Consider the following 272,209-nt stretch of genomic DNA (forward strand, 5'->3'; position numbering starts at 1 on the left):
CCCAAGGTTATGCCAAGCCTAGCCCGGACCTCCGATACCTAATAACATAGTATAGTATTTTGCCGCATCTAATAATGCGGTATAGTATTCTGCTATATTTAATAACGCGGTATAGTATACTACCGCATCTAGTAACGCGGTATAAGTATACTACTATATCTAATAACGCGGTATAGTATACTATTATATCTAATAATATAGTGTAGCTAATTATATATTTATAGCCACCTAGGTAAGTAGTGCCTTTATTTTATTAAGCTCTCTCTATACTTAATACGCAATTAATATATAATGCCCCCCTCGCGTATTCTATATATCTTATTTACTTTAAGTAATAAATAAGCGTTGCTCTTCCCGCGCACTTAATAGTATTTACTTAGTCTACGCGGTTAGTAGTATTTACCTATTCCGCGTAATTAGTATACTTTACTTAGTCTATACAGTTAGTACTCTTTACTTATTCTACGCAGTTAGTACCCTTTACTTATTTTACGTAGTTAGTATTTTTTACTTATTTTACGCGCCTAGTATATATTATATAAAGAACATATTTTAACCTAATAGTAGTATAATATAACCTTAATACGCCTAATAACGCCCTTTAATTAACCTACTATTTTAAGTTTAATATTTATATAAGTTCTACTATAATAGTAGCACCGCACTATCAAACCCCTAATCATCTTTATTCTCGCCATTATTCTTGCCATTATTTTCCCTATTTATCCTACTACCTTCTCTACTCTTATTCTCTTCGTCGCTATTATTTTCCCTATTTATTCCGCTGCCTTCTCTACTTTTATCCTCTTTATTAGCAAATTTTAGTATTACTAGTCTATCTCCACTCTATAGGCGGGCCTTTATATTCTTTAGTATAGTACTATCCGTAATATCTATAACCTTAAACTCGCCAGTAAAAGTATACCGTAAGATATAGTAATTAATTCCTAATTCCTATTTACTATTACCTTAAATTTATTTAAAGCACGCTTAGATAGCGTTAATATTATAATTATATAGTATTAAAATTGTCTTATTAATATACTGTAAAAAGGAGACCTTATATATAGTTTTGGGGTTTATTCTTTATAATAAATACGCTAAGCTACCGTTGTCCTATTATATTATCTTTATTAGCCTATATATAATAATTAAAATAGCGTGATATTGTAATATAGAAAACGGTGGTAAAGTGCTATAGTATATAGTAAGTATCGCAATATAACGTTGCGATGCGATTAATGTAATATTATATATTTACACTTATAGTATACGGTTATTAAGTAAACCCGTTATTATACTTAGGATCTAGTTTCTCTAAATCTTCTATAGTATTCTTAAATGGATTACTAATTACCTACTAAGTTTATAGTATCTTATCTCTAGTTATGTTTTATATCTTATTAACTTATTATAGAAGTAGCCTATATAGCCTTTTATTACGCTTAGGTTAGTAGCTCTTTTAGGTATTCTATAGTTGCTCCCAACTATCTATAATACGCTTTAGTAAGTATAGTAAAAGGCTTTCCATAGATTTACCTATAATTATAGCATTAGCTTTAAACTTATAAATAACTTATATTTTACTTCTATAGTCCTTAAAAGTATATTAAATCGCTACGCATATAAGCTATATCATATTAGTTATAATAGGTAAGAAGAGGTTAATACTATTTTTATTAAGAGCAAGTAACCTTAGCCCAGTATTAAAGAATACGCGCTTAATATAATATGCAATAATCGGCGCCCTAAATCTTATCTCTCTATCCTAGCCTTAGTTAGTTAGGTATAGTAAAAGGTAGAGTATTAACCGGGCCACTAAGCGTAAAGCGGTTATCCTTAAGTAGTTCCGCTACTTCCTTTACTATAGCCTTAATATCTAGTTTAAGGCAGTTATAGCTCCCGGTAATAGTATTGCGTATTACGTTTATTATATAATACTAAAATACGCTAAACTGGTCGTATAGCTAGAAAATTAGTTAGTATAGTGCTACTAAATCTAAGGACCGCGAACCTTGTATACCGCCGGCTCTAGTAATATACTTAATACTCTATTTATTAGGTTTTTATAACAGTCTATAATAGTAATTACCTCTTTCCATATCTACTTTATTAGTATATTTAGACCGCTTATATTTATTTCCGGCTAAGGAGAAAGATAGAGCTCTTTAGGTATAAAGCCTATTATTACTTATATAATAAGACGTATCTAAGCAATACCGTATATCTTTATATTAACTAGGCTAAGTAGCTGCTTTATATATCGTCTAAAGTTATCCTATAGCGGTTGTTTGTTTAAGTAATATATACGTTTCTTTTAAGTATAGGTTTTAGATATTTTGCGGTCGCTTAGGGTTTATAGGCTTTTATTTAATAAAAACGGGACTATCTATTAGGATAACGTTATTAAAATTAATAATAATAGGTTATACTATAGCATATTAATAATAGCCTTACCTTTTAATGGAGATAGTTATAGTATAGAGCCCGATATTATCCCCTTTAAGATCTAAATTATCTTAGAAGCTACTACTTAATTTATAGTATCTTTATTTACTTTTCTACGGAATAGGTAGAGGATAAGTATATTAGTTTAGTAGAACTATTTAGCTTTTATACACACCTTACTTCCCTAAAAAACGCTAAATAGTCTAGAGTTTTATACTTAATATACTTTAAATAATAACCTAGTTAACTTTTATAATATAAATTAGGCATTTTTTGCTAAGTATATAAAAAGGAGCTTTAATAAACTTATAATAATAAGTTAGGAGGGCGGCCTAACTATTTATTAGGCTTTATAATAGGGTCCTACTTTATATAATATTTTTTCTATACCGCATAGAAGCCTAGTTCCTTGCGATATTTACCTACTCTTAAGGTAAATAGTACAGTATATAGGATATAAAGGGTAGCTAGCGCGTAGAGGGCGATATGTAGTAGTATTATATTTTAGTTTATTATAGTCGCGGTAATCTACCCCTTTATTATAATCCGGCGCCGCTAGTTATAACTTACCGCTATTTTAGCTAAGTTATATTTATTTACCGCCTAGTATAAGCCTATTTCCTTATATATACATTAACCTATACCCTATTTATTTACTTAAAATCTTTGTTATATATAATATTATATATATCCTAATCGCTATAGTTGTTTATAAAGAAACAGTCTATAACGTTAATATCCGTTAGTATAAGTAAGATAGGCCTTATAATATAGTTAATATTATATATCTAAAGGGCATCTAGCGTATATTTCGTCCTACTATTAAATAGCTTTATACTTTATACTCTAAGCATTCCGGTTTTTATATTAATTTTACTACTATTATAAACTTAGAGGGTCTCTACTAACGTACTAGCGTATTTTAGGTATTTGCCCTTACTATCTAATCGCCTAGTATTCTAGATTATAAGTAGTAAATAAAGCCTCCCTACTTTATTGCTATAGAGGCTATTATTTACCTACTTATATTCTTATACCATTATAGCATTATAGCGGGGGGCTCTAGTATTAGCCTATAATGGGGTATATTAAGCAAACACCTTATTAAGCTTATTAGTATTAGTAGCATTCTTTCTAAAGCAAATATAGCATACAACACTGTAATAGATGCTTAAGGGCATCTTTAATACCTAATTATTATCGGCCTTTAGTTAGTTAACGTCTTAGTTTATTTACTAAATTCCGTTAATCTACTTACGGCATTCCCTTATAAAGGGGGCTAGTTTAGATATAAGGTTGGTAATCTCTATCTAGCGCTATACCTCCTTAATTATATACTAGATAGATATATTAATTCTCTAATTTTAAAGTGTCTAAGTTATATAGTTGTTAAAGTTCTATATATACGTGTAATGTACGTATATATTAACTATAGGGCCTAGTTATATTATCTATATTGCGCTTATTAGGTCTACTATATTAATTATATTAGTTAACGCCTATAGCTTAAGTTTGTTTTAAAGTATAGTGTTATATTATAGCATCTACTCTTTATAGTTATTCTATTTGTTAGTCCTATAGTAAAATGCCTTCTATAGCTTATATGCTTACTCTAAATACTCTATATCTATGCCTCTAATTACTCCTAGTCGCTAGATACTCTTTAGATAGTAGGTAATAGTATATAGCTTAGGAATATTAAAGTGTAGTAGTCCTACCTTACTTAGTTAAAATAAAAGAAATATATCCTTTATCTTATTTATTCTATAAATAGCTACTACTAAGTACTGGATAGTTAATTCGTCGTATAATATATATTAAAATAATATAGTAAAGTCTATAAACGCCCAAATAAATAGCATAGCGCCTTTATTCTGTTTTAATAAGGGTGCTATAGTAGGGACTAATTATTATAACAGAGATTTATATATCTTTTCTATCTATTAGCCGATATTTATCTAGCTATCCTACACCATTATATTAGTAAATCGTTCCACCTATATAAAGTAGGTGGTAATAAGTATATTAATATTTAACATCTCCTGGCCGTAACTATCTATACGTAGGATATTAAGGCCCTAATATTTTCTGGCCTGTATTTTACTTTATATAAGCCCCTTAATCTAGTATATAAGATATTTACTAGTAAGGCCTTTAAGTACCTAGTGTAGGAAATTAGGCGCTATTATTTTATAGATATTAGATAGATTATAGCCCTATATAAAGTTACGGAACGGCTAAATATAATTTATATTATCCTTTTTATTAGTATTGCAACCTTCCTACTATATTTATATTTAGTCTTTTATCGATTAGTATATATAGAACGGCCACGGTCACTAGATGGCAGTTATTAGATTATACCGTTTATTTATATATATATAATAAGTCGAATATTTACAGCCACTCTTAATACCTATAAGCGTGACCTATTTTTTATAATTAGCTATAAATATAGCTAGAAGTAGAAAGCAGTATTAATTCTAACTATCCGCGTATAGGAAACGTACTCCTTCTTTACTAGCTTTCTCTAACGCTATAGGCATTATTAGTATAACTATACTAGTAGTAGGGTTATCGCTAAAGTATATATTTAAGGATAGCTATAAGGGTTTTATATTACACCGCTAGTTATATTATTTAGTTACTAGGTATATAGACCGGGAGGTATATAAGTAGTAATAAGGCTAATTAATTTACGGATCGTTAAATATACAGTTTAATATTTTTAATTAAAATATAGAGCGGCTATACTTTCTTACCGCTGGCGTATTATATTAGTTGGGTTTTATTACTAGCTAATATAATTAGCACTATAGTTACGCTAAGCGGTAGCTGCTCTTATATTTCCTACTACTAGTCTGCTATATTAAGCTTATTATATATTCTTATTCCTACTAATAAGTACTACCTTACTAGTAAGAAAGTTATATTTCCTTAAAAAGGGCTATAACTAATAAGGAAGGACACGATTTTTAGAGCATTTTAGTAATATACTAGCAGCTACTAGTTCCCTACAGTTATAATTATTTTAATCCACTACGGTTAATTACTCTTAGATTATATCTATTTTAAAAGTAGTTTTGCTTTAATATTATTAGCACTCTAGCAAGAAAAATAGTTAGTAAACACTCCCTAAAGCCTAATATTATTAAACTACTTATTAATAGCGCGGTTAGAAGTCCTATAGCTTACCTACTATAAGACTTATACGTATTCTGCCTTATTACTAAACAGATAAAATAAAGAAGGTGTTTTATCTAGTATACTACTAGTACGCTTAATACGCGGTATAATATCGCATACTACTATAGTATCGTCCATAGTTTACGGATTTCCTTAGTTTCGTCCTAGAGGCTTTCCTATAGCACGGCCAGTAGCCTCTTTAAATATTTTAGTTTAAAAGACGTCTATAAATATTCCAGTTAAAGTTTACTAATTAGTCTTAACTATTACTAGGTTATATACCCTATTAAATATTACGGAATTATTATTATAGTATATATCCGCAGCCCTATTATTTAGCTTATTAATAATATTATTACCTAGAGCTTATATAGGTGGCCACTTATTACCTTACTCTAATTTGGCCTTATAATTAGTTATATAATGCCCTTTTAAGGTTTAATAGTATAATAGTGTATTATTGTCTATATATTATATAAGTGGCCACTTATTATATTGCTCTAGCTTAGTCCTATAATAGGCTGTCTAATACTCCTCTAAGCTTTAATAGCGTAAGGGTATATTATTATTTATCTCTTTAATATTAACGCCTTTATATCTACCCTTCTTCCGTTTCTATTATCTTAGATAATATTATTTATAATAGGTTAAACCGCCTATACTTTTTACTTTAGTCCCGCACTTTTTATATTACCGCTAGATAGAGCTTATTTATAAATTGCCGTATTAAGCTGTAATTTGCTATAGTTTAGTTAAAAGGGGGCTAAAAATAACATCTGTATAGAATTGTATATTTAAAGTAGTATTTATAGCTTATGCTATATTATAAGCCAGTTAAGATAGGAGGAGTATAGTAAAAGCACGGCGATGTCTATAGACACTAATGCGCTAAATAGCGTAACCTATTACGTTTTGCGCTAATTTACGCTAAATCACGTTACGTTAGGCTAGAAGACTCTACTTATTACTAACGTCGCGCCGCCTCTCTAGTATACTAAGCATAGGATTTTAAACACTACTATTCCCTACTTAGGATACTAGACTGTTTTTTATAATAGGACGTAATATATAATAGCGGTATTCCGTAAATACAGCGTAGTATAACTTTATAAGCGCTATAGACCTATAAAAAGATATACAGCTTATTACTAGCTTAGGCATTACTATAGAGAGACTTAATACCATTAAGCGGACTTTTAAGTAGGTTATTATTAAGGATGGTATTATATACGTTTTATTTTACGGATAACTAAATAATTTACTACGTGAGCAGGCAATCTAGAAAGTTATCCATTAGGTAGTAGAATGCAAGAAGGCACTAGCGCTATAGGTATATAAGGCTATATAGAATATACTAGCCCGTATATAATTAAATATATATAAGAAGATAAAGGTACTAGGGTGGCCTAGTATTAACTATATAATAGATGCGGAAAGTGGGCATATGGCTACCGTAAACTTATAGAGTTTATCCTAGCTTAACTATATATAGAACTACGGCTATAATCTTAAATAACTTATTATACTACTTTGTAGGCGGAAACTAGATAGTATAAACTTAGTCCTAAGTATAGACGTAGCCTTAAGTCTAGTGTTACTGTCTAATGCGCCTTAAGACCTACGTATAGTCGAATATTAGCTACTAGTTAAGATGTTTTTAGAGGCCGGAGTAGATTGTAATAAGGAGTGGATATAGGCCGCCTATATAGAGATTATGCCTATCCAAAATAATAGGGCCTTAAGGGCTGCTCTATTAAGGGCAGTTTATTATAGGGTGGGCTAGGTTATATTTACGGCTATCCGTAAAAATAGTATATAGGTATCCGATATAATTATAATATATTGCTAATGTTTATCTAGCCCTATTTTTAGCGTAATATATTTCGCTAGGCGGGCTAAAAGGTATTAATTAATTATAGTTAATCTAATCTACGTAGAGATAGTAACTTTAGTCAAGTTTGCCTTATAGCGAGACCTCCTATTACACTAGGAAGCCCTAAGATTATTACCTATATATATAATCTTAGGTTATCTAGACGTAGTATAGCGAATTGCCTTTACTATAGGCTCTTCTATTAGGGGCAACTACATAAACATTATATTTATCCTATGTTTTGCTAGCTAGTAGCTAGTATAATAGGACAGGTATTATTCTAAGGGCCTATAGCATTAGCGATAAGTTTCTTAAAATATGGTAACGGTATACTAATATTAGGAATAGCATACCCAATATAAGCAGGAGAGGGCGTTAGGTTATATTGCCTTAGCGGCAGCTATAGTAAAAAAAGGATTAGATCCTATTTAAGGTTATTACAGTTTAGTAAAAATAGAGGCGGCCTATACTATACGGAGAGTAATTAATAATAGTTGCGGTTATTGGCAAGATATCTAGACTATAATTTAACTAGTTAAGTATTTAGGGAACGTTTAGATTAGAATAAGGGCTTTAGAATAAAGTTAATCTAAAGCTCTAATCTGATTTTAAGGCGACTATTTAGTTAAATTCTAGTTCAACTTAACTTTAGCTATAAATTTTTAATGTTCTAAAAAACACGCTAAAAGTTACTAAAAAGTTGGTAACTTACTATATATAGAATCTAAACTAAGGTCTTAGCGTTAGTTTAAATCTAAAGGCTTTAAATTATATACGTTTATATAACCCGTAAAGCTATAGACGCGTATTAAATTGGGAAGAAACGCGTTCTTTTTACCAGACTTTTAGTTTAGATTTAAAAGTAATAGATTATAACCGAACGACCCCTTAAAATCTAAATTATAGATTAGTATTAATTAACTGCTAGCCTAAAAGGGATAGAAACTAGGATTACTAGGCTTTATAAATTAGGCTATCTTTACCGTAATACGCTTATCTATTTTAGAGATTATAATTATTAAAAGTCTATCTTATTTAGCTGTAATATATAATGTTGTAATATACCGTATTTTACCTAGTACTATAGTAAAATTGCAAATATCAAAGGCCTGTAACTATTACCGCTCTTAACTTCTATCTAGTGTCCCTATTTAAGGGTCTCGCTATTAATAAAGTCTATAATATCTATCCTTACTACCCTCCTTATATTCTAACGCCACTAACATCTTCTCTATTATTATTATCCTTATTATTATTACTGGCACCACCCTAGCCGTTATTATTAGCGCCCTCTCTATCGGCCTTATTCTACGCTTTAGTATAATTACTAGTGCTATTAATATTTGCTATACCCGTAAAGTTAGGGATAGCAATATTAAAGTTAATATTTATGCTATATAAAATAGGCGTGTAATTAGCTATATACTAGCGGTAGATATACTATATAGTTTCGTCAACGTTAAACGGGGCAATAAGTTGCTGGAAGTGCTTTTTTTACTTAGGATTCTTAAGGTTAATAAATATCTTATTATCCTTATACCACTTCTTAATTTTATAATACGCGGTATTTATAAAGGTCTTATTGCTAATATAATAATTATAGACTATTTAGGGACTACTAACGATAATAAGGCCCGCTTATAGTTTAGTAATTATAAAAAGGTTCCTTACCGTATCCTAGATAAATTTTAGCGGACTAGCAACTATTATATTATATACTAATAACTCTACCTAGCCGCCTTGGATGCCGTTAATAGTAAAGACCTTAATCTTACTAACTACTGGCGCAAATTCCCGCCACTTGCTGCTATCTTACTAGGTATAGCACTATTCTTTAAGCGTATATAGCGCTACGGAGTAGATGGTAAGTTAGGCTATATATAGAACGGTAAGGCTAACCTCTAATAGCTTAAATCTAAAGTTTATTAACGCTATGGCCACCTAAAATACGCGTTAAATATAGACTAGGTTATACGTTAATTAGCTAAGCTCGTTCACCTATATAGTACTATTAATAGCGAGGAAGGCGACAGGGTGGTTATAGCGCAGCACATCCTTAAAAAAGCTTACCGCTAGCTTTAACTACTCTTAGTCCTTAACTATTAGGCTTATCTAAAGCTAGCTATATAGTAGGACGGCATTTATAAGATATATAATATCTTTAACGAATTAATATTATAGCGAGAACTATACCATATCCGCACTAGCCGCGAGAAGGCATATATAGAGGGAGATAAATTTCTAATAGTAGAATAGATTATCAAAATCAGGACTAAGGATTGGTTTTAGTTAGTATATATTACTAAGGAAAACCTAAGGTATAGGGTCACTAGCCTAGATCTATAGACCTCTTTAAATTAAATATAGTCTACTTTAGGCAAACCTAATAAGACTGCCTAGCTTAGACGCCTTCCTAGCCTTATTATAGAAAACTATATATATAGCGCTAATAGAATATATATAAGTCTGCGAGACCATATTAGGTATTATAAAAATTATATTAGCCTTCTTAGCTAGGTCTATAATAACCATATTAGCCGCAAGTGTTAATCCTATCTTATTATCTTGCGTTATATTATTACTAAGCGTAAATTAGTACAAGTATTGGCGGAATTTGGCGTATTTAGTTATATTAGGGTCTATAATAGGATATAGGTTTCCATTACTATCTAAAACACTTATAAGGTATAATAACTACTAACCTTTAAACAAATCTATAACCTATAACCGCTTATTAAAGCTAGTAGCATTACTAGCTTTAAACGTACAGTAGAGTAGGAATACTACATTTAGCATAAACACGTCCTTGTTAATTATAGCATAATTATCCTATTCCTTAAAATACTTAGGATAAGTATTAATGCCTGCCGCTGTTCGCTATATAACGGCATCCCGCTTATAGACCTTAGTTTCCATTAAACGCATATAGCGGCAAAGGACAATAGGAAATTTAGTAGGACGGCCTTACGTAATTAGTGCCTTATAGTCCTCTATAAGCGTATTATTAATTATCTTAGCTAGCATATCTAGTTAGCGATTAAGTGGTAATAGGACCCAAATTCTAGTAGGATCCTACTAGGGCGACCTAAGTTAATACTAGTATTATACTAAAATAGTTAGGAAGATTAATTTTCTAACACCACCGGGGCCTTATATTAGCAAAATACCGCCTATTATATATTTAAGCGCAGTACAGGCACCTATTTGCTCTTTATTAAGTAGCGGTAAGACGGCCTTAAGGGCATTATTAACCAAGTTCTTCCTATACTTAGTAATATTATAGTTAAAGTAATTAATACGCGGGAGATCTGTAAAGTTATTAAATAGCGTAATTTAGCGCTTAATATAGAAACTGTCGCCTCCTTACTATAGGTGGCGTAGAGTATTAATCTCTTAGAAGATTCTAACCTTAAGGACACACTTAGTTATAAGATATTTAATACCCTATGCCGTAATTAGGGCCTTACTTAGGTTATTAACTGTTATAAAGTTGTTACTATTTAGGATATACTCCGGAGCAAATATAGGGTTTAGTATAAACTTATAATCTACCTATAGTTAAAAGATAAAAGTATAGAAGTTATAGCTGGAGCTAAAGGGAGTAGTATTAATAATAACTCCTTTTTAGCTAGCCTAGCTATCTGCGTCTTTACCTAGAAATAAGATATCGATAATAGAGTCGGTATAAAGGGTAAGACTATTAACTATCTAGATAGTAGCGTAGTAGACTTAGTCCGCGCTACCTAGAAAGATAATAAGATAAATAATAGTAGGTACCTGGGGGTTCTAATTAACGGCCTTAAGGCTTATAACTACGGCATAGAACTAGACTATAAAATACTTAAGAACGCTATTAAACTAATACCTTATAGGGATTTTATACGATGGTCGGTCCTTTATTAAGAGCTATATACTAAGCTGGACATTTATATTATAGTTCTTCTACTAGCAACCTAAAGGATTATTAACGCTCTACTGTTGTAGGCTTGCGTTTAGGCTCGCGATATAACTATTAAGCTATTTAGTGCCTAGTGTAAAGAAGTGGATAATAACCGTAGGACTATTTAACAGCATATTCTAAGCTTTATGGATTTACAGCGTAAATGGGCCAAAGTCCCTATTAATAAAGAAGTACTTACTAAGTAACGTGCGTGTACCTAGTGTGAGTTTATTAAAGGCGATAACAAACCTAATATAGTAAAGTTATAGGGTTATAGCATCTTGCGGGAGAATGCAAGTAAAATACTTAAGTGTAGTTAGATATAATAGTCGTTAAGTAACCGGAGAAGTAGTATTAGTAATATTAACCTTAACGTTACCGGCAATATTAGCATCTATAAATTGGATAGACGCCATCTTATATAAACGATAAGTAGGTATTCTACTAGTTTTATAAAATACCTAAAATGTAATACCACATACTATAATTTACTCTTTAATAATTTACATAACAAACTAAACTACAAGGTAGTTATTGTTTAGAAGCTAGAGTATATTTAAAGGTTTAGCTATTACGGAATTGCTATCCTCTATATAGGTGTCTAGATTATTTACTAGGCCATCCGCTACTAGATAAAAGCCGGCTATATTAAGAGGTTTAGGCGATAAAGAGGTAGTAGCTATACTTAAAGCGGCAGTACTTAGTACATCTATCTTACCTAGAGTAGTTATAGCGTTTATCACCCGAATTAAAGTAGGTTCACTTATATAATTATTAATATTATACCCTATAACTCTATAGTTCTTATATACCTAACTATAAAAGACAGTTTAATAGTCTAGGGAGCTATAGTTTAGGCAAGTCCGCTTCTTTTTACTTAATAGCTAGGGATAGTCTTACTTTCTATAGCCTATAGCACTATATTAGTTATACGTCACACTAGGACAGTTGCTCTTAAGATAATCGGCTTCCCTATAATTATTACATATAAGGTTAGGGCAGTTAGCTTTAAGATAACCGGCCTTACTATAGCCGTAATAAAGTTAAGAAGCTTTCTTAAGAGGATAATCGGCGCGTATATAGCCGGTAGATAGATAGAGATAGTATTTTAGAGCGTTGTTAGCTAAGAAGTATAGACTGCAAAGCTTTAGAAGAAGAGGCTTATTAAGCGTAGGGCCCTTACCATTGCCTTACAAGATACTAGAGCCCGCAGTTACTATAATTAAGGTAATCTTAAAAACCATAACACCCTTAACGAACTTTTTATAGTTATGGATATAGTTAACGTCGCGAGTTATAAAATGATTAGTAGGTAGGTCTATTTTAGTAGCAGGCTATATTAAGCGGTGGTCTATATAAACGTATTAGTAAATATAGATTCTCTATTATATAGCTAAGGCTAAAGATAAGGTAGCTAACTTACTATGTTATAAGGCTCTATAGCTTAAATAGATCTATAAAGGCACTAGCTATAAAGGTGGATACTAGTAAGGTAGGAGTAAGGGTAGGTAGTTAGTAGAGTTAGGTTAACTAGTAAAGGTAAGAAAATAAGGCGCGTCCTAATAAAATTATATAAGTAAGGCCTTAGCGGTAAAGTATATAGTTATACACTTTATAGGTTAAACGCGTATAAGGGTAAATCTATAGTAATAAGACTAACCTATAGAGGAAGACGCGGTATAGTATAAGTTATAGAGACTACCCTACCTAGCCTATCTCTTAATATAGGCTAGGCAATAGTCTAGTACTATTAAGCTCTTACAGTTTATAATGCGAGTATATAAACGTATAGAAGGGTAAGGGAAAAGAGAAGCGAGTAGTAAAGTAAAAGTACTTTACTATAGGTAGGCTAATTACGTTATAGGTAAACGGAAACTTAAACACTATAATCTATTAAAAATGTCACTAATAAGCACAGCCTACTACTACTAGAAAGTATAAGTCTTTTCCTCCCTTAATTAGTAAGAGAAAAGGCATTATTAACTAAATAATCTCTTACTAGAGTACTGGGTGGGGAGCGGGATATTATAAGACTATATATAGTTCTAAACAGATCTAAAATAAAGATATTAAATTTAAGAGACTTTAATATAATAAATACTATAGTAGAATACTAACCTCTTATATAATACTAAATAGATAAATAGTAAGATAAGTTAACGTTGCTAAGCGGCTAGATGCTAGTATATATAATATATCTACTATTTTAAAATACCCTAAAATACTCTAAAATGCCGCAAAATATTATTAATTATATAAACTTATAATATAAGATACAAAACCTCCTACTACCTTTTATGGTAGATATGCGTTTAAATAAGCACTAGATGTTTATGAATAGATATAAATCCTACGTATTAGATAATTATTATTCTAGATAGACTTATCTAGTAGGCCCTTAAGTGCTATATAGTATAATAATAACACTAGTAATTATAAAGTAAGTGTAATACGTCGCTGTTTACTAGAAGTATTACCTATTATATACTAAGCACTTTATAGTAATAGAGTCCGCATATATAGACGTAGGCTAGCCCTCTAACTCTAGTGGCGTATATATTTACTAACTTTATATAATAATAAGAAATATAGTAACGCCTATAATAAGTGTAATACGTTACCGTCTACTAGAAATACTACCTGTTATATAGTAAACACTTTATAGCAATAGAGCCCGCATATATAGACGTAGGCCAGCCCTTTAACTCTAGCGGCGCGTATATATACTAACTCTATACAATAATAAGAAATATAGTAACGCCCATAACCTCCTATATTTTACTATACCGTAATAACTAGTTACCCCTTTATAGGCGCTTAATAAATTACTTATATTAAAAACTGTAAAAGTTTAATAGTACTAAACCGCCACCTAGCCCTAAATAGGCTAGGTAGGGTAGTCCCTATAAGTTATATAATTATGCCCTTATTTAACTATATAGTACTAAATCTAGCCGCATTTACCCTAACTAGTAGTAGCAAACTATAGCCAATTTCACCTCTATATAGGCACGTGCGGGTAATTATAAGATTTACCTTTTTACCTCTTCTTAATTAACTTTACTTACTCTACCTTTTATCTCTCCTATAACTAACCTCTAACTACGTCTAATACTAAAGTTATACTAGTATAGCGCTAGCCAGCTACCGTACAAAGCCCTTATATTTTAATAGTTACCTTCTACTTAATATATACTGTAATATTGTACGTACCTAACTAAATAAGTAATTTAATAATAATATAAATATAGGTAAAGCCGGACGCGTAATATAAGGCAAACCTAAAGCTAACTAAAAATGTAGATATTACCTAAGGCTTTAGAATAAGCATTAAAAACTATAATAGACTAAAAGAGACGGTTAAAGATATCGCGATTAAAGTTAAGCCTAAGTATATAATATATTGCGGCAACTCTATAATAATAAAAGAAGGGTATATTAAGGAGTTTTATAAGTAACTCCTATAATTTACTAATGCTCTACCGGATTGAAAACTGCAGGTAATCCTAAAAATTATAGAAAGTGCTTATTTTAATTATATAAGGAAGGTACTAAGTACCTCTAAGAGTAGGTACGCTCTACGTAAATATATATTACTCCTAAAGACCAAAATATAAGATAAGACAACGCCACCTTAGCTGCTATATGCGATACAGCCTATAGACGTTACTATAACCCCACTATATAGTATCCCTTTACCTTAGCTAGTAACCCTAGTAATAAGTAACGTAATTAATATGGGAGATATTAAGATTAAAATTTAATCTACAGGCTTAATGGGTAGGTTAATAGTTAGGGTAGTCTAAGTCTTATATCTAATAAGCGGAAACCTATATATAGCTCTAGGTAAGCTATAGGAGGAACTATAAGCCTATATAGAGCTTAATATTAACGGTCCGCCTAAAAAGAATATCTATACACCACTATAGAGATATAAAAACCTCGTAATACAGTTAGAGGGCACACTTATTATAGCTCTTAGCGAAATAGCAAAAAATAGCATAAAGAAAGCCGTGCTTATAGCATTACTTTTACCTCCTAGCTTAAACTCCTAAGTCACTGCTACTAATAATACACCGCTAGCTATTAAATCTAAGGCGCCTAAACGTAACGGATATAGCGTAAAAGATAGCTAGTAAGTCCTAACGCCGCGTAAGGCTAGCAGTAAGAGTAAACTAGGAGAAAATAAGAAGCGGAGTTAATTAGGATTAGCAGTATATAGCTTTAAAAAAGATAGTAAGGGCGAGCCTATTAGATATAAGAAATTAGATAATAGTAAAACTAAATTAGGTAGATATAATAAGTGGCCTTAACTAAGATTAGTAATAAGTACTCTAGTAAAGGATAATAAAAGCAAGCCGGCCGTGCCTAAGAAGTTAAATAATCGCAAGGCTAACCTAAATAGAAGTAAGAAACGCCCTTAAGTAGAATTAGCGGTAAACACTTTTACGGAAAACAGCGATAATAAGCTAGTTATACGCAGAAGGTAATTAATAAAGGGAAGACGTAACCCATCTACCTATAAGCCTATATTAGCGAGTAATAGCAGTATTAGAGAAATTACCGCAGATAACGGCAAATCGCTATAACCTATTACTAAACCTAAAGGTATATACCAGCCTAATAATATAATAGACAACCCTACTACCATATCGCTAACTATTAATACCCCTTAAGATATTACTGTAGAGGATAGTAAATTGCCGTAACGTGCTAGTAAACACGATAATTAGTTCTTATATTATACTAACTCTAAGAATATAGAGAGTAGAGATAAAGATAAGGATTTAGTTAATAATAATAACTAAGATATAGACGTAGAGGAAGAGCTTAACTAGTAATCTTTCTTAGCCCAGCTCTATAAGGCCGGGAAGGATAACCTAAATAGCGCACTAGCGTATATAACGGAGGCGGATCTTCTACTTACTCTAGAGTATTTCCTACTTATCTAATTAAAAGCACTCTCCGAGACTACCCTAATTAAACTCCCTAATTAGGGCCTTATATTAGGCTTTAAATTCAGCCTATACTAAGTGGTATATAATAATAATTCATTGCTTAACGTCCGATTTAGATCCCTATTAGGCCCACGCGGACTACTCCTTATTTACATATAGGGAGAAAACTCTATTTAAGAAAAATGAGAAAACCCTGTAATCCATCTCCCCGCCTTTTGGGACTCGCCTACTTAGCGCCTGCAAGTTACCTATAGTGCTCTACTACCTTACTATTTGACCTCCTTAGGAACCACTGCTGCCGTAACAAGCCTACGGACGCGCTAGTATTATAAACTATTACTCTACTACTATAGAGTTACTAGGGGGCACCTGCTGCTCGCCCCCTTGCCTTCTATTACTATTTCCCTTATAACCCGGAACTAATTTAGCATATTTTAACTAATAAGCTATTAGGTAACCGCCTTAAGGCCTTTTTATATTAAGAGCAGTGTATTATAGTTCTCTATACCAGCTGCTAAGAGCATTATTTCTTAATTAGTGCGTAGGGGGCATAGCAGTATTACGTGTTTTGGTGTCTGTCTTAGCCAGCTATATTCGCATCTTAGGCTACCTACTAGGACACCCACCCAGTAAAGCCAATCTTTTAGTCCTATTATTCCTATTCTTAAGAGTGTTGCTATTATATTTTCTACCTTTATTAGGCCTTCTCAGAGCCCTTGGGTATTTACCCCCTATAGCGTTAACTATGCTATAGCTTAGGTTTATCTTGCCTAAGTTAGCCTCTATACCTTTGACTCCCATTTACCTCTCCAGCGTTAGTCCAACCANTATTATATTACGGTAGATAGTTTCCTAGCATTCTTACGTATTCTACTTTAGCTCCTTTCTCTATCTTGCTGTTGTCTTTACTAACCTCTTATACGTCTTCCTTCCTCCTCTATATAGGCCTAGGCCCTAAAGCAGCACTATTCTTCTTTTACTTTCTTCACCTGTTTCTCTAATATCTCTTCCCTACTTTAGGGTTATTGGTTTATTCTCCTATGGGGCACCCTAGGGTCCCTCCATAGTTTACTTAGGCGTGTCTTAATATACTTTATAATATTAGAGTTGCGTTTATTTTACGTCCTTTATATTACAGCGGCTTTAATATATAACTATAGGGGGGGAATATTAGATTCCTTCTTAAGCAGTGCTATAGCCGTTCGCTTATACCCACCTATGATTCTTTAAAGGTAGGCTGCTTAGACCTTTTAAAGTGGTTTAAGGAGTGATTTAGGGGGGCCCTTCTTAGTTTCTTTAATAGCCCAAATACTAGATTTATATGTTATGGTTGGCCAAACGACTGCTATATATAGTAGGCGTAACCTCTAAAAGTATGGGCCCTATATAGAATTAACAATCCTAGATAAAGCGATAAACTATACTTAGCCTTTACGGGCCACTTATACCGTATATACGCTCTACTAAAGCTTACTATCTACCTATACTCCTAATACCCTTAGGCCCTAAACTAGTTAACCCCTAAAGCCTTAGATGCGAATTATATACTAAAGATCTATAGATTGGTTGCGTTTTCTTATAAAATAAATTAGCTGGTATTTCTCTAGTAAGAATTAGACTCTATAATATTTTGCCTATTTTATATAAGTATTATAGGCTTTCTCTAGTATTCTGCAATTCTCTGCGGCTATTAGCCCGTATATAATTAGGTTTGTATTATTAACGAAGCCTATCCCCTAGGTCGCCCCTTCCTTAAAGGAATTAAGTAGGTTACTTATAAAGAAAAGAAAAAGTATAGGCGAGAGGGGTAATCCTTATAGTATTCCTATTATAACTGTAATAGGGGGGCTCTAGTATCCGCTAAAGACCAATGATATTTCTTTCTGGCCTATAAACCCTTAGACAAATTATATAATCCATTTTAGGAAGCCCTTTGCCCTAAGGATATATAGGAGACGCTCATAGGGTATATTATTATAGGCACCACTAATATCTAGGCTAAGTATTAATACTACAAAGTCCTTTCGCATCGCCTATATAGATTTAATAGTGGCAGTAAGTAGCGTAAGTGCTAATAGTGTTAAGCGGTTCTTTCTTGCCCCTATTTAGCTTTATAGTAGTAGGGCGTATTCCTCTACTATATCTGCTATATGTTCCGCTATTACCCTTTTTAAGATCTTGCTAAGGGTATTTTCTAAAGCAATAGGGCGGTAGCTTCCTGGGATTAAGTAATCTACTTTACCTTCTTTTTGTAAGATAACTATCGTTATAGATCTTTTAAGTCGTAGGTAGTAGCCTATAGTAAAGTATACTCTGGCTATATTTACAAGCTAAGGTGCTATAAGTGGCCTATAGGTTTTTAGGGCCTTATTTAGAATCCCATCTAATCCTAGTGCTATATTATTTAAAAGGCGGCTAATAGTTCTAGCTATTTTCTCTATTATTATATCGCTGTTAACCCGCAGGCGAGTTACTAGTGTTTCGCCTGTAATATTACTAAGGTCTACTAGAGCTAGTTAGGGAAAGAACCTTTCTATAAGGATCTTTGCCTTCTTATCGTTATTATTTATGGCCTATAATTCTCCTACTCTTTATAGGGGTAGTAGGTATAGGTCTTCTACTAGGCGCCCTACTTTTTTCTTTGCCTATTTTACTATAGCCTAAAGGCCCTTATTATAGGGGAGGCTTAAATTAAAAGTATACTCGTTTATAAACCGTCTCCAGTTATTCCTTACTTCTTTTTTTAGGGTATTCTTTAGCTGGTTTTTTATATCTTTATATTATCTCTTATCTTTAGGGTCATAGCTACTTATATATTTCCTTCTTACTTATTATTAGCTGGCAACCAGAACTGCGTATTGTATAGACTATACGTGTCGCGCGTAGGGGCCTAGTTTTAAGATCGGGCAGTACTCTTTCAGCCTATTTTTAATTGCTGCCTAGATCCTTTCTAGTCTTTAGTTAATTTCCTTAGGGGTAGCTAATGAGCCTTGCTTATTTAGTATTAGGTAGATTTCTTTTAGGTCTTAGAGTTATTATTAAGGAAACTATTTATCTTAAGCTTCCTTATTACGTATCTTTTTCTATTTAGTTACGCTTTAGTATTTAGGTCTAGCTATATTTAGATAGGGATATAGTTTAGGGTAAGTGCCTATTCTTCTTTAGGGTTGCACCTTTTAAGTCTCTAGTATAGGCCTTCGTCCATAAATATAAGGTTAATTATACTTCTAGCGGTGCCTTATTGCCATATAATTGCTCCTAGGGGGGTAGCTAGCTTAAGGCCCTAGATATCTATAGCTCTTAGTAGGCACTCTAACTGTTAATCTATAGCAATATAGATACCCCCTTACTGCGGGTGGTAGAGGTTTATATCTCCTAGTAGAATAAACTCTATACCTTTGGTTTCTAGTAAGCTTATTACTAATATAATATTCTCTATTTATAGGACCCCTTTAACCCTAGGGTTATATACGTTAATAATTTATACCAGTCCCCTATATATTTAGATTATTATAACTATAATATCTAGGTTAACTGCCTGCTATAACTATAAGGATAGGCTGATAGCCTTGTTAATTATAAAGCACACGCGTATAGCTGCTTTTAGTTCGTATAGAAGCTGGAATCCTTAAGGGCAGTATATTAATTATGTAAAGGTATTATAATACGGTTCTTATATAGTAAGGATATAATATTTCTTTAGGTCTAGACTATCTAGTAAGGGCCTTATAAGGTAGTAGTTTGTGTTACCGTAATTATACTATATAATGGATAGGTAGCAAACCCCTAAAGAGGGTCCTTTAACTCTCCTTTATTCCTCACTTCTTCTATTTCCACTTTCTCTAGGATATTTAGAGCTTTTGTCTCTTATATCTACACCCTAGTTACTACTTATTTTGTGTAGAGCTTTTTATTCTCGTATCTTGTATTCCTATTAGCGCTTCTATATCTAAATCTATTATTATTACTAGTTCTTCCCCTATTCTTACTAGTCAGCTATATACCCTTTATAGGTCGGCTATAAATATTATATTTGCCGCATTAAGTCTAATTCTTAATTATCCTAGTCTTAAGCCTACTGTCGCTGTCTATAGGGGTCTTCCTATAGGGCGTCCTCTCCCTTATATCCTCTATGACCTTTATATCCCTAATCGGTCTAGTAATATCGCGCGGCGTCGCTTCTAGCCCGTTAAGGCTTAGGATAGCTGGCCTAGCCCTCTAGTATTAAAGGTAGGAAACGCTAGAAAGGCGCCTACGTCCCCCTAGCTTATTACCTATTATTTCCATTTATATAACCTAGCGTACAGTTATTCCCGTAGCTGTTAAGCCCTTGCCTTCCATCTTCTGTATTTAATGTAGTCTTCTCTCTCCTATACCTTATATATGCTTCAGTAGCAGTTCGCGCATTTTATTTAGTCTTAATTTAAGTAATATCTTATATTGTAGGGGCCTATACAGTGGCCGTAGCACACCTATACTGCGTATATAGATTAGGTGTATCCCTATTATATACAGCAATAGTATTATTCTAGGTATAGTCTGTAGTTATAGAGCCTTATATTATATATAAGGCCATTTATAATTATTCCTTTTTAGATAAGGAGTTTTTGTATTCCTAGTATATATATACTGATAATAAGGGAGCCATATATTCGTCCGGCGTCTCCCTAGTAAGTCTTTAGCAACCCTTATATCCTCTTATTATTCTTATTATATACTTAGTTTGTATTTTCCTATTAAAGCTATTAGATTTAGGTGATTTTAAGTCCTAATATAAGGCGTTCCGTTTATCTTACTATCTCCTATATAATTGCTATATTATCCACCTAGCGTCCCTTTTCTACCCTAAGGCTTATAGAAACCGCTAGGACTTTAACTAGGTAATCCTCGCGGAGTACTTTTATACCAATACGTTCTCCTAGCCTATCCCCTACCCTTACAGCTCGTTCCTTTACCTATTAGTCCTTTAGGGTAACTCTAATATCTCCACTTTTAAGGTATTAGACTATAACAGCGTCGTAAACCTCTTTACGTATCTTTATAAGGATTTCTATTTCTAATTGCCCCCTAAGCCCCTCTACTTATTCTATATTTGGTTATATTATAATTATATACCCGGTTATTAACTTAAGGGAGGTAGGTTCCCTATACTATAAAAGCGCAGCTATAGCGGCCTAGGTGCGGTTCACCGGTAAAGGGGAGTTATGCTTATTTTTAATTTTACTTAGCCGTTAGAGGATTTAATTAAGGGTTTACTAGAGGGGCGCCTAAGGTTCGCTAAACTAGCGGAGCTATTTTACTAGCTATATTAGTTTGTTATAGCTAACGGTTACTTCCCCGCAATTCTAGATACTAGACGCGTCCAATAGGCTTTATATTTTATTAGATGCCTTCTTAATAGAGGTATTTCCGCTTTATGGTATAGTATTCGCCCGTCTTTATTATAGAGGGCCATTGCTAGGCGTAGTTCTAGCGGTTGCGCGCGAGTGCGAGCTACCGTCGTTCGATGTGTGCCTCCCCTACGATGCATGCATCTTAGGGGGATTCTCTGGGTGTTTTTCAGGGTTCTTTTAGTTGGTTTTGGTCTTTTTGGGCCGGGTGCAGTAAGAGCTTCAGGTTCTTTTTCGTACTAAGTGGTATATATAGCTTAGGTATTTAAGTAAGAGAGGACGATTAAAGGAGGCGGTATTTATGTAGATAAACCTAGCGCGGGCAAGACTGTATAAATAACTACTTATAACCGACTACCGGACCTTATATATTGCCCTATTTCACTAGCGTCAGCACTGACCTTGTATGTCTCGGATATGTTTAAAATGACTTATAGGCTTTAGAGTTAGGGGTCTACTTTTATGTATATATACCACTTGATTTCCATAGATTTACAATTAAGTCGTTTATTTAATCCTTCACACTGCAAAGCTTATACCACTTAATAGCTAATAAACTACTTTTATTATTAGAACGTAATAGACGTTTAAGAGGCCTAAGCTACTAGGGATATAACTTACTACTTACCTAAGATATATCCGCCGGATATAAAATGCTTATAGGTAGTAAAGTAGCCGATTATATGCTACTATAAAGACAACTCTAAGAAACTATACCCTATAGACCCACAGCGAGGCTGCTTAGTTATCCTTACGCCAACCCTAGGCCTACTAGGATTCCTAAAGGACGTAAGTGTAATATTACGAGACGGCGTAATTATAAAGCGCCCTAACCCGCCCCAGATTATAATTCTCGCCCCTAGTTATAATAAAGTTAAGATATTTAGTAAACTAAAAAAGGATAAATAGCCGTAAATTTATAAGGCTCTTAAGTGGACTAATAAGGAATAATAGGAGAATAACAATAATATATATCTGGTTGGCAAAACTCTTTTATTACACCTATAGGGTAAAGCTAGGTTTAAGAATAATTATTACCCTACCCCTAATATAATAAAACTATTAGCGCTAAGACACTTAACCTAATTCCTTTTAATTACTACGCGAAATTATATTACCATATAACTAATATATGGGTTTATTATTATATAAACTAGTATATAGAAACACCTATAGGGCAAAACCCCTAGATTATATTAAAAATTAAAAAGTGTAATATAGGTTAGGCGTATTTTCTAGGATAAATGCTACCTAAACGCAACCGGTAGAGTCTTAATATCATTTATTAAGGATGTGGTTAAGAAGTACTATATTATATATAATTACAGCCCTATTATATAGGGTGCGTTTAGTACGCCTAATAATAAGAACCTAATACAACTAATACGGTTTATTATAGCAGGATTAAAGAGGCCTAAGTAGGAAGAAGTAGATAAGCTAAAGGGAATAGAGTTTAAAGTACTGCTTAAGCTTAAAGAAAAAAATATCCAGCTAAAGAAGAAGGAATTTAACCGTCTCTATAAGGATATAAAGACTAACCTATCTAGAGTAATAGTAGATAAAAAATTTGGTAAACTAGCTACATTTTTCCGTATAGTTATTCCAACGTTTTAAATACGTAGAGGGGAGTTAATACTCTAGTTTAACTAGTAAAAGCTTATCCCAAAAAACAGCTATTTTAAATTAGTTATATTATAGGCCAACCCTAATAATACTAAGGCGGCTATAATTATAGCTATAGAGGACCAAGTAAGAATAGAGTAAAGGCGCTAATATAAGGAACTTCTAGCTATATAGGAGGAAAATAGTAGTAATTTAAATACTAAACCTAAGATACCAAAACTTACTTAAGCCGAGTTATATATTAACGCGAAAACGGTAGTAAGCGTAGCCTAGGTTATCTAATACTAGGACTAGTATACCCCTATTATAATTAAGTTTAATAAGTCTAATAAGTCTAATAACAAACGCCTAAAAACTTAAAGTTGTACACTTAAGGACCTAATTATCGCTAAGTAGACTACTAACCCGCTTAGTAAGGAGTTTACTAATATACTTAACTACTATTTTTAACAGAATATAAAGTTCTTTTAAGCTAAAAAAATCTATAATTATATTTATATTAAAAAACGAACGGATAGTTTAGCGTATAAGATTATTATTACCACTCACTCACCTCTTATACTAGCTTATTAGTTTAATAGGCTATATAAAAAATATAGTAAAAATAAGGTGCTCTACTATATAGCTAGTATGTCTAATATTAAAAAGGCTAAGGCTAGGCAAACCTTTAATACTAATAACTCTAAGTAGATCCTACTTTGCACCTTTATATTAATTAGGCTGTTTATTAACCTATAACGCGTAAATTATACTATTATAGTTAAGCTAAGCCATAAGCTCTTAGAGGTAAAGTAACTGTTTACTTAGATAGATTAATAAGGACAGACTAAGCCCGTTTACTATAGTACTATTATAGCTAATTAAAAGTTAAGTATTAAGTAGAGGATATTAAAGTTAACTAAATTTACGTTATTACTGCATAAGTTAGTGTACGAGGAGAAGGTCGATTTAAGCTTAAAAGTAGGCTAAGGTAAAAAGGAAGATACTAAGACTATCTAATGCTAGTAATAATTGTAAGAGTATAATAAAACTATAGATAGTTTTAAATACTATATATAGCCGCTATATAGCAAAACCTGTTATAATTATATAGTGGCGTATATATAGGCTAAGGGATATATCTTTTAGTAACTTGCAGGTAGTAGCGTAGCGTATATAGTAAACTTAGTTAACTAAAATATTTCTACTATTATTATTTTTAAGAGAGCATTAAGTTGCAGCTTATAGCACTTTTATTATTAAGGTAGCGTTTAGCCGCAAATTGCAGTATTATTATTAGTGGTATAGTATATAGCCGCAAAATGCAACTAAATGCGGCTAAATACTAAAATTGCTTAATTAGCATAAACCTAATTTAAGATACTAGTAAATTTTTTTATAATGCCGCCCCGCCCCCTATGCTTACTAATATTAATAAAATATATATAAAATATAAAATATATTAAAATTATAAAAATTATACATTTATATATGCTTAGTAATATTAATAAAGTATATATAAAATATTAAAATTATAAAAATTATACTTTTATATATGCTTAGTAATCTTATAGTTAGCACTTAGTAGCTAAATACTAACACTTAATTATAAATACCGCATTTAGTAGCTAAATGCTAATACTTAATTCTAAATGCCGTATTTGGCAGCTAAATGCTAATACTTAATTCTAAATGCCGTATTTGGCGGCTAAATGCTAACACTTAATTCTAAATGCCGCATTTAGCAACTAAATGCTAGGAAATTCTAGAAATGCTAGAAAATGCTAAAATAGCAGAAAAGTAAAATTAAATGCTAGTAAATTTTTTCCTGACATATTACCTCTAAATAGACGGCTAGACGGAGATTATAAATTAATATTTAGATTAGAGACTCTAGCCTTTTATTAACTACTTTTAGAATAACTAGGGTAAACTACTACCCCTAATAGACTACGCCCGGGCAACTCTACCCTATAACTCTACGAGATTTGCACCTATCTAACTAGAAATAGGGTATTTACCCTAAATAAGCTTTAGCTAGAATAGACTAGAAGAACCATAGACTATACGCAAGAAACTATCTTATAAAGAAGCCTAGTAGTACGCTAAGCGCTTAGAGAAAGCCTAGATAGTAGCCCGTATAAATCTAAAAAAAGGCCTAAAAATTAATAGAATAGTAGGTAAATAAATATAGGCGCGAACCTAACTTTACCGTAGGTAATATAGTCTAGGTTATAATAAAGAACTAAAAGACGGAACGGCCTAGCTATAAGCTAGACTATTAAATAGCGGGACCGTATAAGGTCCTTAAAAAGATAGGTAACTTATATAAAGTAAAGCTCCTAGATTTGATTAAGGTTTACCCTATTTTCTCGCCGGATAAGCTACGGAAAGCTATAAATAACCTATTACCTAGATAAAAGAACGAACCTCCCCTACTAATTTAAGTTAATAGCGATAATAAATAGGAAATTAAAGAAGTATTAGCCTATAAACTAGTAAGGAAAACGCTAAAGTACCGCGTTAGTTGGAAAGGCTATAACCTAAATCTTACCTAGTACCCTATATAGAACTTTATTAGCAGTCCCTATAAGCTTTAAAAAAAATTTTAGCTGTTACCCTAATAAACTAGGACCTCTAAAGTACCTAAATAAGTAGATAGAGTGCTAGTATAGTAAAGATAATAAGCTACTAGAAGAATATAAAGATAAGAACGCCCTATAGGTATAATACGGATATATAAAGCCTAAGGGCAGGCTTTTGCGGAGGGGGGGGTAATGTTACAGCACTAGCAGAACTTGGTAGAACTTCGCGGTTACGTAACTAGAGGACCGCATAAAAGAACCCTACTTCGACCGGCGCTGCTCTTTTTCTCCTTTCCTTTCTCTAGCTTTAGATTCTCGTTTATAGACAATCCAATTATATAGGCTTGCGCGTCCCTTATACCGTGCTCGTGCCTTAATTGACTAAGTCGCTAACAAGCATTTCGGAGTAGGCGATAAGGTTCTATTACGTTTAATAAATATTAAAACCCGTTAACTATTAAAGAAGCTTAATATAAGATACCTAGGTCCCTTTTAAATTAAGGAATAAATTAGTAAGTTAGCCTACTATCTCTAGCTACCCCTATCTATAGCTTATATATATTTAATATTTTATATAAACCTATTAGAGCTATAGCATAGACTACTATTAGAAAAGAACTTCCATCTAAGCCTAATTAAACACTTTAAGGTAGTAGGCGAGCGGTATAAGGTTAAGGCTATACTATACTATAAGTTTATTAAGAACAAGCTTTAATATAAAGTTAAATGGCTAGGCTAGCCCGCTAAGGACTCTATATAGAAACCAGAGGATTACCTTAATTGCTATAAAGATATTCTAAAAGAATATTAGGACTAAGGTCTACAATCTACAAATTATAGAAAGCGCTTTAATACTATAGTGTTATCGCAACCTATAAAGAAAGCTTATAGTAGGCCATAAAGAGGCCCAAAGAGTAAGAAATAAGTTAAATTGGATATAGAACGGATAGGCTCCGGAAACTATAGGGATAGGGCTATAGCTTAAGGTATAGTAGGTCCTTAGCCTTTTTATATATATAGTATAGAGTTTATAAGCTTTGCAGTGCGAAGAATTGAATAAACGACTTGATTGTAAATGTAGCTCTAGAGGCTCTATATATACACAAAGAAGGTAGAAGTGATAGGGTAATAGATAGCTAAAATGGGAACGGTAATCTGCAACCAATATTGATCTGCAACCAATATATTGGGTGGCGTTAACGCCGTCTTGGAGCCTTCCAAGCGGTGATCTTATGTCTCAGCGCAGTGTCGGTAGTCGGTTACAGAGTTAATAGGGCATTTTGCTAGAATTGCATTCCTATTTATTTATTTATATTAGGAATATTATTCCTAGAGCTTCTAAACCCTTTTTAAAAGCCTTTTAAGGCCTTCCTAAGCACCTAATTAAGGTCCTTAATTGCTACTATATATAAGAATAAATCCCAAAATACCTAATTTAAAAAGCTACTATGCCTTACCTTTAGGAGTGAGATTAGTATCTATTGGGCTATTAAGTAATAGCTAACAAGAATAGGATCTAGACCCCTTAGTAAAGGTATAAGTAGGCATAAAAATAGGGGTATAATAATAAGGTGTAGCTAGGGTAGAGATCCTTAAATGCTTAATACTAATATTAGGTCCAAACTAATACGAATAAAGCTCTTATAGCGTTAGCTTATAGTTAATAAAGATACGCTTAAGCCTAGAATAAATAGAGACGTTAGCTAGCTAGTATAGTCTAGAACTACTAAGACCTTACTATAGCAACTATTAGTTACCTATTTGCTAGGTACCTAAAGGGTAACCTACCTAATACCGTATTATATTATACTCTTTTAAAACTTAACGCGTATACGTAAACTCCTTCCTATAGTTATTAGCGACTTAGTTAATCGAGGTACGAGCACGGTAAGAGGGACGCGCAAGCCTATATAATTGGTAGTCTATAAATAAGGATTTAAAGCTAAAGAAAGGGAAGGAGACAGAGGGTAGCGCCGCTTAACGTTATATATAATCCTCTAGTTATATAACGGCAATTATCTAAAACTATATAAAACTATCCGCGACTATCTACAACTATTCGCTATAATTTACCAATATTTATTAATATCTATTAGCTATAATCTACTAGTTTCTACTAGTCTCTACTAGCGCTGTAATATTACCCCCTCCTCCGAAAAAGCCTGCCCTTAAGCTTTATACGTCCGTATTATATTTATAGGGTATTCTTATCTTTATACTTAATAGGCAGCTTATTATCTTCGCTATTCTAGTACTCTATCTACTCCTTAAAGTACTTTAGGGGTTTAGATTCATTAGGGTAATAACTATAAAACTTTTAAAGTTTATAGGGACTACCTATAAAGTTCTATATAGGGTACTAAGTGGGGTCTAGGTTGTATCCTTTTTAGTTTAATAAATATTTTAATATTCCTCTTATAAGCTTATAGGCCAATACTTCTTTAATTTCCTATTTATCGTCGCTATTAACTTAGATTAGTAGGGGATGTTTATTCTTTTATCTAGGTAATGGGTTATTTATAGCTTTTTATAGTTTATCTAAAGAGAAAATAGGGTAAACCTTAATTAAATCTAGGAACTTTACTTTATACGAGTTGCCTATCTTCTTAAGGACCTTATATAGTCCTGCTATCTAATAGTTTAGCTTACGGCTAGGTCGTTCCGTCTTTTAGTTCTTTATTATAACCTAGACTATATCTTCTACGGCTAAGTCAGGCTCTCGCCTATACTTATTCGCCTATTATTATATTAATTTTTAGGCCTTTTCTAGATTCGTATAGGCTACCATCTAGGCTTTTTTTAAGCGCTTAGCGTACTGCCATACTTCCTTATAAGATAGTTTTTCGCGTACGGTTTAGGGTCCTTTAGTCTTTCCTAGTTAAAGCTTATATAGGGTGAGTAACCTATTTCTAGTTAAATAGGGGCAAATCCTATGGAGTTGTGGGGTAGGATTACTTGGGTATAGTTTATTAGGGGTAGCAGTTTAGCCTAGTATTACGGTGCTGCAATGAAGTAGACTAAATAACTACGTTGTGGTATAAAGAAAGAAGAGGCGAAAGGGGTACTGTATATAAGTAGTAGGGCCAGGCGCCAAGGCGCTAGTGGTGGGCCAGCCAATAGTAGGAAATAGTACGAGACAGTATGAAACAGTACGCGACAGGTTAGTGCCGTGATAGTACTCCCTTCCCCTAGAAGGTTTGGTCCCTAAACCAAATAAGTAACTCCAGAACAGAATATTATGATACTAGCAAATTGCGGTCGCATAACCAGTGGCTGCGGTATTAGTGGAAAACGGTAGATTTAGTGTGCGAAGATATTAGTTTTGCTTACTACTTTTAGCTAAGCCAATGGCGATTTTCTATCCTGGGGATAGAAAATCCTAATTGGTTAGCTTAATAAATAGCATCGGCAGAACTCCACACCGCTACCTAAATTAATTAGGCACGGCGCTCTTAGCAAGAATCTAATTAATTAGATAACTTTAACCGGCGGTCGAAGTTCTATAAGATCTTAACTTTTCTAAATTATTGTAGTTATCGTCCACGGCCTTAACGTAATAAGTCTCTCTTACCTTATACCTAGTCTGGGGGTCCAGGCTTCTTAAGGTATTATTTATAGAACTTTAGTAGTGCGCGCTCGCACCCTTTTAGAGACTTCTTAGGTTCCTAGGTTTTCTTATTATAATACTTCCACTTAATATAGTATGTTAAGCCGTGCTCGTCCCTTTATTTATTATATACGTTAAGAATTTTCTTAAATTCCCACTTATCCGTAATATTACCGTTATTATCTCTTTCGGCTATCCTGCCTACGATATTATAACGTTCCTCTTTATTAATATATACTTAGCTAGGGATCTCTTTAGGGAACTAGAGGCGGACCTTTATTATATAGAAAGACTTATTAACGCAAATGTAGTCTAGGAGGTCCACTATAACTACCCCTCTATAGGTAGCTAAGACGGGCCAGGGTCCGTCCTAGTTATTATCCCATTTTCTCTTAGGCCGGTTAGTCTTTATATTTTTAAGGCTAACTATAACTATATTATCCTTTTTAAATATTATACCTTCGTCCTATTTCATATTGGCGTTATCTTTATAGTGTTACTGGGAGATATAAGCTAGAGCTTTAAGCTAAGTTAGGATACGCTTAAAGCGGTTAGCAATAGTATCAGCTTATAGGTACTCTTTCCTTGTATATATAGATAGGGCTAATAGCTAAGGGCCCGCTGGTTTGATGCCTAGATATAGGTTATAGCCGTAGTTAGCAAAGAATAGTAAGATTCCTATAGTCTCGTTAACTTGGTTATTTATAGCAAACTTGGTAAGGGAGAGCCAATCTACCCAATTATTTTAGGTGAAGCTTACGAAAGCGCGTAGGTACTTGTTCATTGCTACGTTAACAATCTCGGTCTAACCATCTATTTTAGGGTGCTATGCGGAACTAGGGTTTAAGGTTACTTTTAGGCGCTAGTTTAGGTGGTGCTAGAAGTTAGAGACAAATAAAGACCCTCTGTTGGAAATGATAGTACTTAGGGCGCTATATAACTTATAGACAGTGTAGGTAAATGCTTTAACGAGCTCCTTAGTATCTAGGCTGGTAACAGGAATAAAGTGTCTTATCTTTATTAGGTGGTTAACAACAACAAGAATATGTTTATATATTTTACCGTTACGAAGGCACTTAGGTAGATTAATGACGTGGTTAATAGAGATATCGGTCTATGGGCGGACTGGTAGTTCTAGTAGTTTTAGGAAACTAGGCGGTGCTAAGTATAGGGTCTTTATACGGAAGTAGAGAGCGCAGTCTTTTATAAAGGTAGCTATAAACTATAAAATACTTAGCTACTAATAGGTTCGACTAAGGAGGTTTAGGGTTTTAACGCGGCCTAGGTAGCCTGTAGGACCTAAACTATACGTGCGGTGTACAACTTCTAGTCGGAGTTTAGGTAAATCGGGGACAAATACTCAGTTTCTATAGTAGATTAGGCCGTTAATAATTAAGCATTTAGATTTATCGCAGCGGAGTGACTTCCTAATTTGTTTAGGCCAGCGGCGTACCTTATAGCCTTCCTGTTCTTATAGCGCGGCTAATATATCTTTAGCTAGTTTATTCTCTTTATAGGCATTCTTAATAAGCTCCTTAAGGGGTTTTTTCTTAGGCTTTAGGTTTATTATTACAATAAAGTCCTTAATGCTCTAGTCTTGGGATTTGCTTAATAGCTCGTCTAGGATAGCGGGGTTGACTTTTTTCGGTGGTAAGACAACGCGGTCTCTGTGTCGTAGTTATTCGTCACTAGTATTAGTAGGTGCTACGCCTAGGAGGCGGCTAAGAGCGTCTGGAATTGTAGCTTTAGTGCCGGGCCTATAGGTAATAACAAAGTTAAATTAAGAGAGGAACTCAGCCCAACGGACTTGGCGCTAGTTTAGTTGTTTTATTATTATAAAGGTCTGGAGGTTCTTATAGTCCGTAATAATCTCAAATAGTTACTCGGTTCCTTATAGTTTGGGGCGCTATTCTTTTAGTACTTTTATAATTGCTAGGAGCTCCTTATTGTATATCTTATAGTTATATTTAGGGGCGGAGTGCTTGGCGGAGAAGAACGCGACTAGCTTAAGTTTGCCATCTTCGCTAGCCTAGTAGAGCACTCCTCCTAAAGCCTAGTTCAAGGCGTCTGTCTCTACTACGGTCTTCTTTATATAGTCGTAGTACGCTAAGACCGGTGCTGTAGTAAATGCTATTTTTAGGGTCTGGAACGCCTGTGCTTGGTTAGGGCTTTATAACTAGCTAGTGCTTTTCTTTAGTAGCCTAGTTATAGGCTTAACTACCTTAGAATAGCCTTGGATAAATTGTTAGTAGAAGTTCGCAAAGCTGAGAAATTACTATAGTTCCTTAACTAACGTTAGGTCCTTCTATTCTTGTAGCGCCTATACCTTCTTAGGGTCTATAGTCATGCCGTTAGTTAAGATAATTAAGCCAAGGTATTTCGTTTTTGTAGCGTAGAACTTAGACTTATTAATATTAATCTAAAGTCCAGCATTACTAAGTCTTTAGATAATTTCATTTACATATTTTATATGCTCGGCGCGTGTTTTTAAGAAGATAAGGACATTATTAAGGTACGTAGTGCAGTAGTCGTTAAGGGCATTATGTAAAATATAGTTAATATAGTTTTAGAATATAGTGGGCGCGTTATAAAGACCAAATGGTGTAACTAATATCTTATAGAGTCCAAACCGGGTAATAAATGCTGTAAGCTACTTATGGCCTTCCGTGATCCGGATCCGGTTAAACACAGCAATTACGTTAAGCTTAGTAAAGTACTTAGCACTATAGAGTGCGTTAAGTATCTTATGGACTAGTGGCAATAGGTACCGATTTTTAATAGTAACTGTATTTAGGCCTCAGTAGTTATAGTAGATTTATACACCGCCGCCAGGTTTCGCTGTAAGGAGGAGGGATGCGGCGGCTGGTAAGGTTAATTCGCGGATAAAACCCTTATCTAGCATCTCGTTAATCCACTTCTTTATATAACTAAGTTTAGCGGGTAAGAGTAGTCTGTTTTTATAATATGGGGCCTGCTTTCTGGGTATAATCTTAATTTTGTGGTCCTATAGTTAGTAAGGGGGCAGCTTCTCTACGTTCTTAGGGAGGAAGTATTTAATATATTCATAAAACTCTTTTAATAGGCGTTACAAAATATCTCCGCAGGTTAGTCCTAGTTTGCCTTTTAGAAATTTTTCGATATCAGTGTTAACTATCTTTTAGCGTAGAAACTCGGATTTAGTTTTTAGGTTCGTCTTAAGGAAGTTATAAAAATAAGGGGGTAGCGCTCTTCGGGCTTCCTTTATCGTATAGTCGCCTTCTACTAGCCGGCGAAAAGACCTTTCTAATAGGTTCGGTACTTCTACTAGGCCTATAAGCAGTTCTTTAAGCAGCTGTTAGTATTCTTCTTATTTAACCAGTTCTACTAGCTCCGCCATATAGATCCTTATTACTTTTACGTCTTTTTATTTATAAAACTGGGTAAAATTAACGGCATAGGTGTATCTAATGTCGTCCAGGTTAGGGCATATCTGGTTCTCCGGTGCTATAGCTAGGCTAGCACAGTTTGGTCAGCCCGGGAGGGCGGAAACGAGGCGGCGGCCCTATACGGTACGCGCGGGAGACAGGTATAAGGTTAGGCGTTATAGGGAGAAGGTCTTAATTACTCTAGTTTCGGTCTTAGCTATAGCGCTCTTAGCTATTATACGTGCGGTCATATATATATATAGCAGATAACTTAAAGTTAGGTGTCTTATTAGCTATCCTAGGTTAAGTAGGTGTATATAGGGGACTTATAGTTCTAGCGGTGTTTGTTTTTTTAGAAATAGGGCGGTAGTCTAGTCTTCTAGAATCTCCGCTTTATTTACTGCATATATTAGCTCACCAGTATTAGGCACCTCTTTTACTATCAGCTAACAGTATCTAAGCGTTAGCCGTGCGATGCGTCTACGTGGTGCTAATTGGTTATAGTTAGGGATGTGCCATAGGAGACAGTTATAGGCGTAGTAATTAGAGTTAAACTTAAGCTCTAGAACGGGGAAGTCTAGTCTTAGGTTATGCTTTTTAAGCTAGGGCATTCCGAGAATTACTGGTATTAAGGGTAATAACTTCGTGACGTAGAAAAGTATAGATTCTATATAGTAGCCAATTGTCATTTTTGCTATAAAGTAGTAGGTAATAAAGCTAGATAGGAGTCCGTTAGTAAGGCGGAGTGGTTTTAGAACTAGGAGTCTTTTTATTATAACATTATGCTTTTTTATAAGCGAGTCTTCGTCTATAAACGCTAGTGCTATACTACTACTATTAATGAGGCTTACTGTTTTAATAAAAGCTTCTAGGAGTAGGTTACGTAGTAAGGAGAGGTAGGTCTAAATAAGGATGGCATTTCTATTATTATTTGCTATTCTAAGGTTAAGTAGCAGCTAGCTTAGAATAAGGTCTAATTAATCTAGTAGCATAGATCTAATCCTTTTATCCTCCTCCCTGTATAGTTCTAACCCTTAAAGGCGACTTAGTCTAAGAGTTGGTCTTTTAATAACTAGATCATGGGGCTTAGCTAGTAGCTATAGTCTTAGCTAGTATATCCTAACGTATTAGTCTCTAACGGTGTATATATGCTAGGGGGTACTTTACTAAGGACATAGCCAGTCTTACGATTAGTGGCGACATAGAGCGCTTATCCGTAGTTTGCGTACGGGACCATTAGCTAGGGCTATATTAGGGAAGGGAATCACGGGGGTAGGTCTCTGTATCTAAACCCACGTCCCCATCCGCGGTTATTGTTTTGGTTACTATCCCCTCTACTAAAGAATCTACCGCGGCTAGGAGGGGGTTAGCGCAGTGGCATTAGGAGGGGATTTAGGTTTATTTTAGGGTTGTAAGCATCTTTTTAGTGGCTGGGTTAACTACATGCTATATAGAGTCTGTTATCTATACGATATCTTTGGACGTTATTAGGGAGGCTACTACTTCCGCCACCAAATTTAACGGCGTTAAGGTCCATTAGGTTATTCTATGGTGCCAGTACTAAGGTGTTATTATTAGGTAATACAGGTTGATATCCGCCAGCGGTGTTTAGCTTAGCGGCATTTAGCTTAGTATAGTGGGCATGGTTCTATAGGTTATAAGTAAATACGTCTATTTACTCGCTCCAGCCCTTATAGTTAGCATCATTAATCTTACGGCTAAGGGTAAGGGCTAGGTCCTTTATCTTAGGGGAAGTATTCTTCCTAAGCAAATCCACTTTTTATTCCTCGGTCTTGTTTGCTTTAATTATTAACTTATTAAGCTCTACTTTCTAGGACCAGTAGTTACGCTCGCCTTAACATAAAGTGTCTAACTTATTTTTAGCCGCCTGGGTTATATCTATAGTCTTATAGTATCTTCTTATATATATAAACATAGACTCTCGGTTAGAAAAGGTCCATTTACTTAGGTTGTTTGGGTATATACATAGCATATTAAGGCCATATTTGACATAGTTATAGGCCTTATCTATTAGCATATCTAATATATAGAGGACTTCGTCTATTAGGGTCTTAAAGCACTTTATATCCCTCTAGAAAACGCCTTAGACCTTCGTTTCCTATATTTTAAATTTTTCTTACTTTTTAATTAGTGATCCCTTGCCGTTAAATAGGGTTGGATTTTTTGCTTTACGCTTTTTTCTATAGGGCTTAGCTAGAAGAGGGGAGCTAGTTGTGGGGTTTATATTCTTATCGGCAATGGCCTAGGTAAGTGTAGCGATCTAAGAGCTTAGGCTTTATATGGTCTTAGTATATGCAAAAGCTTGCTATTCGTATTATTTAACGCGTAGTTTAAGTGTCTTAAGGGAGTTAATTCTATGCTGAGCCTTTTTAAGTTGGGATATTATAGTTTGGCCTTTGTTATAGACGGCTTGGAGACTACTCTTAACGCTAGTTAAAAAGGTTGTATATATAGAGAGGTGCTGGAAGGTTCCTGCCATATTAAGGTCCTTAGGGTACTCCAGACCACTCCTAATTGCCTAGGCAATATAGGTATAGGGGGTATTAAAGAGGCAGGCGAGTGCTTCGCGTGTGTTCGTTAACGGGGTATTATTTATATTTTGGTCGCCCATTTCAAGGGATCTGGGTGGGGCAATTGAAATCTTATAAGGCTGACTATGATACTAAGATTATTAAGACTGTCTGGGACTATGCTGAGACTATACTAAGGCTATGCTGAGACTATAGTATGGTGTTATTGGTCGCGCCAGGTTGCGATTATACTGGGAAAAACAGAGACTATAGACGGAGGCGGTAGACTAGGAGGGCAAAGATCGCGATAGGGCGTAAAAGGAGATACCATAAACTGTCACAGTGCTGCAATAAAGTAGATTAAATAACTACGTTGTGGTATAAAGAAAGAAGAGGCGAAAGGGGTACTGTATATAAGTAGTAGGGCCAGGCGCTAAGGCGCTAGTGGTGGGCTAGCTAACAGTAGGAAATAGTACGAGACAGTATGAAACAGTACGCGATAGGTTAGTGCCGTGACACCTAGTTATCTTAGAAGTAGTTAATAAAGGGCCGAAGTCTCTAATCTAAGTATTAATTTATAATTTCTGTCTAACTATCTATCCGGGGGTAGTATATTATAAAAAGCTTTAGCTTAATACCTAAGATCTAGGTAAACTTATTTTAGAAAGCTAATATAAATTATAGCCTATAATCGGATATAATAGTATTTAATAGTCCGTAGATTTAGTAGATATAGTAGATATATAATTAGGCCGCTTCTTTAGCATTAATATTCTTATAATATAGGATTAAGAACGGGCGCTTGCTAAAGCGATTAACTAAATTTATAACTATATCGTATCTATTACGGTCTATAGGTAGTTTATAAAAGTCTATAGAGATATATTACTAGGGGCGTTCTAGTATTAGAAGTGGTTTTAATAGTCCTAGGGTTTTATCTCGTAAGATTATAAATCTATAGTAGCTGTTGTAGTTCCGTATATAATGGTTAATATTTATAACTATTTCGGGCTAGTAGTAGCGGTTACTAATAATCTTATAGGTCTTATTTTTTCTAGGGTAGGCCGTAGAGACTTAGGTATAGGCTTCGGTAATAAGCCGGGTCTATAAGTCCTATTCCTTAGCTACTACTAGTCGTTCCTATTACTTAAGTAGTCCGTTTTTAAGGGACTATAGGCTGGCAACGTTCTTTGCCTTTTTACGGTACTCCTATAGAGAGGGGGTCGTTTAGTTAGCCTATAGTAGTTTATTAATAAGGTTAAGTTAAAAGGAGTTAATAGGATATATCTTAGCGCCTAAGGAGTTTGTACTTAGTTCTACCCGTATTTAAGGATTAAGGTATTCTAGTTATAGTAGCGTCTAGGTTTATAATAAGATCTTTATAGCTATTTAGTTATCTAGGTCTTACTTACGTCTTATAAAAGCGTCTATACGGTTTATAGCGCTTAGTCTATATATAATTAAGAAGTTAAACTAAGATAGGGTATTTGCCTAGCGTGCCTACCGGGCTATAAGGGCCTTAGTTATTATAAAGTATTCTAGGGCCTTATAATCTAAAACTACCTTAATTAGCTTAGGGGTCCCCTTTAGCTATATACGCTAGTACTAAAAGCTAGAGATAATAGCTAGCATTTCTTTATTATAGATATAATAGTTTAGCTTAGCATCTATTATAGTCTTTAAATAGTATATAATAGGATGCTACTCTCTATCCGGTTACTTTTAGGAAAAAACACTAGCTATTACGCTATCTAAGGCATTAGTTTCTAGCATTATGGGCTATTTTAGATTAAAATAGGCAAGTAGGGGAGCCGATACTAGCCGTTTCTTAAGCTTATTAAAGGCCTGCCTATATATAGCGTTAAAGTAAAAGGGCTAGTCTTTTTTAGTAAGACGGTTAAAAGGCCAGGTAATTCTGTTATAGTTCTTAATAAAGCGTTAGTAGAAGTTATAAAAACCTAAAAATAATTATACCCCCTATACAGTCCGTAGGGGTACCTACTAATTAATTATAGCCGTCTTCTCTAGGTTAGTTTTAATTCCGTTTATACTAATAATAAAACCTAGGTACTTTATATACTTAATACTAAACTTTAACTTCTTAATATCGACCTAGAGGCTAGCCTCGCGAAGCCGTTATAGGACTTTATAGACGTACTCCTCATATTCTTAGAGTAGATTATAATATTATCTAAATAGGCTGTATAGAAGTCGTTAAGGTAGTTAAAGAGTATATTATTTATATACCGCTAGTATATAGCTAGTCCGTTAATTAGTCTAAAAGAAAGTACCTTATATTTATACGTTCCGTAATAGGTCTAAAATATAATAAGATTCTTAAACCTAGGGTTTATTCTAATTTAGTAAAAAACCTAGCGGATATTAAGCTTTATAAAGACCTTAGCTCTACTTATTTAGGCTAAAGTCTTATTAAGTAAGGGTAGCGGATAGCGGTCCTTGCGGGTTACATTATTTGGCTTATAATAGTTAATACAGAAGCGGAGTCCTCTATTTAGCTTTTTAATAAAGAAAATAGGTAAGGTAAAAGGGGGTTAGCTAGGCTTAATAATGCCCTTATTTAGGTTATTAATAAAATACTACTTTATAGCCTATAATTTAGTAATAAACTACTTATAAAGGGGGCTAAAGCTAAGGGTATTTTCCTTACCCTATTTAATGTTAATCTTATAGTTATATAGTTAGTAAGGTAGAAGTATATTAGATACTACTTTGGAAAATATATCCTTAATTTTCTAGTATTAATAAGGTAGCTTTTATTCTGCTAGTTCCTTATCTATAAGCTTACTTTCTTATCTACTAAGCTTACTTCCCTTTTCCTTAATTATTTAATTAATTTCGTATAAGCTTGTTATAAAGGTAACGGTATTAGGCTAAACCAAGTTTTAGTAGAATCTTAGAGCATTAATATAGTAGATATTAACTAGTAAGAAGTCCGCTAGTTTCCTTATAGCCATTTTCTAAACCGTATTTTACAGTTTAGGGTTTATAATCTTTCTTAACTCCTATTCTATCTTCTATAGGTTATCTCTCTAATTTATTAGTTTAGTATAACGTCTAATATCCCTTACTGTTCTTTATAGCTATATAGGGCCTAAGCTCTTTATAGGGGGCTTTTTTAGGTTACTATTAACTTCCTAGGTCTTTAATGCGGGTGGCATAATATAGGTAGTTTAGGGGCGACGTAATATACAGATCCGTTATAAATTAAGCTATATATCTTTCTTAAAGGCCTAGTCCCTACATATAGCATCGGCCTAGTAAATAGTATTAATCTAGGGCTGTATAAGGTTTTCTATTATAATACTAATTTCTTTTATAAAGAAAGGGGTTAGGGGTAGGGTTTTAGGCTAAATAAGCCGTTTACTTAATACGTCGAGCTATAAGCCTAAATAGGCTAGCCATTTTCGCCCTAAGATTATATTATAGCTACCTAGGTCTATAATAAGAAAGGGGATATTATACTACCTTTATCTATTAATACAGAGGTAAATCCGTAAGATAGTTATAATAGGTAGCCCTATCCGCCTATTATACCCATAAATAGGAATTAGTTTAGGCAGTTCTTTAATAGGTATATTTAGAAAGTTAGCCAGCTTTATAGTATACTAGGTATCTATTAAAGTAAGGGCATTTACTTTAAAGTTAGCTAAAGTAAAGGTTAAAACTTAGTATTTATTACGGAATAAAATATATAGGATAGTATAGCTTCTTTTACTAACTAGCTAACCTAGATTAATATCTAATATATTAATCCCTTTTAACCCTAAAGAGGAGTTTTCTTCTAGGGTTCCTCTTTTCTTAACTCTATATTATCCTCCTAGATTAACAGAACCTTATCCGCTTTTATATTTATTAGGTAATTCTTTATACAGTATCCTTTCTAACTATAAAAAAAGCAAGCTTCTTAATTACTAAGGGCCTATATATATAGGCCGAAGTTTTACTAAACCTATAGCAGGACTAGCCGTACAGCTAGCTACTAAATTGGCGGCGGGCTATATAGGTAGTACTATAGGGTTTACTAATCGTACTAGGGCATTATGGGCTATTCTTATATTACTTATAGTCTGATTTAAAGGGTTTCTAGCTTTATACCATTTGGTATATACCTTAATTTAATAAAGGCCTTAGTTAATAGCCAAGCACTAGTCTATAAGTTTCTTTAGCGTCTATATAGTAGTAAAAACTAGCAGTATAGCTCGCTACAGGTCTAGGGTAAGCTTATTAAATAGGTTTAGTATTAGATCTTTCTAGGGAATTTAAGCCTAGCTAGCTAGGTATAGAAAGCGGGTCTAAAATGCTAAGAAAGTCTCTATCGTTTTTATATTTAGGCTTTTATAATTAAGTTAGGCGTTTTATACTTTAAAGGGGTCCTTATAAATAAAAGATAGGTAGATAATTATCTCTTCTTTAAAGAGAAAGAGATTTACTAAGTCCTATATATACCGCGGACGTAGGTGCGTCTATATATCCCTACTAGTACGGCTAAAGACGTAGGCCATTTTAGCCTAAGTAGTAGGGAAGTAGTCCGTATTAACTTCGAGCTTATCCTATAATTAAAGCTTCTAATTATTAAATACAGGGTTAGTTCCATCTATAAGCAATAGGGGGTTTATAACCTTTACGGACTATAATAATACTAATACTATATATTAGGCTAAAGCCTTAAGGACTATAGTAAGTCTCTAGGTGTCTAATAATTCCTTATTAGGTATAGGGGGTTCTCTAGCTTTAAGCAGCTCTTAAAGTCGTTTAATTTTAGTATTAGCTACTACGAGCTCTACCTAGAAGTTTAAGTTAGTTGCTATTTTACTATCGGAGGTATTTAAGGGTCCTATAGCTGCTTTGCTAGCTGCTATATTTCTTAGCATTATAGTACGGTTATTAAGTGTTAGGACGCCAAGGTCCTTAGGGTGTATAGTAACGTAATAACAGTAACGGAATGCAATAAGTATCTGGTTCTTGATGAAGTAGAACTGTAGAACTAAATTCTACTATTCTCTAATACGGGGCGACTACGTTTTATAGGCGCCTCGCCTGCGCCTCGCCTGCGCTAAGCCGGTTACGGCCAGTACGTCTCTATGGCCTAATAATTGCCCCCCCCTTCTTAAGCGGCTATCCTTAGCCGTCGCTATTATATAATAGGAGTGCTATTATTGCCCTTCCCTAAATAAAAAGTTTTTAATAAATTTAAGTAAATTAGATAATGTAATAATAGGGTAATATAATAATAGGATAATGTAATAATAGGACCTTATAGAGATCTATAAAGGTAGGAGTTCCTACTTAGGTAGGATATTAGATTTCCCTTTTAATTCCATTTTAATTTGTTTAGCCTGCAACTCGCCTTCTTTACGACTTTTAATTAATTATAAATCGTAAGCGCTAAGCTGTCGGTTTACCTGCTTGTGAGTCTTCCGTAAGTATTCTTTATACTAGCTTATAGCTATTACTAACCCTACTAGGCGCTGTTAAAGCTCCTACACCGCTTATAAGCCGCTCCCCTAGCTTTACTAAAACTAATCTGCCTTTGTTACGCTAAGTATATAGCCACTATTAGGCGGGCTACCTACGGTAAGTAGGCTAATTGTAATTATGGATACTACTAATAATTAAATAAGTTGTGCTAACTAGTAAGTTTAAGTACGCTAGTTTAGGTTCTAATAGCTAATAGACTAGGTTCCTAAGGCCTTCTATAGCCGCCTAAATAAGCTACTTACCCTTATTAATAGGGCTAAGCGCCGGCGGGTTACTAGCGGAGATATGGCTAACCTTAACGCTCGTGTCGCTGCCGTTTAGAAGTCCTTTATAAAGGATATTAAGGCCTTAGTGCGCACCGGCGCTAAGTACGGTCTCCGCCAGCGCCTAAAGGGCGAAGACTTTTCCCTGCTTTAAGTGCAGGAATTATAGGCCATCTATTATACTCTTAAAGGAATTCTTAACGTAATGCGCGCTTTAGTACGTATTATAGCGCAGGTGTTTTGCCGTTATAGCGTATGCTAATAGTACCTATAGGCTAATATGCCTCCTATTATAAGGGATAAGGAGGAGAATAAGGGTAAGGAGGATAAGGAGGAGGGAGAGGAGGATAAGGAGGATAAGGAGGGAGAGAAGGAGGAAAAGAAAGGAGGGGAGGAGAGAGAGGATTCGTTAGAGCTGTAGAGTATCTGTATTTCTATTAGCGTACTACTATTACTTCACCGTTATTCCGTTGTCGCCCCGCTAATAAGGTATAACCCCAGTTATAATTAAAAGTTTTTTATTCTCCTACCTACTTTCTTTTCCATTTACCCCTTAGGGTAAAGTAACTATTATATATCTCCTTTACGTCCTTATTAATGTTCTCTACTAGGACCTATTTATTATACTCTTTTAGCTAGCCTTTTTACTTAACTAGGTACTATAGGGTCTATTTATATCCCTTCCTTCTACGTACTTCTTCTACCTTATATTAGTCCTCTTAGTTCTCTTAATTGTCTAGCTTAATAGGCCCTAGTAAAGGGTCTCTAGTAGTGCCCTTACGTTATTTATATAGCTCTAGTAAGCTAATATAGAACACTAGGTAGATATAGAAAGACGTAGGTAGATATAGTCGGTATACTTACTTTCCAATTAGTTTGGCTATACTAAAAGGTCTAATAAAGCGTGCTGTGAGTTTCTTACTTGGCCTTTTTAGTTTAAGGTTCTTAATTAATAGTAAGACTAGATCCCCTACTTTATATACCTATAGTTAGTGATAACGATTATAGTATTTCGCCTATGCCTTAGCGGCGCTTTCCTAGCGCTTCGCCAGCGCTTCGCGTTTAAAGGATATTCTTTTAATTCTCTTAGAGGCGGCTAGAATAGAACTACTATTATTTACCTAGACCTTATATTCTAAACGCGGGTGAAACCTATAGCAGGTATAGAACGGGCTTATACCTATTATACTATATTTAGTATTATTATAGGCGAATTTAGCTAGTAATAGAAGGCCTACCTAGTTACTTTACTTTTTATTATAGAATATACGGAGGTAATACTCTAGGGTTTAGTTCTGGCGTTCTGTTTACCCGTCCATTTACGGGTAAAAGGCCATATTTAGCCTACGTTTTATCTTCGTAGTAAAGCATAGCTCCGACTAGAACTCACTAGTGAAAATACTGCCATAATTAGATATAATCCCCCTAGGGGCTCCAAAACGGCGTACTACTTCGTTAAGAAAGAGATCTATGAGTTTGGTTATAGTAATAGTTTTTATTATAGGTAGATATAAGGCCATCTTAGTATAGCGGTCGACTATTATATATCTTACGTTATATACCTTATCGCCTTATTTACTAGGCGGTAGGCCTATAATAAAGTTTATTATAATCTCCTGCCACGGCCGTTCCGGGCAAGGTAGCGCTTAGAGCTCGCTATAAGGGCGATATTAAGGCGCACGTATACGCTGGTATAGATTATAGGTAGAGATATAGTTTATAACGTCTACAGTTATACTAGGCTAGTAGTACTTACGCAAAAGGAGATCTAGAGTCTTTTTCTTACTAAAGTGGCCAGCTAGGGCATTATTGTGGTAGATCTATAGGAGCTTTATATAAACTGCTAGGTCTAGGGGTATATATAGCCTCCTATAGTAATAAAGTAGTCTAGCGGAATTAAACTGCCACACTAGCTTTAAGTAGGCGCGTTAATAGCGTCTTATAGTATCTACACTGTTGCTACGCTTTTATAGTATAAAGTTATCTTTAGTCTAAAGTCCTTTAATAAGCTTAATAACTATTTCCGTACTAGACTTATAAGCGCTCTCTTAAGTACTAGCTTCTCTAACTTAGGTCCTTATTACACGCTGTTTAACGGTATATATATAGGTTACCTAGTTAAACCGTAATACTATATGGCCCAAGCGTACCGCCGTTAGGTCGCTGGCTTATAGCTGTAGAAACAACACCTTTATAGAAGGCTCGTTTTCTTATACACCTAATAGGACTTTTATTTTAGGTTAGTGGCCCTACATTCCTAAAGTCCTTTAGAGCAGTAGTAGCATAGTATCTTCTTTTAGCGGACCCCTTACGCCTAGGGGTTGCCTTAACGGCGCGTCTATGGGGTTTATTTTTCCCGCCCTATGCTTAATAACAAAGTTATAGGCAGCTAATGTTATAGCCTATCTAGCTTACCGTCTATTAAGGGCTTTTACTTTTATAAAACCCTTTAGATTATTATAGTCTGTAAGCACTTCTAGGCGGCTTAATAGCCCCTTAATATAGTGTCTCTAATGCTTAAAAGCCTCTATAATAGCTAGTAGCTCCTAATTATAGGTCTTATAATTACACTCTGCTAGTAAAAGCTTCTTAGACTAGAAGGCTATTAGATACTAAAGGCTATCTTTAAATAGTTATAATATAATAGCTGCTAGGCCTTATATTAAGGCATTAGTCTCCAACCGTATTAGTAAGCCTAGCGTATAGTGTCGCAAAAGCGGCGCCGTTATAAAGGCGTTGCAGAGCCGGCGTATTGCCTACTCTACCTCTTCTGGCTAACTAAAAGGCCTAACTTTATAGCCGTTCTTTGCTCCCTTAAGAAGATTAGTAATAGGCTTTATAATAGTAGAGTACTTATAGATAAACCGGTAATAAAAGTTAGCAAAACCTAGGAAGACCTAGACATCCCTATAGGATTAAGGGCTCTTCTACTTAGTAATAGCTTCTACCCAGCTAGGATTTATCGCTACGACTTTAGGACTAATAATGTATTCTAGGAACTTAACCTCTTATACACCAAACCTGCACTTCTTAAGGTTTGTATATAGTTAATATTGCCGCAACCTATATAGCACTTCTAGTACATAGCGCTAGTATTCCTTTAGATTTTCAGAGAAAATTAAAATATTATTAAGGTAGACTATATAAAAGACGTCTACCAGTCTTAATAAGGCTTAATTAATGTAGCCCTAAAAGGTCGCTAGTTTATTAGTTAACCTAAAAGGTAAAACTAAATACTTAAAGTGGCCGTAACGCGTATAGAACGCCGTCTTTTACTTATCGCCCCGACGGATACGAAGGCGGTAGTACACATTTATTAGGTCTAACTTAGTGAAGATTTTAAAACCTGCTAAGCGGTCTAAGGTTTTACTAATTAATAGTAGTACAAGACAATTCTTAATTGTTACCTTATTAAGGCCTTTATAGTCTATATAGAGCCACAGCTTCCTATCTTTTTTAGGTATAAATAGGATAGGTACCTCTATAAGACTAGTACTTAGTTAAATCTAGCCTTTAGCTAAGGTATTATTTAAGTACTTCCTTAGTACCTCTAGCTCCTTAACTAAGAGGTTATAGAGCGGTCTATATAGGACCTCCTATCCCTTTTTTAGGTTAATAGCATAGTTACCCTAGTAGTATTAGGGTAGCTTTCCTGCTTCCTTATATAAGAAGACATTGCTAGCTTCTTTTAACTGTAGGGAAAGGACCGGTAAGCTGCCGTTGTCTTATTTACTAGGCATTAATCTAGTAATTACTAGGGCGAAGACCCTAGATTCCCTCTAAAGAGACTCTATAAAACTCTTAGGGGTTTATAGTAACAGGGACGAGCCGTTTAGCTTCTATTGCTACGCCTTCGCCTCACAGTTAATAAGAAGTTAGGCCTTCTTTAACCCTGGTATACCTAGGGTAATAGTAGAAGATACGTTAGCTATTCCATAGTAGATAAGGGTTACTTCCCTTATCCTACCCTAGCTGTCCTTTATTCTTAATAGTACCTTATAGGCTTTATAGCAATATACCTAAGTTTTATTTAATTAGGAGTAGGTAAGCAATTCTACGTTTAGTATCTTAAAGTTACACTCTATTACGAATTGCTAATTAATTATATTTACTTTAGCGCCAAGATTAAGCATTACTAAGGTCTCCTTTTAGGTTTATTTAAATAGGACTTCTCCTAAGACAGTAATAGCTTCCTTATAATCTAGTAGTAGCTTACGCCTTATGGGTATAAGGGGCTTTAAGGGCGCCTACCTTTTCCCGGCATTAAGATGGCGTTTACGCTACTTAACTACGGCTAGTACTGTTATAGCTCTAGGCACTATCGCCACTAATATCCTAGCTTACCACAATTTTTATAGTTCCCCTTGGGTTGGGTTAAACCCCTAGCGGTACTGCTTTGCCCTACTATCGCGTCACTAGCGGTGGTTTTAGAGTCTACTTTCCCTAAGTTACCTAATAAGGTGGTCTTTATATTTAAGTTTATAGCGCACTTATTGCTTCTAGCCTATGGGGCACTCGCGCTCTTCTGGTTTTTCTCTAATAGGGTAGCTAGGAAAACTAGCTAATCTTAAGTTTATAGAAACTCTTAATAGTTAGTAACCGTAAGCCGTGGCTCTAGCCATAGCTTCGCGAATAGGTATATTATTAGATGCTTTATATTATAGGGAGGATTAATTTATGCTTTTAAGGAGGTTAGGTAAGCAGCAAACTTATTTATAGGTTAATTGGTTCGTTGCATTGCCCTTATATATATTAGGGCTATATAGAGTTCTTAATTAGTAGGACTTTTAATTTAGTTAATTAGGAATTCTATTAGCTCCTCCTAAGTAAACTACGTATCTAGGTGGTTATCTTTGTACTATAGCCAAAGGGTTTAGTTAGTCCCCTTTATATATTGCATAGTAAACGCAACTTTAGTATTCTTATCCGCGAAGCCATTATGCTTTAGGCGGAATACTAGCTTTAAGCTGTTGCGGAAGTCTTAGTGCTCTTATATAGTCTTACCATAATACAGAGCAATCTTCTCTATTTTAACGGCCTGTTTTAACGGAGCGCCTATTATATTAGTAGCCTTCCGCTTAAGGTTTAGACGTATCTGGCTACCATCTAAGTACTCTAATAGGATAGTTTGAGGTTGTAGATCTAAGTTAAAAACGGGAGTCGATGTTACCTTATCGCGTTAACGCCGTCTTAGTACTTCCACCTCTTCCTTAAGCAAGTATAGTTTTCTTTACTCTAAAAGTTGTAGCTTCTTGTTTTCTAGCCGTTATATTTCTTTCTATATATCCCCTTTATCTATAGCTTCTAGTTCTATCTAGGACGATATAGGTTCGCCTATATTATCCTAGGGCCGATCCCCAGGCTTAGTAGTATATACTGCGCTAGTACGCCCGCGTCTCGCTATTAGGTTGATAGGCTACGATATAGTTAATAAATATAGGTCGTTTTCTTAACAGAGGGTTGTTGCTATGTAGTCGTGGCCTTAGCAAACCGCTGTGTTATCGGGCCACTACCCCTAAAAAGGGATAAGAATTTAGTACTGTTAGGACGCTAAGGTCCTTAGGGTGTGTAGTAATATAATAATAGTAATAAAATGCAATAAGTATCTAGTTCTTAATAAAGTAGAACTATAGAACTAAATTCTGCTATTCTCTAATACGGGGCGACTACGTTTTATAGGCGCCTCGCCTGCGCCTCGCCTGCGCTAAGCCGGTTACGGCCAGTGCGTCTCTATAGCCTAATATTAGGGTAACTTTTAATAGGATTCTATAGGGGTTCTAGTCTATACGTATTCTATAAGTCTTATTCTTCTTTTCTATTCTTCTAGTTTTAGTAATATTCTTTAGGTCTAATTCTATATTCTATTAGTTTATAGTCTATAAATATATTTAAGTTCCTTTTTAAAAAGAAAGGGTAGTTAAGCTTTAGATAATATTAGCGACTTAGTTAATTAAGGCGTGAGCATAGTAGGAGGGACGCGTAAGCCTATATAATTGGTAGTCTATAAATAAGGATCTAAAGCTAGATAAAGGGAAGGAGATAAAGGGTAGTGCCGTTTAACGTTATATTATAACGGAGCCTTGTAGCAGGAACTACGGTGGACTCGTTAATAGGCTAGGTATATAGGTATTACAAGTAAGTCAACAACGTAATAATAACTAGTAGAGTGGTTGCCTAACAGATTAACTTTAATTGTATTCTAAGAATTACTATAAGGAAGGAACTATTTAGGTAGGGACTAAGGGTCCTTAAATACACAACCGTACTCCTAAGAAAGTTATTACTCTATCTGCTCTATCTGCTCTATTCGCTCTATTACAGATCTTATAGATTACATAGATTACATAGATTAAATCACGTGACTTTGCTTACTATTCCTTGTTATATAGTTCCATAGGTTCCATCCTAGACCGTGCTTATATTAACTAACTAGCTTCTTCCAACTCCTCTTTAAGTAGTTATAATATTGTACTTAAAGCATTCGTAATACTATCTCCCTCCTCTTTATCTTCGTCCTTAAAGATACCTAGCATCTTTAAGTTGTTTACTAGAGGTATAATATCCGTCTAATTAATTTAGTTAATATTATTACTTATAATACCTAAAGCACCTTCTTTTTCTTTAACTCTTTATTGTACGCGTATAGTCTCTTCTATACTATTACTTAGTGAAGTAATACCATCTCCGTGTTCTTATTGCGCGAAAAAGGGATTAGTCTATGTTGCGTTAATAAGTCCTTTATCTTAGCAGCCCTTTTTTTATATAGAGTGCACTAAAGCAAACGTTTAATTGTCTTACGATGTTCGCTTAATTTCTAACGCTAAGTATGCACGTCCTATGACTTTTAATAGTCTTTAAGTTCCCTAAATAATTTGTTATAGGGTCTTATATTTAATCCGCCGCTATAAAGCTTAATAGTAAGCTGTCCTTGGCGCTGCTTGTGGTTTAATATGCCTTAGAAGAGTCCGCATATATTTTTAAAGCTTAGCGTCTAGCTTATGCCCGTCTTTAGCGTTTAGAATATATTCGTAAGAAGGTTCGTTTAAAGGAGTAAAAACTTATTTAATAAGGTTTATAGGAACTTAGTGATAAAAGAACGGATTCTCTTCTAATAGAAAAGGAAATAACTCTAAGTAGTTTGGTAGTCGCTCTTTCTAAGTCCCCCTTAGGTAACTTATTCTTTAGTAATTCCTCTTTATTAATATTGCCTGACCTTTTTTCTTCTAATACTCCTATACCTTTCCTATAGCGTTTTTTAGGTTCTCTAGTGGTTCCTAGGTAGTCTTATTATAGCCTATCTACTTTACTTTATATTATATTTTATTATCTACGTCCTTATAACTAACGATCTTTAAAACTTACTTTTTATCTTTCTCTTATCCTCTATACGTGTCTGCTTTATAAACCGGTAGCTTAACATTCCTATATACTAGCTCTAGTATTATAATATACTATATAGGGTAGATCTTTATTCTGGCTAGTAGGTTTAACTTAAATATAACTAATAAAATTTTCTGTATAATTTTAAAAGGTCCTAGTCTAACGTGGTCTAACTTCTTACTTAGTCGTTAACTCTTAAAATTTTTATATAGTAGCTACACTTTATCTCCCTCCTTAAGATCTGGTCCCTTAGATCTCTTAGCATTATAATACTTTTTTATCCTTTACTGTACTACCTTAGCTATTTCCGTAAGGTTTACATAAAGATTTATTAAACTTTTTATTCTTTACTTAGCTATACTACTTATCTTCTTTACTTAACGTGGCGATAATAAGGTCCTTAGCTTATATCTGTAATTCGCCTTAAATAGTAATATACCTATTCCTTTTTATGGTGTTATATTATATATAAACTATATAACTGGTAATAGCAATACCCAATTATTCTGTGCATAATTAATATAATACCTTAGATATTATTCTAGTGTTTAATTTAATCTTTCCGTTTAACCGTCTGTCTATAGATAATATACAGTAGAAGTTGCTGCTTAAACTCCTTACTCTGCTAAAAATACTTCCTAGAATACTGCTATAAATCTTAAATCTCTATCTAATATAATCTTACTTAGTGCTCTATACCTTATAAATACTTCTTTAATATAGATTCTAGTAATATCTTCCGCTAATATTTCTTCTAAATATGCTATAAAGTATCCCTACTTCGTAAGCTTATCTATTATTACTAAAATCGCATTATAATCTTATCTGGTAATAGGATCTCTTAACTTTAGTAACTTAATAATAAAGTCCCATAATATAACCTTCTATAGTCTCTCTAGTATTTTAACAGGTTATAGCTCTCTATATAGCTTATGCCTCGTTAGTTTATTCCTTTAGTAATCTAGATATTCTTTTATAACTTGCTTAGCTAGTCCCTAGATTCTATTAATAATATACTTCTCTTAAAGTCTTAATACTAAGCCTATAGCTCCATTATATCCTTAAGTTAATCCTTTATAAAATGACTTAATAAACTCCTTTGCAATAGATCTTAGTATATATATTACTTCTTAATTTTTATACTGCTTTAAGTTTAGATCCTCTATTTATATATTTAGGATCTTTTATATCTAATTACTTTCTAGTAATTTATAGATCTTTTCTTCTTGTATTGCTATAATCTTTAGATAATTATACCTAATTAATCTATTTGTATCCCTTCGCAACAAAGCCCCTAATGGCTTTTTATTATTTTATAGTTTAGCCTTTCTACTTAGAGCGTCTACTCGTGCATTTTCTATACCCTTAGTATACTAAATCTTAAAATAGTATTTTATAAGCATCTCCACCCATCTAACCTATCTATAATTAAGTTCCTTTGTTATTAGAAACCCTATTAGGTTCTTATAATCCGTTTTAACTATAAATGGTTTCTCTATGCCTTATAAGAATAATCTCTATTCCTTTAATATTGTAACTATACCTAATAATTCCTTATTATAGATATTATAGTTTAGTTCCGGTAGTATTATTTTTTAACTATAATATGCCACTAGGTGCTATCCATCCTTATATTTTTATAAAAAGCACGCTCCTAGTATATAGTCTAATACATCCGTTTTGATTACTATTTTTAACTATAGCTAATAAATTCTAAGAACTGGCTCCTAGGTAAATAACTATTTAATTTTCTTAAATAGTTCCTTTTATTCCTCTCCCCATACTTATAGTTCTTCCTTTTTTATTAATCTTATAAGTGGCTTAATATTCTTTAACTATTAAGCTATAAACCTTCTGCAGTAATTACAGAACCCTAGAAATAACCTTAACTATATTATATTTTCTAGTTCTTGCTAATTTACTATAGCCTTAATCTTCTTTAGATCTATGCTAAGTTAGCCTAGTTTAATAATAAATCTAATAAAATCTGTCTTCCTAATAAAGAACTCGCATTTTTTAATTACTACTAACATCTATTCTTCTTATAGTCTCTTTAAGGCCTATTTAACATATTCTCTATATTCTTCCTTACTTATTAAGTAGATAATATTATTATTAAGGTATGCTATAATAAATTCATCTAAGTATTCTCTTAATACATTATTAATACGCTTCTAAAACGTTGCTAGTACGTTTATAAGCCTAAATTGCATAACTAGTAGTTTATATAGTCCTTCCTTTAATCTAAAGGCTGCCTTTTATTTATCGCCTTCCTTAATTCTAACCTAATAGTACGCCTATCTTAGATCTATCTTTATAAAGATTTGCGCGTTACCAATCCTATCTTAAATTTCGCTAATTAAGGGTAAAAGATATCTATCCTTTCTAGTAATACTGTTTAACTATCTATAGTTAATGCATAGCCTAAGTTTTCCATTCTTCTTTGGTATAAATAGTACTGGATATCCCGCTAATAACTACGATAGTCTAATATATCCTTTTCGAAGATTTTCCTGGACAAACTCCTTAAGTGCCTATAACTCTTTTTTTATTAACTTATAAGTTAGGTAGAACCTTAAACTTATTTCTAGTTCTAGCTCTATCTTATAATCCTATACTATATAATCTAATAGCTTTTTACTTTCTAGTGACTATAGCTTCTTACTATACTTATAGTATCTCTCTAGTATATAGCTTAATCCTTAATTGGTCTCCTTATATATTACTCTAACTTAGTACTATACTAACTTAGTTTATTATTGCATTTTATATTATTATATATCTCTAATATTAACCTAACCTATAACCTAATTGATCTTTAGATTATATTTCTATAACTAAGGTATTCCTAATACTGCCTTATTATTCCCTAATAGTAATATATTAAAAGATATCTTAACTTATCTCCCTTTAATAGTTATCTAAATTAGTCCTATTTTAAGATTAATAATGCCTCCTCTATAGGCTATTAGATCTCCTAAAATTATTACTAATAGATAAGGGTGCTTCTTTTACCTATATAGTAGCCCTATCCTTTTAACTGCTACTAGTAAGATATAGTTTTATATCTACTAACGCTTTAAACTATTAATCTTACTAATTAACTCTTAGGTTTAGGTGTTATCCTTAAATTCCTTTAAGGGTCTAAGGCTCTACTACTAGCTCCCTTTAGTTTTATAGGCCTCTACTTTTCCTAACTATTAGCTACTTAATCCTATTATACTTAGCTTATTCTTTAGCTAATACCTAGTTTACTTTTTATCTTTAATATACTATAGATAGGTATTCTCTAGACATTTCTACTATTATCATCTATCTAAGTATTCTTCCGTAAGGAATCTTCCTAATTAAAGTATTAAATCTCCTTCCTCTTAGACTTCTGCTAGATGCTAGCTATATATATACTTAGTATTCCTATACTATTATTTATCTATTATCCAGTATATCCTTATAGGGTATTTCCAGTTCTTTTCCTTCGGATTCTTATATATCTTATATATATTGTCTATATATACAATCCATAATAGCGTATAGTATGCTAGGTGCTTTAGGTTAACTCTTAACTTATCTTTATTTTTAAGTTTAAACCTCTATTACACTAATTTAAATATTACGACTTTATTTATAGGTACTAAGACGCGCCTTTTACTTCTCTAGTCCTCTAATCATTCCTCTAGATCCTTTAATATTATAATTAAGGCTCCCTTAATATAATTTATTACTTTTTCCGTAATTAGGTAGTTTCAGATAACTTTTTTATCTAACCACATATAGAAATCTTCCTACTTATTATTATATCGTTACCTATACCACTTTTAGTATAGCTACTAGAGTGTATACGGCTTATCCATAAGGAAGTATCTTTTTATTACTGCGTTATAATAGCCCTTTATATATTATTCCTTAAACCTAGTTAAAATCCCTAGATCCTCTTTATTTTCCAGTTTAGTAAGCCACTTGGCTCTTAGTATGCCTACTCTTAGCCTATTAGTAATTCTTTATATAGGTGCTCTGTCCCTTATACGACCTAGTGTGCTAAATCTTATATCTAGTTTCTTTTCTTACTATGTAATAATTCTTGCTCTAAACTTATTTATGGTTTCTTATTATTTACGTCTTATAATTAGATCCTTAAAGTTCTCTTACTTCTTAATTACTATATCAACTTTTTAATCTTTAGGTTAAATACTACGTTTACCTAGTAAGTCTTCTAGGTCTATATATCTGTCTCCTAATCTAACTACTATTTATACTACAGATTCCCTAATCTATAGCGAAGTCTCTTACTTCTTTCTTGCGGGTGTCCTTATTTATACTCCGAATTCTTAACCCCTTAAATTCTTTAACCCTAAGCTTACTTCTTTCTTAAGCTATACTCTAGCCTTAGTCTAACTAGGCTTTACTAGTGTCCTTATCTCGTCTTAAGAGTCCTAAATCTTACTTATCTTGTCTTAAGAGTCTTATACCTTTAGGAAACTTCGTCCTAAGCTTATTTATATATTGCTAAACTAAGCTATTACTCTATCCCATTAGTTTTTATCTATTATAGGTCCTTAAGCATACCTTATCTTATCTTAAGAATCTTAGTCGTCTCTTATCTCGTCTTAAAAATCTTAAGCCTTTGGCCTTTTACCTTTATTAAGTAGTAAGCTAGCACTAGCAGTTATCTGCTTACTTAATTATCTCTAAATATTACTCCTTCTGTCTTATAAAGCGATGGATGCCGTATTTAATAGTATTATAATACCCGTTACTAAACCTTACTCTATAGTGGTCTTAGTCTTTACTTCTATTACATTATTAAGGTTTAAATACCCCTAGTTAGTTCCTTTACTATCCTCGTTACTATTAATTAATAAGTACTCTAACTCTATTATTATTATTACTAATTATTATCCGTATATTACTGTAATATCTTAATCTAGCTTATAGAGTTAATTTTATTCTTTATCTAACTCTTTAGTTCCTTTAAGTCCTCTTAACTCTAGCTCTTACGGCCAATAGCTTATACTATACTTAGCGTCTTTATAAATTTGGTATGCGTTATTATAACAAAACATAAAACTTCTAATTAAATATTCTTTTGTTCCTTATAGTATACTATTATCCCTCTATATATTTATGTTATATACTACTAGTCTAGTTCCCTTTACTATATAATAACTCTAACCACTTCTATAGTCTCTAGTAAAATAACCCTATTTTCCGTAATTTATATAAGCTCCCTTTTTAAACTATTACTTTTATTATAGAGTCCGCTTAAACGTCTTCTATTACTAAGATCCTTAGTTTAGCCTATGCTCCTTAGTCCTGTAATTACTTAATCCTTAACCTTTAGGTTTCTATAGTTTTTTACTCTATCTCTTATAGGTTTCTTTAGTACCACTTAGGTCTATTAGCTCTACGCCATACTATATTTTCTAATTTAGCTTAGGTTATTATATACTCTATATTTTATATAACTATAAAACTCTATTCTAGCCCTTCTTAGCCTATTCCCTTTGGTAGATCCTATTATTAATCTTTATTACTTAGTCTATTAGTTCCCTTAGGGTATCTATATCTTCTATTAGAATAATTATATCCTAAACTTTAGCCTTAAGTCCCTATTTATACTGTGCCATAAGCGCCTTATTATTCTACTTAACTTATATAGCTAGCGTTTAAAACTACGTTATATACTTAATTACTAAGGTTTATTATATAATATCTTAGAGTTTTCTTTCCGCTATAGTTATTGCCTATAGATCTTTAAACATTTATATAAATCGCTCTGCGAACCCTCCCTAACTTAAGAATATAAACTATACCTCTTAATTTATTATTGTTATTCTATTTACTTATATCTCTATAAGGTAAGGCTTAAACTATTTAAGTGCTCTTCCTAATAAGAATAATCCCGCGTATGCTACTTAATCCATAGTTATTGCCAGCTTTATTCCTTCTTACGCAACCTTAAAGTATATTTACGTAAGAAATCCTTTAAGCTTTAATCTTTCCTCTAAGAATCTTTTAATTAATAGTAACTTAACCTTTACTGCTCCTATTCCATTAATCCTATTTTTAAGTACTACGTTATCTCCTGTTAACTGGTCAACTATTGCTTATAACTGTCCTACCGTTATAGGTTGTTATAAATTAGTATTTACTATACTAGTGTTATTACCTAATCTTAAAGTAGTTGCCGCCGTTAATGGCGTTATAGTGGCTGCTTTTAGTAGTATGTTATTCGACTTATTAAAACCGTAACCATAGTAGTGATTATGTAACGGAGCCTTATAGTAGGAACTACGGTAAACTTGTTAATAGGCTAGATATATAGGTATTGCAAGTAAGTTAATAACGTAATAATAACTAGTAGAGTAGTTGCCTAATAGATTAACTCTAATTATATTCTAAGAATTACTATAAGGAAGGAACTATCTAGGTAGGGACTAAGGGTCCTTAAATACACAACCGTACTCCTAAGAAAGTCATTACTCTGTCTGCTCTGTCTGCTCTATTCGCTCTATTACAGATCTTATAGATCTTACAGATTATACAGATCACATTACGTGACTCTGCTTACTATTCCTCGTTACATGGTTCTACGGGTTCCATCCTGGACCGTGCTTGTATTAACCAACTAGCTTCTTCCGACTCCTCTTTAAGTAGTCGTAACATTGTACTTAAAGCGTTTGTAATATATATACAATCCTCTAGTTATATAACGGCAATTATCTAAAACTGTGTAAAACTATTTACGACTATCTATAACTGTCCGCCATAATCTACCGATATCTATTAATATCTATTAGCCACAATCCACTAGTTTCTACTAGTTTCCACTAGTTTCCACCAGCGCCGTAACAATAGTAGACGGTAACCTTTTTCTTATTACCCCTATTCCTTACCCTATTCTTAATATACTAACCTTACTCTTATATTAGGCGCTACTAGCTAGCTTACTAGGAATTATAGGCAGTATAGATAGCTATAGTATAGTCTTAAATTTAACTAAGTTATTTAGCATTTACGCTAGAATAAGAGAGAGCCTAGGCAATATAGTAGTTAAGGATATTAAAGGAACATCACTACTTAGGCCTAGGCTATTAAAGTTTAAAGTTAGTAATAGAAATCTATTAAGAATAGAAAAGCTTACCTTAACGTAACTGCCGCTTTTAGTACGTATACATTAATTATAAGGACTAAAGGTATTAGATTTTACGTAGTGCGTCTTATTACAAGCCTTTAAAGTCCTTTTATTAGATTTCTAGTCTTTTAAAGACGTATAGGCAAAATTATTTAGGTAGGACTAGTACTAGTTGCGAGTTAGCAGGGGTTAGGGTTCTATATATAAAGGTAGGGCTAAAATACGCTATAAATTTTACTTAAAAGAGCAGTTAGTAGAAGAATAAAGAGGTATATTAAATTATTAATAGAAAAGAAGAAAATCTTAATAATATATTAAAGATACGTCTAAATTAGACGAAGGTTAATAATAGGAAGTAAGGTGTTAAGGAGAAGGATTAAGCTTAATAAGTAAAGTGTCTTTATATATTACCGTCTAATACCCTTTTAGTAAATAGCCGCAACCTTGCCGATATAACTCCGTTATAATATCGCTATTTAGAAGAAATGAAACAAGCGTATAAGCTATTTAGCTATTACTTCCTTATAAAAACTAAGTACGCGGCTAGGGGAAGGCAATTAGGATATTAATTAAAGACGTATATAGGTTAAATTATACCTAAATGATACTATAGTATTAAAGATTAATGTTATAGATGTTCTTAATAATTATATAATAGTTATAGTTACTATTACGAAGTGTCCCTATTTACTAAGTAGTAGAGCTACACTAAATATACAGTATAGAACCACTAGATTTAAAAGTATATATACTAAATCTTAAGAGATAAGTCTCTTTAACTAACTAATTAATACCTTAACTATATCTAATAGCCCCACAGGCGACTCGCAGGCGCTAAGTAGGCGAGTCCCAAAAGGCGGGGAGATGGATCACGGGGTTTTCTCATTTTTCTTAAATAGAGTTTTCTCCCCACATGTAAATAAGGAGTAGTCCGCGTGGGCCCAATAGGGATCCGAATCGGACGTTAAGCAATGAATTATTATTATTATTATTATTATATCTAATAGCCTAAGGGCAAATACGGAAGTAATATATTAGTGACGTAGAGAATTATAGAAAATAATTATAGATTATAGATTATAGATTATATCCTAATAGTTAAAGACAATAGCAAGCTAAGGCTCTATATATTAAATTTTATACTAAAAGGTTCTACGGAACTATACTAAAATACCAAATTACCTGTCACGGGAGTCACCCGCGCACGTTTGTCCCGTAACACCTACGCACGTCCTACGACCACCCCTATTTCTTTGACCACGTTAACCTGACCTGTTCTGTTTCCTCATCCAAATGTCTTTATATCAACCACGCATAGTTACGCGTACGTAGCCTTCTTCAATTACTACCCCGTTTAGTACATTGTATTCCAGCTCGTGCCCACTTCTGTGACACTACATTTGGATCCCTTTTCAACATACCTAGCGGGCCTGTGGGCTACTGGTCGCGGAGCATGCCTTTTTACGCCTATGGGGTAGATGTCCACGGCTTGGCTACAGGCTCGGCCGTGGACATCCGCGAATGTCGACGGGGGTTGTATGTGTCACGTGCGGCTCAGCGACTGAGCGGGCGCTCAGCCGAGCGTGAACACCACAGGTTCCGCAACCCCTCCACAAGGCTACAGTAATGGCACCTTCTCAAAGCCTATACCCCCGATCAACACTCAAGCGCATAATTAAAGCGCACAGTGACCGTAGTCTAAGCAAAAATGTCGACATTATGGTACTATCCCCACTTCACAACAAGCCGATCACCTAAACTTGAAGAGTTTACCATACGAGACATGAATACAGAAGCTAACCACGATAACAGATCTTCCTAGACTACACACTATTTCTACAAGAGTACGCATCTGATTTCCTCATGACAAGCCGCCCTCACCCTTCCTTACCTTAAATCATATCCACCCGCCCAAAATCAATCCTTCCGCTTGAACGACAGTTGTGAAGGGTAGACAAAGATAGCTTACTATACGCAATTAGTCTCATGCGGGAAGCATCTATCCGTTCGAAACAAACTGGAGAGCGCGGTATATCAGCGAGATCGGTGAGGAGGGTTAGGGATGTAAGTATCCCCTTCGGACGTCATAATCCATCTCTAGGACAGAGGGGGTGAATAGATGCTAATAGAATACCATAGATGTCGTTGAGGAAGTTCAAGGGATGAACAAGAGGTCTACTAGAGGCTATTATGAGCTGAGGCGTTTGGCGTGCAATGTGTGATCTTAGACCAGTCTGATGAAGACCATAACCGGGGGACACTAGGGCAACATTTGGAGTTATGGGGGCTTTGACAAGGGAAAGCAGTACAAGACGCAATACGCTTTTGTACTCATTAAGCAATATATGATGCCCGGTCTTTTTCCTCTCCCATTATCCAAAAGACCGCGAAACCAATTGTCTCACAACTTCACAACCTTGGGCACAACCCACCACTCATGGTATCTCTTTCCCACTTTGTCTCCTCCCGCCTCCACAATCTCCACTCTCAACTTATTCTTCACGCCCTCTACGCCTCCTCCACCTTCCTTGCTGAATCCTTTGCAGATATCTTTCACGGTTGCTATCGCCACGCCAGTAGCGACGCAGCTTAGTAGATATCCTTGTACGCCCTCCTCCCAGCTTCCCTTTACCCCTTCAGCTCGCGCCGCCTTCGCGCCCAGCTTTTTCAACCTGGCAAATTCTTCCTTCGCACTTTTAACAGCTTGATCCATGTATTGCCAAATGACAGGATCAGAGAGTATTGTAGACAAGCTGGGTTTACGGTTTGGTTTATCGTAGGGTCCGTAAGGGTGAAGCTGCGCGGTGAGTTCGGCGAACGGGATGACTTCGGAGGGTGTAAGGGTTAGGAAGGGCTTCATTCGTAATTCATAGCGTAGGGATGGGTTGGAGAGAGGGCGCGGCGGTGTTGGCAAAAGGTTAAGGTAGGCGAGGTGGGCATAGAACTGCGGAAATCTTATTAAGCTCCGAAAATTTTCCCAGTGTACAAAAGAATGGAAGGGAATCTGACGACTTACACTGCTCAAGGCCTCTGCCAACTCCTTCGTCCCACTAGCCTCAGCTAATAAGCTTTCGATATATTCCTTCCCTTCTTTCACCCTTTCTGCTTTCTCTATGTCTGCCTTCTTACCCTTCTCCATCTTAGTCTGCCGCTGCTCGAAGAACTCTAGTAGCGTCATGAGTAATCTTTTCCGCGTCTCTGCAATCCTCGATAACCAGTAGTACATGCTAGGCAACTCATCTGGAAGATATATTTCTTGTTCAAAACCAAGCTGGACTACCCATTCGATCTGACGGAGCTTATGGTGGTAAACCCATGTTATTAGGGGATATTGCTGGATATCGCTTGCTAGAGCGTGAAGATCATCGTCAAGGACACCGGCCTAGTAAATGTTAATGAACTGGCAATGGGGCGTGAGATCAATGATGGAAGTGGCATACATCTGACTGTAGTTGGTCAAAAGCTAGTATACTGTGGCAGAGCATACGGCGCATTCGGCAGCGGTTTTGGCAGAGCGCTGTCCAGAGTTCATGATAGTTCTAAGACCAACATGCATCAGCTCCAATACGGAAAAATACCGTATAAATACGCCAGTGAGGCAGCTTACCTGAATAGCCCTATTGGTAAACTCATCAATGAGGGAGGCCATTTCTAGCCGCTTGTCCTTCGGCATCATAGGATTACGTGGTGCATCAATTGTCCAGTTTACAGGGTCGAGCACTTGATCTTCTGGAAAGACTAGCCCTCTCAAATCTTCCCGCAGAAGGTGCTCAAAGACTTCGTTGTTGCCTGAGAAAATGAAGTTCGAAAGATATGATCGAGCATACGCGAGAGGTTGCGGTTTTCGAGAAGCGAATGCCCACATGAATGACTATTTCGAAACCGAATCAGCAAGGGCTTCTCAAGAGGATTAAATATAGTACATATGGTGAAGGAGCCTTAAAACTATACGTCAAGTATTGCTAACTCACCTGATATTCCTGCGGACTCGGCTCCAGGTAAGTGTACCGCACGGCCTCCTCACAGTCTACACAAAGCTGTACCAACCTCTCCAATGCATCCTTGAACTCCAACTCAACAACAGGTCGTGGAGGCACAGTGCTAGCCAATCGCCGTTGAAGCTTGGTACTGAACGAGCCAGGCACAGGCCGGCCAAGGTTGTGTGTGGTCTCTATTACCGGAAGTGTACCGGACACTGGTGGCCAATACTTGTCCAGATAGCTCATGGAATAGTCTGGTGAAAGTGCTATGAGTAAGGCCTTCCTGAACTCCAAGCGGACCACCAAGGCAGATTTGAGCTCAGCACTTATACAGGATGCTTGTCTAAGAAACGTCAGCAGATGCTCATCAATCGCTCATTTGTATAAATATATATATCAACATTCCCATGCTTCTGGAGACACGTACTCTGTTTTTATGAACTTCATGGCTAGTTCAAGCTCATGCAAAATAAAGTCAAGAGGCACTTGCGTAAACAGCTGGCGATTATATGTATGTGTACAGAAGTCTTCTTCTTCGAAGTAATCTCTTGAAGTGATCTTGGTAATGACGAAGTCACAGCATTTGATGGTTGCCAGGCAGTAAGCTCGCAGAATATCGTGCATTGCTTCCGTTGCTACCTTTATGTCGCCACGGTAAAATTGAGCCTCTTCGAGGGATCGTGGGTCCGGCCATAGAAGTTTGTCAATATAAACGGAAGTAAACAAAGTTTGAGATAATGGATAACCCTGATGCCATGCCATTTCGTAGCATAACAGCTGATCCATAATTCCTATCACCTCTTCGGGTAGAAGAGGTTTGAGGGCATCATAGTCATCTTCGAGAGTCTCGCCGGGTTGCAAGAAGCCACTGTCCATTTTGGGGTCCATAATCTGCGAATTCAGTATCATTGAGAGTATGAGAGCTAGTGCAGGCCCTACCTCCAGAGCCCCGATGGACTCAAAAAGAGTAAAGTATTCATCTTTGACGAGCTGACCGATGTCCAAAGCTATAATCAATCAGATCACAAACAAACAAACAGTGGTCATGGAAATAGGCCCGCGTATCCGACAAATAACTTGAGATATGAAGGACCGCGAAAAACCGTTTTAGGAAGATTGCAGGAAAACGCTCAGAATCTTGAAGCATATTGAGGAAAAGCCCAGGCTATTTAAATTACCTGAAGAAGCCTGGGTGAACTTTTCAGTGATATCCCAGGCTTTGACATCCCTGTTAACTGTCGGTTTCGGGACCGCTCTTAGCGGTAACTGACACGACACTGCGGATTTAGGCTGATCATTATCGTCGTCGTTCGGAAAATCTTCAAGCTTTTCAGCGTGGCATGAGAAATATGCGCTCCGGAGATACTCACCAGAGATAGCGTTCAATTCTATTTTATTGGAAGGGTCACCGAGCCGAGAGGGGTCTGCCATAGCTGAGTATTAGAAACGAACGGTTTGGGGATTTGTACGACAGCCGAAATCTCACACCCTTATCGGGATCTTGTCGATCATGGTAGAACACATGCATGGTATCATTTCAACGTTCAAATAAGTTAAAGCTTGGTGTTGTTGGGACGAAGAGAAGAATCAGGCAAAAGCATTCGCTTGCATTAGGCTTTGTCGCTGGCCTGAAAGATTGATACAGAATGTACAGAATCACGCTTCCCAGCTCAGCCCACAAAATTGCCCAGAGCTACCCTTCCCGAATTCATCACTGCCCCAACTGCCCATCGTGATACACTTATGAGGATTGGCCTTGTCCTGCATGCTCCGCCATTGCTGCCTCGTTCGCGCTAGCCAGACTCTTGTTCTCGCCTTGCTTGCCGTTCTACTCAGATCCGTTAGCTCTAATTCCGATTCAATTGCCTCTAGACATTAAAACTAACCTCCCACTTGGCGAACCTAAGATCCATCTCTCCTCGGCGCTCAGCTTGAAGTCGTTTTTCTTCTTTGAGGGACCGGCGGACGGCGCGAGATGCGACCGCAAGGTAGCGGTTGTAACTAGCCATTGTCAGTCAGTGATCGGATACAAAAGGACAGGATTGCATACGTAAGACCCGCCGCTTTCCAAGCGAAGGTCATTGTGATGGTAGAGGTATTGGTCGTAGAGAAATCTTTCGGGCAGCGTTTTGAAGGTGATCCAGCTTTGAACTGCTCCCACCGAGACATCGAATGAACCTGGCACGTGATCTGACTCAGGCCGAACGCCCGAGATATCCTCCAGAAAATAGCAACTCAAGGTCCTGGTACCTGCAAAACTGACTGGACGCTGCATATAATTTATTGATTTTATTGATGTAATAAATTTGGAGTTATAATTCTCAAGTACAGTTCTCTAGTTGTGCACTAATCACAAAATAATGATACACTTCACAACAGCAAACGGACTACCCGGCCTTTTGCCTTCTCTCTTACCTCTCTATTTACACTTTGAGACCAAGGTCCTCTGCATACGGTAGCACGAATAAGTCACCAACTGCCGACACCGACGCCCTGCTCTCAAGCAATGATTTGGCAGCCTAGGAACATATACATATTAGTAAAAGTAAATTTGTGGGGATATGGATGGACTTACCGCCTTAACCTGCCCGTCCGTGACGCCACCAATCGCTTTCCCCGTCTCATCTAGCTGGTATGCCTTGCTTCCGTGGACCAGACCAGATCCTGTGAGCTCAAGGCCGGCCTGAATGTTTTGGCCAAACTCAAGCTCCTTGAATTTTGCCGCAGCTTTCGCCTTCACAATGTCCTCCTTACTAATTTGACCACCTGCAATGTTATGGATTATCTTGACGGCATCCATAGCCGTCTTAGCAACATTTTGGGCAGAGCCGTCAATGACGACATAAAGCAACCCAGCATCAGAGTAAAGGGCACTCTTAGTCTCAACGCTCGTACCAGGTCCAGCAGCTACCTTGGCAAGGAGTGAGAAGCCGGGAGACCACTTAATGTTTGACCGTCCGCCAAGGAGGGAGGCGAGAACGGCAATTTCTGGCTTGTGGAAACCTCCAGTTACGGAACTTGAACCAGGAAAGGCTAGCACCATGGAATTTCCTGAGTCATGCGCAATTCGCTCCTCACCACCGTGATACTTGGTCTGCTTGTCGCGTACAGCCTCGAGAAGATTCTCTGGTGCCTGAGCCGGGACATTCTCGAAAAACTCGTTGACCCACTTTGACAGCTCAGAGTGTTCCGCCCCATTGGCAACTATAGCAAAGTTGGGCTTCGCATACGCAAACTTGGAGAAATACTCAATATAATCGGTGTCGAGGTATGTTTTGTACGGTGTGGACGATGCGGGGCTCACGGGCGAGCCAAGTCCGCGGTGGAAAGCAAGGCCATGGGCGGAACTAATGGCCATCTCTTTCGTGCTGGCGAGGAACTTCTTGTGAGCCGTTTGGATGAGAGGAAGAACCTCCTCGTGGAAAATATGGTCTATTGTAGTGTTACTCCCAATTTCCTCAAAGCTGGCTTTAACCTCCTAGATACGTACGAGCATATTTTGCTTGAGCTGCTACTTCACTGAGGAGCTCGACGAAGTACGGCAGATCATCTCGAAGGAATTTTGCTCCAATGACCAGGTTCTCGCGGGTGTGGTATGAAGTGAGCTCCGCACCGAGGAGCTCAGATTCCCGAACAATACGCAAAGCGGACCGTCTTTCAGTTCCCTGTTAAACATTCATAAGTTAGCACAGCTTCTACAAAGGGTATTTTGTGTTGCAGTGGGATCTCCCATACTCTGAATGCGAATTTCTCCAATCCTTCTGTTAGCCCAGGGAGAAGTTGGTATCTCGTTCCAGCTCTCGATACTAATGCCAGAGTGGTAGTCGGACCGGACAGATCCCTGCTCGCGAATTTGACTCCTTTGGCATCGTCGATTTGATACTGGAATGATCCCGAAGCTGGAGCAGCCAATCCTCGGCGCTGCACAGGCTGGGCGCATTGGCGTCTGAAAGCACGCTGTGCGCCCCGGCAGACAGATGAGCGAGAGAGCATCTTGGGGAGGGCGCCGTACTTGAGGGCAAGGAGGTGCTGAGGGCGGGCAATTGATGGTTGTTGTGCTGGTGAAAGGTTGGCCGGGTCACCTTTGGTCTGAAGTTCTGAGGCCTTGGCGAGCTGGCTTGTTTTCGGGTGACTCGGAGGCATCTACATTGTTCACAAGACTCAACTTTGAAGCGATTGCAGATTCTTATATAACACACATCTACATTTCTTTAAGCATTGATTGGGAGGTTTCGTAAACAATCACTTTCACGGGATTTTTTTTTTTTTTCTTTTAAAAATACTCGGTTTTTGGTGCTAAATATTTCTTAGGAAGAGGCTTCGCTTGTCTTAGACTCTGGGCAAACTAACGAGGACTGCTGACTCCCGCCTCAAAAGCTTGACCCACAAGCCTTCAACTCATTCACTTCTTAACTGCATCTGCTACTCACATCCATGTCTCCATACCGGTAGCCTATGCGCCTTTCTAGAGAAGCGCCGATATCTCTAGAAACACCATGTCCCAGGTAAATTCAAGTTGACGCGCCAGGGAACCATCATTTCCATCGCGATCTATGGAAAGTGGGATGAATGAAGACTGATTGGTCGCCATAGTATCTCGCAGAACTCTGCACCCTTTTAATAGACGACCTGTACGGTGAACTATCTTCTGTAGGTCGCCCACCGTATCTTTTTTCCGTGGAACATACTTGCCATATTCTTTTCTACATTCCTCAGCTATGCGACATATTACATAGTAGCTCAATAGCTGACTTCCACTCCAGCAAGTCTTCTCAACCATAGCGCGCCTCGGACGGCAACCACTGGCTGGCCTAGTACGCCATTCGAATCTATCCGCACGACATCTTAAACATGGTCTTGTGGTCCTTATCCAACAACATTTAGCGCTTCACTACACTTCTGAGATTGACGGAATCACCTACTACGAAGCAAACTGGCAGCATGCCTACGATCTGGTCCGCTCTGGGAAAATAATTAAATTTGTGGAAGATAGATTTGGGGAAAAGGCCGGAGGCATCATATCGAACCTACTGCTCCTTGGGCATACCAAGGTCAGTGACCTGTCAGACGCATACGGAGTCACCAACAAGAAAGCAAATTCGGATGCAGAATTAAAACATGTTAACGGGAACGGGATTTCTAATGGCAATGGTCTCACAAATGGCGATGCGTTCACAAACGAAGATGGGCTCGCGAATGGGGTGGATGAGGCTCATGATGTGTCCAAAACGGAGAGCCACATTGATTCGCGCGGGCAGCTCCATTCAATTCTACATCAGCTTCTGCACTCAGGATGGATAGTGCCGGTTCAAGAATTGCACTTTTGGCCTTCAGCAGAGCATCACAACGAGGCCGAAGTGTTCGTGATTAGCACTCATTTTGAGGGCAAAGTCCCCAAGGGTCCGAAGAAGGCCCCAGACTTTGCCCGACTACTCAAAGAACGGAAACGCAAAAATCGGGACGAGTCCTTGGAGATCCCACAAATGAATGGGATCGCTGGTTCTAAGCGTTATGGGCCATCCGCCGTACAACCCGGTAAACGAGTAAAGCTCAATGATGCAGGCTCTGCTAGAACAAACGGCTACCCGGACTCAGACCACCTACAGAACGACGTTTGGCTTAATGTATGGTGCTTAATGCTCCTCGGATCCACATTGACTGACACTTGTAATAGGGTGACCTTGTAGTCCGTATCAATCATGAAAAATGCAACGTCGCTTTTCGTACAGAACAGCTCACTCGCCTGGCGGCACGCTACATCGGCGAAACTACATCGAAGGTTTACGAAACATTATTACGACTCTTAGAGGAGCAAACTCCAAGATGTTACGATGAATTTGCAGAGGAAGCAGGAGATGACCCGGACACCATTGATAAATTGCCTATGGTTACAGCGCAAGCCGCAGCTGAAGCTATTGATCCCAATATTGACCTTACCGACGGGCTTCAGGAAGACAGTGGATATGCTAATGGGGTCAACGGAAACACGAATGACGAAAACGATGAAAGCGACCAAGGCTTGAACGGTCACAGTGTCGACGACGTGAATAAGCGGAGACGCTTGGTGGACCAGCACATCCGACTACTTTCTGAAGATCCTCGTCACTTTACTCACTGGGTGAGCTCGCGTGGCATGAGTCAATGGAAGGTTGACTTCCCACGTTTGGCGCGAATACTGATTCAGACCGAAATCGAGGATACAGTCACAGCGCGGCATGAAAGGATGGGCACACGCCTCGTCCGAATCCTTCATAACAAGGGCAAACTGGATGAGAAGCAGGTGTCCAATTTCAGCATGACCCCGCCGAAAACTATTCGTTCTACCCTTACCGGAATGCAAGAAGCCGGCTTTGTAGAAACTCAAGAAGTACCAAAGGATACAAGTCGGCAACCGAGCCGAACTATGTACTTATGGTTCTACGATCAGCAACGCTGCCGCCAGCTTCTGCTCACGGATACATATAAAGCCATGGCTCGGATACTTCAAAGGATCAAAGTAGAGCGCGCGAAGGTCCAGACAGTCATTGACAAAGCCGAACGCACCGATGTTGTGGGACACGAGGAGCAATATCTATCAAAAATGGAACGACAGGCTCTCCGAGATTGGTCTCAAACTGAGGAAAAGCTGCTGATCCAGCTTGGGAGGCAAGACAACCTTGTGGCCACTCTTAGAGATTTCATAGGCCCTCTAAACTCCTAGATGGTGGTTAAGTCACTTTTTGATCTCCTTTATACCTACTTCGGCAAGCTTTTTTACCGCACAGCGTCCTTCTCAGTAGCCCGTCTTCATCTCGCGGACTACAGCTCTACATATCCCGGCGCTATCATGTCACCAATACCCTTTGATTTCATGTTTGCATTGCGACTGGCGCATATCTGACATGCATTTTTGGGGCATAAAAAGGGTTTTTCTTCACAATGTCTCTTACTTTGCTGCGGGTTGTGATGGCAGACAAGTACAAGGGGCTTACTTTCTGCACCACAATCTGTAAAGGTTATCAATCTCAGTTGAATTGATATTACGCTCAGGGCTCCTATACAGACATCGAACATTAATCGTATAAATCTACAATAAAAGCTATAGCTCGTTGAGACTTGAAAGAAGGTTTCATTCATATGACTACTTTTGGCCGAGGCCTGGGCATTTTTCCTCCTGACCTCGCTTCACCAGTTCCCCGCAACTAACCTCCGTAACATGCCCATCGACCCCTCAAACCACGACCGAGCGCGTGCGAGTCAGCAGCACGAGGCCGTATATAGTTTCATTAATGAAACTCGAACCCCCACGTCACCAACCTTCACTGCCACCGCTGCTGCCGATCGGCTGGATCGATAATTGTTGCACTTAACCTCACTAACTAGTCCAAGTTTCCAATGGCTGTAATGAACTTTCTCTTCCGCCAAGCCCCGTTAAATACTTGAAAGGCCTTGACGCGTTCATTGAGACGAAAATTAAGCCGCTACAAGATAGAGACGGTAATAATCGCTTCTTCAGCTACCGACGCGAACACGCCCACACCGACTGGGACAATGGCGGACCCCTCATCAGCACTACTTTTTAAAGTTTCTGCCGAGTCATGGCTGGTTTTAATCAGGCCGTGGGATCCCAAAAGTCAGCCATGCTGCGTCGCTCCGCAACTCTTAGTAGGCAGCTCTGGTACCATTCCTTCGGCTCGACCAACCCGTTTCTAGAATGTGGTGGGCGGGAGCAGACGCTGATCCAGCTTGCGGGAGGCTGGGGTAGCGGAACGTCATCTGCACCTGATTTTCTCATGGGCTGCTTATGTGTAGCCATCGCATTCAGCGATGCACTTGAGATAGGGCTATTTGATACCTGGATAGGCAACTGCTCTCGGGGGGTTGAGGGCTCAGGTGGCGTCTCAAGGCCTCAGCTCTGTGCAAGGCTTGTGGTCGCGACATTCAGCTTGTAGGTTTTAGAGAATTCTTATTCGTAAAGTTTTATGCTTAGGGAGATCGCAACGGTTGGGGACGGTTTCTTGTGGGCGATTCATTCGACACCTCTCTCACAGCGCGCGCGTAATCACTCTCCTGCGCCAAGTGTTCGACATCCTGCGGCCGCATACAACTCCGAGGCGAACCTGGCATAGCCGAAGGGACCATATCCTCTGCACTCATCTTTTTACTGGTGCTGTTGCGGCCTTGGTTCGGGACTATCGACTCGACGTGATTCGCACCGTCCTTCATTCCAGGCCAACGGGGCTGGATGTAATCGCCGTCCGGACTTGGCATCGCGGCCATACCGTCCGGTGCCCGCGCTTCCTCCCGCGCACCCTCCAGTTCACCGTGACCCCTGGCGTGGCGGCCTGAGTTGTCGACGGAGAAACTGCCCATACGGCTGATCCTGAACGCCCTCAGGCGGTCCAGTGCCGTCTTGAAGTCATCCAGCACAACGGAATCGGTAAGGCATTTGAAGACAAAGCTGAGTTTCCAGAACGGATTTATCCCGATCGGTAAAATAGACTTGAAAGCGTCGGTGACCGAGCAGACGTCCAGAATAATGAATGCAATGCTCAGAATCATGGCGCCCATCATGATACCAAATCGGGGTGATATACGTATGATGTCTATGATCCGGAGATCGTAGCGTACTTTGATGTTGTAGAAAAGGGAGACTGTGGTTAATATCCACCAGGGATCCCTTTGGGGAGTCAGCTTTTAGATACCAATGGAACCATTTTAGCGGTCAACTTACCGGCACAAGGCTTCCCATGGCCGAGTGCGTAGAAATATGTTGTTGATGTTGTGATAGTAGGTAAAATTGGCGTATATCTCAACGACCCAATACGGCTGCACAAGAATAACCGTTCCAATGAAGAGGAGGCTTGGCACTCTTGACAGAAACGGCTTAATCTTCATCCAGGCAATCACATTGTGTAGCGACCAAGAAATATTAAGGAATATGGCGCTGACTGACAGCCACCACGCGTAAATAGGGTTATGAAAGAATCTGGGGCCAAAACAAGTCAGAATAGATCAAATTGGGGCAGGGGGGATTAGGTCACATCCAAAAACCGTGCCAGATCCCAAGGAGAAGCTGAGAATTAAAAGTCAGTTGTAAAATTCGGAAGGCTATGCGGCAAGTGATTATGGTTCAAGGATCGCACGTACCTCGAGAAGAATCAACTGTGACAAGACAATGTTAGTTGCGCTTGCATAGGATTTGCGAAATTGCGCATGTACCTGGAGACTTACCTTATGAAGAACCGCACCTTTGCGCATATTGGCCATTGTAATACAGGACATGATGATGAGAGATCCAACCATATAACCTTGCGCCCATGCTTCCAGAACAAGGCCATCTGGATTGGTAGGCCTTTCCACGAGACGCTTCTCGAGGGAGAATCGCTCGAAGGATGGCGCAAGTGGACTCATGATGGCTAAGGCGTAAGTATTAGAAAGCACAATGGTGTCAAGAGGTGAGCATTGTTGCTCTGGAAGGAGGGCAAAGCATGACGAGAAACTTCTGAGGGATCGAGAAGCGGTAGCTGCCCAACTTAAGGGCTTTTAGGAAGCACATACTGCAAGCAGACTTGGGGAAGGAGTGGGGAGGTCTGGGAGAAACCATGTTGCTCCTCTGCCTTGAACCTGAGCCGTTTTCTCCGCATTACGAAGGTAGAGGATGGCGAACCCTGATCCCGCGTTTTAGGCGCTGTGGCCTCTTAGAGGTCTGTGACAGCCGCCACTATTCCTTTTGTAGGGCATCGCCGTCTCATCTTCCATGTGGCGTTTAGAAACACCTGCAGCATCCAGGGCTAGACGCTTGCGTTCTCGCGCCAACCAATTGAGAAAATTAGCGTTGGCACCAATCCTCGACCACCGTCGGTCCTTTGTCGGCGCATGTGAAGAATTTTGGCAAAATTTCATTTAACTTATCTAGTTAACTCCATCCCGGATGCCAGTATCTACTCGGCTAGCAGGGTTCTAGATGCATAGAGCCACGAGGTCTGTTGCGATAATGCTTGCGTGACGGTGAGGCACAGCGAGGGACGGGCGAGGGACCGTGAGGGACTTTCACACACCGCCTGGGGCGCGTTTCGATTGATTTCTAGCGCTTCGCCATTCCTCTTCCGGTGAATGGCCCGCAGTGACAAGAGTCACGGTTTTCGCAACAAAGTTCGACGGTTTGCTGCCTCGGCACTATACCTTGTTCCTGGGCAGCCTGGGCACGGGACAGCTGCTTCCCCGACCTTTCCTTCTCTTAGCCGCGCCACTGGGTCGAGTGCCCCTCATTCGAAAGCTCCAGCCCCACGCGCGTCACAGTCATCGGCCTCACCACCGAAACCGGTGAACTACCAAACCAAGCCTCCAGCCAACACCACCGACCTTCCCATCATGTTCAAGAAGAAGCCTAACGTATGTCGAACTTCAATCTCCTGCCGTCCTGTTGCTAACCTTTTATGTGCAGATCAAATCTCTTGCACCCCTAAAATCCTCCGACCGCCGCAGGACTGCGGACCAGATCATCTCAGATCTTGGCATCGAGGTTCCAGTAAACCATGGTGCAGATCCGGAAGATAAGGCAGCTGCCACAGCTCCCCTCACAGCTTTGAGAAAATCCCTGCTGCCCGAAAATGCGTTATCCGCTCGGTTCACAACAACATCCGGCCCAGACCTCAAACAGGTATCGGGAACGGTGTATGCGGGTAGCCATGACGGGGAGGAGCAGCGGATACTGTGGGTCAAAGCCGAGGATAAAATGTATCCCACAGGTCTGTTGCCGAAGCCATGCCCTAAATATCAAGAACGTAGCTAATTCGACGTGCAAAATAGTATACACTCTGTGGCACAATCCTGGCATCCTTCCACTGCTATACACCCCTCTGGCTGTAGTGGAAAAGCTTCGAGGCGGCGCAGACCTGATGACTCCTGGTCTTCAGAGAGGACCACCTTTTCCAGCAAAGGCTAAGAAAGGCGCAATTGTTGCCATAGCAAGCTTGGAATCACCAACAATACCAATGGCCGTTGGAACATGCGAGATAGATGTTAGTGCGTTGGGGGATGTACGAGGTGCAAAAGGCCACGCTGTGCAAACCTTCCACTGGGCAGGTGATGAGATATGGTCCTGGAGTACTTCGGGGAAGCCTGGTGGTGATCCTCCAGAATATTTGGAGGGTTGGGATGATGAGCGGAAACAAGAAGATGACAGCCTTGCAGAGCAAGTAGACAATTTGAAGCTCGGGGGTGCGGATCAAGAAGAGGGTGGAGTGTCCCTGGGCACTGATGACATAGCTGAACGGTCCCAAGCTGAAAAGTCGCAAGGTTTGGAAGGAGAAGATGCGCCTTCTAAGAAAGATTTTATCGACGAAGTGGAGGATAGGGAACTAAATACAAAGGGTGCGGTGTTCTTCCTGAATTCGAGATGCCGCAGCTAATAATATCTACAGAAATTGACGACGCTTTCAAAAATGCGTTCCTGTATGGTGTGCGGTATCACATGAACTCAAATAGAGACCAACCAAACTTTGGTCTTGATTTCCCTCTATCCCAATCTGCGGTTATGTCCACTCTTGTGCAGCCTTTCTTACCCACTTACACACCCGCTCGAACTGCATCCCTTCAGATTAAGAAGTCCAGTTGGAAGAACATCAAGAAATTTATCAAATACCTAGACAAGCAGCATATTGTTAAATCCAAGGACCGGGATGGAAACGAAGTAGTAATACTCGATGTCGACTTCAATGACGAACAAATCGAAAACTTCACACCTTACCGGCTTCCCAAAAAGGACACGCCTTCTACAACTTCAGCTCCTAATGCCAAACCTTCTGCACCTCTAGATGCCGCCGACTCCTCAATTGGGCAAAAAATCAAAATACTCTCCGTTCTTCGGCCTAAAGAAAAGCTCGCCCCTCTCTTCGAAGCATCCCAGGCCGATCCCCGGGGCTTCTATACTACCGCTGAGCTTCGGCCGATTCTCACAACCTACATCGAAGCCGAAAACCTAATACCTCCCAAAAACAAGCGTCTCGTAAACATCAACCCTCTCCTTGCTAACACTCTCTTTGGTTCCTCGGCCCTGGATTCCCAAGCCCTCTCTGCCGGCGCTATCCCCCGTGACGCCCTTACCGAACGCCTGATTTCCTCTTGCTCTCCCTTCTACGTCATTCTACGCAACGACGCCAACGTCTCCGACGCAAAACTAAAAGCTGGAGCACCGCCGAAGATCCAGATCCTGCTCGAAACACGCAGCGGGAACAAAACGGTCACGAAAATCAGCGGGGTGGAGCCTTACTCCATCATGCCGCAGCCCCTGGCGGATGAGCTGAGGAAGGCGTGCGCAAGCAGCACTAGTGTGGAGAAGTTGGTTGGCAGTAGCCCGAAGAATCCGGTCATGGAAGTCATGGTGCAAGGGCCGCAGAAGGATGCGGTGTTGAAGGCATTGGAGAAAAGGGGCGTGCAGAAGGCGTGGGTGGAAATTGTTGATAAGACCAAGGGGAAGAAGAGGGGCTAGATTTTGAGACGAAGATTCTGTGGAAAAGTTATATTCAGGTATTTTTTTTAGGTAGGATTGAAAGCTACGGCTAAATGTATTGGCTTGGCTAGGGTAGATAGATATGAGAGCATCGGTATACCTATCAATAAGTACGTAAGAATAGCAGAGTTAAGGTGTCCGAGAGATATGTAATGGGCAAGGCAGTAAGCTGTATTAATAATGCAAGCAGGGGAAAGAAAGGACTCGTACCGAAATTCGGCGTCATCACTTTTTCAAAGCCTGCCCAGCAAGAAGTAGATGGGAATAGGGTATTATTGACTGTACAACCCGCTTAAGAAATATGCAGCCGCATTAGGGAAATGCTGTTGTGCAGGCTTTCCCTGACGGAACTGCAGAAGCTGTGAAGTCTGACCCAGAAACCGCAAACGAATGCATCGAGCCAACTGGATTGGCTGACGAATGTAGTGTCAAAAGAAATCTACTACGCAAACTGTGCCTCCCACCTCCAAAATCCTTACATCCATGGTATCATCATAAGGCCTGCCCACAACGCCGCGTTCATCATCCGTCTCTCGCCCTAATAGTAGTTTGGAATCTAGACAGGGCAACTCTATAGAATTAATCGTCAGCAATGCTTTAATAAGAATGTAGCATTATAAGGTAAATAAGCACTCACGGAACCACAAGAGTCGCAAGTCTTGCTGGCGCCATCAGTGCTAGCGCCACAATTTGGACAGCTGGAGCCATGGTTGTTGACGGGGACTGAGATTGGGCCGGCCATAGTTAATTCGTTTAGTGTATACAAAGAAGGGTTACTCCTATTGATATTCGGTATTGTGCAGGGGAGCGAAGAAGTTGGTGGTTGTTAGGTTGAAGGCTACAATATTTGAAAGGTAGAAAGGCCTGGGACTTAGATAAGGGATGGTGGGGCTGGCAGGCGGTGGCAGCTGACCCGGGGCGGTGGGGGTGGGGCGGTGGGGGTGGATCCTTTTATAATATATGAGCTGCGTCAACGAGCGAAAACTACTTATGAAGTTTCGAGTTTTCGGGCGTCGCGCTGCACGCTCCGCGTCTAAAAACGCTGGAGATTATAGAGAAGCTATGAATAATAATGGCTAAGCACAGGGGGTACTGAAAAGGTCGCGTTATTATACAATGTTAAGCTTAGTACGTGCACTTGGCTAATAAGGCTATGAGCGGATTAAATAGAGCAATATGAAAAAGAAATAAAATTACAAAAAAAAAATTTAATAACCAAAAAGATATATTATGAAATAGTGTTACAACACCAAGACCGAGACTCTGCACGAGGCTTTGCCAAGCCCCTATCTCCTATATAGCCACCTCATTCCTCATCTTTCCTCCCCCACGTCAAGTCTAGTATGTAGAACGTAGTTCTATCCCGCAGTAGGGGGCCCTGGGTTCTAACAAAGGTAGTGCAATTTTACGCGGATGCCGCTCGGCGGAGGACTAATTTGACAATGCACTGGGGCTAAAAAACTAGTCTGCGCATCAATAATCTGATATCCTTGCCTTTTCACACTTTTCGGGCCTAGAGCTGGTTTTGTTTAGCTAATTGTTTGAGCCAAGAACCATAATTTCATATTTTAGATGATATTTATTGTAAAATTATACACTTTCAAAATTTCGAAGATTTGCAAAAGCGTTGGTGGTTTAGTGGTAAAATCCATCGTTGCATCTAAGTTTCGATGGGCCCCGGGTTATTCCCGGCCGACGCATTTTTTGCTCAAGTTGATGCTGTGGTGGTCATTCCTTTTTGAAAAATTTGCTCCTGAGGCTGGAGTTTCAAGATTCCAAACCCCTGCTATTGTTTGCAATGTTTGACTGCCTAGTAGGCACAGCCTGATTCCAATGAGCCTGATTCATCTCTATTATGCTCCGTAGTTATAATTAATTTACTTCTTGGACACTTCTGTCAAAGCAAGATTATGCTAGGTAGTCATTTTTCTCTCTCTTTCTGGAAAGTAAACACAATTCTCAAGTATGCTCTGCTCGGTCTATGAATTCAAATACCAACGCTAGACTGCAGGTTCAGGGTAGAAACAGGAGTTACTGCACCGTTACGCGTAACCTAGACAGGGAGCCTAGTCAGGGGTCCGGCTAATAACGCGTATATAACACGTCTCTGCCTCCTCTACATACCTCTTCTTCTCCTCAGTTTAGTATCTTTGTAATACAGCATTCGTTCAAGCTTCACCTTGGAGGCATTTGTTCGAGCCGTCACAAATGGCTTCCCATGGCGTTTGACTATATGCTAGTCTTTCTTATCTACTGCTATGATTTTTTACTAATTATTAAATAACTTTGTCTCCTTAGAATATCTATAAAAGCTACGGTTATTATAATATTTTAGCTTAAAAATGGTAATTTTTGCCCACGAAAGCCAAAAATTCTAAACGGCGTCCCAGCCACCGACGTGCGTTGATCAAAACTAGTATAGCTCCGTAGGTGGTCTGGGCACGAGATAATTCCAGCTTGCTGGCTTGCTTATTACCAACCCTGCTCATATTCACACCCATAACTTTTCCCACAGATTACCACACTTACAACGCTCCGGACCTCAACCCCGCAAACGCGCTAACCATCGCCGGCGTGATATGCATAGCCTGTGGCGCTGCAGCAGTCATCGGAAACAGAAAAATATACCTAACCATCAGGACACCTGGATCCTTAATCACATGGATTCCTCCCGTCACAGGGTTACCATTTCCCACGAGCTCGCAGCCCAGTAAAAGCCTCATATTGTGGAACGTGCTTGCAGGCCAACTAGCGATGGCCGGAGAGTAAGAGAAAGACGTCAATGGCTCCGTGGCCGTGTATATTCCGTTTCCATGCGCGGCTCCGGTGCGTTGGAGGGACGTCCCGCTGCAGATGCGCAGACCTTGGCATAGAATCGCGGGCAAGCGGTCGATTGACGTACCATGGAAGAGCACGCTTGTGTTTTGCCGGCCGACCTTAGATGTGAACGCGGCTTCTTGTTCTGGTGCGGCGTTCGTGAGGACGAATTGCCGAGCCCCTGGCAGGCCAGGAATGTGCAGTATGCCAGATGTAGAGGCTAGAAAGCCGCGGTAGCTGCTACAAGCCCAGTTGACGAGCTGGGCTGCAGTCGGGCCAGCGTTTTCAAGAGCGACGGATATATCATCCATCGTTTGGAGGACAGATATCGCGGGCAAATTGTTGAGTGCTTGGACGATTGTCGGTGTACTTCTGATGGGACACCCCGGGAGTAAGTCAAGCCTGTTAGCTTGAGCAGCTGCGAAAATGCCTGTTAGCAGTAGATCTACAACACCAGGGTCGGTTCGGATTTCAGTCAGTCGAACGTCGAGAGCGACACGATTCCAGATCTTGCTACAGGCTGCATTATGGCAGACTGTCGGACGCTGTAGACTGGCTCCTCGACTTCCATGCTTTGCGCCGCAGACTAGACAGCTATGGGCTAAGTCATTAATTCTTGCAGTAACGAATTTGTGAACATCGTTGAGAGACGTAAATCCTTTTCGGAGATGTCTCGAAACAATGCGAGATAATTGCCATGTGATACGGCTGCCCCGTNCATGGCAATGAGGGACATCTGGCTCGCCGGAATCTTTGAATACAGGCCAATAGTAATGTTCCTCGCCACCGCTTGGCGCGTTCGGCTCGTTGTCAAGATGAATGCAGAATGCAGGAGGCATCTCGCCTTGAGACGTATAGTCACTGATGACGAGGCGCATAAGAACTGTCTGGGCAGTGCCAGTGCCCATAGCAGTTCGTTGCAGGCCCGTTAGGTGCCTCAATGGGAAGCTCATTTCCACTTCCTCCTCACTGTATTTCTCAATTAAGTCACTAAGTTCTGGTGGCAAGCTGTCAAGCTCTTCATCAAGTGGCGAGTATGAATCTTGAATGCCGAGGCTCGCCATTAAAGCAGATGTGCCTTTAGGATCTTTACTCTTCAAAGCCATCCGTAAACTCTCTAGACGCCGTGCTTCCGCAAGAATATCGCGAGCTCTGAAATCGAGATGATCAGCGGCAGCTTCTAGTTTTGCCATAGGTAAATCACCATCTTCTTCAATCTGTAAATCAAGCACCCCTGCAACAGCTTTCAGAGCGGTACGGTCTCGTTCAGTCATACCAGAGGCCTGTATCCAGCCTATTACCAGCGCTTCCGAAACAATCTTTGATGTCTTTTGGTATATTTCTAAGCACCGTTTACAGGCATCAGTGCCTTCAGGCGTTGTTGCAGTGATCAATGACAGGGCTTCGCAAACCTCCTTGGCATCACTGCCGTCGCGTGAAAGAAGGCCGGCTATCACTTGCATTATCCGCTCATATGGCCGATTGTGATGTTCTGTGAGAAGATCAAGGATTTGGATAAGGTCTTCGATCCAGGGACCTTCGCCGCCTAGCAAAATGCATTGTAACGCCGGCCCAGAGCCTAGCAAAGCCTCTAACCGCGTGATAGTAGGCACATATTCGGCAAGTTGTTGGCTCCAGATTTGCAGGCCCGGCTGCAGGACTGCCGGCGAGGATGGTAACGATGAGGGCATTAGATCCCCGAATATAGTACTGAGATCCCAAAGCCATTGAAGCCATGCTTGTGCTGTAAGATTTGACAATGTATAGTCGATCAAAGTTTCCGTTCGCTGTTCGATCATGCGGTAGAGGACAGGGCGCCAGCAATCGACAGCATCAATGAAGGCAGTAGTGGCTAAAATTCGAGTGAGCTCGACGCAAGAAGCATCTCCTTCCTTAGTGTAACCCTCCATGATCTTTCGGAAGTTGCGTACAAAATCATCAGCCAAGAGAGGAAGTTGGCGTAGACAACGACAACGAAGATCTGAGTTTATCCCCCCTCGAGCGACAAACAGGGCGAGAGCACGACGATCAGGGTCAGACGCTTGACGCCACAGATAGATCAGAGCATCAATAAGGCGCGCTGAAGGCACTTCGATAGTTCCACGCTTAATAAGTCGGTCCATGCAGTACATGTCAATAATGCTGTTCAATGAAGAGGCAGAGGCGGCCCCGGAAGTCGTGTTCTGTACGGCAGTCCGTATTGATTTTAATAACTTTATAGTTTCCAAAGAAGGCCAACTGTAGAGAAGGGCGCGTAAAGGGGCGTCAAGCAGCGGTTGTAGCCATGGTGTTTCCTGCAGAGCTTTTCCAAACTTCTGTAACTTCAATTGTATATCAGTCCAAGGCCCGCTAGCATTAAGCTGCTTATGAAGCGTGTCTTGCATTTCTTGCACACAGTTTTGGACCCCGTTGAGAAGATAGGGGCCAAGGACCTCACGTAAAAGTTCACCACGAGTATCGCCCAAGGCTGGAAACAGCCGCATCATTGCATCTGCATGCATACTCCCCAGTGCACCCCTCGCGGCATGCAACTGTAAAACTGCGGCGGTGACTGAAGGGTCAGCAATACGATTGTTTCCCTCCATTATCTGCAATGCTTCCTGGTTGACCGTCTTGCCAATACAAAAGTGGACGAATAAGGCCACAGACTCATTGCCAGCCCGACAGGCATTTTCTAATGCGTCCAAGAGAAGGTCTAGCATTTGTTGTAGTTCGCTCGCAGTACCAGTCTTAACTTCGATTGCTAGGCCGCGAACCCGAACCGTAGATATGGGCGTGTTAGAATTTCGAGCAATTAGTCCCTCACGTAAAGTCGCTTGGCGGCTTTGCAAAAAGTCTGGTCCCTCTAGAGAAAGAATGTCCGGTAACACCGCTCGTCGTTCACCCGGAAGACCTTCCAGAAGACGCAAACGGTTCAAATTGGGTCGCCATGCAGCCCAGACCCTCCAACTCAAGAATTCAGCATCCAGCAGCCCCTCGATTCTTGGACTCGCGGTAGTCCCTAAGAGATTCGGAAGCCATGAAGCTGCCGCATAAGCAGCTATCCATTGGCTCTTCACCTTTAGTCCTTCTAGTTGTGCAGCGAAATCCTTACAGGCTCGGCGTGCCAGGGCGTGAAAGTCTGGGACCATTTCTAAGCTGGTCAACTGTCTAGCCGTCAAAATTCTGACAACTCCTTCAAGGCAACGGCTGGGTGCTGCCACTCCTGGTGTTGAGTAAGGCATCAAAGCTCGAGCCCATTTTGCCTCGAGCTCTGTAATCGCAGTTGGATTGCAGTGATTAGCTGCCACAAAGGCTTGCAAGTAGGAATAGAGGCCGTAGTATGTACCGGGTGCTACATTTAGGGCAACATTTAGCGCCGCTCGTATAGCTTGGGGCGACATTGCATGAGCGCAAGCTGCTATTGCGATATCTTTTGTGTCATGGCTGTGTATTAAGACTGAGAGTCTATGGTCACGCTCTGCTGAGGTGAGCTTGCCTTTCTTCTTTAGATATAGATCTGTGTGCGCTCGCAACTGATCCCAAGGAAAGTTTCCACTGGTAGGACGCTCGGTCGCAGCAGTGACATCAATTTGTTTATGCCAACCATCGCTTTTACGCTTCCCAAAATAAACCATTTTCTTTGGCTTGCATGCAATTGACCATACGACCAGTTTTGCCGAGTTACTTGTGGATGGAGGAGTTGAGTAGGGTGGGCAAAAACCCTATATTGCAACACGACTTTGCCGAAATCTTCCATCAACCGAAATGCTATTTGTGTGGAGCTTTCGTATGTTTTCGGAACTAGACAGTTGATGTTCGAGAGAACGGGTAGGTCAGGTAAACAGGCTTGGGGAAAAGCGAGTGGCTGGAACAAAATGCTTTCAAGGCCCTAGTCCGGCGAAGTAAGTACTCTCTAGGGTTCAGCACACAAGCTGAAATGAATTATCTTGACAATCTAGCCTCCACTAGCCGTGGCGGGTCGAGATTTAGGATCAATACGCAACGAGCAGCAAGATTCTGCGTAGTCTCCAAAGAGCAACTGATAATGTTTGGTCAATAGTTCTATTTTGTTTCAAGTTTGTTGAGTTATGGCATACCTTAGAGATATAATACCGGTGTTAAGGATCTTGACGGAGATAAACTGGATGCGCAGGGGTTGGTGAAGATTAGAGGGACTACACAGCTAAGAGGTGCCCCTTCTGAAAAACGACCTGTGGCATAGGATAACTCAAAGTTAAAGAGAGTGTACAGCAATACTGGAAGGCTCCTGGGGCGTTTTTGGAATATGATTAGGCTTTTGCAAAAGGCCAGACAAGGCTGTGCAAGGCTGTGCGGGGCTTCGCCGCTACACAAAGACTAAGCTAAGACGATGGAAGATAAAGTAACTGGCCAAGCGCAATTCTAAGGTACCTAAGTCTTCTCAAAAAAATATTATGTGAATACGAAAGACTTGAGCTCCCAGGATGGGGGTTCGGCAAAGTATGCCTCGCCAAGACCCCAGGCAGTAATATTCGTATGAGGCCGCAACGATTCAGCTCTACGACCAATGGGAAATTAGTATATGGGCGCCACTATCTTCAGGCAGCACAATGGAGACCAAGCCAAACCATTTCCGTTTCCAAAGTCAACTTTTCGCGAAAAATGGTCTCGGCATATGCATGCCAAAGCCTCTGTTTCAGGCCCTCCATATATTGGCGCAGACACGTGAGAACGTGTTCCAATCATACGGTACATATTGCATACAAATTATGCAAAGGTAGACGGCTTGCAGGTATGTGGCTTCGGTCGTCATTCGTTATCATAATCGTAATTCTATATCCGGCAAGCCCTAGACTTGCTTTCACGATATTACATAACCACGCACTTATCGTCCTGTGCGGATGGAGGAGGTGCGCCTATATTTTGACGAAGATGTTGTGCAGCTTGTTTGATAAAGTCGCCCGTCTTATGAAAGCAGACAAGGTTTCCCTTGGCGTCGCGCACAGCCTCACCAATCGTAGTGTCGTAAGGCTGACTGGTGTGGCTGTCCTTCGCTGGACACCGTAGACCATTTAAAGCGTTTTGTTCTACCTCAGGCACTGCAAGCAGTTAGCCTAATCAATTAACTGAATGCATGGGAGTTAACTCACAAGTAGCACAGTATGCCATGAACTCATCAATAGCGTGGCGACTTGGTAGTTGGTCGCTGCTCTGGTCGGCTAGCAGAGTAGTAGCTAATTTCTCGAGATGTTCGATTGTTTGGGGCCGTACGCCTTTCGACATCTGGTTCTGTTCAACCTGCAAGGCGGCTAATTGCCTCCCCATTGGATGCTGCACAATCGCGCGAATATCCCTTGGAGTGAACATTTGTCGACTAAGTGGATTCCTCATTACCCCACTATTGCTCGTGATGGCTTGCGCCAACTCTTCCATATCCCAAGCATAGCCGTCTTCAGTGACCCAAAAATTTGCTCTCGGTATATCGGAAATTCGATCGCCTAACATAGTCTCATCATTGACATAAGTACGTTGTAAGAATTCGTGTTCGAAATGCATTAGTGCCGTCTCAGGATGCTCCTGCAGCTTTTCGGGTAGAGCGGCAGCCAAAGCGCGTACACGCTTGACCAAAGCCTCACGCACACCATCATTATCTATTGAGGAAGGCTTTCCGTTCGGTGCTCGTAACCAGCGGGCGGCGTCTTCGAGGCTGGCTAGAGCGATCTCAACAGCCTGGGCCGGTTTCGTCTGCATGGTTTTGGCAACTGCGCGGGCATTACCTGGTGGTCGAGCTCGAACCACTGTGCTCATATGACCATCCACAATAGCTGTTAGATCTGGGATATTTTTCGATGAAGATAGCTCGGTTTGGTAGGAGTCGGGGATGCCTTTCTGGTTTTGTAAACTCCGCAAGTGGAGCATCTCGACTAGCAAGGTCTTGGCACGATTGCGCAGAGCTTTATAGCCCTGTGCTAGCTCTTGTCTCGCAGAGTCTAGATCGTCCGGTAACGTTGTAGGAGGCTGGGCAGGAGCTTTGGAAGCAGCTTTTCGAGACGTCTCTTCAGGCTTGCAGAATGTGAGAACCCAAGTTTTGACATCAGGGTCCTGAGGAGCGAGTTGCTTCAACTCCTTGACAGCATCACCGGCAGCCTCAAGCCATCCCACTGCGGCAAATTGCTCAACGAGCAGTTTACGGGCTTCGATAGCTGGCGGGTTTCGTGAAATTTCTTCATAGAGCTCGTTGATGAGGGCCATATCGGGATTCCCAGAATCCGACGTCGCAGCTGGGGCTGTCATGATAAAGGCGTAGTAGTTATCTAGAAATATGTTAGCGGCATATTTGAACCTCATTGGCAAAATTTTGCTTTGAAGAGGGCTGATGGTAGTTTTGGCGAGCTAGACAGCATATGCCCAGAGACACAATGCTCTGACCGGATAACTATTCCAAGGAGAGCTCGATGAAAAGAGAAACTGAAAGGTATCCTACTTTTACTAGGTTTTTTTTTTAGTTTCGATATTACTAGTACCTAAACCTGCGACCCAAAACGATTCGAAGAACCGGGATGAAGTATGAAAGTGCAAAACGATCCGAAAGGCTGGTGGGCGGAGTAAAGGCAGCAGACAACTGGGCTCTTGGGTCCAACCAACGCTTATAACAACTAAATTCGATAAAAGTGGTATTATGTCATGACCAGCGAACTCAAGCTCCGCAAGTATATTGAAATGCGCCGATAAACATAGAGCCGAAAGTATGCGGAAGGAATGCCAGCCTGCCAGATAGCCGGTGCCTATGGGAAGTCGTTGGTGCGAGGCTGAATCCCAAAACCCTCTAATTTTAGTCGCTAGACTGCAAATGGCGATCTTCTTCACTCCGTCTCTGAGATCTGAGCCGTATCTAGTGTGAAAAAGCAGCCTTAGGAATCTAGGAATCACTAATGAATTTGAGATGTTTCAGCTATTGATACTTGGAAGCTGTAACTCTACTCGATATAATCTATTGTCGATCGCCCAATTGGCTCAAAAAGACCGGTCCCTCTGGCGAAGCCAAATATTTTATCGGTTGACATCTATATCTGCCTTGACACTAACGTCCGATCCTCATAACAGTCTGTAATAATAATGGTGAATCATTTTGGTATGCAGAATGCTCTTTTCACTGCCTTTTTTATATAATTCTTTAGCAACCCTTATTAGTATTACTCATGCACAGACGCCAAATGAATTGTTAAGATTGGCTAGGAAATGGAGAAAACATCGTGTCAGCTTTGAAACTAGTGATTATCCATTACATTTTGGGAGTGATGCTCCAAATACAAAGGAGATCCAGTGAAAGGGATATTCCAGAAGGTCTTCAGAGTCTATACTCTAGGGGTATCTAGACCTCTTACCAGAGCAAATCCGCAAACTCCCCCAGTGCACCATTCTTACCACCATCAAACTCTTCGTGTAGACCATCTAACCCCGCAAACATCTCTGTGAATCGCAGACCTCTAAGTCTCTCTGCCTCAATCTTGTCCCATGTCCATTCCGACCCGTTCACTGCAGGAAGCACCGCATCCTCAACAGTCTCCAAAGACGTCCCGTTCTTCGGTATAGAGCCACCGGCCTGCTCTCCCCAATTCTCAGGCTTCGGCGGTAGCATATCCGCCCTCATAAGCACCTGCTCAGGCGAAATTGTCAACCGTCCCTTCTTAACCACATACTTCGCAATGCTGCTCGCAAACACCGCCTTCTTCAGCTTCTCCCTCCGAGCCTCGTCATCCATCTCCTTCCCATTAATGTTCCCATTACCATTCTCCGTCCCCTTCTTCCCTCGCCTCCACGGCTGCAGCGTATAATGCGCCGGCTTCACGACCTCCGACTTCACCAGATGGCTCACCAGATACATCCACTTCCGGTCCCAGCACAGCAGCCTCGTCCAGATCTCAAACTTCTCATATGGCGCGATCTCCCTGCGAAAATGGCAGCTCACCGCGCCTAGCGCAACTAAATGGCTGCCCTCGTGCACCGCCTCTGGCCCTTCCGGCACATGGGTTTTCTGGCGCTTGGCTTGGGCGGCACGCTTGATGCCGGTGCGCATCAGCGCGATCACGAGGTGCGTGCGTGATATATCGATATCAGAGAAATAGGTGGAGTTCGACTTGTGCAGGTTGTAGTCGCATTCGGCGATTGGAGTGCGGGTCGAAGTTATGATAGGCTCGAAGAGGGCAGATGGAGGGATCGGGGTCGGTTGAAGGTAGAGCTGGTAGACCAGGGCGCGGAAGAGGCGGATCTAGTGAGTATTAGCTGTCGTAGTGCTTCATTTCTCATCTCGTATGGTGGGGTTGCGAGATGGACGTGGCGCTTGATAGGACAACTGACATGCCACACAAAGGGTAGGTTCTTCAGGTTGAGGAGCGCAAGCAGCAGAGCCAGAGCCCGCCATGTTCCTCCCGGGGCCTGAAGCCCTAGAGTTCGCGATATATATGCTCGAATTGCAGGCTGGGTTGCCAGCGCGGCAGCTGAGGCGCCCACGCCGACGATACCCGCTATACGAGGTAATTTCTGAAGGGCTGACATGGTGGGAAGAATGGGAGATTGCTCGCCGTGCGCCTACGCGCTCATGGGTTGATATATTTCCTCTTCAATATCTTCAGAAGCACGTTCACCTTGACAGATAGACATCGGAGACCGAGGCTCGGAACAGGGGAGCCGTTCTCCGGAAGATCTATCGTCGCGAGAATTACCTTACCTCAGCAAGCTCAGACCGTAGAATCAATTAGCGGACATACGTACAAGGGGGTAACATCAATGCCTCAGACGCCCCCCCTGCTAGTATGGAGAAAAATAATCGAGCCCCAAGTAATATAGCAGGGCTAGGTTATTTTGTATACCATACTAGCAGGGGGGGCGTCTGAGCAATTCGTGTTACCCCCTTGTATATCCGCAAGCGGATATCGCTAACCTTTTTTGTCAGAAAGCTGATTCTATGGTCTGAGGGACTTTTCCAGACTTTTTGTATAGAGCAGTTACCTTTTTCAACGAAATTAATCTATACCCCTATAGCAGCTATTATCTTAGAAATATAGTTAAATTAATTTTTAGGCACTATATGTATACCTATTGCAACGTTATCCCTTAACACGTTAATTCGGGTCCTCAGGTTATCGATAAAGATCGACCAATCAGATCAGCTAAATTCGGTGCCCGTACTCAGAAATATGAGGCTGCCATGTGTGTTTAAATCCTTCTAGTAGTCTTTAATAGCCGGCTCTATAGTAATTCCTATATGAATAAGCATTCCGAATTACGCGTAGAGTATACATTGGCTGCCATGTGCGTAGGTATCCTGCTTCCTTGTCTAGCGGATAGAGCTCCACGGGCTTATTTATCCACTCTATAAGCTTATCCATAATCTTATCCGTAAAGGATAGTCTAAATAACTCGAAAAGATTGTGTATATTAACGTTAGAAGGGAGGTTTGGTGAGCCATGGTCGTCCTAATTGTTAATATGAAGAGGTTCGAATTCGAGCAACGGCCAGGGTTTGGGGGGAGCTATTTTCGCCGTCTTATTTAGGGGAACGGTATATCAAGTCTTCTGAACAAGGTCTACATCAATTTTAGCACGATTAGAAGGCATGGTAGTGGTATAATTGATGCTTGAATTCTATATAGATATACGCGTTGTTTTGAAAACGGAGCTCCGCACGGACCACTTACTATGAGGACCCTGACGTGTTAAGGGATAGCTGTTTCTACAATCCTTAATAACGGGTTTTTTTTTTGGCGAAAATGATCTTGACTTTGGGCAGTTGTGGGTTAATTTAGACTCAATATTCATAGAATATTGGGTTACCTCTCTAATCGATGAACTTTTAGTAGTATTTTAACCCGTCGTGGTTGAGCGATTCATTAATTTATATAGGGAAAGTTGTAAAAAAAGTCGGAAAACGTAATAAACCTTGGAAATGTCCCTCAGACATGATTCTGGTGGTTTACCACGAACGTGGTTAGTCATTCGCTTGCGGGCCGATTGACTCCGCACCAACGGAATCGCGTCTGAGCTTGCTGAGGTAAAGAATTACCAAGCTTAGAGCATGTACGCCCATAAAACGTCAGACTTCCTCGAAGACCCCTGTACAAAGGTAGTTAATTTAGCAGATTCATTGCACTAACATGACAGCCAGTCCCAGCAAATCTTTGCTCTGAGGAGTCATCCACTAACTGCTTTATCAAACTCCATGTGTTCATTTGCTGTCATAGCATGATATGTCAAAGTCTTCTTTATTACTATTAAATTCATCGTGGCCCTGAGTAGTCCTCGCGCAAAAGACGCAGGTATCGGCAGCACTTCAAAATACACGACTCGTAGTTTGTCCTATATTCCAAAACACCCAATTTGACTCCAATCTCAATCTCTTAAGCCCTCCTATTGTGCCGTAGATCTCTTTGCATATTGAATCTATTGAAAAGCCGATGTATCTCATAGTCAGTTGGCGGCCTCTCACTCCCTTCAGGCTTCTTTTCACTCTTTTTCCGCGCGGAATACCTGAATGCAAAGACAATGCAGACGAAAAATGCTGCTATTACAGCAATGGCAACCCCAATAGCAATGCCAGCCATCACACCAGCTGAGAAGCCGTAAGGGTGTGCCGGAGAGAAGGCAGAGGTGATCGAGGATGTAGACGATGTCGCAGAAGGCCCGGCACCGCCACTAGCACCAAACTAGCACTCAAACTACTCACTATTATCGGAATCGTCGTCAGACCCGTACCACTAACTCCTGTGGTCATCATAGAACGCTTCGTTGCACTTGCGCTAGTGGTTTACCTCGAAGACGTTGATAATTTCGGTGTCGCCTGAGGAATAACAACGAAGCCACCCGCGGCTTGCGAGCAGTAGGCCTCAGCGATTGGCGTCTAGGAAGCGGAGGGCAACAATGCAGACGAGCACAGGCATATCGGGTAGGCCACAGTATGAGGTAGGCCGTCAACGGCGCCAGCTATACAGTCCGGGAAAGCAAGGAGGCTTGGGTTGGTAAATGGTTAGTCGGTCAGACCTAGCGATTTAAATTTAAGCCAGACAGTGAGACGGGACATACTCGTAATAGTAGAAGTCGCGCAAGGTGGTAGGGTTGAGATCAAAGGAGGAAATGGTTTGTGCGTGGCAGAAGACTGAGGGTAATATGTCCCCTACGATAGCTGAAAAATCTCATATCGACTGCAGCGATTCCCTTCAATACGTTCTTGAAACAAGGGATGTGGCATCCGGTGCCAGAAGGACCAACGACACCGCAGGAAATTGGGCTATGACGTAGAATTTTTAGTGGGAACAAAGTGAGATGGTCCAAACCATGGCTCTTGTGAGACTTGATCTTTTGAGAGACACTCAGCAAAGTTTATGCCCTAAGGGTGCCGCGAGTGTCTTGAAGTCGTGCAATTGCCAAGTTCACGCCTGCAGTTTTCGTCACAGCGTGAAATAGTAATGCAACAATGGTAGTATCCCGAGCTCTAGTAATTCTTGAGTAACGGCCTGGTATTGACAAGTGCGGTGAAAGCTAAAGCGGTTCGTCACGCCCTCTCTATCCCAACTTAATCCGATTGGTTCTATTGGGCTGGATCTTATCGATAACCGTAGGACGCAAGGGATGGTAAGGGCATTGTTGTGCAAGGGTGTTGGGCAGGATACGAAGAGAATAGGTTGCGGCGAGTATGACCAAATTATCTTCCTCAATTCGTAAACTGTGGTGTGGCACTAGTGAGCGTAAAAGGGTTTAATGAAGATTAAGGCTAACCGGCCCTTCCATTCACCCCCGCGCCGGGTAGTCGTGGCCTCTCTCGCTAATCACATCGATTGCAGGTCCCAGTTCAAAAGACATTCCAGAATCCTGAGATCATATTGGTCGAAACTCTCAGTCCACGCCGCGGCGTTTTGCAACTATCCAACACGACTCCTTTGCATGCCATGTCCGCAACCCAACATTCCCCAGCAGATGACCTTGAAGAAAGTTAGTGTCGCTACGTGCTCTACTTCCATCTTGGCCTTCCTTTTCTTTGTTCCAAAGCCGAATTTCTTCTAGAGTTGCGCCGACCTCGAATATACCGCTACATAAGGCAACAATCCCAAGCTCTGACTCGACGGTTTGGCCTGGCGCTAATAAAGGAAGTTTTCGCTGCAGGACTCCTGTCCATGAAAGCCTTTTGTCTAGATCCAAGGCTGTATTGTGCGGTAAATTGGAAAGACTGGGTTGTAGTCGTAATAACGGGTCAATAAAGGATTCGGAGCGGTTGTGGACTTTGGTCTTCATTGTCAAGAATTCATCGACCGATACTTCGAATTTAGAGCGCCCAATTTGGCGTACGCTTTCCCCTGACTCTTCATAATCTGGCAAGATACTCATTTCAATCGTAACTTCGTCAAGTTTCATTGCCTCGACCATCCTGGAAGATAGTCTAACGCCTCGGAGCTCAATGTCGCCTTGTCGACCATTACCTTCCTCCTTCCAGGAGCCGTGTATTTGCTCAAGCAACTCTTCGCGATACCAAAATACTTCTCTGCCGGCCCTTTCGGCTTCAGGGGAAATTTGGCTTGCGCTGACGACGAATTGCCGCTGATTCGCTGGATTAAGTGAAGGAACAGCGACATACGGATCCTTCAAATACATCTTAGGAAGGAGAACTACGATACGGTTGACATGGCCGGGCTGAATAACCTCGTGAACTGTGTATGCTCTACGCCACTTGTCTTCGGGCGTTTCATCTCTGACGGAGGTTTCGCGCACCTGGATGGAGATAGACAGTGGATTCGGCCATGCATTCCTGAGATCTAAAAGTAGCATGCAATGCTCACTGCCACCACCTCGCAGGCCAACTCGGTTAAGAAGTGCCTTGAAGCGATTATCACCTCTCTCGGCCGAATTGGATCGGGACCTTGTTGAAACCGGTGTATTCGGGTTCGAAGTCGCCTCTGAGGAATGCCGTTGCTGATTTAGCCACGCAAAGTCATGGGAGAACGGAGCGACATCAATGCGATGAAGCTGAATACTAGCGTTGACGGTAACTGAGATAGGTACCGACAATTGCCTTGTGAAAAATCGGTCTTCAGTCTCGTTACGCGGTTTCCCTAAGCTCGCATAGTCAAATTGAATGATGCCGTCTGTTAGACGGAGTCTCCCCACAACTTCAATCTCAAAAGAAGCCTTTTCACCAGGCTTGATCTCGATAGTCCGGCCACCGCCTGATTTACGCCATTGAAACGTTGGATAATGGGCGAGTTGGATTTCAAGCTCGTGCAGCTCTGCCGGTGGTAGGTCTTTGTTGGTCATAGCTGCTTGGATGGCCGTAGTTGCAGAGTCTTGGAAAGACACATGCAGGAAGTCGACAGAGGTTGTGTGTGAAGTATTTTCAAGAGTTATAGAGAACCTTTTTTTCTCGCCTTCAAGAATCATAAGAGCTGATTGAGGAAGGGAGACACTGGACACGATGACCAGAGGCTGTTCAGGAATGACAGTCATTGTAAGCATCGTCGGAATAGGGTGTTGAGAATACATCGTTTCCTTAGCCTGAGATGATGTTGATATGCCGGATACAGGACGAGACGAAGGGAGGCCTAAAGAAGCCTGGAGTCCAATTCTTTTCATCCTCATTCCTGGTTCCGGACTCCATGGGAGGCCTAAAGAAGCCTGGAGTCCAATTCTTTTCATCCTCATTCCTGGTTCCGGACTCCATGGGAGGCCTAAAGAAGCCTGGAGTCCAATTCTTTTCATCCTCATTCCTGGTTCCGGACTCCATGGGTCGGCAAAGATGGGAAATGTACGTTCTCGACATCCTTTTATTTTGACAACACATCCTGTGATGCGTAAAATTCCTGGAGTACGTGCAGTCCCAGCTAACGAGAACTTCTGCGTTCGATATGGGCCAAGTAATAATGACCGCTGAAGTGAATTAAACTCAACACCCTCGCCAGCGAGTTTTAGCAATTCAATCTCAACTTCGAAGTCATATGGATTTTGCAACGCCACAACAAACCCATACTCCTCATTGGCTACGATTACTTTCTCTGCGATATCTGTATCAGGCTGTTTAAGAAAAGGATTGTGGATGAATGGCCCCTCTTTCGTCGAAGATGTGCTGGTGAGGTCGGACTGGTGATGGCGGGTGAGCAATCGCGGACGAGCTGCATCTATTGCGTACAGCCCACGGATCAAAAAATCGTCCCAGTACTCAGTTTCAAAATTCTGTAACCCAAGTTTGTTGGCGGTACCGACTGTACGGGAGATGTTTGTAGCAAGACGAATTTGCTCCTCTCTTGCTAGCGAAACGAACACTTCTGTGCTGTTAGAGCCAGGAGCAGTACCAGGGCCTGCAATCCTCAATAAAGTTGCGGTAAAATGAAGGAGTCCCTGAAAGTCAGGCAGCGCTTCGCAGAAGCTGATGCATGTTCTGAGGAGGTCTAGCTTCAAGTTGAGGCTCCCGAAAGACCTTAGAGAGGACTGTTTCAGAATTCCCTCCAAAAAGATCCCATCCAACCTGTCGATGTTGCTTTCAGGAGGGGTTGGGTTGACGACGCCATTTGTTTTCGCCCCATTAAAATGACTATTTATGTTCGAAGACTTACTCCAAGAGTCTGGAATCCCGTAGACTCGGCTTAACAGATTCAGGAAAGTATCAATACCATTTTCGACTTCTCCATCTCCTAGATTAAGAGCACCAGCACCACTGGATCCTCCGCTAACTATATTAAGCGCAGCTAAGCCCGCCGCAGGATGGACGCCCATCTCCGCTGCGCCAACTTTCCGGGCTTGAACGAGGCCTGGAATCAAGGCGTTGATGGACTCTTTCATGATGATTGCTTTCTTTCTTTGAAGCCCCAAAGAGCCAAGTACGGATGCTATGCCTGCAAGTATCATGACACGATCAACAGCAGTCATACTTGCTGCTTCTGTTGGTGATGGTAGTGCTCGAAATAGTATACTGGCTATCTCGTTCCTTGTTGGACTGATCGTAAGCCTTGGTATTGACAAGTTCGGCTTCGGCATAATGGGAGTGCCGCGAACAAGATATTGAAGTGCGGCGTCGTTTAAAGCACCGCCGGAAAGATTCATAGCGGCGAGCAGTTTTGAAAATCGGATGATGCACTCGGAATACGCTAGCGGAGGTGATCCTTCTCCAGGGAAGTTCGCGGCTCGAACATAGATGCTCAGGATCATGTTGATAAGATCTGGAAGTAAAGAATTGAGATTTTGTAGAGAAATGATGTTGCTTGAAGGCTTTGGAAGAGTGGAAACATCCGCCACGCTATTTGAAGGAGTATGCTGAGGGGATTTAGGAATTGGGAACTTTTCGGGAATGGGGTAGCATATCTGAGGGATCTAAAGAGCGCATGAAAGTCAGCACTTCCGCAATGACGACTACCTCTCTCTCACAGCCAAAGCTCAAAGGCAAGGAATATCTTTGAGCTATAGGACACTTTGAGATTTCTTACCTGAAAGTCCATACCAGACCATGCAAAGAGTAGCAAACAAACCATGATGTTTTCGAGCCCTTTTGCGTGCCAAAGATGGTCACTAGCTGTACGAGCCCGCATAGCACTCTCCACAAGTTCTCTAATAGCATCTTGCCACCTGCCAGCACACATATACAAAGTGCCGATTACTATCCCTACCCGTCCTCGGCCTTTATTTCGGGCCCGTTCACTTACACCGCCCGAGCCAAAGCCATGAACAGATACCCTGTCCAAGTTTGGATCTCTTGCGATGCTTGTGTTTGACCTGGAAGCAGAACTATTCGTCCGGGCAAGAGCATTCGATGGATTAACTCCAGGTATCTCGTCAAAGGTTGTTGCCGGGGGTGTCCGAGTTCCTGTCGTCGCTGGCGATGCTGATCTGGACTCATCTTGAATGCTTGTTGCAGTTGAAGACGTCGAAGGCAGCTGCGCAGGCATTGACATGCGGTAGTGGCTGCTCTGTGCACCAGTTGCTGGTGATGCTGAACGCGAATCTCCAGGTGTCTGAGAATTTCTGCGAACAGCTTGCCCCCCAATGGAGTTCGAAGTAGTCCAGTTTGAACCGCTATCAGAAATTCCTCCATGCGGAGTGGTGGGCGACTGTATGGTTGGCAAGCCTTGAAGAGACCTTGCTAACGTGGTCATCTCAGCCAGCAATATAGCCGTTAGGTCGCACATATATGTCTTCATCGTTGTGGTTTTCAGTTGTGCCACGGGAGGAACAAGGATGGTCTCCTCAGGAAGCGATGGATGAAGTGATAGACAAGAGCAGTCAAAAACCAGAAGACTGTGGAGATAAACCCGGGGAAACTGTTCGCGGAGGTCGTTAATGGCTTCCTTGAGCTCACTTGGATCCAGACTAGGGTCCTGAGATGCTCCACCATCGCCTTTGGAATAATTACCCCCATTTTCAGAGGCACCGGGTAGCCAGTCATACTCTTTAGCATCCGCGATACCTATTACCACAAGCGGTTCTCTGAACTGCTCAAAAGGTGACAATGCAAGCTGAGAAGGCGGAGGCAAAGAGGTTGAAAGCTCATAAAGAAGAGTACCATCAGGAAAGGCTAGTGGAGAGAACATGTCTATGCGGTGATCAGCGTAAGCGCGAAGAGGAACTTGGGCAAAATATTACGGCGGGAAATATCATACTCCTATTTGGTCGGGGATCTGGACTTATGTCACCAAGTCGAATCATGCATTCTGGCTGTAGAAGATCCACAAAATTCATAAAGCTTGAGCGCTTAATCCGCCCCACTGGCAAGAGAAGAGCCCGAATGCGCGCAGGCGCAATGGGGGATAGAGAATCGATTGCCATGACCACATCGGGAAATGTGAGGGGTAGAGGGCTGTAAACTTTCTCGTTATGATGAGGCTGCGCTCGATAAGTTCATACTCCGAAGTCCGAAATCCTGCCTGATGGTCAGAGGCATGACAGCGTGAATATCGCGATGAAGGTTCACTGGTGTTGAGACTCCGCTCCTGTGGGATGGCAGGCGAGGTCCGTGCCTTGTATTAACATTATTCCGAGACACGATTATAAATAGTGATTTATATTATTTTCTAAGCAGACGAATAAGATATTCTTCTTTCAAGTTTGGTATTTAATTCTAGTGGTAAAGCGTCTGTGGGCTCCCCTGAGACCGGGAAAAAAATGGCTGGTCACGACCAGACAGTGTCTTGTTCTATTAGACGTTAGGGCCATCTCGTGCATGGTCCTACCTCGTGCACGGTGCCTTACATATATCCTTTCCCTCTATTATAGCGACGCGACCGGGGGGTTGCATAAGATCTGCATCATTAGAAATACGTTTGCGATCTATTGTAGTAATATAATTGTTTCTATGGTGGAGGCATTTGCTAAATATTCTGGTGTTCGCGCACGGGCCACGTTTTTATTGCGCCTTGACTGCGCATGGGAACTTAAGAACTATTATAAGTATTAAATTATACGTATTTTAAAAAGTATTTAGTATTACATATAAAATACAACTATATATGGAATAACTTTTATTTTTTTAAATTATTTCTATTTTTACTTTATATAAAGCTTAACCTACTGTTTAATAAATTATATTCATACCGTGCGATGTGGGACCGTGCACGATATGGCCAAACCCCTACTAGACTAGCGCGAAACCGCGATTCACGTTAACGTTCAGCCGCTCTCAAACTATAATCAAGACCACAACAACCTCCAGCCGACTAATTCACTCTGCAGCTAGAATACATGTTTTTCTTTTATTATCTCTGCATTTAATGGCGTTCCTCTAGAGCTTCTCTAGTTCTTTCTTCTTCAGCAACTCTTCTTTAGGCTAGATTCTACTTGTGGCAACATCACTCAAGGCTACCGCCATCGTACGTCAGCAGAAGCACTTCAAATTTCTATTCCTAGAGCGTACCCTTTTGATGCTCCTTCTCTAAACTGTTTAGAATACCCGTAGCTGGTAGCAACTCTTCGCATCCGCTATGGGCTCTATCGATTTTGCGCGGTTGCGCAATCAGACTATGAACGATGGCAAAGACAGCGAAGTTACCGTCAACACCAGAGCTCTAATAGACAAAGTTCTAGCCCGTTACTCAAGTGAGCATACTACTTTACGAGAACTTATCCAGAATGCTTCGGACGCTGGGGCAAGTACTGTAATTATCAGATACGAGACGGATCCATCAACAACGATTCCAGCACCGCAAACCTCTGACAAATATTTTCTTCTAAAACATATCATTCAACATCACACCCTGAGGCGACTGACTGTTTCCAACAATGGACAGCCTTTCACGGGCGCAGACTGGAGCAGGTTGAAGAGCATCGCTGACGGCAACCCTGATGAAACAAAGATTGGCGCTTTTGGAGTAGGTTTCTATAGCGTCTTTTCGGACTGTAACGAGCCGTTTGTTGTCTCTGGTGATAGAACCATGGCGTTTTATTGGAAAGGTAACACCTTGTCTACCAAAGTCGCAGTTCTTTCCTCGGAACAAGCATCATCCGACACAACATTTTTCCTAGAATACAGACAAGCAAATCCATCGTCCGCATCATATAATCCGCCTCCAATACCTAATATTCCTTCCCTATGTCAGTTTCTGTCAACCAGTCTAACCTTTGTGGGGTTACAATCTATTGAACTCCATCTCGACGACCACAGAGTTGCGACTTTTGGGAAAAAGATATCTCCACCCACGGAAATAAGGATCCCAGCAGGACTGAAGGCAGAAACCGATGGAGGCCTTATGCGAGTTGCACAAATTACCCGCCAGAGTTCCCAAATCGATGCTGTTTGGAGCAACGTCATTGCGACTGCCCAGGTTCCGGCGAAGAGCGTTGCGGAGATCGTTCCAGAAGAGATTAAAAATGCCGGTACTTCGCTGAAAAGTTTCTTCTCAAGATTTTCGGCTGCTTCATCTGCACAGACAAATACGAAGGTCACTAGGCAAGCGCCAGTCATTGAAAAACCCGTATCGTATGGGGATGATATCTCCGGTGAATCTAAGGGGTCAATCTTCCTCCAAGTCTGTACAGTGGATGTCAATACGAAAGTGGAACGCGGTTTCGCCGTCGAGATTGAACGAGCAACGAAGAAATCACCGCCACGGAAGACGAAAATCGCCTTACTAACTTCTCCCTTTCATGAGAATTCAACATCCTTGTCAACAGGCTCTGGTCCTACCTCTCAACTTTCCGCAAAAATCTTCTCCGACATTCTCCCTACCAAGGCTGGCAGGATTTTCATCGGATTTCCGACGGCTCAAACCACTGGATTTCTCGCGCACGTCTCTGCACCATCACTCATCCCGACTGTAGAACGAGAAAACATTGACATGAATGCTCGATACATCAGTACATGGAACGCGGAGCTTCTGAGAGTTGCTGGCTTGGCGTGTCGAATTTCGTACATGTCGGATATCGCAGAACTCAGAGCCAAGGTTGAGACGACAGCAATATCAGCTCTGATTCCCCAGGCTATCTATATCTTCCAGCAGTACACCTCCAAACCGTCTGCTCCCTCAAGTTTAGTGGGAGAGAGAATTGAGGAAGCTTTCTGGAGTTGCTCCAAGGAGCGCTCCATCGATATTTTGTCGTCCAAAGGAATCATCCCTAGCAAGCTGGTCCGCATGCCCGCGGAAACCTTGAGATTTTTGGGCGAAGTTCCAATGGTCCCACAGGAGCTTGCAAATGGCGCTGTATCTTTCATGGTAAATCTTCATAACCGAGGCTTCATTTTGGATATGACCATGGAAGATATAAGGAAGGGTCTTGAATCCCGGGCTTTGAATGAAACGGAGCTTATGGAGTTTATGAGATGGTGTGGCAACAAGCTAACCTCTGAGGAACTAGATCCTAAAGGTGTTCATACACTTTTCGGCGTCACCGTCGCTGCGATTAGTGAAGGCCCGGATGGAGACTCGCATGGCACGATTTTACAGCTTGTTGATATTGATTCCTACATCAACGTCTCAAAAATCTCTCCGACGATGCCAATTCCTTCTACGACCATTCCTTTCAAGTTCACGAAACCGATACCACCGAAGGAGCTCCAAATGTTTGGCTGGCAGGAGCTCTCAATAGTCACTTGGCTTCGATTTCTAACGAATGGCCCACATCTCGAAAAGTTTATTTCTTCAGAGAAATTCGCAATGCAAGTTCTCGGTCTAGTCGCGAAGAGCTGGGACCAAATTGACTCTTCTTCGAAGGAAGCAGTGTGCAATCTACTGTCTCCGCATAGTATTCTGCCAACAAAGATGGGAATGACACGTCCAGAAGAATCGTATTTCCCGACAGTCAAGCTGTTTGATGATTTACCTGTTGTCAAGCAATTTCCCAGCTCGAAAGAAAAGTTCCTTCAAGCTCTAGGGGTTCGTAGGACCATAGAACTCTCGGTTGTATTCGAACGAATGAACGCCCGAGACGTAGATCGAGAGACTGGGAAGATACCATGGAGTCATGTAGAACTTATCCGCTATTTCGCTTCTGTCATGGAAGAAATACCGCGGAAGGATATTGAGCGTCTCCGACAAACTCCGTTCCTTCCCGGAGAAGGGTCCTCGGTCAAACCAGGGCAACTTTTTAAGGCAGCAGACCTGTACGCACCGAGCCATTCCATCATTGCTCTAGGACTAAATCAGATCAAACTGCCATTTGAATTTCGGCTCACCACGCGAGAAGGGAAGCTCTTGTTGACTCTAGGACTTATGGAACATCCCTCGGCTTTAAGAATTGTAGCACTCTTGCAACACGCTGGAGAGTCAAACAATCGCAGGCTATATGACATTTGCATGGAGTATTACCTACAAAATTATTTCAAAAACGGGTACGAAAAGGACAAGGAAAGGCTATACTCTCTCACAGTGTCATACCTTCCAACGGAACAGGTGGATTTCCCTGCCTTAGTCGCCCCCTTTCAGTGCTTTGTGAATGAAAACGCCTCATGCTTAGGCTACGCAATACTTCGAGCTGATATCCGGCCGCATGCGGACAAGTTTGGTCTTCAAAAAGATCCACCAATCAAAGACTGCGTTCAGAGACTGATTAAGCAACCTCCTACCAGCAAACCGGAAGCTGAGATAAAGTTCGCATATATGTGTAGTCGCGCCAGCGACCTTGATCAAAATAGGACTTTGGCGAATGACCTAAGCGCAGCAAAAATAGTACCAATCTTCAGGAAATATTATCTACAACCGCCCCAGGCCGGCTTCGAAGACCCGCGTCGGAGACAGACAGGACCGTCTGAGCTGCGGATACATCATTACGATCCTCCTGATTCAGTCTTTTTAGGTCGTGATCAGGAATACCGCGGCATGCTCGACTACGTGCAATATGGCCCAGAGGCTACATCCTTCTTGCTAAAAGTCGGAGCCAAGCATGAACCTAGCAGTTTCGAGCTTGCCAATATGCTAGCTCAAAACCCTTCGAGATTCCTGAAGACGATGGGACAAGAGAAATATCTGGATCTCTTGAGAAAGCTTGCCGAGCAAGGAAACAGCCTATGGGTAGATAAACAGTTTGCAGAAACGCTTAGCAAGTCTCGGATCTTGCTCGGCTATAAGGACATCAAGGGCGAGAACGAGAAAGCAGAGCTCATAGAAGATGATATTTTTGAAGATGAGGGTGTGACACAGAGAGAGTGGTCATTAAATACAGGGGAGGAAGTCATCATCGTTGATGACATATACTACTTCTCCAAATTCCGAGACTTCGTAGTCGCTACGCCTCAGGAAGAGGTGCTGGAGAAGTTCTATGAGCGATTCGGCGCTAAGAAATTGACAGACCTCGTGAAAACTGATCGCCGAGTCGGCAATCTACTACGACACCAGGAGCCGGCGAAGAAACTCCGAAAAGAGATTCTTGAGAGGACAAGACTCTTCCTTCACGAATACGAAAGAGATACTTCAGCCAACGTGATCCGGCATGACACCAAATGGTTAAGCAGCCATCTTTCTGTACAGCTAGTGTCGGATGTCTCTGTTCGTTTCTCCCTCCAGCGACATGCAGTCGCCTTTTCGCAGCAAAGGTCGGCTCTTGTGCATAAGGTGCGCCAAGGCGGCCATGTTCTGTACATTGTACCCAATTACGACAAGTACGATGTTAGCCGGGAATTGGTTATGCTTTTGATCAAACGCCCCAAGCAGAACGATGTCATTGCACTAGAACGAATTCTCACAGAGTCGCTTCGAAGACTCCAGGAAAAAGGTATCAACGTTGAAAGAATTCTCCGCAAACGTGAGTACGAGGCTCGCATAGCGCAGCAGAGCCAATTGGAGAAAGAATTTGAGGAAAATTCCCGGAGAGTAGAAGAAAAGAAGCAGGGCATCACCAATGACCAGGAACCAAGACCGAGCTCGCCAGATCAAGCTGAGAAAATGCCCGGAGCATTTGGTAGTCCTGAGCCGCCGGAGCATACTGGACCTCTAGGCAGACGCCGCTCGGTTAATAAGGGTCTCTTCAACAAGTTTGCGAAGAGCCTAGGTCTTAGTGAACCCAATCGAACTTCCTCAGCAACAGATCCACCTCAGATCACAAAGGATATCCAAGCCACTAACACGAACATCCAGAATGCCATCAAGGAATGCAGGCCCACGAATATGCAAGCCATCAAGTCGAAACATCATGTTGATGCTACAGAATTGGACAAAGGCGGCTACTGCAGTGATGTGCAGGCAGAGAACATCACTAAAGCCTTCACAATTCCTTACCAGGGTCTTAATATTGACGTATACTTTGGAAAATTCCAAACGGAGACGCCAAATGATATCCATGAATCGTTGCAAGCCTTCTTGCCTGTAATCATGCAACTCACAAATATCTTTGAAGTCAATCCGGCAGCCATCAACATTTTCCTGGATAACCGGTCCAACACCGTCGCTTTCAATTTGGGCGGTGCTCTCTTCTTCAACCTTGCTTGGTTTACGGAGCTCCACTTGGAGGGGTGGAATACCAAAGCAGGCCGGCTCAGGGGCCTGGATTCCTGGTATTTAACCTATTGCCACGAGCTTGCGCACAACCTAGTCAGCGACCACAACGCGCGCCATGAGTGGTATCAACAGAGCATCTGTGTGGAGTTTTCGCAGAAGTTCAGAGCAAATCTGCCGAATCTCATGGGCGGACTATGAGCGTGTATGGGGGATTTTGAGTAAACAGTGAAGATTTATGGAGTAATACGCGTGTTGGTGTTTCCTGAAGTGCATGTGTCATTTTTAATAGAGGAACTTGTGACCGTAGGACGATACTTGCGGCTCGTATAATAACTCTGGTTTTCTATAGATGAGCAATGATCTTGAATTATCTTCATAACTTCTCAAATCCTGCTCCTAGTCTCTTGCCCAACCCATTTTATCCTGGTGGATTCTAAAAATACTCGTCGCTCAATGGAACGGGCTAGCCGTATTCGAATGCAAGCTATATACAGCGCCAGTTTCTAGTCGTAGCCATCGAAGAATTGTCCAGGCTTCCTAGATTTGCTTACACTCTCTCTTTTGCCCCTTATGTCTTAAGCGCTTTCTCGGAATTTTGGGAAAGGGCTGTAGACTAAGCATGGACTGGGAAATACATAAGATTTTTCCTGAAATTTCTTTTAGTGTTTCTACCATGTAAAATTATTTACGATGGCATCCCTTGAGCCGTCAATTATCGTCCTACGTTATCGATAAAGATTTGGCCAATCAGGAGGGATAGATTCTTAGTGTTGTATACACGGGCAATATCCTTATCGATAACGTAGTACCCTTAAAATGTTACCGATATAGCTCGCGCGCGACGTCTGGGCTTTCTGCAGAATAGAAGTTCCCCACCCACTCCGCCCCCTTCCTCTCCAACTTAAGAATACGCTTCCCAACCGTCACGGTCATCCCCCGCATTCCTGCTCCCCCCTTTAGGCGCTGCACAAACCGCTCCCCAAGCCGCTCCCACAGCTCCTCGTCACATTGCGGTGACCCCGCCCATATCGAAAGCTCCCACTCGAGATGCACCCACCGCACCCGCTCCATGCGCCCCACCAGCGCCTCAACCCGCGCGACCAACGCCTCCCTCGGGGGGTCTAGCCCCGACACCATCATCCCGAGATCGACCCACAGCTTACATTGCCGCAGGTTGGGCAGCAGCGCGGGGGAGAGAGTCCAGAGGGGCACGGTAGCGGGCCGCGTGCCGTGATGGGTGTCGACGAAGAAGAAGAATCTGGTGCGCTCGTAGAAGGCTTGCGCGTATTCGGCGTGCAGCTGGCGGTTGGCGAGAAGCATGCCGTGCCGGCAGAAAAATAACTGGTGGCACGGGCGACGCCGGTGGAGCATGTTGGTGTATCTGCAGCTGTAGCTGGGCACGGAGAGGAGGAGGTAGTTGTAGATTTGGAGACGGAGCTCGGTGGGGAGGGCGAGGAAGGGGAAGGGAGCTTTAGAAGGCTTACGTCTGGGTCTAGGTTAGGGCGCGCCATATTAGAAGTGTCGGTTTGGGTTCGATTGCGTGGTTAGGGTAGTAGGAGTTGTGGTCTGCGGAGGTGTGAGGTGTGGAGGGAAGGTGTGGGAGTTATATAGGTGGGTAGATTGGATACTTTAGAGCTACCGTGTTCATGCCTAATATGCAAAGGCAAAAGTTTATATTATTAAAAGTATAATTAGAAGGCGTAGTTAATTAATATATAATATTTAAATCTATATAGGTAATACGGGTCCTAGCCATAAAACGCTATTTCCAATGTATCTGCGCAGAACCACCCTAACAAGAAAAGAAGCATCAAAGAACCTTCACTCCCCCCCTAATACGGCACTACCTCCCTCTCCACCCACTCCGCCCCTTTCCTCTCCAACCTAAGAATGCGCCTCCCAACAGTCACAATCATCCCCCGCATCCCCGCTCTCCCCTTCAGACGCTGCACAAACCGCTCCCCAAACCGCTCCCACAGCCCCTCCTTCCGAAACCACTCCTCCTCCTTCCACTCCCATAGCAGCTGCCCAATTAACGGCCGCCCTACCATTACCCAAAGATCCCACACGAGATGCACCCACCGCACCCGCTCCATGCGTCCCAGTAGCGCCTCGATCCGCGCGACAAACGCCTCCATCGAGGAGCCTAGCCGCCACGTTAGCATCCCGAGATCGATGTACAGCTTGCATTGCCGCAGGTTGGGCAGCAGCGCGGGGGGGAGAGTCCAGAAGGGCACGGTGGCAGGCCGCGTGCCGTTGTTAGTGTCGACGTAGAAGAAGAAGCTGGTGCGCTCGTAGAAGGCTTGCACGTATTCGGCGTGCAGCTGGCGGTTGGCGAGGAGCATGCCGTGCTGGCGGAGGGGGTACCGGTGCCGGCGCTGGCGCAGACGCGGGCAGGGCAGGTCGGTGTGCGTGTAGCCGTAGTTGGGCATGGAGAGGAGGAGGTAGTTGTGGATTTGGAGACGGAGCTCGGTGGGGAGGGCGAGGAAGGGGAAGGGAGCTTTAGAAGGCTTGCGTCTGGGTCTGAGGTTATGCGCCATATTAGAAGTGTCGGTTTGGGTTCGATTGCGTGGTTAGGGTGGTAGGAGTTATGGTCTACGGAGGTGTGAGGTGTGGAGGGAGGGTGTGGGAGTTATATAGGTAGGTAAATTAGATACTCTAGAGCTACCATCGGGGAGTTTTGCTGGAACAAGCTCAAGCTCGGCTGCCGCCCCGCGCTAAGGGTTGGAGAATACGGTTTGTTACATAAAACTACCATAAAGCTTCCAGATAAACTTCCTAAACGGTACTCGTGGTTGGACTGATGCTTTTCATCCAGCACTCTGCCAGCCGTTGCTTTTCCAATACCGATTGGTGATTCTGCACTACACCGTTACGGCGATCAGTCTGTACTCGGCATCAGGGGTCCTTTCCCAGGCCTTCAGAATTGAAGGAGAGTTAGACAGCTGCTTTAACTTAGCACAATATAGTACACAACACCCAAGCTTGCACCATTCAACACATTGATTTTGACTGACTCTAAATCCTCAAAATGTTCCTTCATATAGCACCATTCCCTCCACCACCTCACCCAACCCCCTAAAACCCCTCCAGCGGAAACTCCGTACTCTCAATAGCCTCCGGATACCTCAGCCCATTCTGCCTCCTCACCTCATCCATCGTCTCCATAATAACAATGCTCTCCTCCCAAGACAGCCCCTCACTCTCCAGCTTCCCATCCCGCAAGCAGCGCGCGCACTCGTCCGCCTCCCAGAACATGCCGTGACCGGGGATATCACGCGTGACCCTCTGGAGCTGGAAGTCAGCCAGCGCGCCGCGCGCGTCGGATTTTGCGGGGATCAGCGTGTAGGTTGTGGGGCGGTAGGCCGGGCCCTGCACCTGGATCTCGCCGAGCGTGCCCTGGATCCGGATCGGGGCGCCGGCGGTGCTCTGGGAGTCCGGGTCGTGGGAGACCTGGGCGGGTGTTAGGTTCGGTAAGTCGCTATGGTGTTTTTTGGGGAAGGGGAGTGGAGGAGTGGTTGAGGGACTTACGCGGAGGCTGGTGGTGGCGATGCCGTGCGTGCCTGCGGGTGGGAAGGTCATGATGATGGATGTCATTTCGTCGCAGCCTGTTTTGGAGTACTTTGTCATTGAGGAGGCGACGGTGGGTGCTTTGCGCTGGTTGGGGGGTTGGAGGTGGTAGAGGAATTGGAAGACCCAGGTGATGCTGTAGATGCCGACTGTTTACGTAAAGAATCGTATTAGCATCAGGCCAAGAAAAAGTCCGACATAAGTACCCTGAGTATAGTTGGTAGTTTCAGTGGGGGTGGAAGGGGACAAGGAGCTCCTTACGATCCAGCAAAGCACCGCCCGCCAGATCCAACTTAACCATGCGACTCTCCGTCCCAAACTCCTTCTCGACGTCACTCCAAAAACTCAAATCCGCAAAGACTCTCTTCACCTCTCCAATCTTCCCCTCCTGCACCATTGCCCGCACCTCTTTCGCCAGCGGGAAATACCGTGTCCAAACTGCCTCCATCAAGAACAGATTCTTCTTCTTTGCCAGCTCAACCAGGATCTTCGCCTGCGCCGCGTTTGTTGTAAACGCCTTCTCGCACAGCACATGCTTTCCCGCCTCAAGGCATAGCCGTGCGTTCTGGTAGTGGTGCGAGTGTGGCGTTGCGACGTAGACGATGTCAACGTTGGGGTCTGCGACTAGCTCTTTGTACGAGCCGTACGCTTTCGCGGAGGACGAGCAGCCGCAGTTTTTAAGGAACTGCTCCGCGCGTGAGGTGGAGGTTGAGGAGGCGGCAGCGACAACTTCATGCGCGACGTCGCTAGCGTCGCGAGTCGAGGGGTCGATAAGGAGGTCTTTGGTGAAGGCTGGTGAGGACACGGATTAGGGATTCGCTGTGGTAATACGTAGGTACGGCGATTGGGGCTTACTTTGTGCTATTCCTCCCGTTGCTGCTGAGCATTAGCTAGAGTTTCAAATGAGGAGGTTAAGAGGGGGGTCGTGGTACCTAGAATTCCCCAGCGGATGGTGTAGAGTTTTGACGCCATTGCTTCCAAAATTTGCTTTTCTATCATGCAATTGAGGTTTGGTAAGGAGACGTAGTTTCTTTAAAAGATGCCGGGAGTATATCTTGCCTTCGTACCGGGTTGATGACACAAAAGCGTTTAACAATGTATAGGAAATCTACAGGTCAGTTCTGAGCACCCCTTTGGATAAATTGAATGGATTCATCACGCATCATCACCCCGCCGTCGACCAACACGGCAATTATGCAGAGAATATCTCCTCGAACCCTTGGGATCATGTTCAAATGCGGTAAGTACACAGTAGGATGTGGGTCGAGGAGGAGAAATATTGCCGATGCTGTAAGCTTTGGCGTTTTCTTGCGGCTCGGGAATAAATTCCTGTTCCGTCCACGCTGTAACATGCAAGAGGCCTGGCAAAAGGTTACATGTGCAGCAGAATGGGACAGAGGGAATTGATTTGGTTCAATATTTGAAATACGTATATACAAAGCCAATTGGCAACCGTTTCGTTTATGTAGTCCTAATATGCAACCTCTTCTATCCAGATGCGGCTACATTTTCCTGCTTACCCAACAATCATACACCATCAATGAGTCATTTTGGATTTCCCAATGCTAGACTACATTTAAAATAAGCTGACAGAATTTACTCCACCGCTTTGCGTGGAACAGGCCTATCACGCCTTTTTCACTGCAATATTTCTCCTGGCATTGACCGTCATGGCATACAGAGCGTCCTTGAAAGCGAACAAAAACGCAGCAGTGATGACGCTTTGGGTAACCTTTGGACCGATGCCTATCACACATTAGAATCTGAAGACGATAAGGTATTCGTACGGAACTTGCTTACCTCTGTAGAGACCAGCCCAGCCGTCTTCCTTAATAATCCTGCAGAAACTTGTGAGCATGTCTTCCTTCGGCCGGTCCTTACCCGCAACGTGCATTCTGCTTTTAACTGTAATATATGGATATGTGATGCTAGTCGCCATGAGCTTGCCAAGAGCGCCGAGGTAAAATGCATCGGTGGGGGTGACCCGTCTCTTCTTCTCCAACATATTCTTCAATTGTTCAAAGACGGTGTATTGTAAAATCGGGTTTATGACCAAGACTAAAGCAGGCATGACACCCGCAAACAACCGCATCGGGCCCTCATCGCGAATTATGGAAAGGAGTGTTCCGATGGTAGATGGTGCCTTCGTAGGCTTTGCGCCAGGGAGGACTTGCTCATCTGATTCGGATTTGCGTGTCGTCATGCGAGTGTTGACTACCCAAATAGGATTGGTGAGCATGACAGTAGCACTACCAGCGATGGCTCCGGCGATCATAGATTCGATGGTGGTTAGCTTCTTGGAAGCTCTTCCGGCTTTCAGGGCCGCTTTCACAAAGAAAGCCCTGGTCCATTCGTACCCTATGAACTCCAGTCAACCTTGCTCACGCTCCATTATGTGTTCCATTACTAACAGTAGTAGTATACAAAGTTTGTGACACTGATTCCGAAGAGAGCCGATTCGAGTCCTGCATATAGTCCGACGAAGCCTTCTCTTTGAACGATGCGGCGTGCGGCATCAAGGGTGGAGGATTGGGCGCGCTTGGATTCGACTTGTGCGCGTGTTGAAAGAGTGATGAGAGGGTAGCTACGAAGACATTCAGCAAGATAGGAGAGTACCTAGTCGAGATGTCCTACGTTAGAGCCATGGACAGCAGGCCTCCTCCAGCTCCAGCAAGGGCGTGGGCAACATTGTCGCTTTGTTGCGCAGCCGTGCTATTCGGAGCACTCTGAGTGGACTCCTCAAGCTTTTCAGCGGCTGTCTTGGCTATCTGGGACATGTTGGAGGGGCCTGTAAGTCGAAATGTAGGTGGTTTCACGTGCAGAAGCCCAAAGGAGGGGTGGTATGTAAAGTAGTGGGATGAATTGCTAGTAAAGGTGGCACAATGAAACTTAGAAAGGAAAGAAGCGCGCTGTAGAAACGCATATGGAGAAAGTAATATTGATTAGTTTAGGAGAAAGAGAGCTAGGTGGTGGTTGCAATATGTGGAATGCTCATCGGCTTGTGAACGTCACTTATCGCCAGCACCCGGAAACAATTGCAGACCGAGGTAAGTAAACAGGTCACGTGGTGGGGCAGTAAATCACGGGAATGTTGATCGTAAGGGGAAATAGAGACACCGCGCCTGTGAACGTGAGTCGCGCGGGTCTTGGAAGATGGTAAAGTGCTCTCTATAGTCTTTCTCTTTGCCCTGACTGTTGAGTCTTCTTGATTTCTTCGTTCCATCCTGGGTCTTGGATATCCTCGATTTCCGTGGCGAGGTTCGTTCTTTCGATTCCTAATCCATCTCAGATATTGGGTACGCAATCGTACGGTTCAAAAAAGCGTGTTGGCCAATTGGCCCTACGTCATAGCACGAATGCAATTGATGTTGGGTTTGTAATTCAGCTGCCTTGATACTGCTGAATTGCACGATTTCAGCTGAAGCTTTATTCAGTATTGCATTGGCTTCTGTACTAGTGCCTAGGTGCCTGAGGCGACGCTACTTTAGAATATGATCACGAAATGCTTAAATAGGACAGCTTTACAGCAACCAGAAAATTAATTTAATGACTTCTGCTCAAGATCTCAATCGACTGAAAAAGCGCTTTAAAGGGTGCGATATATTTTGACTTAATGAACAAGAGTCGAGGTAGATAGCTTCATCCTTGGGATCTAGAAGGTGAAGAGGATTTCCGTTCCAGAAAAGTTACTGTCGTTTGCAAAAGATCGTGAACTCGCTTACGGCCGAACTCCCACCCCATTAAAACGATACACTCCTTATAACTCTACCAATACAGCTTTATATTTAATAAATAGGACCTTATTTTATAGCCCTTTACTAGAGCTATAAAACTGGCCCATATTTATATGAATTAGAGCTATATTAGTAGGACTGTAGGGGGTATTATAGGGTACTGGTTTTTGGGGCCAGGTAGCTAAAATTAGTCAGCGCAGAGCCTCAATTTAAGTTTCCACAGCTCTAGTAAGACACCCCCTGCGGCTCCACCAATATAGCTTTACATTTTAAAAATAAAGTCTTATTTTATAGCTCTAGAATAAAACTATAAAATCAGCTACTATTTATATGAATTGGGGCTATGTTGGTAAAGTTATATTGAGTCGGTTGAACAAGGTCTACATCATTGGAAGAACGATTGGAAGGCATTGTTGAGAGTAATTAGCTATACGCTTTTTTGTCATTCTGGTGTTCAAGCACGGACTAAATTCTGGTAGGACGCTGGCGGGTTAAGGGATATGCTTCGATCATCTGGCTAACAACGACAAATCAACCGTGCTAACTCACTGGACAGGATTCCTGTAGAAAGGATATGGTCCAGAACTTGGCGAACTGGGCCCCGTTCTTGTCTGGCTGCGTAGCCTGAGCAGAAGCCGAGTCGAAATTGAGCCGGGTAAGAAAATCTTAAGTAATTCGGGAAAACTGCTAACCTGATTTGATGCCAAGCCTTTCGCGATGGTACCTATGCACCAATACCTAAGTGAGCGCCGAGACGCTAAGCAAGATTCGCGGCGAGACGAATACTAGCTCTCGCTAGCTAGATGGGGGTTTTCAGATAGGTAAATAACCGCGGCAGAAGGCTTCATGAAACAGAGGCTGGACTTGTTGTTCTGGACTGGACTGTTGAGCTTGGGCTGGGAGATGTTTCAGTATGAATGTAACATATTGACCACCGACCGTTTATGGTATATTAATAAAGGTACCTGGCCCCTATTCACTCTCCTGCCTACTAATGACGACATTCAGCTGGCGCATCTGTCGGCCATCCCTCCTTATTCTCGTATTTAAATTGCCATAGACGGCCTGAGCGACCAAGCACCCCGACTGGGTTGGACCGGTCGGCTAGCTGCACGTGTCCACTTTGGAGGATCCTATGTATGAGAGACAGACACCGACGAGATTAACAGTTAGCAGAAGTGATTGTACGCATGTAGCCGCTTAGGAGCAAGTAATGCATGCTCAGGCAGGCGCTCGAAAGGATTGAAGAGATTGAGAGGTTGGAGAAGCGCCCAATTTTAGCACCAGCCCTGGAGGTCGTCAAACAGGAGGCGTTCTGCATCTACAGGGCCTGGCTGGGCGTCAGGCGTCGCGAAGCAAAATGCCCCCGAAATAGCGGGCGATCGCCCATAAAATAGCGAGCGATCGCCCATAAACTTTCACAAAGGTCCGCAAATTATAGCCTCATTCAACCTACACCTTGCCCACTATCTCCAAAACAGGGCTTCACCTCCAAGCTCTGTCGCTCCCCGTCGCGCGCGACGCCGACGAGGGATTGCGCTCGCTCGAGCTGCTCGCCGCCGGTTTGTGCGCGAATCATCCTGTCTTTGGCTTTGTATCTCCAGCAAAATCCATGACAAGTCTCACCTCAGCCTATTTTGCTGCTCTCAATGTCCACATATACGGATAGGATCGCTCGACGCGGACCGTCCATGGCGTGCTGACTGTAGAAGCCCCGAAATACTCCGCCATAATCATGCAGGTGGACTTCAACAGCGCTGATGCAGAGTCGGAGCATAACCTCCACCTTTCACCGCATCCTCATTACAGCCACCAAGGGAACAACGGTAATCCGGCCTTTACTCCGTTTCGACACCCCGCCGTACCAGCTATTGACCCGGGCCTCGACCAGACTACGACTAATGGACGCAATAGCCACAGCCATCTCTCAGTCCACGGCTCTGCGTCACCACATCTTCATTCTGAGAATGCCTCCCTCAACTCTCAACACATGTCACAGAGCTTCTACGGAGACATGTCGCGCAGCTCTATAACGCCTTCCACGCCTTCCAATTCTGCCTCGCCTCGATATTCTACCGTATCTCCTAGCCAGTCGAAGCAACTAGCACCTGGTTATGTACCAAACGATCGCGCTCCACCTTCACGAGACGTATCCAACGAAACGATTGACGATGCTTATGCCGCCTTTATATTATACTGTAATCCTAGTTTTCCCACTTCAACAGATACCTTGGAATTGACAAAGGCATTCCGAGTGCCTCCCAAGAGCGATGGGAAGAGCTTTAGCACATGGTTTCTTTTCGAGCTCATTCGCAAGTTTGACCTCAAGGAAATAAAGACATGGACGCAATTAGCGTTGGACCTTGGTGTAGAACCTCCAGACATGGACAAGGGGCAGAGTACGCAGAAAGTTCAGCAATATTCGGTTCGATTAAAGGTGAGGGATAGCTAGTTCATATATTGTTGCGAATGTTCCCAAGGTCTTTCAAGAAAACAGTTGGATTTCATGATAAACCCTGAGAATCTCCGTCTGAACATTGTGTTCCGGTGAACAGTCCTGCTACAGGCCATCTGAAGCTGGCATGTTGCGTCGATATTGTAGCGCTCTTCACCTGACCTACATTGGGATGGTAATGCGGAATAAGTTTATCAGTTTCCAACCCTTCTCGAAAGAAGCCTTGTCTCGGCCATGACTCTTAATGTTTCGTTTGGAAGCTCTTCCTTATATTGAGGGTTGAAGTAGCCCTTAATTTGCTAACTACACGTCTCATGCGATTGAAGTCTATCTACTATCTATCTCCTTTGCTCACTATCAATTATAAATCTCCAATCGCATTTTGGATCATGGCTGATTCAATCTAGCGATGGATGCGCGCAATGCACATCGACGCATTTTTCGAATATTTGCTCGGTAAACAGCACGCATACTACATGCAAATGCCACCGCCGCATAGTCCATTTCCAGAGAGCGGTCGTGATGGTGTCTCTCTGGAGGAGGACTTAGCAATTCGAGCATTAGATCCTAAATTCAGACCAAAGCGCGGACGCCGGAAAACTGAGGATCCAGACGATGAATTAGAACCATCCGAGCAAAATACTCCCCCACGCAAAAGGCCTCAACTGGACACATCTATTCCGTTTGGAAATTTGATTGGTCAACCTCAGTCAGCGTACCCAAACAGTGCACACCCAGACGATATGGACAGGTTTCTTAGCGCACAAGATCCATGGGCAGCTGCTTCGGCAATCACACCTGCGTCAGCCATGACAACAGTTTCAGCTCCGAGCAATTTCGGTCACCACAAAGGCTTAACTCCTTACTCCGCAACACCTCTGTCTGCTGCTGGACAACAGCTTCGGTGGCGGCTAAACACCCAAGATAATCCATCAACTCCACATTCAATGTCTGCCGTTACACCACAATCAGCCCGTCCTCCTGACTTTCCGTTTGATGAGCCCCAATCTGCCGTGACTCCATCCACCTCAAAATCTCGATCACGGCGGCGGCATGGTCCCGCCGTATCGTCAGCCTGGCCAAGCAACAACAGCTCCTCTAGTGGGAAGCTGCGGGGAAGGCCTCCAAGTAACCGCTCCGTGCGTGATGGTCCATTCGTGACATTTCCAGCCAACCCTAAAACTAAAGAAGGCCCGACCATCGAGATGAATAGGAGCACGCCCGGTCTAACACCGATTATGGAACGCGCGCATTCCGACCCTCCCATGTCAGAACAACATTTCCGTTTTCCTCCCTCCACACCTGCCTCTGCTGTTTCGACCATGAGTCTACAGGAGCATTCGCATTCTACCCAACAGGGCCGACCTTCAAAATTGCAGTTGCAGGTCCCACAGCATGTTGGTGGGCCTGTAAGGCTAGTAACGCCGACACTGCTCGTGAATGGTGAACAGGACTTAAATCCTAGCTCGAATCTTGCGCCTTCGGCACAAGGCTCAGCGTCGAGGAGACGTTCATCCACATTCTTCAGCGAAGATAACGATGACGAGCATGGGCATGAAGGGCGATCCATGTTTCCCCCGACATCAACCCAAAAGCCGCAGTCGAATCGACCACGGCAAGATTCGCATCAACAGCAGCCAGGTTCACGACCCCAGAGCCAAAGCCAGAGCGAAACCTCCTCACCGATCCTAGAGCTTTCCCACGAAACCCTCAACCGTGCCCTCGCCGCCGAACTTCTGCGCGCTGAGATCCGTGGTCGCAGGAGGCGCTTGCGTGGTTCCGAGGCCAAGAATCTCGCTGCAGCGATCCTGCAGAATCTCCGCGGTTCCCAGCCGTCATCTGCGTCGTCAGGTAAAAGCATGGCCGATTCATCTTTTCGTCTTGCCATCGCCAGCTGCCTAGGGTTGTGTGGACAGGTAGGCATGGGCAGTGGTGGGCCAACTGGAAGCGCCAAGAAGGTTGTGGTGCAACGATTCAGGATTGGAGGTGACGGATATGATTCTCCCGTCGATGAAGATGAGGACGAAATGCCAGAGAGCGGCGAGAGGATCAGAGAGAGTTTTGACGTTGTGTGGAACGTGACATTTGGGGGCTTGACAGGGGAGTGGACGATCAGAGGAGTCAGCCTCGATAACGGAGAAAACAAAGGTGGTAGCCCTGAGGGAGCTGGGGATGAGGCAGGAACAAGAGGGAGTGGAAGTGGCCAGAGCGTGCAAGATTTGCAGACCACGGTTGTATGTTGGAAGACGAAGTTTTTAGAAGCGCAGAGGAGACTGTGCGAAACTCAGGAGGAGATTAGAGGATTGAAGGACAAGGTCTTGGAAGCCGTCTTGTGAGTTTTGGGAGGATTTGAACATCAGAGATAATTTTTTTCCTTTATGTTTTTTCATTGCTTGTGTAAGTATTGGGACTTTCACTTGGGATTTGGATTTTGGTTGCATAGCCACGGAGACATTTCAGGGACAGTCACTTCCACGGATAATTTGGCATGGCATCTGGCGCGCTCCGGAAAGGGATATATTGGATATACTGTCTGCATTTTGGCGGAACTTGCATATGAAGGGGAAATACCCAAGGGATCTGTACACATCTGGAGTCTCAAAAACTAGTATCAAAATTCATTGCGCAGCGCTGCGCGCTTTCCCTTGTACTTCCTCCAGATCCTTCAACCAAGCGTGGATCCCTTCTGCATCGAGAAACGAGGTGAGCTTGAATTTAAATTAAACCCCACAATCCGGCATCAACAAAGCACAGACAGCACCAGCACGTTCCGCACGGCTGTAAGAGATGTTCCAGAGACCGATTCCAGGGTTTTAGTTTGAAAGTGAGGCTTTCGGTGAGGTCGGAAGCAGAAGTCCGACATCGCACTCCGGAAGCACAAGATAGAGAAGCGGCTGTGCTGCATAAGGATCAGATGGGCACTGCGTGACGATAATTGCGTTCTTTCGACTGCGCGCGGCCTTCGCATTCGCATTTCAGGGCCACAGCCGCGTAATGGCGGACGCAATGTAAGTAGATTGAACGTAGTCACGCTCTGCGGATCGCGGACAGGGATCCGGCTGCGGGAGGTTGTCCTGAGCGTTTTTAACTTGATTTGGAATTGTCTTGATTCGGGCATTTAACGGACTTTGAGTTTTCAGGCATCCTTGGCGCTGTCCGGAGCTTGGATGTTGCCCGGGGTGCTGGTTTCCGACGTCGCTTTCTCCCATGGCTTCCGTCTCTTTGTTTTCACGGATTGCGTGCCTTGGCCCTCGAGGGTCGTGTTGGGGATCTCTTTAATGCCAGGGATGGGCTGCCCGGTAGTAATAAGCTCGACTATGTGCGCAAAGGAGGTCGGATAGGGTGCTGTGGGCTCGGAAGAAGCTGGGGCGCCTTCCGCTGGCGATGATGTTGAGAAGATGGAGGGTTCTGGGGGGCTGGAAGCTGCAGTCGCTGAGGGAGGAATACCGTTCGTGGATGCGGGTGGCTGCCTCAGCCCATGCTGTGCATTGTAGGCCTTATAGGCGTCGAAGTCAATGGGTGTGTTGAACTTCCTATTAGAGTATACAAGTTAGAGTGGGGTTTACCTGTGGTGAGATTGAAAGAGGTGGCTGCTGGAGAGTGAGCTTACCTTGAGTAGTAGAAGCATCGCGCACGCAGAGTTAGTTCTGCAGCTTGTTCTAGGGTACTGTTAGTGCCCAGAATGGCTCTTAGGCCTGCTTGGAACTCTTGATCGTCGTCCCACGGGTACCTGTCCACGGCGGCATTGATAGCATTAGGACCTATAGAGGCAGAAGAAGGCTCCGAGGTGTTCATTTTGAACTTGTAGTTTCAAATTGAACAAACGCTATCGTTAATTGGTCGCTGATATTAACATTCGATAAAGAGCCTCGGGATGGACGTTGGTGATGTGGTGGTGGCTGGGAAGTACACCCGTAGTTTAGCCGGAGAGGCTCAGCTTTCTCTTTTGGCGAGGGCTTGCAACAACCTCCCACAAACACCGCCGCGCAACCTTCAACTATCCCCAACTCCGTCGACTCTACATCTCTTTTCTTTTCCTTTCTCTCTCCTCCTCTCCTCCCTTCTCCCGTACTTCATCACGTCCTTGCCTTTCCATCATGTCCGAATTTATTGGGTCAGTCGGCACAAGGTCAGCCCTTACTGCAAAGGAGCTTCAGCTAATGGAAATGAACTACAGATCACGAATATCTCTCATCTCGAAGAGTGACATTAGGTCAGTCCTCACCTGAAACCTTCTACCCTTGATTTCGGTACTCATCACCAACTTAGATATGTCGGCACTCTTCATGAAATCAACTCAGAGAACTCGACCGTCGCACTCGAGAACGTGACCTCGTTCGGTACAGAAGGTCGGCGCAATGGAGATGACGAAATTCCAGCGTCAGACAACATCTACGAGTACATTGTATTTCGAGGTAGCGACGTGAAGGATCTGCGAATCGAGGACCCGCCTAAAGAGACGAAGCCTGCACCGCCTCCTCCTATGCCCAACGACCCGGCTATCCTTGGGGTAAGACATACCCTATCACTTCTTTCAATCCCCGCTAGATGATGAAGCATTCCGGATGTAAATTATCGATATACCACCGAGAGCGCAAAACTGTGTGGATATTTCCGTTGCCTTCCTTCTGATTTATTTGGACATATTTCACTTTGATAGACACTCCTTTAGGTTCCACGTAGCTGACACGAGTGTAAACACAGGCCGCTCGACCTCAACCATCACAAGGGCCATCACAAGGGCCATCACAAGGGCCACCACAAAATCAGCCACAACGTCCTCAACAACCTCCTAATTTCTCGCAAGCCGGACAGTATCCTCCTCCGTATGCACCGTATCCTCCATTTCAAGGTCAAAGGTTTGGTCCTCAGGGTGGGTTTCCTGGTGGTCCAGGTGGCCCGGGTGGCCCTGGTGGCTTCCCTGGATATCCAGGCATGGCTGGTCCTTATGGAGGTGCACCACCTAATTGGTATCCGCCGCCAGGTCAGGGCTTTCCTCAACCACCTGGGCCGTTCTCTCCGCAGCCTCCCATGCCAATCGGTCCACCCGGCCAACAGAGCCAGCCACAGCAGCCTCCTCAAGGTCCCAAAGGTACACAAACTGCTCCCATTGGACCTTCCGTCAGTAAAGAGGAGAAACCGAATGTTCAGTCAAAGGCGGCTGAGACAGACTCGACGAAACCTACAGAGACGAAAGTTACGGCCAAACCTACGAGCCAGTCTACCACGCCAGCTCCTGCAACCGCACCTAAACAAGCCCCACCACCTCCGGAAGAATCGAAGCCAGATGTTGCTGCCGCACACGCTGCTCCAACACAAACATTGGCGCCGCCAACTCAACCATCTAGTGCTCCTAAGAGCGCACCCACAGGACCCAAGAGCAGCCGAATTGTTCCCGCAGTACCTCTCCCCAGCCCAAGTGCCAAGACCGCTGTTCCCCCAACCACAGCCACTCAGCCAGTTGCAGCACCCACCCAACCCGGCCAAGCTGCCGCAAATGCAGCGCTACAATACCAGAATGCAACACAAGCTGCAACCGCTGCTGTTGCTGCCGCAATGGCCAAATTAGGTCCAGGCCCTGGACCAAAGGCACAGGCTCCACAGCAAAACAAGCAAGAGAACGACGTCATGNACAACCTTGCCAAGAAGGTCAATGACATGCGCACAAACGATCACATTCGCCACTCCAAGCAGCCTGGCACTGGTGGTTATGCTGCTGGTCATCGGGGCGCTGGGCGTGGAGGAAGAGGTGGAAGGGGTGCACACCCACACAGCGCACATCCAATGCCGAAAATGGAAGTCCCTGCTACCGATTTCGACTTCGAATCTGCAAACGCGAAATTCAACAAGCGGGATCTAGCCAAGGAAGCCATCGCATCGGGCTCGCCGCTCGGTGGTGACATCGCCGCGTCACCTGCTTCCAAAACTGCCACTAATGGCCATGCTGCAAATGGCACGGAAGATGTACTCAAACCTGCACTATCGGAGAAGGGTGACGTCGTTATTCCGGCTGCTGCCTCGTACAACAAGAGCACCAGCTTCTTTGATAATATCTCTTCGGAGCTAAAGGATCGCGAAGAATCACGTAGGCTCGGCGGGCAAGAGTTTAGGAGCGAGGAACGCAAGAAGAATCTGGAGACTTTCGGACAAGGCAGTGTTGATGGGTACAGAGGCGGATTTAGGGGACGCGGTCGTGGAAGAGGATTTGGCCGCGGAAGAGGTGGCTTTAGGGGCAGAGGTGGTGCGCCTAGGGGAAGAGGTGCGGCGCAAAGCGTTGCAGAATAATAGCTATGAGTGGGTGGGCGAATTATGAAATTGAAGGATTTGGGAGATAGGGGTATGAAGGATGCACGAACAGCAGGATGGAAGGCTGGCCTCTTTTTGATCAAGATTACGAACCGATGCCAGCATCGTCGTAATGGAGTGAAACGGGAGTCCAATCACAAGAATACACGAAAACAACTTTGTATATGCAGGCATCTTCTCTTTGTATTTGTATACTCTGGTCTTTCTTCTGGAATATTCTTTTCTTTCACAGCCAGTTCTGCCAGGGTGTTATAGCGATATGGTTAGGGAATGGGGCTTGCTGCGTGTTTGGCACCATCTGGACTTTTTGTGCTACGGTTGGGGGGTGGGCAGAAGCGTAGGCCTTTGTGCCTTGTCCTTTCTGTATTGTATGCTCGTGGCTCTCTCTTTTATCTCTTCCACATTTTGCCGAAGCGTCTTAACGGCTAAAATAATACCGATGGGGGTTGAGCTAGCTGGTCTTGTTCATCGAATTTTTCCTTGCGCGATTCCATGATTTTGCGGCTTATTGTCTGTGCTTGGTTGGTAATCCATTCTCTCGTGTCTTCACACCGTGCACACGGATGTTGTGAGGTATTTCGTTGTGTGGAATGCTTGAAGCTTATTTGTACTGACTAGTATGAAGATGGGATTAGTTTGTGAGGTTGCTTGTTGGAGAATTTCCAAAAGTAGAGTTATAAGGAACTCATCGGCTAGCACATCTAACAATTTGTTGCAACATGACACAGCACGCCGACTCCATCACCGAGATCCCATGCAGTTCCATCGTATATTTACAACCTCTCTATGTAGCCTCATCTGGACCTAGGCCGACTCACATTCCTCCCTCAAGGAAGAGAGTGGCACCGAGGATTAATTACTAGGTTCCGCTTCACCACGCTAATGCTTAATATACCCCTAAGGTAGCCAACCAGTCGTTGAGCTTGTGGACCCCTTAACGATCTACTCATCGCATGAATCTCAACCTATACAAGGTAAACTAAGTAATTTCTACTAACCCAAGGATTACCAACATTTTGATACTCAGGTATGATATGAATGGCTCCGTCTCGGCCTTGAAGAGCCAACCTTACGGATCGACAGCCTCTGTCCATGACGATTTTCGGTCTTTGGCCCCGAAGGAATTCGATTTGTATCAAGCCGCTAGACAACTCGATACGCTCTGTGGCTTCCGTGTTGGGGTTAATTTGGGCTGGTTGCGAATCGCCACGCTCTGGGGAGCTTTCCTTACCACTAAAACCGCGACCTTCATGGAGCATTTCGTTGGTTGATAAGGAGCAGTACACCTGTGCACCAACAATCCACGAAGGGTCCGATTTATGAGATAACTGAGACATGGGCTACGAAAAATATTTCTGCGAAATAGAACTCCCGAATTATGTTTACTAGAGGCCGGAAAGAGCACAAAATACTATACTAGAGTCGGAGACGGTAGTTAGTGTTCCGTACGAGACCCATTTACTGAGTTACACAAGGTTCAAAGATTATGGCTTCTATTAAAAGCGGGATCTCTTCATTCTAACATATCGTCATCGTGAATTAGAGGACATGGAGGAAGACAGCCACATTTCACGCATATGCACATACCCGCATTGCAACAGGCAAGCAAAGTATTAAACGAAGAGAAGATCCATCTTTCTACCTCACCACCAGCTAAGAGGAATCTTTGATGACGACTACAAGACAAGGACGCAAGGAGATCAGAGCCAAATGGAAGCGCAAAGTTTGCCACTAGTAGGATTACAAGTCATCTGCTAAAAACCCGCCAGAAATCCAGGGGGAAAAGCCAAACCCCCCGTGTTCCTCCCGCTATTTATTTTTTGATTCTGTACAATAGGAAAATACACGAGGGGCTGTTTTTTCTGATGGGTATCTATCAGGTGGCGGATTTTTGTTATCTTGAGTTCCGAGTCTACGACTTCTCGAGGTCCGCAAGAATCTTCTCACCCTTCGCCCGCGCTGACTCAAAGTCGCCAACCATGTAGAAAGCACCTGTATTACAAGATATATCAGCGATTTGTTATTGGAACATCAATGTGAGTTTCATAGCATACCTTCCGGTAGATCATCACCCTCACCTTCCATGATCGCCTTGAAGGACCTGATGGTGTCCTTAAGATCGACCAGCTTACCCTCAATACCCGTGAAGACCTGAGCAACAGTGAAAGGCTGGCTCAAGAATCTCTGAAGTTTCCGGGCACGCTCGACAGTCAACTTATCAGCTTCCGACAACTCGTCCATACCCAAGATAGCAATGATATCCTGGAGCGACTTGTACTCTTGCAACATCTGCTGGACGCGGGTTGCGGTCTGGTAGTGGTCCTCACCAACAACACGAGGATCCAACATACGGGACTTGGAGTCTAGAGGGTCGACAGCGGGGTAGATACCCAACTCGGAGATACCACGAGACAACACAGTAGTGGCATCCAAATGGGCGAAGGTGGTGGCAGGGGCAGGATCAGTCAAATCATCAGCAGGCACGTACACGGCCTGTACGGATGTGATAGATCCCTTATGTGTGGTTGTGATACGTTCCTGCATAATGCCCATGTCCACGGCGAGAGTGGGTTGATAACCGACGGCAGATGGGATACGACCAAGTAAGGCAGATACCTCAGAACCAGCTTGTGTGAAACGGAAGATGTTGTCAATGAAGAGAAGCACTATCCAAGTCTTAGTAAAAATAATAGCAATTTCTTTTGCAATCGACTTACCATCCTGACCCTCCTCATCACGGAAGTATTCAGCGACAGTCAAACCAGTAAGAGCGACACGAGCACGAGCCCCTGGGGGTTCGTTCATCTGACCGAATACTAGGGCGACCTTGGACTCGCCATCAAGCTGGATGACGGAGGTTTCTTGCATTTCGTGGTACAGATCGTTACCCTCACGAGTTCGCTCACCGACACCAGTGAACACGGAGAAACCACCATGAGCTTTGGCGATGTTGTTCTATAACACGGTTAGCGATTATTTGATTATGTAGGTGGTGTATTAGTACAATCAGCTCCTGAATGAATACAGTCTTTCCGACACCGGCACCTCCGAAGAGACCAATCTTTCCACCGCGAGCATATGGTGCCAACAGGTCAACGACCTTGATACCAGTAACTAGGACCTCGGCGGTTGTTGACTGCTCGATGAACTCTGGAGGATCGGCGTGGATGGGAAGCTTCTTAGTGGCCTTGATGGGACCTCGCTCATCAATGGGATCACCAGTGACGTTCATGATACGGCCGAGAGTTCCAGGGCCGACGGGAATCATGATAGGTGAGCCAGTATCAGTAGCGATTGAGCCTCGGACAAGACCCTCGGTACCTAATTTTTCGAATCGCGATTAGAAAAAAAAAATTTGATGAACAGGGGGAACAAACAGACTCACCGTCCATAGCAATACACCTGACAACACTCTCTCCCAAATGTTGCTATCGACTGTTTAGCGATGTTAACTTGTATACCTTCATATCGGCTTGTCTTACCGCGACCTCTAGGACTAGCTTCTGGCCGCCATTATCCGTCGTCAAGGCATTGAGAATCGGTGGAAGCTGCTCAGTATCGAATTTCACTATAATTAATGATTAGCTTCCTTGTTCATCTCACTCCGACAATGGGTCGCAAGGAGCTCCATTGCCGGCCCGAGCGGAAAAAGTTTTCTCGTACCGTCAACGACGGCACCGATGACCTGGTGGATCTTGCCATCCCTTGCCGAGTCTGTGCTTGCGAACCGAGCAGACAGAGCAGGAGCAAAGTTGCTCTTGATGGGTTGGAAAGCGCGTTGGACGGTCGCCGACCGGCGGAACGCTGAGGCTCGCAGCGGCCTCGTAATGGCGCTGTAAAGACCAAGTCAGACCCACGAAATCACCAATTGGGTTCATCTGTGGATAGTACTTGCCTCTTGAGCATTGTGAGAGATGTAGGAGGGAGACGTGATGAGAGTGAAGAGGTGTAGAGTGGATGAAATGGAGCTCGAGGGTTGAGGATTGAACTAGGTCCACGGAAGGGCACTCGGCAGAAACCGCGCCAACCGTCTTAGGCTAAGAGATGGTCACAGCATTTTGCATCAGAAACCTTTCACAGCTGCAATTCACCAGCCAGCCAGCTACCGGTTGGAAATGTTATAGCTGTTAGCAGGGAGCTACTCTAATCACAATATTCAACTTTAAGCAAGAGCTAATTGCATGGTGTTGTGAGCTTCGTGAAATTACCGAGCCAAGGTCGGACTAAAGGGAGCCCGTCACGTGAAAAAGAAAACAAAATGCTCGTCATAATTCTATCTAAAAGGTGAAAGGTGAATCCCCAAGCCATTCCAGTACAAATTAGTCATTTTATTGCAGTATCTGCAAGACAGAATACAATCATAACATTAACACGGGGTTTCCACCACTACAATGTGGATTCGAGCGCGAGGACCTGTGATAGTTAGTAAATGCCACACTCAACTCAAAGTAACAAGAGGGGTTTCTTACAATAGCTGTCCGTGTGGGTATGTAGACTTGCAAAAAATTCTTCCTTCCATTCCATCCAAAAGGTGTCGTGAAGAATCTCGTACTCTCGTCCACATTTCCGTGCCCACCAAACAGCTTGCTGTCAGAGCTAATTACTATCCTGTAGGTGCCCTCCTGCTCGACGCCCACACGATAGTCTGTGAAACTGGTAGAGGGGTGGAAATTGAAGATCCAGAGTAGACCAACCCGCTCAAATACGATGACCTTGTCGCCTTCGTGCTTCAGGCTAACGTAGGCTTGAGGGGAATGGAGCCAGCCATACTTCTCTTCGGTCCACTGCATTTTGCTGTCAAATTCATTAAGGAACCTGTAACGAAGAAGGTGGTCATCAACGAGATTAAACTGTCGGCGGGCGTAGTGAAAGCTGTTGCCATTCCCTTCTCTGGGAAAGTCCAGCCATTCTGGGTGCCCGAATTCGTTGCCCTCGAAGTTTAGATATCCTTCCCCTCCTAGACCATGTGTAATCAATCGAATCATCTTGTGGAGTGCAAGGCCACGATCGATGACCGGAGTCAGTGGAGTTACCACTGACATGTTTGTATACATCTCAGCATCGCAAAGCCACATGAGTAGCGACTTGTCACCAACAAGACTGCGATATTTTAGTTGTGTTGAAAGCAATGGCAACAAATCGACTTACGCTTGGTCGTGACTCTCTGCATAAGCGATAGTTTTTTCGCCACGGCGACGATTTGTTAGAGTAAAGGCAAGATTTCCCATATCCCAGTCGATATCTTGCTTCTCCTTTAGCCACTTAATGTAAAGATCTGGAATTGCCATAGCCAGCCGATAGTCGAATCCAATCCCGCCTAGCGAAAGTGCAACGCACAGTCCCGGCATACCTGAAACGTCCTCTGCGATGGTGATGACGCTTGGGTAGAGCTGATGGAGCATCTCATTCGCCAACATGAGATAAACAACACCTTCTTCATCCACTCCAGGCCCAAAATACTCGTGGTATCCACCAGAGAATCCACTTTCATATATTAGCAAGCAAGAAGACTCAGATTTGGTGCCGAAAAGAACTTACGTTCCGATACCGTGATGGAGGTAAAGCATGCTCGTTACTCCATCAAATCTAAACCCATCGAACTGATACTCGTCCATCCAGAACCGAAGGTTGCTTAGAAGAAATCTTAGCACTTCATGGTGGCCGTAATTAAACAGTCTGCTGTCCCATAGCTCATGTCTTCCTTTTGCACCTTCATGGAAGTATAAATGGTCGGTGTTGTCGAACATATTCAGACCATCCAGGACGTTTTTCGATGCATGGCTATGCACGACATCCAATAGAACTGTGATTCCCATGCCATGAGCAGTGTCGATAAGCTCTTTCAAGTCATCCGGTAGTCCGTACCGACTGCTAGCAGCGAAAAAGCTGTTGATTTGGTATCCAAAGCTTGCATAGTATGCGTGCTCCATTATAGCCATCAGCTGGATTGTATTATACCCTAGATGCTTGATTCGGGGTAGGACGTTTTGTGTGAATTCCTTGTATGTCGCGATTTTCGGCTCGGCTGAGGAGATACCAACATGGGCTTCGTAGATTCGAGCGCTAAGGGGCTTCGGGGGTCTAGGGTGCTTGAAGACATATTGCCGTTCCTTTGAAGGATTCCAAAACCGAGCGTCGTACACTAGGGAAGCACTGAGGTCCTGAGTGACTCGGGTGATCCAGGCAGGGATGCGCTCTTGACGGGCGTGGTCGTTAGGAACGACGAGAGATATCTGAGATTCCTTGTCAGATGTTGCTGTCTTTGTGGTAGGTNCATGCGGGGGTACCTTGATTTTGGAATCGTGAGGTATAGTTGCTTGTCCATCCTTTCCAGGTATCGTCACCTCCCAAACTCCATAACTGTCTTTTGTCATTGGCGTAGCGTCGCGATCCCAGTTATCTGGAAACGATCCTCGTAAGTATACGGTTTGCGCCTTAATAAGATCACGATCTCACTGAAATCTCCAATCAAGTATGCCCGTAGGGCGTTCGGTGCCCACTCTCGATACACCACATCGCCATTTTCCTTGACGTTAAACCCAAACTTCTCGAAGCCCTATGGATAAAATTAGCGCTACTCTTCATAGAGAATAGAGAGGGACTGCTTACTCTTGAGAACTTCTCCATTCCACCTTCTGTCTCACTGATGGTCTTGATCCATTGCTGTGCCTTGCTGTATCTGCTGCGAAGAGCATCCTTGAACGGTGATAGCCATGGATCGAGCTGAGTAATTCCTATAATCAATTAGCCAATTCAATTCGATTCGAGGGTATGAGAATGGCGTTATACCAGTTCCATCTCCAGGCACATCACCTGCGGGGCCCGTCATGACAGTGTTGTGTGAAGCTTCATTGAGTGCCATGTCTGCGATTGATATGGACTCTCTGGGGGCGCAGTCGGAGCCTTTAATAGCAGGCGGCTGTGAGTTTCAAAGAGTTTCACAAAAGGGGCACACGAGAAAAAACCATGAGCAGCCGCAAGAGGCGACAGTTTATAGGGTTAGATATGGTTTGCGGGGTTTTGGATTCCCACCATTGGGACTTACACAAAAGCTGAGCGACGAACAATCCCAACCAGCGCCAGACCCTGCAACAAACGTCATAAAAAAGCCCTGCCCACAAACGGTATAGCTGCCGTTGACCTTTGCTTCTTTAGTGTTGGCGCCTCAAATGGCTCACTCGCCGACAATACCCTATCACCGGCTATTACACCACTTACAATACGCTTATAATACAGCATTATCCTCTATTCAAGAATTTCCTACCTTTCATATCCTCTCCTATATACAGCTGGGCACACAGATGAAAAGAACCCCAGTCCCCGTCGATTAATTAATGTAAATCCCCTGGACGCGCTTATCAGTCGCCGCTGGAACCCCGCCGAGCTTTGACTCAAGGGTTGGAGAGGTCATGTTCAAGACACAAGGTCGCTGACCTCCGCCACCCACCACCTCTCCTCTCCGGGATAGCTTCAACCTTGCGCTCTAGGAGCGCTCAATCCTACCATCATGACGAAGACAGCTCTCTATATCACTGTGTCCCCGCAAGCCCGCGTCTCTTACCTCGCTCTGGCCTCGATCCGCCGGAGCTTCCTCACCTCCGCAAAGCAATCCTCATCAGGCCAATACCACCGCTCAGACTTCTCAGGTCAGGGTTTCACAGGTATATACGAGCCCGGTCAGCCGACCGGCGGCCCGCTGGGTGGAGCAAGCAATGTAGGAGCGCCTCGGATAACGCCCAAAGCATTGAAACAACATCTAGACCAATTCGTGGTGGGACAGGAGAGAGCGAAGAAGGTGCTAAGTGTTGCTGTGTACAATCATTACCAGCGGATACAGGAGCTTCAACGGCTAGATAATGAGCAGGCAGAGCTTGAGGCGCAAGCAGCTAGGAGGGAAATGGGGCATCGGCATCCCGTAGAAAGTACATCCACCACCCGACACCATTTACGAAAAGCAATCATGACTTATACATGTAGTAGATGAATTTCCAGGCCAGCAATCTACAATAGACCTATACCCTCCCTCTCCTCAACCTCAATCGCAAGAGCAACCCCCCCACGAAACACCCCAAATCCTCGACTACACTCCGCTCACGATCGAGAAATCCAACGTCCTCCTCCTAGGCCCTTCCGGCGTTGGAAAAACGCTCATGGCCAAAACCCTCGCGCGTGTTCTCGACGTTCCCTTCAGTATGTCCGACTGCACACCTCTCACACAAGCTGGGTACATAGGGGAAGATGCCGAAGTCTGCGTGCAGCGCCTCCTAGCAGCTGCAAACTACGACGTCGCAGCCGCCGAGCGGGGTATAATCTGTCTCGACGAGATCGACAAGATCGCTACTGCGAAGGTCGCTCATGGCAAAGACGTCAGCGGCGAGGGCGTTCAACAAGCTCTCCTCAAGATAATTGAAGGTACTACACTCCAGATCCAAGCAAAGCAAGAGCGAGGTAGTGGTGGGAGGAGTCACGGCACGATACCGGGCAGCGGCAGCGGCTTTCCTTCCTCGAATCCTCTTAACCCAGGCGGCGGTGGAGGTAGTGCGGGGGGAGGAATGAACACCAATCCTCCCGGCGGCAAAGGCGAAGTCTTCAATATCCGCACCGACAACATCCTCTTCATCTTCACTGGCGCCTTCATCGGGCTGCACAAAATGATCCTCGACCGCATCTCTAAAGGCAGCATCGGCTTTGGCGCCCCGGTGCGCGCCTCAAACCCCAACTCCGGTCCCCACGACACAATGCTCAAAGGCGAAGACGCCCTCTTCAAGAAGCACCTCCCCTTCTTCGTCCCCCCGCCCACTCCGGCCCGCTCCACACCCTTTGGCAAGGCCCCCAACGCATCCCCTCAGCCTTCCTCGCCTCCCCCACAGGCCCTCTATAACACCCTCGACCTCGTCGAGCCCGCCGACCTGCAGAAATACGGCATGATACCCGAGCTCGTCGGGCGCATCCCGATCTCGTGTGCGTTGTCCGCGCTCGACGAAGAGGCGCTGGTGCGGGTCCTCACAGAGCCGCGCAACAGCCTGCTGCGCCAGTACGAGCAGCTATTCCAGCTCAGCGGCATCGAGCTGCGCTTCACAAGCGGCGCGCTAAGGGAAGTTGCCAAGGCGGCCGGCGGGATGGGGACCGGTGCGAGAGGGCTCAGGACAGTGTTGGAGAGGCTGTTAGGCGAGAGCATGTTTGAGACGCCTGGTGAGTTGTACCCCCGCTCCTCTTGTGTACTGCAACTCCTTCTGCGGTCTGGTTTTATTCGTGTGGTGGAATGTTGCCCTGGAGCGTTTTGCTGATGATGTGTAGGGTCGCCGATCAAGCACATCCTCATCACGCAGCCGGCCGCTCAACTCAAGCAACCCCCGATCTACCTCCCGCGCGGCCAGCAGCACAAATTCCATGCACTAATCGCGCAGGAAGAGGAGGCGTGGGAGACACAGATTCAGGGGAAGGAGAACGCGGGCGGCTCCGCTGACCGTGCGCCGAGTTTCGAGGAGTACAGGACTAAGAGCCAGGCTGCTGGCGTGGTGTAGGTGAGCTGAATTGTAATTGCCAGCTATTTTGGGGGTGGGGAGATATTTCGGTTGTTTTTGGCCTTGCAGATGCCGGCTGATGTGAGGGCTGCATGCTATCTGAGTGCCGGTTTTCGGCTTTCGGGCATGTGGCGAATGGGTGTTGGCGGAAAACTTATTGCAGATTTAGAAATGAGATAGTATGAACGTCTGTTTGGATATATGATGGCGTGTTACTTTCATATACATACATTTAGGATCATTTTTGTGATGCTAGTAGTGGTAAAATGGATTTCCACAACAGTTATAGGACATACAGCACTGATAAGTACCATGTGATGTAGCCTTGGTAAAGCATTGATTCAAGCTATGAAGGGAGTGTCATATATATAATGCCTAAGATGGAGGAGGATCATACGGTGTTGTTTATGTAGAATGGGAGAGATGGGAGATTGGAAGAAAATGAAGCAATGGTCAGAAGAATATAATAAAATTAATTTGGCAGGGGAGGCAATGATATCCTGGAGCGTTAGCTGCAGAGACAATCCGGCATTAAAGGAGATGAGATTTTCTAATCGCTGGCAGAAACACAGTGGTGCGAAAGGAGTTTGTCACGGGACCTGTATTGCAGCGGTGCTCAGGAGAGGGGGAAAGGGGTTTTGCCACAGTGCCCAATGTCTCAGCAAAACTTACAATTGGTTTGCATGTGGTCCAGTGACGATTATATTGCAAAGGTTTCCCAAATGAAGTAAAGTTTAGCAAAGTTCACTTGGAAGGGAAGGTTAGAGGCAAATAGATGAGAGCAGTGGCGCCGCATCAAGAACCATTATATCGAAACCAATGCTCGTAAATTTTATCCTGTGAGCCAGCGTTTATTTGGATCGTGATGAATCATCGTACGAGTGAACTTCCGTATCGGCGACAAAGCCCAGTTCGCAGGGCCATTGTTGGCGGGTTCATCGTGATAAAGGTTCCCGGCTGCTCTGGGTCATGCAGTGCCTTTGCGAGGTTCCAGTGTAAGAACATCTGTAGCAATTCCTTAACTAACCCCATTGTAGAGACATGAGCAAGTGGTAAAATCGATACGGCACGGAAATCTCTGGGAGCGTTTTCAACTGCGTATCGGTACCGGAAAATAGTTTTACTTCAATAAACAAGGACGCTGGAGCGTAAATAAAAGCAAACTCATCATAGCCAGCGATGAACTAAGATACCCAAGCATGACTGGGGATCTTTCCAGAATGCGGTGAGAAAGTGTTTGCAGCACCTGAAATTCGATAGAAAGACAAAAAGCCTTGGAAGACCCAAGTGGAGGGACGGCAGGGGTTTAGCACTAGAACCATACTGTCGTTGGTACTTCGACTGACGCTAATAAACCCCATTCAGGCTCTAGCGTGCTAGGTACGATGCGAATGTGACAAAGACCACCCTGAATTAAGAGTTTTACCCTAATATGGAACGAGATAATTGATCTTCATTGAGCGGCATCGATTCAGACGTACGGACTCGAGCTTAAAAGAATTACTAGAGTAAATATAGTACTGATATAATAACCTTAGATGTCCCACTGTCAGGTCGACGTCCATCGAGTATGTGGTCCGTGCGAAACAACTAGAATCAGAAGTACGCATATAGCCTATATAGATTTAATCAATAGAATACCATCAACCATGCCTTTCAATTAGACCTTGTTCAGCCGACTCAATATGCCTAACGTTTAACTAAATCGGGTCGCTAAAAACTGCCCGATTTTCACGACCATGGTACACCAAATCTACCCCTCGATCTTTGCAGGCTCAAAGATCGTCTCGGGAACACCACGAACGATTGAGGAAGCCTCTATCAAAGCCTTCACTAAATACTGTTTGGAAACCACCAGACAGTAAACACTAAAAGGGGCCTCTGCGAACGCCAAGGACGCATTTTAGGTGTAAAATATGTCAGATTCCGTTCTGCAGAAAGAATGAGTATTGGCTACCTTATATTGAGTGACTTAACTCTAAGAAATAAGCTATATAGATTGTTTATATGATATTTAGTGGACATCACCAGTTTCATATTCCTGTGTATGACGATTTGATCTGATTGGCTAAACCCTTATCGATAACAGTTGGACGCAAGTCGGCGGGTTAAGGGATAGTCTCGAGCTTTTTTTTGGGATTCCATCCGTCCCCGAAAGGCATTGCACATGTAATTAGTATAGATTTGACGTAAGAAGGCCATTTAGATAACACGATACAGATCGAGCATTTCGGTGGAGAGCCAACCCTTTCCGCCAACCTTATTTGGATGCAGAGAAATGACAAACTTCTAGATCCTAAAGCCGGCGATCACAATATAGGAAGAGAGCGGACGGCGAAACTCAACGCAAGGCACGGTCTTCAACTGACGGTGTTGATATAGCGTTGTATCTGTGCAGCTGGTGATGACACTCAGTTCACTTTCCGAGATTGGAACGGTTCGGGCTTTTGTGTCAACCCAAGCTGCTTTATACTGTGGAGTATTTTTGGGCCTAGTATTGCTTCCCATGGATTGAGTTAGGAAGCTTAAAGTTTTAAGGTGGATATGGTTAATGTTGCACCAATGGTGTTGCATTCTAATAAATAACACGAAAGGGTCATCTTAAAATCAGATGAAATATCAATGGCAAAAATTCTAAATTGGTCGTTTTCAAGTCAATGGTAATGGGAAAACTAAGCAGATTAACCTGTAATCAAGGCTATGTGCGATATATCGATGATTCAGGTTCGATGGCAAATCACTGTTGATAACGCAACACGACGCTGGCTGCAGATAGCTGGAACAGATTCACCAGAGGCAGGAGGCGTTGAGTTGCCACTATGGAGGCTAACGGAGGAGTCCCGGAAGGGCTAAATGAAAGGCTTCTTCAGCATCCGTAAAACTTCGTTCGTGCGGGATGTTTCTGTTACGCAAACAATGAGCAACGACGTGTAAGGTAGTTTCGGCACGAGTAAAAGTTTTCCTAATGACAGGCATCCAGATGGGGTCTGCAGGCGAGATCTCCAGACTGCATACAGTGGCGTAATTTGCTTGCCGTTGTACCTGTTCGAAATTGGAACCCGTGGAGAAAGCGGGCCGAGGGCCTCTCCCAGCCTTGCAGAAGGCCGAGAAGTCAAAGCCCGAGGGCGATGACGATGGCGACTGTGACTAGGCCACTGAGCCTATCGGCCTGATCTCCGCGTGCGATGGTTCGGCTGTTTTTGGGGACCACGCATGTTTCTAATACTTCGCCCTCTTAGGACTTTCCTTACACAGTATTCCTGCATTGCGAGAGCGGCTCGTCAGCAGGGCCTGCGATACGTCAAACCTTCCGAAGAATCAGGCCTACTGCGAAGACCCAAGCCATAATGCTATCTCGAGTCCGAGCCAAAGATAAACAGGCCGAGAGCTGCAGCTAGCATTGGCCGGGGAGCGTCGAGCAGAGGGTGAGAAGTTCATATACTTTGCGTGCCTGTGGGTACGCGCGAGACTCGAGTGATGAGAGGGCCAAAAGGGAGCAGACGGACGCAATTGCATGCGGGGTGTCCAGCTTTTGAGAGTGGTAGCTGCTCGCCTCGGAGCGCAGAGATGGTGAGGGCGGAGCGGCACTGCTCGCAGCAGTTGTAGCAGTACATGGGGAGGTTGCGTGTTAGCAACGGCCAAGCAAGCGTCGCAAGGTGGCTCGCAAGGTGGCTCGCAAGGTCTTCCCTCCAGCAGGAAGGGCTGTTACTTGTGGGGGTTGCGAGGGTGCCAGAATAGCGTCAATCTCTTCTCCGCATGCCCTCTCCCTGATCACACGCAGCCCTTGACCCATTCCAGCTTCATTAGGCCAACGGTCACCTTCTGAGTGTCAAAGAACTGTAGGCCGAAGAGAGAGCATTACTCTAACTTGGGTTTTGCTTTTGACTTCACCAGCGCTCTTGCCTGAGCACCTTGTAGGACGGGCCTGTTGTCTTACCGTGGGCCTTGACTCTTACTCGTCTACACCTGCTGCCCAGCCAAGAGCTCCGCACCGCGCACCACACACTGAAAACATCACCCCCGACGACGCCACCAAACCTTGCCTTCCTCCCTTTAACTTCGCTTCTCTACTATTTCCACCGCAGCCTTACCATGTCGTCACTATTCTAGACGTCCTGCACCGATCCGAGTCGCTTCCGGCCGCTCACTCTTCCCGGATCTGCTCCCGGCTCCCCGAACCCTCATCCATCTCAATACGCTGGTTACCCTTCAGCGAGCGCGATATATATCACCTCCGCGGTCGCCTGTGTTATTGCCAGTTGATATCTGGAGGAGGGAATGGACAACGACTCATGGAGGCCCGTCGTACTTGACGCTGACATGGCAGAATGGGGTGAACACAACTTTACTGTATTTGATCAGTCCTTCGCTACTGATACACCTTTTACGCAACCAGAATTCTTCAATGACTCTTTCATACAATCTCCCGCTCCCCCAGCAACTCCGATTTTTGTATCTGATGCAAAACCTGTACATCTGCAAAACGAGGCTCTTTCCCACCAGCCACCCGCCCTTCAACCTCGCTCCATAGACGGAGGCTCCTCTGCATCACCAGACAGCTCAATTCAAGACTCCTCGTCCGAATCTTCCCGCAGTCGTAAACGCAAAACCTCTCCTATTGTGGCTGAATCTATGGAATCATTGGATAACGGTCCTTGGCTTGTGGATCACGATATGAAGCTGGAGTATGGAAATACTGCGTACAACAAGCAACTCATGCATACCGAACGGGAACTTGACTCGATTGGCACACACATGGCCACGAATTTCCCTTCATTCAGTAGTCCAAACAGCCCTGGACCTTTTGGAAGCGGGCCACCTGAGGAAACAATCACGCCTTCAAAGCTTGAACACAGTCGCGGTCTTCAGCATATCCCCAGGGTAAGCACCTATTGTCATAGCTGTATGGTGTTGGCTAAGTATTCACATAGGCACCCGCGAACATTGGCAAGCCCGCATTTTTTATTGGAGATAGCTCACGTGATGGTTCACCTAGCTCTGGTCCAATGATACCAAGCCAAGGCAACTCACCAACTGCCTTTCTTAACAACCAATCTCCGTCACCTATTCCTAAAGATGGTGTCGGCATTCACAGTAGCTGGAATCCAACCCCTTCGGATCCGGTATGGACAGATAGCCATACTTCAGGCCTTCTAGGGATGACGCCTTCACCATATAATAATCCAGCTACAGCCTCATTTAATGCAGCTGATGACCACATCCAGGTAGTGCCTTCGTTTTGGGTCATGAGTGATTCAAACAAGTCTCGAGTTGAGACTCAGATCAATATGAGAATCACTATCTTTCCCCTCCCCCCAGGAGTAACTACACTTCATCTACCAACACACACAATCTCTAAGCCAAAACTCCTAGCCACAGATAAAGACAAAGAAAAATATGAGAATAAACCAGAAACTTTGGAATTACACACAATGCTAGTGTGTGCTAGTGCCATACAGAAACCTGGACTCTTGGAACAGTTATATCGACGCGCAGCGGGTTTAGAACAAATGCCTCCAAGACGACCGTCCAACGACTCAAATGCTGGGAGCGAGGATGGAAACGACCCTAGCCATCCCCTAAACGGTGGCGAAGTGCGCATCTGCGAAAATTGCATGAATCGCGAACGCAAACGTGCGGGACGAAAGAGAGTGAAAAAGGTAGAAGATGAGAAAACCTGGCTCGAGTACGAACAGGACCGAGTAATCGTTTTCAATGACAAAGAGTATAAAGATTGGGAGGAGCCCAAACCACCTAAAGATGGGCTTCCTCACACACCAGCGTTCTTCCCGCCAGGCGCCAGACAGATTGATGTTCCAATGCGCATTGCCTGCTACTGCCGACATCAGGGAGAGAAAACCGGATTCCAGTGAGTTTCCTTGTACGTTTCCAATGCAGCAGCCAAACTAATTACCTAGGGTCATCTTCACACTAAAAAACTCTGAAAATGTTGTCGTGGCCCAAAGCATCACTTGCGCTATATTGATCACAGATGATCACAAAACGCAAAATATCCCGGGGTCTAATACAAATGCGGCAACTACTGAGATATCTCACGTGCAGATGGGTCAAGATATGTACGAAACTGACCAAAGCATGACACGTACTGCCTACCCTAGACCGTATCATTCCACTACCGACCTTCAGAGCCTGCAGCAGCGGCATTATCCGTCCCATTTCGTGAATCAACAGGCAATCGGACAAGCGACTGGCATACCATCCCATCCAACATGTGCCTCAATGACACCTCGGAATATGTCACGGCAGGCATCGCCATCAGCTCAGATTGGTCCGAACAAGAAGCGGAAACCCAGTTCTTCGGCCCATCGAAAGATTCCCAGCACATTGAACATGACTAGGGCAGATTCGGCGATCACTAGTTTTCCAAGTGGCCCCAACTCTGCTAGTCTTAACGGAATTCCTCCTACGTCCTTCCCTCCAAACAGTTCATACATACTCTCTCCGGACACTTCAATGGTGCCGACCTCTCTAGCTATGCCTATTCCGATGACTTCTGCAGCACAGGCAACATCTGGTTTAATCACCCCAGGTCCTCAGACTACAAGCTATGAAAATCTTGCAAACGGTGCTTACTTTTCTGCTCCCAATTCTGCTCATCCAAGCAGGACTGGCAGCCCTGTCTCCGCGTCGCGACCTGGTATGAGTGCATATCAACACCAACAATTCCAAAACAGCCTCGCAAGCCAATTAATAAACCCACTTAACAATATTCCAGATCCGCCACCTGCCATCAATAAAGTCGTTCCTGCAGAGGGTCCACAGTGTGGAGGCATTGAAGTGACCTGTCTTGGTCGAGGATTTTACCAAGGAGTTGAAGTTATGTTTGGGGACAATGTAGCCACGACCACCACTTTTTGGGGCCCCAGTACGTTGGTGTGCCTCGTGCCTCCGTCTGCAGTGTCCGGCCCTGTTCGAGTCACTTTGAGGCACAAGGTAGAATTAGGGTACTCACCACAACCGATTTTGGCCTCAGATTACAAGTTTACGTACATCGCCGATGACGAACGCCAGCTACTAGAGATGGCCATCACAGCTCTTGGTCTCAAGTCTAACGGGACCCGTCAAGGCCAGTTCGATGTATTGCGTCGGATGGCAGCTGGAGGAATGAGCTGGGATGGATCTCCAACTGGCGGATCTTACACCGGCCAACGACAGCACAGGCAAGCAACAGGTTCCGAAGCCATGATGGACACCGAGGAGTTGCTGCTCGCTATACTAGACATTATTGACATGGACGAAAGCCCACATCCACCAAAATTCAACTTGAAGCGAAGCAACGGCGCAACTATGCTCTCGATGGCATGCAGCTTGGGTTACACTCGATTTGCCGCTGGCCTTCTTGCGCGAGGAGCCAATCCTGATGTCAGGGATAATAGTGGTTTTACGCCGCTTATGATGGCTGCTATGCATGGACACGCTCAGATTGTTCGTCGCCTTATCCTCCGAGGTGCGGACCCCATGACACGCAGTCTTCGAGGTTATCTTGCAGAAGAACTTGCTTCTTCACCAGAAGTTGTCGAGAGCCTTCGTAGAATACCTCACCATACCAGAACACGCAGCGCTGGAGCTGTATCATTGCGCAGTCGAGCCAGCAGTGCTGTTTCGGTTAGGTCACTATGGGAGGGTCCATCTCATACGCCGATCAGCGATTTCTCATCCGGAATAAGTACTGAACCAGACGACAGCAGCTCTAGTGAGGAGGTGGAAGAAAGTGCCGAAGCTGCTTCAGCGAACGTGTGGGTCCACTCACGACGCAATAGTACCGTACTTCACTCTGCAAATGGCCGTGCTGTAACTTTACAACCTCCACAAGAGCCACCAATCTCACCTGCAGCCATACTCAACTGGGGAAACCAGTTGGCTGCCCAGATACACCAGTTCCAGCAGAACGTCAACTGGAACTTCCCCACTTTCCAACTACCCCCAATGCCGAATCTCCCAGATTATCAAACCCATCCGATGGTTCGTCGCATCAGCTCTCTTGTTCCTCACCGAATTCCTCAACGTAACGATTCGTCGTCAAGCGAAGCGACAGTAGTCGAGGAGCCGGGCTGGCGCAACTATATTCCATTCTCTGCTCCATCTCCACCTCCTTCATATGATCATCTATATCCCGTCCGCGGGGAGGATAGCGACGTTGTGAAGAAGCTCAACACCATGGCGGAGACTCTCTTGGATCAGGAGACCTTATTGGATCAGAAAACGGCCGAAGTTGACAGTACTGTTGGCGAAGCCTCCTCAAGCGTGACGCGCGCCAAAATGGAAACTTTGGACATCAGGATCGGGAAGAAGCCCCTCTCGAAAGAAAAGCAAGAAGAGCTGCGTGAGGCACATGCGCAGCAGCTCAAGAAGACACCCAAGGATAATAATCTGTGGTTCTTTTGGGTAAGTTCGGCTCTATCTATTACATTTGAGACTTTTAGCAGTGCTAACTCCGGAAACAGCTTCCTCTTCTCATTGCAGTCATCCTGCTCATTCTCCACAACTTTGTTCCGGGCTGGTTCTCCACTCTTATGACAATCTCTTCCTCGGTTCAATCACACGTCTCCGGGCGCATTGCCGGACTAGTTTGAGTGTATCTACCTTGAGGAGTTTCTCGTATTGCTGTTCGAATACCTAACGACATGCATTGCACTTATCTGGAAGTTTGACACCTCCTTACTCGACGCTTTGCTTAACATGCACACGAAACTATTACCAACTAATTTTTTTTAATAATCACCACCGCATCTTACTTCCCACACCGCTTTCCACTTCCTACCTTTGCTACGCCCATGACGATTTTGTTTCTGCTTTGTTCGATTTCCTCGGCCCTGAATTTTCACGGCTCCAAGGCGGTGGTTTTGGCATAGCAGGCGCTTCATGGATAGGAGGACCGTTCCCCAAATTGTTTAGGTGCTCTAGCGACTTTTTGATGTTCGCGCTCTACTTCAAAGCGTGCTGCGCCTCCTTTTTTGAATACGATGAGCGATTTCACTTTTATTTTACAAAGAGGAGGGGGCACGGTTGGAGAGACAAGGATATGAGAAGTAGGGAAGAGGTGAGAGAAGAAGGACGCATGGGCACGGCCAGGGCAAAGTAGGTTTCAGGCACACAGTGGCACTTGTACTTTTGTATGAAACGTTTGCCGTTCGATGGATTCGATAACTGCTTCAATAACACTGCCGCTTAGATGATGAATGAACTATAAGTTATTTGGCGTGAAGCATGTAGAGCAGAGCTCTTTACTCTTGCACGTAGGACTACCAGCAGCATACTCAAGCGGAAGAGTCAGGGGGCACTTTCCATCTGTTTACGCTTCGGCTAAGGGACTGTTCGGTTGCAAAACGTCAGACTGAATATGAACTGAAAGTCCGGCAGAAAAAGTCCGGCAGAAAGAGCGCGTTCCTTCCTAATTTGGCACGCGTCTGTGGCACGACCGTATGCAATATGGAGGCTTCAGATTTAAAATGGAATTTGAATATGGAATTTCGAGCTAGATATTGAAATGACGCCACGAGCTCCATTTCAGAAGCTGTATACGGTAAAGTTGCCAATATTTTAGCGTACTATTCTGGCGTTTTGCGAGCAGTGAGAGTAACATCAAATTTTTGAGGCTGTGCAGATAAAATCAACAGATTATGAACTGAATTTGAGGCCTCCATATTGCAACCGAACGACCCCTAAGATAACTTCCTTCTCGGAGGCGCTGCTAGGCATACTTACGAGTGGAGATGGATCGAGAGATGGTATGTACACAGTATGTGAGTGTGTTGCTGGCCTTGCACGTGCGTAAACAACTTGACCTCACCATTTCCGCCAACTCTTGCATCATCGGAAGAGAAAACTTCCTCCGAGCTCCTTTGCCCACACTCACATAAGCACGCCACGACAAGCCCCATGTCGGAAGAGAAAACTTCCTCCGAGCTCCTTTGCCCACACTCACATAAGCACGCCACGACAAGCCCCATGCTGCCAACTGTAACGAACAGGCTTCAATGCTACATTATCATCTCGTAATATAGCAATCCCTCCTTTCCTATGCTCATTGCTCCAAAAAAAAACAAGTCATGTTGAAAAGATTCCGTAACTTCGAGTTGTGCATCCACTGACACCAACTCCCTGTCGAAATCCATCTTCAGGACTTCCTGTATTTCAAACCATCTCACCTTCTCCAGGCATTAAATTTCGCGTTTCTCCAAGCCCCAGAATGTCAGAATGTCACCGGCGCACCCGGCGTGGCCATCACTAAAGCGCCTCCTGCACTCAATCCATCCTCTCCTCCCCACCAGCCCATCCCCAACAACCACCAACTACACGTGCTGCCATTCTTCCCTCTAGCCTCCCTCCCCGCTCCCTCCGCCCGGAAAGATTCTTTCTAGACCCTCGCTACCCAGATTCCTACCTTCTACATTCTGCATCTCGGCTCCACCGCTTGACTACCGCAAGCCCCTTGTCCCGCACGAGCCTGCCATTGCAAAACAGCAGCTCTCTGAGTGGCCAAATGAGCATCGCGAAGCTGGATCGTGCGCCTTTGCGCGATGTGGAACGAGCGAAGAGCATGACAGGCTGGGCAAGATGCACAGATCCGGAAGTCAGGAATATTGGACATCGACCGAGTGACATGACGATCGTGCGCCGGCTCAAGGCGTCATTGCATATTGAGGATTGGCTAGTCAGAAGGCGAGAGAGAGGGTGTGAAAGGAATGAGTATATATACGGCGTGCATGCCAATGGGTTGCCTTCTCAGACAGGACAGAACGGTCGTTTGCAAGTGACACTCTACTCTCGTTACACACTTCTCTCCCTCTCTCTCCACCTCTCATCGTTTGAGCTCTTCTCTCAATCTCAATCTCAAACCTCACGGTCGTTTTCCCGCGTCCTCTCAAGCCCTCAGCAGCAATGGCCTACAGCGGTTCCTCTTCCCTCGGCTCTCTGGCCCCCATTAGCTCCCTCAGCACCAGCACGCTCAAGCTCTCCTCCTCCTCTGTCCCGTCCGCCGTACCCGTCACTCTCAGCAGCAGCAGCACTGTCAAGCCTAGCTCCACCCCCACCGTCTCCGCCAGCTCTATCACCATCAAGCCTAGCTCCACCCCCACCGTCTCCGCCAGCTCTATCACCATCAAGCCTTCCACCCCCTCCTCCGTCGCCGCCAACAGCACCGCCAAGACCAGCTCTGCCAGCGCCACCACCAAGGCTGCCTCCACCACCCCCGTCGCGGTTACGACGACGCGCGCCGCCAACAGGACCGCTAATGCTACCACTACCACTTCGAAGCCGTCGCAGTTCACTGGCGGCGCGGCCGCTGTGAGCATCGGCCAGATGGTCCCCGTTGCGCTTGTCGCGGGGCTGGCGCTTTGGGGTTTGGGGTTGTAGATGTGGCTGCCCGTTTGGTCATCATCGGGAGCACTTTTGGGGCCCGGTTCCAACTATAATTTCATGCCTGACGGTCTGCCATGTTAACGTTTCCGAAGGCCGAGGGTTCTGGATGATGTTGGAGGATGGTGAGGAAGGGGTGTTGGTGTGTCGTTGATTGTAGTGTAGCGGTTGTTGTAATATAGCTCTCATATACATCCGCCCGAGCTTCATCCTGTATCTCGTCTTACGCTTCTGTTGATGGGAATTAAGTAATTTGCCGGGGTTTTTGGCTCGTTAATGCTCATGGGGGAATGGGACGGTAAATGAGAAACGCAGTACATGGCAGCATTGATTGCAGATAATTCGCATTGCAATATATCATTCTACTTCGGCAAACGATGTATACGCTGTGACATGGAACGTTATTCTTTTGAAACACACACCCGACCATGAGGGTTGGCCACAAAGTGTGATAGTATTCGAGGCCTAAATGCCTACCAAATAGTACCTTCGTGGCTAAAATTGCCCGTGACTGATTTCGCGTGCGTCAAATCAGAGTTTCCAAGGACCAGGAATATAGAACATACCAGTAAGAAGAGCCAGAGCCGATTATGTGCCTACTTGATCCTTCCACCATCAGCATAGATTTTGTTCAGTCAACCAAAGACAGCCTACTAGGTACCATTTAAGAGGCGAGATTATGGTCAAAGCCAGTACTATCAAAGACGACAGTAAGGCAAACCTAAGCTAGAACTGTCACGATATGAAACGCAAACAAAGCCGAGACATGGGCTATGCAAGCTAAAAATGCAATGAGGAAAAGTACTGTCGACCCGAATCGGGTTGTCTTACCTATTACCCCATGACTCACACTACTTCTGTTGCCTATACCCCCCCCTTGTTGCTCACCCCCTCCCCATGTATATATAGTTTCTTTTCTTCATGGTTTGAATAGACAGAGTCTTCCTTATCTTCTTTTCATCTGCATTGGATCGACAAGTACAACCAGCAGCTATCAATGGGAACGAGTCAAGTTGTTGCTAGCAAGAGATCTTCAAGAACTATTTGACCATATGCGGGTGTTCCGCTGAAGGTGAAGTGGATTGTAGGATTTTTAGGCACAGAAACCCTTCAACGTTCTGCTGGTAAAATATAAGAGCAGGAATGAAGGCGCTAATCCAAGATGAGCGGTTTGCATTGTAAAGACTGTTCTGAGAAGGCGAAAAGGGCGAAGATGTGGGAGGATGGAGGGGGTGAGATGGAACATTTTTATTGAGGTATGCCACCAATAAATCGTATTTGATTGAAATTTTATGTGTGTTAACGTGTCTTGTAATATACAGATGATACGAGCTACAAAACTGCAATACTTTATACTTGTCTGGGTATCTATAAAGGCAGACTGATCCTATCAAATCAAGCATACCTAGACTGAAATAACTTGAATCGGCTAATGAATGACGTTTACTGGAAAACAGACGGCTTTTATAACAAAGGCCTAATAGAAAGAAAAGATATACATAAATAAGAAAGAGAAAATAAAAGCAAATAGATACTTCGATACAAACTAAATCAACCTAGAAAGCCAACAGCATGCTTCTGACTTCCACTACTACATTCTGAATGGATGGTCTGAGAATGATATATGCTTCGCAGAATTTAAATATTCGTAATCAGAAGGGCAATGGTTGACCGAGAGACTTCCCAAAGATGTGATATTTAAGCCATTTCCATGGCCTCCTTGCCACTCCCCTTACCACGGAGATCGATATTTAACTTAGTGACTGGTGTGCTAGCGATAGCGGAGTGGTTGGCCTGCTCAGTTGACTTTGACCGGGGCAGATGTTTCCCAATTAGACCGCGGGATCCCCACAAGTGGAAAGGATCAAGAAGGCCAGAGATAAAGCTTCGTTTGTTAGCTTTCTGTTCTGCCACTAGCCGGGCAAGTTGTTCGTCGGTCATGTCCCAGAACTGTGTCTTCTTGTCTTTGCCGGTGCATATTCCCCAAACATCGAAAGGGTCGAACGTAGTGACAATCCAGGGTCTATCATCGCTCCAGCCTGGTCCGTGACGCTCAGTAGCTCCATCCCTGTCCAAGAACACACGATTCGAGTGAGGTAGTCGCTTGCCCGGATTCCAAAAGTTGAGTATGAGGGTATTCACGAACATGATTGATGCTTCAAAGACCCAAAAATAGGCTTCGTTGGTATAGACTTCACCAGCCCAGCCTTCGCAGTATTCAACTATGCGGTAAATGCAGCGGATAGTCACAATTACTGCGCTAACGTAAAGGACGTAAAGAACCGTTCTTAATTTTTTGGTCAAAACACCGGCATTCGTAGCTCGGTGCTGAAAGATTGCTGCGAGAACTCCGAAAGCACCAAATAGAGCAGCCTGGAGAATCAGTGATGCCTTGACAAGATTCGCCCCTAGTTTCCGCTGCGCGTCTGTCATAGTCGAGTTGGCCATGCGCCATGCGCCTTGGCCGATTAGGATTTCACAAACTGCATCGAGACCGACGAATGTTGTGATTACACGACCCGGATGCATAGGTGATAAATAGGGTATGTAATAAAGTATGCGCGAGAGGGTTAGGTAGTTGATAAGTGAGTAAACGGGTCTGTGTCATGATAGGTTAGAGGAAAGTCTAGAAAAGGCGCTGGGGAATTCTAGAGGGCGAACTTACGGTCCAGACATGATCAATACGGTGCTGACAATTAGGAAAGTAAGATTGTCGGTATGGAATGCTCCGATTTCACGAATGACGTATCCAGACACCATGAGTGCTGCAGCCCATGGCAGCAATATTGTTGTCCTCCAGGACTTATAACGCCTGGAAAATGTTAATAAAGCTAGAACTACGAAAGGAGGAGTTACAAGCATACACGTTTTGGTAAGCATGCCAAACTCCCGAAAGAGCGAACAACACGGAAAAGACTATCGGTGCTACCTTGTTAGGCGCATAGAACCACTTACTACCAGGTGCTATGAATAGTTAGAAAAATATAAAATAAACTTGTGACTGATAAAACAACATACAGTAGTCTCCTAATCCCATGATGAATGTACTTTGACGGCTTTATTCTTAATATGGAGGAGGTGATGTTAGTACAACTAAGCTTCTGACTTGCTTTGTGTTGTGGGTCCCAAGGCTAATATAAGGAGAGAAGGTGAAACAAGTCGCACTTGCTAGCTATAAGATTGCAAGTTTCGAGACAACCTATGACCATGTAAGGAGGATATACGACAGCACAAGAAGCAAGGAAGTAATTTATGGAGGCTGTGTAAAAACTGCAATACGAAGCGGTGAACAGCAGAGAACAGATAAAGGCCTAACACGTTGATACATTTTTGGTTATAAAAATTGACGAAAGATTTTGGCCGTCCGCATAGCACAAAACAGAAAAAGGGTCACCATTCGCCAAGCCAAGGCCCTGAATGCGAGATATGCGAGACGTATTGCTAGCGGCAAGGCATATTGCTGCTTGGCTGGCCACACGAGGCAATGCGCAAGGCTGAATCCCGCGAGAGGCAAGCCTCAACGGGATAGACCAGGTGATCTTTTTTTGGACCGTCGAAGGCGTTAATAAACACATCAACCCTAACTGTGCTACGCGAATCAGAGATAGAATTCAGCGTTTAGAGAGTCCAGGGCATGTTGGACATGATGGATGACGTGAAACCGCCGTCATAGCTATCCGGACGTCGAATCAACGCCAGTCTCGCTTATATTCCCTGTTATAGACCCAAGGCCAAGCCTCGCGTGCACCTCTTTCATTTCGAGGTCCCTTTCTTTCGTAGCTATCAACTCAATCACCAATCACGCTTCTGCACCCGGGTCATTATTTTTAAGGTGTTCGCTGAGGAGAAAGCACGCGCCATTTCATGAACGCGGCCGGAGATGCCGCGCGAACCTTGGGTGCCGCAGATGATGCAGCTGGCCAGTTTCGTGTCGAGACTGATGTGATGGATGGCTCCTCGAGCTCTAAAGTCACGGGTATGCTGCTTGGCTGACTTGCCTATCCTTACCCAGAAACCCCATGCTAAAATGGTCATGCAGTTGAGTACCATGATCCGTCAGGCGTATTTCCTTTGCTGTCGCCACAGTTGATATCTCGACTGCCACTTAGGAATCTCCATTGGAAATCCCCATCACGTCCCCTCAGGTCTATTGACTCCTTGCATGTGGATCTTGTGCCAAGTAAAGATTCGCCCGATGGCGGTGCCAACACATTAGCATCTACATCGCAACCAGGTGTATTGTCCCCTGATGGTCTTCAAGGTCCCAGCTCTGGACAGGGCCCTGCCACCGCTTCAGATGCCGCCGGTAGCTCAGAAATTCAAAGAGTGCCGACGAGGGAGAGGCGCCACCAGATTCCAGGCCTCCGCCAAACTCCCTATTTAAAGGTTTATTTGCTAAGATGCGATGACGCTGAAACTTACAAGGCTTCTTCAAGGAAGCTGCTTCGGGATTGGGTGAGGACGCATACCCCCCCTTCGCAACTTAGCGCTTCATCGAACATGCAAGAGAATCATGATGCGTTTGAATGGCTCATTGTACATGTTGTCCTGCCCGGTACTCCTGCCGCGGGTCAGCTTCGTGGAAGTGGATCGGCTAGTGCCAATCCTGGAGGGTCAGCAACGGAAAAGCAAAGCGGTGGTTCTCGTTGGACGCGTGGCTCAAGCACTCTGTTTGAAAAAATACGGGCTGATTTTAACATTTCGTCCAAATCAGCTCCGGATCGTGTTGCCCAAGTGCGGGTGCAAAAAGATGCTGTTCCGCCGCACATGCTTCCACCCGCTTCAGGGACGGTGAGCCCGCCGCTTAGCGAGAGCCCTCAGGAGCAGAACAATGCTTGGAAGGACTTGATTACAAAGGTCAAGACCTTGATTTTATTATCGTTCGATCTGCGAGTGAGTCAATATGAGGAAGACATACGAGAGAAGGGGTCACAGCGCGCTCTCCCAGGCTGGAACTTTTGTACTTTCTTCGTCCTAAAGGAGGGGCTTGCAAGAGGCTTCGAAAGTGTTGGCTTGGTCGACGACGCCCTTGTCGGGTACGATGAACTCTCCGCTGAACTTGACTCGGTCATTCGTGAGCAAGCTGGCGAATCCTCCGCAAGTCCTGGAGGCGCGTTTCTCCAGTACACTGAGGATCTTCACCAACAACTATCCGCAATCAACGAGGAGTCTGAAAAGAGCAGTGAAAATAGATTCAACTCCTCTCATCTCGGGTTTGGCGATAAACCTCTACATTCTGGCAAGAAGAACTACCGAGATCTTATCCTGTCTAACAACATCTCTGTGTTTGACTTTAGGTGCTACATATTTTCTCGGCAAGCGTCACTGTTGTTGCGATTGGGAAATTCACACTCTTCGAGATCAGAGCTCACCGCGAAATTACAAGCACGACCGTTAGCAAGCGTATCGCAACAGTCTGTCGATGATCTAGGCGTCGGAACCAAATCTGTTCAGGCTTCTAATGATACAGAAGACCTTAATTCGCTTGCAGAACTCTGTCAGCGTGCTCTGAGTTTCATAACCTCGGTCGCGCGCCTTTTGCGGGATGACTTATCAGCTGGGTGAAAATACCCCTTTGAGCTATTTTGAGCCATCCTTTGCTAACACTTGCCCAGAGTTAAGTCCAAGTCTATATCTATACATGATTCTGTAATTGATAACATTGTGTCCTCGTGGACTTTCTCTGTCGCCGAACAAATACTGGACGATACTGGGACACCGACATTACCGATATCCAAATTTAGTAAGGACGCTACAACTGGCTCTTCTGGGAAAATGCGATCATTTGGTAATCGTTCTGGAGAGCTCAAGATCAATGTGCCTGAGCCGAAGACAATGATGCATCCTGCACGGTCATTTTCTCTATCGAACCACCGTAGAACTTCCCTTGCCGAACCGCCTTACGCTCAGACTCCGGCAGCTAGCCAGGTTGTCTTCGACCACAATCGGCTCGATGACCGCCCTGCTGTCCGGCAGAGCGGTCCCCCACAACCAAGCAAGACAGGCATGGAAGACCTTGCTGCTCTTAGAGCCAAACTTTACCTTCTCCAACGTCGTGTTTTAGAGCATATTGGAAAATGTTGCGGCTGGCTTATCGGATGGGCGGCCATTGCTTCCGTGCAGGCCGTCCAACAAGAACTCAATGAGATCGACCTCAACGAGTCTGTTAACACTAAACCCGAGGGTGAGCAAGGGCTTGAAACCCCCGGGAAGGCCGTACCACCAACGCTTGGTCTTTGCGAAGCGTCTCTTGCTAATGCGGTTTCATCCCTCGACCAGCTTCGGGCCATGTACGAGGTACGCTATATCTCTCTTTATCTTCAGATACTACGGGACTGATATATTCAATAGAGATTGAGTGATCTTAGTGTAAAACACTACGTCGTGGCTGGGCAAGTTAAATCCGGAGAAAGAATTCTGGGAGACTTAGCGGCACTCAAATTGTACGTCGTCGGGTATGGTGGAAGTGTGAAGAACGTAGGCTTACGTGCTGCAGTGAACTTGGTGACTTTGGGGCAGCGGCTATGTACTTTAGCAGAATGGCTCCCTTGTTCGCAGAGAGCAGATGGAACTTCGTCGAGACTACGATGCTAAAGATGTATGCGCAGTGTCTCAAGAAGCTAAACCGAAAAGATGAATACGTCCGAACCCTCCTTGACCTGCTGTCAAAGTCCGCTGCTAGATCAAAATCTATTAGATTACGCAGAACTTCTATGCAATCCAAAAGTCCACCGGAGTCAAACGCCTCTGAGGAAACGCTAGAGTGGCTTGATGATGACAGAGTAAATACGCTAGGATTCTTCGAAGAGTTGATCACATATTCAAACCAGTTACCTTACGACATCACGGTTCCTATGTCCAAGTACTTTGGAGATATTAGTGTGGAACCGTATGTACGCCATTACGATGATAAAGACGGCTTCCAACTGCGGTTGCAATTTCGCCATTTACTCGAAGACGACGCTATTATTCAGAAAGCAAGGATACGGCTACTTCATACGAACTCCGGTCAAGGCAAGGATATTTGGCTAGAAAGCGAAAACCCGATACATCTACGGAAGGGGTTTATCAAAACTTGGCTGAGCTCAAATGTACCTTTCCATTATCCAAAACGTTTACGTTCTCTTTCCTCGCTCACACCATTAGGTTAATACCTCGGGCCCATACATTGTCGACAAGGTCCTCGTCGAAGCGAAGAAAATAATTTTTCTACATGAGCCATATACCAAGGCTGAGACTTCCACTCCTCTTGGTATCTCCACATCAGTCTCAGCAACGTCGCTAAGGATTGCGAAGAAGTCACGCGTCCTCTGTTTCCCCCGCATGGAGGCTTTTCAAGCCAAGATTTTCCTATCTCAATTTATACATATCGACCAACCTCGGTCGCTCGAAATCGAGTGCTCGAGTGGCTGGAATACTATCCAGAAGGCGGAAATCCGCCTCCGGGCTGCGTCAGCAGGGCTTCGGCTTCGCACAGCTGATGCAATACTCGTTCATGGAAACATCACCGTTGACAATAAGTCTAGAGCTGGGGTAATTGATTTCTCTAATATGCCAAATAACGCCAATGCAACGTTCCGAATTCCTTATGAATTGGAGACCCTTCTTCCCGAGCTTGCTGTTAAGCTCGAAGTGGCTTATTTCACAGCGAGAGGCGAGTTTTTGTTGACTTCTTTCTCAACTATTCCTATCGAGCTGCCTCTGGACGTCAACGTTCACGACCACTTTAAAGGAGGAGCATTGTTTTCTAGATTCAACATCAAAACTTCCAACGATGCTCCGTTAGAAGTACTAGATGTTGGACTCGAAAGCTCGCACGAGTTCGCCGTGCAGCCACCTAGAAATGTCACAACTCCAATGTTTGTCCTTCCTAAGCAGCCAGTGTCAATCACATACAAAATCACCACGAAAACTCCACTAGGAAAGCTTACACCTCAAAACAAACAAGGGCTAAATAACATCCAGGCTTTAGCGTTAACGGTAGACTATCGCTGTCTCAAAGAAGTTGTGCTGTCTAGCGCTGAGCATATCTTCACCACCGCTATCGAAGAAAGCTCTCTTCATCGCCTTGGCCGTCTCCTGGTTCCACTGCTTCTTGATCGCCTAGAACATCGGATATTACCAAGCCAGTTTGAGAAGATTACACTGCTAGAAAAGGCCAACATCGGATCCTTCGACGATATGGGATGGTATGATTGCATTGAGACCCTACCACAGCTAATACGGGATGATACCAGAAGGTGGTTAAAGAAGTGGCATGAGGTATTTTTTAGCCAAGCTCCTTATCGATATATGCTAATTCCGGCAGAACAATTTATTCATTCCCATAACCCCTATGAACCGCGACAAAGAGGATGCAACTCGCACCTCTCGACGCATAGTCATCACCGTCGCTATACCTCGAACCCAAATTGTCCATACCGCTTCTCTTAATGTTCTCCACAAGGAGAGGTACGCAGCTCACTCCGCGCCTGTAGCAGCTGTCGGGCAAATGCTTTTAGCAGAGCTCAGTATCAAACATACGCGGCGGTGGGGAAATCCCGAAGCGCTTAAGTCAGTCGCGAATCTCCCCGACGCAAAGGCGCCTATGGATTTTGTGTACGATATAGAAGCCAATCCTGATATCTGGCTTGTCGCAGGTCAGCGACGTGCACAATTCACTGCGAAGGAAGATGAGTTGCTCACGTTCCCCGTAATGCTTCTTCCTCTACGGTCTGGAAATCTGCTACTGCCTACCATAGATATAAAACCACGGATCACGACATCTCGAGCCCAACAGCAACCTATGCCGGTGTCGAGCCAAGCGGGTGCATCGAGCGGGGAATCAACAGAGAACAGCCTCGTTTGCGAGACGGATTATCTCACACGTGGGGAAACGATCATGGTGATAACTAATGTACAGAGTACAACTGTAGGCGTGAATAAATTTGGGCCTTCGGGGGCTGGGTGGGTATTGTTAGGATCTGAACCGAGGAAAGTTGAGGAGACGGCATCATGAGCGCGAATTGTATGAACTATGGTCTCTACTGAACACTTTGAATGATATATGTCTAACACCGAGATTGTGACCGTATCTAAACTACTTTGGAGGTGTTTCAATGTCAGAAGCCCCGCGAATCTGATCAACCCATGCGTCCATGGATCTCTAACACTGTCAATTATCGCTGTCAGGTCCACCTTCGCTCCTAGAGCTTTTCGCCCAGTAGACTTCTGAAGCCGCTAGTAGCCTTTTCTTCATCTGCAAATTATTTGCCTTGGAGGCATCTCTATTGCCAACTGAAAGTTTCTTGATCCTAAATTCCACACTCTTGGCTAATGCTTCGTCACATATTTCTTTTGTGATATCCGCTCCTGGATTCTGCGTTCGAACCATTCCCACCCATTTGCAGTAAGACAGCTTCGCAAGGAGTACTGGAATGAGTGAAGGAACTCTGATCCCTTCCAGACTCGCATCTTTCTCGGGAAGATTCCTAGCTTGCTCAACGCCGCTCATAATGTCTTGCCATGCAGCCTTTCCTGGTTGTCCGGCCGCTTGTTGGATCAATTCTTCGGTTGATATACCCTGCCCCAGCGCCTCTTTCACGCACGCTGTCCATTCTTCAACCGCTCTTTCGTAAATCAGAAGGTGTTTTCGAGATCCATTCATCTTCTTTAAAGAGTGGAGGAACCCTGAGAAGATGTAATTAAAATTCTTTTCCCTAAACATTCGCGCTGTATACTTCGGTCGAAGAAGTGTAAGAGCAGTCATTGCTGGTCGAACCATCTTAACTTAAGAGGATAGAGTCAGGTTATTCGGGTGAATAATTTCAGAGAATGAATTGATTTAGGAAGATTCGGACAGCAACTTGAGGCTTCATGGACTTGAAAGAGGGATTCCTAAACAGCCGTAAATGAAATACAGAGAATCGACGGCGCGAGTTCACACTTCCACTAGCCGGCTCACCGCAGACTAGCATTTATGAAAGAGCATGCTGTGCTACACAACATAGTATTGTATTCAATTAGTAGGATGCAGCAACTTCCGTTTGTGATAGATCAGGTCTCTCACTTACGTCTGTGGATGCCACACCGTTATACAGCTAGGCTGACTCTCATCTTGAAGAATAGTTTCAAGCAAGGGAGATTGTGAAACTTTGTTGTAGATTACAGAAGCGCTCGGCGAATGAATCCTTTAAGAATTCATAACACAAGAGACCGAATTTGTGTCCGGACATTGAGAAGCTCCCAGAGCTCGTTCACCAAAAGGAAAACTCGGAGCCCCCGCATCCATCCATGCAAAGCCTCTCATGCAGTCCTTGATTAAGGGTAAGCAAGTATGCAGCCAGGACAATAGCAAATAAATAACGGGTACGGAGCTGAAGCTGATTCAACGCTGCAAAAAAGATAATTTCGCATGAAAAAGGCTCATATTGACTAACTAATAACTGTATGAATTGCTCGCAGAGACTGAGATCCTGCATTTTGTACCACTGTCCAAGCCTCCAACAAGCACCTTACATTTATTGCTGCCTGGCTGCGGTATGTATCAAATCCACCACCAAAAATGCAGTCCCGGAACTTTATTGGCTCGCTAAGCTCAAGCAGCCCAACTCGCGGGGCTGCTCGCTAAAAGAGTACCATCTCTCCATCCATACACTTCACTCCCATTGTCATAATCCAACTAATCTTTCTACACTAAGTTCTATTCTTCCAAAACAAGATGAATCTCTTCGATCTTCCTCTCGACGTCTTTCTATCCATTCTTGAACAAACAGTTGTGACAATTAGCTATTATAGGGAGTTAGTGAGGCTGCGATTGGTCTGCAGTATGTATTCCGTCTACAGATGAACAAAGCATCCCTATGGCAGAGTATTAAGACTACGAATCAATTGCAGAGCTATTCAATGCCGAGATACCACACGCAATTTGCAGGACGCGGTTACTTGAACTCCGTAGACGTCCAAACGTCAGCATGGAGCTCACCTCACTTTATCTGTATCAAAGGACTATTGCGGATGGCCCCTTCAGCAAGGAAAATTTCCAGGGGACAATGTATGAGGCCGTCGATACCATTCTGCGAGAAGAAGACATACGGCCATCCGAGAATCTAAGGCGGGAGTACTTGCAAACTCTGTGCAGAGGCGCTGCATTTTTCTCCGGACCGTGGATCTTCACTTTTGGCCGGCTTCACCCGGGCCTGACAGCCCGTTTGATGCAGCGTTCGAGCGAAATTAAAACCAATAGCTTATTTGTCGCAGCAGCGTGTCTAGGAAAGACGGCCCTTATTGCAAGGCTTTTGCTAGAGGGAGATGCGTTAGTTTCTAAACCAAACCCATACCTAGGCTCAGCGTTAAGATGTGCCGCCATGCAAGGCCACTACGATACTACTAGGACTCTTCTCGATGCTGGCGCTGATGTCAATTGCTTGAGACTATTATATAAAGACTTCGCATTAGCTGCCGCAGCATTCGAAGGGCACCGCCACATCGTGGAGCTGCTGCTCGAGCCCAGATACAATTGCACTACCTTTGGAAAATATTACGAAACAGCAATCTGTCGAGCAGCTCGGGGTGGGCATCTAGAAATCGTGCTCTTCATGATCCAGCGGGGCAAATTCAACAACTTGAAAGACTTGACCCAGACAATCCTCGGCGAAGCCGCAGGATACGGGCAAGAGAACGTAGTGCAATGGGCACTCGACAACGGCGCAGAGGTCCATGACAGCACTCAAAGACTATCCAACAAGAGCGCCCTAAATCACGCTGCTCTAAACGAGCAAGAGGACGTAGTGCAATGGGCGCTCGACAACGGCGCAGAGGCCCATAGCAACATTCAAAGACTATCCAACAAGAGCGCCCTAAACCACGCTGCTCTAAACGGGCAAGAGTCCGTCGTGCGGTTGCTTCTTCGCCGAGCCCCCTACAACTTCCGCGACGCGTTCTTGCAGACCATGGTTGGCGGATCCGAGCGGACGGCGCGCACGATTTTTAATGCTATGATGCAGCCCACTCCATACCGTAGAGGCTGGTCTCCAACGCTCCAGGGGCCGTTTGGTGAGACCTGCTTGATCTGGGCAGCAAAGCACGGCCAAACTCACATGATCCATTTCTTGATGGAGAAGGGTGCTGGTGTGACACAGACCGGAGGCGAAATGGCGATGTATTACGCAGCGCGTAAGGGTCATATATCGACTGTGCGGGCTTTGGTAGCATATGGAGCAGCTTTGAATTCTTCCAATTCGGCCCGTGATCCGCTGGACCAAGCTCGAGCCGCTGGTCATCATGATCTCGTTAAATTGCTCATTGAACTTGGAGTGAGATAGTCTCCTGTTGGGAGTCGGAGATATTTTAGGATACGAGGGAAGGTATTGACACATAAGTTATTTAGTGCCTAATATGATAAAATGAAAGCACTCTTCTTGGACTCGCAAGTGATACGACTCCACATAAATGAATACGAGGGTACGAAGTTAAAGGCTCTTGTTGTAATATCGTATTCTGCATCTCTTCTCCTAAATGAACCTGGAAGCATCAACACGTGTCTTCAAGCTCGAAATAAGCAAGATAAGCTTCTTCTATGTAAGCAGCCCTAAGTAAGCATCCCCCTTCTCTTTTGTCATCTCGTCTCTCAATCCCACTGTTCAAGCCACCGCCAGCCAGCCACACACAAACCTCGTCAAAAGCGGCAAGTGCTTCCATCTCAGCCAGTTCAGCCCGTTCAAATTACGGGCAGTAAAAGTCGTATAAATAAATATTTATATTAGTGATCCCCGTTGTTAGTTTTTCCATGCAGTGAGCTCGTACCCCTCGTAGCCACCGATGCCCCGCACCCCTCCCCCACCGCTATCGATAGGCCGCCCTGGCCCTCAGCCAGCCCACACAGCGCAACGACCGCCAGAGCGCAGGGCGGGCGTCCTTGTACCTACCTCATGCAGCGGGAGCCATCAAGCCCGCTGGATTCTATGCATGGCAGGCAGAAAAGTGAATTACCTCACAATGGCGCTCAAGCACCTCGAAGCAGCGCGTGTTTCCCAGCTCCTTTGCTTCTCACCCACGCCAAGCTGCGTAGACGTGGCCCCATCATCACTGCAAGGGCAGCACGCGGGGGGAAGTTGGGAGGAGGGGTGGCTGCTGGGCTCAATTGCGTGCTTGCAACCGCACATGGTGTCTCGAGCCCAAAAAAAATTTCGAGGGAGGGGAAGGGAAGCAGGGCGACCCAGGCGTCCCGATCTCGGGTCCAAGGTTGGCCAGGTGGTACCAAAGCTTAGTAGCTTTTTTCTTTTTCTTGGGTCTCTTATTAAGAAGTTAAAAAGACGGCCGGGTGCTCCCCTTGTCTGGAGATGTTTTTCTTTCTGTAGTGCTTCAGGAATTCAAAGGCCCTAACGAAAAAGGTCGGAGAGATCACGCGTTCTTGCTACGTACATGACGTGACACAACAACAATTCTGTCCCGTTGCTCCGACTTCTAGCTCTTTGTTCACATCCTACACCAGAAACCCTAGGATTGTGCTGCAGAGCCTCAATTGCGCGTACTACGCAGCTTAAATACTTACAACTCGAGCTTAGTTGAACTCAGCACAAGCGCTTGACCATGGTCGAAGAAGTCGCAAAGCACTTCGAGACGCTGCAGTTGCACGCTGGTACGTCCACATTCACTCCTCCACACAAAGGCATAGTGCTGATAGTCTCGGTCTGGCCAGGTCATGAGCCCGATAAGGCGACCAATTCGCGAGCCGTGCCCATCTACGCGACCACAGTACGTTGAGTAGCCGTGAAGAAGCAGGTCCTTCTCTACAGTGTCGAATTGGGGCTGACTGTGATGTTCCGGGCAGTCTTACGTCTTCAATGACTCGGCACACGGCGCGCGGCTGTTTGGCCTCAAGGAGTTTGGCAATATTTACAGCCGGATCATGAATGTGAGCAGCACACCTCGACATGCGCATATGATATATATGGGCTATTTGGGTTGCTGGGGAGGCATCTAGACTATGGATATATTGATGCTAATGCCTGGACTGCCAGCCTACCGTCGATGTCTTCGAAAAGCGTATTGCAGCCCTCGAAGGCGGTGTTGCTGCTGTTGCTGCTTCCTCCGGCCAAGCAGCGCAGTTCATGGCTATTACCGCGCTCGCACATGCGGGAGATAACATTGTTTCAACTTCGAATCTGTATGGTCCCCTGCTAGCTCCGTTGTGCCAAAATATCTAATGCGTGTTTAGGTATGGTGGTACCTACAACCAATTGAAGGTGTTCCTACCACGATTGGGCGTGACGACGAAATTCGTAAATGGGGACAATGCGGAGGACTTCAAGAACGCCATTGATGATAAGACGAAGGCGGTGTACATTGAGAGCATTGGCAATCCCAGGTATAACGTGCCGGATTTCGAGAAGATCGCTAAGGTCGCGCATGACGCTGGTGTGCCTGTCATTGTGAGTACACTAGACTAAACCTCGGTTTCATGGGATAAAGTAGTCTTCTGAGTGTAATGGAATTGCTAATACCTATATACCCAGGTCGACAATACCTTCGGAGCAGGTGGTTACTTCTGCCGCCCTATCGATCACGGCGCCGACATCGTCGTGCACTCCGCTACAAAATGGATAGGAGGCCACGGCACCACCATTGGTGGCATTGTCGTAGACAGCGGCAAGTTCGACTGGGGCAAGAACGCCAAGCGCTTCCCACAAATGAACGACCCTTCCGAGGGCTACCACGGCCTCAAGTTTTGGGATACCTTTGGCCCTATAACCTTCATTATCCGTGTCCGTGTTGAGATCTTGCGAGATCTAGGCGCGGCGCTGAACCCCTTCGCTGCGCAGCAGTTGTTGCTGGGTATTGAGACGCTTAGTCTGCGGGCCGAGAGACACGCGCAGAACGCATTGAAGCTGGCACAATGGCTAGAGAAGAACAAGAATGTGGCTTGGGTATCGTATCCGGGTCTCGAGAGCCATCCGTCGCATGAGTTGGCCAAGAAGTATCTTCCGAGAGGGTTTGGAGGTGTGTTGTCGTTCGGTATCAAGGGTGGAGGGGAGGCTGGAAGCCAGGTTGTGGACAACTTCAAGCTTATCTCGAATCTGGCAAAGTAAGTTAATCTCGAGGTCCTTGTCTAACCAGCTGGAGCTAATTCTGTTCTCTCAGTGTTGGTGACTCGAAGACACTCGCGATCCATCCGTGGGCGACAACCCACGAGCAGTTGTCTGACGAGGAGAAGATTAGCAGCGGCGTGACAGAGGTAAGTTACAAGCAATCATTTTCAGCTCCAGGAGCAACAATTTTAACATGTCTAACAGGATTTGATCCGTATTTCGGTCGGCACAGAGCACATCGATGACATAATTCACGATTTCGAGCAGTCGTTTGCTGCATCGGCAACAGAGCCGGAGGCGTAATGCAGAGAAGACGGGAGATGCGGAGGGTGATGCTAAATTGGCCGGGTCTGTCTGAGCGAATCACGTCGATAGAAAGATACCTAGACTGAAATAGAAGTGCGAGCTACAACTTGATAATGGCCCGAGAAGCCGTGACTACATAGCCGTTAAGTGTACGTCCGTATGGGGAGGGTATGACGGCATGGGCGTATGGTGGAAGATGGTGTCGTGGTTGGCTCACATGTGGCAGGCCGAGGAATCGGGAGTGTCGGGGATGTGTTGCAACGGTCTGCTTCTTCGAGCAGATTGTTAGCAGCTCAGCGGGTTTGTATGGAGAAAGTTCTATGCTAAGGCGCTACTAATCCGTACATGTAACTCCCCTTGTAGTGTGGCTTGAGATGATCGACCCTGTGACACAGTCTGGGGTAACAAAAAATGCGATCGAGCATGTGAAAAAACAGCCAGCATCATAATCAAGGGTCATGCTTTGCTCGTGAGTCTGACCTACCACAGTGAGATATTGAGTGCTTTCTCCCTCCGTAATCCGCCTTTGAGGAAATTTCCCCCGTTCATTCAGCCCATACGATAGCTTCCCCGGCCCACTTGCTCTTTTTGGGCGGACCGAGGCACGTCACACCTGGTCCAACACCTCGAGTCCTCCCCTAGATGAACAACAAAAAATTCCTCACCACCCCCATTAATTTCTCACCCGTTATTTCCCCAAAGGTAACTTTCTAACTCCGTCCTTTACCTTTTATACACCAAGAATTTGTACCGGATTTTTCGTTCGAGCTCTTTTAAAATAATACCACCCCACCATTCCCACAAGCTTTCTCTCCTCCGGGAGGTGGCGTCGTAGCCCTGCATCGTGCTGTAAGTCTCAACTCCTCAACTTCGGGCTCGCCGACGGGCGTTTTCGTCCTCGAGGCTGATTTGCGAAAAGCGTCGGGTCATCTCTGTTTCCTTCGTCCGAACGTAGATCCTGCGCCACAACCCCAAGCGACAACTTTGAGCGAACTTTGGCTCTTCGACAAGACGTGAAGCTTCGGAGCTTTGAATGCTGTGAAGATGTTTTCGTCGACAAGTCTCTCGCTCGAGCGTGCGGCGGAATTGGCAAAGCCTCCGCCTCCGGGGAAGCCTCACAGTGTCCCATTGCCAGGGTCGAAGGTGGAAGGCCGCACTGCCATTTATAGGCATTGGAGGTTTCCAAATGAATTGATGACAACATTGGATCCTGCGGTGAGAAGTGCTCCGAAATGTCGTTATAAGAGAATGCTGACAATATTGCCTTGAAGATTACGACCGCGCACGAGGCATTCGAAGCAACGGGTACGCCTCAGCTTCTACCACAGAATAAAGACGAACTAACAAGCTGACACAGCAACACGCTCCCCTAAAAACCGATGTCTTGGCTATCGTCCGTACGATCCCATAACGAAAACATTTGGACCATACCAATGGGAGGATTACCAGACAGTTCAGAGGAGGAGGGCCAATTTTGGCGCGGGATTGGTTCAACTGCACGAGAGGATCGGAGTTACAGAATCAAAATATGGAGTTGGATTGTGGTGTCAGAATAGGCCCGAGTGGCAGATCACCGGTTCGTACGCAAGAGGCCTTTTGGAAAATGTTAGAGATACTAATTCCAAGGTTGTAGATCTGGCATGCATGTCCCAAGGTTTATATACAGTCTCCATCTACGACACTCTGGGTTCGGACACGACCGAGTATATCATCAATCATGTGTCGTTAACATGCGTTGTAACTTCTTTAAGTCATGTCACAACACTTCTGAAGCTGAAGCCTCGGTTGCCATCTCTTAAGCTTATAGTGGTTCTCGATCCCCTGAGTGCTGGAGAGCTTCCGGGACAATCAAAAGCGGATCTGCTTAATTCGCTCGCCAATGATATGGGTGTGACTATCCACTACATCCGGGACGTAGAGGCCCTTGGTGAGCAATCGCCTCGTCCGTATAATCCACCGAGACCCGAGGATATAATTACGATCAACTACACTAGTGGGACCACAGGTGATCCCAAGGGCGTCGTATTGACTCACGCCAATTCTATTGCCGCAACAAATTCGACTCTGCTCATTGTTGGAGCATCATCACGGGATGTAATATGCTCATTCCTTCCTCTGGCACACATTTACCAGAGAGTAGGAGAGCATACAGGCTTGCTAGCGGGCGCCGCTATTGGATACTTCCATGGTAACATTACAGAGCTTGTTGATGACTTGAAGCTTGTGCGGCCAACAATTTTTTCTGGTGTCCCTCGATTGTTCAACAGGTTTGGAAGTGCCATTAAGGAGGCCACAATCCAGCAACCTGGGTTCAAAGGTGCGTTGTCCAGGCACGTGGTGTCAACGAAGCTCGATGCTTTGAAGAACCAGACTCCAGGAGCTGCCACAAACAAGCATGCTCTGTATGACAGAATATGGTCGCATAAGGTCGTCTCCGCCTTCGGCCTTGACAGGTGTAAAACCATGACGTCGGGCTCGGCGCCGCTTGATCCATCTTTACACCAGTTTCTACGTGCTGTTTTCGCGAACGATTTTGTGCAGGGGTACGGCTTAACTGAGGGTTATGCCGTGTCGTTGGCGCAGCTCCAGGGCGATTTTTCCGTTGGTAACTGCGGTGCAGTTGTCCCTACAACAGAAGCTTGCCTTCGAGATGTTCCTGATATGGAGTATCTCAGCTCCGACAAGCCGTATCCACGAGGTGAACTACTCCTCCGTGGTTCATCCCTCTTCCGTGAGTATTATCGAAACGAGGCTGAGACAACCAAAGCCATCGATGAGGATGGCTGGTTCCGTACTGGAGACATCTGCTCGGTGGATGAGCTCGGCCGGTTTAGGATTATCGACCGTGTGAAGAATGTTCTGAAGCTCGCTCAGGGCGAGTACATCTCTCCGGAGCGCATCGAAAACGTTTATTTGGCCAACTGCGGGTGGATGGCCACGGCTTATGTCCATGGCGACTCGCACCAGAGCTTCCTTGTTGGTATCTTTGGCATTGCGCCAGAAGCTTTCGCAGCGTTCGCCGGGAAGGTACTTGGACAGAAAGTCGAGCATACAGATCTCAAGAAGCTTGAAGATGTCGCACAGGATGTAAAGGTGCGGAAGGCGGCGCTGAAGGAGCTAGATAAGATCGCCCGTAAGAATAAGTTCAATAGCTATGAGAGAGTGAGGGCTGTTAAGCTGTTCATTGATCCGTTCACCATTGAAAACCAGCTTTTGACGCCGACGTAAGTATCTTCTTTACTTTGTTCTCCTTCCTGAGAAGAAAGTCGTTGCTAACGAAGCCATTTGGTCAGGCTCAAACTCAAACGTCCGCAGACGGCGAAATGTTATCGTGACCATCTGGACGAGTTGTATGACGAAGCGATTAAAGAGGAAGAAGCGAACGGAAAGGTGAAGGCGAAGCTGTAAGATTTGGAATAGAAGCAGTTGGCGGCTTCTCCGGCGAATATCTTGTATATTTGTTTGCTTGCCGTGGCAAACCTCGGTTGAAGCTTGTGACGCATAGCGAGGAGCGTGAGAGGTTCCTAGAAGCCTTTAGTAAATGGCTAACTGCATGGAAGCGCATCCTTTTGCAGAATGGTGCTTACTCCACCATGTTAGAAAGTTGTTGCATTCGTAAGTGTGTTGAGTACAGCTTAGGCTTTTTGTTGGAGCGGGGCTTTGTAGGGATATGATCCTGGGCAGTCGATAGAATATTAATCCCGAAATCCCCCAACTGCATAAACACGTTTTTCCTTCCCTTGTTAACGAGAGGTTATAACTGCTTGTGTCTCTTTCCTGGTAATGCTTCTCGTCTAGTCTTCCTTTGGTATCAGTTTAGATATCGTTAGGACTGGGAATTAATGGGTTAGTACTGCCTTGTTTAATTTATGGCTAGTTCGTGATACTATTTCAATCATGACACTTTTCACGAACAATGAGCTCTACTTGTATGAATTCGCGAGATTTCAGGGGTTGATTAGAGGCAGTAGAATGTGCTGTATTGCCTTCTATTAATGCTATTGCGATGACTAATGCTGAAAGTGGTACTGAACATGTCTTCATTATACATAATGAATTCGATCAAGAAGAACCTCTTTAATGAGCTGAAGCTACCGAGAGGCCGAGAAATTTCGTATCCCACATTTCGTTGTCGTGGGGGACATTTGCCGCCGAGGCGCGCAGAATTCTTGGCACCTCCGGACTAGCTCTGAGGGGTGCAGGTCTCACCTTTAACATCTTTTTTGTCTTCACTCCACTACCTCTCCACTCCAACGCTCGTTCACATACTGTCTTTGAGGGAGAGATTCTGTGAAGGAGCCTAACTATCATCCAACCATTGGGACGTCTTCCACAACTCTGCGCCCTGAGCGCACTCGCGCCAGTGTCGCAGGAACACTGATATTTTTCTCTAACAATGCAGTTCCCTAAGCTCACCCCTCTACAGTCGAGGTTTGCAGCCTCACTGGCCGCTTCAGCTATTCTCGTTATCGTATACCTCGCCTTATCACTTCATCATTTTGCCTATGCTGCCGAGCTGGACTCGCTACTCCGGGAGGACCACAATCACCACCGGTTAGATGCACTGCTTCACGCTAAAATCTTGGAGGGACTTGATCTGGATGATGACACCAATGGTAACGATGAAGGGCATGTGGGATACGAAGCGGAATTTCTCGGCGTTTCAAGGGACATTATAGGGCGGGCGGAGGCTGGAATAGACGCGCTGTTCAACAACGTTGTAAACCAGATGGATATCAACCCAGGGTTGACACATAATTATGTTTTCAGTAAAGATCAGGTGTTTGGAAACCACACGAATCCAGGTGAAGGGCTGCCTTCTGTACTACAGGGTCGAAGCGTTAAGTTGGATGAACACGAAGCTTTTCTCCCTGAGCTAGCGGAAAGCGAGTTAGGGGAGGAAGAAGATGCAGAAAATATGAGAGAAAGGCTGATCTCTCGACAAGCCCAACAGACTGTGTACATTTCTATCAACACGTGTCGGCAGCCTACTCCTAATGGAACAGTATCGAGCAATCCTCCTCAGCTTACTCTCTACATCTCAACGTCGGAAACCAACCAGAAGCCTGGACCTGATTCTACAAATGGACTTGCTACGCCGCCAATCCCACTTCAAGGAGGGTTCGCAAATTATACGTTTAACGCCACTGGTGATGTTTACATTGGGGTTTCTTCGCCCGAGTTACCGACGAACTTTAATGGCAACTGGCACTTCGAGGTAGCAGCTTCGATAGATGGGTTATACCACAACCACAACTGGGATACTCCTTTCCTCTTCTTTGTCGATAGCGACATTAGTTCCGCTCTGTTTGTTACCGACAACTTGACTAACGCTAATGCGAGTCCTGAATTGGATAGGCAATGGATGGACTTGGGGACACCCTTCACGATGTTTGCGTTTAGCCAGAATAATACAGCTATTAAAGGGTTAGAAAACTCTTTTTGTGGACTACGTCAACAGGCTACGGTAGAAAACCTACAAGTTACTACGAGTATGACAACAAGAGGCATGGGAAACCAGCCAAAGGAACAGTTCTATATACAAGGGCTGAACGGAAGTTCTACCTACTATGGTTACTTAGCTATGATAGGCAACGGCACAACGGAGGGCCCCAACGTTCCTAATGGTGCAGTCGTCGGTGGCGGAGGTCAGGTATGGCAGGCTATGAATTTCACGACCAAAGCCGGTATGTCCTCTTAGGAGCAGTTTAAGAGACTCAGTTTTCTAACGTTAGGACAACAGACGAAAATTGCCAAGTCATCTTTAACCTAACCTTCTGCAACGAAGTTGCGTACGCTGTGCCCGCAAATCCAACAAAATGGAATGTAACAGGCCTCTCGAACCTCTACGACACTCAAGCCGAAGCTTATTATCAAAACTTCACGTACTCCCTCCAGCAAATTGCCTGTAACACCACTAACACAGCTCAATACTCCCTTGCACGCAACTGCACTGACTGTGCACGGGACTATAAGAATTGGCTGTGCGCAGTACAGATTCCGCGCTGCGAGGACTTCTCCTCATCTCTACCCTATCTGCAGCCTCGCAATGTTGCCGCAAACTTTATCAACGGCAGCTCGCCGGACCCGAACTCACCGGATAGCAATGCCACTCTTAAAGAAAGGATGTCCTCAAATCAATCGCGGAATTGGTTAATCGACAATATAATCCAGCCCGGTCCGTATAAAGAAGTCCTACCATGCGAAGACCTCTGCTACAGCATCGTGCAGAGCTGTCCCGCGAAGCTGCAGTTCGGGTGCCCGCAGAGCCCTGCGCTCGCGATGAGCTACGGCAAGCGCGGCGCGGATCCGGGCCAGATTACGTGTAGCTACTTAGGAGCTGTGTATTACCTCAACGGGTCCGATAGGGGTAGAGGGAGTGTTATAATGGCGTTCGGAGTAGCGATTTCCGCTAGCTTGGTGATATTGCTTCTAGGTTAGAACTTTGAATGGGTTCTATCCGGCGTTTGGCTTTGATATTATTAGGTTAAGGAAAGGCGTATGGTGTACGATGCGCTCAAAAGAGGAGGGTATATGCTTGTACGCTCTTAACATGAGTACCGCATCTATAGGCGTTTTGGAATTGAAGCTCTTTTATACCTTAATAACTCGACTACGAAGGAGACAATTTCAGGCTCTTTATCATGATAGGCTGACTGCCAGATTACCCCCTATACACCTTACTGAATCTCGACAACATCAGGGCTCCTAAAGACTTCAGTACATTAACTCAAGTTCAAACAATTTTGCTAATTAGCCATGGCTGTAAATTTCGTAGTCCTATTTCTAAGTTGCTCATTTTTATCGAAATCAGAAAGGGTATTCAGCTTTCACTTTCACTTTTTAAGTTCACAATCATTGCTTCTTCCTTCTGGAAGGATGCTCTCTGGAGCCCGTAGAGTATCACGCCACCTCCATAATCCGTTTCATATAGCCCCAACGCCACCCGCTAAATATACAGCAAAGATAATATTCACAATGAAGCAAATGTGGAGTTTAATTGGTTTCATCATTCGCACTTCCGTCTCGCCTGTGTATAAAATGTTAGAGATGTCTAGAATTTCGAATGGGGGTGTTGGGCAAAACTTACGGGACGTATTTAATACCCGCATTCTCGACGGCTATGATAACTTCTTCAGGCAGCTATTTGATAATCAGCGTATTTACCATGAATACATTACGCGATCTCTCTTGTTACTTCGTGCAATACTGCATAAAGACAAACAGGGATTTCAGTTGGTAATAAGTAAACTCACCGTTCCCTCAACCTTCACTGCGTATACCCCTGGAGCGTATCCTTCCAACCTTTGCCACCTTGCGACCCAGCTCTTCTTCGTCTCAGCAACGGTGATTAAACCGTCAAATACCTGACTTGTGCACTCGGCGATGGCGTCGGCAGAGCCAGCTAACTCGAGGAACGGCTCGCAGTTGGGACAACCAGCAGTCATGAAGCGGGCATGGGTCTGAACCACGCTGCAGACCATACAGGCGCGCAGATTGCGGTGTTGATTGTTTGGGACAAAGTTGGAGGCCGACATCTTCTTCCGGCGACCTGGGGCTGGTTGTTCTAAATCGGGTTCTACTTTAGCTGTGATGGAAGTCACAGATGTAGCAGGGCCGTTGGAGATGTCGTCGAGCCAGGAGACAGTGCGTGGGAGGCGGGTTAACTGGTCGGTGGAGGGGTTTTTGAGGTTTGTGGTAAGGAGTCACTCGGAGGCCCTGGGTTCTTTCTTTCTTCTCTAGGTAATGAATCTAGGCGGATCAAGGCTGTTCCGTGCAGTGACAGTGGCTTTTCGTTTCCGGGCGAGGATGTCGCTTCGATTGGTCCAGGGCCAGCTTCCGGGACGCGAGCTTCGAGAATCGCTGGCGGGCAGCAAAGTGCAACACCAACATATTATTTCATCTGCCTAGCAGCATTCGCACCACTCCACGCACCGCTGCCGTTCGCTACCAACTCCTTCTCCTGAACTGCACCTTCACCACCTGCTCATTCTTGTATTTTCTGGACCATCTTTGCCCGCCTTTACTGCCCTAGGTTCTTTTGTCCGCAGTCCTTGCTATTACCGGACAACGAAGCAAGCAACCATGACGGCCCAAGAGGAGGCAACAGCGCTGAAGAACAAGGGGAACGATGCCTTCAAGGCCCAGGATTGGGCTACGGCTGTCGAGTTCTATGCAAAAGCAATCGATCTCTATGACGAGGAACCGTCCTTTTATACTAACAGGGCACAAGTTCGTTTTCTCACTCTCCACCCCGTGCGCACGCGACCACGGCTAACGATTAGACTTAGGCCCACATCAAGATGGAAATGTACGGACTGGCTGTAGCCGATGCATCCAAAGCCATAGAACTAGACCCCAGCAACGTTAAGGTAGGGGACATTTTCCTACGCCCTGTATAACCTCCCCCCTTCCTAGACCTAACGTTAGTACAGGCGTACTACCGCCGCGCTTCGGCAAATACGGCAATATTGCATCACCGCGAGGCACTGCGTGACTGGAGAGTTGTAATAAAGAAGAGCCCCAATGACCAGGTCGCGAAGATACGAGTTGCCGAGTGTGACAGAATTGTTAAGCGGGATGCGTTCCTGAAGGCGATTGAGGTCGAGGATGCTCCCTCCGCATTTGAGGGCTTGGATCTGGACTCGATGGTCGTAGAAGCAAATTATGATGGTGTAAGGCTAGAAAAAGAGATGACTCAAGAGTTTATTGAAGATATGATACAGCGTTTCAAGGATGGCAAGAAAATTACACGGAAATACGTTTTTCAAATTATATTGGCCGTTAGAGATATTGTTTATGCGGAACCTACGATGGTTGAGGTGGATATAGAGTCAGATCACATGCTTACAGTTTGTGGAGATACTCATGGTATGTGGGAAGCAAGTTATTACCCGTCAATTGTCCTTCAAACTTTTCTTTTCAAGAACTAAGCTAACTCTCCTACTTCCCTAGGCCAATTCTTCGACCTTCTAGAAATATTCCGGCTTAACGGCTTCCCCAGCGCCACACACTCTTACCTTTTCAATGGCGACTTCGTCGACCGCGGCTCATGGTCCACCGAAGTTGCCCTGACGCTCTACGCCTACAAATGGCTATACCCTAAATCCTTCTTCCTGAACCGCGGCAACCACGAAACCGACGACATGAACCGGATGTACGGCTTCGAAGGCGAATGCCGAGCCAAATACACGGAGCGCGTCTTCAAGCTCTTCTCCGAGTCCTTCTCCGCATTGCCTCTGGCCACTCTAATCGGCAAGAGATTTTTCGTCCTGCACGGCGGCCTCTTCTCCGACGACGCCGTCTCGCTTGACGATATCCGCAAGCTGGACCGCCACAAGCAGCGCCAGCCAGGCCAGAGCGGCCTCATGATGGAAATGCTGTGGACGGACCCACAGCCGACCCCTGGCCGCGGCCCCAGCAAACGCGGCGTCGGCATGCAGTTCGGGCCTGACGTCACGAAGCAATTCTGCGAGAGCAACGGGCTGGAGGCGATTATCCGCAGCCACGAGGTGCGGATGGACGGGTACGAGGTCGAGCATGACGGGCGATGCATCACTGGTGAGTTTCAGCCCATTCCCTAACCCCCTCCCCACCCCCCTGAATAAAAAACCCCCAAAAACCGCCGTGACCGGAGCAGTGTCTAGCTTCAAAAATATCTTGCTTTTTGCTGACTTTGCTCTCTCTCACCCAGTCTTCTCTGCCCCCCACTATTGCGACAGCACCGGCAACAAAGGCGCCTTCATCAACATCGGCTCCGAGTACAAACTCGCCTACACCCAGTTCGAAGCCGTGCCGCACCCGGCCGTCAAGCCCATGGCCTACGCCGCCAACGGCCTCATGGGCCTGATATAGTGCCCTCCCCCTCTCCCCACTCAAACTCAGGAGGAAAAAAAAGGTGAGAGGTAAATCTTGCATCCAAACTCCGGTGTTCAGGGCGTCTTCTTGTATACTTAGGCGGATGAGTCTGAGCCATTTTTGAAATAATAATTACTTTTTTAGGATGGACGGGCGGTGTCTGTAGAGCAGGCGCATATATTAGGATTTTGGTGGAGCTAGGCAGATGGATGGGCGAGGGTTGGCTTTGTATAGTAGCTTTTTTTTGGCGGGTTTATGAATGAGACGAGGACTGAATAGAACTGAAATATGCAAGCTTCGTTGCTACAGTGCTGCCGAAGTGCGTTAGGGCCTTAGGGCATTACCCTTTGAACTCAAACTAACGCCCTGAAGTAAGCCGGGTGGCCATTTAACATGTTGCGTTTGGGAGAGGTCTACTCTCAGGTTTGGATTTTTGCATTATCGCAATTCATATTTCTTTTTTGGTGTCGTGAATGCTACTGCACAAAAGCACGTCTAAATGCTGATACTGCACCTAAAAGCCCTTCCCAACCCCTCAGCATCCATATAACCCTCCATACTTTCTCCTGTTCCAAAGGTCCGATTAACACTCATATCATGCGCGAATTCCACGCACGCCACGCCCGAACGCCGCGCTGACCACAAAGTCACACTATCCCCGAAAATTCCTTTCTCTTACCGAGCACTTAACCTTGACACCAGATTTTAAAATGGAAAGGAACAGGTCATCGTGGCGGCACAACAAAGAGTTGTGGTTTCATGTTTATTTTGCAGAGGCGGGCGACGCAGCCGGAGAGCTGGAGGAGGGTTTGCACGCCCTCGAGAATACGCATGTGCGTGAAGCCGATTTCCTAGAGGGAAAGTTAAAACATCAGCAGATGGAATAGAAGAGGCATGGGATAGGAGAAAGCGTGTAAAAGAGCGAGGGTGCCTTGCTCCTGTCCAAGGAGGATATGGATAAAGTGGATGTTTACCTTAATGAACTCAAGCTTTGCGTGCTCGGAAAGCGTAGGAATTGTCTTCGTAACTTTGAACATAGTGCTAATGATGTCATGGCAGGAATATCCGAGGTCCCTAGTTGCATTGTCAGAATAGATAGAATGGAAGAGGGGAAAGCTGGAAGGATTACCAGAGCTCTTTCAGTGTCAGTAATGCATCGTCTACCCGGCACTCATGGCACGCCTTGATCATCGCTTGCACTTTAATCGGGTGCGGGCTATCCACCACCTTGAACACGTTATCCCCGTTCACGAACCCGAATCCCGCGTGTGTGCTCTGCAGGTTGTTGATGGCTTGTCTCATGTCGCCTTCGGCGGAGAACACCAGCGCCGCGATGCCGTCTTCGGAGAATTCGACCTTCTCGGCCTCGCATATTTGTTGGAGGCGCTTGACAACCTGACCATCAGTGAGGCGGGCGTAGCGAAGGATAGCACAGCGAGATTGGAGGGGCTCGATGATTTTGTTGGATTGATTGCAGGCGAAGGCGAAGCGGGTGGTTGAGGAGTAGATTTCCATTGTGCGGCGGAGAGCTTGCTGGGCACCGGAGGTCATGCTATATTACCGATTATCAGTCTCATTCATGTGCAGGATGGGCAATCATGGCAGCATGCGGGGAAGCTACGGACCTGTCTGCTTCATCTAGGATGACGATTTTCTGCCTGCCTTGGGGTAGCGTGACCTTCTTCTGTGCGAAGCCCTTTATGCGGTTGCGGACAACATCAATACCACGCTCATCACTTGCATTGAGTTCTAGCACGGCTTCTTTGTAGGCGTCGCCGAGCAGTTGTCGGGCGAGACAGAGGATGGAGGTGGTTTTTCCAATACCAGGCATGCCTGATATAATGACATGGGGCATATTTCCATCTTTTGCTATGATCTTCAGACGCTCAATTGTCTCTGTGTTGCCCACGATGTCGTCGAGGAAGACGGGACGATACTTCTCCACCCTGTCACTCTTGTCAGTGAAGGTGAAGTTTTGGTCGAGAAGTTCATAATACCATGGTAATTCGTAATTGGCACCTCCCACAGCATTGGGATTGGCTTTGATGCCATTGCGGGCAGCTGTTTTGGAGGACTCGGCCTGGGCCATGGTGTTTGTCGACGTAGGTTGAAATCGAGACGCGATGAGGGCCAAACCACTTTACGCCATTTTCGTTTCCAGATCACGTAGGCCGAACAAGGCATGGCGCAGTTTCATGAGATCACGTGCTAAATAATCACGTGAAAAATCTAGACGACCCAGGACTTTTGCTTCAAGGGGTAACATTTCTTTGTATCCTTTCATGATAGCCATATTACAATTTGACTGCTCTTTCTTGTCGGCCCAAAGAAAGTTTATTCAACATTACGTTTGAGAAAAGCCACTGCAAGCCCTTGCTCGCCAATGTTCCGTTCCTGAGTGCCAAAGCGTCGGAGCCGTGTTTCACTCGCCGCCCAGACTGTTTCGATACACCAAATAGTTGCGAATGGCCTAGCACAAGTTTGCTTCAGCCAGAGGGGTTTGCTGACCTGTAAATAGCATACTTCAGAACAATGAGGATGCAGCCGCCGACAGCCATAGCTCATTGAGACGTAGTCACACATGATTTCCACACTCAAAGCTATTCCTTGGTTTTTCCTTGATTCTTTTCCACGGTTTTGAGAGTTTGCTGCTTGATGATGTTGGTGCTTCCAAATCGAGGCCAGATTTCGCGACGACCAGCTTGTTTGAGCGTAGGGCTTCGGTAATCGCTACCCATGATGCTTACCCCGAAGCACCGCCGTCATTTAAGGTGTCGCCAGGCACAGCCACTCTTTTTTCAGCTTCCCCCATACGCAATTGTCGGTGCGCTAGTCAGGAGGTATTTTGGGCGTGCTGACACTGCATAACACCACGCACTCCGCCCCTTGTCGCGTCCCCCGTTAGGGTTTAAAACTCTCCCTCTGACTTCATTACTCCCCGTACCGCCGGCCATCCAAAAGTCTGCCGCGTCATCGCCGGTTCGCCACCAGCACGTTCCCTTTTATGTAGCACTCTCTTTTACCTTCACTCTGTTTCCTTGTATTTACCTGTTACACTTCCCACCCGCCGAATTTCATTTTCTAGCTCCAGTTATCTAGTACCTTAACATATTCGACGTTACATCGATAATCCAGGGTCCATCCATCACTCATTCCCCTACGCAGGGTCATAATCACCACCAGGAGCACTTACACCCTCGATTTCCCTTGCCATATTCAACTTCAGCCCATTCTTGTCGCACAACGCGACGCTATATCTGCAATGAAGTACTTGACAGTTACTCTAGTGGCAGGTTTACTGTCTGTCACCGAAGCAATAAATCTGGTTCAGAGAGATGTGAGTATTCCTGGATACCCTTGTCATGTCCACAGCTCTGGGTCGAGCGACACTTCAAATTTAACCTTTTTTTCGCGAGCGGATTTAGCGGCCATCTTTAAAATCGCCATGGTCTTCAACTTCGCGCCTGAATTCCCAAAACCTGCATCATTACCGTTTTTCCTCTAGCTGCTCTTGCTAACACTTTTCAAGGCCGCTCCAGCAGTTGTCGGTCTAGACATCCAGCGAACACATGTAGAGAACCCGGTCGCACGAGACAGGTTACGACGTAGAGCCGGGACTGTTCTGCAGACGTTAGATAACCTCGAAACCCTCTATTTCGCCAATGCCAGTCTGGGAACACCAGCTCAGAAACTCCGTCTGCACATTGACACTGGAAGCAGTGACTTGTGGGCAAACGCCAAATCATCAGACCTCTGCCAGGAGCAAGGAAACCCATGCGCTGAGTCAGGCACATACGACGCGAACTCCTCGACAACCTACAGCTATGTGAATTCTGTCTTCGATATTTCGTATGTCGATGGATCTGGAGCCTCTGGTGATTATGCGAAGGATACATTCAGCTTCGGAGGGCAGAGCCTGAAGGGCATGCAATTCGGAATTGGTTACACATCAACCTCCTCACAAGGCATCTTGGGTATCGGATACACTGTCAATGAGGTCCAAGTCAACCGCGCTGGTGGGAAAGCGTACCCCAACCTTCCACAGCTTCTCGCTGACAATAAGCTCATCAACTCAAACGCATACAGTTTGTGGTTGAACGATCTTGAAGCTAGCACCGGATCAATCCTCTTCGGTGGTGTGGATACCGAAAAGTACACCGGAAGCCTGCAGACCCTCCCCGTTATCGCGGAACAGGGTGTCTTCGCCGAGTTTATCATCGCTCTCACCGGCATGGGCGTGAACGGCAAGGCTGGCTCGCTCTTCGATAACGAGACCGTACCCGTTCTCCTCGATTCCGGCAGCAGTCTCATGTATCTCCCCGATGACCTAGTCACATCCCTCTACACCCAATTTAATGCCCAGTACGACGACTCGCAAGGCGCTGCTTTCGTCGACTGCAGCCTCGCCGACGACACCACGACGCTCGACTTCACATTCAGCTCCCCCACCATCTCGGTGCCTATGAACGAACTAGTCATCGTAGCCGGCTACCAGCGCGGCCAGCCCGTCTGCATTCTCGGTAAGCGGCCCCCCTGCAAACCCCCCCTAACATCCAAACCCCCCCTAACATCTAACAGGCATCAGCCCCGCCGGCGAATCGACCTGCGTGCTCGGCGACACCTTCCTGCGCTCCGCCTACGTCGTCTACGACCTGTCGAACAACGAGATCTCGCTCGCGCAGACCAACTTCAACGCGACCAAGTCCAACGTCATGGAGATTCAGAGCGGCAGCGCGGGCGTGCCGAACGCCACGGGCGTCCCCAACGCCGTCAGCTCGCTCGCCGTCGGCACCGGCGGCGCCCGCAACGGCGGCCAGCCCAACATCACGGGGACTGGCGTCGCGGTCGCTACGCAAACGGGGGCGGCGGCTGCGATTAAGACGCAGGCGCCGTGGGCGGGCGCGGCGGTGGCGGCAGGCGCGGGGCTGTTGTTTGCGTTATAGATAGGGATGGGGAAGGGGGGCAGAGTTGCATAATTTCTGTACACCTTTAGGGATCTACACTGGGCTTCGCATATCTACGGTGCATATACCGGCGTTTTTTCTTGTTTTTGTGGGAGGCTAGCGGATTCATTCGACATTTTTCTGAGAGCGCTACCTTTTTGGTAGGCATGACAGTGGAGGGCGGGATTAGTTGCGCTACTCTTCGCTGCACTGGCACTGGACGATTTGCGGGGAAGAAGAATTTTTCATTTATCTTTCTTGTCTAGATATGATCGAGGGCTTTTTTGAGGCGATGACAGGGCTTGCGCAAGCTGGAGCTGTATCATATCATCATATCATGCCACGCTAGATGCACATAGAAGTCGAATATCAGAGGGGTTAGTTCGCTATAGAGACCAGAATCCTAGAACCTTGACTTTTCGCTACTCGGTCTAGGGAAGTGATAGTTGCGATGACTGCGTGCGGTATAGTGACCGGGTAGGATGGCGGGTAGTCTACCTATACCGCCAATCGGGTAGCAGCGCAGTGATGCTGGGCGGAGCTTGTTCGAGGCTCATCTCAGCCTGCGGCGGACCGGCGTGCGCGCGTGTGTGTGTGTTGCGAAAGCAGGCGCAGACAGTCGTGAGCTTCGCCTGGGTGATCGGCTAAGCGAGCGTCAGATGCGGGTGCCGAACGCGTAAGGTTGGCGGCGCGTGAGCTCACCCGATGGCTGAGGGGCCGGAGATGGGGTCTGTTTTTGGAATGATGAGGGGGGTTATCGGAAAGGTGAGGGGGTCGGAGTGGCTGTGAAGCGATGTTCCTCGATGCCTTTTGCGTAAAGGTGGAGTGCCGTAGGTGTAACAGGGGCTGTGAAGGGCTTGAAAGTAGTGGGATAGAATTGTGATATTTGCAAGCTAACGCTTGGGTGTTCAGCTCCAGCTTAGTTCCAACATATGTGGAGGTAATGACTGGCACGCCAATATAGATGTAATGGAGCATGTCAGCAACATTTTTGGCCCTTAGTAATATACTTCAGAATGAACAGGACGAAAGTGTCCTTAATAGTGAGACCCACTGCGGTAATACTGTTAACTATAAGCAGTATTGAAAACCCAAATCGGGACCTTAAGGAAGTCGTAATAGATCCCAATCTGGTAAAAGGCAGTCAAAACTCGGGATGTCTACCTGGAGTATACCGGCTTGGCTGCCACTGGTTTCGCCTCAACCTCGAGCTCATTAAGACCCTAGCCGTCACGTACGGCCTAGTTAGGTGGGGGCGGAGACCGAGGTTCTCTGGGTTTATTATTTGTGCAAGAAAGAAAAATTCTTCGAGATAGCGAATATAAAAAATACAAGTCACCATTGTCGATATTTGGGGTGTTGGGTGTAGAATGGTTACTGTAGTATGTTCTGAGATTTGAAGGTCACGGAGCCCTATTTCCGTCTTCCGGCCTGAGCAGTAATTGCATTGATCTACACATTAGGTTGAAGTTGTTGGTAGGGGGGTAGTCGGGTCGAACGAGAGCCTGTGATTGGCCAAACCCTTATATATATCCGTGGGCGTAAACCAGCGTGGGAAAGGATAGATTCTTCCTCATAGAGCCTCTCATATTTATTCCACGCCACGCCTAGTCAGTGATCTGACAGAAGTTAATTTAGCTTGCATACAGTCTAAATATACCGTAAATGACAAAATTTGATAGTTGGTTTGAATTAGACAGAAAAACTCTAAAGCCAGGAAAACTAGCTTTCGAATAACACTTAGCGGGTATAGGTATTAAGCTGTTAGGGTAGCATCAAATAGAGAGGTAAAGGATCTCATTCTGCGATGGTGAGTAGTAGGTAACTAGTTTGACCTAGGAGCAGCTCTATCGTAGTGCCGTTCAAATTCAGAGAAGTTAATAAGACAGTAAGGAAGAGTGTACTACAGAGCGCCGACACAACGATTAGGAATATAAAATGAAGCCAATAAGTAGCTTTATTGATTAATTTTCCTTAAAATAAAATATATGAAGAACGCCTTCAGAGGGTATACCTACTCGGCCCTCCAGCTTTCCCAGTCTGGCAGACTACAGGCTCCAGAAAAACTTTCGTGATTTGCTTCGCAATTCCTACACCAGCAACCTAATTGGACCCGAACAACGCCGTTTCAACTCGATCCCAAAATGCTTTCCTCAGGGACCCCACACTTCACTCTTATTCCAATTCTATGATACAAATACGTGGCGAGAGCCGTACGCACTCTGATAAGTATGCAAAATCGAGCTTGCCGAACGGAGGCGGACAGACTATACTGGGAGGTTGAATTTCTTGCCTTGAATGACCCTTGTGGAAGATATATCAGCCAAACATTCCTTACCCAATAATGCAAGAAATTAATAACAACATTGATGGGACATTTCTGTTAATATCAAAATGGAACTGAGGCTTCAACTCACTTTGTGTAATAGATCCAAAAGAAATCCGAGTAGAGGATAGTCTGGATAATCCCTGCAACAATGGCAATCGGGTCCCAGAAGCGTGGTTTTTTTTCCGTAAAGGATCGATAGATCCAGTTCGGGATGTAAAGAGCCCTATAAGCTCCAAGCGCGAAGAGATAGTGGGTAGTAATGGTCTCAGCTTCTCCTGTCCTTTGTAGCATGAAGAGTTGAGGCAGGATTGCAACAGATTCCAGCCATATCGAGAATGCCCACAGGATCTGCTACCAATCAGTTATCTCCCCCACTGCAAAGTCCTGGATTTCCTTTTGTATACCTCAGGAAATGTATATTTGTATGGGAATAGTATCGCCAATATCGCACTTGCTCCGAGTAGGTATTGCACTTTGAAAGTGTCAAGATTCGGATCATGCGTAGGCTTGTAGTCGTTGAGCATCAGGTAGACGGTGTATGCGGAAGTGCTAATAAATATAATCTTAAAGACGGTGTTGTAGAGGCTTGTCGGCTCGTAAAATGTCCATAGAAGGTCGATATATCGCGTCACGTAGACCATCAGGTAAAGAAATTGGGATTTGAATGATATGCCGGACGCGCTCTATAGGGCGGAAGTCAACGCTATGCGCCGCTTCAAAGGGATAAAGGAGGCGCATACGCTTGAAGTCTTCATTTTATGCAGTAGGATAAGTATCGATATCAAATGGGACAAGTCCCCTAGCAGTTCACAAGTTAGCAATCGCATCAAACTGCACGAAGCCCTGGAAAGGGGTAGATGTTGGGAGCTCCCAGCCGTTGCTTCAAGATCGACGTACCCAGTAACCTGAAAATATTCATAGTGGAGGCTTCGCGGTAAAAGATCCTGATGCAAAGGGTCCCGCAGCTATTTTTGTCGTTGGGGAACGCGAGAGTTCAGATGGCTGTCAATAGAACACGAATCAACATTTATTTCGAGACGACAGATGTTCACGCTCGGACCTACAGGGTGAGTTGCAGCCACGCCGTCCTCAGCTCCTCCGCATGAAACGACGGACAAAATCGACTCCCTAAGCCAATCTGATTGACGAAGATAGCCCGGATGGCCTGTGTATATTTGCCTATAACTCTTCCATAATGAATATACTCGGATGGAAAGATATCCTGCGCCCAATTCGGGATGGTCTTCGCGATTGTTTCCCTCCTCCAGACCATGGCCCAACTCCAGAGGAGAGGCGCAAACAGCAGCTTCTAGACTCCTTGAAAGGCTTTACATATTTTGATTACTTTGACCAGATAGAGCGGTGGACAGCAGAGTCATCGGATCCTCTTCAGAGGGCGAATACACCTCTCCTTCCACGAGCTCAGTTTACAGAGAAAGATACCCAAGGAAAAGCAAATGTCCTGCTATGTCATGACTTCTCGGGGAACTACCACGATTATGAATCTTGTCAAGGTATTGGAATTGATACAGAAATCTATTGCTGCGAGTATCTGCAATTTGTCTCTACGTTCATCTATTTTTCGCATAAGCTGGCTTGCGTTCCTCCTCCATCTTGGACCAACACCCTCCATCGGAACGGCGTCAAAGTGCTAGGTACCTTCATTGTTGAGCCAGGGACAAAAGAAACCGAAAGGATTCTCAATAATAGCGCCGTTGTAAACCCTGAAGGAAGCATTCTACATTTCCCAGTTGCAAGTAAACTTACTAGAATTGCTCACCACTACGGTTTTGACGGCTGGCTCATAAATATAGAGAAACCGTTTCCAAAAGAGAGCTGGGATGTATACCTGCTCTTATGTTTCCTCAAACAGTTGAAATCGGAGCTTGGTAGTGAGAGCAAAGTCGTTTGGTCAGTGTTGTTCAAGTTGTTATTCTACTTTCATCCAGCCATGCAAAAACAACTTATACAGTATATCTTTTATTTATTTAAAATATCATTTTAAAATTATGAAAATCTTTGATCTGTCACGTCCTCGAACAGCACTCTAATATTTATGAGAAACGAGAATGTACACAGTTACCATTACTATCAGATTGTTGACCAAAGTGTCTGCCTAACTAATTTACCAGGTACGATGCGATCACAGTCGATAATAGAATCGATTACCAGAATAGCTTGACAGACAATAATCTTTCGTTTGCACAAGAATCCGGCGCAATACTTACAAATTATTGCTGGAAAGAAGAAAGCGCTCTAAAAGCTAAGCTTCTGGCGGAGAGAAGTCAATTGCGGTTGCAGGATTTGTACTTCGGCATTGATGTCTGGGCCCAGAATACGAACAAGGCCACTAATCCAAGAGTAACGTATCCAGAAAAGGGCGGTGGTGGAACAAATACTGGAGTTGCAGTAGCCAAGCTCGCCGAAATTGGACTCTCTGCAGGTATCTTCGCGCCGGCGTGGTCGTTCGAGCATTTCCCAAAAAATGGTCGCGCCGTCGAGCGTTCCATGTGGGATGGAGAACTCTTGCCAGACGACCTCGATTGTTCCTGTGAGAAAGGCCAGTCACACCAAACATCACAGTACTCGCAATACCCGATCACTCGCTTTGCTCATGAGTATCCGGCAGGTTCTGAGCATTTATTCCACACTGATTTCAGCCGAAGCTTTACCACTCATGGGCGATTGCTCGATGAGATATACGATGGGCAAAAAATGCATTCGCAGCTCGGAGCGCAGTCACTCTTGCCACATCTGCTGCGGCCAGCGATGCTGGAAAAGCAGGTGGGCAACCAAACAAATATTCTTTACGGGGAGCTTCTTAGTGAACCCTCAAGGCTAGCTGTGTGGGTGAAGAGCGTGGCACCAGATAACGAATCAAAGCAAAGAGCATACGATAGCAGTCTCCGCCTGTTCAAACTGAACATGCCTGCTGATGGAAGGCTTCAGGTCAACGCTACTTTTAGGTGTCGCTGGTCTTCTCCCGAACTCCACATCGGCCTCTATCTCAAGCTAGGCAACGAGATCAACTGCATTCCTCTCTGGAATACTGGAGGTCAAATCAAGACGTTGAATTTTCCTGTTGGGAGAATTGACGATTCCGATCAATCATCAAATGATCGATTGCATGAACTTGGCATATTTCTAAAAGGATCACGGATAGAGAAGCCCACCTTACTCGTGGAAGTTATTGAAGTTACGATCGCTCCTATAGCTTGGTCAAAACAGCCATATTTCGTTGAAAATATTCGAATAGAAGCTCGAGGTGAAGGAGACAGGTCGCACTGGCGGTTGATGTGGGAATACCGTGAGATGGTCAAGAACGAAGAAAAGGCAGACAAATCTGGACAGATTTATGGGTGCCCGTATAGCAATATCACCGGACCTTTTGCATACTTTATGCTTGAGTTCGATGGGCATTGCGTTGGTCGGGCATATGCTCTTGAGTTCATATTGTGCAATGCTCTGGTAGAGAAGGTGAAGAGCGACGTCGGAACAAAGGTCAAAGTTGTTGGGGTACATTTTGCTGGAGAAAGATGCGAGAGCAGCACAATTATATTAAAGATTTAATTTCATTATTGCGCTCCTTTAGCTATAGAGATAGACATGTTATATAGATGCTTGGCAAACGCCTTTGTCGTCAGGAATTCGAAATATAATTCATTCAACCGGCGCCACGAAACAGGCATTTTAAGCAGGCTGTTGAAGACCTCTATACTATGGTTTGAAGAGATCGCGCGTGATTGTCTAGTTAGGTTTGGAAACGGCTTCTTATTGACTGCACTAGATCTGACCTGAAGCTGAGGCGCTAGACACTAAAGAGCGCCATCGGAGGCACGACTGGTTCTCAATGACTGAACGGTGCCGCCTCACAATTTCTAGCGGTAGCAGAGCAGTTGCGCTGTAATTGCCTCGACAAATCTATTTGAGTGGCCCTATCTAAGATTGGTAAAGCCGTGTCAGCCCAGCCAATGCTTCATGTGCTGAAGAGTTTTGAGACTGGACAGCTGCAGAATGTTGATTGGGTGTGGTTAGCAGCTCCCAGCATAGTTGTCATTTGGCGTATGCATTAATCCTTTTAACACTTGGCATAAAAGTTACAGTTTTCCCGCTAAAACGATATTAAACGTAGTGCTCTAAATTTACTTTATAGCTTAATAACTTCTTAACTATTTGCTTTACTAAAATAATTAAAAATATAAAGTTTAGTAAGTTAAATCTAATAGTACTATTCTTTTTAAAATCTAATTTAAAGTAGTAGAGATATTATAATTCGATTTTAATAAGAATAGTATTATTAAATTAAATCCTTAAACTTTATATTTTATATTTTATAATTATTTTAATAAAGTATATAGTTAAGAAGTTATTAAGCTATAAAGTAAATTTAGAGTTCTACGTTCAATATTGTTCTGGCGGGAAAACGGGGAAAAATTGTGCCAAGCTTTGAAAGGATTTAACGCATACGCCAAATCAGCAGGCTGAAATTTCAACGTCAGTGAGCTCCCAGCCTCCTCATCTACCACAAACTCACCTCATCGCGGCGGGCGAATTTTATCGCCAATCTCTATCACTCACTCGCCATGGCGGACCTGCAAGAGCTGTTTGCCCGCCTCGAAAGTCAAAGTGCAACCTCTTCTGGCGCGTCTGGCGCGAACCAGACGTACCACCAGCCGTCCTCACCGATCTTCTCCCCTGTGCCTTCAGGACCGCAGCCTCATCATCAATCGGCTGCTATGTCTCCAAACACCTCAATCACCAACACACCGGCGCCTGAGCAGAGCAGCTCTGATCGCACAGCTAGCTTGCTCAACCTGCTCAAATTCAACCAGCCCGGCGCCGCTGCACCACACCAAGCTATCGCACCCGAACACCGGCCATCTCACGCTTCTGTAGAGAACTTGCAAGCACCAGACAATTCCGCACATGAGCGTACGATCTCTGCGTCGGATTTAGTCGCTTCTTTCATGCGGAAACCCTCTTCACAGGGCTCGACTCATACCCCAGCGGCTGCTTCTTCCGCACCCAGTGGCAAGGTTGAGCAGGCGCCTTCATCCTCGGAGAATCCGCAAGACTTGCTGTTGAGATTGCTTAATCACCCAAAGCCTGCTCAATCTGACAGCCTCTCTACTAAGCAAAGCGGTGAAGTCCTCGCTTCAATTGAGACCTCGAACATGCCTGAGACAGCTGTCGATGATCTCGCTCAGGATCTCGCCGATGCTAGATCAGAGAAGATTTCCTTTAACCCATCGGTTCGGAATCGCACCGAGTCGCCAACTCTAGTCTTCGGCGGTGACAACGCAGACCAAGCGAGTCCATTTGAGCCAGCTTCGTCAACTCCAAAGGCGTCTATTTTTACTTACGTCAACCCGTTTGAGCAGCTGTCAGCTTTGAGCCCACGTAATCGTACACCCGTATCAGATCGCTCAAAGCCCACTGTATCGAAGATAGAAATACTCAAACCCAAACACGGCAGAGATACTTCCTCTATCATAACTGGAGACAGCAAAGATCAAAGTGCTGAGAGATCTAGGGCAGCACCGAAGGCTCGGAAACTCTCACCCAGCTCTGTACAAACCCCGATTACGTCCCCCCCAGTGGCTCCGGTTCCAGATTATCCACCTGCGACTGTATCCGAAGCCGTAAGTGGCGTCGGAGAGAAGGTCGACAAGCAAGTGGAGGAAGCCCTTGCACAGGTAGATAAGAAGGCGAACGGTCATTCGATAGCGAAGGCCGAGGATGTGCCGATGGCTAAGGGAGCTGTGAAGGAAATGGAGAGAGCCATCCACGACACAGCTGTTGAAATAAAAAAAGAGCTTGAGGATGATAAGAATGTTCGCGCACTGGATGAGACTTTGCCAAAGCCAATAGCTGAAGCATTGAAAGAAGTCGTTGAGGATGTTGCTCAGGCAGACGTCGCTGACAGCTGGGAGAGCGCCGAAGCGGATGACAGTCCTGCCAAGGAGGAAGAGCAAACTGTGCGAGTCTATAAATTCCCAATGAAGGCTTTCGCTGCCATCTCCGCCAAGAACCTTCCAGATCGTGCCCTAGCCATCCGCCAGGAAACCATGATGGATATCGCCCGACTGAAGAAAGAATTCGATCAGATCGATCGCTCCCTCGTTGCTGCAACCAAGAATTTCATTGTCTACGCTCTTGCGAAGCATGGCGGCCTTCGCATCATACGCCAAGAGAATGGGTACTTCCGACAGGTGTTCCATGGCTTCAAAGAGCGCATTTTCAATCTCGCCATGTGCACTGCAGCTGACGTCCAGCCATCTGAGGATGTCCCTGAGAGCATCCTTGGCATTGGTGTCAACGGAACTGTGTTTTGGGCTTCAGCTCTTGGTTCAAGAGAGGACCAGATTGATAGCCTTGAAACGCAAGGTCTCATATTTCCTCCCGCCCCTGCCCAAGATGACAACACTTCAGGTGGTCAGTTGAAGACGCGCGCCAAAACTAGCTCTCGCCATCCAGATTATTTCGCGGTGGGTCGAGGCAAGTCAATCAACATTGTCTGGCCCAAGGTTGCCCGCGACCCAAGGTACACCGATCAGAAGTCTCGAGTTTGCAACAGCGAAAAATACCTACAAGAACGCTCGCTCAAAATTTTGACTGGAAAAGCTGGCAAAGACTTCGCCTTTAGTGAAGACGATACCGTTATTGTGTCGTTGGACAAAGCTGGTAAGATGCGGTTTTGGGATGTCCGTGAGCTTACAACCGGAGAGTTTGGCATACCCACGGGAGAATTCCCGCCAATCGAGATTAAGGAGCCGCTATTAGAATTTACGACCACCTCCCCAAACGCCAAATCGTGGCCGACATCCGTATTCTTCTTTGACAAGGACCGACCATGCGCGAAAGGCATTGCTCTAAGATATGTCATGGTTGGTATGAAACAGAACCATACATTCCAGCTGTGGGATCTCGGCCTTGGAAAGGCAGTGCAAGAGATCAGCCTGCCCCACGAGAAGGAATCTGATGCTATCTGCAGTGTTGCATTTCATCCGAAAACAGGAATTCTGGCCGTGGGACATCCTACTCGGAACTCCATTTATTTCATTCATGTTTCATGCCCGAGATATAACCTTCCGATGTCATCCCAGGCCACTTATATCACTCGTCTGGCGCGCAAAGATGCGAAAACGCCACTGCCAACTGTGAATGCCACGGCCATTATGACCAGTATCCTTGAATATTCATTTGCATCCAAAGGCCAACTGAGGAGCCTGCAGATGCTAAATGATCCCGCGAGCCCTTCCGAAAATGACACTCCAGATAACAACCCTCTCTTCGAGCTATATGTCATGCACTCGAAAGGTGTTAGCTGTATGGGTGTTCGAAGATTTGATCTGGGATGGAGGAAAGACGGTGAGGCTCTGCACCCTGTCGATGCGGAAGCCGAGGGCATCATCGTAGTCGGTCCCATTAGATCTATCCAGGCTCAGGTTGTTGAGGACACTACTGCTGCTAGTGAAATAACAGCTCCTCTAACGGGGCCCAGTCGCTCTCCCCGTGAAAGCATCAAGAAAGAGAATAGTGCCTCATCTCGGCAGTCACTGGACCCAGAGGCCACCACCAGAGCCTCGACCTTAGCTAAGGTTGAAAGCAAGCAGGATGCTGCAAGAGCTGCTATCATCAACGGTTCCGAAAAGGTGGAGAAGAAAAAGAAGAAGCGTTCTAACGCTGACACCGCTTCGCAAACGTCGAGTGCAACTCGCACCAATCCGTCAATTGTAACTGCGACATCGTACGCACAAGCTGCACAGCGTGCCAAGTCACCATCTCCTAAGTCGACACCTGCTGCGGAGCCAGCAGCAATTGCCGAAGTTCCAGAGACAGAGGCGCCCGAGTGGGCTACACGACTTTTAAGTCAGCATCTCCAGCAGTCTGCCCCTGCCGACCCATCTACTAGCCATATGGAACAAGACATCAAGAAACTTGAAGAGAATATTTCCGCAGAGTTCTCTAAAGGCTTCACCCGCGAGCTTGAGTCATTGTACCGGCGCTTTGATGAGGATAAGCGCGTCCAAGCGGCAGCAAATGCAGCCAAACAGGATGCAGTCCTTCGTCTTGTCTCAAGCACCTTGTCAGAGAACGTTGAGAAGAGCCTTACCCGCATTATCTCTAGCAGCATCCAGGATGTAGTCGTACCCAACCTTCAGTCAACCGTTACCGCGTCTCTTGACCGAAGACTAACTGAATCCATCTCTACGTCAATCCAGGCTGCCGTTCCCAAGGAAATTAATTCGATCCTTCCGAACGCTGTGACCAAAACGATGCAAGATCCTGAGGTTCTAGAAACCATCTCTGAGCTTGTGTCCAAAAGGGTTACAAACCAAGTGGAATCAACAGTCTCAGCATGCTTGGGATCAATCGTAACTCCCGCATTCTCCAACTTTGCTGCTACAATCGAGCACCGCGTCTCTGAGCAGCTTCATCAGGCAGGCGCTCAGCGTCATAACGATACCGCCAAGATCGAGCAGCTTACTAATCTTGTAAGAGGGCTGTCCGAAACGGTGCAGTCTATGGCAGCCTCTCAGTCAGAGTTCCAAGCCCAGATCCTCAAACATCAACAAGACAGCCCTCATCCTCACACTCGTGACGGCTCTCAAGCAGCATCATCCGCCCAACCTGGCCCTTCGCCAGTCAAGAACCCAGAGGAAGAAGAGCAAGAGACCATTACGAGGTTGATGTCTGAGGGGGATTTCGAAGCTGGTACAGTCACTGTAAGTAAATTCCGTGTCCGGTGCCTAGGTTGTGTACGCTAACGTTGTAAGTGGTTGCACTCTACGCGTCCAGCCGAACTCTTCGATACTGTTTTCGTTCGCTGCAACCCTACATATCTTTCACGCGTTTCACCCCTGGTGGCCTTGTCTACTGCTGCAATCGTTACTCAGGAACTGGAGAGGAATATTCCCGAGCGTCTTGTTTGGTTGGACGCTGTCCTCAATACAATCAATCCTAAGGTTAGTTTCACTGCTTCCATCGTGTACAATGTGTTTCGTACTAATATATTTAGGACTCTGAGATTGTGGAGATCATCCCGCGTATCATGGAGGTTCTGAAGGACCGCCTTTCAACCGCGTATATACGCATCAACGAGAGCGATCCCCGCAACCCAATCCTGCGCAAAATTTCTGGGCTGTGCCAGCGTGTCAATGAAATCACCTCAACTGCTCTCGCTTCTCGTTGACATTCCAACATAATCACGCAATTTCTCATCTTATGTGTTCAGTATTGCGGCGTCCGCACTGTCATACTGGGGTTTTCTGAGATGCGAACTAATACGGACTTCATGCTTGTTTTTAATAGAATGTAGCTCTAGTTGCGCTGGAATACGCCGGCTTGACTTCTTTCTATGATACAATGTCATGATTTCCGTTCTTCTGCCTGCTTTGGATTCTCGGCCTTGTCTGCTCTGCTTAACTTCTTTCTTCTTTCTTTCGCACCAACGGCCTCTCCGACGTTTTAGGGATGTCTCCTTTTCCTCTTATGAGATCTGCACATTTCTGCGATACGACATGGAAGATTTGGTATATTTCGGCATGGCGGTGTCGGGTTTCGGGTCTCGGTGGTGGAAATATCGGGAATAGCGACTCTGGGTACCAAAAGGCCTTCTATAAATTTTTCAAAATTCAATTCTTCATGATGATAAAACCCGGTTTTCGCTTTCTAGGTAGTTTCTCGGCTTTGGACTTTCTCCTTGTTCGGTTGCTAGATTGCTTGCTTTAGGTTTTCCCTGCGGTGCTGGAATGCTCGGGGAAAAACTGGAGGTGCTGCTGCTTTCTTTGCAGAGGTGCTGGATGCGAGCTATGGCATTCGCAACGAGGGATAGTTACGAAGCCGCGGATCTGCTTTGGCGGAAGCGGGAACTAATTCTTTTTTTTTGCTTTTTGAGTATGGAATTGGGGTGAGTGTATTATAGTAACGAGGTTGTGCCAGACAGATGAAAATCAGAAGTATTTGATATTGGCTTCAATGCTGCGTTGTATGTGGAATAGAGTTTTGGAAAAGCCACTAGGCGGGCTACGTAATTCACAACACCAACCTCGGAAAGCTACATATGCATTAGGATCCACAGAGAAGGTGATCCGTGCGGAACATCAAAATTGGAAGAACTCGATACGGCTGCAGCGTCTGCTAAATACCGTTTTATAGAGAGAGTAAGTGTTAGCTACCTAATCTAGAGCGACTCAACCCCAAAGATTGAGTATATATAATAATATTGTATTGCAATCGACTGATTCTATTTGCTGATTCTTATCGATAAGTTGTGGACGAATTTTACCGTTGCAAGGGAATCAACTACACCGCAACACTACAAGTCTCCAAACGTGCTTTTGCGAAGCAAACTCCAAGAGGGCTTTCATTTCTTTTCCAACATATGAGCAGCGACTGAAATAGTGATAATACCTAAACTACTCTCCTAGGATTTAATGGTAAAGTTCGCGATATATACTCCAAGGTAGAAGATCTAATTGTAAGGCATATTGCCCAGGTGTACGGTAGGGAGCAGGCAAGCCGAGCATGAGTCACAAGGAGAGTCGATGGAAGAGGGCGATATGGTAAAGAGTATGGCAATAGCCTCGTACGGAGACGAACCGATGAGGAGGACAGGAGGGCTGCAAGCCCGAGTAAGGGTTAAAATAACCCTTACACTAATAGCGTGAGATCACACGTGCACAGATCTTATAGGACAGCGATTGCACATTTCTTTTGCCATTGGAGATACTCCTCCGCTCAATGTGTCGACCTGGTGTCGATCATATATCAAGGTTAGATCAGAGGTACTGTCGATCGGTAGTCCGTTCACCGATGAGTAAGTAAAGAATGAGGACTCTGTCTATTCAAACTATGAAGAAAAGAAGCTATTTATNCATGAGGTAGGTGTCTGAAATAGGAAAGGGAGGGGGGGTCTGTAACTGAAACGGGGGTAGTACAACCGGAATAAGAACAAGGATAGGGTAATAGGCTAAATCCAACCTGAATCGACAGGTACCCACCTCCTGTACATATATAATCTCTTTTCTTCGTAGATCAATCTACACACGAGTCCCTGACCTGGCATTTTCCGGTCGATACAACGCGACTACGACGATGATATCTACAGCGCTTAACGTTTCGGCCTCGACAATCTCAATGAACCCATCGACATCCGAGACACCCAAGTCTGTTTCGAGGACCGCACTATTACCTGAGATCACAAAGAGCAACGATAACCAAGATGACTCAGACTTGTCTTCTCTAGGCTTTGATAATCCTGACGGCCCTAACTATAAAGGCCCATACACTGAACAACAACTGGGGCAAAGTTATCATATTACACAAGAATACTCGAGTTACCAGTTGGAACCTCAGGCGCCTCAAGTATATCCACTAGCAACAGGAGTATGGCCAATTCATCACACCTATAACGAAAATCCCCACCATGAGAATGCATACAATTACCTGGGACGAAATAGTGGAAGCCAGAACACACTTCCCACTCCCACTCCCCTTGATGAACATTTTCGATCAGTCAATTTACGTGCAGACGGCCCTTTACATAGATCCCAACCTGGATTTTCACCGTATCCAACTTACAGCAACCAGAGCCAAGGCCGGGACCAGTCAGAAAGCCTAGTTGGCCCTGAAGCACCATCCCCAGCGGCCTCATCGGGAGACGAAAAATCGACGTCAATAAGTACGCCTAGTAGTAGAAGCAAGCAGTAAGTTAGATTAGTTTACTGCGCATCTTATTGTTAACCTCTCGTAGGAGAAATAGTTTCACCTGCGATAACGAGGACTGTACCGCTTCATTTAGTAGATTAGCTGATCTCCAGAGGCACCAATCGATTGTCCATACTAAGGAGAAGCTATTCCCTTGCTCTGTTAATAATTGCTCCCGGGTCAAGGACCGAGGATTCAGCCGACGAGATCATTTGACGGAGCACTTAAGATCTTATCACGCAATTCCCATACCGAAAAGAAAACCAGGACAGAGAGCGGCCCCAAGCAGTGGAATGATGGGTTGAATGGATAGCAACAACCTCATCTGGCCACAATCAATTCCAAAGATGTTGGTTACTACTAAGATTGCTGGTGCCTTCAGTATGGTCTAGCGTAGTTTGCTCTCGAATCAATTGTTGTATTCCATGATCTGCACTCGTTAAGGTTGTCTTGGTGGCAATTTGGGGGCTTAGCAGTATATCCCCTTTAAAAACCACCCTGGTTGAACTGCAGATTTGGACCAGAAACAGGATTACCGAGTGCTATCCCAAGTCGTCAGCTCTCAAGAACGACAGCCCCAATCTGATCCTCAACTGAGTTTTTCCGATTTTCGATTTCCAGGCATAACAATAGTTATGGATAGAAGAAAGCAGTCCTCGCCGTATTGGTATCACGTAAGTATCACAATAATCGCAGCCATCAAATTGCCAGTCTTGTTGATATCATGCTCCCATACTCCAAGAAGTCCCCATCACGCAGAGCCGCAGAACGCCCCAATCCAATCCCACCCAGACACAAGAATCCCAGAACCAGAACCACACCAATAATCCACATGGCGGAGGGTATCAAACCCATCTATCCGCTCCCCTTCACAAAAACAGCTCCTGGAGACTTTTTGGCGCGGACTGCCAGCGCGAGCAGGTACCAGCCTGGGACCAGCCGCGCTCGCTCGCGGCGCTTCGAGAGCAGCGCGGGGTTCCTACACGTCCTGGTGCATCTCGACCTTGGGGTCACGCCCCATCTGGCCCGTGTTGCGGGTACGCCAGACATGCAGCGTCGCTACGAGCGTCGTCGCCGCGAAGAACAACCTGCGCGCATCTCGTCAGCACAAAACCGCCATCTCCCTGCACCACACCCCCCCACCCCCCCTTGCCCCCCTCAACACCCCGGAACTGGGGGCCGTACATACCACTCGAAAGCCGCAAACGCGGTGCCAGCTTTCGCGACGCTGCAGACGGTGCCGAAGCAGACGCGGTCGCTCAGGAAGACGGCCAGGGCGATGAATCCCGCGAACCAGAACAGCATCGTCAGGGCCTCGGCGGCCAGGATGCCGGATTTGTGCGCGGCGACGGGGAAGCGCGCGGGCGCGACGACGAGGTAGGCCAGCGCGAGGAGCGTCCAGACGGCGGTGATGAGCAGGAAGTTCACCTCCGACGGCGGGAATTGGTGCCATTGGCCGGACCACCAGTTCGCGACTGTGGTGGGGGGAGGGTTAGCGGGGGTTTGTCGGTTTGGGTATGGCTGGGTGGAAATGCTCGAATGCTCCACGACGGATTTTCGGGGGAGAAATGTGGAGGTGAGAAGACGTACCGTATGACGTTAGACCTAATACGACGAGCGCAAAAAGCCCCTGCGCGATGCGCAGAGGTAAAGTGAAGATGGCGGCCATGGCGGAGAGTGTTACGGCCTTAGAAAATGGTGGAGGGCGGCAGATCACTCAGAAGGTTGATGGATGAGTTTGCGGTAAGGATGAGGGAGAGAAGTGAACAAAGATGATCGTGAAGGAAAGAAAAATGGTCGATTGCGGAAAACCGACAGGAAAGTGTTTGCTATGGATTGCCTCTTCCCTTTGTTACCTATCAAGGCTCAGAAACGGGCATTATGCCCACAACCCCGCGGGAGTATTTAGTAGAGAAAGTGTGACGCGGCAGCAGGTCTCTGGCGTGCTTTGAACCCGTCTCACTAATCCCGCGCAACGTCAAGTGGCTGGGGATGGCGATCTCTGCAGAAGTTTGGGTTTCAAGGCAGGGTGACCCCTCTGGCGGGTATCGTTTGCGCATGGCCGTAGAGGGGGCCTGGGATCCCTTTAATTGACCTCAGCCACTACGGTGAAGCAGAATGGTGCATTTGCCTGTCGACCGTTGTCCTTGTGCTAAATTACGTCTATAATAGTGAGCCCGTTATTGGTGCGAGTGCCATCATGAGAAGGCTGAACTGGTGTTCCAACGTCACTCGGCAGTGATGGAGTATGGCTGGTGCGCTGGTCGACTGCCATCGCTGCGTCGAGGGCGTGTTCTTCACGAGATCAAAAGCAAATAGAGCAAATGAGTCGAGTGTTTGAGAAGAAGATTGAGTGAAGGACATGTACGATGTGATTTGTGCTTGATGCATGCATTGAGAGTTGGGCGTAAAATGCCCTATTGTTCTGGGCGAGCAGCAGGGGAGAGTGTCGCACAACTGCTGAAGAATGCGACGCCCCATGTGCATCAAGCACGCAGCGCCCCACGCCCCACACCCAATTCAAAAGCTTAAAACATTAGGCTTAAGGCTGAAGCTGAAGGCTGAAGGCTTAAGTCTCTCTTACGGAACATCAGCTTGCCAGCGCGGGCAGGCCTGATGAATAAAGTGTGCTCCGCCAAGCAGTAAGCATGGCTCTCCGCAGAGCTTATTTGTAGAGCTTGTCCGCCGAAATGCCCGTAGTACTCGTCGTACCCGTCATACCATACTCTGCTTCCAGCAAAAGTGGACATGTCTCGCTGTCAAGGGTTAAGTGTCAAACCCAGTTAGCTCTACGCCAATGAAAATCCTTCATTTCCCCAGGTGGAGGGCTCGCTCCGCAAGTCATGTGCTTCCATAAATACATTTGGTCCGTAAGCATTCTATCGATTCGCAAACGATTTGATATTTTCCTTTACCTATCTCGTATTTATTCGCCGGCACGAACTTCCCGGCGGGGCTTAATAAATCTTTCTAAAAGTATGCATGGTGGCGCAGTGCTGAGGTCACAACATTTGGGAGACACCAAGTTGGGCCTGGGCCTGGATGTGGCTTGAGCTGAGCCATCAGCCCTTACGCCAACCAGCTCCTACCGCTAAGTTTATCTTTCTTGTGCTTTCTCCTTAATTTTTGGCATCCTTTCCGACACAATTTCTGCTGGACGCGGCGGGAATCCTCTATACCATTCTCAACACGATCCTTACCCCAATACTCCACCAGGCACACGATGATTTCCAAGACATCCGTCTTTACGACCATTACCCCTCTTCCGGGGAACATCACCCGGGAAGCAGTCATCTCCACCTATCACAACCACATTGAAATGATAGAACTGAATCCACTGGTCGTAGAGCGGTTCAAATGCAAACCGCCCAGCTTCGCAACCCCGGAAGAGTTCCACGCTATTTGGTACACTATCAAAGGTAACTCATTCTCCGAGGCGCATGACATCACAAACGCTTGTAGAATCAGCAGCTAAAGGAAATACCCCGCAGACAAGATTTCATACCTGCCGGGAGGCCTAGCGACTGGCTCCGTCAGCTACCACGGCTGCTTCCACGATCTCCCAGAAGGTCTCCAAACCCACGTTTACGCTCCCCTCGGTCTCGATATTAAAGCAAAATGGACGGTCGGTGGCTCATTGCCTGGGGAACCGAAACAGCCTGCCGAGCTCGGACTTGGAATTCCGAAGGAAGGCCTGTATCTACGGGAAGATGTCAAGATGAAATGCAATGTTATGATGCTTAGTTTCGTCAAGAAAACTTTCAAGGACGCGCACTCGAAGTTGGTGGATCGGCTTGTTGAAAAAACACATCTTCTTGAAGCAAAGGCTGCAAACGAACGTCTGGGGGCTCGCAGCCCATCTCTGATGCCGGCCTCACCCGGAATGTTTCCTGGAAGCCCGGCCCCTCACTCAGCAAGCCCCGCGTTTCAACACTTGTCAGTGTACTCCAATGCATCCAGCGGACACACCGACAGCCCTCTCGCAAGCCCTAGGTCTCAACACACAAGTCCTGCGCTTCAGCATGCCGCCACATTCGGCCACTCCCAGCAGATGTTAAGCCCGCAATATGGTGTTGTTGATCCAGCCTACCATGCTGCAAACCCTTATGCTCAGGACCCAAGACTTTCGCAATATCCTGTCGACCCAAGGGATCCGAGGTTTTCGCAGTATCCTCCCGACCAAAAGGATCCAAGATTTTCGTATTACCAAGACCCAAGGAACTCCTATCAACCGTACACACCGCCGCCAGCGCAGTTTGGTGCCTTTGAGATGTCCGCAGCTAAGGATGATTCGAAACATGAAGAGCAGACTGGGCCTGCGGAATTAGCCTGATAAATGCGGCTTTCTTGTAATGGAACGAATTTCTTTGATATTTGTACAGATATAGTACCTTCCACTCGCGGTACGCACTGCCGTTGACATGTTCCTTGGGTTACCTCTTAATTCAGTCTCTCGCATGTCTATTCCAAAACGGTTTTTTATTTGGATTTCCATCTTATGGCGATACCCGTGTTGTTTGGCTAAGGAGACCAGTGCTTTCACAGCTTTGAGAAGTTTAAAAATATATTCATAAATTGTTTTGTACAAATTGTGAAACTTGTCTTTGGAGGTCTGTATATCGTTCAGCCAACCCTGTGTCTCTGATATTCAGTTTGGGCTCCATTATTGTGCGGCGTGGCTTCTGTAGAAGTACTTAATGAACCACAGCAGTGCCTTCGGGATATCTAATCGGCCAACAGGGTCAAGCCCGTGGCTTGCGGAAGTGCCTAAAGACAACTCCTCGTACGTTTATTATTGCAGGTGGTACAACAGGCATCCTGCGTGTGATTCTTCCCAACACTTTTAGATCACATTCCTAACCGGTAAACTTATAATGATGATTTCCTGTGTTCTTCGGCCTCCACCTCTGATGCGATACTAGGCGCATGGTGGAGGCGTTTTTATCTTAGTTCGGCATGGACTCAATCGGCAATTCGGCATTAAGCTAGACGAAAGACCAGCCTCCGCTTTTTCTACCCACAAGCGTCAAGCATGCTGCACCTTTCATTGTACAGTCATTAGCGAAATCGCCTTCCTACGCTTCTAAAAACTCTTTAACTTCTCGCCAAGGCACTTTTGGACCGAGCCAACCTTTATACGGTTAGACCTCCTAAGTATGGATAACCATGCTTTAAATATGCGTTGATATCTTACCGTTCTGTATCTATTACTTAGCGAAATCGCCTTCCACATCCGCAAACTCCGCCAGAGCTTCCGCCCTGCTTCCGCCCCTGCCCTCACGTTATTGGCCGGATGTTTTGCGAATGCACTCGCAAACGCAAACCACGTTTGTGTCTTGGGCAGTAAGGCTTGAAACCCGACCGCCATACTATCTCAAATAGTGTGCGTGTCGGTTCTTGATAAACAAAGTATTGCTCCGAGGGGTTCCGCTAATTGACTGACCTGGTAGGAGCCTGATTGGTTCTAAAAAGCACGCTAGTGAGCAACCTAGCCTTATTATTACTATAATATAAATGTGTCGAAAATTCTAGATCCTTCGGAAGATTACTATATTAGAAAGTTTAAGAACTGGAGTAGCAAGTCCTTACTCTATATGTTTAGGAGGGCCCCTCTATGAAATAGAGATCAAAGGAAAAAATATTACAATGAATTTAGATCTCGAACATATGAACCTTTCCCAATTATTATCTCCTACCTACTACGTAAATTCGAAAATACTTACTACCCCAGACTGCCCTCCGATAACAAGAAGGTTTCCTCTTACCGCTGAACATCCTCGATAATCATAAGGCAACCAAAGAAGATTCTGACCATCTCGAGCTATCCATTCATCGTTAAGGAAAATATGATCTAACGGCTTCTGTGGAAGCGGTAGTAGGGAAGAAGAGGAGCTAGGAGGGATAGCGAGGATCCCTCTATCAGTCTCTAAGCACTGACTATCGCTAGAGAAACGTAGACTCGAGATAATAGTCTGTAGCTTGAACATCTTCACCCGATCTCCCGTCGCTGCGTCCCAGAGCCTGACCGTCTCGTCGTACGACGCCGACGCCAGCTGCTTGCCGTCAGGAGAGAAGACAACCGCGTTAACCCAGTTGCTGTGCCCTTCAAGCTTCTTCACCTGCTCTCCCGTCGCTGCGTCCCAGAGCCTGACCGTCTTGTCGTACGACGCCGACGCCAACTGCTTGCCGTCAGGAGAGAAGGCGACCGCGTTAACCGCGATGCTGTGCCCTTCGAGCTTCTTCACCTGCTCTCCCGTCGCTGCGTCCCAGAGCCTGGCCGTCCTGTCGTCCGACGCCGACGCCAGCTGCTTGCCGTCAGGAGAGAAGGCGACCGCGTTAACCGCGATGCTGTGCCCTTCGAGCTTCTTCACCTGCTCTCCCGTCGCTGCGTCCCAGAGCCTGGCCGTCCTGTCGTCCGACGCCGACGCCAGCTGCTTGCCGTCAGGAGAGAAGGCGACCGCGTTAACCCCGCTGCTGTGCCCTTCGAGCTTCTTCACCTGCTCTCCCGTCGCTGCGTCCCAGAGCCTGACCGTCTTGTCGTGCGACGCCGACGCCAGCTGCTTGCCGTCAGAGGAGAAGGCGACCGCGTTAACCCCGCTGCTGTGCCCTTCGAGCTTCTTCACCTGCTCTTCCCGTCGCTGCGTCCCAGAGCCTGACCGTCCTGTCGTCCGACGCCGACGCCAGCTGCTTGCCGTCAGGAGAGAAGGCGACCGCGTTAACATCGCTGCTGTGCCCTTCAAGCTTCTTCACCTGCTCCCCCGTCGCTGCGTCCCAGAGCCTGACCGTCCTGTCGTCCGACGCCGACGCCAGCTGCTTGCCGTCAGGAGAGAAGGCGACCGCGTTAACCCTGGTCGCTGTGCCCTTCAAGCTTCTTCGCCTGCTCTCCCGTCGCTGCGTCCCAGAGCCTGACCGTCCCGTCGTCCGACGCCGACGCCAGCTGCTTGCCGTCAGGAGAGAAGGCGACCGCGTTAACCCAGTTGCTGTGCCCTTCAAGCTTCTTCACCTGCTCTCCCGTCGCTGCGTCCCAGAGCCTGACCGTCCTGTCGCTCGACGCCGACCCTAGCCGCTTGCCGTCAGGAGAGAAGGCGACCGCGTTAACCCGCCTGCTGTGCCCTTCAAGCTTCTTCACCTGCTCCCCCGTCGCTGCGTCCCAGAGCCTGACCGTCCTGTCGTACGACGCCAACGCCAGCTGCTTGCCGTCAGGAGAGAAGGCGACCGCCTCAACCAAGCTGCTGTGCCCTTCAAGCTTCTTCACCTGCTCTCCCGTCGCTGCGTCCCAGAGCCTAACCGTCCCGTCGTATGACGCCGACGCCAGCTGCTTACCGTCAGGAGAGAAGGCGACCGCGCTGACATCGTTGCTGTGCCCTTCGAGCTTCTGTAGCTCTGCGCTCCAAGATTTTGGGGTTTTTGGCAATCTACAAATCCATTTAGGGACGCGGTCCTGGAACATAGCCCTAACGATACTCGCCTCTGGACTAAAAATAATAGCAGAAGAGTAGAGCTGAAGCGGTGCCTGATCAGCTATCCATCGATTCTGCAGGAGAAAGCGTCTTGCGTCGTAAAGAAAACGAGATACTTTGGACCCTTTATTTTCCTAATCCATTGTATGAGTATTGGAAAAGTAGTATATATAGTATTGAGAAGCAGAATAACTTACGTCTGTAAGTGAACGCAAAATATTAATCAGGTTGATGCTGTCAGATACATTTCCCATAAGACTTAAAGCTTCAAGCCAGTGAAGCAAGTGCTTCTGGAGGAATGCGTGGACTGCATCCTCGTCATGTATTCGCTCCCCACTCTGCTCTAAGTGGTGCACCCAGTAACGGCAAGCGTATCTACCATCCGCTGGAAGGCAGTGCTCGATGGTTTGCGGGTTGATCTCCGTTCGTAGCGTTCCAGGTGATTCCAGAGAACAGATATTTTCCTTAAGGTACTTTGAACCGCTTAAAAGCTCGAGACACCTATTGGCAAGAACCTTGTTTCGCTCCCTCTCATCAACCCAGAATACGCTATTGCCCCGCTTCTCGGGATCAAGGAGGAATTCGCGGAATGAAAGATGGAGTAGTCTTACAGGAGAAGCTGGGTTGGCAGGGATGCTGAGAACAGAATGCAATGGATCTAGTCTGCACTCCACCTTCTCTCTTGGAATCTGAAGAAGGTTTGCGAGCGAATCCATTGAAAGCGGATCGGCAAGGACAACGATCGAACCGACTATCTCGTGGAACTCTTGGATTAATCTCTTCTCTAAAGCTTTGGTAAGACCAAGAAGCAACTTTTCCAAAATTGGACAGTACGTTCGGTCGAGTTGCGACGCCTGGCTAGTAGCTTGGTACTCTAATACTGCAGCAAGCTGTTCTTTAGGATCCCATCTCTTGTCTCCAACGAACCGGCATATGGTTGCTGCAAAGATGAATAATGGAGAGGCTATCTTGGTAAGGGTTCGGACTTCACTTTCACCAGGCCAGTCTGATGGTAGCGACGAACCAGCGGAACGTATGTAGTTGAACTCTTCTCTTATCTTTGTGAATTCATCCTCTAGAAAGACCGATATATCATGTTCAATTGTGGTTGGAGGTATATCTTGGAGGACTACGTCTTGGTGCGCGTCAGCGGCCATCTTTTTAAAACCAAGCCGAATCGGGAGGTCTGGTCTGCTGGTTAGAAAGATCCTCACGCGGACTGCAGTTAACTTTTGTGTTTGCGCCAGGAGATTGAGAAGGTTTCTGATATTGCCTTCTGTCTTTCTGATATCACCTTCTATCTCACATTCATCTAGTGCATCGACCACAACAACTAACGGAGAGGCGTGTGGAGTAGCCTGGTCAAGCCGTGACAAAGGTTGCAATATAAGCTTCTCGAACTGTTCTTCTAGTGATTTCGCTGCGATATTAGGTTGCTCGTCGACTGCATTCCTGACGAAGGGGACGATATCGGGGACCGCCAGCACGAGTTGAGTAGTGATGGTGGTGAAAAACCTAGACGCGTTCCCACGCTCACCCTCGCCCCTTTTAAAGAAGAAGCTGGCCCCTAGCTGGCCTTCATTGGCGAAATATTGCGCCACCGTCCGAGAAATTGTCGACTTCCCTGTGCCGGCCATGCCGCTCAGCCAAAATATACACTTCCCGTCTGGGTCTTCGGCCCATTCCCTGATTTGGCGCAGAAGGTCTATTCGAGTGTCGGGGTGACATCTCGCATCGAGCTCATCTGCGTAGGAGTTGAATGCCGCCCCTTCAGCAGAAGGCAGCCTAGCTAAGTCGATCTTACTTAAGAGCAGATTTACTGACTCTTCAATGCCTTGAAGCCCTTTCAGCTCCTCCAACAATCTTTGGAGTTGTTTTTTGCGCTGACTTGCTTCATCCCTGTCGTAGCTGCTTAAGGTTCGGTCACAGTTGCTGGCCTCAATCTCAGCCCGTACTGCGACCTCGTTACATTTGCCCTCAAAATCGCGTACTTCTTCAGGCTTCCAGAATGCATCTACGGCACGACGAAGCGTGTTCTTCCGGTATATATTAATCGCTCGTGCCAGGAACTCCAGTACATGTGCGTGGAGGTCGATCAATGCATTCTCGAAATTTGTCCGCGTTTGGGTATCTGGTAGGATCTGCAGGTAGTCCATGTAGGCCTTCAATCGATGCGTCATATAAAGAGCAGTCTTCAGACCTGTTAGAAGGGCTGCCATTTGCCGGCTCTCGGATACGGCTGCCTACAAAAAAATTAGAAGATGCTGGCTCAATCTAAACACAGAAAGAGGCAGTCGTGTTGCTCTATACCTCAAGTAAGAGACGGATCCCCGCCCAGGGCAAGCCAGCATGTATCGGATCTACATTCACAGCGATATCCCCAACCGTCTTAAATCTATCCAACCACATGATGACTTTGTCCGCCTCCTCTCGCAGCATCACAAGACGTCCTCTAATCGTAAAAGTCCACCTCTTGTCATCACATATTTTTTGTTTCTTGTGGGCAGCCTTAAGTACGTCTCTAAGTGCTGACCCAATATCATTCGTATTAGGCAGAATATTTTCTTGTATTGTCGCTCGTTCCCGCTCTTTGAGAAGCCCAAGGGCTTTGTCTAAAAGATTGCAGCTCTGAGTATTTGCTGCTGGTGCACATGGCTGGACAGGAGATGCTCTGGCGTTAGCCGGCGATCGGGAACGGGAAAACAGACGGCGTAGTCCCAACCGATCTCTCAGATGAGGGTCCGGCATAGCAGTATCTGAAGGGTTCGACTAGCAGGAGCATTGACCGTGCTGGCATCTACGGATCAAAACTTGCTCCACTGATGCCTGCTCAGATCGTGCAACGATGGAAGCGGATGACTGAGGGGCGCAGGGCTCCGTTAGATTTTGTCACGCCAAGCATTCTACAGAGCAAGTCTAGAGCTGCGGGGTTATGCGGATTATTATTGGAGGAGAGACCGATATATTTCGGTCGATACAAACCCTTGCCTAATTGTGTGGGTGTCGGGTTTTAAGCCTTGCTGCCTAAGGCACAAACAAGTTGCGTTTTATCAATGCGAGTGCTAAAGCAGGATTATCCATATTTAAGAGTCTAACCGTATGGGGGTTAGCTCGGTCCAAAAGCGCCTTGGTGAGAAGTTGAAAAAGGGTTGGAAGCGCAGTTGGGGCGGAAGGCGATTTCGCTAGTGACTGTATGTAGAGGACTTGCTCGGCTCTTAACTGCCGGAGATATCAAGGGAGCTCTCACATCCGTCCGGAGTGGCTTTCGGCATCGAATCATTCACGTTGATGACTGGAAGACACCCAGTTCTCTTAATCAAAACGTAAAAGGCTCTTTGTTGCGAGCCATTTTAAAAAGAAATGTTTTTCTTCTTATTTTATAATAGGTTCCCAACATCATATTTGTTGTTAGAGAAGAACAATCGCCATGGCCTCGTCTTCACCCGAAATTGGTCCCAATGTGGAGCAGAATACAGGAGCAGACCTATCAAAACTAAACGAAACCGTCGAGGCTGTCAGATCGGCTAGCAATGCTGGTTCTGAACGGCCTCTTTATTCTATCTTCACCTTGAACGAAAAGCGTCTGATAGTTGTCATACTCTCCTCAGCGGCATTGTTCTCTCCTATATCGTCAACAATTTATTATCCATCACTCACCACATTGGCTGCGGACTTGCATGTTTCAAATACGCTTATCAACTTAACGGTCACCTCATTTATGGTACAATTCAATAGCCCATCCGTTCGTGTTCCTGCTGTGGTTAACTTGGTTTGATAGATTTTCCAAGGCCTAGCACCTGCATTCATTGGAGCATTTTCAGACGCAGAAGGCCGAAGACCTGCATATCTAATATGCTTCACCATATATATCATTGCCAATATCGGCCTGGCACTACAAAAGAACTACGCCGCTCTATTCATCCTTCGCTGCGTTCAGAGCTCTGGGAGCAGCGGCACCGTAGCCCTCGCCAACGCTGTCGTCGCGGACATTGCAACATCCTCCGAACGAGGCACATGGATGGGCTGGGCGAACTGCGGTGCACTACTCGGACCAGCCTTCGGCCCCATCATCGGTGGCCTCCTCAGCCAGTACCTGGGCTGGCAAGCCATCTTCTGGTTCCTAGCCATCTTCGCCGGCGTCGCGCTGGTGCCACTCCTCCTCTTCTTCCCCGAATGCTGCCGCGCCGTCGTCGGCAACGGCTCCCAGCGGCCTCCCAAGTGGAACACCTCCCTCCTCGACTACCGGATCAAGAAGCGGCTAGCCAAAACCCCCGCGCCGCCGCCCATCCCGCCGCACCGCCTGCGCTTCCCGAACCCGCTCAAGACCCTCGCGCTGCTCTTCGAGAAGGAGGCCAGCCTCATCCTCATCTCCTCGGGCTTCCTCTTCGCCGGCTACTACGCCATCATGGCCGCCTTCCCCTCGCAGCTGGCCGCGCGCTACGGCTACGACGCGCTCAAAATCGGGCTCTGCTTCATCCCCTGCGGCGCCGGCGGCTCGCTCGCCGCCCTCTCGACGGGCCGCCTCATGGACGCTAACTACCGGCGGCACGCGCGGCGTCTCGGCCTCAGCACCGCACGGGGCCGGCAGCAGCAGCCCGCGCCCAGCGCGTTCCCGATCGAGGCTGCACGGCTTGAAGTCGCGCTGCCGTTCATCTTGTTCGGCGCGGCGGCCGTGCTGGGCTTCGGGTGGGCGCTGCACGCCGGCGCTGGCGTCGCCGGCCCGCTGGTGCTGCTGTTCGCCGTCGGCTACGCGGCGTGCGGGGCGTTTACCGTGCTGAGCACGCTGACGGTGGACTTGTTCCCTGAGTGCCCGGCGACGGCGACGGCAGCGAATAATATTACGCGCTGCTGGCTTGGGGCCGCGGCGACGGCGGCGGTGGTGCCGATGATTAAGAGGGTTGGCGCCGGTTGGACGTTTACGTTTGTGGCGGGGTTGTGGGTTTGTTTTGTGCCGCCGCTTTGGGCGGTTGTGAGGTGGGGGCCGGGGATGCGGGCGGAGAAGGAGAGGAGGGGGAAGGAGAGGGAGGAGAGGAAGGACAGAAAGGAGAGGGAGGAAGGGGGGAGGGTGGGGGATGTGGAGAAAGGAGAGGTTGAAGTGGAGATAGAGAACAAGGTGGAGGCTGAGGCGATGGGTGGAGGTGAAGAGAAGACTATGGTGGGGTAGGGGAGTCGGCATTGGTGAGGATCATTCCAGGTGCGGAGAGGAAGTCATGGCTAGGGATAAATCTGGTATGTATATTTCTTCGGTGTGTCTGTTATTTGCTCAGGGTTGACGGATGAATACAGGACTACATGAACTGGTATTTCTTAGCGGCAACAGCATAGATAACTTACATGGTGGGTAACGATATCTGATTCAAGGCATAGACCCTCTTTAAAGAATATAAGAGTTCATCGTCTATCTCCACAGTGTTTTAGTGGCTGATGCCGTTCACCGTCTCATCCGACACAGATGCACATGCTCCATACAGCCACCCAATCCACCGCTTTAGGAGTTCTGGCTCACCGCCAAATTACAAAAGTCCACTGTTTGCAGCCACACATAGTCGACCAGCCGGCCTGTAGACTTCTATACTCTCACCACCCCTAGAAGATAAGTCCTACTAGCAATCTCCCTCCGCAGATACCTCTAGCTATCCTGTTTATTCTTTCATCAAAAAAATACTCCATGGTACTTTAGGCTATGCTAATATGTTACATTTACTCTAGCATACTCCCAATATCAGCGAAATCATCATCTCAATCTACAAAGCCGTCTAAGATAGGACAGTGCCGAAACTTGCTCCACAGTCTATCAAGGGAGCGGATATTAGCTCCTAATAGTTTCTAAGCTAGCAGCCAAATAGCTCGATTAACACTGCGCTTGTGTTTCGAACGAATTAAGGCAATCAATCCTGGGGCCAGCCTCACAGGCATCGCTTCGAGCCCTTTTTTATATTATTCATTCAGTCAAAGTTCGCACTCTTACCGCGTGCCAGTTACATTACAGTCCGATAACGTACTCCAATCATTCAATTTATAGCTCGATCTATTTCCTCAACAATTTCAGAGTTCGCTTGAACAGGGCAGGAGAAAGGAAGCTAGCGAATGCAGATGAGTCAGGAAGTGACTGGAGAGCACCTGGCTGACCAAAAAACCCTACTGAAAGTTCCATCGGAAGCCTTGTTCGTTTATCCCCCGTACCAATTTTGCTGGGGAAGATACTTCGCTTCATCCGCGAAGCTCGGATGGGCATATGGGCATCCGCTCTGATCGGGTTGTTTTCGAGGAGGGATATTTCACAGAGGATGCCAAAAGAACAATATCGAAAATCGTAGAGAACCATATCGGCTAACCCAAGGATGGCATGATGGCGGATAAGCAGGTGGAGGGCAAAACGTCTCGTGCCGGAGCCTCAGAGTCTAGTCACTAAGGCTTGGGGAGAAAGGCCACCACTACCAATACTAAAAGAAACCTTCAAGTCATGAAAGGAGAATCTGGTCACAACTTCCTAGTCGACCATGCTGATAGTGTGGCGCAAATGAGGAGAGAACCAGTTTAGGTATTCAGGGCTGGCACTTAGGGACAGTTCGATCAAAGCCATGACACTCGAAATCTGTCTGCGAAGCGGACACGGTCTGCCGCAACAATACACGTAGGTGGCCACCTTCACCTGGTTTGCTCGGCTGCGGCAACCCATCAGAAATTCCATGCTTAGCTGTAAGAACTTCAAAGCCGTTCACGCTCCACAGTATCGTCATCTTTGTCAAATATCGTGAGGTTTCCACCCCTACGATAATGCCAAGTTTGAGCGCTGTATTCGCATTTTGGCAGCTGTTGTAAGCCCACAACGTAGGCGTAGGCGTAGGCAAAAAGGAGGAGGAAAGAAACTTCAGTCGTTGAAAGGGAGTCGTGCCCGTTGATCTTCAGGACAGTTCTCCTAGACAACCAAAAATGGCCCTTGCGTACAGCCATAGGCGTTCGCTACAATCACCATATACAGTTGGTGGCGATTGAGCGAGCCCACGTACCGAAGCGGAATCTGCTTTTTTTTCAAGGGGGGGTGGAAGCTGGTCACGTTTATAGCTGTATGATGGTGTGGACTCCATAAGGAGTCGTCACGAAGAACGACTCGCTAACTATCTAAGCGATGATCACGTGATCTCAGGAAGCTCCTGTGCAACTCCAGACCGTTTCACTGCAATTTTAGCGTACATGACGGGAGAATTATGGCCCGTGCACCAACATGCCCCTGCATATACGTTAACACCCTACCACGGAGTTAATAGTAGAAGTTCTTCCGGGTCTACATTAAAAAATTCAATAGTGGGTCAGGCGCTGTCCTTGCCATGCGAGCTGTCTTCGTGATCATCTAGCTGAATACATATAGTAATCGTGACGCCTATTTAAAAGAAGGCGGGAAAATGTATTTATAACTGCGACTCTACAAAAGAATTCTGGATAGGATCTCAAGATATAATCAGGCGAAGTCATGATAAAAACGACTAAGACCTGGTAGTTTTGAATACACCACACTCGGTAAGAATGCCATGTCTAGAGGTATCGGCTTATTCGTCCCCAGCAAGAATGAAAATCAGCTTTTCTTAGAGCCTTTTTAAGGTAAGGATATAGTATTAGAGAATGTTCAAAGTGTTTTGGTAGCAGCAGAGCCCCGAAGCGTTCGAATTGAGATTTTGGTTTTCCTTTTCCTCAAAGTCCTCTAAAAACAACTTGGTCGTGTTTCCAGAACATCATTAATCTAAAGATTATTGGCTGTAATCTCTTTTAGTCCGTTAAACACTTGTTGCCCTCACCCTGAACGGCCTGCGTAGTGGAGGTTATGGTTAATTTTTTTTTGGAAATTGAATGGTCGGAGCGGTAGTATACCCAAACACAAATATACTGCTCATGTACCTATTCTGCTCGGATAGACGAAGATATGTCTGAAATATTGCACAGTTAGGTGAGTCGACACGTGCAAAAGACAGCATTGAGAAGTTCCAAGACGGGCCAAAGTGACCCCTACTGCGTGTCCCTTCCTAGCAATGAATTCGGTTTGAATAACCACAATAATGGATCGAGTCGAAAGTAGTGTTTAAAAATATAAAACATGATGGAGTGAGATGAGAAGAAAATTTGAGGAGGGAGAAAAAAGCTTTCATCTTGCTTGTGATGCTTCTGTGGTAAGTCCGGAGGTTTTCTCTGGTTGCTATAGGAAAGTTGCAGGGGCTAGCGCAAATAGATAGTTACGTATCATAATCCGTGGAAGGGTTCACAGATGTGTGATATTGTCTAGTAGCTTGGATCAGGAAGAGAATGTGAGAAATATTGCAGATTAGCCAATAACGGCTCAAGCGGTGAAAGTATGTGGCAGCTTAGGCTTGAACTTTGAATTGGCTGGACGGGAAGTGTGTTTATGGGATGATAAGAAAGGCAGCAAGAAAAGAAAGTAGATTCTGCTTAGATTATGACGGTACCAAGAGCCGAGGATACTGATTACTAGTAAATCCGTGAGCACTAATGCCTGACTTAGCTGAGAATTGGGGTTATAGCCAAATATCGGTAAGTCTTTCTATTCATACAACATGTTAGCTTCAGGTCGACAGGTTATAGTGTTCCTGCCAGAGGCTCCTAAAATCTGACTACGCTCTCACTGCACAGATCCTTCCGAACCACTGTTTCCTTGCTCCTTTGCCTTCTCCTCAACCTGCTTAGCCCTCTTCATCCTCTCCTCTGCCGCCCTGGCCAAAATATCTCTTCGACTCAGCCCTCCTGCCGGAACCTCCCCCCCAACACTGCTCATAACGGTCTGCTCTCCACCGCTCCCACTCCCTAGCACAAACTCACCCCCAGTCCAACCACCATGATCCATGAACTCTTCCTCTTCCGGCTCATAGTAAACCTCATTCCCAACACTCCTCCCCCCACTCCTCCAATCATCTCTTTCAACCTCCTTCTCAATCTGATTGCACAAGTTCCAGAAGTCCCGATCATGCGGCCCAAACACGTTATGCGCCAGCTCGTGACACAGCGTCTTGCGAATGGTCTTGTAGTCCCTGTACCCGTCGTACGCATCCGTGCGCAGCCTGAGCTCGATCACCTCGCCCCGGTTACGGTTGAGGCCCAGCGTGCGCGACTCGTGCGTCGTGTGCATGGCCGGGTCCATCTCCGTGAGCAGCGGGACCGAGAAGCGGTGCGCGCGCATCGCAGCGCGGATCCCCGCGTCGTCGCGCAGGCGCTCGAGGAAGGCGAGGGAGCGTTCCGGTCTGGGGAGGTAGGGTAGAGGTCGCAGCGTGTGGAATGTGTATGTGGCGTCTTCTTGGATGCGCTGGGAGGTGCGGCCGGCGCTGCGGGAGGGAGTTGCAGGTTTAATCGGGGAGGGTCTGCGGGGAGCGGTAGCGGCGGAGATGGTGGCGGAGAGAGAGTTTAGTTCGGAGGGAGTGGAGCCCATAAGGGTGATCTTCTTTGACAGGAGATCCGTGAGGGGAATCGCGGGGTCTTTGAAAGGCGGTTTTTGGAGACCGAGCTTGGGTGTTATTAGAAGTTTCTGGTTAGAGGGAGGGATGGAGAGGTCGGAAGCTATTGTTGAAGAGAGGTCATCGAGGGTTGATGTAGTGGGAAATCTGAGCGTAGTGGGATTTCCATGATGTACAATAGTGAGCTCGATCTCATTGTCATTAGTTGGCGTTGAGTTTGAAATAGCATTGCTGGAGGTGTGAGTGTCATCTGTGGAAGTCATGGTTGTATTTCCTTCTTGCTGAGGATGGAAGTATGTTAGTTGAGAACAGATATATCATCTTGTAGGATGCAGTGGAAGCTTATGTGACATATGAGTTCGTCGACATTCGCAAGGCTTCTACCAATTCGCCATCACGAGATTTGTCATAAATGCCAAGACGGTTGAATTTTGGAAATCTTGTTTATGTCACCATACATGAACTAACATGAGATGATATCAACGAGTAAGAGTAATCCAACGGATTGATAACTGCCAAACTTTCTGTACATGTGTGCCCTTCTTTTTGAGGTCCACACGATGGTCGTTTGTCGACTGCCTATCTACAAACAAAACCGGAGACTTTTAAGCCTCTCTAGTGGTAACAAGAGCTAAGCAATGCCAGTAGGCTCGTACACATGGGTATCGATAAGACCATATAGGTTCCCCAAATGATATATCCAAAAAAACTTGTTTACGGTGAAAACTTCACTTGTGAGCCAGCTCCCTGCGCTAGGTAAATGCATGGGCAACGCCGAGTATGCTTCGCTAACGAATAACGTAGATGATAAAGAGATAATCAACCACCTGTAAGTGATAGAGGTTTAATCACCACCCTCGTCGAATCATTATGTGGGTGTTGGTTCTGCGTCTTTCTTCTCTACGGGCTTCTTTACCCATTCCTTCACGTTTGAGTTCCAGAAGTGGCTACCAAGAGTTAGCGTTGAATGTTTCTTTAGTTGAGGCAATGTATATATACCCTTCATATTCGGTGAGTACAAGCGCTTTTTGCTGATACTCCTGCGTCAGGATCTTATCATAAGCGTACGGGATTTTCGCCGGAACGCCTTCATATATGCTTTCCCGCATTGGATAAAGATCGCTGGTCTTGTACCGATGGTAGTTCTTGCAACTCCACACACCAGGTGCAACATCTGGATGCGTTTCGCTGAGTCCAGTGATGTCAATGTAAAGGCCGTTCCGAATGTCTATCCATCGAGCATCGATAATGTTCATGCCGTCACCTCTTTCTCGTTCCCATATCCACGGATTGACATCCAAGAGGTAGTCGCGCTTGACTTTTTTATCTTCAGAGACATAGTGGTGGACTGTCCGATTAAGATTTTTACCGAGGTAATCGAGAGTCGCACCGGATACTTGAGTATCAACATCCCAATCCCATGGGAGCATCTACTGTGCGCCATTAGACAACGATAACCCATGTGTCATGTATCCAGGAATACCTTTCCATTCCACCACCATCCAAGTAGTGTCCCATGCGCAATCCAAGTGTCCAGTCCTTGCTCTCTAAAGAAATTTAAATATGCTCGAATCATGTGCGTTAAGGTATCCGTTCGTTCGTCGTAGGACACGACGCCGTGGAAGTATCGAATATCATAATGACCAAGGATATCATCCCCGCTGCGGTATCAATCAGCTCTGATCTTGTCTATAAATCCGGTTAAGCTTACCCCGGTTCATCTAGAGGATGTTAACTTGAAGTTTACTGATGGCTTCGGAATACCGCGAGACTTACGAAAATATTTGTTCTTTGATGGATCATCCGAATTTTCCTCCTGTACAGTCGCGGATGTTCCTACTGCGGACTTGTTCGTCGCTTTCGGAGGGCTTGGGAGGAACGACTCTGTTGGCGCCGCTACGGTGTGCGCTAGAAGGGACGCTGATGCGATTGCTGCTGCATATCGCAATATCCTCATATCTAGCTATATTATGTACAGATCGAGACGGTTGCAGGAAGATCGACGCGGCAAGCCGAAGCCTGGTTCAAGGGACTAGAATTCTGCAGTTGTGTAGACCGGAAGCGCGAGGGGAGCCGTATTTCGTACACGGGAAAGATAGTATGGTGTTCGCTAGCCCTCCTAAGTGAATATCAAATATAGAATTCACAAGTACTTATTTTTTGAGGGTCCAACAGAGAAAACCTTTACGGGATGATGCAGTGAGGGAAGAGTGACCGTGGGGGGGCTTGTTGAGCAGCTCACAGAAGGAGATAATGTATCAGGAGTAAAAACGAAGGAAGGCTCGGCACAATGAGCGTTATCACGACTTCTTGTACTGATGACATTGACATTCGGGGAGATACGGCGGAGCTTTCAGGCTGGGATGGCGCACGCCCAGAATTGGCGACGCCACACGCGATTAGGAAAGATGCCGCGTGCTGCATTTCAGGTCAGACAAAACCCCAAAGGTGCTGTCGTTGCTGGTGGGGCGTTCTCTACTGCTTGCAGAGAACCTGGCAAGCAAAGAGTCGTACTCCACCCGTCACTGACGCGGCACTAACAGGATCATCGCTTGATCTGATATGGAACAACTCAATTTGGCCAACCCTCACGGCAGGACCTGATCAAGGGCTCCATCTAATCAGCAGCCCGGCGTGTAAAAAGCACGAATAACGACGTCAAGGAGCCCCGACTCGTCGAATCGCCATCGAGACGGGCGGTTACTGCCACGCTTGCCTCGTAAGCCCGCACCCGCTGCATCGCCGCACCGCCGCGCCGCATTAGCCTTGATCCTGCCAAGACTTTACGGAGAATTAGATTCTATTGGGGCTGCAATTCGTAGCAATAGCTGATGTCTGTTTCATCACCGCTATTATTGGCCTTCTAAACCCTCTGTGATATTTGCTGGCGTTTACACAAGCAGAGATGCCTCTTAATTTTCTTGGCTTACCCAGCTTACCCAGCTTACCTAGCTTACGCGGCTCACCCAGCTTCGAATGCGTGGACAGGGCTCAATCACACCATTAACCATGCTCCGAGCTAACCAAATTATCACAAGCGGGTATTAATAGTGGCAGCGTACTGTGGTATCAGGCCCATATTTTGTGGGTGGAGCTGGTGCACCGAGGGTGGCTTGTATTTTATTTCAGAACTTTGTAAACCCCCTTTAAACAACAAAGAGTTAGCTTTTCAATACATATAAACAGGGCATATAATTGGAGTATTAAATTGTGGGTACGCTCACAGGCCCCTTGCTGCTTACGCCCCAGGCCTGATACCACAGTATTTGTAAATGCAAGACAGTGGCGACCACGGGGTCAACGTCCCATCAACTTGGATCCGGGGTAAGACAAAGTTGCTTAGCTATACAAAATACTGTCAGCGTGCAGTGTTGGTCTTACACCCTCGTATTTACCTCTAGAGTCTCTGCTGTTTTTGTTTTCAGGGGTGAGCTCGTCGAAAGCACTTAAACACCGGATTTCTGGAGTGTTGCACTGCAAGTTGGAGCACCGCGAAGCTGATACAATTGCACCATATGTATCATCAATTCCATGCTACCAGCCCTACTTGCATGTTTCCGCCAAGAGTTAGGAGGAGGGGGCTGAGCTTCAATCCGCCCCCGAAATTGTGTTCGTGAGCACAGGTAACACAAAGGTAAAAGACAGAGTTTCAAGGCCTAATTTCAGTCACATGGGCAGTTTTCGATTTCAAAACTCTTGCTACACTTATTATTAGCACCGCGGGATTGCCAGTCAGCCAACCGGAGTACTTCAGGGAATTCTGGTTCTGTCTGAGTGACATCCTCTGCAGTAGAAGCCTGCAGTCCTGAACCAACGTAGCCAGGTTTGCTTAAAAATTCGAGGATCTATTGTGAGTGGCTTTAGCGAGCTGTATCTGATCATTTCGTCCGTTTACATATTGATAAACACTAGAAGCTGCTAAATCTTGGCATGCTTATATACCCGGCGAAAATGATAATCTCGTCAGCATTTAGTGGTATAATGCCGTGATTGCCACTAGTATTACAATGACCAAAACTTTTCCCTGAAATCCTCGAGGGCTGATCTATTCTTAAACGCTACACTTAACCCAACGCCAACCCAGAAATCTAATGTACTACGATACATCCATCTCATCGGTACCGTTCGTTGTCGAGAGAGTCACTTCACCTTCTTCTCCAATTAAGCGCTTCTCAGATTCAGCAACAAACTATAGCACAATGTTAGCGGATGATACGAAGCAAGGACATGGATATTTTGGTATACCTTGACACTGCGGGCGGGATCGAAGAAAAGCTGGAAGCTCCGTTGCACGTCATCGATGCTTACTTCGGTAGCCTTTCTCTTCTGGCTAAGAAGGTAAGAGGTTGTAATTAGGTTGCTCGCGTATCTCAATCCAGTCTCTTGACCAATTTTTGTAAGTAGTGCAAGTGCGTCAGGCGAAATGTCGACCTCCTCCTCTTGTGCTCGTATTGATATGATTTGTTGCATCTCTTCCTTAGAATATTGATGCGTACTCACAATGACTACCCGATCTAGAAAGTCTAAAGGTAGACCATGTGGGGATCGGTAGTCGGTTCCTCTTATTTTCGTGTTTCCTCTATTGCTTGCCATGATGACGATAGGTGCGAGCTCATCCTCGAGGGCGCGGTTGATGTATGAAAAGCATTCAATGTCGAGCATGTGAACCTCATCGATGAATAACACACCAGGCACAATCTCCGCTTTGCCCTCTTCCTTCCATTCCGCAACTTTTGTATTAATTTGTTCTCGGACTTCACTCCTGATTTCGCCGGTGTCACCGGAAAACAATGCCAAGAAGCCTTGTGTCCTCGAGTTTATAACGTCAATTTCGTGGAGGCTGACGGTGTGAACAACTTCTCGCCGTTGTTGAAGCTCACCATCCGGGCATTGGACAAATTTTGTATCCGCGCCCATGGCATCGTAGTCTCGAGATCTTGTGTATGATCGTCCTAGCTTCGTGATCTTCCCCGAAGCCTTGTCAATGGAGATGACATCGCCTGCCATAACTTTCTCTTTGGTCATCGAATCGATCATTTTAGTGCCCATATCGTAGATCGTCTCCATGTCGGTGGTCTTAATCGTGAGTTTCCCCTGCTTGTTGCCCTAAGATTAAACACCAGTAAGTAAAGCACTACCATCTAATTCCTTCGGCTATATCTCACCCCCGTGACGCTTCGATCTATTTGTATCTCCACCACTTCGCCCTCAATAACCTCACTTTCCTCTGTGATTCGTACACCAATCGATTTTCTGAAAGCTTGTGTGAGGGCTTCCGTCTTAGACATTTCCAGTGAGAATATCTCCGAGGACGCTAGCATAGTGAAAGGCACATCTACGCCCAGCGACTGTGCCATTCCCATCGCTATTGCTGTCTTGCCCGTGCTGGGCGGACCGGCGATCAACACGGCGCGTCCTGCAATCTTGCCTTCCCTGACCATTTGTAGTATAACAGCTGCCGCCTTTCGTGCTTTCTCTTGTCCGACTAGGCCTTGCGATGACGTCTTGGGCTCCAACGTATCAGGTTCCACACCAAGGCCGCGAATGTGGGAATGCGCCGCGATGAGGTTCAGTCCTCGGAGCTCTTTACTCTCTGCGATGGTAGTTATAGGCTAGCATCTTGTCAGCGCATATCTAAATCCTATTGTAACATAACTTACTGCAGCCATGATGACTTTAAGTATTAGAGATTGATGGTGGAGATGGAGGTTGGCGAGATGTGGTGTCGGTGCGCGTTAAGCTTGAGCTCTGCTTCCAAATCTCTGCCAAGCCCATTTGGCGTATGCATTACAGTAATCCTTTTAATGCTTGGCACAAAAAGTTCCCGTTTCCCGCCAAAACAACGTTGACGATTTTAAACACAATGCTTTAAGTTAGCCTTTATACTTAATAACTTTATAACTATACCCTCTATTAAAATAACTATAAAATATAAAATATAAAGCTTAATAAGCTAGATCTAATAATGCTATTCCCACTAAAATCCGACCGTGAATAGTGGAAATATTATGGTTAAATGTCAGGTGACGAAGTCACCTCGCCTATATGTATTGTTCCGCACAGCCGTGTCTGGCATCAAGCCAGTCACTCGTTTACCTTTTGTAGGTTTGTGTGGCTGAGTGGTGCGGAGCTTATCACCTCACATTAAAGGTTATAAAAATCATCTGAATACTCACCCGTATACATATCTACCTACCTACTACCGCCTTATCCCTTAACCCGTCAAAATGGGTCGTACGGTTATCGATAAGGGCTAGCCAATTGGATCAATTAGATCAAGGCCTCGCGCCAAACAATACGTAATGTTCGTGCACGGACCTTCCTCACTTCGGTCCTGACGGGTTAAGGGATATATTCTTATTAATATAGGTACTTATTTAACTTATTTCTAGATGATATATTTTCTTATTAAAAGATTGTCAGGTGTCAGGTTGTAAGAGGCCAGTAAGGCTTCCGACTGGATGGATATCTATCGACAGCATCGAATGAGAGTCGCAGGTGGGTCGAAGGTGGACCTCTTCTATTTAGAGACTAATCGCTGGTTCTTCTTTAGAGGAGAACCAGCTTCTCTAATGATCCTTCTGAGACGCTAGTAAAATGTAAGGCATATTGCCCAGGTGTACGGTAGGGAGCAGGCAAGCCGAGCATGAGTCACAGGAGAGTCGATGAGGACGGTAAAGAGTAGGTATAGCAATACCCTAGTACAGAGACGAATCGATAAGGAGGACATGAGGGCTGCAAGCCCGAGGAGCTTATACTATGGTATCAGGCCGAAATATTGTTAGTGCCACACTAACCGGGGGTTACCACGCTAACCAGACAAAGCAGGAAACCAATGATTATTAGGCTTTAGCACAATATAAAAGTACTGGTGCTTATTATAGAATGCTGAAACCTGATAATTACCCATTTCCCTTGCTTTGCCTGGTTAGTGTGTTGACCTCTGCTTAGCGTGGCACTAACAATATTTCGGCCTGATACCATAGTAAGGAGGTGCCAAGAGCTCCGGGCGCGCACCCGAGTAAGGGTTAAAATAACCCTTACATAAACCTTTCGCCCCTTGTCTGTCTGACCATGTCTCCTCTGGGACATTAGTGAAACCTTATCTGTCTGACTATGTCTCGTCTGATATGTTCTATGACCGGGGTCCACGACCTGTTAGTGACCTGCATCAGCCTTATGTATTTTTCTACGCAGCGTTCTAGCAGGTATACCAGATACTCGCTTACCCTTTTGGTATGTAGGGCTAACCGAGTGGCGTAGAGCTTGCATCTTATAACTTATTAAGGGATATTCTACTTGGTAGTATATAGAGAGAATAGTTTATTAAGAGAGAAATTTTATAAGAAATAGACAGCCTTAGAGTAGCTTTATGGCTACGGGTAAGTATTTGTCAGGTGGCGTGTCACCGAGCCTATATATTGTTCTGCACAGCGTACCTGGCAGGTGTTGTGACGTGACACCAGCCATCGCACAAACCTGCAAAAGGTAAGCGAATGACTAGCAAGTTGCCAGGCACGGCTGTGCGGAACAATATATAAGCGAGGTGACTCTGTCACCTGACAGGTGTGCCAGATACGACGGGCATGAACAAATAAGTCGTGGCACACTTTTTTTTGACCCATGTGAAGAACAACTGAGGTTTAACAACCACACTTTGAATAAAATCATTTAAATTTTCGTATATAAAGCCCGTTAATAACTTTATACTTAGCATAAATATTTTAAAATCCTATCTCTTACCAGCTTTGTAGAATTTTACTTTAAAGAAACTGCTTAGTAAGAAAGTGTGTCACGACTTATTTGTCTGTGCCTGCCGAGTGGCGTAGAGCTTGTCACCTTACAGTATTTACAGTTCCAGTGTCCCCCCACTCCTGTGTGCGCGCGCAGCACAGCAATTTCGGTAATTGCTAGCCAAGTGCACCATCCGGCGTAGATACTGTGCGCTCGCAAAAAAGGCAAAGTCTTGAATTTTTTAAGCTTAATTAGAAGAGTTAAACTTGAAATTCTCTAGCGCAATATAAAGCGAAATTGCTGTGTGATGCGCGCGCACACAGGGGGGGACACTGGAACTGTTACAGGCTGTAAGTAATTTTTACAACTTTTTAACCTATAATATCTCTACTATCTACGGTTAATTTAAAACACTATATTTAACATTGTTTTAGCCGGAAAACGGGAACTTTATACGCTAAGCATTAAAAGGATTAACGCATACGCCAAATCAAACTCACGAATCACGAATCACGAGCCCTAAGTCCGCTGCGCGCTGACGACTTAACTTCACAGAAATCTCCTCGACCTGTTCACCTCTCCCGCCACCTTTCAGTTACTCTGATCCCTTCCTATATCATCTCGCTAAAGCCGACAAAGGAACTGCGGGAATTGGCAGAGTGCAGGCAACTGCCTTTTGAGATTTTAGGACTCACCGCGCACACTAGTCACTTCACCCTATACACCACCCATTGCGCTCACCCATCCTTCCTGATGCAAACACTCCCTTTTTATTGTTAGATTTGATAGGAAGGATCTACTGTCTAGGTACATAAATATCAATACACGAGGCATACCGTTACGTCACCCCGCTACGCTGTACAGATCAGATAGCGCAGCGCAGCTCCTGGCAAAGGTGGTTATGCAGAGATACAGACGGAAGGCAGGAGAGCTACTGAATTCAAATCTAACGTGGGCACCCAATGGGTGTGCCATCACGGATCAAGGGTAAGTGAGGCTTGTCTGAAAAATCTATCCCGCTGGTGTTGACTTGAATCATGCATGGCTGAAACGTTACTCTCTTTTTACAGTCCATCTTAACCTTTATAAACTCGACGTATATCCCTCGCCATATTTCACTTCTCGCCACTTCATTAAACTGGTCACATCTCCCTCCTCCTCAGAATTTTCTTCACAATCCACCTTCGGGAAGATTAAAGCAACATGACGGGGTTAAAGAGACACGCTGCGTCTGATTTTTTCTCAGATGCAGGCGAGAAAAAGGCAAGGCCTAATGATAGCCCTCGAGACGGGTCGGATAAGGTGAGAGACATCGCTCTACATTCAGACGACAGATGTTACTTCCCTCTTGGACTCTTCGCCTCGAGAATAACTCCACGGACGCCTCCATCTGTGTTCGTCTTGAAGCACTACAGATATATTCCTATACATAATGGTGTCAACTACGTCCTACTCGATCATTGCGGTCGAATATTCTGTGGATTGCCTTCTCGTTCCATCTTCACTTATAATCAGAAATCAATGATCTAGGCCACACCTTGAAAATTTTCCCTAGTAAATCCGACGTTCTATGAAGGCTAACATAAATCTTATGTAGTACATTTCTCCCCAAAGCCCATCAAGAGACCCAAAAGAAGCTCAACCACGCAAGAAATCACTATCGGCGAACCCAGATGGACCAGAAAGATATACCAAGAATTATGGTCGTAGAGAGTCCATGGACCGAAGTACACTGCACCGACCGTCACCTGGAGGCACTAGGAATCGGTTGAGCAGCCCTCAAACAACCAAGGCCCTAGGCTCTTCGGACATGCTACCACCCAAGCCTAGACAATCGCTCCGTCGTGGTAGTATCGAGGGCAGAAGTCCTAAAAGTTTACCTTCTCCTACGCCATTAACCGCAGAAAGCCTTTCATCAGCTGTAGTACCATCCACTGGTAATGGAGGCTCGGCTCCACAAAGAGTTGCACCGGTTGCACCAATGATGCGAACTACTACACCATTAGCTCCTTCGTCAACAGGACCGACCACTGAAAACGTAGTGGTTGACCTAATGAAGGAGTTCATGCTTACCACAACGGATGCTACGTCTGCTAAGGTCGAGAGAGACCGTGCTAAAATGCTAGTTGATCAGGCAGATCTTGAGATTCAAAATTCGGCAAAATGGTTTCGTAATTTTGCATCGATCAAAGAACAAAAAGAGAATAACAAAGCAGAAGCCGAAAAAATCTTCAAAGATCGAGATGAGGAGTATCAGAAAGCTAGGGTCGCTCAAGATGCGGCGACCGTCGCTATGGCTTTAGCTGTCGTCGCAAGCGCTGGCACTGCAGCCCCTGCTAATGACAAGGTGCACGCTGAACTGAGAGCTCTCAAGGAACAGTTTCAACGAAGAGAGGCAGAATATAAAGTCCTCCAAAAGTTAACTGTCAGTCATACAGAGCAGCTCGCATCGCTGCAGAAGGAACAGAGATGCCTTGGAGCTGAGCATAGTCATTTCAAACAGAAGTTCGATGCCATCAAAGATGACCAGGACAAGTTGTGGCGCACGCAGAGCGAGGAAATCGCCCGCGAAAGAAGGTTAGAGGGTGATCATGACAAAAATCATGAACGGCTAAGAGTATTGGAAAAGGATCTTGACTCTCTCGATAAGGATACTAAAGCACTGAAGAAGAGCAGTAAAGAATGGAAACCCGACATAAAAGCCGTTGAATCGGTCGTAAATAACATACAAGCCGATTTGCGTAAGCTTAAGTCTAAAGAACTGCAGGAACAGTTTGATATGGTCAAGAAAACAACAAAAGAGGATATTCAGAAGGCTAGGTCCGAGATTGAGACTAGCATTGCAACAATCACAACTGGTCGCGCGAACTTGGAACAAAGGATCGATGGCCACGACGTAAAGTTGGAGGAGTTAGAAAAAGGCGTGTATACAGGCGAAGGAAAGATGTGCATACGTGATCAAGTTGCACACTACCAAAAAGTCGTTGAGATAAATGGGGATGCAGTCGAGCAACTAAAGGACAGATTGAACGAGGAGAATGAGCATATTATGGGTCGTCTCGATCTCCTTGAAAAGGAGCGGGGGGCAGTGGAAAATCTTCGAGAAAATCTAGGGCAAGTTGAGAAGCGTCTTGAGTTAATGGAAAACCGAGCACGAAATATCACAACGACCTCGGTACCGAATAGTGCTTCTAGCGGTACTAGCGGTGGCAGTGGTAGCAGCGGTGAACAACTTAAAGCGCAAGTTGAAGCTCTTGCAGTGGAAGTTCGCGAAGTAAAGTCAGAAATTGTGGGATTACAGTCGGATCAGACGACTTTCGAGGAACAAATCCTTCCCCATTGGGATGGAGACATGACCAACATTGTTTCTAATGTTGAGGCCAACAAGACTGAGATGCTCCAAATGTTGAAAACTCTCGAGGATAGAATCTCCGAACATGGGAAGCAAATAGCAAACCTGAACTCGCGACCACAGTCTCTCCCCGTCAACCAAGCGGTGGCAACTCAAAACCAGCAAAGGATTCAACCGCCACCATCCTCCTACGGTCCTACATCACCAAGCTTTGCAGTTTCCTCTCAGCCAGTTCAAAATGGCATCACCTCGCCTCCCCCACAAGTTCACGACTTCTCGCATCAACTGCTAGCGCAGCTGAATCCCCTCCGCATAGAGCTGAGCAACCTTCAAGGTCGAATCAACAACCTCGATGGCCGTAGTCAGGCATCGTACAATGATCTTGCTGGGCGCCAAAACAATTGTATTCAAGCCATCCAAAGCTTGGAAAATCGCTACGACAACCTCACAACCGAAGAGCTTACCCGCAATATGGTGAACCAGATGCAAACCATGTATCCGCATGCAAGCAACGTCCAGGCGGAAATCGAGTTCATGCGCCGCCAGCATAGCACGGTTGACGCAAGACTTACGGATATTGAGAACAACTGGAGTTCAGTATCTGGGATAGTGGCTCGGGTGGGCTACATAAACTCGAAGTTTGACAGCGTCGTTGGTGAGGTCGCAAACCTATCCCAGCGCGTCAAAATTCTCGATGACAGCCGTGAGAGATGGGACGAGGGCGCGGGGAAAGCCTTGGAAGTCAAGGTCGAGTTGGAAAAGTTCCAAGACAGCATTAATATCAACGCAGCGGCGAAGCTGAGTGCTGAAGCAGCGACCGAAGCAGCAAACGAAGAGCTAGTCCGCTTGGTGACTGAAACAACACAGAAACTGACAACCGAGGTGGGCAATTTGAACGAAAAGACTCTGAGGCTAGTGAAGCAAGTGGACGGGCAGCAGGACGCAGTCTCGATCCTTCAGGCAGCCGTGGAGACGGTTAACGAGAGTCTGCCCACACCTGCGAGTATTCCGCCTTGGGACATGAAGGTAGATTAATTGAGAGGTATAGGATGGGGTTTCTTTTTTCTCGGAGGTTGGAGCTCCTTTGCGTATGGATTATCTCTTAAAACTCAACGAGCATTGGTTTTTGGAAGTTCTTTGGGGCGGTAAACTGCTTTTCCAAGCCGGGCATGGCTTAGCACTGGTTGGCATTTGTTTTGGCTCTCTTCACATATACCCTTATCCCCCTTTTCCATGCTGTATTATATGCGTACATAGCACCGTGGGCAGTCATGGATTTCGGAGTATCTAGTACATAGGCTCTTGCTTGGGTGGTTCGGTGGGCAATACAATCATCGGGAGTTTTGCTGCTAGAAATGCTAATATTGAGCACCCTTGCGTCTTGTAACGTGACCCAGCGCAGCCTACTCTGCCCCTCTTCCACGCCGCCTTGAATATCATGTCGCGTCCGCCAAGCATCCCGGAGCTAACGCACCCACGCTAATTAACGCCGTGCGCGAAAATCTCCCTATCCAATCCCGCGAAACGCCCTCGCACAGCTCAAAGCTTCGCACAACTCGAAGCTCAACACCACCACCGATTCCACCACAAAAATGTCCTCCGCAGCCCCCGCAGCCCCCGCAGCCTCAGCCACAGCTCCACCGTCGCACCCTCCCATGCCCAGCGCGTCCAACAAACGCAAGCGCGACCAGAAACCCCACATCCTACTCCAGCAAACCCTCCGCAAGCCGCAGTGGTCCTACCTGCACCTACGCCTTGTCTCCTCCTCCTCCTCCTCCACCACCGCACCCTCTACCGCCCCCTCCGCCCCCACCCCCTCCGCTGCTTCAACAAACCCACCGCACACCCCCTGGGCTCGGGACGCTGTGCCAGGCGCAGACATCGACGCCCTAACAGCCCGCGCGCTGCTCCTGGCGCCGCTGGCGCAGTTCCTGGGGCACACGGGCGCGGCGGTGGCGGTGGATGTGCTGAGAGTGTCCGGGAGGGACGTGTGGGTGCGGGTGCCGCGGGGGGACGGGGCCGTAGTGGTGGGCGCGGTGAGTGGGTGGGTTGGGCGCGGGGAGGGGAAGGAGGAGAGGGTGGCGTGGAGGGTTGTGGGGAGGGGGGAGTGGTTGGGGGGTTGACGGGTGGAGGGGATGGGGAGGGGCTGTTTGGGTGATTGGGGAGGATGAGGGAAGAGGTGGAGGGGTTATGGAGGTATATGTGGGTTTGGGTGGGAGCCATGGGCGCGTGGTTGTGGGAGGTTTGGCTGGTTGGCGCTTTGGGAGGTTGGCGAGATATTGTCGACGGTGGATGCGGACTCAGGAGCAGCACTTAAAGCACTTATACTACGGCCGAACACAGGCACTTCCGGTTAACTCTCAAGACACCACAAACATCTAGGAATATACGAGCTCTCGAACAGCCTGGCAGCTAGCTCATAGGGGCGATCGGGTTTAGCCCAAACAAGCCAGCACTGCGGCTCAAGTCATTGGGAACAGCGGCACGATTATCTCTGAACCGGATATCAAATCAGAAGCTTTTCCCAAAATATTCAATTGGCAACCAAAAGCGATTTAACGCAAGAAGCAACCAAGCCCCACGACCTAACCGGTCAACTCAAGACTTGAAGATCTTCTCCAAACTCTCGAGCAGGATATCCGCTATAATTTTATCACGTTAGCTCATGTATCGCCCAGCCAACCTGACCTACTTCAAAGGGAAGATCAACTCACCGTGGTGTTTCTGGAAAATAAGCATCGGCCGCAACCTCACCGCCGTCTCGCCACAGCCTCCAATATTAACACCGACCGTCTTCGCCTTCTTGAGCACTTCGTCTCTCCTCGGGCTATTCCACGCGAGGAACGTGCCCTGGCCCTTACCCCTGAGATCCTTAATCTCATTCGGATACCGCTGTGCCAGCCGCTCCAGCCCGCCATACAAGTAGTCGCCCACCGCCGCCGTATTCTCGACCAGACCCAGCCGCTCGATCTCGCGGATGATGGCGCGGAACAGCAGCGCGCGCGCCGGGTCGCCCATCCACGTGTTGAACTGGCGGTACGGCTTGTTGGGCATGAGGTCGCTGTTGCCAAAGTAGTAACCCGCCGTCTGGGCCTTCTTGCTGAACGTGACCATGTCCGGCGGGTCCGCGAGGCCCCAGTGCTCGTGCGCCCAGAACTTGCCCGTGGAGCCGACGCCCGTCTGCACCTCGTCGACGATGAACAGGATGTTGTGCTTGCGCGTCAGCTCGCGCAAGCCCTTGAAGAAGGCGGGCGAGGCGTGGTTGTCGCCGCCTTCGGACTGGATGGGCTCGATGACGATGGCGGTGGGGGGGAGAGGCCATTCTTTGATCAGGCGCTCCGTCTCTTCGAGGCAGCGCTTCTCTTCGGCGGCGTTCTCGGCGGCGTATTGGTCTAGGGGGTATTTACAGGCGGGGAAAGGCGCTTGCGGCCAGTTAAAGGCTGGGATGTCGAGTTTGTGGATTGGCTTGCTGCGCGTGGTGCTCAAACTGCCCAGCAGGCGGCCGTGGAACGCCGACTTGAATGAGAGGATGGAGAGGTCAGGCGCACCGGGAGGCTCGTTCTTCATTGCAGATGAGATTTCGTCGCTTGAGAAGTCGACGTTTGCGCCGCCGCGCTGCTGCTGTCTCTTCCAGATGAACGCTGCTTTGTATGCGAGCTCGTTGGCGTCTGAGCCGGATTGGCCAGTGAAGACCTGGTTTAGACCCTTGGGCGCCACCTTCAGTATACCGGTCTCGAGGATTTCTGCCCAATCGTGTGGAGGGAAGTTTCCGAGTGCAGGACGGTTGATAATAGCGCTGGCCATCTCGGGAGAGGTGGCAGCTTGGAGGAGGCTTGGGTTGTTGTATCCGACTGGAATGGAGGCGATTTGAGCATATCTAATGAGGAATTAGACAGGATAATCTCAACAGATCAATATCGCCCTTACACATCTAGCAGCACGTTGCCGTCCAGATCTGCAATACTAGAGTCAAGTTCAGCCAAAATGCTAACTCAATTGGAGTTGGCGTTGAGGCGTACTAGTTTCCAAGGCTTTTTTGATAGTTGGTCATCATATTCAGACTGCGAGTCTCAAACACTTTGCTTAGCTTGTCAGTGGCCTCAAGATTCTTCGGCCCAGGTATTGCCGTCTTTACAGTGGGTCCGCTGGGCTCGCCAGGGAAGAAAGGCTGCTCCAATGCATCGGAGACAGTCGCTGTTGCTGCTGCGGAGGCCATATGTCTGTAAAGCGCTGTCGTAATCGCAGGAATGGCGATTCTGGAGCTTGGTCGAGCAATTGAGCGAGACATGCATGGCCGGACGCGGCTTGCGGTGCGGAGGAATGATGCCATGGCGAAATCGAAGCTTGAAGTTGATATAGAAGGTGGTCAGACTTTATGCGCGCGACCCGTCTGCAGCAGCAGGCGGGCAACGAATGAAGGTGGTGAGAATTGAGTGAGGAGGGATTGGAGAATAGGCTTAGAGGGGTTGGGATGACAGGATTGAAAGGTATTCTCAGACAAGGTTGAGCGGTGACAGTGAGGGGCAAGCAGTGCCCTTAAGGTTTGGCCATTGGTGACGATGTTTATCGATATCCCCGGTGTTAAGCAGGGCAGTGAGGGGTCCGTGGGGAGGGCCACGGGCACAAGGCCGATGCTAGCTCACAACAAGTCAGTCGATGCGAGATGTCTGACTAGTATTCCAACACCACGAGGATCATCTGAGGAATGCTGTAGAAACCCAGAACTAGAACTTCATTTCTACACCTCCCCGTCAGTCACCAACTGTCCGTTTCCACACAAATACTCCTGCATACAAGCTTGACTATTAGAATTCACCCTAGACAGCCACCCCAAAACTAACACGACGCGAAAATGGCTGTCATAAGTAATAATACATCCCGAGAAATTTCCCTCTAACGACCCCTACTACTCGCTCGTGCCGGGCCGCTGAGATGCATGTAAAATAAATCGAAGGTCCTGAAGATATACTCCCAAGTACCGCGCACGGCGCCCTTCCGCCGATAGATCCAATGCTAACCCAACCATGCAGAATCTGCGCCCTTTGCCGCCAGGTCTTATTTTTGAGACTACTCCACAATTGAGGAGAAACAAAGAGACAGGAAAACAAACCAAAAGTTTTATTCTTCCCCGTTATGATCTGCCGTTCAGGTCGAGTTGTCGACGCCTTTCATGGTTTATCCCATCAAAGTCATGCCCTCCATCCTGACCGTTGCTCTTTGGTGGTGTTGCCAGCTGCATCGGACTAGCTTGTCCGTTAAGTGCCCAAGTTTCCGAACTACCATTCTTGACGACCTCACTCTGTCTAACCCGGTTAGCGACGATCTCTGAAGATGCTGAAGTCCTGCTATGGCTAGCTTGGCTATTAACAGCATCTATGGCTTCTGAGTGGAATAAGTCAGAGACGTCGTCAACTGGTGTGTATCCGGATTCATCCATATCCGTGGGCATGTCCTCAACTGGAGGAGGCGGAGGAGGCGGTGGTGGAGGTGGAGGAGTGTCTGTCCTGCTTTTCTTTGGAGACCCTTGAACGTCACCGACTTGTGATGGTGTTCCCTCTTCTCTTTTACGCTTCAAATCAGGCGTGGATGGCTCTGCAGGTGAGACCCGGTCCGCCTGCTCATCTTCATCGTCGGAAATTCCCATCATCTCATCGCCTGATACCGCTTTGTCTTCCCGAATGTCAACGTCTGCTGAATTATCCGCTACTGAAGCAGTCCCACCGGCTGCGGCCCGTTCTTTCCTTCTCTCCGCTCTTACCGCTTTCTCCTTATCACGGGCCTGCTTCTTTGCCACAGCTTTGTCCATGAACTCCTTCACGAACTTCTTAACTGACTTCTCGTGCTTAGGCGATATTTTCGCCGTCGGGTCTTGAACGCGTCTAGCCTTGAAATCACCTCGAACGAGTTTCTTGGCAACCTATTAAGAAACGTTAGTGTATGAGTTACATTGTGATGCAAAGTTTCATACCTCTTTAGCCAGCCTCTTCAGATCGTCCTTCTCCAGTTTCTTTCGGTAGTGATCTGTTACAGACTTCACATGNGGGAAAAGCTGCATAGGCATTAGATACTTTAGGCGGACGGGTAGCTCGATGTTTCCTTACAGTGTTTTCGTAAAGCTTCATTTTCTTTTCCTCGCTTAAAGACCTCCACTTCTCCTTCCCTTCCTTCTTATCCTTCCTAGGTTCTTCAGTAGGCTGCGGGGTTGCCGATGCCGACGTTTCATTTCTTGGCGTTGCATTTTGTGTGATGCTTAGAATGATGTCCTGGAGCTTTTGCTGATTGGTCTTCTCTTTCGGAGGTGGAGGAGGCGGTTGAGGTGCTGGTAGCGTCGGTCTCTGCCACTGAGTCCCACCATTCGCACTATAGTAGTATGTTGCACCGTTTTCCGCTGTTGCCGAAAACCAACCAGGTGGAAGTGCGTTAAAAGGAGGCCGGGGGCGATAGGGTGGGCGTGGTCCATTAAAGAAACTGGGGTTTCGCTGTGGCATAGCTCCTCTAGGGCCCGCCGGGGCCGACGGTCCTCGCGGGGCATCAACAGACCGTGACCGAGATCTCGAGCGCGATTTTGATCGATCCCGACCCTTTTCACGGCGATCGAAATGATCTGCTCGAGCGACAGGAGTGGACGCATTGGGATCTCTCTTAACGCGAGGAATCCGGTATCCAATCTCAAGCTTACTCCAGGCCTTTAGGAGTTCCGCTGCTTTCGTTTCGACTCGTTCATCACCACAGGAGGTAAGCTTCTCAATTGTCTCTTCGATCTTAGAATCTTGAATTTTATTGCGCGTTATACGAGGCAACTTGTCCAGGATATCTAGAACTTGTAAGACAACGTTGAAGTCATCCATCCAGGCCGACAGAGTGGTTTTGAGTATAGTGTAGCCATGCATCCTGATGACCCGGTGACCAACTTTCTCATCGTCGCTACGCTGTATACGGCTGAGAAGCTTAACGGCAATCCATTTCTCTTTGCACTGCATGAGAGTAGCCATGACCTTGGTGACGCCACCTTCTTCCAGGGATTTAGGTTGGACATTGTTGACATATTCCTCGTCGTCCTCGCCGACCTTCTTCTTGCGAGGCTTCTTCGCGACTGCCAAGTCCCAGCCATCGCCATCGTCAATTCCAAGGGCTTCAATGGTTGTATTAGATAGTTTGGTCGCACGCTCAGTTTGCGTCTTCCCTCCAATGTAGCCAGAGCAGTTTGGCTCGCCGCAGTAGCATGGTTGGGGATCTGCGCCGTATCGATCAACATTGTAGTTGAATACGAGTTCCTCTCCCGCTTTGATGTTGCGCTCGGCAAAGATGCCCATGCGGAGTTTTTCGCCAACGACCCACTTGTCCACATAGCAGTTCGGGTTACAAGAGTGATTGCAGAATCGCCCGAGGTTGCCCTTTTTTGTCGCATCGACGAATTCGCCTTTGCTGAGGGACATAAAATAAAAGTGCTTGATGCCTTCATCATCGTACTGGTGCATGCGCTTACGGAAGCTACCCTCGCCGATGACTTCGCCGATGTACTCGAAAATAAAATCGTGCGGTCGCAAGTCACAGTCTGCTCGTAGGCCGTATCCTTTCTTTTCTGTTTTGATTACCGTGACGCTGGGGTATTGTTTTTGCTGGAATCGCTGGTTTTGGCAAGCAACTCCGCAGCCGCAATCTCCCACACACTCCATTTTCGTCGCGCGGTTAATGCAGTCAGAATCCTCACCACAAGCATGGTTAGTCTTAGTTGCTGGATCTAGATGTTTGGTCAGCGATAGGGTGCGGGAAACAACACATTGCTGAATGTAAATGGAGGACCTACCCCACTCCTCTGCGCAGTCACACTCCAAAGCGTGTTCGGTGCTGCCCATGTACTTTGCAGAATAAATGCAGTCAGTAATTACCTGGAAAGTGGCAGTAGCTTCAGCTGTCGCATCGGGTGCATCTAGAAACAATTGTGGCGGTCTTGCCACAATCTTCTGGGATGCCGTGCGTGAGAGCTTGGGTGCTTTTCCTGGCTCCATCTTAAGGGTTATGTCTCCGCCGATAACCTCCTCGTGTTCCGACTTTTCTGACAGAGAGTGGGAGGGACTTTGTAATTTGACCGGCGAGTGAGATGTTGACCTGGACTTCACCTTCGCGGGTGATTCGTTTCCATTTGGCGTTGCGGACTGCACCTGCCAGTCCTCCATCTTGACCCGTATCGTGTCCGCACCTTCCCCCTCCTGAGGACCTTCTTCCTCAATCTTCATTTCGCGAAGCTCGGGCTCAAGCTGAGCCGACTTCTTGTCGGTTTCACTGTCCGACATTGTGGTTGAGCGAACTTGCCGGCAATGTTGGGGGGATAGGATGAAGGAAGAGGAGAGGTGCTGAAGAAGAGGAGGACGCTAAGCGATGCCGATTGCTCCAGCTATACAGTGATTCTCATGACACATCCGCACCGACTGAATCTTTCTTCAACTCTGATGAACCGAGAACATCAAGTCGTGAATTGGAGTGAGCGGATGTATCGTAGTGAGGTGTGGGTGGAAGTAGGTCCTCCGGCCAAAGATTGAGAAGCAAAATCTTAAGGTGTCGCAAAGGTGCGAATCCGCGGGGTCAGGCAACACGACTGTAGGTATTGCAGTCGCATGTGCTTAAACAGGGCGAGGGAGGAAAGGCGATTGCGGCGGATTGCGAGAAGAGAACAAAGACTGTATTCGACATAGGAAAAATGTAGGTAGAGAAGGGGTCGTGATCCGTATGAAGATTATGGATTATGATTCGGTGCGCCGGCGAGCGGTACTTTGCGCGCTGCAGGCATTCGAGGAATGGCTTCGTATCGTGCTGTTGCTTGCGAGGAAGGTGAAATTTTGGGGTGCACAATGTCTTCAGTACACGCGCATGNCCAGGTCCAAAGTTGAAGATGCGGCTCTTCGATCTGGCCCCAAAAGCGACAAGTATCTCGGCTATCACTCTATCTCCGACTCCCGACCAGTGGGCTGCGGGAGCAGTGATTGGGTCAATTGGGACTCGCGTGAGAGTTTACTCGAATACACCAGTAGTACTCGCAAATACCATCTGGTGTCAAATATCTACAAATGTCACAAAATGTGAACAAAATGCAGTAGAAATTCTCGCGCTTATTTCCACCACTAGAGAGCACCGTTAAGGCACGCCTCGGACAGCGAAACGATGAATCGAGCCTCCTCTATTCCTAATTACTGCTATTTTCGGGTCGCCAGATGGCTTAGAACAGATACTTTCACTACTTTTGTCTGGGGCCGCATAATCCAGTGAATTCAAGCGAAGAGGGATATTCTACGGCGGGAGGGGGAATAGGCATTTAAGACAGACTCGGCTCAATCGCAGTCAGGTACGAGCGATAATCAAATTTAGAACCATCTAGCACCTTGGAGAATACGATGCGGCTCTCAAGTATTTTCTGAAAAAAGTGTCTGTTAAGTAAAACATGCTCAATGTTTTTGTAGCAGCTCGCGCACCCCTGCGAAGTGCCCACAGTCGAACAGGTAATTTCTCGGAAAATAGATGAATGCTGATGCTGCCGTTAGTCGGTGGCCCTATTCAACCACGGTTGCTGTACTCCGCTGGAAATGAAATTAAGGTCCGTTCTTTCTAGCAAGGGACTGAGTTGAATGAAGTCACCATGCCTAGCAACGGACAATGGAAGCGCTTACGAGTCGTGGATGGTGCCTTACTTAATGTCAATTCATTTGAAATTAGATAGACATTTCTCCACGAGAAGGACGATGATTGCTGGTGGTGACAGGTTCTCGCGGATAAGCCGATCGGTGACTTGACCCATTTAGCCAGTAATTCTTCCAGCAATCTCTTTGAGGTGCGAAGAGCATACACGATATGGTTTAAGGTGAAAGACACCCTGGAAACATGTGTCTGCCATGCCTCTCCGAGATCGCAAGCAGGCCAGGCGTGTCTATTAAGCCGAGAATGCGGCCAGGCGTTCCGCAATGCGGCCAGGCGTCGTCTGTGCCGGCGCTGTAGACAACTATACAGAAGGCTTCACCACACAGCAAATACCCCCATTGGTGCTACGTGGCTTTGCATCTCGGTGCAGTTGATGATTTGCTCGTGTCCATGGCTACAGCACTGAAGCTGTGAGCTGGCTGCGGGTGTGGAGGATATAAAGACAGGCAGAGATCTTGAACTCGCACGGTCAGCTCACGACTGCCTTGTCTATTGCGATATGCAGAGAAGGATCCAGCAGGGGACCTGCCAAAACGACAATCCGTTTCCCCGTTTGCGACGTGGGGAATGGTCTCGAAATAGCAACAAAGGCGCCGTCGCTCGCCGCTGGCCGCTCAAAAGAGCTCGACGGAGCGAAGTCCAGATGGCTCGAAACCGCGCGGGCGGATGCGATCAGAGTGCAGTGGGGAAGCACAGGAGCACAGACGAGCGCGGTGGTTTGGGGGTAGGGCGGGCTGTGTATCAGAAGAATCGGGAAGACGGAGGGAGCATCAGTGAGACTGCCGAGCGCCAGCGAGAGCCAGCCAGGAGCGAGGGGGAGTGGGCAAGAGAACAGCAGACGAGCGGCTGGTGATTGGTGGGGGTTGTGCCCAGCGGTTGCGCCATCGCAAACCCGCGACAACGTAGGGCCTGAGGCTCTGTAGCGATGATGGGCTTTTGCTGTGTGTCTGGACTCGGGGCATGCAAGAGCGGAGGGGCAGCAGGAAAAGGCTCTTTGGTAGCCAATTGATCTGGCGGGCTCAGGCTGCTGAATTTTTTGTTCATGGCTGCCATCGTCATTAAACCCAGGTAAGCTACTGCAAAACATAACCGGGCGTGCAGCAATTCTCCCCTAGACGTGCATATCCATGCAATTTCCAGCTCTTGTCCTCTTACTTTCTTGTCCTCGACCAGCCTCATGGAAAGTCACTGTTGACCTCTGCCTGCTGGCATGAGCACGACCGCTATAGGTCGTCTACTCTTCTTCTCACGCTCATTATTTCCGTTTCTCTCACCTTCCTTTGTTCTGTTCCTTCAGACCTCCCGCGCCGGGCGTCTCGCGCGCGCATCTGCACTTTGACGGCCTTGTGATCGCTCGTTGCTCAATTTGTCTGGTTGCATTCAACTTGGATTCAGCGCAACTTCTTTTCCTTTCCGTTTCCCACTACTTCTTGCGAGACACGACATGGAGCCCGCTCGGGATGCTCCTTGGGCTGAGCATGAAAAGGTACGTACATGGAGCAGCATTCGCCCAATAGAATCTCATGCGCCCGACTAATCACATTCCCTACGCAGGTTTATTTACTAGCAGAGATAATAAAGGCTGCACCGGTATCCTCTAATGTCCTATTCGGAATCATCAGAGAAGCTCAGATTCAACCAAAGTGGAACGACATTGCTCTGCCTCAGGGTACGTCCCACCAGCGACCCGCCTCTGCGAAATCGGTCGTCTCTGTCGCTGCCTGCGCTTTTCGTCTGACAAGTTTGGTCAAACTAAAGACGGCTGTCTCGTTTCCATGCCGCTATGACTAACTCGCACATTCAGGACGTTCACTCCGCTCATGTCAAGTCGCCTACAATGACATTTCAGCCGGGGGCCCCGCCGTTGACTATAGACAGCATGCCCAATTACCTCCTCCACCCATTTACTCCGGCCCTGAAATACCAAAGAAGCGTCCGTTCCAGCCTGAAACATCCACACATATGGGCCGTCTGCTCCAACCCCGACCTCCACATACCTACCCAGCAGATTACGCGGCCGGACCTGCGTATGCAATGTCTCCAGTTAGCGAGCCAGCGAACAAAAAGAAGCGAGGCCGTCCAACTAAGGCAGAAGCACAAGCAAGAGCAGATGCGGCTGCGGCGCGAGGAGAAGTCTATCCGCCACCTAGGAGACAGAGGGCTTCACTTCCGTCTACAGAACTTCCGCCAGGCAGTACGACACCAGGCCCAGCACCTATCGCGCCTATGGTTACAGCCACGCCTCAGAATACACAAAAGGAGGCGGGTTCAGAATCATCGTCAAGCAGGAAAAAGCGTAGCAAGCCGTCTAGGTTGGAACTAGAAAAACAACTAGGTGAAAGAGTAACTGAAACAGAATCACCCTCATTCGTTGCATCTGCACCAGCCGAAGGGAGTCGCCTACCACCATTCTCGCAGTTCACACCGGTGTCAGCACCTCCCTCGTCTACAACAGAGCAACATAGAGATCGAGACACACGAATGGAAGGAATCGAAGAATCGCAACCTCGAACTGCTACTCCTCGCTCGTTCAAAGATACAGTTGGCATATAAGGCGTTACTCTTTGGGTATAAAACAACAACTGGCGGTATATTGTGTTTTGAAGCGTTTGCACGACTCCTAACGCAGTCATGATGACCATTTTTGCCATGATACCATTATGGACCTGTAGAGGTATGCTCTGCAAATATCTACGCTTGCATGCATCTACATGAGTATCATATTGCAATTGCTTTCCCATATTTGCCTATCATTTCCTTCCGACTTTCGCTGAAAAATTTCCTTCGCAATACCTTTCGTTTTCTTTTCATTATCTTGAGATTTGACGAGCACTAAGTTCTAATGTCTATCTCTATTTTACGACTTTCCTGGACGGTCTTAGTGCGCCCAAAATGTTTTTCATTCTGCAATATGTACCATAGCATTTACATTTCCTATGTTCGTTTTGTTAAAATTCTCACGGCGATGTACAAAAGCACTACTACCAATCAATATTGACAGCATTAATCCCCTTCATATTGATTTCGATTGGCCTTCAGTGCTCTATCCTTGATGTATCAGAGATATTACCTACTCCTGTTACGCAGGACTTTAACGTACGTATCCTACCCTTCAAGCTAGTAAGAACAGAGAAATAATCCGCCGCCTGCAGCAAGCCTCCCCCAGGATCTTGCGAATAACGGGAAAAAAAGCAAGTTTCTGACGCATTTCTAGATGAAGAGCGACACAAAGCACGTTTCTGTTTCATCTGCAAAGCTCGTACCACCACCGAATAGATCGCTCCACAAAGCATGAAACAAAAAGGCCCGAGGTGTTTTCAGCTGTTGCTGCATGTAAGCGCTCTCAATAATCTCCGCTTCTTTTGTTTCGCCAAAGTTCTGATCGCAGGCTTGGCGAAGCGCCTGCGGGATGCGGCTCATGACTCAAGCTGCATATTCTGCTGCATTCTGCATATTGCATCGGGCGCGATAGCACAGAACCCAAGCCCAACCGGAATTCCAGGCCGACAGCCATTGGCGAAATTAAATATGAGCGCATCGTGAAAATCAATCTGTCGTGCAAGATGTTACAAAATTCACTTTTATTGCGCGACCGACTGGTGACAACAGGAGAGAATGCTGTACGTGCGCCAACGACGCAGCTACTGCACGTATTGGTAATCGAGTCAAGATCTAGCTTAGGGACAATGGTAAAATAGAAACACGGGCAATATCAATATTAATCGCACACTAAAACAGTAGAAGCTTTTTGCGCCACAGATTCAGCGGCATATCCATTTAAAGACAAAGATGTCACCAATCTACGAAGGCACACTATAAGCTTTTCTAAGGGTGTACCAGGAGACGATGTATGTGGGATCTAGCCAGTCACCTTCCACATTCGAATGCAAGTGCGAAAATAAAGCAAAAAAAAAATACAATTCTGCGACTACGGGCAAAGCTCGGTTTACGAATTCCCGAGCACCGCTAACCCCCTTATTAATATTACTTGAACGCCCTCTTTCCCGTTTCTCCATGAGTTTATCGCGAGCTTGCTCTCCTCGGTGCTCTGTTCGCAGCCATCGCGCTCTCCAAGGCCGCCCAAGCTCAATGGCATTCGCATCACATACCCCCAGATCTTCAGGGGTGGGCTCTTCGACATTCCGCACATAGGGCAGGTCTTCGGGAGAGAAAGCCCCATATCGCATGGTATCCATGGACGCTGGCCCACTACGTCTCGTGAGCGTCTCAGGAATCCGAATCGTCGTAGGCCTCGAACCGCCTCACGAACGGCTCCTACGGGCTGCTGGCCGCCCACTCTAGCGCGGCCTTGCTCCTCCTCCTCGACGCCTACGCCCACGCCGCCGCCGTCCGCTTCGTCCCGAACGACCCGTCCTCCCTCTCGCGCCCACCCCACGACCCCGCCTCCGCGCGCGACACCTCCATCTTGCCCGCATAGCCCGGCCCCACGCCGCGCGCCAAGGCGGCCCTCGCGCGCCCGACAACGCGCCCGGGGAATCCCGGGCTCCTCGCCGTCGCCTCGGAGCCCCTTGTCGGCACCGGGCGCACGGGATCGGTTTCGTCGGCGCCGCGCCGTCAGCAATGTCCGGCTGCGCTGTACGAGTACGAGCGTGCTGTTCATGCACCATAGCGCCAGTTGGGATGGAGGGGGTGGGAGCCACTTCGGGTGGAAGGAGCGAATTAGGGTTGGGGTTGAGGTCGGGGCGCCGATGGAACAGGGGTGGGGGCGGGGGCGGGGGTAGGGTATGGTTGCGGTTGGAGGAGGGGTGGAGGAAGGGTGGAGAGGGCCGTGGTGGGGGAGTTGGAGGTTTGGATGGAGCTGGAGCTGGAGATGAAGCTCGGGTATGTGGGCGCGTATGTGGCGTGATATGGCTGCTGAAGGTGGGCGTGTAGGGGCTATTATACGGGCGCGCGGTGCTGCCGTGCGCCCAGAGGATGAACGGAGCAGCGGTTCTGGGCAGGAGAGGTGGTTAGCCGTGCCAGATGCTTTGGGGGTGTGGTAGGGGATGCCGTATGGGGCTCGTAGCGGATTGTTCGGAAACCTCAGGGGTTTTCAAACACTACTACGCCTCCCTTCTTTAAGTGATGGGATATTTTATGAAGACTTACACAGAGACGCTAAGTGTAACCACGACCACAAGGCTTCCGAGGGCATTAGAGGGCTTCATCGTTGCGGCTAAGATACTGCTTCTAGCTTATCCGTGGAATCTCACCGTCAAAGTCGCTTGTTTGGCCCAAAAGCCCTTCTCTTCGTATCTTTCTCGGGGAAGGCATGTGAGACGAGCGGCAGATGGTTGGATTATGGGACAGAGAATTGCTCTGATATTAAGGTACTAAAATTACCATGCCCCGGCATATCGGAGCCGTTTTAGTCGTAGAGTGCTTGGTGACGATGCGGGGTGTTTCCTGTGATTGACATGGCTGATGGAGGGCGCTGGGGAGTTCGATATTTCGTAGCAGGTTTGAGTGTGATGTTAGATTTAGTAAAGGCTTTGTTGATGCTCTAAATTATTTGTATCTAGCATTGTTATTCCGATCAGACTGTTGGTTTGACTAAACAAGCATCTGTTAGGTTGATCAGAGTCGTCACCACTAAGCATGTAGAAAGCTTCTAGCAGACGTGGAAGATTGCTGATATTTTTTACTGCTTTCGCTCAACCGATAAATGCAAAAACCGAAACCTCCCATGACCGCCCATGGAGATTTGCCACGCGATTTATCGCAGGTGAAGGACTAAGAGTCGTCACTGTCTGCATCTCAGCTTCTTTTAACGCCTCTTAGGGCACACCATCATTGTGGGACTGTTGACATTGATCCACTAAAGTCCTTGATACCTTAGTATTGTGTTAAAAAACACGAACACCTTTTGTTTGGAGAAGCTATAGAATTTCACTCCATCCTCGGTCATAGGAAAGAATCGGAAGACTGAGTCGCAGTTACTATTATTACCTATATGTACATGTTGATTAGGTAGCAACGTGAGGAACATTCTATTACGTTATTTAGCCTAGCGATTAATATATGGTATTTGGCGTACACACACAGGGCATTCAAATGGGAGCAAGGGCAGGCACACAAGACCTTACGGCAATCTCACGGCAATCTACAATCGAGTGGAAGCACGGTACGAATGGCAGACAGGGGAAGGTAGGCAATCAGGACACTCCCTTATGGGAGTCTCAGAGCAGCGACCTAACGGTATTTTCCCTCCCATTGACGTAGTACAGGCGTGCTACCTGGTGGGGTATCCCTTAACACGTCAACTTGGGCACCCGTGTTATCGATAAGAGCCTACCAATCAGATCAATAGAATTCAATGCCTGTGCTTAGGAATACAAAGCTTCTGATTTCATAGCGAAATAATATATAAGCTTATCTTTGGAGTTAAGTCGCTCGATATAAAGTCTCTAACGGTTGTACTTCTTGCAGAACGGTATTTTATAGATACTGCGGCTAAAATAAGTCCTTGAATGACGCTACCGCCTAAATAAACGCGTTGTTCAAGTTTTGGTGTTCGCGCACGGGCCTTCTCCTCTGGGTGCCCTAACGTGTTAAGGGATATGCTGTATTACCTCTCACATCTCCCTTAGAAGGTTTTGTACCTATATCACGGTATTAGTCTGCATGGACCCAGATGGGGACCGCATCAGGCGTTAAATGGAATCAGTAGTAATAATATATGGTATTTAGATGATTGAGACCATATAGTTTTATTAAGGTGTGTTGCATAGAACTGTTAGGATTCTAAGGAAGATTGTTTCTGCTAGATTAACGCAACTGTAAACATACAATTTCGAAAAGAAACAGACGTGGTTGAAATGTGAGAGATATTCTATTGGTTAAGTTCATGGTTGGATTGATTGGCCGACGTAAATAAATGGTAAGGGGAGAATATCAGAGGGTTAAGGATGCTTATCCCAGTCGCTATTGACACGTCCAATCAATTTTTGGTAGTCAAAGTTATTCTTTCGTGAATGGTGAAGTACTTTAGAAGCTCACAAACAACATGGCATGGTGAGGATTCAACCAGTAACCCTTCGTGTGGCACCTTTCTCAGCAGCGCATGGGATGCTACTTTTCCTTGGTGTAAAGCTCTATGAAGTCTTAATCGAAACTAGTTCAAAAAATAATCTACTCCTTAGGTCTACTACTATGGAATACGCCAACTAAGTCCAAAGATGTTCTAATGATCATCCGTTACTTTGTTAGAGATGTCTCTCATTTTAGGCTTCCCTGATAGACAGGTAGGGCATACACGCTTTCTGTCAGTGGATAAAGCTGAAGATAAAATCCTACTGCGCCGCTGACGAGGAGCACGTAATAGGCGATCGTCCAGGAAAGAGGCAGACTGCCATCGTCTACCGGTGCACCTTTATTTGGTCCTTCTCCGTCCTCTTTTTTCCCAACGTCGTTTGATTTGGCTGGTGGTCCATCATGGGCTCTGACCCTGCCCCAGAACCGTGGAAGACCCATCCAATTACAGAAGCTGTGAGCTAGGAAGATGGCGAAAATATTTCCAGTCCTGAGGAAGACAAAAGCGGCGAAGAACCCGAACAATGAAGTGTAGGTGAACTGGAAGAACGAGCGCATCACAGCTGGTAAGGTAGGTGTGTGTGGATGGGTGAGTCTGAATTCATAGTAATGGTGAACATGAGCGATTCCAAAGTAGAGCGGAGTGACGAAGATGATCTTGGTTGGCGAAAACTTAGCTAATAGATGAAGGGGGATCACCAAGGAGCGCCAGATCAGTTCTTCTGTGATTGGTCCCTATCGGTCGTTAGCCTTGTCTTTTCTGCAAGAGGATGAGAACTAACAGCAACAAAATTCCTATAGCCCATCCAACTGCTGAGGACTTCATGGACGTGAGTGCCTCGCATCCAGTCCTTCCATCCGCCTTCGACTATGCCAGCCTCAAAAAGTGGACCAGCAAATAGGATTGCTACAAGTAGCAGGGTCTTTCCGATGTCGACAAAAGAGACTGGCCACCAGCCTAGGAGCTTCAGAGTCTCTGCAGGAGAAGCATCACCCCACTGGACAATGACGTATATGGCAATGAGTGCACTTAGGGGGCATGAAAGGGTGACTGCGCGTATCCTAGCGCGTATTGAAGAGGGAGCGTCTCGAGACAGCTGAGGAGAAGGTCTGGTGGCGGAGGAGAGATAGAATGGGACGACGTAGATAAGAGTGAAGAGAATCTGCAGCTAAGGAGTCAGTATTTCCCCTGGCTTTTGTTATTCATGCTACCTAATAGGTAGATCCTGCTAACGGTGGGGCGGGCGGGTTGCGAGCATGAATGATAGAGCAGGACGCACCGACAGAAGAACCGCAGATCTGGGAGAAATGGCTGGTGCTTTCTGGGCTAAAGAACATGTCAAGTGAGCTAAAGAACATCTAACGGCGATTGCGACATGTGGGAATTGGGGTACAGTACGAGGGGCGGACTGTGCGTCTTGGTGTTTCGGAGGAGGGACAATGGCAGCCAGTGGATCACGACGTACCAGGCTCTTTGGTGTAGTAGATCTTTAGACGGTGGAGCAGGCCGATAGGCGCCATTGTACGCGGTAGTTGTTTACAGCGCGTGATTGTACGGGCAGACAGTGTCCGCGTCGTAGGTTGATATATAAGAGACGGGTGATAAGGCTTCCCTGAGGGGTAGCTGTAGCATTGGAATTCGATCAACAACAGGCACGGTTTCAGCCTCGCACAACAGCAGTGGCAGGGTGGCAGGCCAAACCAGACAAACCGGACAAACTTGGCAAACTCGACAAACTGGATAAACTTGACAAACGCGCCAAGTAGGTCAATCGTTCACGCGCTATCCCGCCACGGGAGGCGAACCCCTGGCTTTGCCTGGGAGTTCCCTTCAGGCCGTTGACCGCTAGCCACCACCAGCGGTCGCTAGGGCCAGTGAGCAGCCCCATCGATGGCAACGGTGTGTCTGGTGCCCAAAGATTAACGCAACTGGCCAGGGATAGGCTCGTAAAATTAAATCCTCATTTCCCCAGCGCGCGACAGTCGACCAACGCGCGTTTCCGATCCGCCTTTTGGTTATCGAGTATCGATAGAGTGACGGAATCGCGAGTGCGCAATCGGCTGGTCCGAGGGCTTGCAGAGATAGAGAAAAAGATCCCTGAGGGGCTCCTGGGCTGAAGAAAAGGGCCAACTCCTTCCCTCGGGTGTTCGTATCGAAATCCCTAAATTCATAAAACCGCGAAATTCCAGAATTCCCTCTGGCTACTGCGCTTCAACTTCACGCCGCACTCTGGGTCTGTGCTGTGCGCTTTTGCGGGTACCTGAATTGGCCGGGTTGGCATTGGAGCTTCGGCACCTGCATTCGCGAGGTGCAGCTATCCTGCATCGTGCATCAGCTCAGCTTTTACCAGCTGTCCTCCTGAGTTTTAACAGTCGCCCACCTTTCCTCACCTCTTTTCCAATCCTTTACAACTTTTAATGCCTCTGTAGGCCAAATTGTCACTCCTTTGGCATGCCTGTCTAACGTTTCTTGTCACTCTTTACGACTACTATTTCTGTCCATTATTCAAAGTCTCTCGTTTTGACACTTATTTCTTAATTTAATGTCTCCAGCGACCTGAAATCTCTGAAGTCCTCTGAATATATACACGACCTGTATTCAGTTTTTTTTCTCCATATTTCGACATGTCTTCATCAGCAGACCCCAATTCGAATTCGCGTTCGCATTCACCGCACTCCTCAAACTCTTCTCCAAGAAGACGGCCACTGCACGAACGGTCAAACTCACAAACCAATAAGTATGGCGGCCCAACAATCCGCATAGTGGACCAGCCGGACGCACAGATCTATTCGAAAACCCCGTTCCCGAGCCATCCCTCCCAAATACTTCCTCCTCGAAATGCGCCTGGGTATACGTTCGAGGACAGGGGTTTTCGTGTTTCAGATCGCAACACTGGCACCAATGCGGTGTTAAACTCTAAACCTATCGATACCCTCGTCCCGAGGCCCTTACAACCCTGGAAAGCAAATCGACACTCGACGTCAACTAGCATTTCAGATGCAGACACTATCGTCAACAGCTCTCCTTTCCCCTCCACATCCAGTCGATTCTCACAAGGCACGACACCCCGGTCATCGCCCACCCCATACGAAAATGAAAGTGCAGGGACGTTGAAAGTACTTGAGGAGGGACTTCCCCGAGCGAAACGTCCAACCATTCGGGCTGTCATTCCTTCAGATTCGTCCGCTGGTCACGCATTAACACCGAAAGCATCTGCAGCGTCTCTGGCGTCGTCAGCATCGTCAGCGTCGTCAGCACCGTCAGATACCCTCACCCTCCGCAAGCACAACTATCGAAGTGGCTCTTCCACCTCTAATCCTCCAGTACCTCCACCGAAGAGCCATAAACGTTGCCCCTCGGCCAGTTCTAATCATAGAAAGAAGAAGCAGGCTTCATCTACGGGAAAATTACCAGTAAAACCAATCCTGAAAAACCCCACAGAATCCTTGGCGTACTCCTGCACCTCCAGCGAGCGGCCCAGGTCATCATCAAGTCCACCATCATCTACACATGCCGCTCGCCAGGTTACTCTCGAGAACGGAGCCAGAATCCAGTTTCCCATCGTTCGGCCGCCATCGGCAAGTGGCTTATGGGCAGAGTCGCGTGTACTGCCTAAAAATCCTGCCCGAATGAACAACCGTTCCTCACAAGTAGTACACCAGTGGAGCTCCCAGCTTTCCACAATACCTTCGGAGTCTGAGCGTGGGTCACAGTCTATACGTGGTTCTCAGTCAATTACCGAGGTATCTGGGCCAAGCGGGCAGCTACCGAGAAGGCAGACAATTGCGAGTATCGCGTCCTCAGATGGTGTCAATTCGTCTTCTGAGCCCACGGATTCGTCTGTGTCGGTACCCTTACCTCTATTTTCACCCGCTCTCCGGTCTCCGGATGGGAGGGACTCTGACGAACACCAGGACACAGTTTCACCGCTCCAATCGCCTCCGCTGAAACAACAAAGATCAGGTTATTTGAGCAGGAATAATAGTGATGCACGGCCGGGCTCGTCTCAGTCAGATTTTGCAAATTTTATAGCCAGTACAATCCCAGCATGGGCCAGGTATTTACCCCTATGAGCTCCGCAATGCCATAGAAAATCCAAGTCAGCTAACAAGTTCCAAAGGGTCTACTATCGACGAGGGGAACGTACTTCCCTTGGAGCTCCAGAGTCCACGACAGATGGATCAGAGAGTATTCGAGTCCCCACGGCGCAAAGTGGCCGTACCGTAACTCCTTCGGAAGGAAATTTCCCTTTGAGCATCTATAGACCACGGAATCGACCGCACCAACATCTCCCACAACCTGTCACAGACTCGATGGTGATATCTGATGCTCCCATTGAGCAGGATATCCATGTTATCGGGCCTCTACGTAATATCTCCTCACCTTTCACACCACGACTGGGACGAGACAAGAGGAGTGCCGCTCGATTGAGCGCATGGCGAGCGCCATCTTTCAATGAGCCCTTCGGCGGCTTGTTTTTCAGCCGTCAGAATAGACAAATCTTGCTTTTTTGTTTAGGCTTCATTTTTCCTTTTGGTAAGCTAGTCAAACTTCAGAATCAATTAAACTCGAGGAGCTCCACTTACACCTATCACAGCATGGATGATTGCCGCGTTTCTTCCTTTGCCTATGAACCCGGAACTGTCGAAGGAAGCGACACCCAGTCAGGCAGACGTGGAACGGGCCTTTACTCGACAGGTCGGTCATATTGACGAAAAGCGTTATCACAAAGCTCTGTGGTGGCGGAATTTAAACCGAATAATGTCTGCTGTTGGTATCTTACTCATTGGAGTAATAGTAAGTTTGTGTTCTCCAAGTGGACGAACAATTGAAGACTAATATCATTTCACTATAGATAGTGTTAGCCGTGTTGGCGTCACGCATGAAATGATCACCCCGAGCATCTTGTGAGCATGCTCCTAAACACCATTTACGATATCACACACCACGTTCCTTATCATATCATAACTTCATCCATATCTCAATGGGCGTCACTCCTTTTCGCTCTTTCTCCTACCTCCTTCGATTTCTTCTATCTCACGAATGCCATCTACGCACGATTTATGCACCACCCATGTCTCCTAATAATGCTCTCTATTTTTAAGTTTTGCCACGACTGAATGGCATAGATGACGAATCGATTGATCGTCACGAGTGCTACGGAATCTAGAATATGTTAAAACCTTCATGTCGGATGCAAGCGTTGCGAATTTTCTCATTTCTGGCGGGGGCTTTTGCAAGCGTATCGCATAGCGGGAGTTTTGATGCTTTAAAAGCCTTCATGAGAGGCTTTTAATATTAGCCCAACATCTTTTGGTTTTTCTTGTGTTGTCTGGATTTTTTCACCATTCAATCTGCGTTGCATGCTGTGAAAGCAAGGGAGCGAGCATCTACTCAAATTGGACATCTTCATCACGCTGGAAACATGTAGTCTCTTTGTAAATGAAAGCTTAAACCCTATCAATGAGTTTAGTAGCATTGCAACCTCCGCCATGGAGGTTGACAAATCAACGATTTTACTTCTCATCCTGAATCTCAAACATCATATGAAGTTCGCTCAAACTCTAAGTAGACGGATGTAATGAACACGTCTGAAAGGTAGTGGAGACGGCCTGAGAATGCTTTGCAAGTACAGGCAACGTTGATCTGTTTCCCGAAGTGCTTGCTTGATGACTGAGTACATTAAACAGTCATCCTCGCATGAAATCAGTGCTTCGCCTCCGCCTCAAACTTGGGTATGAGTCGAAGATCTATTTTCGCGCTCCTGCTTGGCACTAAGCCCAAAGCTCTACTGACGTCGCCCTCATAAGCTCTAGCATCCGCACAGCTTTTTCGCCCCCAAACACTTCCACTCACTCCTCGCAAACAATCCAGGCTAATACCCTAGTACCTATTTTATACCTAGGCCTCCGTGTACTTCCCCCGAAAATCCGAAAATAATCCACCATGGCTGTCCGTGCACAATTTGAGAATTCCAACGAGTAGGATCATCTGCCCCGCCATCCCCACGTTATCCAACACAAGAAAAATCTCTAACTTTTGCTCGCGGTACAGAGTTGGCGTGTTCTCTACTCTTACAAATTCCTATGCGCTTGTAGCAGTCGGCGCATCTGAGAACTTCTATAGGTGCGGTGTTCCCTTTCGCAGTTAAGGCTTAGCTGCATGTGAAAATTGAAGGGGGGAAGAAAAGCTAATGTGATCTGCATTGCACAGCGTTTTCGAGGCAGAGCTTCAAGATGTTATACCGATTTGCCATGCCACAATTGCGGGGACGAGGATAGTGGGGAGATTGACAGCTGGGTAAGGAATCCCCCGGACCAAACCCAAAACATTTCATTCCGTCTTGCGAGACGTCGGAGGGCTATTTGGAGAATCCAAAGTGCTAAAACATATGCTACAGCAATCGCAAGGGCCTACTCGTCCCAACCTCCACGACCGACCAAGAGCTCCAGCACCTACGGAATTCAATACCAGATGAAGTGAAGATCCAGCGGATAGAGGAGCGGCTCTCGGCCCTAGGAAACGTCATCTGTTGCAACGACCATGTAGCTCTCGTACATCCGGATATCGAGCGTGAGACGGAGGAGATAATAGCAGATGTGCTAGGCGTTGAGGTTTTCCGGCAGACGATTGCGGATAATGTTCTCACGGGCTCTTATATGGCGCTTAGCAATCAGGGCGGTATCGTGCATCCGAAGACATCTATCCAGGATCAGGACGAGCTTTCGAGTTTGCTCCAGGTCCCATTGGTAGCAGGGAGTGTAAACAGAGGCAGTTCGGTTGTGGGCGCAGGAATGGTGGTAAATGATTGGATGGCTGTGACGGGTATGTTCAATTTCCCTTTAAAGCATTTTCCGCATTGGACGCTTCAGTATTCGCATCATTTGCTAACACGATGATATTAGGCCTAGACACTACTGCAACAGAACTCTCAGTCGTCGAGTCCGTCTTCAGGCTCGGCGAAGGCATGGGACCCAGCCATATCAATACTACAAATAAGGACACCATGGTGGAATCATTCTACTGAAGTGAGTCTTTTTGAAGAAATGGGTGGCATGAGTTTATATGTTTCATGGTAGATGGCTTGGATGGTGGATGGCGCATGGCGTCTGGGGATGCAAGGCTAGAAAAGTATTCATAGCTTTAATCTTGTGGAAACAACGACACAAATGCCACAACGCTCTGCAGATTTTACTCTCATCAAGTGTATCCCGTTTAACACCTAATTCTGCTTTAATATGGCGACAAATACAGTATCAAACCTTTCGTGGGGCACTCCAGGACATTTTGGCAGGATATGGAATAGCTCTGTGACTAAAATGGACAGACTCCGGTGCATATTGTCTATTATGGAGTTATAAACATAACATCAGGAAGGCATCAGAAGCTGGTCATAATGAATCATATTGAATCATATCTAATCGGGCTGAAGGCGGTGAAGGATGATCAATATTAAAGCTTGGCGTATTACATATCGAAATGTTATGCTCTTTCACCACTGTCCAACTATCAGTGCCTTTCTTTTCTTTTTCCCAACCTCTCCTTGCCGTCTTATACTTGGGAAATTACAATGAGCATTCGGCTGCCCTTCTGAGAGTCCATTCAGGGTTCTGTTTCACCATACGATGACGCTTTAAATCCTCCCACCGGACCTGTTTAGAAACCCACTACAGGCTCTCTCCCACTCCACCGGAGTTAAACATACACCCCCACTATGGAATCCTCTCAATCCTCCCAAGCGCTGACGAAGCGCTCCTCCGATACAGCGCTCATGCCCCCGCCACCTGCACCTAAACGAATAAAGCGCCCTGCAAAAGTGCTGGACGAAGACACCTACACAGACGCACTCTCCCACATCATCGCGCGCGACTTCTTCCCCGGCCTGCTAGAAACCCAGACGCAGCAAGAATACCTCGATGCGCTGGAATCGCAGGACAACGCCTGGATCGCCGAGGCCGGGCGTAAGTTGACACAGGTCATGACTCCAGGCCCCGACGGGCGGCGAGTGCGCGGGCGACGAGGCACCAGCATGACGCCCATGGTAGGAGCTAGAGGAGGAGAAGAGACGCCGCGAGATTGGAGCGGCGCCGAGACGCCCCTATCGGTCGCCGACTCCTCGACCAGCTCAACACCGGCGCCGAAGCAAGAGCAAGTCGACCTGAACCTCAGCCTCTCGGCGTTCCAGGCGAAGTATACGTCCGAGGACAATGAGAGCTTCAACGCGCTGTTGGACAAGCAGAACGCGAAGAAGGCCGAGAAGTACGCCTGGCTGCATGCGGGGAACAAGATCCCATCGGCGCGCCAGCTCGCCCACCGCGAGCGCGAAGCCCGCCTTCTCACCTCCTCCCAATCTACAAAAGCCCTCGCCCCCCGCCCCTCCGCCGACCTCGATGCCCGCCCGGCCCAGCCCAACACCGCGCCCATAGCTCCCCGCAACGCCCTCATGTTCATCCCAGACTCCGTCGACCCGCCCTGCCCCGCCCCTTCCACCACGAATTCTGCCTCCACCTCCTCCTCGACCGCCCCTCCCCGCGCCGTCATCTACGACAACACCCGCCTCCCACCTCCCGCCACCACCAGCTCCACCGACCCCTCCGCGCCCCCCTCCCCAACCCTCTCCGCCGTCAACGCCGCCATCGCCGGCCGCCCGCGCCCGACCGCCTCCGAGCCCGGCTACGACGGCAGCGCAACTCCGCGCGTGAACGGGTACGCCTTCGTGGACGCCGATCCAGACCCAGAGCCGGACCCTCAACCCGCGCCGACGGACCTACTGGCAAGGTTTGCTGGCGGCGGCGGCGACGCGGATGCGGGGAGCCCGTTTCGGATCCGGGAGGCGGGGCGCAGGGAGCGGTTGCATTTAAGGATGGTGGAGAAGATGGGGGGTGGGAAGAGGAAAGGGGAGGGTGTTGGAGGGTTGGGTGGAGGGAAGGGGGCGGAGACGCCGAGGTTTGTGAGTGCGCCTGGTGCGAGGGGGAAGGGGGGCTTGACGCCTGCGGCGCAGAAGCTGTTTGAGCGAGTGGGGACGCCGAGAGAGGGAGGAGGTGCGTTTGGGGGTGGGAAGGGGACGGGAGGGGAGGCGGGGGGTGCGGGTGGGTTGAGGAGGGAGTGGACGCCGACGCCGAGGGTGAGGCGGAAGGTTTAGGGTTGAGAGGAAAGGGGGAGAAGGGATGGGAGTTCAGAGTTGTGGAGTGGAGGTAGTCGTGCCCGCGGAAGTGCTCCTGGGTAGACTGGGCTGTCATTGAATCAATTCACGCATAGATATATAGGTAGATAGATCGGACAAGCAGCAAACGGCGTGGTCTTGCCCGCCTTAAACCGCAAACAACACTCACCCATCAAACACCAAATCTCTATAGTGAAAAAGTTCTGGAATTCAACAATTACGAAAACTATGTCTATGATACAACCTGTTGTTCGGGTATCGCCCCCTGTTTTACCCGTCCGCCCTTTTTTTCTTTCTTCACTTCAGTCTGAATCACAGAACATAAGCAGTGCAGCTCACGAAAGACCTAGAAGCCCATTCCTCGCACAAAGGAAACACACACGAACTAAAATTGGAAAGAAAGCAGAGCAAAGTAAGCAAGCAGGTAGGAAAGATAAACGACAGCACGTTCCGCGCGAAAAATATTCGGCACCAAAATGCGGGAAAAACTGGTAGAGAAATATCATCCGTAAATCCCGCCTTTGAGCAAGTAAGAGAGAGGGAAAGGAGAGGGGAAGCAAGGAAACGCCGGACTCCGATCCAAAAGGATGAACAAATGCGTAGCCCCCGCGCTTTTCCCCGTCAACGAAGAATGGGAAAGCGATAGGCGTAATACTTGCACAGCTGCGGACACTCCCCAAAAAAGAAAACAAAGGAAGAAGGATAAAAATGGGAAACTGTGTATCTACAAACGTACAACCCCACATCAAAACCCCCGATATCGCTAGTCTGGAAACCGAGCTTCTCGCCAGATCTCAAAAATCCTACGACCTCACGTCCGCCGCTTCTGGCTTGGGCCCGTGTAGCTCCTGAACTCGCTCCCTGCAATCGCTGGATAGTTCCGCTGCCTCCGCTTCGGCTGGTTCTCCGGCTGCGGGTTCTGCTGCGGGCCAGGCGGAGGCGCATGCTCGTACGGCGGTTTCTGCTGCTGCGACGGCGGCTGCTGGGAAAATGCGGGAGGGTGTGGGGGCTGGCCGTACGGCGGGGCTGGTTGAGCATTGCGCGGGTCCATGTTTGCGGGCAAGATGGGCTGACCGCCATATTGGGAGTATTTAAGCGGCGGATACTGCAATGGTGGGGGGTGCGGAGGTGGTGGCAGGTACCCTTGCGGAGGCTGGTGTTGGTATATATTGTATGATGTCGGGCCAGTGGTGACGAAGGGTTGGTTATGTTGCGGAGGCGGTTGGGGTGGATAAGGGCTTTGGTGGGTGGAAGGAGGGCCCTGCTGATGCTGTGGAGGACCCTGTTGATGCGGCGGAGGACCCTGCTGGTGCGGAGGGCCTTGTTGGTGTGGTGGACCGTAGCTACCGCTGACAGGAGGAGGCCTTGAATATTGATGACCTTGGGAGTCGTAGTGCGCGAACTGATATCTATATGGTGTCTGAACGAAGGGAGGGAGTTGTGGGCCAGCTTGGGGTGGTGGCCGCGCTTGGCCATTATAATCAGGCGCGTAACCCTGAGGTGGTGGGCCATATGGAGAGACATGTGGAGGGTGCGCTTGTGGAGGATGCGTTGGTGGAGGATGCGTTTGCGGGGTGTGCGCTTGTGGAGGGTGCTGCGACGGAGCAGGGCCAGGCCCACTTGGCCTTCTGTTATCTTCCCACAGTGGGCGATGCCCATGTTCCATGGAACTAGGACGTCCATTATGTCCATGCTGTGCGTGTTGTCCGTGTTGTCCGTGTTGTCCGTGCTGATCAACTGAAGACTGAGAAATTGGGAAATGTCCAGTTGATGGAGATACAGCACTATGACCTCCTGACAAGCGGCGAGAGCCACTTCCACTCCGTTCATGAGGAATCATAATTCGAGAGGGTGGAGGGCCCATATGAGGTTTTTCTGTACTACCTCGTCTAGCATTGGAGGTATCTGATGTGCTCTCGCTGCCTGCTCTGTCTGTAACTCTATCCGGGGTCGTGTGTCTGTTGGGATCTAAAATTTGACGTAGCCTTGAAAATTGTTTCTTTTCCGGAGTCATTTCTCTAGACCCTCTCCGACCGGCTAGCCTGGAATTTGACAAAAATTGGCCACCCGGTGGAGGCCTGTCCAGTAACCGGCCTACCTCGGTGGAAGCGGTCACTGGCTTTTGTTCAGCGGTATGTCCGTACCTTTCTTCTTGTCCGCGATCATCTGTAAAGTCTCTCCTCAAAGCTCCATTAAGAGAGGACTGTGTCGAGGGATCTGCGTTTACAGGGGCATTGGCAGGAGGCTGTGAGTCGTAATTCAATGCTGCAGGCCTCATTCCACGCATTCGTTGTCCAGGGTCATCATGTTCGTTGTTCAGTAAGTCAGTTATCTTGTTTGAGTACGATTTGGCCGGCACCTCGCTCTTGATCACTTCATTCCCATTAGGCATTCCGACGCCATTCGTATCCATAGTAGGAGGGGCCTGGATCGGGATTTCCACTGTTTCAGATGGTTTGGCAGGGCTACTATTCGCCGTCTCCAAAGACATGGCCGTTGAAGTCGCTGAAGGTGGTCCATAAGGCGAAGTTGGTGAAATATTCCCAGCTTTCCTGGAAGGAGTCGTAGTCGTAGAAGTAGCCGGTCTCTTCCCTTTTCCATTTTTCTCAATCGGCGTCGCAGGAGGGGCCTCCTCAGATAATGAAGCAAGCATAAGCAGTGCGGTAGCTTCGGAATTTGGAATGACTTTAATTCTTGCTTTCTCTGCTGCTGCGCGTTCCACTAGCTTCGCCGCTTTGGCTAGAGTTTCGACGTTGTATGACGCATCTGCGTACTCTCGGTCGGGGCCAGTGAAAGCTGCAAATCCTCCTGGAAGATTCTCAATAGAGTCATCATAATCAGCGTTCTCTTTCAAAAACGCTTTTCGTTCTTTTGCTAGAGCGCGTCGCTGTTCTGCCTCTTTCCACATTCTTTTGGTTTCAATAAATGCTCTACTACGAGAGTCAAATTTGGCTGGTAAAGGCCCCGTTGATTTATCAGGATACTGCACACCATGTCTTGGGGGTACCACAAAATCCTGATATCACGTCAGACTGTTCAAAATTTACACCGCGGCAGAAACTCACTTCATCATCAGTCCCAACGCCATCTTGGCCTTTCGCTTCCCGGTCAAGCTGGAGAAGGCGATGCAGACACTTGAGGAAAAAATCCTCTTGCAAGTTACGTACAGTTAACTATTTATTGTTAATTTTATTATTATTAGGCGGGGACGCAAAACATACTTCAAATTGCTTCCTCTGAATTTGTTCTTCGGCCTCTCGAATGCGGTCAAGGCTGGCAAGCTTCTCCTCACGCGTGTGGTCCAGCACAGCTAGTCTTTGCTTTAGACCGTCATCGAGTTCTGCGCTAACCACATGGTACTGATTACTTCGTTTGTGGAAGCCTGGATCGTTTTCTAGGCCGGTGATGGTTCTCTCGGCCAATTCGCCAAGCAAAGGTTTTAACGCTTTGACCACACTGCGATATGCTGTCTTGAGCTGAAGTTGACGGCGAAGGTCAGCCTCTATGTTAATGTCAGAATGCGGTTGTCGCCGTCGTCCTGGAAGTCGCTTTACTATCTTGACAGGCTCCTGGCTCGTTGTTGGCAATACGTTTTGGAGATCTTGGGTGATGGCATTCTCCAGATTTGGTTCCGGGGACCCCGGCGCGGTTGTCGCATCTGTTAATTCAGGTGGTGCCTCTGTAGAATCAGGCGGTGGTTCTGTTGATGCAAATTTTGGTCTTCTGCCGCGACGTGTGATTGGAGGTCGCTTTTCTGACAGATCGCTTTCGCTTTTCTTTAGTAGAGTGCCATTTGGTTCACTGTTGACACTGTTGACACTGTTGACGCTGTTGACACTGTTGATACTGTTGACGCTGTTGACGCTGTTGGCACTGTTGTCGATTTGGTCAGAGTCATTGGAAGCGTCGGATAATCGGCTTCCATTAGTCGATCTCCTCAATTCATTTGAGCTTGCTCGCGATTCCGGCTTTAGGCCTTCTGCAGGTTGCACCGAGTTCACGGGAGACTGAAAAACAGCGTCCGGAGATGAATCGGTTTCTGTTGATGCCCGGCTGCGCTTGGCGGGTCGGTCGTTTTCCGTGTCGTAATGCGCGTCTTGCTGGCTGGCCTCAGCAAGAGAGCTGCGTCGACTATCTGCGCTAGCAACAGAACCAGCAACGGAATTTGTTGCTTGAGAAGCTGCTCGTGAGGCAGCACGCGTTGTCATATGCAGCGGTTCTGATGGTTGCAGTCTAGAGAGTTTCGCAGGTGTAGGACTACTTGCTCGCTTAGACCTGCGTAACCTCGTCTCCAGAGATGTGGCTGCCAAGTGAAGCCATGCTTAGCAGAAATTTCTCCATAGAGACAAGCAGCAAGGCCGCCGAGGAGGGGAAACATACCTGACTTGATGCTGTGTGATGTGCTTGGCTCTGATCGTGGGTGATGTCGCCTTCGTTTCATTTTTCGATTGTTCGATGTGGCTTAAACAAGGACTTCATTAGCTTGCTCGTGACCATTATGCGTGTCTAAAAGACACTAGGCAATCCCGAAATCTGAATATTGACAATATTAACAATATCGCAAATGAAACTTACGATGAGATGTCGACTTCTAGTCGTCTGAAATGCAAAATCCCTACACTTGAAGACTGCTTGATAATCTGTGGATATCCGCAAGCGTCAGCAGCGGAACGAGGTTTACTCGCTGTATAAGCAAAGCCCAAGTCGATTAAGCACAACGATTTACGAACGCAGACTCTAGCGAAGCTAAAAGACCTCCGATCGTGAGGATGTATCAGTAGAGGAACGAGGAATAGTGCCACTCACGAATCAGATCTGACTCTGTGTTGGCTGGTTCCGCTAGTCCCGTGTTAGAATTTGTTCTGCGGGGATCGGACAATGCAATAAGGGTAGGAATGAAGCGAAGAGGTTCAATAATCCCGATGTAAAGACAAGATACGTCCACATACCGGGAATTTCGAACGGTGTGGTTAGTTGAATTCTTTGAAGCGGTTGTGTTGGTGAAGGAGGCACCCTGGTAAGAAGCAATAAAATGCTCGTCGACCCGGGGCTAAGGAGGACAATGGTGGCAATGAGGACACGACGAGACGATCAACGGTTGGCCTCCAGTCAAAAGGAAGGGAAGCACAAGACGAGGAGCAGCCAGCAGCCCAAGTCGCTGTGGGTATATGGGACCGTAGTGATGCGAGTGATTGTATTGATGGACAGCTCTGGAGTTTGGTCTGGTGCGGCTAGTCCGAAACGAGAGCACCCCGGTCATCCAACAAGGCTTGGTCAAGCCAAAGGAATTGTTGCCACGGCACACTTTCTGACACCATCTATTCAATTCTATCAATAGCATCTAACTGCAATCTTCCCACTACAATAGCTATTTCCAAAACAATCCCCGACGACTGGTCGCAATTATAATCGACGCAAGCAATTCCTAGCCGAAGTAACCGTGATGCTTGATACCGGCAAGCCAGCCAGCCACAATGAGCCTGCAGCCGCTGGCGTAAAGGTTTCCCAAAGCAGAATATGTAGAGGGAGCATTGGGGGTTTTGGTCCTACCACGAACTATTTCAACAAAGACTATCTGCGACTGTATAATAGCTATGAGCGATAATCGAATCCGTGATCTTGACTTGTTACTGTTGACTGAATATCGCAAGACAAACATCTTTTTTTTTTCCCCTTTACAGGAGCGTTCCTCCTAATCCCTGATTCAGATCATCTCCGGTAGAGGAGAGTTCCAACGAATCTAGGAACTCAGGTCTTCAATTTGGTTATCTTTAAGGGTAGTGCGACGTACAAACACATTCTGGAGAACGTAATATCGAATCGCTTACCGCTGGCTCCGAGAGGATTCTGAACTTGTGCATAATTTATATCGACGAATCGCAACAGCCCAGGAGCATGATAACCCAGAGTCCCGATAAGGCCAAATTAGTTCACAAATAGTAATACGTTCAGAGCACACTTTACTGTTTGCATCAGGACGGATATATTTTAAGAAATTAATATTTATCTCAACTATTTTCTTTGTAATCGTTTTCCTGTCTCAGCGCCAGCTTCCCGTACGCCAAAAAAGACGTTCAAAAGAGGCCCAGGGTTTTCTTCAAACCCTGCAGGCAGCTAAGGAGATGATTCTAAGGAATGAGGGGGTATCGAGCATTGGACTCGTTTAAATGATCGTATCTCATAAAGAGTCGCAGACTATACATTAGACCTGAATCCTTCTATCGTCACACACATTCAACTCAACAACGTGATACTGAGATATTTATGAAGAAAAAAAAATCAGAGCTTGTTTCACCAGCCTGCATCGGAATGTAGACTAATTTTAAGTGGTGCATTTTCTCCACCATAACTATTTCGTGGGGAGGAGGTCAAAATAAAATCAGGTATGGGAGGAGTCATTTCCCGACTGGGGGGTGAAGGCGTCCGTGATGACGAACCGTGGAAGCCTTGCGAATTAATCAAAGGACTGGAACTTGCCGTGCGGCTATTCGAGCGCGTGCGGCTATTCGAGCGCATGCGGCTGTAAGGTCTGGTAGGGCAGGTTATGACCTGCCCACTCAAAGGTGATGCTGTAACTATTGTCCCAGGGGTTGCGGCTGGTGGCGGCGTAGGGCTATCGGTTCTAAAAAGAGGGTGGATGTGAGCTTCACTGAGGGCCGGGCTCGGTGGACGAGATGAATCGGCGTAGATCTTAGGAGGAAGGGAAAGCGTGGGTGAGTTCCGCCCGGAAGACAGTAGTGAGAAAGGTCCTTCTAAAGTACGTGCTGGTGAGGCGGGGCGGCTTCCTGGTATAGTTTCCAGAACTGTGCCGCGGCAAGGTCCTGATTGCATGATGGTGTCCCGGGCCTGAGAATCCACGCTGGATGTATCCCACGTGTCAAAGCCATCTGGCTGGGAAGTGAGATCAGTCGATTGCGCATCGGAATGACTGCTCTTGGATTCTCGGCCATACGAATGCCGACCAATTAGTTTTGTTTGAGATGTGACAGGACGAACAGCTTGCTGCAACGACTCTCGCCAGGACTTAAGAGACTGAGATGAAGTAGTTGAAAAGGTCGGCGATGGGAGAGATCCTAAAGAGCCTTTCTGGGTATAGAGCGGCGTTAGAATTTCCAAGAGTGTCGGAGGTGTGGGTTCTCGAACTTCTGAGATCATCCCGTCTCTTGATTCTGCAGCGTGCACCGCCTGTCGAGTCTCCTGCGAACTTTGACTACCGACGAGCCCTGAAGAGTAGAATGTAACTTGACTAACAGCTTCCAGAGCCCATATTGCGAACTTAGGAGCAAGCTGATCGGTCCAACTGCCAGTCTCTGCGCGAGCAATCTCGTTAAGATTTATCTTCATCAAGATAAGTGTGACTAGCGATACAGCAAGGGATAGTGCAGAAGGAAGAATGCAGGCGACGGCAAAAGAACGTCGTCGATACCAGGATTGAGGCCCGATTCTGTCTCTTTTCCATACGTTCTGTATGAAGAATAACCCCATACAGCAAAGCGAGACCACATCCAATGAGGCAGCGGCAACCGCCACTACGCGAAACGAGATCTTCGCGATAAATAACGAGGTTGAGTCAAGGATCGCGAACACCGTGGAGGCAGCGGTGATGACCCAAGCAATAACGCCAAGGATACAAAGGAAGGGACGATGGGACCCAAGCTTGCTCTTGCCTGCAATAGCCATGACTGCGACTCCAAACGGGGCTGTGAAGGGAATATATGTAAAGTTGCGAGGATGACACCGATATAAGCTGGGATGCAAGAGATGTCTTAAGTTTGGTCAAATAGATGCCCCGATTATTGGGAGCACAGGTGCAAAAATGACAGTTCCTGCAGCCAACCACGAGAAACGAACGAGTACTTTGCGGACCAAATGGCTAAAACGAGTGTGAGGTGCGCACCAGCTCTTAATTCCTACAACGAAGACGAGACCTTCTCAACCATGGCAATGGTTTTCTCGCCGTGGTGGTTTGGTGGTTTCTTTCGTGGGGATGACACGACGGGAAGTTAGGACGGAGGCGGCATCAATTCCTGGTGACGGGTTGCTGGTAGTGTGGTGAAAGTCTGGCGCGAGATTTAATGCGTGCGAGAAGCGAAGGTGGATTTGTTGGTATATGTGAAATCTTACGAGCCAACTTGGTCGAGTGCTGCGGGGGCCACGAGAACGTTTCACACTCCCGAGACCCAAGTGTGGCTTGCGCAGCAGCGTACACTTGGGAGCGTCCCAAGCTGCGATGGCTATTCAAGATGCCGGACTCGTGCACAGAACCGATGTATAAGCGGCGAGAAAAGAGTGGGAAGATTAATGGGAGAGTGTATGGATAAAAGAGTGGGAGTAAGGAACGAAAGGCGGAGCATTCGTTGGGGTCCCACAAGCAAATAAATTTAGATTTCATGACTTAGGCTATTGTTTTGTAGTGGAGCACTCCAGGGGTGTGGATGCGCACATCCTGGAGGCGCGGCATGCATTCGGAGAAGGAGTGGCTGGTCGGATGGATGCGTAGTCTGCCACTTGCACTAACAAGACCTATGACGCTGCAAGACTTCGGGTTGTCATCATCGCGGCGATATCATAGGCGCCGGTGATAGAGGCAAGTGGAACAGGAGGTTGCTATTTTCAAGACAGCGAGAGGGACGGTTGGCGGTGTTCTAGAAAGCAATTGACAGGCAATTGACAGGTGAGAGGCGAGCGAAACGAGAAAATAAAACACGGGGATGCAGTGACGTGCATCCAATGACCTGCCTGGCTGTTTGACGGGATTTACGATCACCAACGAAAGCGCACTTTGTCCTGGGAGGGCCCGGCCACTGGTTGACGACAGCCCGGAAGCCTTGATTAGGGACCTTTAGCCGTTGAACTTGACGGAATACTAACGCTGTTTTGGTGTGCATAGCCACGACTCAGTCCTAATTAAGGAGTCACCTCCGAGGATCATAGCACTCAATAATGCCAAGATTAATACCGTGTTTAACGGCCGCTTATAGTTAGATCTTAATGTTACGGACCTCACAAGGGGGTGACATGAACGGGCTGCCCGCCCTCCCTGCAAGTTTTGGTGGCATTATAGTAGCGTCCCGCTAAAATGCTGCCGATATGGTTATAATGCCACCAAAACTTGTAGGGAGGGCGGGCAGCCCGCTTATGTCACTCCCTTGTATATCGGAAGTAGTGCAACTACTAAGAAGAGACATGAATAGGTTGGTTGAGATAGTATAGGAGGCGCTGGAACCGATTGAGCCATGGGATGAGGGGTAACCGAGTTATGTGGCTAGTTACGTTACAAGTGCGGAACGTGGGAACGTGGGACGTACTGTGAGGGGACTTTGTAGATTGGGGGCTATAAGGCACGATTGTAGGAACAGGATAGATTGGTGAGAGAGACGAATCCTTAAGGAGGTAAGGCCTTTGGGATTATGGAGACTATATACTACGGGCACGTGCCTCTAGTACGTGACCGGTGACTATCTAAGGGGCGTCCAGGGGTTGTCCTAAGGGCAACCCGAGGTGTTTATAATAATATCCCTTATATTGCCCCCCCCCCTTTTATAGTTGGCCCCTAATTGCTATTACCTTGTGGTAGGGAGATTATAAAGGCTTGTCCTAGAAGAGGTTTAAAGAAATATTAAAGAGGTATTAGTATACCGTTATTGTCACGGAGTAAGTATAAGCGACGATAATATATAGCAAAGTAGATATTATTAAGCTATATACATGAACTGTATAATGAGATCAAGACGTTGTGTAAGGAAAGAAGGTAGGAAACGGGAAGAAAGGGTATATATCGTTGACTTAGTTACTTAGTTAATACGTATATAGGGCAGAATAGGGTTCAGGTTATAGTCCTAGCAGAACTTAGCAGAATTTAGTGGAACTTAGCAGAATATAGCAGAATGCTATAGATTGCCGTTAGATTGCCATCAGATTGCCGTTAAATTGCTATTTTACGGTTAGTCTCTAATTACTAAGTTGGTAGAAATAGGTGGATGTGTGCAAGGTATTACGGGGGTGTCCCGTAACAGTACCCCCCTTTTAAACTTAAGCTTTTGCAAGATAGGGCTATAGTAGTTCTGGGTGGAGTTTATAAAAGTCTTCTGCGGCTTATATAAGTTTTATAGAGTTAATGGGTTCCTATAAGGGCTTAGTAAAGCCTCTCTATTTTGTAAGGTATATATACTAGCGTTTCCGTTTATTATACTTAATATTATTAATTCTTTTAACAAAGTACTTATTCTTACTATCTACTTTAACTAGTAGGGGGGGGTCTTATATTTATTTAGGTAGGGCATCTAATATAGGGGCAGTAGGGTGGAGGACTAACGTATAGAATATAGGATAAATTTTAACCGTATTAGGGAGCTTTAGTTAGTAGGCGTAAGAGGAAATAACCTTCTCAATCTTATAAGGGCCAGTGTTCTTCTAATTAAGTTTTTTAGTAGGTTATTTTGTGTTTAGGTTTCTTATACATCGGGAAAATATTCGCAGGATGAGATTTAAGTTGACTTTGGTGTTCGCGTTTCGCGTAATTGACATGCAATTTGACCAACTTAACACGCAATTGACCAACTTGACACGCAATTAACCAACTTGACACGCAATTTGACCAACTTGACACGCAGTTAACCTACTTAATATGCAATTTAACTAACTCAACACGCAGTTAACCTACTTAACATGCAATTTAACTAACTTAACACGCAGTTAACCTACTTAATATGCAATTTAACTAACTTAACACGCAGTTAACTACTTAACATGTAATTTAACTAACTTAACACGTAGTTAACCTACTTAACATATTTAAAAGTTAAATAACACGCAGTTAACCTACTTAACAACTTTAAAAGCTAACTGTATATTCCTTGACATGCAATTAAGGTAAAGTTATATGCTAATTACGCAAATGAATTTTTACACAGTTTTATTACTTAGAGGCTCTGCACAAGGCTCTACACGAAGCTCTACACGAAGCTCTGCGTACAGAGGCTCTGCACGAAGCTCTGCACGAAGCTCTGCACGTAAAGAGCTCTGCACGAAGCTCTGCACGAAGCTCTGCACGAAGCTCTGGCACGAAGCTCTGCACGAAGCTCTGCACGAAGCTCTGCACGAAGCTCTGCACGACGAAGCTCTGCACGAAGCTCTGCACGAAGCTCCAGCTCTGCACGAAGTTCTGCACGAAGCTCTACACGAAGCCTTTGCATAAGGCTCTACACGAGCTCTACACGAAGCTCTGCGTACAGAGGCTCTGCACGAAGCTCTGCGTACAGAGCTCAGAGGCTCTGCCCGAAGCTCTACGTACAGAGGCTCTGCGCGAAGCTCTGCGTACGGAGGCTCTGCACGAGGCTCTGCACGAAGCTCTGCACGAGGCTCTGCGCGAAGCTCTGCGTACAGAGGCTCTACACGAAGCTCTGCATCGGGTCCCCGCTATATTTCCGATAGCCTCTCCTATATAGCCACCTTATTTTTTTTATCCATCCATCCTTCCTTACATCCTCCCTACCTAGGGAGGCACCAGAACGGTAGCCAGCAGAGGACCGTCGCCAGAACTAGACGACCGTTACCAGAACCAGACGACCGTCGCCGTCGCCAGAACTAGAACACCGTTACTAGAACCAGACGACCGTCGCCAGAACGAGACGACCGTCGCCAGAACCAGACGACCATCGCTAGAACTAGACGACCGTTACCAGAACCAGACGACCGTCGCCAGAGCTAGACGACCGTCGCCAGAACCAGACGACCGTTACCAGAACTAGACGACCGTCGCCAGAACCAGACGACCGTCGCCAGAGCCAGACGACAACGACTAGCCAGCGAACACTATAAACGATTTAATCAATCGATCGAATTAAGGCAGCACAGATAGGTAGGCACAAACAGGGAGATGCTGACGGGTAGGTAGATGCTAACAGGTAGGCAGATGCAGACTGGTAATTAGATGCAGACAGGCAAGCAGATGCAGATAGGTAAGTAAATGCTAACGGGTAGGCAGATATAGATAGGTAGGTAGATGCAAATAGGTAGGCGATGCAGATAGGTAGGCGATGTAGATAGGTAGGCAATGCAGATAGGTAGGCGATATAGATAGGTAGGCAATATAAACAGGTAGGCGATGCAGATAGGTAGGCGATGTAGACAGGTAGGCGATGTAGACAGGTAGGCAATGCAGATAGGTAGGCGATGTAGATAGGTAGGCAATGTANANAGGTAGGCGATGTAGGTANGTAGGTAGATAGGTAGNTAGGTAAGTTAATAGGTAGATAGGTAGAAGAGAACCATTGCTATATTATATTAAATTATCTAAAATAATATTTATTTTACTAGCCTTATAAATAGCCTTAAAGTAGCTTTTATTTATTTAAAATATGCTATTAGTATAAAAGAGGTAAATATAATTATAGTTGCCAAATGCGCAGATTACTAGCAGGTTTCGCGTAGGTTGCGCGCAGGTTGCGCGTAGACTGCGCGCAGGCTGCGTGTTAAAAAAACACAACATAGGCTAGTCGGTCGAGTTGCCAAATGCCCTCAACTACGCGCCAATTGCGTCAACCACCAACCATTAAGGCCATTAGTAGGGTACCATATTTTGCCGATGTATCTAGCTAGATAAAGTTACTAATTTAGTAAGCCGGTGCTAGGGTTTATTTCTTATTCGCTACGGCTTTATAGATAGATTGGGCCTATATTATTTCATTAATAAGGAACCGTTGTAGTTCCTCTATCTTCTCTATAAATTTATTTACTTCTATAACTTATAAGGCATAATAAGCGGGGCAAGGAACGTTACTAAAAGGTTTAAACCCTATTTATAGGTACTAGCCGTAATTAGCTAAAAATAGGAAGACCTTTATAGTTTCTAAGATGGAATTATTTATAGTAAACTTGGTAAATATAAGCTAGTTAATCTAATTATCTTATAAATATAACGTGTATATCCAAATATACTATTTTATTATAGCGTTTATATATTCTATTTAACCGTCTATTTCTAGGTAATATATAGTAAATAGTAGTGCTTTAATATGGAGTTAGGTAGTTAATTCTTTCCAAAATATAGAGATAAACTAGCTACCTTTATCGGAGATAATTATTTTAGGGAGTCCGTGGAGTTTTTATACGTGGTCTAGGAATAGTTAGGTAACGGTAGGCGTTAATATATTAGGGCAGGCGATTAAGTACCTTATCTTAGATAGTCGGTCTATAACTAATAGAATCTTATTATTAGGGAAGACACAGCCGGATTTAGAGGCTCCTCCCCCCCGTTTTAGGAGGCTGTTTCTCCTTACTTAGACCTATATCTGTCACCGCTTTTATAACATACTAAGCATGCTAAGAACGGTAGGGTCTTCCTTATTTACCTATTAAACCTAGAAGCTCCCCAAATATCCCTTAGCGGCTAACGTTATTTAAGAAGCTATAGACGTCCGCCGCCTACCTTTATCCTCATCCTTTGCTAAAAGCACTACCCTTATATAACGAAACCTCCCTTCTACACTACGCTCCTTTAACCCTTTTCCTACAGTAGCTATATATGCATTTTTTTTTACTATTATATCGTTCACTTCTAATACTTAATTTCTAGGTTTCTACCTATGGGATTTTTTTGCCCTGTCCCGCTCTTAAGAACGCCGATCTCCTATAGAGCCTTTTTCAGCGTTCCTATTAATAGTAGTCGCTCTTAAGCTAGCTTCTACGTGTAAGTAACTAGCAGCTGCTAAAGCACTAAGATACTACGCGTTTAACCACTATGCCCTTTTAAAGTAAGAAATGGCGAAATATAGATCTAGCCTTTAGCTTAGACTCTAAACCGGGTAAGCCGTTTTATTCTAAGCTAGCTTTAGACTCAGATTTAAGCTCTAACTCTAGAGCTAGGGAAAACGCCAATTCTAAGGGGGAATATTTACGGTAGAGGATTGCGTATTATAAGGACTAAGGAAGGGCAAAGTTAAAACGGAAGCCCTAGTCTACTTCTCTTATTAAGCATAAGTTCCGGAATTAAGAAAAGTTCGTTTATATTTAAACTAAAATTTACCTTATAATACTAACAATTTATATTTAGGTTCTGCCTAAAAGTTAAGTCTAACCCAACCAAGGCCCTTTATTAGTGCGCGGCCGATACGTTTAAAACATACCTTAAATAGCGCGTGAAGAATTCTTAAATTAAGAAGGAAAGTATAATCCAGTCGTACTAGAGACAAATGCTGTGCAAATTTATAGATATAGTAGGCTATAGTATAAACAATAGCGCAGAACTTAATATACAAAATATAGGTAATCTTTAATTTTTTAAAAAAAAATCCTAGCTGATTTATTACAGTGGATTTTAACCTACTTAACGCTAATATATAAGCTGGACACGTTAGAGAAAGAAAAGCATGCAATATATATATATAAGACTTATATGTAATTATTAATGCCTATTAGATAATAGACGCGAAGCCTTACTATAGTTGTTTTTAAGTGCAAATAGGAGCAATCCTCCTCCTCTTTAGTGCTACGGCAATAAGACCCCAAGCTCTTATTAAAAGTTTAAGCGCGAGAGGCTCTAACAAAGCGCTTTTATATAAATATATTACAATCCTAAAAGTTTATAATACGAAAATTTTTAATTAAACCACAACTATCGCCCTTATAAGTTTTGTGTATATTAAGAATTCTAGAGGTATAGGCAGACGGTATATAGTGACGCCAATTAAAGATGGCGCGAATGGCGCTAATAGACCTATAGTAAGAGGTTTATTTTCTATCTTAAAAGCATCCTAGCTTTTTATATTCTATCCTATCTCATAAGCCTTACTATTGCGGATAATATATTTTAACGCCATTATACTTTACCAGAAGAGATTTTTAAACTTAAAATCCTAGTAAATAAAGAGAGTCTTAAAGTAAAGTTTAAGAAGCAGATAGAGGAATAACCCATCTTTTAAAATATTAAGATAATGGCTGGTTATAGGGGAGTATTAAATACTAAAGTATTCCCTTACCAGAAATGCCGCGATTACTACGTATAGTTAGGCCAAGTGGCCAGGTTTAAATAATCACTTAAACTTTACTAGCTGTGATAAGCGTCTAAAAGAAAATTAAATAATAAGTGTCTAATTTAATATAAGTATATCTATTAACTAACCTTTCTAGCTACCCTTACTCTAGAAGAGCGAAATTAGATAATAGGTTATTACGGCGATACCTACTAACGGTTTTATTTACCTAATTTAATTAAGCGCGATTTCTAGTTAATCTACTTTAGGACTTTATTATAGGACAACCTTATCTAATATGCCGTATGGATAGGGATTTTAAGGGATAAGTAGGCCCTTATAGGTCTAACTGATAAGCAGAAGCTTAAATTCTAGTTAGAACTTAATTAACACCCTAATATTTTATAGCTTTGCGAGAAATAAGAGTAATATAAGTAAAAGATTAGGAGCCGAGAATATTACCCTATTAACGCCGCGAAGGGAACAAAACTATATAACCGTTACGATAAAGCTAGACGTAAACTTTATAGTATTATAAACGTCCTACGCAAATAAAAAGAGGACTAATTTATTCTTAATTTTTATAACGCCATTAACGATTATAATATTAAAAGACAGCTTAGTGGTAGCGTTGGGACGGACATTCCTACCCGTTTAGCTGTATAGTATAAATTTCGCGAATATACTGCTATTGCTAAACTGCTATCTTAGCCGCTAAATAAACTTAAAGAAGGGCACGCTATAAAACTCCGTATAAAGTTTATCCGCAATCTCATTAAGTATTATAATTAACAAAAGAGCCAGCAGAATGGGATCCTAAGTAAGGCTATTAAACTTTAACTTGGGTCTAAAGTAGACTAAAGTATAGTAGGCGTAAAAAGAGGTGCAAGTGATATTAATACTGGTACCTATTAATAGGCAAAGCGGCAGAAAGAATATATTAGCTTAAACTCGCCTTTCTAAGAAAACCTGGATAAGACGTAGAGCATAGTCCCGATTAAGGAAGAGGGTGTTAAGATAATATAGCTGCCGTATCCTATAACGTTTACTAATCTTATTTACCTTATCTGCATTAGTAATAACCAACTCTTAACGCTAAGGCAGACCCGCCTATTTATAAAGAAGGATATACTACAGAAGTATTTCAATAATTATATTATAGAAGGAGTGTTTAGGCAGAGGTTCCGCTGTAAGCATCCTTATTGTTTAAAGTAGATTAAAGGACTTAAGTATTTTAAAAATTACATAGCCCTTATATATAGCGTATGGCATCTAATTAAGAGGCACCGCTAGGTAAGTCGCCTTACTTATGCGAGAATCCTATACTGACCCTTTAGTATTAATAGAAAGGTATATAACTGGTAAATTTAAAACTATACGTTCCTTATATATAGGACCTTTTCCTAGTTATTTCTCGCTTATCTTATTATTCTTTACCACTTTTTATTTTATTTTAGTCTATTATTATCCAATCCTATTCTAGTATTTAGTAGAATAGATACAATGACTAGGATTTTGTAATTCGTCTAGGGGGTAAGGGGTAATAAGTGAGGGTAAAGGTAAGGGTAAGGTAAAGGATAAGATAAAGGGTGGGGTAAGGGGTAAGGGGTAAGGGGTAAGAGGTAAGGTAAGGGGAGGCTAATAGGAGATGGATAATATAGTTGCTATATAATATTTAACGGATCGACTATAGACGAGATATATATTTAAATTTCTTAGATTAACCTAAATAATATAATGACTTCCTACCTAAGCCGATCTCCTAAGCTATGTATCTTTACTTATATATAACGCTCGCACCTTTTACAACGAAGTATATAAGGGTAATTAGGGTCGGATAGATAATTGCTGTCCTTAATATAATATGTAAACTCAGCTTTATAACTAATATTATAACAGGTCCTAGTCGTGCAGAGGGTATTAAGACAGTTATTAATATTTTTGCTTTTGCGCTCAGCCGCGACATACCTCGCCTCGGCGGATTAAAGTAGTAATTCTGTTTATTATAGCTAAGATTAAACAGCTTAAAGTTTTAGTATAAAATTTTCCTTTATGTCCTTAGATGCGGTAATTACTATCTATATAATACCGATGGCGAAATCGCTTATAACGTCTAGCTCCACGAAGTCCCTAAGTTTAATAAGCTCTTCGATATACTTAGCCGCTATTAAGGTAATTATATTATGTAATGCTAAGTCGCCTATTAGGCTAAAGACATTTTTAACAACATTAGGAAACCTATCTGCGAACTAGCTAGTTCTTAGAATATATTGGATTTTTATATTTATAAGCTCTTTTAGCTATAGTATATCGTAGTAATCGGCAATTACATTAATATAAACGTGACAAAGTATAATATAGGCCGTCGTCGGCCGTATCATTATATCTTTATTATCGCCACCGCTATTATCTAGTTTAGATAGCGATAAGGTATTAGTGTTATCAATATTAGATCCTTACTCCTCCTTGCCATTCTTATAGTCCCTCTTATATATAAATTGGATCATCCTCTTAACGGTGCCAGAATCGAACTTGTTAATATTTATAATATTAGTCGCCGCCTCCTACCCGTTAGTTAGTTAGTTAGGGTCAATTCTACTAAATATTTAGTTAGCTTTTACCTAAAAGCCTCTATTATAGGCAGCTGCAAGTATAGGAGATTAGGTGCATATAATCGCTTTATAGACTTTAAACTCTAGCCCCTAGTATATAAGTTTTAAGTTGCTATATTTTTCGCTATTTATAAGCTGCGCTAAGCTAAACGGAATACTCTTAGATAGTATATTTCTTTAGTTTCGACTGCGTCTCAAACAATATTTAAGGGAGTAATTTAGTGTTAAACAGGACGATTAAGAATAAGAATTTTACTTTATTAAACGTGGCTCTAAAGCCTCTATATATACATTAAGAAGTCGTTATTAGCTTTATCTAATCTGTGACAAATTTAGCTAGTTAGTTAGAGCTTTAAATATTAGTTACTTAACTAAGGACTAGTATAACTTCTAAAGTTCTAGGAAGGGTAAGTGGCGGGGTATACGGCGGCCGTAGCGCCTAGAAGTAGTTAGTGGTTATATAATAAAGGCTTAGTTAGAGAACGTGTTCCCGTAGCTTAGGTTAAGGCTCTACACTCCTCCAAGCCATATTAAGTAAAGTTAAATAGTATTATATTCCTGCGTACCGGCCCGCCAATTACACTATTCTACTTTTTTCTTAACTATGTGCTAATATAGCCCGCACAATCACCTAGCTTATAAGATTAGCCATACTTATATAGTTTATAAAAATTAAGCATTGGGTTTTAAAAGACCACTTCTATATAGCCTTTCTATCTTTGTTATAAAAGAAGTATATTTACACTAGGTATTTTAGTAAGGCCGGGAGAAAAGAGCGTAGAGAGGGGGGTTTAATTTTAGTGGGGGTTATAAGCATAGGCGAACGTAAAGGTATAAGGGCTTTGGGCTTAGTTATAGAATAATAGTAAATCGCTAGACCATTATATAAGCCGCACGAGATCTTATATTCTTTGAACGAAATTAAGTAATTTAAGCAGCGTAGTTCCTTTATATAAATTTAACTATTCCCTATACGGAAGTACCAAAGCTATTATAAGTATTAGGGCAGCAAAGTACGCCAATCTAACTAAAAAGGGAGGCGTAGCAGTCTAGTTAGCATTATTAAGTTCCTTTACCTCTTTATTTAATTGTTCTAAAGCTTCCTTTCTACCTTTTATAAACTGTATATCGCCGGAAAAGCAATTAGACCTCATTAATGTTCTATTGTAATTAATTTCCGCTATAACTAATCTGCTATTATGGTAATATAGCATAACCGAAGTTATTTAAATAATTGTATTATATATTGGACCTACAGCCCGGCGAATATCGGGTTGAGTATATAGAATGCCGATAATCTTATAAATCTTTAAGATATTTGGGACCTGCTATTTATAATATAGGTAATTACTTACTTTTACTTTACGTAAATCGCCTTCTTCCTATTTTATAAAGGTAATATCTCATTTTTTATCCTCCTCGGAAATCTTTTCTCCTAACTTTAGAACCTAATAGGCTGACTTTTAGCTTCTATTAGACGTATCCATCACAACAATAGGTACCTAAGAGTAGCGATTAGATTACTAAAGATACAAAAGGGGTAGGTTATATGCTGCTTGCCTTAATAGGTAAGTTATCACCGGTCTTTAGAGGTTATTAAAGGCCTTTAGAGGTCTATAGAGGTCTTAAAGGCCTATTTATATATTAATTAGTAAAACCCTAGTAGAGGTAGTATATGCGTATTAGTAAGGTTAAATTGCGTAGTAGTTCTTACTAGAGCAATAAGGAAGTATATAGATTTAAGTTGGGCTATAAACGGTATAGAATATACAAAGGCAGGCCTAAATGCAACTTACTAGACGGTATAAATATAAGAAGACGCCTGTTCTAGCCTTGCCATAGGTAATAAAAGATTGGTAAAGGGTGAGACTAAGTATACTTATAGAATATAGGAGGCTAACCTATTATAAGTAGAGAAGCCTAGCTCGGCTAGCTATAAGTGTGATTACATAGCATAGGGGGAGGTATAAATTGGTACGCCATAATTATGTATAGAAATGTAAAAACGTTATATAATAGCCTTCGCTATGCTATTTATAAAAGGAATAGTTGCTAGCGAAGAGATATATTCTTCTTTAAATTAATCCCTAAAGCCTTAATCCCGGCGACTATATCCTCCCTATATACGTCCTTATACGTATCCCTATCTTTATCCCGGTCCTCTTCTATACTATACCTTATATTACAATTTCTATTATCCTATATCTTACGCTCTATCTATTATAGGATTTCTTTTCTACTATTTATCTTCTTAACTGCACCTAAAAATGTAAGAACTTTATAATAATTCCCTTAGTAAATAAATTCCCTAAAGAAGGTTTTCTAACCGTGGTATTAGTAACGGGCTAAAGTATAGCGGATAGNTAGTAGCACTAANAAGGCGGNNGTATAGTAGACTTTAATTCTAAAAATATAGGGAGTAAGAAGAAAGTGAAATAGAAGAAATTAATACTATTTAAAACAAGAATTAATAATCTAGTAGCCGAATAGCAGGTTTTTTTAGATATATAACATAGACTACAGATATTTTATACGGTTAAACTATATCTTAAAGCCCAGAGCACGCAAACCCTCCTCTATGTTACTCTTTTCTAAGTCGCTAAAAGACCCCTCTAGCAACTTCAACTGTTTAACTTTTAATTTTACCACATTTATATCTTTTACAATTTACTCCCCGCTTTGCATTAGCCTTACTACTTCTAACGGAGTATATAACTGCTTTTTAATCCTATTAATGCGAAAATGTATTAGGACTTAAGCATACTCGGGTTTAGTAAGTAGATTATAGCGGAAACCAATCCATTTTAAAACCTATAAAGCTTAAGATTTATTGGAAATTATTTAGATTTATAACCTACTTTAACAAATTTAAACTATTCTTTTCCCTAAGCGTTAAGAAAGACTCCGGCTATTTTGTTATAGCTAGTTTTAGACATTTTAAAGAGTATATAATACTCTTCTATTTTAGGCATATTTAATAAAAATAGGTATTTTCTCAGTAGCAGTGTAATATAAGAGGTCTGGGTTAGTTAGTAAACATTTTAGCAGATAGTAGATTAAGGTGCACTTTATCCTTACTTTTAAGGGCTTAAATAGTCTAACTTAGAAAGAAAAAAGCGTTAAATATGGTACTTATTAGTTCTAAAAGCATAGCTATATAATTATAAATAGAAGCGGGGGTAGCAATTAATAAAGATCGTTAAGAGGTTATAGTGCGTGCTATGTGCCATTTATAGGCCTTATTACAGCTAGGTAAGAAGTTTAGGCCGCTAGATATATTAAAGGGTAGAAAGGGCACTATAAATGTATCTACGCGGGATAAGATGCCGAGCGTTTAATATATATAGCGGCCCGCACAGCGGCCATTATATATATTAATCTTTTTTTAGCGGTGTGTTTAAGGCATTAAAAACATTACCACTAAATCCTCGTTAATAAAAATAGTAAAGTTTAAGCGTTAGGGTGTTAAATATTTAAGGCTCGTTTAAAATGCTAAGTATTTTAATATCCGTGTACGTTGGTAAATTAGTATACCTAACGCGCGAAATATAAATAGGCCGATAAGCCTACCCCTCTAAACTGCCCTACCACTTAGATAATTTTACTTACAGTAAGCTCGTAAAATTAGATATAGTAACACAAAAAATAAGTAAGCACGAAACTCTAATAAAGGATTACCGGAATAGGATATATATAGTATCCGTAATCGATAAGTCGCACGTAGACCTCGCACGATTTAGCCTAGAGGAGGCAATATAGAAAATCTAGAAGACTATGCTAACTAAAACTATACCTACTATCGCCTTGACGGATACTACGGAAAGTAATAAAGCGTGTAAGCTTATAAAAATAGTATATTTAACGTGGTTTACTTCGGTATAGTAACTCTAGCGGCTAATGTAAATAAGGAATTTAAGTTAAAGATACTAGAAATACTACTAAAGTTAGGAGTTAGAGTAGTTAATATAAACTCTTTATATATAGGCCTAATAGTTTATTTTATAAGACAACGCATTTTAATACAATATCTAAACGATTTAGTAGTATGCACGTTAGCTTTTAGCCCTTATCAGGACTCCTAGGTCCTACTTAGTTATGCTATCCCGTATTTAGAGAGCGGGTGGGGCTATTACTAGGCTAGTTTATAATGGGTAGAATAAAACGGGAGTAGAGGTAGTATTAGTGTAATAATTACGGTGCCAATTATTAGCTAAGCTTAAACTGCTAGTTCTACTTAATAAGGGATATTATTAAACCATTATTATACCGCGTTAAAAACCTAAAACTGGGGTATATAACAATACAAGAGTTTTAGAAGAAATTCACTAACACCTATAAGCAGAACTTATAGTAACCGCACTGTTAAGGGACTTATTATATACCTATTACGCGGAGCCATAGCTTATCTATTCACTATCGCTAATTACTAGTAGTATATTACCACTGATTTAGTCTCTATATACCTATTACGCCTCGTTATAGCCCATTTATTCGCTGTTACCAATTCCTAGTAGTATATTACCGTTAATTTGGTCTCTATATATCCATTACACCTTATTATAGCTTATCTATTCGCTATTTCTAATTGCTAGTAGCGTATTACCGTCGATTTGGTCTCCGTATACCCATTACGCCTTATTATAACTTATCTGTTCGCTGTTACTACTAATATCTATAGAACTAGAGCCGCTAGGGTTTCCATTTAAACACGCTATACTATTTATATTTAGGTATCTTTGCGCAAGGTTGCCGCGGGTATTAAAAGGGGTAGGGAAATCTTATAATAAGCGTTCTTAACCAAGGCGTAGTATAAGGGATTCGCCCGCCGGCTTAGAGGCTTAAGGATGTTATTTAATAAATTATAAAAAAGATGTTCTATAGCCTGTAATAAATTAGAGATACTGCTATTTAGAAGTATAACTACTCTTATATATCTATATGCTATTTGTTAAGGCCGTTATTAATAGCTAAGGAGGGTGCGATATTATTAAATTTATATATCGGTAATTATACGCTAATATAGGATCCCTGGGTTTAGTAACTTCTATATAGGGGCGTTTATAAGGGGAGGAAATTCGCTTTTTCGGGCTCGGCTAGGGTAGGTTGGTGGTGCTAAGATATATTAGTTTAAGAGAAAGTATCTAACTAAAATAAAGCTCTTAACACTATCCCATCTAAACTAAACATTTTTACGCAATTTTAAATATTATAAAATAAGACCGGTGCCGTAAAGCCATAAGAAAATCGTTAATATTAGGTAAATTTAATCTCTAGTAGGCGTTATAGGTAAAGGCTAAGAGAACTAATAGCCCTACCCCTTTAAGCCTTTATATAACATAAAGCTTAATTCTATATCTAATAGCTAAAGCCGCTTTAGTAATGTTGTAATATCCTATACTTCTTACAAATAATATAATATGGCTAACTCCCTTTATGGAAGCGGCTTGACTTTTAACTAAACTTTTAATCCTTAACGTACCTATAGACTTTAGTTGCCATTTCTTAAAAGAATCCGCAAGCGTCTATTGGCTGAGAAGTTTTTAAAAAATAGCGTTATTTAATAAATCGCTGTTAGTAGTAATAAGATCCTTAATAAGGGGATATTTGTTTAACCACTTTAGTTCGCCAATAATAGCCTTTAGATCTTTCCCTATAGATATATTAACGAATATCTTAATCTTAAAGAGGTTTGCTAATAATACGTTAAGTAGGTTCGCACATTTAGGTAAAAGGGGAGGTAAAGAAGCAACCTTATTTCCTAAAGAAGGCTAAACACTCCCTAGAAAAGGCTAGACGACATTATTCTCATTCCCTAGAAAAGGCTAAACATCCTTACTCTTTAAAGAAGGCTTAACGACATCCTTATTCCCTAGAGAAGGCTAGACACTCCCTAGAGAAGACTAGATAGCATTATCCTTATTCCCTAAAAAAGGCTAGACGATATCCTAATTCCCTAGAGAAGGCTAGATATCCTCACTCCCTAGAGAAGCGTAGAGCGAATTATAGTAGCTATGTTTATTCTTTAAGAGAGGCGGTAAATATTAAAAGGTGTTAATAGAAAGCTTTTAGAGCCTTTAAATAGTATATATAATATTAGGGAGATAAGGTTAAAGCTACTTATTAAAAGCATTACGGATAAGATTTAGGGCTACTGTAATGCTAAAGTTTATAATAGTGGGTTATAAGTTATATAATTTATATTAAGATAAAAGAGTAGTTAAGTATAGTTCCCCTTTACTCTTAATTCCCTAGTAGGTCACTAGCGCCTCTAAAACTTAGAAGAGCCTTACGCTAATTATATCGCTTTAATTAAGTGTCGCGTACTTAATTAAAGTGATATAATTGGCGTAAGGCCCTTATCAGAGCTGCGCTAATATAGTGGCGATTATTAACCTCGCTTTTACTTACAATACACAGTTAAAAATTAAACTTCTCTTTTAGCTAAGATAGGAGGCGATATAAGTCGCAAACTTAATTAGGCGTATAATGTAAAATATTTAGTAATATAGCTCGTTCTGTTGTAGAAGGCCGTAAGCCTTAATGCTATTAGAGGATTTCTTTTCTAACTAATGCGTAGAATGCACGATTTATGATGATTTTTTCCTTAAGGAGCTAAAGAGTAAGATGCCTTAATAGATCTAAGGATGTTATCTAAAGGAAAGGATATGGAAATACCTAATATATAGAGCTAATTTCCGCCCTATTATACTGGGGATATATAATTGCCTTTATTGCCTACTTTGCCGGTTGCCTTAACGCGTCTTCTATATCTTTTATTTATTACTACCCTACTTTACTATTTTTACCACTCCTTTTAAACCATTCCCTAGCTTATCCTATTTCCGCTAACTATTTACGGCCGCTCTTTACTCTTTAATATAGATGCTTATTTAACTATTAGCTTACTTATTAAAGCCATAACTCGCTAAATTACGCTAACTATTAGTTTCTTAAAGCGTTATATTTAGCTGCCTCTTATATTAATTATTAGTACTTTAACAGCCACTTATAGTTAAGATTAAGATTCTAGATACGGTGTATTAATTACTAAGCTTTATTAACGAGCGAATACCCTATAATTTGTTAAGGTGGATCTGGAAAAGGCGTCTTCTATTACTAGGATTAGTTGGCCTATAAAGAGCTCGCAAAGTAAGGAAATGATACCTTTTAAGTTAGACGATTTTAAGCGTCCTAGTATTGGTTTATTGTCTAATTAAATTACTATGGGCCTAAGTAACTAGTAAAGGGCATTTAGGGGTTTGGTAGATTTTATACACATATAATATTAACAAGTACCCTAAATACTTAATAATATAATGTTAAGTAAAATTCTTAGCACTTGCCTAGATAAGACTCTAATAAATAAGACTCTGACTTATAAGAGGACTGTAGATATACTCTCTTATAGAATAATTTGTTCATTCCCTAAGCCTCTATAAAATTTCCTTAGTATTCTTTATAAAAGAACTAGAGAGCGAAAAGTATAGGATATTATCTATATATCTACTTTCTCTAAGTTAATATATAATCGCTCTAACGCATTATAAGTTTAAGTATATTTAATATCTTTTATATAGTATCTATTCTAATTAAATTGTAGACTATAATCTAGGCGATTCTCTAAGACTTGCAGGACTATATTAAAGAGAAAGGTATAGATAGTGCTCTCTTATAGAAGCTATATCTACTTATTAATGTTACGGACCTTTAATAGTAGTTTTTTATATCTAGCTTAGAGTTAAGATTTTGGCATGTAATTAAAATTGATCCTTTAGTCTTTAAATAAATCCGCTTGTACTATAATGTGAATTTACGTATATATGTCTAAAATTCTTAAAATTGTAGCGCTTGTGTATTAAGGGGGAGTTATATTAGTGGCGTTATTATATTTATTAGCCGCCTAGTGTTATTAAATAGATATATTCCGCTAAATGTCCTTTTAATTACTGCTAACGCTCCTACTATACCTTTTGCAGTTTTAATATAAGATATACTTTGATTAATCACTCTAGCAATGCGATCTATTACTATTATTTTTAACGTTAATAAAATCTATTGATCTAGATAATAAAGTTTACTTTACGGATATTCCTAATAAGTTAAGAGTAACTAGTCTAGTGTTTAGCGAGGGTTTTACTAACAATAGTTAATCTAGAGCTACTAGCGCCGATTACCTACTTAATATTAATTAACTTAGCTCTCTAAAAACCACCTAAACTATTAGTTTATACTATTGGCCTTTCCCTAGTAAGACTCCACTAATACTTTATAAAGTATAACTCGACTAGCCCTTATATAAATAACGAGCCCTTAGCATCCGTATATAAGTCTTAGTTAGTTAAGGAACAATTTAAGTTAATTAATACGACCTTTAAGGATGGTGATAGTTAGGGCAGTATTTCGTCTAAGCTTAATAGACTAATACTAGGTTATAAGCAGAAATATTATAGCCTTTTTCTTAATGCCGGAGTAAGTAGTAAATGGACAAATAAAGAGAAAGCTATTATATACTTTTTAAGGCAGGATAGGTTTCTATTTATAAATATTGCTAAATAGGTACCGTATTTACTAGCTTAAATTTCGGAGATGTACCTAATCCTATATGTTTTATACCTTATCTTACCAAAGCTATATATTACTTATATTTACTAGGTTGAGTAATATATGGGATCTCTTATAACCCTATAACCTGGATATAGAGTTTTAGCGTATATCGCCGATTAGTTTCTTTTCTTAAATATAACTTCTAATAGCTTTGCTAATATTTTAAAGATTATTATTGCAAATAAAGCCTTATAGGAGCCCTAGTCTTAAAATTAGATACCCTATAAAGATCGAATCCTTATAGAGCTAGGTTACTAAGTATTACTTACAGTTTTATTATAGGATAATATTATAAAAGCCCTATTAGGGAGAACACCGGGTGTATATTAGCGCTATTATAGCTATATCCTTCGCGCTAAAGAGCTAGTATAGATAGTTAAGGAAGTAAATCTCCTTATAAAATTGTGTAATAAGAAATTTCTGTTATAGGAAGTCATTGAGGGATATTTTCAGAATAGGCACCATCGATTAATTAAGGAATTCTATAAAAATAGCAAGCTAGGTAGTTAGGCGTAGCGTCCTCTAAACATGCAGCTAGGATCTTAATAGATTTAGCGGCTGTGGCTTTAGTCCTATAAGCTAGGAGGTTATAGAAGCTAGAGGCTTATAGGAGCTAGGGGATCCTATAAGCTAGGTAATTATATAAGTAGAGTAGTCTAACCTAGCGCCCTTTAATTAATTCCTAGCGTGTAAATAGGGTATTAATAGGTTTAATAACTTTGGCTTTAATTATATAAGCTAGATACTTATAGGGGCTAGCCGATTTTATGAGCTAGGTAATTATGCGAGTATAGTGCTTATAGGAGTTAGGCAATCCTATAAGCTAGGTAATCGTATAAGTTAGGCAATCGTGTAAATTAGGTAATTATGCGAGCTAGATGCTTATAGGAGCTAGCCAATTCTATAAACTAGGTAATTATATAAGCTAGGTAACCGTGTAAGTATAGTGCTTATAGGAGCTAGGCAATCCTATAAGCTAGGTAATTGTACAAGTTGGGCAATCGTGTAAACTGGGTAATTATACGAGCTGGGTAATTATATAAGCTAGGTAATTATGCGAACTAGGTAATTGTGCGAGCTAGGCAATTATATAAGTAGAGTAATTATATAAGCAGAGTAATTATATAAGTAGGGTGATCTAACCTAGCGCCCTTTATTAATGTTTAGTATGTAAATGGGAAGCAAATATTAGGAAAATACTAGAACTATAAAAAAAAGAAATATATAAGTCCTAGATCTAGAAATATTAAAGAAGTTCCTATATAAAGACCCCTTATATATACTTAGAGAAGTTCCTATATAAACAGCCCTATAAGCGTAGCTATAAGTTTAAGCCCTCTTGTATAACCTAACTACCCCTTCTTACTATACCGGAATAGATAAATAACCGCTATGTACTATAAATAGAGAAATAATTTAAATAAAAAAAAACACTATAAAAAATATATTTATATCCTTAAGATATAAATCTATAAGTATTGTAGTCTTAAACAAGACTAATAGTTACTAAGGTGGTATGCGTTCTAGGTCTATAAGAAATTTAAAAAATCCTAAGTCGTTAGTATAGATTTTCCTTCTATTATCGCTTTTAAGGTAGTGAATAAATTTATCTAAGTAAAAGCATAGATTATTGTAAATGCTTTATAGCTCGCTATAAGTTAAGTGGGTAGAGACTTTGGTAGGAATAGTAAAATATTATTTTATTTCGTAATAGGCTAAACGAAAAGTGGCTAAAGTTTTAACCCTTTTACCAGCTTTTATTAGAAATCTTCTTTATATTTATATCCTATACTTATAGATTTAAAACTATAAAGCTAAGGCTACTATATCTAACTATTGCCTATATAGCCTCGTCGCTTAATATTTCTTTATTACTATCTACCCCTATTTCTTAATCTTTAGTGCTAAAACCATTTTCTCTATTATATAATGTCTCTATATCCTATTCTTAATCCTTATTACTAAAGTTACTTTCCTAACTAGCTAACGCCTCTATATTACCGTTATCTTTAAAGTCGGTTTCTTTATTTATAAACGCCTACTTACTAGCTAATAATTTAGGGACGCTACGCTTGTAGGTACTTAGGGTTGCGGATACCACTTAAGGAGAAATCGTGGTTAATGTTGTTGGGATATAAAATATATCTATGGACCTCTAAGTACCGGCTACTTAGCACCTTAAGTAAAAGATCTCCCCTAATATAAGGTAGATTAATAGGAGTTAATTACTACCTATATAAGGCGGAGCGCTTATAAAGGGCTTAGCCAGAATAGTAATTAAACTACCCTAGAGGTATTAATAGCTTCTTTACCACAGATAGGGGGTTAATATACGAGATTAACTAGCTAGGATAAGTCTACTATTTAGGCAGTGTCTTACCCTAGGAAGGATGGGCATTGGAAGTAGATTATATAATGCTATTCCTACTAAGAGAGGCGTTATTAGGGGTTATTATTAACTTCTAATTCTAGTTTATAACTTTATATAAACGCTTCTAAACCCTACTAAGGCATATAGCGTCCGTTAGGGATCGTCAGCTATTTAAGTTTAGCAGCAGCTTAGCTAATGGCTACCCCTAATAATGCCTTACTTATAGATCACTCTAGGTACCTATAGTCTTGGGCGTAGACGATATATAAGCTAAGAGTAATTATAGCTACTAAATATTATACTACAGACACCATATAAAGTGGAAAAGGGCGGCTAGTATACTCCGCCTTTCCCTTCTACCTTCTATCCTAACTCCGCCCTAAGAGAGAAATAGAATATAAATGTTATACTCCTAATTTTTATATACCATTAATTTAACTCACCTTTAAATTTAACCTCTTAACTATATATCCCTTAACATCCCTTAATATCCCTATAAGAATACCAGATATTATATATATTACCTCAACTAAGCTTAAATACGTTACTAACATAACCTATAAGTCCTTAATTAGTACTTATAAAAACATTATAATATACTATCGCCCTAAAGATAATATACCTATTTATTAACTTGCTAGAAACCTTAAATTATCCTAGAATTGTATTAATAACAAAGATATAGCATCTATTAGCAGGGAGAAGAAATAATTGTAGCTTTTTAACCCTATGTAGAAACAGATACCTTATACGCCTACTTAAATACCTAATAAGGTTAACTCTTATAAAATTGATAATAATACGGAGGGTAATATATAAGAGGATACGGAAATATATATTAATTACCTTAAGAGCCTAGAAGGCCGTAGTAAAACTAAAATAGTTTTACCTAAGCTAATAAAGGGCCGTAGCGAGGCTAAAACAGACTTACCTTAACTAAAAGAGGGCTATATTAAAGGTTTATTAGTACCTTTAGGTATATTTATAAAACACCTATATATTTTTTAGCAATACTAATAGTTAAGTAGAGAATAGTTTAGCTAATTGTACAAACTTCCTTGGAGATATATCTCCCTTAACTAAAGTGTTAACAATTTCCAATACTACAATTTTAGACGGATAACTAAAGTATCTTTTATTATGGTTGCTAACTTGCTATATAATAGAGGACTTAAAGCGTCTCCGAAACCCTAGATATAGATCAGTTATATTTATATATAGTCCTATTGTAGTAGTATACTAGTATCCTACCTAGGTTTTACCCGCGGGTATACCGTATAAAAAACTTATATTATACTATATTAAGAACCCACGTTACCTTTATTATTATGCTATAATATATAAACCGCTTAAAGATGTTATAATAGAGATAGCTTAGAAGGGTAAACTATATAAGCAAAGAGACCAACTAGAAGAGGCGCTAGATAATTATTTAGATCTATTAAGGAGAGGGACACGTAAAAGAAAGGTGGATTGCACTATAGATAGAGCCTCTAAGAAGCTAAAGAAATGAGAAATTTCTTATAAGAAAAGATTTTCGTAATTACGTTCTTGTTTTCTGGCGTTAAGAATTAAGGCGCTAATTAGGATTTCTTTAGCTTGGTATTGTTTTTCTATCTAGTTACTTCTATATTAAGAGTATCTTATTATTATTTGCATGTATATTAAATTGAAGTTAAGAACTTGCTTACAGTAAAGTCCTCCACCTTTATATACTTGGCAGCGATAAGTTAGCTACCCTATAACTTGCTGGTCCTTTATAAAGAATTAAAGTTAAGGTGTTAAAGTCTCTAGCGTTTTTATAGGTAACTAGGGTGTAGGTTAACTCTAAATTTTATATTAATAAGGTGGGAATATTAAGAATAAATATAGGATATTTTTCTTAATATTGGCCTAAGTTATAACTCTAAAAATAGGATCTTATTTTAAGAACTAGATCTAATTTTAAAGACTCTATTCTATCCTAATTCTAAGCTAAATATACTAAACATAGCTAAAAAGGTATAGTGTTAAGCTAAGCGGTTTAACGGTCTTGGAAGAGAGGAGCTATTTTTAGTTATGGCTTAAGTTATAATTTTAGGAACGGAATCTAATTCTAAAACCAAGATTCTAATTTAGGTTCATGAAGCAGACCAATTAACTACTATAAAAAGGGCGCGATTTTAAAAAAGGATCTAGTTCTAAGAACTAAATCCTAGTTACGGGAAATAGGTTAATTAAGCGCTGTAAAATAGGGTTGGCTATATCTATATTTAGTATATTAGGTTTGGCTCATTTTAGAACTAGCTACGTAATTAATTATAGGTGCTTATATAACCAACCTAATAATTAACCTATTATCGCCAGCTGTACCTTACCTAGCGCCTTTTAGCATTACTATATTAGAGCCTTACTCTATTTAAGCCTTACGCGTCACAGAATAAACTAAAAGCTAATAACCACAATTACTAATAAATACTGCTTATAACTTTCTAATAATACCGGAACCCTATATACGTACTATATTTTTAACCTATATAACTAGGACTGCAAACGATGTTTCTACACTTTAGGTTATTGTGGCTTAGTATTTAACTAAGCCCTATAAAGCCTTAGTCTAAGCTACGTTAAATTAGCTTAACTTTTCCGCGCCCAACCTTTAAATCCTCCTCACGTTCCGCTTGTACCTTACTTCCTCCCTTATACTTTCCTCTTTTGCTATTCCCTTATTTTAAGACGCGCCTAATATATATTTGACCTTCTTGCACTTATTTACTTCTCTGCTATTATACTATCCTTATATACTAGTCTCTTTAATCCCCCTTTACCTGCCTACCCGCCTGCCACGCTGGCCCTCCTAACGTAGCTCTTAGCGCGTTTACTTATAATGGCGAATCTCTTTAAATTAGAGATAATTAAAACGAATCCTATTAGGAAAGGACTAAATAGCTTTCGCAATTTATTTAACTTAACTTATTAGGATTTAGGCATCCCTAGCTCTCTGGACTTATTACGCCAGATAGGCTATAAAGGTAATTGTTAATTTATCTGTTATAGGTTCTCTCTAATATATATAAGGCTTAAAAATCTTATAGTTAACCTTATCCTAGCATTATAGAACCTTTTTACTACTTAACTACTCCCGTCTAGCGCTAGCCACAGTATTCTTTATAGTAACCTTCTCTAACTTTTCCCTTTAGTTAATTTTAACGACTTTAATATTAAACGGTTTACCCCTTTTTTAAAAATAGTTATTAATCGCGAATCGGATAAGGATGTTTGGAGTAATACTATTACCACTATAATAGAGTCCACGCCTCCCCCCTAACCGCTACCACTCTATATTTAACAAACCCCACATCTATATAATATAAGCAGCTTTACCAACTTATCTAAATATAGGAAATACGTAGATTATATTCTAAAGGAGGAGCTAGGCTCTTTTTATATGGGGATTTCTAGCTTATATAAAGTATTCTTTAAGGAAGTAAAGGGTCTTAAAGAGGCAAGCGCCGCCGTTTTTAAGAAATGTAAGGAAGGGGACAATCTACTATACGCTGAGGGCGGCTAGTGTAACTAGCCTAAAAGCGTAGAGCAGATTAATGTCCTAGAGTGGTTTAACAACCTAATTAAATCATTTTTAGGCTTTGTAGAGGAGTATAGGTCCGCCCTAAAGATATAATAAACGCTTATTATATATACTAAGCAGCCCTTATAAGGGTCTACAGCAAAGTAAAAGCTAAATATTAGTTTTATAGATAATCCAATAGCTAGTAAAAGCTCTTAATACTATTAGTTGTATATACTTATACTAGGAGAGCTAAAGAGTAATTTAAATACCGATATAGCTTCGCAGGTATGGTTTAATTTAGGAAAATATATAAGAGAAGTCTTCGCCATTTAGGATACTTGTCGCTTTATTCTAGGCTTTACCCTCTATAGATCTATTATATGGCTATAGGAGTATGACCGGGTAGGAGGTATTATATTATCACTATTTGATATTAATAAAGACGGACTATAATTTACCTTAGCGATATTGGGATTTCTCTAGATAAATAAGGAGCAGCTTAGGTTTAACCCTACTATTCTAATATTAAACGGCAAGCGATATATTAAGGTTGTACGTAATAATTAGACTAAGTATCTTATCTTTAATAAACTTATAAAGTAGGTATACTATATCGCTGGTTAAGCAATTACTTACTAGAAAGTATACCATAAGGGGGATACCTTTAAGATACCCCTCGTCATTAAAGACTTATAGCAGTACCTATAGCGCGAGGAAAAAGGTAAACTGCTGCGTAAGGTAATAAAGAAAGAAGTGGTTAATATAGCTAGGTACTATTACCATGAAACAGTTTATATAGGCGGTAAAGAAGATAATATTTATAATAACGTCTGTAAGGGGCTAGATATTATAAGAGCGATAAACTATAAGCTAGAAGACTTAATAATGCCTCTAAAACCAGCTGGAGCGAAAATTAGTATAAGGTAAGGCCGAAGTTTTAGCAGAAAGAGGTCGTCTAGCTATACTAACGCCTTATTACCGCTTAGCAAGCGTATATATTTAGGCTCTCCGCCTAAAGGCAAAAGGCGCCTTATAACCCTAAATTAAGTATATTAATGTATTATTACTAGGGACTACGGAAAGCCTCTTTATAAGGTAAGCTCTTAGGCTGTAATACTTGCTATACTAAAGGGTGGTATTAAAGGATATAAGTCTTTATATATACGGGCCGGCATTATCTAATATAACATTTTAATAGGCAACCTTATAATAAACAAGGAAGATAATAATCCTTCTTAGCTAGTATTCTTAATTAACTTTAATCTTGCGATTAAGAAGTAGTGAGAAGGGCCTTTAGGAGTGTGGGGTAAGACCAGTATAAGAGCGTTTATGGCGATTAGAGTGCTCCTAGGCGAGATATATTTAGCTTAGTATAATTTTAAGTTGTTTTTTTAGGTGCTATTCTAGATATGCATTCACTATAATAGACCTAATAGGAAAGGTAATGTTATTAATAGGTTTAATAAGTGGAATTTTATAGATACGGAAGAGCTAGCTAAGATAAAGAAAGGAGAAGTAGATAATAAAGGGGATTTTCTTAAGGGTGCAGGTAATAACTTTTCGCCGTACTATTAGCCACTAATCCCTTAGGTTAATAGATTGTAAAAGGTAGTATTTCTAGGTAGTAGGAGGCGAAAGGGAAATAATAAAAAACTTCCTTTTTAAATAAAGGAGGTGCTTTAGGAAGTAAGGAAGGATCTAAAGGTACTAACAAAGTAGATAAAATAATATTTTATTGCTCTTCCACTATATAAGTGAAGTTTTGCGGAGATTTGGGCGGCTAAGGCTAGGTAGTAGCCTTGGTTAAAATATATGTAAAACAGTATAGGGCAAGTTGCCTGGGCTAAATAAACCCGGGAAAGTGTTACGGCACTGGCAGAACTTGGCAGAACTTGGTTGGCAGAACTTGGCAGAACTTCGCGGTCACGTGACTAGAAGACCGTATAAAAAGAACCCTACTTTAACCAGCGCTGCTCTTCTTCTCCTTTCCTTTCTCTAGCTTTAGATCCTCGTTTATAGACTACCAATCGTACAGGCTTACGCGTCCCTCTTACCGTGCTCGTGCCTCGATTAACTAAGTTGCTAACATTATCTAAAGCTTAACTACCCTTTCTTCCTAAGAAGAAACTTAAATATATCTATAAACCACGAACCAGAACAGAACACAGAATTAGACCTAAAGAATATTACCAGAACCAGAAGAACAGAAAAGAATAATAAGACCTATAGAATACGCACAGACCAAAACCCCTACAGAATCCTACCGGAGGTTACCCCAATAACCGTACCATGATGCTAAGAAATACAGCAGCCGGCAAAGCAGCCGTAGGACCCTTGAATACCTCTGATAGTGAAACAGCAACTGACTCGAACTCCCAAGTGGAGCTCGCAGCAGCCAATGCCGAAATTAAACGACTTCGAGAGCTGCTTAAAGCTAGAGAACCCCCTACGCCTAGCGAGGAATCATTAGACACCTAGAGACTTGCTACGGTCCTTAAGGCCCTAGCCTAACGTACAGCATTAGCATTGTCGCGGTCCGTAAAGGTTGCGGACCCCCCATTGCTTACAGACGGAACCGACCCTATATTCGACAATTAGAAGCTTTAATTACAGGACAAGCTCGAAGTTAATGCGGACCACTTCCCTACCACTCAGGCTAAAATGGCCTACGTCTTCGGCCGTACCGGCAGGGACGCATAGACGCACCTACGTCCGCGGTACGCACAGGACTCGGCAAAGCCCTTCCTCTCTAAAGAAGAGATAATCGTCCACCTGTCTTCTATTTATAAGGACCCCTTTAAAGTACAAAACGCCCGACTTAATTATAAAAGCCTAAACATAAAAACAACAGAGACCTTCTCGGCCTTTTAGACCCGCTTTCTACACCTAGCCGGCCAGGCTCAAATTCCCCAGGAAGATCTAATGCCAGACCTATTTAACAAGCTTACCCTAAACCTGCAGCAAGCCATACTGCTAGTTTTTACTACCGTACAGACGCTAAAGGAACTTACAGACTAGTGCTTGGCTATCGACCAAGGCCTCCGCCGAATTAAGGCACGCGCCAAACGGTATAAAGCCAGAAACCCTTCAAATCAGACTACAAGCAATATAAGAACGGCCCGCAATACCCCAGCACGATCGGCAACCCCCACAGCACCACCCGTACAGCCCACCGCCAATTCAGCAGCTAGCCGTGCGGCCAGCCCTGCCATAGGTCCGGCGAATGCTCAGCCTACGTACAGCAACCCCCGTATATAGGCCCTTAGTGATTAAGGAGCTTGCTTCTCTTGCGGACAGAAAGGTCACCGTATAAAGGATTACCTGATAAACGCAAAAGCGGACGAGGTTCTATTAATCCAGGAGAATAGCGCGGAGTCGGAAAAAGAGGAACCCTAGAGGAAGACTCCTCTCTAGGGTCAAAAGGGATCGATATATCAGATGTTAATCTAGGTCGGCTAGTTAGTGGAAGAAGCTGCACTATCCCTTATACTTTATTCCGCAATGGATACCAAGTTTTAACCTCTACTTTAGCTAACTCTAAAGCAAATGCCTTCGCCTTAATAGACACCTAGTGTGCTATAAAGCTGGCTGACTTTCTAAATGCACCTATTAAAGAACTGCCCAAACTAATTCCTATCCGTGGGTATAATAGGCGGATAGGACCACCCATTACGACTATCTTGCGGATTTACCTCCGTGTCGACGGACAAAGGCAGTATAACACCCCCTTCCTTATTACGGACCTAGGTAGCCACAATATAATCTTAGGGCGAAAATAGCTAGCCTATTTAGGCTTACAGCTCGACGTACAGAGTAGACAGCTTACCTGGCCCAAAACCCTACCCCCAACCCCTTCCTTTATAAAAGAAATCAGCATTACAATAAAAAACCTCATACGGCCCTAGATTAATACTATTTACCAGGCCAATACTATGCGTAGGGACCAGGCCTTTAAGAAAGATGTACAGCTTAATTCGCAACGGATCCGTATACTACGTCACCCTTAGACTACCCATATCACGCCACCCGCATTAAAGACCCAGGAAGTCAATAGTGACCCAGAAAAGCTCCCTATAGAGAGCTTAGGCCCTATACAGCCATAAAGAACAGCAAGGGACATCAGACGTTACACTAAACTAATAGATCGGAGGGATAACCTGCGGAAGATAGAACAGGAGCTAAGAAAGATTATAAACCCTAGACCGCAAAATACGGTCCGGAAAACGGCTATAAGGAAACCAGCGGACCTCCCACTAGTTAATATCTGCTGCATTAGTGCCGTAGGATTCTACCAAAACTTAATTCAGCCTAATACCGTCGCCTTTATAACAAGCTTATACGAAATTAATCAAATAATTAAGGAAAAGGGAAACGAGCTTAGCGGATAAGAAAGCGAGCTTATAGATAAGAAACTAGTAGAATAAAAGCTGCCCTATCAACACCAAAAATTCAAGGACGTATTCTCTAAAGTAGCGTCCAATATACTTCCACCTTACCAACCATATGACCACAAGATTGAGATTAAGTAGGGCAAAGAAAACACCCTTAGCTTTAGCCCCCTCTACGAGCAGTCCATCACCAAATTGCAGGCCACAAAGCAGTATCTCATCGATAACCTAAATAAGGGCTTTATTAAGCCTAGCCAAGCCCCTTTCGCCTCGCCTATTCTCTTTATTAAAAAGCCAAATAGAGGACTCCGCTTCTGCATCAACTACCGTAAGCTAAATAATATAACCCGTAAGGATTGCTATCCGCTGCCCCTACTTAATAAGACTCTGGCCCAAATAAGTAGAGCTAAAGTCTTTACAAAGCTTAATATCCGCTAGGCCTTCCACCAAATTAGGATGGACCCCGGGTCTAAAGATCTTACTATATTTCAGACCTGTTACGGAACATATAAGTATAAAGTACTCCCTTTTAAACTGACTAACGGACCAGCTACGTACCAGCGGTATATAAATAATGTACTCTTTGACTACCTTGACAATTTCTATACGGCCTATTTAGATAATATTATAATCTACTCCGAGAACGAGCTAGAATACGAGGAGCACGTCCACAAAGTCCTACAACGGCTCCGCGAGGCTAGCCTCCAGGTCAACATTAAGAAGTTAAAGTTTAGTGTTAAGCGTATAAAGTACCTAGGTTTTATTATCAGTACGGACGGAATTAAAACCGACCTAAAGAAAACGGCTGTAATTGACCAGTGGGCACCCCTACGGACCGTAAAGGGGGTATAATCCTTTTTAGGGTTTTGTAACTTCTACTAACGCTTTATTAAGAACTACAGCAGAATCACCCGGCCTCTTAACCGTCTTACTANAAAAGACCAGCCCTTCNACTTTGACGCTATATATAGGCAGGCCTTTAATAAGCTTAAGAAACGGCTGGTATCGGCTCCCCTACTTACCCATTTTAACCCGGAACGGCCCTCGATGCTAGAAACTAATACCTTAAACGGCGCGATAGCTAGTGTTTTTTCCCAGAAGCAACCGGACGGAGAGTGGCACCCTATTACATACTATTTAAAGACTATAATAGATGCCGAGCTAAATTACCACATCCATAACAAAGAAATGCTGGCTATTATCTCTAGCTTTTAGCACTAGCGTGTATAGCTAGAGGGGACCCCTAAGCCGATTAAGGTAATTTTAGATTATAAGGCCCTAGAATACTTTATAACAACCAAGGCCCTTACGGCCCGGCAGGCACGCTAGGCGAATACCCTATCTTAGTTTAACTTCTTAATTATATATAGACCAGGCGCTACAAACCGTGCGGACGCTCTTATAAGGCGCAAGCAAGACCTAAATAACCAGACAGCTGTGAAGATCTTACTACGGACCTAGATGCTACTATAACCAGAACACCTTAACCCCCAAATATAGGCAGAACTAAGCACGGACTCCTTAGGCGCCGAGATATATCCTATTAACTCCTCCGAACTTGACCTTATTAATGAACTACTACAGGCCAACCGAACGACCCCCTCTCTACAGGAATACCATAAAAAGGCAAAGAATATTACTAGCCTATGGTCCCTTAAAAACGGACTACTTAAGCACCAGAAACGGCTAGTAGTAGCCAAGGAATAGAACTTACGGACCCAGCTTATTACCGAAGCTTATGCCTAGGTCTCTACGGCCTACCCTGGAAAAAATAAGACCTATAAGATTATTAGTGACCGCTACTACTAGCCCGGAATAATTATAGATATTAACCGTTACGTACGGAACTACAACAGCTGCCGTAGATCTACAATTCCACGAGATAAGACCCCAGGACTATTAAAACCTCTCCCGATACCCGACCGCCCCTAGCAGCATATCTTTATAGACTTCTATAAGCTACCAACAGACCGCGACGGATATAATATGGTTATAATTCTAGTTAACCGCTTTGGCAAGCGCCCGTTCTTAATTCCCTATTATAAGAATATTAATGCCAAGGAGGCGGCCCGACTATATATCCACTACGTCTACCGCATTTACGGACTACCAGATACTATTATATCTAATTACGGCCCGCAATTTATATTGGCCTTCTAGAACGAGTTTACCCGGATCCTAGGTATTAGGCTAAAGCTCTCTATAGCATACCACCCCTAGACAGACAGCCAAACGGAGATTGTAAATTAATATTTAGATCAGAGACTCCGGCCTTTTATTAACTACTTCCAGGACAACTGGGGCGAACTGCTACCCCTAATAGACTACGCCCAGGCAACCCTACCCTATGACTTTACGGGATTTGCACCTATCCAACTAGAAATGGGGTATTTACCCTAAATAAGCTTTAACTGGGATAGACTAGAAGGACCACGGACTATACGCGAGAAACTGTCTTATAAGGAAGCCTAGCAGTACGCCAAGCGCTTAGAGGAAGCTTAGACGGTAGCCCGTATAAATCTAGAAAAGGCCTAGAAATTAATAAAATAGCAGGCAAATAAGTATAGGCGCGAACCCGACTTTACCGTAGGCGATATGGTCTGGGTTACAATAAAGAACTAGAAGACGGAACGGCCTAGCCGTAAGCTAGACTATCAGATGGCGGGACCGTATAAGGTCCTTAAGAAGATAGGTAACTCGT

General features: G+C 44.7%; 58 protein-coding genes across 58 annotated transcripts; 29 read left to right on the forward strand and 29 right to left on the reverse strand.

The window, feature by feature from the left end:
• Window positions 1-57,424: 57,424 nt before the first annotated feature.
• On the forward strand, window positions 57,425-57,862 carry K441DRAFT_468934 (uncharacterized protein; the record flags this gene model as incomplete). The annotated part of the gene is made up of 3 exons (XM_067641844.1): window positions 57,425-57,520; window positions 57,611-57,642; window positions 57,781-57,862. Coding segments are annotated over 3 exons (210 nt in total), but the record flags the coding sequence as incomplete, so codon positions are not given.
• A 337-nt stretch (window positions 57,863-58,199) lies between these two features.
• Window positions 58,200-61,209, reverse strand: K441DRAFT_686412 (Mak10-domain-containing protein; the record flags this gene model as incomplete). The annotated part of the gene is made up of 9 exons (XM_067651987.1): window positions 58,200-58,742; window positions 58,815-59,180; window positions 59,239-59,337; window positions 59,406-59,669; window positions 59,770-60,121; window positions 60,206-60,669; window positions 60,718-60,785; window positions 60,957-61,097; window positions 61,149-61,209. The coding sequence occupies 9 exons, from the start codon at window positions 61,207-61,209 to the stop codon at window positions 58,200-58,202; spliced, it is 2,358 nt and encodes a 785-aa protein (XP_067505017.1).
• Window positions 61,210-61,519: 310 nt separating this feature from the next.
• Window positions 61,520-61,860, reverse strand: K441DRAFT_555084 (uncharacterized protein; the record flags this gene model as incomplete). The annotated part of the gene is made up of 3 exons (XM_067643261.1): window positions 61,520-61,606; window positions 61,665-61,779; window positions 61,829-61,860. 3 exons carry the CDS (start codon window positions 61,858-61,860, stop codon window positions 61,520-61,522), a joined length of 234 nt encoding a protein of 77 aa, XP_067505018.1.
• A 182-nt stretch (window positions 61,861-62,042) lies between these two features.
• Window positions 62,043-63,906, reverse strand: K441DRAFT_608860 (LuxS/MPP-like metallohydrolase). The gene is made up of 4 exons (XM_067645487.1): window positions 63,514-63,906; window positions 63,269-63,443; window positions 62,354-63,210; window positions 62,043-62,297 (listed from the first exon to the last, which is right to left on the reverse strand). Exons 1-4 carry the CDS (start codon window positions 63,769-63,771, stop codon window positions 62,202-62,204), a joined length of 1,386 nt encoding a protein of 461 aa, XP_067505019.1. The 5' UTR covers window positions 63,772-63,906; the 3' UTR covers window positions 62,043-62,201.
• A 368-nt stretch (window positions 63,907-64,274) lies between these two features.
• K441DRAFT_686414 (uncharacterized protein) lies at window positions 64,275-66,478 on the forward strand (the record flags this gene model as incomplete). The annotated part of the gene is made up of 4 exons (XM_067651988.1): window positions 64,275-64,283; window positions 64,372-64,428; window positions 64,542-65,402; window positions 65,453-66,478. The coding sequence occupies 4 exons, from the start codon at window positions 64,275-64,277 to the stop codon at window positions 66,476-66,478; spliced, it is 1,953 nt and encodes a 650-aa protein (XP_067505020.1).
• A 1,265-nt stretch (window positions 66,479-67,743) lies between these two features.
• On the reverse strand, window positions 67,744-69,171 carry K441DRAFT_555858 (uncharacterized protein; the record flags this gene model as incomplete). Its single annotated transcript, XM_067643300.1, has 4 exons — window positions 67,744-68,437; window positions 68,492-68,746; window positions 68,802-68,833; window positions 68,992-69,171. 4 exons carry the CDS (start codon window positions 69,169-69,171, stop codon window positions 67,744-67,746), a joined length of 1,161 nt encoding a protein of 386 aa, XP_067505021.1.
• Window positions 69,172-69,935: 764 nt separating this feature from the next.
• K441DRAFT_634120 (eukaryotic translation initiation factor SUI1 family protein) lies at window positions 69,936-72,697 on the forward strand. Its single transcript, XM_067646398.1, has 4 exons — window positions 69,936-70,152; window positions 70,205-70,508; window positions 70,570-71,133; window positions 71,184-72,697. The coding sequence occupies exons 1-4, from the start codon at window positions 70,132-70,134 to the stop codon at window positions 72,248-72,250; spliced, it is 1,956 nt and encodes a 651-aa protein (XP_067505022.1). The 5' UTR covers window positions 69,936-70,131; the 3' UTR covers window positions 72,251-72,697.
• Window positions 72,698-77,882: 5,185 nt separating this feature from the next.
• Window positions 77,883-78,748, reverse strand: K441DRAFT_704870 (uncharacterized protein; the record flags this gene model as incomplete). The annotated part of the gene is made up of 2 exons (XM_067653557.1): window positions 78,000-78,748; window positions 77,883-77,911 (listed from the first exon to the last, which is right to left on the reverse strand). The coding sequence occupies exons 1-2, from the start codon at window positions 78,703-78,705 to the stop codon at window positions 77,883-77,885; spliced, it is 735 nt and encodes a 244-aa protein (XP_067505023.1). The 5' UTR covers window positions 78,706-78,748.
• Window positions 78,749-79,918: 1,170 nt separating this feature from the next.
• Window positions 79,919-81,343, reverse strand: K441DRAFT_676444 (uncharacterized protein; the record flags this gene model as incomplete). The annotated part of the gene is made up of 2 exons (XM_067650954.1): window positions 79,919-80,148; window positions 80,200-81,343. 2 exons carry the CDS (start codon window positions 81,341-81,343, stop codon window positions 79,919-79,921), a joined length of 1,374 nt encoding a protein of 457 aa, XP_067505024.1.
• An 831-nt stretch (window positions 81,344-82,174) lies between these two features.
• Window positions 82,175-83,708, reverse strand: K441DRAFT_658223 (uncharacterized protein). The gene is made up of 2 exons (XM_067648303.1): window positions 83,408-83,708; window positions 82,175-83,318 (listed from the first exon to the last, which is right to left on the reverse strand). Exons 1-2 carry the CDS (start codon window positions 83,603-83,605, stop codon window positions 82,431-82,433), a joined length of 1,086 nt encoding a protein of 361 aa, XP_067505025.1. The 5' UTR covers window positions 83,606-83,708; the 3' UTR covers window positions 82,175-82,430.
• A 3,229-nt stretch (window positions 83,709-86,937) lies between these two features.
• On the reverse strand, window positions 86,938-91,980 carry K441DRAFT_608876 (hypercellular protein-like protein HypA; the record flags this gene model as incomplete). The annotated part of the gene is made up of 4 exons (XM_067645488.1): window positions 91,680-91,980; window positions 90,510-91,612; window positions 88,812-90,396; window positions 86,938-88,697 (listed from the first exon to the last, which is right to left on the reverse strand). Exons 1-4 carry the CDS (start codon window positions 91,843-91,845, stop codon window positions 86,938-86,940), a joined length of 4,614 nt encoding a protein of 1,537 aa, XP_067505026.1. The 5' UTR covers window positions 91,846-91,980.
• Window positions 91,981-92,718: 738 nt separating this feature from the next.
• K441DRAFT_658225 (uncharacterized protein) lies at window positions 92,719-97,398 on the forward strand (the record flags this gene model as incomplete). The annotated part of the gene is made up of 1 exon (XM_067648304.1): window positions 92,719-97,398. A coding segment is annotated over exon 1 (4,402 nt), but the record flags the coding sequence as incomplete, so codon positions are not given.
• Window positions 97,399-99,725: 2,327 nt separating this feature from the next.
• K441DRAFT_658226 (uncharacterized protein) lies at window positions 99,726-100,572 on the reverse strand. Its single transcript, XM_067648305.1, has one exon. It carries the CDS (start codon window positions 100,478-100,480, stop codon window positions 99,773-99,775), a length of 708 nt encoding a protein of 235 aa, XP_067505028.1. The 5' UTR covers window positions 100,481-100,572; the 3' UTR covers window positions 99,726-99,772.
• A 259-nt stretch (window positions 100,573-100,831) lies between these two features.
• Window positions 100,832-102,827, reverse strand: K441DRAFT_658227 (NAD(P)-binding protein). The gene is made up of 6 exons (XM_067648306.1): window positions 102,570-102,827; window positions 102,443-102,502; window positions 102,366-102,386; window positions 101,772-102,302; window positions 101,472-101,659; window positions 100,832-101,393 (listed from the first exon to the last, which is right to left on the reverse strand). The coding sequence occupies exons 2-6, from the start codon at window positions 102,480-102,482 to the stop codon at window positions 101,019-101,021; spliced, it is 1,155 nt and encodes a 384-aa protein (XP_067505029.1). The 5' UTR covers window positions 102,483-102,502; window positions 102,570-102,827; the 3' UTR covers window positions 100,832-101,018.
• Window positions 102,828-102,901: 74 nt separating this feature from the next.
• On the reverse strand, window positions 102,902-104,510 carry K441DRAFT_658228 (mitochondrial carrier). Its single transcript, XM_067648307.1, has 4 exons — window positions 104,145-104,510; window positions 103,922-104,094; window positions 103,311-103,868; window positions 102,902-103,256 (listed from the first exon to the last, which is right to left on the reverse strand). Exons 1-4 carry the CDS (start codon window positions 104,285-104,287, stop codon window positions 103,138-103,140), a joined length of 993 nt encoding a protein of 330 aa, XP_067505030.1. The 5' UTR covers window positions 104,288-104,510; the 3' UTR covers window positions 102,902-103,137.
• Window positions 104,511-106,654: 2,144 nt separating this feature from the next.
• On the forward strand, window positions 106,655-110,349 carry K441DRAFT_658229 (uncharacterized protein). Its single transcript, XM_067648308.1, has 2 exons — window positions 106,655-107,681; window positions 108,107-110,349. Exons 1-2 carry the CDS (start codon window positions 106,980-106,982, stop codon window positions 110,033-110,035), a joined length of 2,631 nt encoding a protein of 876 aa, XP_067505031.1. The 5' UTR covers window positions 106,655-106,979; the 3' UTR covers window positions 110,036-110,349.
• A 486-nt stretch (window positions 110,350-110,835) lies between these two features.
• Window positions 110,836-111,494, reverse strand: K441DRAFT_686425 (uncharacterized protein; the record flags this gene model as incomplete). The annotated part of the gene is made up of 2 exons (XM_067651989.1): window positions 110,836-111,232; window positions 111,310-111,494. 2 exons carry the CDS (start codon window positions 111,492-111,494, stop codon window positions 110,836-110,838), a joined length of 582 nt encoding a protein of 193 aa, XP_067505032.1.
• A 302-nt stretch (window positions 111,495-111,796) lies between these two features.
• On the forward strand, window positions 111,797-114,442 carry K441DRAFT_716428 (uncharacterized protein; the record flags this gene model as incomplete). Its single annotated transcript, XM_067653979.1, has 4 exons — window positions 111,797-111,813; window positions 111,877-111,912; window positions 111,969-112,209; window positions 112,404-114,442. The coding sequence occupies 4 exons, from the start codon at window positions 111,797-111,799 to the stop codon at window positions 113,982-113,984; spliced, it is 1,875 nt and encodes a 624-aa protein (XP_067505033.1). The 3' UTR covers window positions 113,985-114,442.
• A 1,006-nt stretch (window positions 114,443-115,448) lies between these two features.
• K441DRAFT_704879 (glycoside hydrolase family 13 protein) lies at window positions 115,449-121,005 on the reverse strand. Its single transcript, XM_067653558.1, has 15 exons — window positions 120,795-121,005; window positions 120,615-120,739; window positions 120,462-120,561; window positions 120,293-120,405; window positions 119,544-120,238; window positions 119,154-119,489; window positions 118,475-119,105; window positions 118,396-118,418; window positions 117,897-117,993; window positions 117,488-117,553; window positions 117,391-117,433; window positions 117,010-117,326; window positions 116,723-116,960; window positions 116,060-116,671; window positions 115,449-115,997 (listed from the first exon to the last, which is right to left on the reverse strand). Exons 1-15 carry the CDS (start codon window positions 120,865-120,867, stop codon window positions 115,918-115,920), a joined length of 3,549 nt encoding a protein of 1,182 aa, XP_067505034.1. The 5' UTR covers window positions 120,868-121,005; the 3' UTR covers window positions 115,449-115,917.
• Window positions 121,006-121,232: 227 nt separating this feature from the next.
• On the forward strand, window positions 121,233-123,618 carry K441DRAFT_67639 (P-loop containing nucleoside triphosphate hydrolase protein). The gene is made up of 2 exons (XM_067650946.1): window positions 121,233-121,927; window positions 121,983-123,618. Exons 1-2 carry the CDS (start codon window positions 121,513-121,515, stop codon window positions 123,290-123,292), a joined length of 1,725 nt encoding a protein of 574 aa, XP_067505035.1. The 5' UTR covers window positions 121,233-121,512; the 3' UTR covers window positions 123,293-123,618.
• A 4,231-nt stretch (window positions 123,619-127,849) lies between these two features.
• K441DRAFT_676456 (uncharacterized protein) lies at window positions 127,850-132,123 on the forward strand (the record flags this gene model as incomplete). The annotated part of the gene is made up of 4 exons (XM_067650955.1): window positions 127,850-128,410; window positions 128,461-129,398; window positions 129,448-131,935; window positions 131,995-132,123. 4 exons carry the CDS (start codon window positions 127,850-127,852, stop codon window positions 132,121-132,123), a joined length of 4,116 nt encoding a protein of 1,371 aa, XP_067505036.1.
• A 1,668-nt stretch (window positions 132,124-133,791) lies between these two features.
• Window positions 133,792-135,283, forward strand: K441DRAFT_716452 (uncharacterized protein; the record flags this gene model as incomplete). The annotated part of the gene is made up of 1 exon (XM_067653980.1): window positions 133,792-135,283. A coding segment is annotated over one exon (1,049 nt), but the record flags the coding sequence as incomplete, so codon positions are not given.
• An 885-nt stretch (window positions 135,284-136,168) lies between these two features.
• K441DRAFT_634162 (uncharacterized protein) lies at window positions 136,169-138,435 on the reverse strand. Its single transcript, XM_067646399.1, has 4 exons — window positions 137,927-138,435; window positions 137,773-137,872; window positions 137,574-137,720; window positions 136,169-137,507 (listed from the first exon to the last, which is right to left on the reverse strand). Exons 1-4 carry the CDS (start codon window positions 137,943-137,945, stop codon window positions 136,607-136,609), a joined length of 1,167 nt encoding a protein of 388 aa, XP_067505038.1. The 5' UTR covers window positions 137,946-138,435; the 3' UTR covers window positions 136,169-136,606.
• A 260-nt stretch (window positions 138,436-138,695) lies between these two features.
• Window positions 138,696-144,051, forward strand: K441DRAFT_608910 (TMEM1 family protein-like protein). Its single transcript, XM_067645489.1, has 7 exons — window positions 138,696-138,884; window positions 138,948-140,469; window positions 140,524-141,205; window positions 141,260-141,351; window positions 141,405-141,999; window positions 142,055-143,170; window positions 143,217-144,051. The coding sequence occupies exons 1-7, from the start codon at window positions 138,773-138,775 to the stop codon at window positions 143,904-143,906; spliced, it is 4,809 nt and encodes a 1,602-aa protein (XP_067505039.1). The 5' UTR covers window positions 138,696-138,772; the 3' UTR covers window positions 143,907-144,051.
• On the reverse strand, window positions 143,702-144,869 carry K441DRAFT_67797 (uncharacterized protein). Its single transcript, XM_067651121.1, has one exon. It carries the CDS (start codon window positions 144,669-144,671, stop codon window positions 144,063-144,065), a length of 609 nt encoding a protein of 202 aa, XP_067505040.1. The 5' UTR covers window positions 144,672-144,869; the 3' UTR covers window positions 143,702-144,062.
• K441DRAFT_67747 (uncharacterized protein) lies at window positions 144,770-145,090 on the forward strand. The gene has a single exon (XM_067651070.1). The coding sequence runs from the start codon at window positions 144,867-144,869 to the stop codon at window positions 145,035-145,037; it is 171 nt and encodes a 56-aa protein (XP_067505041.1). The 5' UTR covers window positions 144,770-144,866; the 3' UTR covers window positions 145,038-145,090.
• Window positions 145,091-145,543: 453 nt separating this feature from the next.
• Window positions 145,544-147,298, forward strand: K441DRAFT_695517 (ankyrin). Its single transcript, XM_067652818.1, has 2 exons — window positions 145,544-145,713; window positions 145,783-147,298. The coding sequence occupies exon 2, from the start codon at window positions 145,861-145,863 to the stop codon at window positions 147,208-147,210; it is 1,350 nt and encodes a 449-aa protein (XP_067505042.1). The 5' UTR covers window positions 145,544-145,713; window positions 145,783-145,860; the 3' UTR covers window positions 147,211-147,298.
• Window positions 147,299-148,477: 1,179 nt separating this feature from the next.
• Window positions 148,478-150,279, forward strand: K441DRAFT_555595 (lyase; the record flags this gene model as incomplete). The annotated part of the gene is made up of 8 exons (XM_067643288.1): window positions 148,478-148,526; window positions 148,587-148,642; window positions 148,719-148,802; window positions 148,909-149,054; window positions 149,106-149,319; window positions 149,404-149,972; window positions 150,029-150,122; window positions 150,181-150,279. The coding sequence occupies 8 exons, from the start codon at window positions 148,478-148,480 to the stop codon at window positions 150,277-150,279; spliced, it is 1,311 nt and encodes a 436-aa protein (XP_067505043.1).
• Window positions 150,280-151,326: 1,047 nt separating this feature from the next.
• Window positions 151,327-153,690, forward strand: K441DRAFT_555009 (acetyl-CoA synthetase-like protein; the record flags this gene model as incomplete). Its single annotated transcript, XM_067643255.1, has 5 exons — window positions 151,327-151,497; window positions 151,554-151,587; window positions 151,640-151,858; window positions 151,916-153,506; window positions 153,576-153,690. The coding sequence occupies 5 exons, from the start codon at window positions 151,327-151,329 to the stop codon at window positions 153,688-153,690; spliced, it is 2,130 nt and encodes a 709-aa protein (XP_067505044.1).
• Window positions 153,691-154,304: 614 nt separating this feature from the next.
• K441DRAFT_608916 (uncharacterized protein) lies at window positions 154,305-156,923 on the forward strand. The gene is made up of 2 exons (XM_067645490.1): window positions 154,305-155,969; window positions 156,026-156,923. The coding sequence occupies exons 1-2, from the start codon at window positions 154,679-154,681 to the stop codon at window positions 156,721-156,723; spliced, it is 1,989 nt and encodes a 662-aa protein (XP_067505045.1). The 5' UTR covers window positions 154,305-154,678; the 3' UTR covers window positions 156,724-156,923.
• A 332-nt stretch (window positions 156,924-157,255) lies between these two features.
• K441DRAFT_658248 (transcription initiation Spt4) lies at window positions 157,256-158,051 on the reverse strand. Its single transcript, XM_067648309.1, has one exon. It carries the CDS (start codon window positions 157,818-157,820, stop codon window positions 157,515-157,517), a length of 306 nt encoding a protein of 101 aa, XP_067505046.1. The 5' UTR covers window positions 157,821-158,051; the 3' UTR covers window positions 157,256-157,514.
• Window positions 158,052-158,363: 312 nt separating this feature from the next.
• On the forward strand, window positions 158,364-160,335 carry K441DRAFT_68049 (serine/threonine-protein phosphatase PP2A catalytic subunit). The gene is made up of 5 exons (XM_067651376.1): window positions 158,364-158,463; window positions 158,516-158,654; window positions 158,718-159,153; window positions 159,238-159,843; window positions 159,977-160,335. The coding sequence occupies exons 2-5, from the start codon at window positions 158,586-158,588 to the stop codon at window positions 160,135-160,137; spliced, it is 1,272 nt and encodes a 423-aa protein (XP_067505047.1). The 5' UTR covers window positions 158,364-158,463; window positions 158,516-158,585; the 3' UTR covers window positions 160,138-160,335.
• Window positions 160,336-160,865: 530 nt separating this feature from the next.
• On the reverse strand, window positions 160,866-162,229 carry K441DRAFT_676467 (replication factor C subunit 4; the record flags this gene model as incomplete). Its single annotated transcript, XM_067650956.1, has 4 exons — window positions 160,866-160,991; window positions 161,115-161,214; window positions 161,270-161,692; window positions 161,766-162,229. The coding sequence occupies 4 exons, from the start codon at window positions 162,227-162,229 to the stop codon at window positions 160,866-160,868; spliced, it is 1,113 nt and encodes a 370-aa protein (XP_067505048.1).
• A 723-nt stretch (window positions 162,230-162,952) lies between these two features.
• On the forward strand, window positions 162,953-165,508 carry K441DRAFT_658251 (candidapepsin-4 precursor). The gene is made up of 3 exons (XM_067648310.1): window positions 162,953-163,477; window positions 163,670-164,660; window positions 164,719-165,508. The coding sequence occupies exons 1-3, from the start codon at window positions 163,403-163,405 to the stop codon at window positions 165,081-165,083; spliced, it is 1,431 nt and encodes a 476-aa protein (XP_067505049.1). The 5' UTR covers window positions 162,953-163,402; the 3' UTR covers window positions 165,084-165,508.
• Window positions 165,509-166,893: 1,385 nt separating this feature from the next.
• Window positions 166,894-168,419, reverse strand: K441DRAFT_634184 (ER lumen protein retaining receptor). The gene is made up of 5 exons (XM_067646400.1): window positions 168,310-168,419; window positions 168,153-168,211; window positions 167,817-168,095; window positions 167,501-167,760; window positions 166,894-167,387 (listed from the first exon to the last, which is right to left on the reverse strand). The coding sequence occupies exons 1-5, from the start codon at window positions 168,329-168,331 to the stop codon at window positions 167,351-167,353; spliced, it is 657 nt and encodes a 218-aa protein (XP_067505050.1). The 5' UTR covers window positions 168,332-168,419; the 3' UTR covers window positions 166,894-167,350.
• A 101-nt stretch (window positions 168,420-168,520) lies between these two features.
• On the forward strand, window positions 168,521-171,086 carry K441DRAFT_658253 (glycoside hydrolase family 85 protein). Its single transcript, XM_067648311.1, has 2 exons — window positions 168,521-169,323; window positions 169,545-171,086. The coding sequence occupies exons 1-2, from the start codon at window positions 168,608-168,610 to the stop codon at window positions 170,980-170,982; spliced, it is 2,154 nt and encodes a 717-aa protein (XP_067505051.1). The 5' UTR covers window positions 168,521-168,607; the 3' UTR covers window positions 170,983-171,086.
• An 870-nt stretch (window positions 171,087-171,956) lies between these two features.
• On the forward strand, window positions 171,957-176,749 carry K441DRAFT_68120 (uncharacterized protein). Its single transcript, XM_067651447.1, has 3 exons — window positions 171,957-176,141; window positions 176,193-176,381; window positions 176,435-176,749. Exons 1-3 carry the CDS (start codon window positions 171,996-171,998, stop codon window positions 176,606-176,608), a joined length of 4,509 nt encoding a protein of 1,502 aa, XP_067505052.1. The 5' UTR covers window positions 171,957-171,995; the 3' UTR covers window positions 176,609-176,749.
• Window positions 176,750-178,490: 1,741 nt separating this feature from the next.
• K441DRAFT_658255 (uncharacterized protein) lies at window positions 178,491-179,477 on the forward strand. The gene is made up of 2 exons (XM_067648312.1): window positions 178,491-179,123; window positions 179,171-179,477. Exons 1-2 carry the CDS (start codon window positions 178,555-178,557, stop codon window positions 179,427-179,429), a joined length of 828 nt encoding a protein of 275 aa, XP_067505053.1. The 5' UTR covers window positions 178,491-178,554; the 3' UTR covers window positions 179,430-179,477.
• Window positions 179,478-180,115: 638 nt separating this feature from the next.
• On the reverse strand, window positions 180,116-180,793 carry K441DRAFT_466056 (uncharacterized protein; the record flags this gene model as incomplete). The annotated part of the gene is made up of 3 exons (XM_067641813.1): window positions 180,116-180,212; window positions 180,314-180,599; window positions 180,715-180,793. Coding segments are annotated over 3 exons (462 nt in total), but the record flags the coding sequence as incomplete, so codon positions are not given.
• A 1,563-nt stretch (window positions 180,794-182,356) lies between these two features.
• Window positions 182,357-182,974, forward strand: K441DRAFT_429414 (uncharacterized protein; the record flags this gene model as incomplete). The annotated part of the gene is made up of 2 exons (XM_067641619.1): window positions 182,357-182,543; window positions 182,616-182,974. Coding segments are annotated over 2 exons (546 nt in total), but the record flags the coding sequence as incomplete, so codon positions are not given.
• Window positions 182,975-184,823: 1,849 nt separating this feature from the next.
• Window positions 184,824-189,423, reverse strand: K441DRAFT_608944 (WD40 repeat-like protein; the record flags this gene model as incomplete). Its single annotated transcript, XM_067645491.1, has 4 exons — window positions 188,895-189,423; window positions 186,782-188,827; window positions 186,128-186,718; window positions 184,824-185,747 (listed from the first exon to the last, which is right to left on the reverse strand). Exons 1-4 carry the CDS (start codon window positions 189,330-189,332, stop codon window positions 184,824-184,826), a joined length of 3,999 nt encoding a protein of 1,332 aa, XP_067505056.1. The 5' UTR covers window positions 189,333-189,423.
• A 714-nt stretch (window positions 189,424-190,137) lies between these two features.
• On the forward strand, window positions 190,138-191,604 carry K441DRAFT_517027 (MFS general substrate transporter; the record flags this gene model as incomplete). Its single annotated transcript, XM_067642120.1, has 2 exons — window positions 190,138-190,305; window positions 190,363-191,604. Coding segments are annotated over 2 exons (1,410 nt in total), but the record flags the coding sequence as incomplete, so codon positions are not given.
• A 3,609-nt stretch (window positions 191,605-195,213) lies between these two features.
• K441DRAFT_555399 (WLM-domain-containing protein) lies at window positions 195,214-196,302 on the reverse strand (the record flags this gene model as incomplete). The annotated part of the gene is made up of 1 exon (XM_067643274.1): window positions 195,214-196,302. The coding sequence occupies one exon, from the start codon at window positions 196,300-196,302 to the stop codon at window positions 195,214-195,216; it is 1,089 nt and encodes a 362-aa protein (XP_067505058.1).
• Window positions 196,303-196,907: 605 nt separating this feature from the next.
• K441DRAFT_676477 (uncharacterized protein) lies at window positions 196,908-197,996 on the reverse strand (the record flags this gene model as incomplete). Its single annotated transcript, XM_067650957.1, has 5 exons — window positions 196,908-196,986; window positions 197,039-197,469; window positions 197,523-197,700; window positions 197,751-197,760; window positions 197,816-197,996. 5 exons carry the CDS (start codon window positions 197,994-197,996, stop codon window positions 196,908-196,910), a joined length of 879 nt encoding a protein of 292 aa, XP_067505059.1.
• A 1,858-nt stretch (window positions 197,997-199,854) lies between these two features.
• K441DRAFT_658262 (TIP49-domain-containing protein) lies at window positions 199,855-201,747 on the reverse strand. Its single transcript, XM_067648313.1, has 4 exons — window positions 201,700-201,747; window positions 201,205-201,651; window positions 200,285-201,145; window positions 199,855-200,228 (listed from the first exon to the last, which is right to left on the reverse strand). The coding sequence occupies exons 1-4, from the start codon at window positions 201,706-201,708 to the stop codon at window positions 200,136-200,138; spliced, it is 1,410 nt and encodes a 469-aa protein (XP_067505060.1). The 5' UTR covers window positions 201,709-201,747; the 3' UTR covers window positions 199,855-200,135.
• Window positions 201,748-204,495: 2,748 nt separating this feature from the next.
• K441DRAFT_68337 (uncharacterized protein) lies at window positions 204,496-208,230 on the forward strand. The gene is made up of 3 exons (XM_067651683.1): window positions 204,496-204,760; window positions 204,844-205,075; window positions 205,371-208,230. The coding sequence occupies exons 2-3, from the start codon at window positions 204,977-204,979 to the stop codon at window positions 208,158-208,160; spliced, it is 2,889 nt and encodes a 962-aa protein (XP_067505061.1). The 5' UTR covers window positions 204,496-204,760; window positions 204,844-204,976; the 3' UTR covers window positions 208,161-208,230.
• Window positions 208,231-208,717: 487 nt separating this feature from the next.
• Window positions 208,718-209,507, forward strand: K441DRAFT_676480 (uncharacterized protein; the record flags this gene model as incomplete). Its single annotated transcript, XM_067650958.1, has 2 exons — window positions 208,718-209,161; window positions 209,469-209,507. 2 exons carry the CDS (start codon window positions 208,718-208,720, stop codon window positions 209,505-209,507), a joined length of 483 nt encoding a protein of 160 aa, XP_067505062.1.
• K441DRAFT_634214 (4-aminobutyrate aminotransferase) lies at window positions 209,380-211,675 on the reverse strand. Its single transcript, XM_067646401.1, has 4 exons — window positions 211,145-211,675; window positions 211,053-211,088; window positions 209,840-211,002; window positions 209,380-209,767 (listed from the first exon to the last, which is right to left on the reverse strand). Exons 1-4 carry the CDS (start codon window positions 211,453-211,455, stop codon window positions 209,724-209,726), a joined length of 1,554 nt encoding a protein of 517 aa, XP_067505063.1. The 5' UTR covers window positions 211,456-211,675; the 3' UTR covers window positions 209,380-209,723.
• Window positions 211,676-212,256: 581 nt separating this feature from the next.
• Window positions 212,257-215,419, reverse strand: K441DRAFT_676482 (uncharacterized protein; the record flags this gene model as incomplete). Its single annotated transcript, XM_067650959.1, has 4 exons — window positions 212,257-213,042; window positions 213,094-213,174; window positions 213,227-214,866; window positions 214,933-215,419. The coding sequence occupies 4 exons, from the start codon at window positions 215,417-215,419 to the stop codon at window positions 212,257-212,259; spliced, it is 2,994 nt and encodes a 997-aa protein (XP_067505064.1).
• A 2,662-nt stretch (window positions 215,420-218,081) lies between these two features.
• Window positions 218,082-219,513, forward strand: K441DRAFT_68425 (uncharacterized protein). The gene is made up of 3 exons (XM_067651762.1): window positions 218,082-218,301; window positions 218,370-218,484; window positions 218,620-219,513. Exons 1-3 carry the CDS (start codon window positions 218,260-218,262, stop codon window positions 219,366-219,368), a joined length of 906 nt encoding a protein of 301 aa, XP_067505065.1. The 5' UTR covers window positions 218,082-218,259; the 3' UTR covers window positions 219,369-219,513.
• Window positions 219,514-220,761: 1,248 nt separating this feature from the next.
• Window positions 220,762-221,989, reverse strand: K441DRAFT_695539 (uncharacterized protein; the record flags this gene model as incomplete). Its single annotated transcript, XM_067652819.1, has 3 exons — window positions 221,925-221,989; window positions 221,441-221,768; window positions 220,762-221,409 (listed from the first exon to the last, which is right to left on the reverse strand). Exons 1-3 carry the CDS (start codon window positions 221,981-221,983, stop codon window positions 220,762-220,764), a joined length of 1,035 nt encoding a protein of 344 aa, XP_067505066.1. The 5' UTR covers window positions 221,984-221,989.
• A 1,865-nt stretch (window positions 221,990-223,854) lies between these two features.
• Window positions 223,855-225,490, reverse strand: K441DRAFT_608968 (Abi-domain-containing protein). Its single transcript, XM_067645492.1, has 4 exons — window positions 225,314-225,490; window positions 225,128-225,174; window positions 224,630-225,010; window positions 223,855-224,582 (listed from the first exon to the last, which is right to left on the reverse strand). The coding sequence occupies exons 1-4, from the start codon at window positions 225,366-225,368 to the stop codon at window positions 224,034-224,036; spliced, it is 1,032 nt and encodes a 343-aa protein (XP_067505067.1). The 5' UTR covers window positions 225,369-225,490; the 3' UTR covers window positions 223,855-224,033.
• A 756-nt stretch (window positions 225,491-226,246) lies between these two features.
• On the forward strand, window positions 226,247-228,915 carry K441DRAFT_68596 (uncharacterized protein). The gene is made up of 4 exons (XM_067651939.1): window positions 226,247-227,905; window positions 227,969-228,384; window positions 228,446-228,645; window positions 228,708-228,915. Exons 1-4 carry the CDS (start codon window positions 226,473-226,475, stop codon window positions 228,711-228,713), a joined length of 2,055 nt encoding a protein of 684 aa, XP_067505068.1. The 5' UTR covers window positions 226,247-226,472; the 3' UTR covers window positions 228,714-228,915.
• Window positions 228,916-229,647: 732 nt separating this feature from the next.
• Window positions 229,648-231,241, forward strand: K441DRAFT_658274 (eukaryotic translation initiation factor 6). Its single transcript, XM_067648314.1, has 5 exons — window positions 229,648-229,829; window positions 229,903-229,974; window positions 230,062-230,148; window positions 230,249-230,673; window positions 230,754-231,241. Exons 1-5 carry the CDS (start codon window positions 229,795-229,797, stop codon window positions 230,873-230,875), a joined length of 741 nt encoding a protein of 246 aa, XP_067505069.1. The 5' UTR covers window positions 229,648-229,794; the 3' UTR covers window positions 230,876-231,241.
• Window positions 231,242-231,353: 112 nt separating this feature from the next.
• Window positions 231,354-233,192, forward strand: K441DRAFT_658275 (uncharacterized protein). Its single transcript, XM_067648315.1, has one exon. It carries the CDS (start codon window positions 231,563-231,565, stop codon window positions 232,988-232,990), a length of 1,428 nt encoding a protein of 475 aa, XP_067505070.1. The 5' UTR covers window positions 231,354-231,562; the 3' UTR covers window positions 232,991-233,192.
• Window positions 233,193-233,664: 472 nt separating this feature from the next.
• Window positions 233,665-237,718, reverse strand: K441DRAFT_68656 (uncharacterized protein). Its single transcript, XM_067652004.1, has 5 exons — window positions 237,587-237,718; window positions 237,392-237,472; window positions 236,233-237,314; window positions 236,077-236,184; window positions 233,665-236,027 (listed from the first exon to the last, which is right to left on the reverse strand). Exons 2-5 carry the CDS (start codon window positions 237,450-237,452, stop codon window positions 233,823-233,825), a joined length of 3,456 nt encoding a protein of 1,151 aa, XP_067505071.1. The 5' UTR covers window positions 237,453-237,472; window positions 237,587-237,718; the 3' UTR covers window positions 233,665-233,822.
• Window positions 237,719-239,350: 1,632 nt separating this feature from the next.
• Window positions 239,351-240,661, reverse strand: K441DRAFT_429217 (uncharacterized protein; the record flags this gene model as incomplete). Its single annotated transcript, XM_067641615.1, has 1 exon — window positions 239,351-240,661. A coding segment is annotated over one exon (1,311 nt), but the record flags the coding sequence as incomplete, so codon positions are not given.
• A 6,804-nt stretch (window positions 240,662-247,465) lies between these two features.
• Window positions 247,466-247,618, forward strand: K441DRAFT_555465 (uncharacterized protein; the record flags this gene model as incomplete). Its single annotated transcript, XM_067643280.1, has 1 exon — window positions 247,466-247,618. A coding segment is annotated over one exon (153 nt), but the record flags the coding sequence as incomplete, so codon positions are not given.
• Window positions 247,619-272,209: the final 24,591 nt, after the last annotated feature.

This window comes from Cenococcum geophilum (assembly GCF_001692895.1).
Source record: "Cenococcum geophilum 1.58 unplaced genomic scaffold K441scaffold_16, whole genome shotgun sequence".
NCBI lineage: Eukaryota > Fungi > Ascomycota > Dothideomycetes > Gloniales > Gloniaceae > Cenococcum > Cenococcum geophilum.

Excerpts from the sequence above, each read along its gene's own strand:
- K441DRAFT_658229 (XM_067648308.1), top strand. The coding sequence starts at position 106,980 with ATGCAGGTGGACTTCAACAGCGCTGATGCAGAGTCGGAGCATAACCTC. Across the intron at positions 107,682-108,106 it reads AATATTCGGTTCGATTAAAG|CGATGGATGCGCGCAATGCA; the intron begins GTGAGGGATAGC and ends GATTCAATCTAG.
- K441DRAFT_658226 (XM_067648305.1), bottom strand. The coding sequence starts at position 100,480 with ATGGCGCATAACCTCAGACCCAGACGCAAGCCTTCTAAAGCTCCCTTC.
- K441DRAFT_634120 (XM_067646398.1), top strand. The coding sequence starts at position 70,132 with ATGTTCAAGAAGAAGCCTAAC. Across the intron at positions 70,153-70,204 it reads TGTTCAAGAAGAAGCCTAAC|ATCAAATCTCTTGCACCCCT; the intron begins GTATGTCGAACT and ends TTTTATGTGCAG. Across the intron at positions 71,134-71,183 it reads TAGGGAACTAAATACAAAGG|AAATTGACGACGCTTTCAAA; the intron begins GTGCGGTGTTCT and ends TAATATCTACAG.
- K441DRAFT_68596 (XM_067651939.1), top strand. The coding sequence starts at position 226,473 with ATGTCTTCATCAGCAGACCCCAATTCGAATTCGCGTTCGCATTCACCG. Across the intron at positions 227,906-227,968 it reads ACAATCCCAGCATGGGCCAG|GGTCTACTATCGACGAGGGG; the intron begins GTATTTACCCCT and ends CAAGTTCCAAAG. Across the intron at positions 228,385-228,445 it reads AGGCTTCATTTTTCCTTTTG|CATGGATGATTGCCGCGTTT; the intron begins GTAAGCTAGTCA and ends CACCTATCACAG.
- K441DRAFT_68120 (XM_067651447.1), top strand. The coding sequence starts at position 171,996 with ATGGCGGACCTGCAAGAGCTGTTTGCCCGCCTCGAAAGTCAAAGTGCA. Across the intron at positions 176,142-176,192 it reads TCGAAGCTGGTACAGTCACT|TGGTTGCACTCTACGCGTCC; the intron begins GTAAGTAAATTC and ends TAACGTTGTAAG. Across the intron at positions 176,382-176,434 it reads TCAATACAATCAATCCTAAG|GACTCTGAGATTGTGGAGAT; the intron begins GTTAGTTTCACT and ends TAATATATTTAG.
- K441DRAFT_658228 (XM_067648307.1), bottom strand. The coding sequence starts at position 104,287 with ATGTCCCAGATAGCCAAGACAGCCGCTGAAAAGCTTGAGGAGTCCACT. Across the intron at positions 104,095-104,144 it reads CTGCTGTCCATGGCTCTAAC|CTACCCTCTCATCACTCTTT; the intron begins GTAGGACATCTC and ends ATGTCTTCGTAG. Across the intron at positions 103,869-103,921 it reads AAACTTTGTATACTACTACT|GGTACGAATGGACCAGGGCT; the intron begins GTTAGTAATGGA and ends TGGAGTTCATAG.
- K441DRAFT_658262 (XM_067648313.1), bottom strand. Across the intron at positions 201,146-201,204 it reads TAGATCGAAGCGTCACGGGG|GGCAACAAGCAGGGGAAACT; the intron begins GTGAGATATAGC and ends GTTTAATCTTAG. Across the intron at positions 200,229-200,284 it reads ATCCCGCCCGCAGTGTCAAG|TTTGTTGCTGAATCTGAGAA; the intron begins GTATACCAAAAT and ends ATTGTGCTATAG.
- K441DRAFT_67639 (XM_067650946.1), top strand. The coding sequence starts at position 121,513 with ATGACGAAGACAGCTCTCTATATCACTGTGTCCCCGCAAGCCCGCGTC. Across the intron at positions 121,928-121,982 it reads GCATCGGCATCCCGTAGAAA|TAGATGAATTTCCAGGCCAG; the intron begins GTACATCCACCA and ends TTATACATGTAG.
- K441DRAFT_67797 (XM_067651121.1), bottom strand. The coding sequence starts at position 144,671 with ATGGTTCGACCAGCAATGACTGCTCTTACACTTCTTCGACCGAAGTAT.
- K441DRAFT_68656 (XM_067652004.1), bottom strand. The coding sequence starts at position 237,452 with ATGAAACGAAGGCGACATCACCCACGATCAGAGCCAAGCACATCACAC. Across the intron at positions 236,185-236,232 it reads TTCAGAGGAAGCAATTTGAA|TTAACTGTACGTAACTTGCA; the intron begins GTATGTTTTGCG and ends AACAATAAATAG. Across the intron at positions 236,028-236,076 it reads GCGTTGGGACTGATGATGAA|GATTTTGTGGTACCCCCAAG; the intron begins GTGAGTTTCTGC and ends ACGTGATATCAG.
- K441DRAFT_608910 (XM_067645489.1), top strand. The coding sequence starts at position 138,773 with ATGAACGCGGCCGGAGATGCCGCGCGAACCTTGGGTGCCGCAGATGAT. Across the intron at positions 138,885-138,947 it reads CTCGAGCTCTAAAGTCACGG|TTGAGTACCATGATCCGTCA; the intron begins GTATGCTGCTTG and ends ATGGTCATGCAG. Across the intron at positions 140,470-140,523 it reads CGGGATGACTTATCAGCTGG|AGTTAAGTCCAAGTCTATAT; the intron begins GTGAAAATACCC and ends ACACTTGCCCAG.
- K441DRAFT_608916 (XM_067645490.1), top strand. The coding sequence starts at position 154,679 with ATGCAGTTCCCTAAGCTCACCCCTCTACAGTCGAGGTTTGCAGCCTCA. Across the intron at positions 155,970-156,025 it reads GAATTTCACGACCAAAGCCG|ACGAAAATTGCCAAGTCATC; the intron begins GTATGTCCTCTT and ends TTAGGACAACAG.
- K441DRAFT_695517 (XM_067652818.1), top strand. The coding sequence starts at position 145,861 with ATGGAGCTCACCTCACTTTATCTGTATCAAAGGACTATTGCGGATGGC.
- K441DRAFT_68049 (XM_067651376.1), top strand. The coding sequence starts at position 158,586 with ATGGAAATGTACGGACTGGCTGTAGCCGATGCATCCAAAGCCATAGAA. Across the intron at positions 159,154-159,237 it reads AGTTTGTGGAGATACTCATG|GCCAATTCTTCGACCTTCTA; the intron begins GTATGTGGGAAG and ends CTACTTCCCTAG. Across the intron at positions 159,844-159,976 it reads TGACGGGCGATGCATCACTG|TCTTCTCTGCCCCCCACTAT; the intron begins GTGAGTTTCAGC and ends TCTCTCACCCAG.
- K441DRAFT_67747 (XM_067651070.1), top strand. The coding sequence starts at position 144,867 with ATGAAAGAGCATGCTGTGCTACACAACATAGTATTGTATTCAATTAGT.
- K441DRAFT_68337 (XM_067651683.1), top strand. The coding sequence starts at position 204,977 with ATGACGGGGTTAAAGAGACACGCTGCGTCTGATTTTTTCTCAGATGCA. Across the intron at positions 205,076-205,370 it reads CTCGAGACGGGTCGGATAAG|TACATTTCTCCCCAAAGCCC; the intron begins GTGAGAGACATC and ends AATCTTATGTAG.
- K441DRAFT_68425 (XM_067651762.1), top strand. The coding sequence starts at position 218,260 with ATGGAGCCCGCTCGGGATGCTCCTTGGGCTGAGCATGAAAAG. Across the intron at positions 218,302-218,369 it reads CTTGGGCTGAGCATGAAAAG|GTTTATTTACTAGCAGAGAT; the intron begins GTACGTACATGG and ends TTCCCTACGCAG. Across the intron at positions 218,485-218,619 it reads CGACATTGCTCTGCCTCAGG|GACGTTCACTCCGCTCATGT; the intron begins GTACGTCCCACC and ends TCGCACATTCAG.
- K441DRAFT_658275 (XM_067648315.1), top strand. The coding sequence starts at position 231,563 with ATGGAATCCTCTCAATCCTCCCAAGCGCTGACGAAGCGCTCCTCCGAT.
- K441DRAFT_658274 (XM_067648314.1), top strand. The coding sequence starts at position 229,795 with ATGGCTGTCCGTGCACAATTTGAGAATTCCAACGA. Across the intron at positions 229,975-230,061 it reads GCATCTGAGAACTTCTATAG|CGTTTTCGAGGCAGAGCTTC; the intron begins GTGCGGTGTTCC and ends TGCATTGCACAG. Across the intron at positions 230,149-230,248 it reads GTGGGGAGATTGACAGCTGG|CAATCGCAAGGGCCTACTCG; the intron begins GTAAGGAATCCC and ends CATATGCTACAG.
- K441DRAFT_634184 (XM_067646400.1), bottom strand. The coding sequence starts at position 168,331 with ATGAATATTTTCAGGTTACTGG. Across the intron at positions 168,096-168,152 it reads ATAAAATGAAGACTTCAAGC|AGCGCGTCCGGCATATCATT; the intron begins GTATGCGCCTCC and ends TCCGCCCTATAG. Across the intron at positions 167,388-167,500 it reads TTTTGGATCTATTACACAAA|GGTCATTCAAGGCAAGAAAT; the intron begins GTGAGTTGAAGC and ends ATCTTCCACAAG.
- K441DRAFT_658248 (XM_067648309.1), bottom strand. The coding sequence starts at position 157,820 with ATGTCGGCCTCCAACTTTGTCCCAAACAATCAACACCGCAATCTGCGC.
- K441DRAFT_634214 (XM_067646401.1), bottom strand. The coding sequence starts at position 211,455 with ATGGCATCATTCCTCCGCACCGCAAGCCGCGTCCGGCCATGCATGTCT. Across the intron at positions 211,089-211,144 it reads CAAAAAAGCCTTGGAAACTA|TATTGCAGATCTGGACGGCA; the intron begins GTACGCCTCAAC and ends ACTTGACTCTAG. Across the intron at positions 209,768-209,839 it reads TATTTTCCAGAAACACCACG|CGGATATCCTGCTCGAGAGT; the intron begins GTGAGTTGATCT and ends ATAAAATTATAG.
- K441DRAFT_658253 (XM_067648311.1), top strand. The coding sequence starts at position 168,608 with ATGAATATACTCGGATGGAAAGATATCCTGCGCCCAATTCGGGATGGT. Across the intron at positions 169,324-169,544 it reads AGTGAGAGCAAAGTCGTTTG|GTACGATGCGATCACAGTCG; the intron begins GTCAGTGTTGTT and ends CTAATTTACCAG.
- K441DRAFT_658251 (XM_067648310.1), top strand. The coding sequence starts at position 163,403 with ATGAAGTACTTGACAGTTACTCTAGTGGCAGGTTTACTGTCTGTCACC. Across the intron at positions 163,478-163,669 it reads TAAATCTGGTTCAGAGAGAT|GCCGCTCCAGCAGTTGTCGG; the intron begins GTGAGTATTCCT and ends ACACTTTTCAAG. Across the intron at positions 164,661-164,718 it reads CCAGCCCGTCTGCATTCTCG|GCATCAGCCCCGCCGGCGAA; the intron begins GTAAGCGGCCCC and ends AACATCTAACAG.
- K441DRAFT_608968 (XM_067645492.1), bottom strand. The coding sequence starts at position 225,368 with ATGGCGCCTATCGGCCTGCTCCACCGTCTAAAGATCTACTACACCAAA. Across the intron at positions 225,175-225,313 it reads CTACTACACCAAAGAGCCTG|CCCAGAAAGCACCAGCCATT; the intron begins GTACGTCGTGAT and ends CATGTTCTTTAG. Across the intron at positions 224,583-224,629 it reads GCTATAGGAATTTTGTTGCT|GGACCAATCACAGAAGAACT; the intron begins GTTAGTTCTCAT and ends AACGACCGATAG.
- K441DRAFT_704879 (XM_067653558.1), bottom strand. The coding sequence starts at position 120,867 with ATGGCACTCAATGAAGCTTCACACAACACTGTCATGACGGGCCCCGCA. Across the intron at positions 117,994-118,395 it reads CTCGCGCTCGAATCCACATT|TTCAATCCTCAACCCTCGAG; the intron begins GTAGTGGTGGAA and ends CCGTGGACCTAG. Across the intron at positions 117,327-117,390 it reads CAGGTGTATTGCTATGGACG|GTACCGAGGGTCTTGTCCGA; the intron begins GTGAGTCTGTTT and ends TCGAAAAATTAG.
- K441DRAFT_658227 (XM_067648306.1), bottom strand. The coding sequence starts at position 102,482 with ATGGCGTCAAAACTCTACACCATCCGCTGGGGAATTCTAG. Across the intron at positions 102,387-102,442 it reads CATCCGCTGGGGAATTCTAG|CAACGGGAGGAATAGCACAA; the intron begins GTACCACGACCC and ends AATGCTCAGCAG. Across the intron at positions 101,394-101,471 it reads TCGCCACCACCAGCCTCCGC|GTCTCCCACGACCCGGACTC; the intron begins GTAAGTCCCTCA and ends ACACCCGCCCAG.
- K441DRAFT_658223 (XM_067648303.1), bottom strand. The coding sequence starts at position 83,605 with ATGTCAGCCCTTCAGAAATTACCTCGTATAGCGGGTATCGTCGGCGTG. Across the intron at positions 83,319-83,407 it reads ACCTACCCTTTGTGTGGCAT|ATCCGCCTCTTCCGCGCCCT; the intron begins GTCAGTTGTCCT and ends AATACTCACTAG.
- K441DRAFT_608860 (XM_067645487.1), bottom strand. The coding sequence starts at position 63,771 with ATGCTCTCTCGCTCATCTGTCTGCCGGGGCGCACAGCGTGCTTTCAGA. Across the intron at positions 63,444-63,513 it reads TGGAGAAATTCGCATTCAGA|GGAACTGAAAGACGGTCCGC; the intron begins GTATGGGAGATC and ends AATGTTTAACAG. Across the intron at positions 62,298-62,353 it reads CGGACGGGCAGGTTAAGGCG|GCTGCCAAATCATTGCTTGA; the intron begins GTAAGTCCATCC and ends ATATGTTCCTAG.
- K441DRAFT_658255 (XM_067648312.1), top strand. The coding sequence starts at position 178,555 with ATGAACCCATCGACATCCGAGACACCCAAGTCTGTTTCGAGGACCGCA. Across the intron at positions 179,124-179,170 it reads CCTAGTAGTAGAAGCAAGCA|GAGAAATAGTTTCACCTGCG; the intron begins GTAAGTTAGATT and ends AACCTCTCGTAG.
- K441DRAFT_634162 (XM_067646399.1), bottom strand. Across the intron at positions 137,721-137,772 it reads TGGCATGCTTACCAAAACGT|GCGTTATAAGTCCTGGAGGA; the intron begins GTATGCTTGTAA and ends AACATTTTCCAG. Across the intron at positions 137,508-137,573 it reads GTATTGATCATGTCTGGACC|ACCCGTTTACTCACTTATCA; the intron begins GTAAGTTCGCCC and ends ATCATGACACAG.